Source organism: Orcinus orca, chromosome 1 (genome assembly GCF_937001465.1).
Source record: "Orcinus orca chromosome 1, mOrcOrc1.1, whole genome shotgun sequence".
NCBI classification, from domain to species: Eukaryota; Metazoa; Chordata; class Mammalia; order Artiodactyla; family Delphinidae; genus Orcinus; species Orcinus orca.
In genome coordinates, this window is record NC_064559.1 from 9,761,051 (window position 1) to 10,049,408 (window position 288,358).

Genomic DNA, 288,358 nt, shown 5'->3' on the forward strand with positions numbered 1-288,358 from the left:
TGGAAACAGCTCCAACTGGCTGTGACAATCTGAGGAGATCTCCCAGGGCAGGGTTAGTGACTCCCTAGGGACAAGGGCCTGTGGGTCACAGGCACCAAGAGCTGCCTTGAACCTGGTGAACTGCAGCCTGGTCTCCTTGGTTAACCCCCAAATTATCCCCAGTGCAGGGACCTTCTCCTGGCAGGCCCTGGCTTGTGGCAACTACTGCAAAAACACACCTAACGCCCCTGTCAAACAAAACACACCTTATCTACGTTACGCTGAACAAGCACAGCTTGTGATCAGAACCATTTCTTTTTCTCCCACTGCCCTTTTAAAATTGTTCAGTGAAGGAAGCTTTCTGCTGCCACCAGAAGAAAAGTCTGCAGGCAGGCCCTCTGACGCTTCCCTCTATGAAGACAGATGGTCTTTGACACCCCACGGTGACTCCAAGATTCAAACCGTTTCAACTCAGCAATTGGAATGCCGAGTCCAAGATAACTATCAAATCTCCGGACTTGGTTTAGCGTTACCATTTCTCCCTTCCTTGGCTCCATTGGGCCTACTTCAGGCTGGAGGCCTGTGGCGGGAAAGGGACACAGTTGTTCTCTTATTTGTCGGCCTCTCCTCTTCCTGTCTGAGTTTCTGGCCAGTTTCAGCGCCCCGGGGAGGTGACGGGGAGCAAAGGCTGAGGGCTGGGAAAGGTCTCCCCTACGCTGGTACCTGCTTAACCTGGCTCTGGCAGGTATGTGACACTGGCTCTTTCTTAGGGTGCGTTCTTTGTCTTTGCAGGGGGTCCCCGGGTGCGTGTCTATTGTGGTCGCCTGGGCGGGCTTAGCAATCAGACGCTCACCTCCAGCTTCCTGCTGCCAGGCTCCTCCCCGCACACAGGCAGCCCCACTGGACAGGCCCCCGGAGAGGACCCCCCGCTGCACTCCCCCTGGTCCCCCACCATCCCCTGCCCTGACCGTCTCTAGGAGCTTGGCCAATCCCACTGCAGTGGCACTCCCCAACCTCTCCTGCAAAGCCCTCAATCTGTCCTATCTTTACCTAGTGGGAGACGGACCCCAGTCCACCAAGCCCGCAGCAGAGGGATTCCAGATAAACCTTCCGAGGAGACAAGCCCCCCACTTCCCCTTCCTGGGGAGGTGGATGGGCTCTCAGCACAGCTTTCTTCTAAGATGGACTTCCCCTTCCACACGCTGATTTCCTTTATATCTCCGACCTGCCTGAAGGTTCTAAGAGTCATAAAAGTCTTCTCAGACTGTTTCCTTTGCATATTGTATTTTGGAATCCCCACCTGAACTTTAATCCTAACATCCTCTTGCACACTTTAATTTTATCCTCATACCAACCCTGTGAGGTAGATATTATCCATGGTCTACAGATGGGAAACAGGCAGAGTGAGGTTAAGTGACTTGTCCAAGGTCATACAGCTAGTAGATGACTATTCTACACATGCCTTTCATTGCCTGACCCCTACACAAATCCTGCTGAATGGGTGGACCAAGTGACAACCCCCTTCACCTAACCCAAGGCCAGCAGCTGATGACCAATGTGTTGAGTAATTTGTACAAAGGAAAAAATGATTGCTCCTCCACGGAATCCTTTTCAGGTGATGGAAATGTTATGTATCTTGACTGCAGTGTCAAAGTCACTGAGTTGCACACTTTAAACAGATGTATCTTATTGTTATTAAGTTACACTTCAGTGAAGTTGACTTTGAAATAGTAGTCGATTAAATAATAATAATAACCTCTTGCCCCTCGGTGGTGAAAACTAGAGCTGAGATGTCATTATGCAGACATGGATCTGGGAACGATCTTGGACTCTGCATGAAGAGCTAGTAAGTCATGAAAGGGAAGGGAGGTGCCCAGCAGAGTTCCAGAGGAGTCACAGGGCCCACACCTAAAAGGGAAGAGAAGACCTCAGCTTCTGACTTTCTACTTCCCAATTCCTGTTTCCCACAGATCCAGATCCCCTCTGTTTCCTTCCTTTGGACTCCCAAGGCCTCTGTAACTTTATCATAAGCCTTCCTCTTTTCTTGAGCCAGACAGGTGGATGATTGTTCCCCACCCCAGCATGTGCAGCAAGAGGACCCAGGTGCAGGCTCTTGGGCCCGAATTCCCCGCCTGTGTTCCCAACCGTCATGTTTCTGCTGGGCTGGCCCTCTCCTTCTGGGGCTTGCGTACTCATCCAGGTACCCTGTTATCTGACAAGCTCACCCTCACAACCCTACAGAGTGCCACCAGGGCCTCTCTGGGAAGAGGGCCAATGAACAGTGAAATGTATGATGACTGTTTGAGGCCAGACACAGTCTGCTCCCTGCTGGTGTGGCTCCTGCTTGGAGAAATGAGACAGAGAGAAGCCATACAGACTAACGAAGCAGGTTAGTCAAAGGGGGCATCTGAGCCTGCTCTCTGCATGAGGGGACAAGAGGGATGGAGCCACTGATGCCTGAGATGAAGCAAGCCCTGGATTTGCCCAAACGTAGCAGGTTACTGTGACTGTTCTGAACCCTCGTAGCTTGAAGGGCAGGGGGACTGGCAAGGTGAGCCCACAGCCCAAGCCCAGGGGAGGAGAGCACGCTCTCCAGCCACACTGCCTGGGCTTGAAGTGACCTCGGACAGATTACTAAACCTCTCTGGGCCTCATATTCCTCCTCTGTAGGTTGGGATCACAGTACCTACTCATGGACTTGTTCTCAGGGCTTGGGGTAATTTTTATCTCTTTAGTTTCCATGAGTTAGAGGTGTGGCGTACTTACATCAGTGCCTGATATAGTTGTGACTTGTGTAGCCACAGCAGCAGGGACCACGAGGCTTCGGAAAGTTCCCTGAGAGTCAACACTGAGCACTTCCCATCCCCCAGCCCCCAGCACTCCCTCCTCTCAGCCACCTCTGTCAATTTTAAACATTTCAACTTGCTTAAAGACATTTCACTTTAAAACAAACTTGCCTTTAAACATTTTACTTGCTTATCACACTATCTACATATATTCATCTCATTAAAATTGAAATTAAAATTTAATTCACAAATTAAATTTTTAAAAGCTATATTCTACAACATGATGCAATTCTATAAGAAAAAATGAAAATATACATGCCTAGAAAAAAAAGGATTGAGAAGAAAACCCCAAAATGCAAAAGTAGCAGTCTCTTCGTGGTAGACTTACAGGTAGTTTTTATCTTTGGGGTTTTTCACATTTTCCCACAATAAGCCTTTATAATCAGGTAATAAAAACAATAAATCTTTTTAATATAGTTGGGAAGTCAACCTTCCTGTCACACTCTCATTATCCCTGCTCTTTACCACAGATAAGCACTGGTCCTGGGTCCCCTAAGTCTTTTCTACGTTTTCCCCTTGACAGACCCTGGGTGCCCTCATCCCGAGACAGCAAGCACTGTGGCTGCACTGTGGCTAAGGTGTGTGGGCACCTGTGGGTGGCCTTCTGGTGCCTCCCCTCCAAGGCCAGCTCCTCAGGCACCTTAGCCAGGGCTGTTCACCTCCAAGATGCTCGGGCCTTCACTCCCAGAGCACGGGCCTACAGGACTATGGCAGGCCTTGTTTGGTAAGAAAACGTTTTCCAGGCCTCACCCCCCAGGTGGGTTATAACTGCCTACTGGGGAGAGACAAAGGGGCACTCCTTTTTCTGCACTTTTCTGACTGGGAAGTTGCGTTTTACAGAGGAAAAGGTCCACGTGGTCAAAGGTGGACTCCAAGGGGAGGGGATTGGTGAGGTCTGCTGGCTGATTAAGGATAAGGGAGAGGACTTCCCTGGTGGCGCAGTGGTTAAGAATCCGCCTGCCAATGCAGGGGACACGGGTTCGAGCCCTGGTCCGGGAAGATCCCACGTGCCGCGGAGCAACTAAGCCCATGTGCCACAACTATTGAGCCTGCGCTCTAGAGCCCGGGAGCCACAGCTACTGAGCCCATGTGCCACAACTACTGAAGCCCGCGCATCTGGAGCCCATGCTCCGCAACAAGAGAAGCCACCGCAATGAGAAGCCCATGCACCACAATGAAGAGTAGCCCCTGCTCGCCGTAACTAGAGAAAACCCGTGCGCAGCAACGAAGACCCAACACAGCCAAAAATAAATAAATAAAATAAATAAATTTAAGGAAAAAAAAGGATAAGGGAGAGAGGAACTGTGGAGCGGAGGTAAGCCCTTGGTAAGGTTCTGGAACCTCGGGAACTTCCCCACATCGGCCCTGACTGTTAGCAGTTGCCTGCTCCCATAATGATTAGCAGGAAAACTCTTGAAATGGAAACGGGTCTGCATGCTTGCCTTTGATAGCAGCAAGAAAGAGGGAAGCAGGGAGGTCTGGATGGCCCTCCTCAGCCCTCTAAGGGGTAGAAGGGGGCAGCCGGGTCAAGGCCTCCTGCAGAGGGGGGAAGACTTCCAGGTGGGGGGCAGATGGTCCTGACCCAGAGGACTCTGGGCCTGCGCAGCGGCAAGTCCAGAGTGGAGTCCCCAGAAAAACTCCCCTTCACATTATAAATCCCACGTCCTAAGTGAAGCTCAGGAAGGCTGGTTTAAAACCCAGACAGTAACTTGTTGAATTTTTAGAGGTCAAATATACTTCTTCCTAGTACGTCATCTTTTAAGTTTGTCTATGTTGCCTTCATTGTTTACTCATTTATTTAACTAACACGATATAGTATGTTTTATTTGCCTGGTTCTATTCTAAGTGCTTCAAAGAAAAAATCAACACGTTGAAACAACAATATTTCATTTAAAAATAGAGGAAAAGAATTAATTTTAAAAAATCTCACTCCATATATTTTTTGTAATTTTTAAGAGAAAAACTAAATATTTCTTTCTGATTGGCTTTTATACAAAATTCAAGACCATAGGTACTTTCAACTAGGTTGACAGTGGCTCTTTGTAGTTGTCATTTCTTTACGGCATGCATGGAACACTGCCAACTTATCTATCAATCATCCTACAGATTTCAGGAAGTATACGAAACAATGGGGACCGCCCCCTTTACCATGCTGTGTGTCCGGTTAACCTGCCGGGCCCTGCAGGGCTTGGTGATGAATTGTGCCCGCAATTCAGTTGGGGAGCAGCTGGTGCCCCCGTGGTGAGGACACACAGAGGCTTAACTTCCCGTGTACAAGAGATCAACAGGTGGTATCTGGTGCCCGAGGAGTGGGCTCCTTGTCCATTTTCCATGGTGCCTTCATGCCACAAACGCTGTCCACTTCCATCCCAAGAGGGCCCGTGAAGGTGTTAGGGGAAACACTGACTGAAACCGCCCGCCTGGGCCAGGCAAAGACAGCAACAATTTGCATGAGTTATTTTACAACACGAGGTCCTGGTTAGGAACAAGGAACTAACAAGCCACCGCCAACCAGAAAACTACGGGAAAGGTCAAAAGGAGAGAGGAGACACCTGTCCACATGTCTTACCAGGTTCCCAGAATCCTCCTCGCTGGAATCCATCTTGGCCGAGCCGTTGTGCGCACCACCAGAAAGGACCCTGAGTCAGAGAGATTGGCCAGAGACAACCCGAAACTAATCCCATCACCATGAAACCCAAGGCTCTGAGCCACGTGGCGGAGCACTTCTCCTGCGGTCCCTCACCCTGCTGCTCTCTTCCCCGGGCGCCCCTTCCCAATAAAGTCTCTCCCTTTGTCTCCTCGGACAATTCATTTCCAAGCGTTAGACAAGAGCCCACTGTTGGGCCCTGGAAGGGGTCCCCTTCCTGCAACAAAGGGAGGCCCCCTCCCACAGACCTGGTTTTGCCAGCACCTCCCATTAAAACTCAGATCTCTGAGGAAACCGCAGTGCCTGAGCCTGACTGTTCTGGTCACAGCCCCTGCTTGTTCCGAAGGTGATCAAAGGGGCAGCAAGAAGCAAAATCGGCAGCATTTCCAGGCCAGGAAAAACACCTGGACTCTGTTGTTAAAATCCCTTTGCTCCACTGATATTTTGCCCCAAGGGGCTCAGCTGAGATATTTCAAGGGCAGGCAACCAAGTACATTAGAGTTTTCCCCCCTTTGATCTATCAAAGCACTGGGTTGAAAATGCCATTTTATATCCAGAAGCCTGTAAGCCTCTCTGTTCTGAAAACAGAAAATTGTTACCCAGAAATGATTTTGCAGAAAATCGTTTAAACATCTAGTAAATATATATATATATTCTGTTCTTTCTTATTCGAAGGAATCTTTCTTATTCTCTTGGAACCACTCTCTTGGAAGTTGCTCGTATTTAATGGAAAGCAAATAAATTAATGGACTGGAATTAAGGTGTCAGGAAATCCGTGAATGGACCTGAGTGTATCACTAAACCCGCAGTCCTTCATTTTCTCTGATAGACAATGAGAGCTACCTTTACTTGCAACATTAATAGTCCTACTTGTTTTATGTCTCATGGGAGGAAGGTCTTGAAATCCCAGCCAAGCTTTCTCTTGAAATGGAGTCTCAACTCTCCTATCTGTAAATGTCAGTGGCCCAGCACCTCTGCTCTGCTTTAGAATGAAATCGAGTGACAGTATATTTAGAATGAAATGCAATGTAACACAGTTAATTGTAAGGACTTTGGACTGAAAACCCAGAAGGAGGTAAGAAAAGACATAATGTGAAAACAGGAGCTTGAACTGTAGCTGGGTGTAGAATACTGAGGGTTGTTTTGTTTTGTTTTGTTTTGTTTTGTTGTTTTGCCAGTTTCACCTGTCCTTGCAGATTTCCTGATCACGGGTTGTTAGATTATATCTGTTGGAGTTGGAAGGAATCTGAGGGGTTTTTAACTTAGGGATTCCATGGAGGGGCTGCGGAATCTGTGAAACGTCAACTTCGACATGTAAAATTTTGTTGTATGTGGGTGTGTTGGTTTTAACATATGCCCACAAATTCTTTGATAATTCTCCCCTCAAACAGTGAAAGTTAACTACTCTCCCCTTCCCTGTGGGCTGTATCCAGAGACTTCCAGAAAAACAGTCGTAGAGGTGCTTCATACCGGCCCTCCTTGACATCTCTCTGTTCGCCTGGGGGAAGCCAGCTGCCATGTTGTGAGGACACCGCAGCCCTCACCAGCCACAAGAGCGAGCAACCTCAGAAGGGGCTCCTCGAAAGCCAGTCAGGCCTGTGGACCAGGGCTTCCCAGCTTCAACACTATTGACATTTGGGGATCATTTTTGTGTGGCGAGCTCTCTCGTGTGCTATGGGAGGTTTAACAACATCTCTGACCTCCACTCACTAGATGCCAACAGCACACACAACATACTCTTGATGATAATCAAAGATGTCTCCAGGCATTGCCAAATATCCCCGGGGGGCAAAGTCACCCCCAGTTGAGAGCTACTGTGTTAGATGATTGCAGCTCTGGTCGACCTCTCGACTTTAACCTCATGAGCCAGAATCACCCAGCTAAGCTGCTTCTGAATCCCTGACCCACAGAAACTGTGAGATAATAAGCCACTAAGTTCTTGGGAGTGATTTATAATGCAGCTGTACATAATCAGTTCAACAGACATGTGAATTTTCAGAGGAAAACAAAGGTCTTTACCTTTCTTCAGGTTCTCGGGGGCACCTGACCATAGAAGGTTTAAGAACCCCGGATCTAGCCCAGCCTCCTAACCTATGTAGAAATCCTTTCTACAACATCCTTGAGTGTTGGTCAAACCAACACTACTTGAATACTTCCAGTATTCCTACCTTATAAGCTCACTCAGTTCATTTTTTTAAACATTGACTTGTACTTAGCCAAAATCTGCTACCTGAGCTTCCGCCTATGTGGCTCGTGGCCTGCATTTTTTCAGATTTCCTTCCCAGCTCCTCAGTCCCTATCAAAACTTGGCTTGTCTATGCCCTGCCTCTTTTCCTTTTTTTTTTTTTAAGACCCCTGTTAACTAGTGAACTATTCCTTGCTGCGCTGAAAGTATCAGCTCCAGTGTATGTTACGTGTAGCACTTCTGGAAATAAGAATGCCAGGCAAATCAGTTCTATGAGTGGTCCCTGCTGGTGGAAGTCCCCGCTTGTGTTTAGGGCATTAGCAACTGTGAATTGCTGGTCCTTTCTCTCCAGATTCCCTGACATCATGGACTTTCTCCAACCATAGTTTCCTCCTGTCGGCCGATCGCCTTGGTCTGCAGCGATGTTTATGGTTTCCTTCATCAAGTCAGAGGACTCCCACCAATCCTTACCTGTTGATCCTCCTTTCCTGGACCGCTGCCTTGAAGGCCCCTTTAGTCCTTATTGAAACCCAATATGACACTTTTCCTTTGCTACTTTGAAACGGGTCCAGCCCTATTACTTCTAAAGCCAGCCATTGTGGGTCAGGATTACTTGCCAGAAACAAAATTGATGCAAAAAGAAAGGCCACAGAGGAATGACATCACCCTTTGCAGAACTCACCCAACCAAAGAGAATGCAGAGATACTCACTGCTGAGAGCTTGCGCTATAGGAGGCTCGTGCTCATAGGCTCAGGGTGCACAGCACAGCCTGCTCTCATTGGCTAAAAATGCATGCACGGTACTCTCAGAACAGAGGAAAGTTACGTGAAGAATTGTGCTGGCTTTTTTCTTTTCTAAGAAAAATATTTCTAAAGACAAATAACCTCATAATGAATTACTGCCATGCAAGATGGCCTTATATTAGGGTGTGCACCTATAGTCACTCTCCTACTTAGAAAACAGACTACATTAAAAGCATGTGTCTCCTGAAAAGCCATAAAAATGTAATCTAATGATAGAACTTTTAGAAGCCTTCTACATTCTTTGGCCACCCCTTATAAACTTGATAAACTATCAAAAGGAGTTGGTATATTTACTTGTGAGTTTCGCTCTTCTAGTCTGAGGTCCTGGCACGTAGGACCCAAGTCTGGTTTATCTTTGTCTTCTTCAGTCCTCCTTGTGCAGTTAATGGGGGACTGAAATCCAGCCTGCTCTTCCTGAGTCAAGCTCCATGCCTTGTGGAGTTGTATCTACCCAGAGGAGGTATACTTTTCCTATTTTATTTGATATATAACTTTTTCTCATTCCTCAACAGTGCCCTTTGATTTCTCATCTTCTGATCATTGTGGGAGCCCAATAAATGTTTGTTGAAAGAAGAAATAAATCAATGAAAGAATGAATGGACATACTTTGCTTTCAAAGGAGGTGAATGGGCAAGGCAGACACTATTTCTTTGCCAGCCCAACAATCATTCCGCTCCTTCCTGGCCCATATTTTTTTTCTGATATCTACTTCTCCCCAACTCTCCCCACTTAGCTCAGGGTAAATCCTGAGGAGTCTAAGACAGTGGTCCTCAATCTTGGCTACACATTAGTACCACCTCGGAAGATGTTTAAAAATCCCTATGACAAGGATAGAGCCCAGACCAATTAAAGTGGACGGTGAGGGGCTGGGCATCAGGGATCAGTGATTTTTAAAGCTCCCCACGGTATTCCACATACACATGGCACCTGGCTGATAACTGACACCGCTGGTCTAAGTCAACTATGGGGGTCCCATTCCCCTTGCTGACACATCAAGGAAGGAGCATGTGAGCCAATTCGGGCCAATGACGCATAAGAAGAAGTCTGCCAAGAGCTTTTGGAAAAGAGGTTAAGAAGTAGAAGAGGGGGGTCCTCCCCCTGGGCACTCTGATGTCTGGATGCCTAGACGTGATGTAATCATCAGTGCCCACGAGAAGAGCCCTCTCGAGTACAAGGTGATATGCTGAGGAAGACAGAGCAAGGAGAGAGAAGGGTCCCAGGCCCTGCTAACCTCCCCTAACTGGACACCCACCAGCCTGAGGCTGCCCCTCCTCCAGGAGTCTCACAGCCTGAGACAATACCATTTCTTTATTGTTTAAAGCCATTCGAGCGAGGCTGTTACAATGATCATAACTGATACAGTTAAGAATTCTCAATATACAAAGGACTCAATACATAAAGGACTTTAAAAAGATTTTCCTCATTGGAGGGAAAGCTCAGTGTGTGTGTGTGTGTGTGTGTGTGTGTGTGTGTGTGTGTGTGTCCCCTAAAGGAACAGCAACATCTAAGGAAACAACGAAACAGAACAGGAAGGCAGAGGAAGAAGGGAATAAAAGCCAAGAGCTAAATGTAGACAAAACCCATATACATCATTCGGGAGATTATGCTTCGGAAGAGGAATTAGAATGATACAGGAAGAAATTAAGAGGAGGTGCTGAATAACTTTGAGAACTTAAAAATGCTGATGATTAACGGAGAGGTAATATGGTTTGCTGAACACAGAGGCCCAGGGGAAGGACTAAAATTAAAGAGCTAAGGTAGAAGGAGAAAGAACCTGTTCTAGGACAGGGGCTGGAGGCAGTGAATGCAAAAAGAGTTATTAAATACCCATTCCATGTTTGCTCATGGAGGTGACACAATACATCCAAGAACACTTGCCACCGAAGTACAAGATTTGCTCTCAAACAAAACAATTGAGAGCACTCTATTGTGTGCTCATAAGATGCACACAATGACGACTGGCTGAATAAATTAGGGACTCTATATGATCAAGAAACAAATTGTTGGGTAAGGGCTATTGTGTCTTTGAAGCACAGAGAAAGGAAAATTAGCAGAGTGGCTGGAACGATTCCGGAAGGGACCGTAGAAATATAGGAGCTGGATCTTGAAATTTACAGAGAATTTATTTGGGTATAGAAAATGCAGAGGGACTTAATGACATTGTGGTGGGTCATTAAATTCTCAGTCATAGATGCCTGGAAGTTGCTGCAGGCTACATAATTCCTTTTATTATGATCCAGAGGCAAGCACATTATCGACGCAGTAGCATTTGATGTGTGACTAATTGTTTTTCATTTGAAAAATAAGAAGTATTTCATTCAAACAGAAAAAAAAATGTATGAAAAAGCTTGAGAGTGACTAATATAATCTTTGTGCCACTCTTTTCAAAGTTAGCAGTTTTTATATTTTTTAATTAGTAACAGGCACCATGCAGAAGCTTAACTGAAAGAGAGCCTTTTTATTTTTTTTTAAAGAAGATGTTAGGGGTAGGAGTTTATTAATTTATATATTTATTTTTGCTGTGTTGGGTCTTCGTTTCTGTGCGAGGGCTTTCTCTAGTTGTGGCATGTGGGGGCCACTCTTCATCACGGTGCGCGGGTCTCTCACTATCGCGGCCTCTCTTGTTGCGGAGCACAGGATCCAGACGCGCAGGCTCAGTAGTTGTGGCTCATGGGCCCAGTTGCTCCGCGGCATGTGGGATCCTCCCAGAGCAGGGCTTGAACCCGTGTCGCCTGCACTGGCAGGTGGATTCTCAACCACTGCGCCACCAGGGAAGCCCCGAAAGAGGGCCTTTTTGAAGCTAGGTGCTCATGTCGCTGAGAAATTGAAGCTGTCATAGTCACTCAGTGTTGGCGACCATAGGCTGCCTAACTGCCACTTGCTAGCAATGTGGTCCTGGAAAGTTTTTTAAACTCTTGGTACATCAGTAAAGTGATGATAATAATGGTGCTTCTCTCAATAGGTTGTGAGAATTAACTGAGAAAAACGCAGGTAGTGTTAACCAGTAACTGGTATGTAGTGGGTATTCTTAAATGGTAACTACTAGTTATTATATAAATGCAAAATAACAATTATCATAAGCATGCCAAATAGTTTAAGGCCTAAAATCAGGTAGGCCAGAAAAAAGAAAAAAGTAATAACCAATAATTATCAGATAATAACCAAATAACCGAAGTTACCTACTATTGACATTTTCGTATATTTCTTTCCTGTCTTTTTTCTATATAAAAAATTTTAATAATATTATTTAATACATTTGAGACATCATCCATACAAAGTTAGCTTTACTTTATTTACTTATTTATTTACTTATTTATTTTATTTATTTATTTTTGGCCATGCCAAGCAGCATGTGGGATCTTATTTCCCCAACCAGGGATCGAACCCGTGCCCGCTGCAGAGGAAGCACAGAGTCTTAATCACTGGGACCACCAGGGAAGTCCCCATATACAATGTTTGAGTTGTAACCCTACTGTATATACAATTTGGCATCCTACTTTTCTGGGAGGAACTTCTTAAAATCCACCACCTTCAAATCAACCACCTTCAAATCAACCTACAATATATTTTGAAGTCTGTTCACATACAGTCTTCTGAGCTCTTTTTTTTTTTTAGTAACACTTTTGGATTGGTAGAAATGCCCACACTGTTGGGGACTCTGAAGTGTCAATCTGCCTCAGGCAATGATGCTCTTCACCCTGTTCTATGATTCTTGAGAGTAGGGGGCACCGTCTGATTCAACTTTGCACTCTCAGCTCTAGGCAAATAAGTGCCCGACATCAAGGCAGGACTGAGGGCGCTCTGGCTGAATGAATGAATGAGTAAATGAATTAACAAGGATATAGGTTGCTTGAAGCTTATTTAAGACTAAGGAGACCATTTTAAGTTCAGCCAGCCTTATTCTGAATTGGATATTCTCTCTCCCTCTTTCTCTCGTGCTCCCTCCCTCTCTCTCTCTCTCTCTCTCTCTCTCTCACTCTCCAGATGCTTATGCACATGTGGCAAAACAGAATCATTTCTAGATTATGACACTCATTTTTACACGACCTTGGCTCTTTTCCCAAAAATTGACATTTGGTGCGGCACACAGATACACGCTAGAGATCAGAAGGCCTGACCTGACATCCTAGGCCAGCACTTATGAGCCAGGCCGTTTCATACCTCTTTCCTTAGCCTGGAGTGAACTTCCCACCTGCATTGACTAGATAAATTATCCTTTAAAACTCAGCCCAAGCACCATCCTCTCTGGGAGCCTTTCCTCACCCCAAATACACCCCCAACCCTGCACTACACCCATTGTTTGTCTCCTACGTTTATCACGTTCTGCCTACTCCCTCACTAGATTGAAAACCTCTAGCAGGCAGGGACTGAGCTATTCTCAGTGCCTTGTAATTAGCAGATGCTCAGTAAATGCTCCGTGAATGAAAATGGATGTGATTTTGGGCAAGTTACTAAACCTTTCACTTTTTTTGTGTGTGTGGTATGCGGGCCTCTCACTGCTGTGGTCTCTCCCGTTGAGTAGCACAGGCTCCGGACGCGCAGGCCCAGGGGCCATGGCTCACGGGTGCAGCCGCTCCGCGGCATGTGGGATCTTCCCGGACCGGGGCACGAACCCGCGTCCCCTGCATCGGCAGGCGGACTCTCAACCACTGCGCCACCAGGGAAGTCCAACCTTTCACTTTTCTCTATAAAGTGGTGATAATAATAAGATGATGGATGTAAGTGTATTTAATGTAAAATGTAAATTGGCTTAATGTAAAATAGAAAAACCAAGAGCTTCTGTGACATTGTACCAGCATCATCTGGATCCGAAATTACTATCTCGCCCTCAGTAGTATTTATTCAGGGGGCAAGAGTGTCAGGTGATTATCTAAAACATATGAGACCATAGTGGAGTCCTATACACTGAATAACACAATCAGCCACCATTTATAGCAGGTTTAAGCCCAGTGCTGTGTGAGATGCCTTAAGTTTCTTACTTTTCCACTTTCATTAAAATCCAGTAAGGTGGGACTTCCCTGGTGGCGCAGTGGTTGAGAGTCCGCCTGCCGATGCAGGGGACACGGGTTCGTGCCCCGGTCCGGGAAGATCCCACATGCCGTGGAGCGGCTGGGCCCGTGAGCCATGGCCACTGGGCCTGTGCGTCTGGAGCCTGTGCTCCGTGGCGGGAGAGGCCACAACAGTGAGAGGCCCGCGTACCACAAAAAAAAAAAAAAAAATCCAGTAAGGTGGGTTAAAATGTAACCATCATTTACCATGAGGAAATGAGGTGCATGGAGGTAAAGTCACTTATCCGAGGTGGTAGTAGTAGGCTGTTATATTGATGGCTCCCAGTGGAGCATGCCTCCCAGTATGTACGCCCTTTATCTTGCATCTGGCTTGACCCATGGCTTGCTTTAACAAATAGAATACTGCAAAAGTGATGCTGGACCAGTTCTGGACCTGAGCCTGAAGAGATCGGGAGCTTCTGCTTCTGTGTTCTTGGAAGCCCTGAGGCACCATGTAAGAAACCTGGCTAGTCTGCTGGAGAGGCTGGCTGAGAAGGCTACCTGAAGGAGGAGAGGCCCTAAGCCTGCATGGAGAATGAGAGAAGGGTTCTCATAATCAAATGTATTACAAAATAATACATAATTTACTTAATTCTACTACCAATGTCCACTTAAAAGCTTCAGTTCTGAATTACAAAGGAGCCCAGATGGAAGATCATTATTTTACTCTATTAAAAAACTGAGACTGTCCAGCTTACCTGCTGATTTGAAAGCAGGTGTATCTACCTTGGGCACAGTGAATAATGGATATGGTCAGTATTCAGTCAAGGATGACTATGATTACCCAAAAGCAAAATAGAGATCTAACACATTTTGTAAAAGGTGTTCTCAAAGAAAACAAAGTATGTTTCCTTGAGTTGTCCACTTTGTATGATTCACTAATTGAGTGTTTAGAAAACATAAGTACTAAAGAGCCAAAGGAAGAAAGGTTAACATCTGCAAGGCATGTTAAGTAGATGAAATGTTTAAAATTGTAATTATTGAGGAAGATTTCTGTTTCCAGCCATGACAGAGTAACAGATACCATACATGCTCTCCTGCTGTAAGGAAGCTAGGAAAGACAAACTAAACAAATGTTCTTAGACATTGCGCAACACAAAACTGTGATCCTTGAGAAGGGAAAGGAATGAAATGAGCACAAGGATCATGTAGGCTTTCTGCCTGGGGATATTTCCCAGACTGCTGTCATGGAAGAAGAGAGTTTCATTGAGCTGAAGGACGGATTGGTTTCAGGAGGCTATCATGGCTGGAATTTGCAAGGCAGAGTAACAGAGAGAAAGGAACCCAGAGAAAGAGCCTGTGCAATAAATGTGCACAGGATCCCTTTGAGTCTCGTGCGGGAGACTAAGCTGTGTATATCTAACATGAGATTCTACAAAGTCAGGCAAAAAATAACCATGAGGAAATGTAAGTTGGACAATTACCAGAGCTCACGCTGAGCTGAGAGACGCTTGAGTTCTGTCTTAGTCTGTTCATGCTGCTATAACAAAATGTCATAGATTTGGTGGCTTATAAACAACAGAAATTTGTTTTTCACAGTGCTAGAAGATGGGAAGTCCAAGGTCAATATGCCAGCTGATTCAGTATCTGGTGAGAGCCTGCTTCCTGGTTCACACATGGCTGAATTCTCTCTGTATCCTCACATGGTAGAAGGGGCAGGAGAGCTCTCTAGGGTCTCTTTGACAAGGGCACCAATCCCATTCATGAGAGCTCCACCCTCATGAACATATCACCCCCCAAAGGCCCCACCTCCAAATACTATCACACTGGGGATTCAGTTTCAACATTTGCATTTGGGGGAGAAGAAACATTCAGTTTATGGCAACTTCCAACCAATCAGAGTGAAAAGTATTGATTAAACACCTAAGATATTTAATAGAGATCCCCAAAAGGTCACACCTTAAGAGTAGAGCTAGGACTTCCCTGGTGGTGCAGTGATTAAGAATCTGCCTGCCAAAGCAGGGGACATGGGTTCGATCCCTGGTCTAGGATGATCCCACATGTTGCAGAGCAACTAAGCCCGTGTACCACAATTACTGAGCCTGAGCTCTAGAGCCTGCAGGCCACAACTACTGAGCCCAAACGCCATAACTACTGAAGCCCACACATGCTAGAGCCTGCACGCTGCAACTACTGAGCCCATGCGCCACAGCTACTGAAGCCGGCACACACTAGGGCCCGTGTGCTGCAACTACCGAAGCCCACACGCCTAGAGCCCATGCTCCACAACAAGAGAAGCCACCGAAATGAGAAGCCCATGTACTGCAACAAAGAGTAGTCCCTGCTTACCGCTACTAGAGAAAGCCCACACGCAGCAATGAAGACCCAATGCAGCCAAAAATAAATAAATAAAATTAAAAAAAATTAAAAAGAGTAGAGCTAAAATAGTCCTAGAGCAGTGGTTCTCACCCAGGAGTAATTTTGCTCCCCAGTGGACGTTTCATAATATCTGGAGAAAATATTTGTTGTCGTGACTAGGAAGTTTCTACTGGTATCTGGAAGGTAGAGGCCAGGGATGCTGCTAAACATCCTACAATACACAGGGCAGTCCCATAATAAAGAATTATTTAATCCAAAATGTCAAAATTACCAAAGTTGAAAAACCCTGCCCTAAAGTAAAGATTTCTCTAGAGCCATCCTAATGGAGCTTAAAAATAAGATTTGAAAGGATCAGACAAACCCACAGGTTATATAACTGTTTATTGAAACAAAATTCAGCATTTTTTAAAGGAAAACAAAACTCCATACATTCAACAATATAATATTTACAATGACCAGCATCCAATAAAAATTACTGGACATGCAAAGAGACAAGAATATGTGACTCACAATCCCTGGAGAAAAATCAGTCAGTAGAAATAGACCCACAAATGACAGAGACAAATGAATTAAACAAGGACATTTAAAAAGCTATTACAAATATGTGTAAAGATTTAAAGAGGGGCTTCCCTGGTGGCGCAGTGGTTGAGAGTCTGCCTGCTGATGCAGGGGACGCGGGTTCATGCCCTGGTCCGGGAAGATCCCACATGCCACGGAGCAGCTAGGCCCATGAGCCATGGCCGCTGGGCCTGCGCATCTGGAGCCTGTGCTCTGCAACGGGAGAGGCCACAGTAGTGAGAGGCCTGCGTACCGCCAAAAAAAAATAAATAAATAAAAAGATTTAAAGAAAAACAGACACATAATGCAGAGAAAAATGGGAAACATAAAAAGCAACCAAACTGAATTTCTAGAGCTCAAAAATGAAATGTCTGCTGAAGAAAATATCAGTTAACTTGAAGACACTATCCAATAAAACTATCCAAATTAAAACACAGAGAGAGAAATAACTGAAAATATGAACAGAAACTTAGTGGCCTCTGTCCCAATATCACACAGTCTAATATATGTATAATTGGAGTCTGAGGTGGAGGGCAGGAAACAAAGTATTTTTTAAAATAGTAGCCAAAACGTTTCCAAATTTGCTAAACCACAAACCCAGAGATCCAAAAGGCTCAATGAACCTGAAGCAGGAAAAACACAAATAAACAACATGCCAAAGGACATTATAATCAAATTGCTGAAAACTAGTGATAAAGATCTTAAAAGCAGACAAGAAGAAAAAAGACATGTTACATATAGGGGAACAAACAGTTTTTATCAGAAACAAAGCAAGCAAGAAAAAAAAGAATGCCATCTTGAAAGTGCTGAAAGAAAAAAACTTCCCAGTCTAATGAAATAAAGATATTTTCAGATAAGCAAAAGCTGAGAGGGTCATTTCCAGCAGAATTTCATTATTAAGAAATGTTTTTAAAAGAGTGCCTCAGGGTGAAGGAAAATGATACCAAATAGAAAAATCAGAGCTGCACAAAGAAATTAAGAGCAGCTGGGCTTCCCTGGTGGTGCAGTGGTTAAGAATCCGTCTGCCAATGCAGGGGACACAGGTTCAATCCCTGGTCCGGGAAGCTCCCACATGCCGTGAAGCAACTAAGCCCATGCACCACAACTACTGAGCCTGCGCTCTAGAGCCCGTGAGCTACAACTACTGAGCCTGTGTGCCACAACTACTGAAGCCCATGTGCCTAGAGCCCATGCTCCGCAACAAGAGAAGCCACCACAATGAGAAGCCCATGCATCACAAGGAAAAGTAGCTCCCCACTCACTGCAACCAGAGAAAAGCCTGTGTGTCAATGAAGACCCAACGCAGCCAAAAATAAAATAAATAAATTTTTTTTAAAAAAGAGTGGCTGAAATGGTAAATACATGGATAAATACAAAATACTTTTTAAATCTTTAAAAGACAATTGATTATTTAAAGAAAAATAAACATATATTTTGGGTTTTAAAAGATATACAGAAATAAAATGTATTACAACAGTAGGCTAAAGGTTGTAGGGGAAAGTGGAGGTATACTATTAAAAGTTACCATACGTAAAGTGGGCTAACAGTATTTAAAGATATGAGGTAAATTAAATGCAGGGGACACGGGTTCGTGCCCCGGTCCAGGAGGATCCCACATACCGAGGAGCGGCTAGGCCCGTGAGCCATGGCCGCTGAGCCTGCGCGTCCGGAGCCTGTGCTCCGCAACGGGAGAGGCCCGTGTACCGCAAAAAAAAAAAAAAAAAAAAAAAGAGCAAGACCAAGGACTTCCCTGGTGGCACAGTGGCTAAGAATCCACCTGCCAATGCATGGGCCATGGGTTCAATCCCTGGTCTGGGAATATCCCACATGCCACAGAGCAACTAAGCCCATGCACCACAACTACTGAGCCCGCACTCTAGAGCCTGCGAGCCACAGCTACTGAAGCCCGCGTGCCTAGAGCCCATGCTCCACAACAAGAGAAGCCACCACAGTGAGAAACCCACCCACTGCAACAAGGAGTAGCCCCCGCTTGACGCAACTAGAGAAAGCCCGCATGCAGCAGCGAAGACCCAAAGCAGCCAAAAATAAATTTTTAAATTAATTAATTAATTAATTTTAAAAATAATAAAATGAAAGAGCAAGACCAAACTGTACACTGTCTAAAGAAATGAACTTTGACACAGATTAAGAATAAATGAATGAAAAAATACAAACACTAATCATAAGCAATCTAAATTAATATCAGATAAAGTAAACTCCAGAATAAGGAGTACAACCAGAGATTTTTTTTAAATTTTCATAACGGCAAAAAGGACGATTCGTCAAGAAGATGAGAATCCTAAGTATGTGTATACTTAGTAAATGAGGTTCAAAATGCAGGAAACCAAATATTACACAACTGAAACGAGAAATAAACAAATCCACAGTTACACTTGGATATATCAACAATTCTCTCTCAGAAACTGATAGATTAAGTAGAGAGAAACTCAACAGGCGCAGATTTGAACATTATCAGTCAACTTGACCTAACTGTTATTTATAGAACACTCCACCTAACAATTGCAAAATATACATTCTGCTCAAGTGCAAATGTAACATTCAACAAGATAGTCCATATCCTGGGCATAAAACAAGTCTCACATGAAACAATATAGAGTATGTTCTTTGACCCCAAAAGAAGCAGAACGGCAACAACAACAAATCAGAAAAATGACAATACCCTCACCTTCCAGGGTACATCTCATCCAAGTAGATGCTCATGTGACCTTTTCTATCTCAACTCAGTTCAGGCAACCTCACTAGTGTGAAGCATTTCCGTAGTTTAGATCACCAGGTAGAACTAACCATTCTATCTCTTTTGCCTGCACTGTATTTGGTGTGAATGTTTGTATATAAATATGAATATGTACCATGCAATAAATATAATGTTGATATTTTATGTACAGAAACACATACGGAATCCTCATTCCATAGTCAACCTCATCTAATCCTTTTATTTTTGATAAAGCACTGACTGTAAAATGAAATTAAGAAAATACCGTAGAGCTTCCCTGGTGGTGCAATGGTTAAGAATCCGCCTACCAATGCAGGGGACACGGGTTCGAGCCCTGATCCGAGAGTTGCTCTGGTCACAGAGCAACTAAGCCCATGCGCTGCAACTACTGAGGCTGTGCCCTAGAGCCCATGAGCCACAACTACTTAGCCCACGAGCCACAACTACTGAAGCCCACATGCCTAGAGCCCATGCTCCACAACAGGAGAAGCCACTGCAATGAGAAAGCCATGCACTGCAATGAAGAGTATCCCCTGCTCGCCGCAACTAGAGAAAGCCCTCATGCAGCCAAAAATAGAATAAATAAAAATAAATAAATTTAAAAAATAAAATACAGTAAACTATAATGGAATATAATCTGCAAAAATACTGAGTCACTGTGCTGTACTGCTAAAACTAACACAATACTGTAAATCAACTATACCTTTGTTAAAAAAAAAAAAAACCAAAATTAGCTAGAAAGAAATGACAATACCAAGTGCTGACAAGGATACAGAGCAATTGGAACCCTCATACATTGCTGGTAGGAACATCAAATGGCATAATCACTTTGGAAAATTATTTGGCAGGTTCTTATAAAGTTAAATGCACACCTATCAGACACTCTACTCCTAGGTACTTACCCAAGAGAAGTGAAAACACGTGACCACAAAAAAGACTTGAAAACACATATTTATGGCAGCTTTATTCATAATACTCCAAAACTGGAAACAATCCAAATGTGCATCTATGTGCAAATAGATAAGCTAACTGTGGTATATCCATACAATGGAATACTACCCAGCAATAAAAAGGAGCAAATTACCAGTGCATGCAACAACATGGATGAATTTCAGAAACATTATTGCTGAGCTAAATAATCTGGGCTCCCAAAAGTATTCATATATTTATATTTATATATCTATTATATATATACATATCTTTTCTATAAAATTCTAGAACAGGTAAAACAACTATATAGTGACAGAAAGCATATCAGTGGTTGCCTCGCGTTGGAAGGGGGTGGGATTGACTGCAAAGGAGTATGAGGGAACTCCTGGGGGAGGCCTCTCACTGTTGTGGCCTCTCCCGCTGCAGAGCACAGACTCCGGATGCGCAGGCGCAGCGGCCATGGCTCACGGGCCCAGCCGCTCCGCGGCATGTGGGATCCTCCCACACTGGAGCACGAACCCGTGTCCCCTGCATCGGCAGGCGGACTCTCAACCACTGCGCCACCAGGAGAGCCCAGAGGGAACTTTTTAATGATGAAAATGTTGTGTATCTTGGGAATTCCCTGGCGGTCCAGTGGCTAGGGCTCCACGCTTCTACTGCAGGGGGCATGGGTTCAATCCCTGGTCAGGGAATTAAGATCCTGCATGTGAGCAGCACAGCTGAAAAAAAAAAAAAAGAAAATGTTGTGTATCTTAACTTTGATGATGTATACACAGGTGTCAAAATTCAAACTATACACTTAAAATGGGTACATTTTATTATATATAAACTTTACTTCAATAAAGTTGAGTTAAAAAGAAAAAATTGTCAAGATGTTATAAATTTAAGATGTGCATTTTAGTAAATGTATGTTATGCTTCAATTTTTTAAAAAAAATCTAAAAATTGGTTGTGATGCAAATTATTCACAGACATAAAAATAAAGGCCAACATTCACCCATCAAATAAATTAAGCTGTTCTCATTTTCCTTCTTTGCCTCTCATCCTTCGCTCATATGCAGTTTAGTTTAACTACAGTATAGAAATACAGGATAGTGAGGCATTGGATTGAGAGAAACCCCAGGGCGGGAGTGCAGCCAGGCCTCAGAAGCAAAGAAATGGAAAGAGGCCTGGGAACACGGCTGGTGTTCAATCCCTCTCTTCTCTCTGAGCCTCCTGTGAGTCCACCACTTTTGTTTCTCTGTGGATGGGCTTTTTCTAGCCACAGGACAGAAAACATAGACAGAGAAAAGGACAAATCTGTGCTCTACTGTGTAACCATTTGGAAAGTGACTAAGTCCACTCTTATGGATCCCATTCAGCAATCCCTACAGGAGAGAATCACTGATTCAGTTTCCCATCCTTGAACCAATCACCTGTGGCAAAGTGTGAGAAAGAAAATCTTGTGTAGGAGTTACCTTTGAGCCAATCAACCATGACCTGCAGGTCCTGGAGGAGCAAGGATATTCAGGATAGAACAGACATGCGCTAACAATGCCTGAAATAAATATTGACAATTTTGATGAGCAACAGTTTTCATTTCTGGCAGCGATGTATATTCTTATCCATGAAAATTACAACAAAATTGGACCTAGAACCAAAATGAATCCTCACCTGAAAGAAAACATTGAGAAAAGACTATTGCACTGAGCCTTAAGTGTCATCGTATTCAACACAGAAAATAAGCTACTGCTACAGCAGAGGTCAGATGCTAAAATTTCCTTTCCAGGTTGTTTTACCAACACTTGTAGTTATCCATTAAGTCATAAAGGAGAACTTGAAGAAAATGATGCAATTGGACTAAGGGCAGCACAGAGGTCTTTAAAAGCTGAATCAGCGATTCCCATGGCACAGGTTTCCCCAGAAGACGTTAATTTTTTAACACAAATTCACTACAAGGCTCAATCTGATGACATTTGGGGTGAAATTGGGTACATTTTGTTTGGGAGGAAGAATGTAGCTTTGGATTCCTATCCCTGTGGGATTAAGAGCTATTGTTACGTGTCCAAGGAAGAACTAGAGGACTCTAGAGAAAAGGAGCCAATGGTGTAATCAAGATAACTTCGTGGTTTAAAATGATCGCACAGACTTTTCTCCTTACATGTTGAGGTAATTTTTTTGAATCAGTTCGTTGAACTGACATGGACATGAAAGTGTGGCTGAATGGTTTTACAAGTACTGAAAAACTGGTCTCTATTAAACTTAGATTAAAAAGAATAAAATCTGAGACTTGACATCCCTTAGATCTTTCAGATCTTTGATGGTGACACAATCTTCACCATCCTCTCCCCCAGGATTTGATTCTGGTTTTGATTTCATATCCTGTGGGGAGAAACAGAGGGTAGTTTCAGAGGCTCCACTTACCCTCTTAACCTTCCCCACTACAGTAGCTCTTCTTATCCCACAGGCCAAGGACCCAATGAGGGGGATCCTCTAACTGCCAACTTCTACTCTCAGGGACTGAGGAAATGATCACCGAGTGAGTCCACAGACCCACTGGACTTACTGGAAGCCAGAACTCCGTTTATGACTTCCTGTCTCTACCCCATATACCCAACTTTAAAGGAGGTTGATGATGACTTCAGGCCTATGACTATCAAACTCAGATATGTGTTCGATAGTCCTTGAAACATCTGGGTATCCCCCTTTCCTCAGTGTACAGTCACCTGAATATATAGGTCCCTTTGAGGAACAACTAGGAATCATTCAAGTGTACACTTGCCACACTGCTCCAGGGCGCTCCCTCCTAGGGACCTGGCCAGCTCTCCAGTCAATGAGTTCCAGATCTGAAATTTGACTCAGGTCTGGGAAATGAGCAAGGCATCAAGGCCTTTCATTAGCGTGACTGCCCTCCCATTCCTACTCCTCCAGTCTTGTCTTGATTGTAGATATTAAGTACCTGCTTTGCTGGCTACCCATCTATTTTGCCCCTAGAGACACCATGTCCTATTAACTATTTCCATTTCCACATGTCCCTGTGGGTCAACTCCCCTTGGCTGTCCCTTCAACCTTGACAATTTTTTTTGGCGGTACGTAGGCCTCTCACTGTTGTGGCCTCTCCCGTTGCGGAGCACAGGCTCCAGATGTGCAGGCTCAGCGGCCATGGCTCATGGGCCCAGCCACTCCGCGGCATGTGGGATCTTCCAGGACCAGGGCATGAACCCGTGTCCCCTGCATCGGCAGGCAGACTCCCAACCACTGCGCCACCAGGGAAGCCCCAACCTTGCCAATTTTTATGGTAAATGCAGCCCCCTGCTTTCCCATGATTAAGCACTGCCATCTGGCCTCTGTTATTTTCAATAGGCCATGCATCATTCCCATCACTCCTGAGTCAGAAACTTATTGTTTTGTCAGAGAGAAGATTCTGCAGTGTGTTCCTGCATGGGAGGAGTGCTAGCTCTTAAAGGAGGGCTGGACACCTCTGCAACTCTGAAGGTTCCGGAGAGCCTGCAGAGCCAGATCCTCAGGGGCATCCCCCTAAAAGTCTCCTTTCCATGTGTCACTGTCAAAGGACCTCAGGTTTTCTCAACTAGGACTCTAACCTTAGCATAACAAACCTGCCTTGGCAGAGAGATTAAATGACTCTGAAGCTCAAGCTATTAAGTCCTGCTCTTACCCCTTAGCTGTGTTCACGCTTCAAGGAGGTGACAAAGGCCTCCTTATAAGCTACCAAAGAGGCCCTCTGGCTCTCCACTGAGTGTTTAGGTGTTTGATAACTCTTTTTTTTTTCATTATCCCTATATAGGACGTCAGTGCAATTTAGTAATAACCAGCCAACTCCACTGTCCTCATAAGCACTATTTTCCCCTTTTCTTTCAATGCCTGAGTCATGGCACCAGCAAAGGTGTGTTCCCCTGCCCTGGGATATTTCCCAGGACACCACAGGTGGAATCTTCAGTCACCATGTGGCAGGCATTACACTCCACATTCCACTTGGGTTGGGATAGTCCCTGCCAGCCAGGTGATGAGTTATCCAGTTCAAAATCCATTGTACCACCTGCTTTTCCAGACCATTTCCTAATACCTACTGTTCCAGTTCAGGTTCTCTGAGAAGCAGATGTCAGGATAGAATCAGATGTGCAGAAGATTTATTTGGGGAAACACTTTTGAAAGATATAGCAGAGAGGGATCATGAGGTTGTGGGGAGAGCCTCAGACCAGATTGCAGGTCTGATACTTATAAAAGATAAGGGAAAGGAAGGGAAAAGAAGGGAAGGGAAGAGAAGGGAAGGGAAGGGAAGGGAAGGGAAGGAGCATCTCATAGGAGGAGCTTCCAATTGCAGTGCAGCTCTGAGGATATCTTGGCCAGGCCAGTGGGGAGGCTGTGCTAATTATGCTTTAAACACCTTACATGTTTGATTGCTGAAAGGACTCACAGGACTCCAACGGTTTATACTCATAGTTTTTTGTTTGTGTGTTTTTAGACTTTTTTTTAGAACAATTTTAGTAGCAAAATTGAATGGAAGGGAAGAAGGTTTCTTGTATACCCGCGTTTTTTTTTTGTTTTGTTTTGTTTTGTTTTGCAGTACGCGGGCCTCTCACTGTTGTGGCCTCTCCCGTTGCGGAGCACAGGCTCCGGACGCGCAGGCTCAGCGGCCATGGCTCACGGGCCCAGCTGCTCCGCGGCATGTGGGATCCTCCCGGACCGGGGCACGAACCCGCGTCCCTTGCATCGGCAGGCGGACTCTGAACCACTGCGCCACCAGGGAAGCCCTACCTGCATTTTTTGTTTGTGTGTTTTTAGACTTTTTTTTAAAGAACAATTTTAGGAGCAAAATTGAATGGAAGGGAAGGAGGTTTCTTATATACACGCGTCCCACAGCACGGCTTCCCGTTTTCAGCGTCCCCCACCAGAGTGGTACATTTGTTACAGCTGATGAACTCACATGGACACATCGTTATCACCTGAAGTCCACAGTTTACATTAGGCTCCACTCTTAGCACAGAACAGTGTTTCTGTTTGTTTGTTTTACAGGCAAAGGATACAGTAGAGTAACAGCAGGAGAAGTTATGCAAGGAAGGGGGTTGGAGATCTCAGGCACAGGCTTCTTTGTCCTCCCACTGCTGGATCGCACAGGATGTGCTTTGTCTCCAGGTCTCAAACCACCATTGGCTTGTGTACAAAGGAGTCCAAAATTGACTCATTGTGGGAATCTGTTGGAGTGAGCTGACGGTGTAGGCATATTCTAGCTCCACTACCAGCCCCAATCATTGAAATCCCTGAGGCTCCACCAAAGAAACAACTATTAATGCTGACAAGCTGGTATATCCTGCACCCCAAACACAGACCAATGGTCACAGAACATCCTTTATTGTGTTCAACAGTGTTGCCGAGGGTCACATGCTGCAGGCAGCTCTGTACGTAAGCACGCAGCCAATCCAGACCATGCCATGCAGGAGCCCCAGAGCCAAGACTGTACATTAAGGGGGGCCCATGTTGAGGACAAATGGCCTGGCGCTAGCAGCTCTGCCATGCTCAGTCACTGGCTAGGAGCAGCAGCCTGGGGAGAGCATGGCATCAGCACAAATGCTGAGCACATCTTAGGGTGCAGCAGCTGGGGCCGTCAACCGACGGCCTGGACATCTGTGAGGCACCTACCTCCATAGCTAGCAAAATCCACTTCAGGAAAGGTTTCTCAAAGCTCCCCTGACTCTTGTGTGACCCCAGTTTATTTCTCAGGTTTTTCCTCTTGCCATATCTTACTCTCCAGCCATCCTGAGCTACTTAAAGTTCCTGGAATAAAAGTCATTTACATTCTCACCTCTGGGCCTTTGTACATGACCCTCTGCGAATAATAATACTACTTTCTTCTTCCACTTCCTTTCCCTAACTTCTACTCATTCTTCAGGTCTCAGTTTAGAGACCATTTCCCTGAGAAAACTTTCCTGCTCCCCGCCCCCCCTACTCTATTCTCTTATAGCATCCTGTCCTCAACCTCAAGGTAGCACTCATCATGCTACTGTAATCTCCTAAAGGATCTGTGTTTTCCATTAGACTGTACAATCTGTAAGGGTAGGCACTATGTCACATTGAATGTTGCCTAATTTATGCCACACAGTAGGTGCTTAATAAATATTTGCTGATCAACTGATGGATAATTTCACCCTGTTGAATTGCTTAGAATCTAGGGGTTAAGAAGAGAAAGCAAAATCAGTGATTATCCAATTCAATGTTTTCGTACGTGCCATGGACACATACATGTCCTGAAGGGGCAGTCTTTCTGGGTTGGAATCCATAAATCCACTGCATGAAGCCATCTTTCTGGCTGGGGAGCTTTGATGACAAGGCACTCCTTCTTGGGTAGTCTGGTCTCATGTGCTCCTTAGCTGATGTCCCCCAATTCATTTAGAAAATTCTGGACAATGATGGAGTGTGTTCATTTGTGTGGGGAATATGTCTTTCTACTTTCCCTCCCATGGTTTGATCTATTACAACGTTTTCATAGTTTGTTACTAAAGATACCTGGTGAAAGAGGTTGCTCTTATTCCTTCAAGGAAGTGATGGTTTTCCTTAGGCTTGGCTCCATTTTGCAGACTGAAAAACAGAGGCCTCCTTAAATAACCTGGGATACACCACTAAACTTTGCTGAGCATAATATCTTTAGAAGCAGTTTCTCAGAAATACAACTAACAACACTTAGTTCCTTCTTGGTACAATTTAGGGAAACAAGATGTAGGAAAGAGTGGCAGGGAGCTGGTGTTTATGTGCTGGGATGTGGGCCAGGTGTTTTACATAAGTGATCTCATTTAATTCGCACTACAGTCCTGGAAACAGGCTTAATAATCCCCTCCTCTGTTGTTGCTGTTGTTGTTTTTTAACCAAATGACACTTTCATCTGGGTCTGAGGAGAAACTGGTGTTTGATGACCCCCCTAAGGTTCATTCTAAAAAACAGGATCTGTCAGGAATTCAGTCTGCACCTTCCTGTAGCCACTTGGGTCCAACAGGAAAAGCAGTTTCTTTCCAGCATAGTTTGCAGAATAGTAAGTAGAATGTTTGGCAGAAAAGACAAAGTGGGAAGGAAAGCAGTTTGATATCAGTCTTTTGTTTGCAGCTATCATTTAAAATTGCCCAGCACAAGATGGTAATAAACATGCAGACATACTAGAGAATGAACTTGAGGACACGGGCAGGGGGAAGGGTAAGCTGGGACAAAGTGAGAGAGTGGTATGGACATATATATACTACCAAATGTAAAATAGATAGCTAGTGGGAAGCAGCTGCATAGCACAGGGAGGTCAGCTCGGTGCTTTGTGACCACCTAGAGGGGTGGGATAGGGAGGGAGGGAGGGAGATGCAAGAGGGAAGAGATATGGGGATATATGTATATGTATAGCAGATTCACTTTGTTATAAAGCAGAAACTAACACACCATTGTAAAGCAATTATACTCCAATAAAGATGTTTAAAAAAAGAGATAAATTCAGGGCTTCCCTGGTGGCGCAGTGGCTGAGAGTCCGCCTGCCGATGCAGGGGACACTGGTTAGTGCCCCGGTCTGGGAAGATCCCACATGCCGCGGAGCGGCTGGGCCCGTGAGCCATGGCCGCTGAGCCTGCGCGTCCGGAGCCTGTGCTCCGCAACGGGAGAGGCCACAACAGTGAGAGGCCCGCGTACCGGAAAAAAAAAAAAAAGATAAATTCATTAAAAATATATATAAATAAATAAATAAAAATAAAATTGCCCAGCAGAGTGCGGTTGATTTTGCATCTTCATTAAGTGACTAAGAAAAGGATTCTACAAAAAGTGACTACCAAAGATTTTAGATTGAGACAAAACCCAAAAAGTCTAAAAGTAAGATTTTTCACGTAACAGCTTTATTGAGATATAATTCACATAGCATAAAATTCATCCGTTTTAAAATTCAGTGGGTTGTAGTACATGCACAGAGGTGTGCAGCCATCACTGCAATCAATTTTAGAACACTTTCCTCACTCCAAAAAGAAACACTATCATTTAAACGTTACTCCCAATTCTCCCCCCACCTCCCCCACCTCCCAACTCCAGCCCTAGGCAGCAATTAACCTATCGTACTTTCTGTCTCTGTGGATTTGCCTGTTCAGGACATTTTATATAAATGGAATCATACAATATGTGGTCTTTTGTGTCTGGCTTCTTTCACTTAGCATAATGTTTTCAAGGTTCATCTAGTCGTAGCATGTATTAGTACTTCATTTCTTTTTACGGCTGAATAATATTCCATTATTATTATTATTATATACCAATTTTTTCAACAACCACTTTTATTATGAAAGTAACAAAAATCTTACTGTAGAAAAATAATAACTATACCTATAAAGAAAAAAAAGTCACCCATAATCCTACCACCCAGAGACAGCCACCACTGTATATCTTTCGTTCTGGATTTTAGTCTATGCATATATACTTGTAAATGAGATCACATTGTGCATCCTGTTTGTGCAATGTGTACTTTTTTTTTTTGGCTGCACTGCGGGCGAGGCTTGTGTGACCTTAGTTCCCCTACCAGGGATCGAACCCGGGCCCTCGGCAGTGAAAGCGCAGAGTCCTAACCACTGGACTGCCAGGACTGTATTTTTTTTATAGTGGTAAAGTATACATAATGTAAAATTAGCCATTTAAACTATTTTTAAATGTACAGTTCAGTAGCATTATGTACATTCACACTGCTATGCAAACATTACCACATCCATCTCAGAACTTTATCTTTCCAAAATAAACTCCATACCCACTAAACGGTAACTGCCCATTTCCCCCTCTCCCAATCCCTGGCAACCACCGTTCTCCTTTCTGTCTCTATGAATGTGACTATTCTAGGTACCTTATGTAAGTGGAATCATACAATATCTGTCTTTTTGTGACTGGCTTATTTTACTTAGCATGATGTCTTCAAAGTTAATCCATATTGTGCATATGTTAGAATTTCCTTCCTATTTAAGGCTGAGGAATAATATCCCATTGTATGTATATATCACATTTTGTTTATCCATTCACCATTGATGGACACCTGGGTTGCTTCCACCTCTTGACTTTTGTGAATAATGCGTCTATGAATATGGTTGTACAAGTATTTCTTCAAGACCCTGCTTTCAGTTCTTTTGGCTATATACTCACTCAGAAGTGGAATTGCTAGATCATATGGTTATGCTGTTTAATTTTTTTGAAGAACTGCCATACTATTTCCGTAGTAGCTGCACCATTTTACATTCCTACAAGCTATACACAGATTCCAATTTCTCCACTACCTTGTCAACACTTGTTATTATCTGTCTTGTTGATTATAGCCACCCCAGTGGGTGTGAAATGATATCTCATTGTGGTTTTGATTTGTGTTTCCCTAATGACTAAAGATGTTGAGCATCTTTTCATGTGCTTATTGGCTTTTTTATCTTCTTTGGATTCTTTGCCCATTTTTGAATTGGGTTGTCTTTTTATTAGCAAATTGTAAGATTTCTTTATATATTGTGGCTACAAGTCCCTTATTAGGTATATGATGTGCAAATATTTTCTCCCATTCTGAAGGCTGTCTTTTGCTTTCTTGATAGTGTCCTTTGAAGCACACAAGTTAACACAGAAATAACTCAATATTTGATAAATGGGCCATGGGACTGGAAATGACCAAATAAGTCCCTAAAATGTGGCTATGTTTATTTCCCTTATGATTTATTTTCATGACTTTAGTGACCTTGTCAAAATTTTAGTTTTTTTTTTTTCTTTAAGCAAACAATGACACATACAATCACGTCATTTTAAATTGGAATACACAATTCGAGGAAATTTAACAACCTTGTGATGGATGTGTTATCCTAACATCACAGAGGGAGAAACTGAGGCTCTGAGAGGAGCCGGATTCCTGATTCTATCACCTGGTCAATGTTGTCCTTGAACAAGTTACCAGATTGTTGGGAGGATCAAGTAAGCCAAAGATTATAAAAATCTCCCTCATAAATATCCAATAAAGACCCTCACTGAAAATAATAAAGTGCTTTGGTTGCAGTCACACAGCTAATAAGTGGTAGATCTGAGGCTGGGATACAGCTTCAGGCTTCAGAGTGTGAGAAGACTCATTTAGGGTCCTTCTTTAAAATGCAGATGATCAGAGAAATAGCGTAAAAATATCTGTTTAAACAGCAGACCTGCTGTTGTGTGTGTATGAAAACTGCCTTAAGATAAAACCTGGTTTGCCATCAGTTGTTTTTCATCGTCACATAAGATAGATCAAAATGTGATTAGAAGGCACAGGAGGGTTAAGTTACCTATGAAGGATTACTTTGTAAAATTTAATTTTTCATCCCCCTCTCCTTCACACCCTGCTTCACCTCCAACCTCAGTAAGTGGCGGTACCCAGTTACCCTAGGCACGAAGTTAGCATCCAGTGATACTTCCCATTCCAAAGTGGTGGTGGCAATAGCTAATATTTGAGCCAAAATGTGTTCTAGGAACTATTACAAGGTCTTTATGTTTACCAAGGCATTTATGCTCAGAACAACCCTGTTATTATCTGCCTTTTACACGTGAGAAACTGAGGCACAGAGAATTAATAAACAAACTTGCCTGAGATTATATAACTAGCAGCCAGAATTCCAGCCAAGGCTTGGGGCTTCAGAGTCCATCCTCTGAAACTCTAGGGTGGCTGGTACAGATCTCTCCTCTCCTTTGCCTGCCTGCCCCAACAAGCTTCCTCCTGACTGGTTTCCAGAACTCTCATTTTGTCACACTCCAATTCGTTTCCCACATTTGTGTTCTACAACACAAATGGAAACATGCCAGCCCTATACTTTAAAACCCCACCATCCATTGCTCCAGTGCTCTTAGCAAGTTCAGCTCCTTAGCCTGGGCCGGCCTGTGTGTTCTGCTGTCCTCATCTGTCTACCACCTTTTAACTTTTTAGTTCCTGGAGTTCACCCGTGTTGTACTCTCATTGCTTAACTATCCCCCCTCCCCGCCCCGCCCGCCCCCTTACATCCCTGGAAAAAAAGGACTGGAGCTCAATAACATTTGTCAGATGAATTGCTGAAAAGCAAGAGTGGTTTATTACTGGACGCTGTTTTAGACAGGAATTGTGAAATCTTTCCCTGAGCTTCTTTCAAAACTGGATGAATTCTCATTGTGTTCTCATAACATTTCGATCAGGGTACTTCATCATCTTTAAGTGTCACTCTCGGTTTTTGTTTCTGTAATTGTCTCCCAGCTCACTACATGGTCTAGTGTGAATGGGTGAAAGAGCCGACCTAAATGACTAACTTCATGACCTCTCAAGGTCTCTCCTCCGAGCTCCACGCAACTCCGGTTCCGGCATTCGGGAGGGGTGGCCCAGGCTCCTGAGGGGCTGCGGGCACCGCGAGTCCTGGGCGGGCAAGCTGTGGGGTTGCCGCGGCCTGAGCCCTCCTCCCCGGCCCTCCCCCAGCTCTCCGGAGAAAGGAGGGGATGGAGACGCCGGAGAAACGTGGGCTTGGAGAGCCGCGAAAATTTTACTTCGGGTAGAACCCCCTAGGGAAATGAGGCCGAGAACCTGGGGCTTCTCCCCGCGCCGGGCCTACGGGTGCCGCTTCCCTGCCCCCCTGCCCTCTTCTCAGCCGGCCGGGGCCTCCTTCCCACCTTCCCTCCTTTTCCCCACTCGGAATAAACAGCCTACAGTTCCCGCAGCTGCAGCGCGAGACTCGAAACGCGCGCCGGGAGCGAGCCCCGGAGGGGGCGGGCGGCGCGGACCGGGAACCGGGCCGGGCGGGACACTGCAGTTCGCGCCGCTCCCCCCGCTCTCCCCGCGCTCCGGCGCCGGGCCCAGGTAGGGGCGGCGCGAGACGGGCCTGGCGGCGCGGCCTCCCTCCCCTCCCTCCGGCCCGGCCGGGGGCGGGAGCGGAGGGGCGAGGCGCGGCCCCACTTGGCTGCACCCCCGCCCAGGGCAGGCGCGGGCGGAGCCGGGCCCGCCTCAGCCAGCAGCGGCGGGAGTAGCGCCGCGGTGCGCCGCACCGCGGGCAGCGAGCTCCGCATTCGAACCTCCCTCGCAAAGACAGTCTCCGCCCCACAATGCACCGCGGCGGGCAGCCTTTGAAAAAGCGGCGCGGCTCGTTCAAGATGGCGGAGCTCGACCAGTTGCCTGACGAGAGTGAGTAGCACCTCAAAGCACCCCCACTCTTCCCGCCGTCCGCCTGCCCCCGGGTTGCATCCGGCCGGGACGGGCGGCCGTGCCCTCTGCCGGGCAAGTGGGCTGACTGCCAGCCCCGCTGTGGTCCCCTAGTCCTTCCACCCCGGTGTTGCCGCCGCGTCGCCGCCTTTGTTATGGTGTCTGTGTATTGGTTTGTGGGGTTGTGTGAGAGCCAGGGCCGGAAACCGAAAGCCCGGGGGCCCAACCCGGGCGGGGCGGAGGCGGTGGCTGCTCTCCTGGCCCGGCTCGGGCCCCCGGCCGCGGTGGGGGAAGAGCGACCGCCGGCCGCGGGGGCTGTCCTCCCCGCCTGCACCGCTCGCCCGGCGCGGAGAGACGCCTGGCGGGGTTATGTAACTCGCTTTTGGGGGCCGGGAAGGGCTCGGGCTGGGGAGGGGGTGGTCACAGCTCTCCTTCTTGTCCCGGCCTCTGATCCTGTCCTGTGACAGTTCCTGCCGCTGTAGGCACTTATGATCATCACTGCCCTCCCCTCCCTCCTCCGGTGTGTCCACCCCTGGAAGCATTTCCGTGTCAAAGGGCTGACCCCTTCCCCTGGGACCACAGGTGGCTGTGGACCTTTCCAGAGATAATCCAGACTGGGTACACAAGTGTTCAGGCAGCCCCCATCCCGCAGACTTTCTTCTCTGCGTATGTGTCTTAGGAATCACGGGGGTACCTGTACGCATGGATGTGACCATCACCACAGGCATATTCAGTACTCTTCCTGACACCCACCCTGTGCATTGCCTCCTTTAACCACGTTTACTCATTCTGCCACCTCAGACGTGGATGCTCACTTGTGTTTAGTAAGTAAAAGCACTAATTCTGTAGTTTAAGCACAATAGAACTTAATTTTGTAATTTACAATATTGTATTGATATAAAGTATAAAAGATAAAGGCACATCTTTCAGTTAATTACAGATGGGTCCTGATGCGCACTCACTATTCGGTTTATGTATATATATCATTTGTGAGAGTTTTTAGTGTAATAGAAACAACTGTTAAATTTATCTGTGCAAGACACTTTTAAAGTGAGAACTGAACACAGCCAATTCTGTTTTCCTTGTGGGGTCATATATTCTTAATGTGCTGTAAGGTTGAAAGTTCAAGTTGCCAGACTGGTGAAAAGTTGTATTAAGAGAGTTTGTGTTTTAAATTTGCTCTAGACCAGCGCGGCATTCCAGTAGAACTTTCTCAGTGATGGAAATGTTGTGTTTTGCGATGTCCAGTAGGGTAGCCACTTAGCCATATGAGGCTATGGAACTCTTAAGATGTGGCTAGAATGACTTTTAAATTTCGTTTGATTTTTGTTAATTTAAGTTTAGTCATGTGTGTCTAGCGGCTACTGTATTGTATAAGGCATAGCCGTAGACCACCAATGAATTTTATTGTTTCTTATTTGGAGAATACAGTCGATTGTGATTTAGGATGCTTCTAAATAAAGGTGGGCCTGCTAAACACAGTGTGCTCGTCATCTGGAAGTCCTTGATCTCTTTGTCATAAAGATGTTTTATCACCGCTTGGAAGTCCCACCCACTAGATAACTGTCATTTACAATATTTGCTCATTATCATTAAACTTTTATTGAGGATTTACTCTGGTTCTTTGCAGACACTTGGGACTCATACTAGGGTTCAAATTACAACTACACTCTCAAGCTATATAAGATAATCACTTATATTGCTTTGTGACATCTCTGGTACACTAGGGTGTGTGTGGGCGTGCACCTTAGCTTGTGCGATTTTGTCTTGTTTAGCTTGACCACAGCTGGTTGAAAGCAGGGATTGCTTTACCTGGTTTGTCACACAGTACCATAAGTCAGGTATATATGAATGCTTAATTTATATGGAATTGAATGTAGGGTAAGAGGCATGGTTAATGAAACTGCAGCAGAAGTGATTTCAGTTTGATACTAGAAGTAGCGATATGCCTCTTTGCCAGTTTTAGTCAAGGGGACTAGTTTGTAAATTATCCAATAGTCAGTATAACATTAACAATAATAAAAGCTACTATCTATTTAGTACTAACTATGAACCAGGTGCTGTGCAAAACATACTGTATACATTTGCTCATTTAATCCTCATTCCAGTTGAGGTAAGTACTCTTACTAATGAGGTAGCTGAGGCTATCTTCAGCCCAGATCTTTCCTCTGGGCTTCTGTGCTTAATATCTCTTGCCCATTTCACATCTTCTCTCAGATGCCTCAGAGGCCCCTCAGACTTTATGGGTTCAAGATCTACCTCATAATCCTCCTGCAGTACAGAGATACTTCCAGTGGTTCCGGTTGTAATGAATGGCTCCGCTGTGCAGTCATCTAAAACCTAGATTGAGGTTGTCTTCCACACTTCCCATAATTAAGCCTTTACTGAATCTTGTAACTTTTACCTTCTAAATGTCTCTCGGTTTTACCTACTTCTCACCTTCATCCTGGTCCAATCTGTCACCATCTCTTCTGCATTAATTGCTTCAGCCTTCCATCAATCCACCACCCAAACCCTCCCCCCCAACCTACACACAGCCAGAGTGATCCTTTCAGAATGTATGTTATGTCATCCTATTGCTGAAAACACTTTACTAACTACAAGACCCTTTGTGGTCTGGCCATTCCCCACCTCTCCAGCTACATTTTGTACCACTCTTCCTCTCATTCTATCCCTTTGAACTAAATTGGACCTTTTTCATTCTCTATACTCACTAGGCTTTCTTTTTTGCACATGCTGTTCTCTCTACCTGGAATGCTCTTCCTTCCTCTCACTTCCAGTTAAGTGCTGCTTATCCTTTAGATCCCATTTTAAGCTTCTGTCCTCCCTGACAAATAATACATCTTCTTATTAAATCTTTTCACACCACTGTGTAATTTCTTAGTGGCAGCTGTCACAGTTGCAGCTTTATGTTTGTTACTGTGATTGTTTGGTTAGCTTTGGTTAGAAGCCCCACCAGAGAAGGTGCCATTTCTGTTTTTCTTCATGCTTGCGTTCCAGTTCCATGCATGACAGCTGGCTTACTTCTCTGTTCTTTCTTTCATAACCACCCTTCTCTTGCCAATGACTTCCCAAACATAATGCCCCCACCCTTCCTAGAATATTCTAAATGTTCTACCTCGGGGCTTTTTTACCTGCTGTTTCTACCAGCCTGACTCATTGCTTTGCCCCCCTGTCCTCTCATGGCTAGACCTTTTCACATGTTACCTCCTCAGAGAAGCCTTCCCTACCCACCCTGTATAAAGTTAGTTACTCCCCACGCTGCGATCCCTTGGTTATTTCCTTTACAGCAGCTGCCACCAGTGTAGCTGTCATTTTATATACTTGTTTATTGTATGTCTCCTCCCACTACAGTGTAAACTTCCCTGAGAACAGAGGCCTTGTCTAGCTTTTCCTTCAGTTAACCCCAGTCCCTAGAATAGTGCTGTGGTAGGTATTCAGTGAATATATGTAGAATGAATGAACATACCCAGTTAAAGCAGGAGTCTAACTTAATTGAATTCACCTGCCTGTAAAATACATGTTCTTAACCTAATCTTTTTTTTTGATTGATCAAAGTAATACAAACAATAAGCATGGTCTAAAAATTAGTCCTGTACTATGTGCATTTTTCTCTAAGCACTTTTACGTATACTAACTCATTTAATCCCCATTTTACAAAAGAAGAATAAGTAGCACAGAGAGGTTAAGTAACTTGCTTGAGATAACACAGTAAGACAGTGGCAGAGCCAAGATTCAAACACAGCTAGTCTCCATCTGTGTTCTTAACCACTATGCTATACTGTCTCTCAAGAAGGGAAGAAGGTTAAAGGTGGTAGGTCAGAGTCTGCAAGATACAGTCCCTGCCTTCTTGGAGCTGGAATGAATATCCTTACAACTCACACCTCTTCCTTCAGATCTCTGCTCAAATATCACGTTTCAGAGAAGCTAATCATGAGCACCTTATAGAGAAATAGTCTTCCCTCCACCAACTCCCACCCCACATTCCCTATCCTTATTATGCTGCTATATTTTTTTTCCGGTAGTGCTTATTGTCCCGTGGTATGTGTGTGTGTGTGTGTGTGTGTGTCTGTTTCCCCCTCGCTAGAATGTAAAGAGCATCAGGAGCATGGACTTTGTCTGTTTTGCGTGCTGTCCATACCCGCAGTGACTAGAGCAGGGGCCAGGATGCAGGCAGCACTCTACACATATTCACTGAATGAATGAATGAATAGTTACCACTTTTTCTCAAATGAACCATGTTTTTCTTGGTAGCTACACTGACACGTCGTGCCCTGTCTACTACTGCTGCTTTCCCAGTTGTGTTGTATTTTTTGAGGCTTCTTAGCAAGGCTTTATGGGCTCTCTCCCCCACTTTTCCCCCTACAACTTTACTGCCTTTGGTCATTAAACTTCACTTTGCCATACAGAAGCTGTTAACGTGTCCTGTTAACCATTCTCCACATCTAGGCAGGAGAGTAGGGGGAAAGCAAGAGTGGCTTTGATGTTGGTGGGTTGTCCGACAAGCCTCTCATACTGCCTTGCAGAGAAGTCAGTTGAGGTTTAGAGATCTGAGATACATAAAATGTTTCATAGCCAGAACCATGATACTTTATCTGTTTCTTCTCGTTTAACGCCTGTTGTCCATTTATGTGAGTTGTAAATCATTGCTGCTTTTGTTAAAAACCAAGGAGAATTAATCTGTCGTCTCTGATTTTTGTACTTAGTTCATGTTCTTCTATCTTACTTTATTCCCTGAGATCATCTTTTATTTATTTATTTTTGTGTTTTGTGTAATGTCATACTGGACTGGCTCCTTACAGATGTTGACAGACATTTTTAACAAGCCACTTACAAATCTGTTTTTTCTCAATGTAAGTAAAAGGCTAACCTTTCAAATAACATCACTACTGCCTGGTCTTAGATTATATTTTTTTAAACATAAACGGATGTCAGAGTAACTGAGATGAGAAATAGCTGGTTCTAAAATAAAACAAATTTAAAAATGAGGAATGATAAATAATAATTTGACTATAGTAAAAGAAAAAAAAGGTGTTCTAAACAGTTTTTTAAATTTAAAGAGGGAGATTTTGCTCATTAATAATTATGTGAATAATTTCTACTTTGAAGCATAGAAAGGTTTTTTCCCCTGTTAGTTTATTTTCTTTTATTGAGATATAATTAACATATAACACTGTATTAGTTTTAGGTGTACAGCACAATGATTTGATATTTGTATATGTTGCAAAACAATTGCCACAGTAACTTTAGTTACTTACTAACTACTAATCACCACACAGTTACAGTTTTGTTTTCTTGTGATGAAAACTTTTAAGATCTATTCTTTCAGCAACTTTCAAATATATAATACAGTATTGTTAACTATAGTTATCATGCTTTACATTACATCCCCAGAATTTATTTATCTTATAACTGGAAGTTTGTACCTTTTGACCCCCTTCACCACTTTTGCCTGTCCCCCACCCCCTGCCTCTGACAACCACCAATTTGTCCTCTGTATCTGTGAGTTTGGTGGGGTTTTTTTGTTTTTTTAATTTAAAAAAATTTATTATTATTATTTTTTTTTGGCCATGCCACGCAGCTTGTGGGATCTTAGTTCCCGACCAGGGATTGAACCCAGGCCCTTGGCAGTGAAAGTGTGGAGTTCTAACCACTGGACTGCCAGGGAATTCCCTTTTATCGCTTTTTTTAAGGTGTCACATGTAAGTGAGAGAGATCATACTTTATTATTTTTCAAATGACTTGAACTTCTTTGCAGTATACCTATGCAATTCTGAGATTTTCAATTTAGTGCTCCCCCTCTCTCATAAAAACTTCTTTCCCTATCAGTTCTCCTACTTCCCCTCACCTATAGATCCTATCCTTTATTTACACCAGAACCTGTAGCCCAGTGTTTCTCGAAATGGGCCTGAGGGGTACCTGCAACAGAATTCCCTGAGGGCCTTTATTAATCGCACAGTTTCTGCATGTATGGGGAGCTTCCTGGTTATTCTAATATGCACTGATGTTTTAGTCAGTGAACCCCTCCAGCTCCCTAATCCAGCTTGGATCTTTAAGTGTTGCACATACCTGCATTCTAGACTTCCAAGGGACTTATTGTCTGCTATGGCAGTCCCTGGATCATTTCCATTTTCTGTTTTCTCCACTCTATTACCACTTCTGATCTTTGCCTCAATAAATGTCAATTCCCTTTCTCTTTTCCTTCTCCAGCACACTACTGGATGAGGATCCCAAATCACTTCTGTCCCTACTCTTCCTCTTACCTCTCTTTCTACATTTTTCTGTCTTGGGAAGGTTTCCAGTTCTAACAGCTTCAAACAAGATACCCAAATATCTCCAGTTCTTCCTTACATTGTCTGAGTTTTGGTCAATAACTTGAATTGTCTACTAGTTATTTCTTTTTTTTTTAAAATAAATTTATTTATTTTAATTTATTTATTTTTGGCTGTGTTGGGTCTTTGTTGCTGTGCACGGGCTTTCTCTAATTGTGGCGAGCGGGGGCTACTCTTCGTTGCAGTGTGCAGGCTTCTCATTGTGGTGGCTTCTCTTGTTGCGGAGCACGGGCTCTAGGCACGTGGGCTTCAGTAGTTGCAGCACGTGGGCTCAGTAGTTGTGGCTCGCGGGCTCTAGAGCACAGGCTCAGTAGTTGTGACGCACGGGCTTAGTTGCTCCGTGGCATGTGGGATCTTCCCGGACCAGGGCTCGAACCCATGTCCCCTGCATTGCCAGGTGGATTCTCAACCACTGTGCCACCAGGGAAGCCCTACTAGTTATTTCTAATTGCACATTCCACTGTCACTTCAACGTTACTAAAACTAAATGGATCACTTTTAACCCTAAACCAAGTTCTTTTTCTCTCACTTTGATTATGAAGTAATACTGATTTGTTTTCATTGTAGGCTCTTCAGCGAAAGCCCTTGTCAGTTTAAAAGGTAAGAATCATAGCATGATTCTTTTAGGTATGACACAAACTGGGAATTTATTTCATTAAATTTATTTGGATATAGTATTTCTCTTTTCTTTCTAAGTTATGATTCATTATAGCTTTTAAATATTGGTTTTCACTGGTGATAATAAGTTCATATGGGGAATCTGCCCTTGGTTTTCTCCTCCTAGAATTATTGATTAAAGAACTTTCTAACTAAATGTTCCAGACATTTCTTATTAGAGTTAAATCATTTATTAAACAACTGGGCTAAGCTGTATTTTTACATAATTGTTTGTTTTTTAAGAATCTTGTCTTATAAGTAGTAATGCAAGTCTCTTGAAATAAAAGAATGATAGTATTTTTTTCTGAGAAAAAGTTAGACATGTTCCTTGGTCTTGCTGTTTCTTTGTGTAAGTACGTTAGACCTATCCTTTTAATATAATTTATTTTGAGATTTTACCTCTTGAGCAAGATTCTACTGGATAAGTAAATTTGGAACCAATGTAGATCTTCTCAAAGGTTCATTAGTACTTTCAGTTTTTAAAGCTACTGTATTATACTTTGGATTGGTGATCTACCAAATTAAGTCCTTCTGGCTTGAGAACACTTATCTTCCAGGATTACCCTAATTTATTTGCCTAGCAGGATCAACCCCATCCCATCTCTTTCCTTTTGTACTTATTAAAATGTATGTCTGAAAAAGTATTCCACTAATTTTTTTCTCCCAATATTAAAGCCATTTCTCTTTTTAAAGAAGTGATATAAATTTTTTATACAAAAATTAGAAAATGCTTTCAGGTAATTAGAAGGAAATAAAACTATCTTGTGTATATTCATTCCAGTTTTCTATATCTCTCTCTAAATAAACATATCCTTTTTGTAAACATTAAACTCGCCTTCTTTATTTTCATAACACGCTTAATCGGTAACTTGATCGGATTTTTTCTGGTTGCATACAACTCTGAAGACGTTTATTTGAATTAAGGGAAAACCCCCCACATATTTCATTTTTGGATATCAAGTGTTTTACATGTTGAAGCAGAAATATGTTCTAAATTCAAGGTTAAAGGAGCTTTTCGCATTTTTCCTTGCCTGCTTTCAGTCAGATTGTACTGAGGTAGTTCTTGGCAAATAAGAATAGAGGAATTATTGAAAAACAAAATGAAAGAAGCCACACATGTTTTAATATGAAAATGTAATACTTTCAAGTAGCGTTGCCTTGTCAGATTATTTAGCGAGTTTGACAAAAAAATACAGAAAAGATTTTTTTTATTTGTAATAAACTAAAATTATTATGGTCAGTATATTTTTTCCGTATTCGTAAATATTTCAGATATATTGCTGTTATTAAAAAGGCCATGTTTATAGTATGAAATCCGTTGAACTAAACTTAAATATCATTAATAATTATTTATTACAGAGGGAAGCTTATCTAACACATGGAATGAAAAGTACAGCTCTTTACAAAAAACACCTGTTTGGAAAGGCAGGAATACAGGCTCTGCTGTGGAAATGGTAAGGAATTAAGTTTTTCTTACTCTTTAGAATATGATAGCTAAATTGTATTATTGTCACGTGCACATTCTTACAGCACTATAAAAATTTTCCAAGGGTTTTCCCCAACTCCAAGCATTTGTGTCATTAAGTGTCATTGGACAGTATTTGATCATACCTAGATAAATAATCTATAGCCTGTGATAATCTGTTCATCATTAAGCATTTGTTAAGTAATTGTAGTTTCTTTAAATAGGCAAACCCAAAAAACTGCAGCAACCCGAAATCTTACTTTTAATATAGATTTTTAATAATTTAATAGATTTTTTTAAAATAAAAAGATTGTACCTGGCTCTGGTCCCTACAAAAAGATATATAAATAAGTGGTAGGATACTGAAATCTTGTGTAAGTCAAGGATAAATGCATTTAGGGCTGGGAAGTAGAGATGAGCATATAATTGGCGTGACTAACGATTTTCGGGGCCTCTCTTCCTCCCCTGCCCAGCCAGGTAGCCAGGAAATCTTAGGGGTCAATCATGAAACAAGCCTGGAGCTAGGTTAGACAGTAGCTGTCAGTAGCCTGGGCAGCTGGCCACAGTGAGTGTACAGGACTCTCCGCGCTGTTAGCATTTCTGTCAGCATCATTCTCTTCCTCCTCTCTGCCCATGGTCAGAGGAGGGGAGCAGGGCAGAAGGGACTTCCTGTCAGGGCTCTTCAGTGTTGAGACTCTCAGTGGGTTTAATTTCACCGGTCCATACCTCTAGCCTTGACCCAGTTGGATGCTTCCCATATGTTGCTAGCCCGCTGCACCGGCTTCAGTTCTAAGTAAGCATGGAACTGTCTTGAAGAGTGGGAGAAGGATTTGAAAAATGATGTGGGTGCTATTGGGATATTATTTCTGTTGTTCTTCCCTATTAAGCCTCTGAACCTAGGATGGACTGTAAAATTTTTCATATTATAAATCCTTAAGTGTGTGATGTACTTTGGATGCTTAAAATTTTTTAGTTCTGCATGCACTTATTAAGTATCTGTTATAGGTATCTTGTATTTTTATTTGCAAATGGAAATTTGTCAACAGTTTTTGACAGCGGATCTAGTATAATATTATATACATTTAGATTTACTTTCTAAGGTGATCTAGTAACTTTGTCCCAACCCAGCCCTATCCAATAGACCTATCAGGTGAAACACCCAACTGGTTGGTATTAATCCAAGCACCAACATAATGAGAACTAGAATTTCCAGAGCTTAATTTTCCTATCTTCAACATTCAAGACTGCCAGTGTACTATACGAAGAAGACTTGGGTTCTAGTTTTAATTAACAGCTAGGTGTTTCACAAATTACATACATATGTATCTTTCTGCTTTCTAAAATCTGAAATTATTTGTGTGCTTTTTATTACCTGTTCTTCATCCTTCAATACTGCTGATAATTCGGAGTTAGCTGTATTTTCGAAGTATAGAATTGTGTTTTGGAACAAAAATGGCAGGTGTTTGGCCTTTTCATTAAATAAAAAAATTTCTATCATAGCCTTTCAGAAATTCAAAACGAAGTCGGCTCTTTTCTGATGAAGATGACAGACAAATAAATACAAGGTCACCTAAAAGAAATCAGAGGGTGGCAATGGTTCCACAGGTATGTGTGTGCTAAAATTTTGTTTCATTGAAAGGAAGTGAGCAATCGCTCAGTATAATAAAGTTTATATTTATTGTTCTATGACATTTTGAGTAACAAGTTCTTTAAATCAGTAATTCAGCTCAGCTCCTATTTTAATTACCTAAAACAGGGCATTATTTTATTGATGGACTTTAAGCCAGTGTAGAAAGCCAGTCCTCAGTCTTACAGATGCACATTCTTCTTCTTTTTTTTGTTTTTGGCCACACCACAAGGCATGTGGGATTTTAGTTCCCCGACCAGGGATTGAACGAGGATTTTGTGCCCCCTGCAGTGGAAGCATGGAGTCCTAACTGCTGGATTGCCAGGGAATTCCCATGCACACTGTTTTTTTAAGCATGGAGATAGTGGACATTCAGCAAATGGATTTGGCAAATTGGAATCAGCTTGGCGTTTGCATGGAAATCAGAGGGGAAAACTCATTTTACTTTGTCATTGAGTGAAGTATGTTGAAGACTTCCTTTATCCAAAAGAGGAAAATATAGAGCATGAAATCATATCTCCTTTTTCATTTTTGACATCTTTTAAAGAAAAATTATAGTGGACATGTAAGAATCAAAGCAATGAATGAAAATTAGATAAGGAAATATTAACCTTAAGAATACAATAATTTTCTCCTATGAAATGTATAATTTTTGATATAGTTATTCCCTACTTCCCATTCATTTTTTTTTCAAAAGTTTTATAACATTTTCCAGTAGGATGTATCACAGTAGAGGTAATTTTCTCAACCAAGGATTTGGCATCAAATTAATTAAAGGTATTACCAGCAATATGCCCTTACCAAAAACAAAAAAAAAACCCAAAGAACTTTTACATACCTTTATAATCATTTCAAATAGTAAAATACGAAAAAAATAGTAAAATATGTTCATTCTCTGTAAAATGAACAAAAATATATGAACTTTTTAACATCAAGGACAAGTGTGCATAAGCATCTAAAATTCAATTTAAAAATTTGACCCAGTTGAAACTAACACACAGTGTGCATTGCTTGGCTCAGTAGATGTCGGATACAAGGTTGAATGAATACAAAAATAGTCAACAACTATTTCTTGTATTGATTTTAGAAGAGCTGTGTTATTAGGATAATTTGGATGCTTTAACGCTGTTTAGATTTTTTAAATTTCCAGAGGTGTGGATTTTTTTTTTTTTTTTTTGCGGTACGCGGGCCTCTCACTGTTGTGGCCTCTCCCGTTGTGGAGCACAGGCTCCGGACGCGCAGGCTCAGCGGCCATGGCTCACGGGCCCAGCCGCTCCGTGGCATGTGGGATCTTCCTGGACCGGGGCCCGAACCCGTGTCCCCTGCATCGGCAGGCGGACTCTCAACCACTGCGCCACCAGGGAAGCCCGTGGATTTTTTTTTAAGTTCTTTTTTTTCCCTCCAACTATTTACTAGGAAAATTTTCAAACATACAGAAAACTCTGATCTTTGTGACTATGAAACCATCCTGCCCTAAGTCTATCCAAAGCCCTCCTCCCCAGGCGCATATCATTCCTTCTGGGACTATTTCACAAAGGCCTTTCTACTTGTGAGCAATACAGAACAAATATAACGTAGGACAGACATGATATGAGACTTCTTTAACTATGTGAAAAATTTTTATATCCTCTGAGTTTTCTCTTTTCTAGTCTTAACATGCCTAGTTCTTTCAATCTTCAGTTACATGATATGCGTTGTTCTCTTACTCTCCTAGTCACAGCCTCAAATCTGGTGTATTCTATCTGTGTGTTTGTTTAAAGAGCACTATTCAGAGCTGGAAAATTATTAAAAAACAACGTTTATTCAGTACTTAGTATGTGCCAGATCCTGTTCTAAGCACTTCATATGTATTACTTTGATTTAATCTTCAAACCCCCCATGAGTTAGGTTACTATTTTCTTATTTCCCATTTTTCAGGTGAGAAAACAGACACAGAAGTTTTTTTTTGTTTTTTTTTTTAATGTATTTATTTTTGGCTGCACTGGGTCTTCGCTGCTGCGCGTGGGCTTTCTTTCTCTAGTTGCAGTGAGCAGGGGCTACTCTATGTTGTGGTGCGCAGGCTTCTCACTGTGGTGGCTTCTGTTGTGGCAGAGCATGGGCTGTTGGCCCGTGGGCTTCAGTAGTTGTAGCACGTGGGCTCAGTAGTTGTGGCTCTCGGGCTCTAGAGTGCAGGCTCAGTAGTTGTGGCGCACGGGCTTAGTTGCTCCATGGCATGTGGGATATTCCCGGGCCAGGGCTTGAACCCATGTCACCTGCATTGGCAGGTGGATTCTTAACCACTGCGCCACCAGGGAAGTCCACAGAGAAGTTTCTTGTTCAAGATCACAAAACTAATAAGTGAAAGCCGTTACTAAACGGCAGGCAGCCTGTCTTCAGAGGTCTACTTTTTTGTTGTAGCTTTATTGAGATACAGTTAACATAGCATACAATTTACCTATTTAAAGCATACAATTCAGTCATTTTAATATATGCACAGAGGTGTGCAACTATCACCACAACCAATTTTAGGACATTTTCATCATCTTAAATCAGTAGCAGTCACTGTCCATTTTCCATTTGTTGAATAAACCCTTAGAAGTTTAATTGCTACAAGGGTATTTACACTTAAGCTTTGAAAGATACTACTTAGTAACCTATTTATAAAAGTTGTAATAATTTATATTTCCACTAACAGATTGAATATATTTCCTCATACTCAACAGAGGAATCTTTAATGCAGTTTTATATGCAATGAGCCACCAATATGCTATTTTAGAATTTGGGTCAATAACTCAGTAGGAATAAAAATAGCACTCATTCTGATAATAATACTTTATAATATGGTTATTATTTATGCTAAATGACTCATGACATATAATTTTTTTTTTACATTAAAAAGTTAATTTTCTAAGTACAATGTGGTATCCTGAATTGGATTCTGGGACAAAAAAAGGACATTAATGGAAAAACTGGAGAAATCCAAATAAAGTCTGTGGTTTAGTTAATAGTATTATACGAATGTTAATTTCTTGGTTTTGACAAACCATGGTTATATAAGACGTTAACATTAGGGAAAGCTGGATGCAGGGCATGTGGAACCTCTGTATTATCTTTGCAACTTTTCTATAAATCTACAATTTTTCCTAAGTAAAGTTTTATACTAAAAAATAAAAAGTTAATTTTGACCTTCACCCACCCTCCAGATCTGCTTCCCTCTTCCACTGGTAACCAACCACTGTAGTTTGATTATCCTTTTAGATCTTTTTAATACTTCTAAACCTTTATATATGTATTCATAGAAAATATATGGTATTGTTTGGTGTATGTAGTTTTAAAATTACATTAGTAGTATTATTTTCATGATATTGTATCAGGCATCATTCTTTATTTTTTTCACTCAAAAGTGTTTGTTTTGTTTTGTTTTGGTTTGGTTTGTTTGTTCTTTTGGGGTTTTTTGCCTCGCAGCTTGCAGGGGTCTTAGTTTCCTGACCAGGGATCAAACCCGGGCCCCCTGCAGTGAAATCAAAAGTCTGTTTTTGAGATCTGGCCATGCTGACTGATTTAGTTAGACACGCTTCAGTATTTCATTTCTTTTTACTGTTTTGTAGTAGTCAGTCTTATACCATAATTTATTTATTTTATCGGCATTCAAGTGGTTTCTAAGTTTTCATTATTACAAACAATGCTGTAGTGAACATCCCAAACATATTTGTATAAATTTGCAAGTGTTTTTCTAGGGCAGATGGCTAAAATGTGGAATTGCTGGATCACAGGATATGCACATTTAAAGTTTTTAAAGTAGTGCCAAATTATTCTCCAAAGAAATTATACTGGCTTATACTTTCAACCAGTAATATATCACAGTGCCTATTTTACCTAATGCTTGCTAACTCAGTATATAACTAAACATCTAGATTTTTGCTAATCTCATAATAGCATCTCACTTGTTTTAGTTGGCATGTCATCTATGAGTGACGGTGAGATACTTTTCATATATGTTTATAAACTTTCTTTCCTTAGCTCAAAACTGTTTGTCTTTCTCCCGTTTTTTATTAGATTGTTGGTCATTTTCTTGTTAGTCTGTAAGAATTTTATATATATTAAGAATATTAGCCCTTTGGCTGTTCATACTGGTAATAATTTGTTTCACAGTTTGTAGTTTGTCTTGTGCTTTGTTTCTATATTTTTCACCATAGAGGACTGAAAAAAATTCTAAGGGTCAAATATAGCTGTGTTTCCTTTTAATGACTTTTTGATTTTATGATTAGAAAGACCTTCCCTAGTCTAACATTTATAGTTTTAGAATTCCCTCTATATTTCTTATTTCATTTTTAAAAAAATATGTTTAAATCTTCAGTCCATCTGGAATTTATTTTGGAGTAAAGAATGAGGTAAGACGGCAACCGAATTTTTTTCCTAGAGGACTACTTATTTGTCCTGGGTAACATTTACTGAACAATCCATCTTTTTTTTTTTTTTTTTGCGGTACGCGGGCCTTTCACTGTTGTGGCCTCTCCCGTTGCGGAGCACAGGCTCCAGACGTGCAGGCTCAGCGGCCATGGCTCACGGGCCCAGCCGCTCCGCGGCATGTGGGATCTTCCCCGACTGGGGCACGAACCCATGTCCCCTGCATCGGCAGGCGGACTCTCAACCACTGCGCCACCAGGGAAGCCCCAATCCATCTTTTATACGTTGGTTTATAATGCTGCTGCATGACAAGCTGTATTCCTCTATATATTTGGGATTATTTCTAGACTTTTCTTTTTAAGAATTCAAATGGGGAAGACCAAGTTACTTTCTTTTTTTCCTTTAAGTTTTTGTTTGTTTGTTTGTTATTTTATGGTTGCGTTGGGTCTTTGTTGCTGCACACAGGCTTTTTCTAGTTGCAGCTACTAGTGGGGGCTACTCTTCATTTTGATGTGTGAGCTTCTCCTTGCGGTGGCTTGTTGCAGAGCACAGGCTTTGGTAGTTGTGGTACATGGGCCCTAGAGCACGAGGGCTTCAGTAGTTGTGGCACGTGGGCTCAGTAGTTGTGGCATGGGCTTAGTTGCTCTGTGGCATGTGGGATCTTCCTGGACCAGGGATCGAACCCATGTTCCCTGCATTGGCAGGAGGATTCTTAACCACTGAGCCACCAGGGAAACCCCTATTTCTAGACTTTCTATCTCTTTATGTCTAGCATGGCTCTGTATGTGCTTGTGTCAACTTTTTTTTTTAATTTATTTTTTGGCCACATTGGGTCTTCGTTGCTGTGCATGGGCTTTCCACTAGTTGTGGTGAGCGGGGGCTATTCTTCATTGCGACATGTGGACTTCTTATTGTGGTAGCTTCTCGTTGTGGAGCATGGGCTCTAGGGCACACGGGCTTCAGTAGTTGTGGCACATGGGCTCAGTAGTTTTGGCTTGTGGGCTCTAGAGCGCAGGCTCAGTAGTTGTGGCGCACGGGCTTAGTTGTTCCCACGGCATGTGGGATCTTCCCGGACCAGGGATTGAACCCATGTCCCCTGCATTGGCAGGAGGACTCTTAACCACTGCGCCACCAGGGAAGTCCTTCAAATTGTTTTAATGTGACTTTATATTGTGTTTTAATTTCTGATATAACATTATTACTTATCCTTTTTTAAGATTTTCCTAAGTATACTTGAACATTTATTTTTCCATATGAACTTCAGAATCAACTTGACTAGGAAAAAAATCCTGTTGGGATTTTCATTGATGTTGAACTAATATTATAAATTAATTTTGGGGTTATGACGTGTAACATTGGTACTACCCATCCAAGAACTGGTTGTAGTTCTACTTATTCAAGCCTTAGTACCCCTTAGTAGACTTTAACATTTTTTTCCATGTCAATCTTGCACATTTCTTAAGTATATTCCTAGGTGTTTAATACTTTTTGTTCTTATTATTTTTGCTGTCATAAACAGGATATTTCTTCTGTTTGATTTGTTCTCATTGATATATAGAAAAGATAATGACTTATTTATCTATCTATTTATTTATTTTTGGCTGTGTTGGGTCTTTGTTGTTGTGCATGGGCTTTCTCTAGTGGCGGCGAGCAGGGGCTACTCTTCGTTGTGGTGTGTGGGCTTCTCGTTGCGGTGTGCGGGCTTCTCATTGTAGTGGCTTCTCTTGTTGTTGGGCATGGGCTCTAGGTGCGTGGGTTTCAGTAGTTGTGGCACTCAGGCTCAATAGTTGTGGCTCACAGGCTCTAGAGCGCAGGCTCAGTAGTTGTGGTGCACTGGCATAGTTGCTCTGCTGCATGTGGGCTTTTCCTGGAGCAGGGTTCAAACCTGTGTCACCTACATTGGCAGGTGGATTCTTAAACACTGCACCACCAAGGAAGTCCCGATAATGGTTTTTTTTTTTTTTTTTGGTTTATTTTCCATTATATTGAAAACTTAAAGAACCGTTGTAGCATCTCTTGTCATCATCAGTGGAAACAAGCCCTGTGATGTACTCTTGCAGGGAGTATACATAACCAATAGCCCTTTTGAGGCAGTTTATCTCCTCTTTTGCTTCTTCAGGATCTGGGCTTTAGGGGTTCTGTGGGGCTGATGTTTGTGTAATGACCTTGATATTTCCTGTGTCCTTGGGCCTCTGGTCAGTCTCCTTCAGGCATTGATAATTTGATTTCGTGGCTGTAGGTAGGAGGCCTCAGTTCCTTGCCACATCGATCTCTTCCGAGGGCTGCTTGAGTATCCTCATGACATGGCAGCTGGCTTACCCCAGGATGAATAAGCTGGCACAACGTAGCCATCCCTGGTTTCACATCAACATGATCTCAGGCACAAACCTCCTTGTTTTTCCATTTTGTCTTTAAGTTACTTGTTGAAACAACTGGCCCCGGGGTCCCAAAGACTGTCGCGGCTTCAGCTGGTGGGGCCCCTCCAGAGCCAGCAGCTTCAGTGAGTCCGCCCTCCCCTCAGGCTCTGGGGCAGTTGAGTCGATAATGATTTTTTTTTAAATAGAGATTTTTGTATAACAACTTTGTTTTCTCCCACTTTATTAATTTATTCCTTTTAATGGTTATAGTTGATTTTCTTGAGTTTTCTGGGGGAGTCATATCACCTGAAAATAATGCTAATTTTGTCTTCTCCTTTACAATTTTATTCCTTTTGTTTAATTGGCTAATTCCATCAAAACAGTGTCAAAAATAGGCGTATAGGGCTTCCCTGGTGGTGCAGTGGTTGGGAGTCCACCTGCCGATGCAGGGGACATGGGTTCGTGCCCCGGTCTGGGAGGATCCCGCATGCCGCGGAGCGGCTGGGCCCGTGAGCCATGGCCGCTGGGCCTGCGCGTCCGGGGCCTGTGCTCTGCGGCGGGAGAGGCCACAGCGGTGAGAGGCCTGCGTACCGCAAAAAATAAATAAATAAATAAATAAATAGGGGTATAATCAACATCTTTGTCATATTCCTCACTTTAATGAGAATGTTTTTAGAATTTTAACATTGAATATGATACTGACCTTTTTTAAAAATATTAATTAATTAATTAATTTTATTTTTGGCTGTGTTGGGTCTTCATTGCTGCACGCGGGCTTTCTCTAGTTGGTGGCGAGCGGGGGCTACTCTTCTTTGCAGTGTGCGGGCTTCTCATTGCGGTGGCTTCTCTTGTTGCGGAGCACGGGCTCTAGGCGCACAGGCTTCAGAAGTTGTGGCACGAGGGCTAAGTAGTTATGGTTCGCGGGCTCTAGAGTGCAGGCTCAGTCGTTGTGGCGCATGGGCTTAGTTGCTTCACGGCATGTGGGATCTTCCCGGACCAGGGCTCAAACCCTTGTCCCCTGCATTGGCAGGCGGATTCTTAACCACTGTGCCACCAGGGAAGTCCAATACTGACCTTTCGATTGGAATGGGGAGAAATGTGTTTTGAAGGTTAAGAAAGTGTTCATCTATTTTTATTTTCTTGGTCAGTATTGCTAAAGGTTTGTCAATTTTGTTGATTTTTTTCAAGGAACTTTTGGTTTTATTGATTTTTCTCTATTGGTTTTCTATTTTTTCTTTATTTATGCTCTAACTTTTATTATTTTCTTCCTCTGCTTGCTTTGAGTTTTCTTCTTTCTCTAGTTTCTTAAGGTGGAAGGATAAGTTATTTATTTGAAATTTTTCCTTTTTTCTAATATAAGCATTTACCCAATGAATTAAATTTCCCTTCAAGTACTACTTTAGTTGTATCATTTAACTTCTGGTATATCATGTTTTTTTAGTCATTTTGTCTACTTTTATATTCCATTAAGTGTTTTTTTTTAATGGATATTGAATTTTATCAAGTGTTTTTAGCATCAGTGGAGGTGATCATATGACTTTTATTGTTTGATTTATTAATAATGACAGATTACATTAATAGTTTTCTAATACTGACCCATCCTTGTATTCTTGACATGAATGAATTCCACTTGGTTGTGTTGTATTCTTTTGATGTTCTGATGGTGTTTTTTAAGCTTTTTAAAAAATGAAATGTAATTGACAACATTATATTAAGGTATACATGATGATTTCAGTGTTTGTATATATTGTGAAATGATCATCATAGTAAGTCCACTGTAGTTAACGTCCATTACCATAGTTACAAAAATATTTTTCTTGTAATGAGAACTTTAAAAATTTATTCTCTTAGCAACTTTCAGGTATACAGTATGGTATAGTCACCATTCTGTACATTACATCCTCATGACTTATTTATTTTACAACTGGAAGTTTGTATCTTTTGACCTTTCTTTATCCATTTCATTTGCCCCCCTACCCCTGTCTTTGGCAACCACCAGTCTGTTCTCTGTATCTACTGAGTTGGGTTTTTTGTGGGGAGGGAGGTAATTTTTTTTTAGGTCACACATATAAGTAAAATTATATGGTGTTTGTCTTTCTCTGTCTGACTTATTTCACTTAGCATAATGTCCTCAAGGCCTATCCATGTTGTCACAAATGGCAAGATTTCCTTCTTTTTTATGGCTGAATAATATTTTATATATATTTATTTATACACCACATTTTCTTCATTCGTCAGTGGATGCATAGGTTGTTTCCATGTCTTGGCTATTGTAAATAATACTGCAACAAACATGGGGCTGCATGTATCTTTTGGAGATAGTTCATTTCCTTTGGATAAACATCCAGAGTTAGAATTGCTGGATTATGTGGTACTTCTGTTTTTAATTTTTTGAGGAACCTCCATACTGTTTTGCATACTGGCTGCACCGATATACATTTCCAGCAACAGTTCACAGGGTTCTCTTTTCTCCACATGCTCTCCAACACTTGTTATTTCTTGCCTTTTTGATAATAGCCATTCTAACAGGTATGAGGTTATATCTCACTGTGGCATTTGTCTGATGATTAGTGATGTTGAGCACCTTTTCATGTACCTGTTAGCCATTTGTGTCTTCTTTGGAAAAATGTCTTTCAGCGTCTCTGCCCATTTTTTAATCAGGTTGTCTTTTTGTTGTTGAGTTCTATGAGTTTCTTACATACTTCGGGTATTAATTTCTTATCAGATATATGATTTGCAAACATTTTGTCTCATTCTGTAGGCTGCCTTTTCATTTTGTTTCTTTTGCGATGCAGAAGCTTTTTAGTTTGATGTAGTCCCACTTGTTGATTGTTGCTTCTGTTACCTTTGCTTTTGGTATCATCCCCAAAAAATCATTGCCAAGAACAGTGTCAAGGAGACTTTTCCCTATGTTTTCTTCTAGGAATTTTATGGTTTCAGGTCTTACATTTACAGCTTTAATCCATTTTGAGTTAAGTTTTATGAGTGGTGTAAAACAGGAAGCCAGTTTTATTCTTTTGCACATGAAAACCATTTCCCAACACCATTTGTCGAAGAGACTGTCTTTTCCTCATTGAGTATTCTTGGTTACCTTGTCAAATATCAGTTAACCATATATGCATGCATTTATTTCTGGGCTCAATTCTGTTCCATTGCTCTAGTGTGTCTGTTTTTTTTGTTTGTTTGTTTTTTTGTGATACATGGGCCTCTCACTGTTGTGGCCTCTCCCGTTGCGGAGCACAGGCTCCGGACGTGCAGGCTCAGCGGCCATGGCTCACGGGCCCAGCCGCTCCTCGGCATGTGGGATCTTCCCCGACTGGGGCACAAACCCATGTCCCCTGCATCGGCAGGCGGACTCTCAACCACTGCACCACCAGGGAAACCCTAATGTGTCTGTTTTTATGCTAGTTCCATCATGTTTTGATTACTGTAGCTTTGTAATATAGTTTATAATCAGGGTGCGTGATGCCTCCATCTTTGTTCTTTTTTCTCAAGATTACTTTGGCTATTCAGGTTTTTTTGTAGTTTCATAACAGTTTTAGTATTGCTTGTTCTATTTCTGTGAAAAATGCCATTGAAATTTTAATAGGGATTGCATTGAATCTGTAGATTGCTTTGGGTATTATGGACATTTTAACAATAGTCTTCCAATCCATGAGTACAGAACATCTTTCTAGACATTTTTAAAGTTCATACAAATGAGTGATATTTTCTTCAGGTTCTTTCTCTCGCTCTCACTCTGTCTCTCACAATAGTGTCAGAGTCCTTACTTGTCTTTTCTGGACCTAGAACTCTAGAAATATTTTTCAAAAGTATCTTCTTCCTACATACCTAAATTGAAATTACACTGTAGTGCAAACATGGCGGGGGCAAATATTTCACCCTCCTTGTCAAAATATGTTATGAAATTGGAGGCTTTAACTTTGTAAGAAATAATCAGAATGTATATTTGTTAAATAATAACAAAAATTTTCATTTTGTATATTGTTGAATCTTTTTGAGTACCTACCATAATCTGGCTTTTTACAAATGTATTCACTGTTATAGATGTTCATTTTTACTTAATGGAACTGTAATTAATCTCTTTTTTTTATTGTACAGAAATTTACAGCAACAATGTCAACACCAGATAAGAAGGCCTCACAGAAGATTGGTTTTCGATTACGTAACTTACTCAAGCTTCCCAAAGCACATAAGTGGTGCATATATGAGTGGTTCTACTCAAATATAGATAAGTATGTATCATGGCTCATATCACAAGTATCATTTGAACCAGAAGTTTAAGATTTTCAAATGTTAAAAGCCTCAACCTGGGCTTCCCTGGTGGCGCAGTGGTTGAGAGTCCGCCTGCCGATGCAGGGGACATGGGTTCATGCCCCGGTCTGGGAGGATCCCACATGCTGCGGAGTGGCTGGGCCCGTGAGCCATGGCTGCTGAGCCTGCGCGTCCGGAGCCTGTGCTCCGCAACGGGAGAGACCACAGCAGTTAGAGGCCCGCGTACCACAAAAAAAAAAAATCTTTCAAAGCCTCAACCTTTTCTAGAGGTCTATTTTGATTCTATTTTTTTCCTGAATTTCTTTTTCTATTCCTCATTCTAGTTTGATCCATTTCCATTTTTCATAGTTTTCTTCCCTCCTACCCCTTTTGGGGAAGAAGTTGTTATATGAAAATGAAAGTATAATCTCCATATTATAATTTACAAAGACTGTGGAGTGGAGATACCCTAAAAACAAAGCACCATTATTTGCAGTGAATGGAACTTGTTTTATAAATCTCGAGATTTTAAATGCTAGTATAATAGTAGAGAAACAGTTATTAATGGTAAAAGTGATTCAGGAAGATTTTAATGAGTCTTTCTATTTGGGGGATGATATTCATGCATTTTAGTTATATGTAAATGTTTAAGTAGAACATAGAGGTTTGGGTGAAATCCAATTATTCAACAACAGAATTTATTGAGGAAAAATTCTGATTTCTCATCCACCACAATCTAATCTTATCTAATCCATGCCAGTCAGTGGTGCTTGCTTTGCTGACTGCTTATCTTTATTTCCTTTCTCTGCTTTCACCAGTTGCGTACTCTGAACCTTGTGAATCTCATGAACATTCATATTTAAGCCCAAGACATTTCATGTGTCATTGCTGAGACTGGTTCCTGGTTTCCCAAACTCATGAATAAAATTGTTTTATTTTTGTCCACAAATTTTTTCATGGGCTTAAGACAGCTCTCAGGGTGTCCTAGTATGATCCGAGTCCTCGATTTCCCAAGAACTAATCTAACCCTCTGGAGTCCCCCAGTTTTCTAAAACGAATTTACTCTCAAAGAGAACTCCCTGGTGATGATATTACTTTTGGGACAAAGATACTTTGTAGCTAACATTGTTTATCCTCACCAGATATAATGATAATGCCAAGATAACCTCTGGAAGGATAGACTCCTATAGGAGATTTTTAACAAAAATCAGTGTCTCTTGGAGTCTCAAGCACAGACAGTATTTCTTGAGTAACTTTTACACATTATTTGTTTCATAAATGCAAAGGATCTAGTTTAATTTTAACATTTGGAATTTGTGCCTGTTTTGGGTAGAGGTGAAAGTTTGGCATCTTGTGATTAATATGTTGAAAATTGGAATGCATATTTTGAATTTTATGGCTCTTAAGTAACACATTGTATATTAACTATTAAAATACCATTTCTGTTTTACAGACCACTTTTTGAAGGCGACAATGACTTCTGTGTTTGTCTAAAGGAATCTTTTCCTAATTTGAAAACAAGAAAGTTAACAAGAGTAGAATGGGGAAAAATCAGGCGGCTTATGGGGAAACCACGGAGGTAAAAATAATGTTTTTATTTAAAATAAAATTAATAAATTAGTTGGTAGTATTATTACCATATTGACTTTTTCATCTTCAAAAGGACTAGTACCAAAACACAACTTCCCAGAATAGTTATATGTTAAATATATCCTACTGACCAACATTAATGTAGGTGCTTTTTATACTTACGTATCTTATAATTAAATGCACAATTTCATTTTTGTTTAGGTCACAGGCTTTGAACATAATTTTGTTATATTATCTATGCTCCACTATGTTCCAAAAAATATTTAAGAATGCACTAAAAATCATTTAATGAAGCTATAAGGTTATGCATACATTGTTTTTTTTATCCTTTGAAATTTTAATTTTTTAGTGAAAACAAAGAATTAAACAATTGTGAACTTTATTAACATTTTGTGGTGTGACAAACATAAATACGTTTTATAATTTCTAGAAACATGCTATTTCATAGTACAATCTTTTTTTTTTAACATCTTTATTGGAGTATAATTGCTTTACAATGGTGTGTTAGTTTCTGCTTTATAACAAAGTGAATCAGTTATACATATACATATGTTCCCATATCTCTTCCCTCTTGCGTCTCCCTCCCTTCCACCCTCCCCATCCCAACCCTCTAGGTGGTCACAAAGCACCGAGCTGATCTCCCTGTGCTATGCGGCTGCTTCCCACTAGCTATCTGTTTTACGTTTGGTAGTGTATATATGTCCATGCCACTCTCTCACTTTGTCACAGCTTACCCTTGCCCCTCCCCATATCCTCAAGTCCATTCTCTGGTAGGTCTGTGTCTTCATTCCTGTCTTACCCCTAGGTTCTTCATGACATTTTTTTTTCTTAAGTTCCATATATATGTGTCAGCATACGGTATTTGTCTTTCTCTTTCTGACTTACTTCACTCTGTATGACAGACTCTAGGTCCATCCACCTCCTTACAAATAGCTCAATTTCGTTTCTTTAGGTGCAAGGTTAGGTTGTTAGGTTAGGTTGTTAATTTGAGATGTTTCCTGTTTCTTAAGGTAGTATTGTATTGCTATAAACTTCCGCTTAGAACTGCTTTTGCTGCATCCCATGTCATGTCTCCATTGTCATTTGTTTCTAGGTATTTTTTGATTTCCTCTTTGATTTCTTCAGTGATCACTTCGTTATTAAGTAGTGTATTGTTTAGCCTCCATGTGTTTGTATTTTTTACAGATCTTTTCCTGTAATTGATATCTAGTCTGATAGCGTTGTGGTCAGAAAAGATACTTGATACAATTTCAACTTTCTTAAATTTACCAAGGCTTGATTTGTGACCCAAGATATGATCTATCCTGGAGAATGTTCCATGAGCACTTGACAAAAATGTGTATTCTGTTGTTTTTGGATGGAATGTCCTATAAATATCAATTAAGTCCATCTTGTTTAATGTATCATTTAAAGCTTGTGTTTCCTTATTTATTTTCATTTTGGATGATCTGTCCATTGGTGAAAGTGGGGTATTAAAGTCCCCTACTATGAATGTGTTACTGTCGATTTCCCCTTTTATGGCTGTTAGTATTTGCCTAATGTATTGAGGTGCTCCTATGTTAGTTGCATAAATATTTACAATTGTTAAATCTTTTTCTTGGATCAATCCCTTGATCATTATGTAGTGTCCTTCTTTGTCTCTTCTAATAGTCTTTATTTTATTTATTATTATTATGTTTTTCGGTACGCGGGCCTCTCACATTGTGGCCTCTCCCGTTGTGGAGCACAGGCTCCAGACGTGCAGGCCCAGCGGCCATGGCTCACAGGCCCAGCCGCTCCGCGGCATGTGGGATCCTCCAGACCAGGGCATGAACATGTGTCCCCTGCATCGGCAGGCGGACTCCCAACCACTGCGCCACCAGGGAAGCCCTAGTCTTTATTTTAAAGTCTGTTTTGTCTGATATGAGAATTGCTACTCCAGCTTTCTTTTGGTTTCTATTTGCATGGAATATCTTTTTCCATCCCCTCACTTTCAGTCTGTGTCTCTAGGTCTGAAGTGGGTCTCTTGTAGACAGCATATATATGGGTCTTGTTTTTGTATCCATTCAGCCAGTCTGTGTCTTTTGGTGTGAGCATTTAATCCATTTACATTTAAGGTAATTATCAATATGTATGTTCCTATTCCCATTTTCTTAATTGTTCTGGGTTTGTTATTATAGGTCTTTTCCTTAACTTGTGTTTCTTGCCTAGAGAAGATCCTTTAGCATTTGTTGTAAAGCTGGTTTGGTGGTACTGAACTCTCTCAGCTTTTGCTTGTCTGTAAAGGTTTTAATTTCTCCATCAAATCTGAATGAGATCCTTGCTGGGTAGAGTAATCTTGGTTGTAGGTTTTTCTCCTTCATCACTTTAAATATGTTCTGCCAGTCCCTTCTGGCTTGCAGAGTTTCTGCTGAAAGATCAGCTGTTAACCTTATGGGGATTCCCTTGTGTGTCATTTGTTGTTTTTCCCTTGCTGCTTTTAATGTTTTCTTTGTATTTAATTTTTGACAGTTTGATTAATATGTGTCTTGGCATGTTTCTCCTTGGATTTATCCTGTATGGGACTCTCTGTGCTTCCTGGACTTGATTAACTATTTCCTTTCCCATATTAGGGAAGTTTTCAACTATAATCTCTTCAAATATTTTCTCAGTCCCTTTCTTTTTCTTTTCTTCTTCTGGAACTCCTATAATTCGAATGTTGGTGCATTTAATGTTGTCCCAGAGGTGTCTGAGACTGTCCTCAGTTCTTTTCATTCTTTTTTCTTTATTCTGATCTGCAGTAGTTATTTCCACTATTTTATCTTCCAGGTCACTTATCCGTTCTTCTGCCTCAGTTATTCTGCTATTGATCCCTTCTAGAGTATTTTTAACTTCATTTATTGTGTTGTTCATCGTTGCTTGTTTCATCTTTAGTTCTTCTAGGGCCTTGTTAAATGTTTCTTGCATTTTCTCTATTCTATTTCCAAGATTTTAGATCATCTTTACTATCATTATTCTGAATTCTTTTTCAGGTAGACTACCTATTTCCTCTTCATTTGTTAGGTCTGGTGGGTTTTTATCTTGCTCCTTCATCTGCTGTGTGTTTTTCTGTCTTCTCATTTTGCTTATCTTACTGTGTTTGGGGTCTCCTTTTTGCAGGCTGCAGGTTCGTAGTTCCCGTTGTTTTTGGTGTCTGTCCCCACTGGCTAAAGTTGGTTCAGTGGGTTGTGTAGGCTTCCTGGTGGAGGGGACTAGTGCCTGTGTTCTGGTGGATGAGGCTGGATCTTGTCTTTCTGGTGGGCATGTCCACGTCTGGTGGTGTGTTTTGGGGTGTCTGTGGACTTAGTATGATTTTAGGCAGCCTCTCTGCTAATGGGTGGAGTTGTGTTCCTGTCTTGCTAGTTGTTTGGCATAGGATGTCCAGCACTGTAGCTTGCTGGTCGTTGAGTGTAGCTAGGTGTTGGTGTTGAGATGGAGATCTCTGGGAGATTTTTGCTGTTTGATATTACGTGGAGCTGGGAGGTCTCTTGTGGACCAGTGTCCTGAAGTTGGCTCTCCCACCTCATAGGCACAGCACTGACTTCTGGCTGCAGCACCAAGAGCCTTTCATCCACACGGCACAGAATAAAAGGGAGAAAAAGTAGAAAGAAAGAGGTTAAAAGAAAATAAAGTAAGGTAAAATAAAATAAAGTTATTAAAATAAAAAATTATTAAGAAAAAAAATTTTTTTAAGTAAAAAAAAAACCAAAACGGGCGGATAGAACCCTAGGACAAATGGTGAAAGCAAAGCTATACAGACAGAATCTCACACAGAAGCATACACACTCACAAAAAGAGGAAAAGGGGAAAAAATAATAAATCTTGCTCTCAAAGTCCACCCCCTCAATTTGTTATGATTGGTTGTCTATTCAGGTATTCCACAGATGCAGGGTACATCAAGTTGACTGTGGAGATTTAATGTGTTCCTCCTGAGGCTGCTGGGAGGGATTTCCCTTTCTCTTCTTTGTTCGCACAGCTCCCGGGGCTCAGCTTTGGATTTGGCCCCGCCTCTGCATGTAGGTCGCCGGAGGGCGTCTGTTCTTTGCTCAGACAGGACGGGGTTAAAGGAGCCGCTGATTCGGGGGCTCTGGCTCACTCAGGCTGCAGGCAGGGAGGGGTACGGGGTGCGGGACGAGCCTGCGGCGGCAGAGGCCAGCGTGACGTTGCACCAGCCTGAGGCGCACCGTGCGTTCTCCCGGGGAACTTGTCCCTGGATTCCGGGACCCTGGCAGAGGTGGGCTGCACAGGCTCCCCGGACGGGAGGTGTGGATAGTGACCTGTGCTCGCACACAGGCTTCTTGGTGGCGGCAGCAGCAGCCTTAGCGTCTCATGCCCGTCTCTGGGGTCCGCGCTGTTAGCCGCGGCTCGCGCCCGTGTCTGGAACTCCTTTAAGCAGCGCTCTTAATCCCCTCTCCTCGCGCACCAGGAAACAAAGAGGGAAGAAAAAGTCTCTTGCCTCTTTGGCAGCTCCATTCCCGGACTCCCTCCCGGCTAGCCGTGGCGCACTAGCCCCTTCAGGCTGTGTTCACGCAGCCAGTCCTCTACCTGGGCTCCTACCGAAGCCCGAGCCTCAGCTCCCAGCCCCGCCTGCCCCGGCGGGTGAGCAGACAAGCCTCTCGGGCTGGTGAGTGCTGGTCGGCACCGATCCTCTGTGCGGGAATCTCTCCGCTTTGACCTCCGCACCCCTGTGGCTGCGCTCTCCTCTGCGGCCCCGGAGCTCCCTTCCTCCGCCACCCGCAGTCTCCACCCGCAAAGGGGCTTCTAGTGTGTGGAAACCTTTCCTTCTTCACGGCTCCCTCCCACTGGTGCAGGTCCCGTCCCTATTCTTTTGTCTCTGTTTATTCTTTTTTCTTTTGTCCTACCCAGGTTCGTGGGGGAGTTTCTTGCCTTTTGGGAGGTCTGAGGTCTTCTGCCAGCGTTCAGTAGGTGTTCTGTAGGAGTTATTCCACATGTAGATGTATTTCTGATGTATCTTTGGGGAGGAAGGTGATCTCTGCGTCTTACCCTTCTGCCATCTTCCCCCTCTCTCCCCGCATACATTGTTATTACCTTTTGTAAAACTCTTTTTATCACCTCAAGAGCCTTTCCACAAATGCATGTTTTACTCTATGTAGAAACAAATCAAGTGAATGTATCCAATATGTTACTTCCTGAGAATTACTTTTCGTGTTAAACTGCTTTTCCTTTTCTAGTGTTATCTTGCTTTCTTAACACATCAGAAAACCTTATATTACTTTTGAGAGAAATTTTGCAATATACTACATCATTAGTCTCATGTCTGTCTGCCTAGTAAAAGCATGTGTAAGACTTTTTCAGTTTGTGGGGAAATTCAGAGAAGACTTGGAATTATAAAGTGACTTGGACAAGTAGGTATGGAATTTAGTTTTCCTGATTTCTGTAGATAGTAATGAAATTCAAGGAGAACTTTTCATTGAACTGGTAATATTTTATTTTATCCCATTGTATGGAAAGATGACATTGCTGCTGATGTTTTAAATATCTCCCTCATTTATAAGAACAAATCAAAATGTGATACGTTAGTGTGTTTCATACAGGTAATTTATGGTCTTTGTTAATTACTTTAGGCCATTTGGGGGCTTTTTGCTGTGACTTTACATGTTTGAGTAAATTAAGCCACACTGTTTCTGATTATTGTCAGAATGAGATATTAGTCACACCTTATTTTATTGTTTAGTTATAATTCTGCAGTTTGTCATAATATGTCTAATATTTCATAAAATATATTTCATAAAATCATAATATTTCTCTTATTAATTTATCCTTTCTTATGTTACCATAACATTGTTGAATTTTATAGTCCTTTACTTCATCAAGGTAAATTAATAGTTGAAATGAAGTCTTTATTTTCAACAAAAGTTTATAGTTTTTCTTTTCTCTGAGGAAGTTGAGGTACACTACAAATTATTGATACAATGTACTTTTCCAAATATCCTAAAGAAAAAGTAAAGTAAAATACCAAGAAGGAGCTTAACAGGAAATGTGCAGGATACAAATGAGGAAATGGGAAGACATAGATGATCTTGGATTAGGATACTCAGCATTCTAAAATCAGTCCCAATAAAAATATCAGTAGCCCCCCCCCCTTTTTTTTTAACTTTAAACTAGATCAATTAATTCTAAAATTCACATATAAGAAGAGAAATCAAGCAGGAAGATCCAGGAAAATTCTGAAGAAGCAAGGTAATAAAGGGAGACTATGTAGTATCATACATACATATGTAGTATGTATTATCACCTATGAAAATAGATATAATGTGATCATAATCAAAATGGTGTTGTAGTGGTACATGCATAGAAAGATGAATTAAAAAGGAGAGGAAAAAAAAAAAGGAGAGAAAGCCCATGAAACTAACACCACATTGTAAATCAACTATACTCCAATAAAATTAAAACTAAAAAAAAAAAGAGAGAGAAAGTCCAGATAGAATCAAAGATGTCTATAGGAATTTAATACATGATAACAGTGGTTGCATCTCAAGCACATAGGGAGAGAGGGGTTAAATTACTTATTTAATGGATACTGAGACCACTCTGAAGCAATCTAAGAAAACACAAGTTGGTTTCATATCTCATACTTTATACCAGGAAACATTTGAAAAGGATCAGAGATTCACATTTTTAAAATGAAACAGTAAAACCACTAGGGGAACCTGTAGGAGAGTTTTGCTTAATCTTGAATTGGAGAAGATCTTTCTAACAGGCCCCAAAGCTAGCAACCATAAAAGAAAATATCGATAAATTTGACTTCATAAAAATGAAAACATTTTGCATTGCCCCCCTACAGAAAATCCATAAACAAAGTCAAAAGACAATAACAGAAATATTTATAATTCTTACAACAAAGGACTAATTTCCAAATATATGAAGAACTATGTATGAATCAATTAAAAAAAGTCAAATAACCTATAATAAAAGTGTCTGTTTATATGACAGTACATAAGAAAGGAAAAAGAAATGGCTCTTCTGAACAGATGAAAACAGTTCAATCTTACTCATAGTGAGAAATATAAAATCAAATATAAAATCAGAATACTGTTTTTAACTATCAGATCAATGGAGTTCATAAAGTTTTAATATGTTGGGTTTGGCAATGGTGTGGTGAAAAAGTCACTATTGGTGGTGAGAGATTAAATTTATATAACCTCTGTGGAGGGCAATTTGGTAATATCTGTCAAATTTTCAAATTTCCATACCCTGTAACCTAGTACTTTTGCGAATTTAGATCACAGAAATACTTGTACATGGGTAAAATGACACGTACAGTAGTATTTGTAGAAGCAAAAGATTGGCAAAAACCTAAGTGTCCATAAATAGAGGAATGATTAATTAAAGTATGGTACCTCAAAATAGTAGAAAACTCTGAAATCATTTAACTTAAAATCAGAGGAAGTTGGACTTCCCTGGAGGTCCAGGGGTTAAGACCCTGCACTTCCATTGCAGCGGTCGCAGGTTCAATCCCTAGTCGGGGAACCAGCATCCCGCATGCTGTGTGGTGTGGCCAAAAAAACCCACCAAAAAACAGAGGAGTTTTCTAATGTACTGATATAGAAGTGATTGCTAAGATACTTTAAGAAAGCAAAATACACAACAGAGCATATTGTAGCTATTTGGGGAAAATAAGAAAGGAACATAAGCAGTTTTTGCTTGTGTATTCCTAAAGTATCAATGAAGGACATGTAGAAAACTTACAGTCATGATCCTCTGGAAGACAGGAAACCGAGGGACAGAGGTATTAGAGTTTTCAGTGCCTTTTGAACCTTTTAAATTAGAAGCCTATGAATGTATTAACTATGCAAAAATACTATTTAAATAAAATTTGATTGCTGAAAGTGTATATTATATCCAGAATGTATGAAGAACTCTGAAAATTCAGTATTAAGAATCAAACGGGGGCTTCCCTGGTGGCGCAGTGGTTGAGAGTCCGCCTGCTGATGCAGGTGACACGGGTTCATGCCCCGGTCCAGGAAGATCCCACATGCCGTGGAGTGGCTGGGCCCATGAGCCGTGGCCTCTGAGCCTGCGCGTCCGGAGCCTGTGCTCTGCAATGGGAGAGGCCACAACAGTGAGAGGCCGGCGTACTGCCAAAAAAAAAAAGAAACGGGAATTCCCTGGTGGTCCAGTGATTAGGGCTCCATGCTTCCACTGCAGGGGGCACGGGTTTGATCCCTGGTTGGGGAACTAGAATCCTCATGCTGCACGGCACAGCTGAAAAAAAAAAATCAAACAGCCCATTTAACAAATTGGCAAACGATTTGAACAGATGATTCACCAATGATATAAGAATATCAGATAAACCAATGAGAGGATATTCAACATAATTAGTCATTAGAAAAACGCCAATTAAAACCAGTGTTGAAAATTTACTAGACCAAGCCTACCACGTGTTGGTGAGGCTATGGGGAAACTTGAACTCCTGTACACCGCTGATGGGAATATAAAATTGTATAACCACTTTGAAAAAACTGTTTGGCAGTTCCTTTCTTTCTTTTTTAAAAGACTTAATTTTTTAAGAGTCGTTTTAGGTTTACAACAAAATTGAGAGGAAGATACAGAGATTTCCGGTTTACTGCCCCCCCCCGCCGCCCACATACATAGCCTCCTCCACTATCAGTGTCCTCCATCAGAGTGGTACATTTGTGACAGCTGATGAGCCTGCACCAACACATCATAACCACCCAAAGTCCATAGTTTCCATTAGAGTTCACTCTTGGTATTATACCTTCTGTGGGTTTTGACAAATGTTTAGTGACATATATCTATCATTATTATATTTTACAGAGTATTTTCATTGCCCTAAAAATCCTCTGTGTTCTACCAATTCACCCCTCTCCGCATCCCCACAACTGCTGGCAACCACTGATATTTTTATTGTCTTCATAGCTTTGCATTTTCCAGAATGTCATGTATTGGGATCACACAGAATGTAACCTTTTCAGATTGGCTTCTTTCACTTGGTAATATGCATTCAGGTTCCTCCATGTCTTTTCATGATTTGATAGCTCATTCTTTTTGGTACTGAATAATACTCCATTCTCTGGATGTACCAGTTTGTTTATTCATTTACCTACTGAAGATTAGTTGATTCCAAGTTTTAGCAATTATGAATAAAGATTCTGTAAACATCTATGCAGATTTTTGTGTGGATGTAAGTTTTCAACTCATTTGAGTAAAAACCAAGGAGCATGATTGTTGGATTTTATGGTAAGAGTATATTTAGTTTTGTAAGAAACTACCAAACTGTCTTCCATTTTGCATTCCACTAGAAATGAATGAATTCCTGTTGTTCCACATCCTCACCAGCATTTGAAGTTGTCCGTGTTCCAGATTTTAGCAATTTAATAAGTGTGTAGTGATATCTCATTTAATTTGCATTTCCCTGGTGGCATATAGTGTGGAGCATCTTTTCATATGCTTATTTGCTAATTGTATATCTTCTTTGGTGATATTTGGATTCTTTGATTTCTTAAAGTGTTAAACACACATTGACCATATGACACAGCCCTTCCACTACTTTAATCAAGAGAAATGAAAGCATATGTTTGTACAGAAGCCCACACACAGATGATCATATCAACTTTGTCGTAATAGCCAAAACCTGGAAATAACCCATAAGTCCACTAACAGGTGAATGGATAAACAAATGGTGCTATATCCATAGAATAGGATGTGTCACAATAAAAAGAAATGAACCACTGATACATACACCAATATGGACAAATCTTAGAATAATTATGCTTAATGAAAGAAGCCTGAAGAAAGAGTATATACTAGATGATTCCATTTATATAAAACTTTAGAAGATATAAACTTAATACAGAAAGCAACTTAGTGATTGCTTGAGAAGTAGGAGTATAGAAATGAGAGGAAGCAAAGGAAGGATAGTAAAGTGGCACAAGGAAACTTTAGGGGGCTGATTAATGTCTTTGTATGTTCATTATCTTGACTGTAGTGACATGGATGTATATTTCATGGCCTGAAAGCTTTGTTTAAATACCTTTGGTTCATCCTAGAATTTGAAAATAGAAATATGACAGGCCCTAAAGGTAAGAGTATATTCAGTATTCATACTTCAAGACAGGAAATATGATTAAAAGTTTACACGGTGGCAAGTCTCATCTTTAATTCCTGTACAGATAGGTTCACTGGGTCACAGGGAAAATATCATGTTCTTTTGAATAGAGTATTGAAACTGAACATTGTTCTTAAGAGGAGACCTGGGATCCAGGTGCAGTTTTGTCAAAGGATGGTGAACAAATCCTCCTCCTTTGAGGAAGGAATAATCTAGACTTGCTTATGTATCTTTCAGTTTTGCAAGGTCCTGTTCTTAAAAAGATATAAAGGTAATTTACTTTGAAGAGAAAATTATTATTGCTAAGAACCCATTTTTAAATATAGTACTTAAAAGAATGAGAAGAATAAAGGGAGTAGTGAGGTGAATGGTCTGACTTGAAGTTTTTATATAGGACAGTTATCAGTTTATATGATTTTTATAATTTATTCTAGATGTTCTTCTGCATTTTTTGAGGAAGAGAGATCAGCATTAAAACAGAAACGGCAGAAAATAAGGCTCTTACAGCAAAGGAAAGTTGCGGATGTTTCACAGTTCAAGGATCTCCCAGACGAAATTCCTTTGCCCCTGGTTATTGGAACCAAAGTTACAGGTAGGTGAAGATAAGCTTATTACTATTTTGACTTGCAGTTTTTCACCAAGATAACGTTTATTAGACAAATGGCTTTTATATTAGAAAGCTTAAACTATAATTCTATAGCAATATTCTGTAGAGGTTACTGTTTCTTAATCTGTGAAGTCTGTTTTTTAAAGAAATTGGATAAAAGTGTACCTTTTCAAAGCAATGTCTGCCACAACATAAACTAAAGCAAACTGCCACAAAGATGAAATTTAAAATAAGTATAATGTTTAAATTTTAAACATTTTGAATTCTGTCTTTGCTTCCACTCATTGATTTTCTTTTCTAACCATTTTTACCTGGTTGGTTCACAAACACCATTGTTCTTGTGATCTTTGAGTTTAGAAGTACTCCATTTCTAATGACTGAATAAAACTAAATTATTCAGTAGGTAGTTTTGTAAAGATGTAAATTCTGTCAATTTGTAGGTGGTGATTCTATGTGTTCACTCCAGTTACAACACTGAGGGAAATTACCACCAAAACCTCAAGTTTAAGTTAATCCTTAATAATTTGGTGATCTAAAATTACAATTTATATAATACAAGAAATGACAAGGTGTTAAGTGGGTAGGTAGGGTAGTAATAGTACTGGAAGAGTTTGAAAAATGGTTGGATTAATCAGAATACTTTCTGGAGGAAAGGGAACATTGAATTACATATTTATATTATTATTTTCTGGATATAAAAGTGGTACATGTTTCCATTATATTGTAAAAATGGGTAATGAAAGGAAAGGTAGATAATAAGGAAGAGACTGTATCATGCATATAAAATGCATTTGGAAAAGAGAAGAATGCATTTAGTCATAACCTACCATGTATAGAAGTTACAGATGATATATATGGTCTCTCTCTTTACAAAATTAGTCTGGGAGTGGGGGTGGAGATAGAGTGAGGGAGAGATAGCATTCCTGAAAAAATATATTAGTTCTAAAAACCCCATATAAATAAGTACAAAGTCTACAATATAACTACTAATCAGAGAAATGCTGGCGTGAATAGAGTGACACGTAGACCCAATTAGGAAATCCTTAAAAATTAAGTGCTACAGCATTTAAGGATTGGCAGTATTATTTGATAAGACTGAAAATTTTACAGTGTCAGTAAGTAGGTACTCATGTCACAATGCAGAATAGGTGGGACTGGATATGTCAAGATATGAGAAAAGTTTGTAGGAATCAACTACTAGAGCTTTTGAAGGTTTCTCTTTGGTTTAGAGGAGGTGTCAGCATACAATAAAAAATTATTAAACCTATGAAGAAACATAAAAACAGGTTCTGTAGTAAAGACCAAAAGCAATCAATAGAAAATAGATGCTGGGATGACTCAGATACTGGAATTAGTTTCAAAATATCTGTTATAAAACATGTTCAAGAACTTAAATGTAAATATGGTCATAATTAATGGGGATATCACAGTAGATAGATGGAAATTACTTAGATAAAACACATTTAAAATTGAAAAGTAGTGTCTGAAAAGAAAAATTCTGAATGGGCTTAAAAGCATATTGGAAACAGCAAAACCAAGGGTAAGTGAACTTCAGAATAAATCAGTATAAATGATCCATTGTGAAAGCATGGAGGAAAAAATGGAAAAAACATTAATAGAGCCTCAGAGACCTGTGGGACAATATTATGCAAATAACATACATGTAATTAGTGTTCTTAAAAGGAGAAGAAAGGCACAATGGCATGTGGGAAGAAAAAGACTTGATTTTTTCTTTCAGTTTTTTCGAGATATAGTTGACATACACACTGTAAAGTGTAGGTGATAATGATTTGACTTGCATCCATTACATTTGCCGACCTTGGAGAAGTGGCCTCTTGTGGGAGACCTCCTGTGCTTCCCAGCAGCGCACTCCCCTCTGGTCACCAGAGCTATGTGCTCTAGGGGTGCCCCCTGTGTGGGCTGCCTGGGTCCTTCTGTTGTGGTGGCCTGACTACTGTGGGCAGTCTGATAGGTGTGGCTGGCCCTCCTTCAGGTTGGTTGCTAGGCCCTGCCTCGTGGAAGGCTTCCGTCTGTGGGCTGGGGCACAAGGTGGCCGGCTGCAGGAGTGAGTGGGGCGTTCCTGGGACTAGTACTGGCCCACTGGTGGGTGGAGCTGGGCTCGGGGTGTGTGGTTGCAGGCTGGGGTCCCAGATCTAGTGCTGGTGGGTGCGCTAGTTCCTGGCATGGCTGTCTGTAGGGGCCTGGGATATCCCAAAGCTGGTTATCAGCCTGCTGGTTAGTGGAGCTGGGTCCTGAGGCTGCTGGCTGAGGGGCCCAATATGTCTGGTGGCCTGCTGTCAGCCTGCTGGTTGGCAGGCCAGAGCCCCCGCTATTCCCTGGGCTAGTGTCCCATCACTGGTGGGCAGGAGCAGTTCCTGGGGCGGCTAGCTGAGGGGCCCAAGGTGTCCCAGAGCTGGCATTAGCCTGCTGGTGGGTGGGACTAGGGCTCAGTGGGTCTTGGAGCTAGTGCTGGCCTGCTGGTCTGTGGGCTGCATCCAGACACAGCAGGCTGTAGGTCTGTGGTGGTCCTGGGGCTGCTGTCCACCCAGTGGTGGGTGGGACAGGGCTCAGGGGATCAGATCCCTGCGCTGGTGCCGGCCCCCTTGTAGGCAGAGCTGGGTCCTGGGTTCTCTAGCCGCAGGCCTGGTGTCTGCCCACTGGTGGGCAGGGCTGAGGCCCAGGGGGTCCCCAGGCTGGTACCCACCCACTGATGGGTGAGCCCGGGTCCTGGGGCTAGTGCCGGCTCACTGGTGGGTGGAGCCAGTCCCAAAGTCTCTGGCTGCAGGGCCCTGGAACTCCCTGAGTTAGTGCGTTGGTCTCTGTTGTGCTGGGCCAGGACCCAGTGGCTGGTGCCTGCCCAGTGATGGGTGAGGCTGATCCTGGGGCTAATGCTGGCTCACCTGTGAGCAAAACCAGGTCCCAGGGTCTCTGGTGCAGGGCCCTGGGGACCTAGGACTAGTGAGGCTCGTTGGTGTCAGTGGCCGGTCCTGGGCCCTCTGGTGGATAAGTCCAGGTCCTGAAGCGGCTATGGGCTCAGGGGCTCCCAGCCAGGCCAGCTGGTGGGTGGGGCTGTGTCCCCGCCCAGCCAGCTGCTTGGCCTGAGGTGTCCCATTACTGGTGTAGACAGGCTGCTGGGCGGGGCCGAGTCCCAGCCCTAATAAACTAGAGGGAGGATTAAAAAATGGCGCTTGCCAGCACCAGTGTCCTCGTGGTTGAACAAGCTCCCAGAAATGGCTGCCACAAGTGTCTCTTTCCCCCCGGTAAGCTCCACTTGGCTCCTGCCTCTCAGGGAGGCTCTCCAAGATCAGCAGGTGGGTCTAACCGAGGTGCCTTTTGAATTACTGCTTCTGCTCTGCGTCCTAGAACTTGTAAGATTTTGTGTGCACCCTTTAAGGATGGAGTCTATTTCCCATAGCCCTCTGGCTCTCCCGAATGTAAGCCCTGCTGGCCTTCAAAGGAAGGTGTTCTGGTGTTTGTCGTCCTAGTGCAGGACTTCCAGTTTGGAGAGCCCCACGTGGGGTTCAGATCCCTTGCTCCTTGGGGAGAACCTCTACAATTGTTATTATCCTCCCCTTTGTGGAGGTATTGTTCTTGACTATACTGTGTCTCTGCCCCTCCTACCTGTCCGGTCGTGGTTCCTTTGCATCTTTAGTTGTAGAAGATCATTATTGCTTGTCTTCTGGTCTTTCTCATCAATAGTTGCTCTGTAAATATTGTAATTTTGGTGTGCCGATGGGAAGAGGTGAGCGCAAGGACTTCCTACTCCGCCATTTTGGCCACCTTTCCCAAACTCGATTTAAAAAAAAAAAAAGTACAGATCCACAGTACTCTAAACCCCAAGGCATATAACCCACGTGTATACATAACCTATAATTAGACACAATACAGAAAAAATACAGAGCAAATCTTGAAAGCATTCATTAGAAAAACAACATTATATGAGGAACAGTGATACAAACAGCAGCTGACTTCTTACGGGAAAAGAACACTAGATGCTATGTCAAATGAACTTTTCAGATTGAAGGGATATGATACCAGATGGAACCTTGACTACAGAGTAACAGCACCAGAAATAGTAAATACATGTGTAAAATGGAACTGTTGTGTTTGTTTCTTAAATTTGTAGTGAGAGTATACAGTATTAACTGAAGTAGAGTGTAATAAGTAAGGAGTGAATATTATAATCCCTAGAATATTGAGGTTCAGAAACCTTAGTGTGCGTCAGATCACCTGGAGGGCTTTAAAAAGACAGATTACTGGCCTCCACTCCAGAGTTTCTGATTCAGAAGGTCAGGGGTAGGGCCTGAGAATTTGCATTTCAAGAAGTTTCCAAGTGGTGTTGATGCTGCTGGAGTGGGGCCGTACTTTGAGAACTAGTAAAGGAATTACTTTAAAAAAATCTTTTATTGAGGTAACGTTGGTTTATAACATAAGTTTCATGTATACGTTATATTTCATCTTCTCTTTACATTACAGCATGCTCACCACCAAAAGTTTAGTTTCTGTCTCTCACCGTACAGTTGATCCCCTTTACCCATTTCACCCTCCCCTGTCCCACCCCTTCCCCTCTGGTAATCACTACTCTTTTTTTTACCGTGGAGTAGTATTCCAGTGCGTGTGTGCGTCTGTGTGTGTGGCATATCTTTTTTTTTTTTTTTTTTTGTGGTATGCGGGCCGCTCACTGTTGTGGCCTCTCCCGTTGCGGAGCACAGGCTCTGGACACGCAGGCTCAGCAACCATGGCTCACGGGCCCAGCCACTCCGTGGCATGTGGGATCTTCCCGGACCAGGGCACGAACCTGTGTCCCCTGCATCGGCAGGCGGACTCTCAACCACTGCGCCACCAGGGAAGCCCGTGTGTAGCATATCTTTATCCATTCATTCATTGATAGGCACTTAGGTTGTTTTCATATCTTGGCTATTCTAAATAATGTTGCTATGAACATAGGGTTGCATATATCTTTTTGAATTAGTGTTTTTGTATTCTTTGGATGAATACACAGAAGTGGGATAGGTAGATCATGTGGTAGTTCTAGTCTTAATTTGGCGGGGAATCGCCACACTGTTTCTCATAGTAGCTGCACCAACTTACATTCCCACCAACAGTGTATGAGGGTTTCCTTTTCTCCTGTCCTTGCCGACCCTTGTTATTTCTTGCCTTTTTGATAATAGCCAGTCTAACAGATGTGAGGTGATATCTCACTGTGGTTTTTTTTTAATTGAAGTACAGTTGATTTACAATATTGTGTTAGTTTCAGCTGTATAGGAAAGTAATTTAATTATACATATTTTTTTCAGATTATTTTCCATTATAGGTTATTATAAGATATTGAATATAATTCCCTGTGCTATACAGTAAATTCTTTTTGCTTATCTATTTTATGTGTAGTTTTGTTAATCCCATACTCCTAATTTATACCCCCCACACCTCCCTTTGCCTTTTGGTAACTATAAGTTTGTTTTCTACGTCTATGAGTCTGTTTCTGTATGGTATATAGATTCATTTGTATTACTTTTTAGATTCCACATATAAGTAATATCATATAATATTTATCTTTCTCTGACTTACTTCACTTACTATGATATTCTCTAGGTCCATCCATGTTGTTGTAAATATTTTACTCTTTTTTATGGTTGAGTAATATTCCTGTGTGTTTTATACATATATATAAAATCTCACATCTTCTTAAAGTAATCATCTGTTGCTGGGCACTTGGGTTGTTTCCATGTCCTGGCTATTGTAAATAATGCTGTTATGAACATTGGGGTGCATTATCTTTTCGAATTAGTTTTCATCTTTTCTGGATATATACCCAGGAGTGGGGTTGCTGGAACATATGATAACTCTATTTTTTGTTTTTAAAGGAACCTCCAGACTGTTTTCCATAGTGGCTACACCAATTTACATTCCCACCAATAATGTATGAGGGTTCCCTTTTCTCCACACCCTCTCCAGCATTTTTTATTGTAGACTTTTGATGATGGCAATTCTGACCCGTGTGAGATGATACCTCATTATAGTTTTGATTTGCATTTCTCTAATAATTAGCAGTGTTGAGCATCTTTTCATGTGCCTGTTGGCCATCTGGATGTCTTCCTTGGAGAAATGTCTATTTAGATCACTTGCCTATTTTTTTTAATTTATTAATTAATTTATTTATTCATTCATTTATTTATTTATTTTGGCTGAGTTGGGTCTTTGCTGCTGCACATGGACTTTCTCTAGTTGCGGCGAGTGGGGGTTACTCTTCATTGCAGTGTGCGGGCTTCTCATTGTGGTGCCTTCTCTTGTTGCGGAGCATGGGTTCTAGGCATGCGGTCTTCAGTAGTTGTGGCACGCAGGCTCAGTGGTTGTGGCTCAAGGGCTCTAGAGCGCAGGCTTAGTAGTTGTGGCCCACAGGCCCAGCTGCTCCATGGCATGTGGGATCCTCCTGGACCAGGGCTCGAACCCGTGTCCCCTGCATTGGCAGGTGGACTCTTAACCACTGCTCCAGGGAAGTCCCCTGCCTGTTTTTTGATTGGGTTGTTTTGGGGTTTGTTTTGTTTTGTTTTGATAGTGAGTCATTGTGGTTTTGATTTGCATTTTCCTAACAATTAACGATGAATATCTTTTCATGTGCCTGTTGGCCATCTATATGTCTTCTTTAGAAAATCACCTATTCAGCTCTGCTGCCCATTTTTTTATTGGGTTGTGTGTCTTTTTGTTGTTGAGTTGTATGAGTTCTTTATATATTTGGGATATTAGCCAATTAATGGATATATGATTTGCAAATATCTTCCATTTGTTTCTTCATTTTGCTGATGCTTTCCTTTGCTGTGCAGAAACTTTTTAGTTTTATATAATCCCATTTGTTCAATTTTGCTTTTGTTTCCCTTGCCTGAGGAGACATATCCAGAAAGATATTGCTAAGATCAGTGTTACAGAGCATACTGCATATGCTTATTTCTAGGAGTTTTATTGTTTGAGGTCTTGCTTTCAGGTCTTTAGTCCATTTTGAGTTGATTTTTGTATATGATGTGAGGTAGTGGTCTAGTTTCTTCTTTTGCATTTGGCTGTCCAGTTGAAGGAATTACTTTTAAAAAAGTGTTAAGAGGTATACCTAAAAAGCCAGTAGAGGAATTAAATTTGACAAACTAACAAATACTCAGTTAAGTGAAAAGATGACAGGAAAGAAAGAACAGAGGAGTAGAAAATAAATAGCAAGATGGTAGACTTATATCTAGCCCTTTTAAAATTACATTAAATGTCAATGAACTAAACACTACACTGTAGAGCTTATCAGACTGGATTTTTTTTTTTTTTTTTTAAAGGAAGTCAAACTCAACTACAGTTGACCATTGAACAACATGGGTTTGATGGGTTTGAATTGTGTGAGTCCATTTATATGTGGATTTTTTTTTTCAATAACTGGAAATTTTTTTGGAAATTTGTGACAACTTGAAAGAACTTGCAGATGAATTGCTTAGCCGTGAAATATTGAAAAAAATTAAAAAGATATGTCATGAAGGCACAAGATATATGTAGACATAGTCTATTTTATCATTTACTACCATATTTTATGGTAGTAAAATTTATCAAAACTTACTTCCACAAACACAGTCCATACATTTGCCATTGAGAGAAATGTAAGCAAACATAAAGATGCCATATTAAATCATAGCTTCATAAAACTAACTGTAGTATACACTGTACTACTGTACAAATTTTGTAGCAACCTCCCAATGCTGTTGCAGTGAGCTCAAGTGTTGTGAGTATCTGCTAAAAATGCTGTGTGACAGTAATCATTTCCATGTGATCAGTTCATCTCCAGTAAATTGCATATCGTTGTAAAAAGTGATCTCTTGCAGTTCTCAAGTATTTTTCATTGTGTTTAGTGGAAGACCATAAACCATGGAGCCCATATGAAGTGCCATAGTGATGCTAGAATTGCTCCTAAGAAGCAAAGTCATGACATTACAAGAAAAAGTTGAATTGCTTGATATGTACTGTAGATTGAGGTCTTCATCTGTGATTGCCCACTATTTCAAGATAAATAAATGAATACAGTGTAAGGACCATTGTAAAAAAAAAAAAGAAAAGGAAAATTGGTGAAGCTATAGCTGCACCTATGCCAGCAGGCATGAATACCTAGCATTTTTTTGAAATATCTTTTTACCTCATAATGAAAATACAGCTTTTATGTGGGTGCAAGATTGATATAAGAAAGGCATACCTATGGACTCCGATATGATTTGAGAAAAAGCAAAGTCATTTATATGACGACAGAGCAAAAGGGAGTGAAAGATCTAAAGCTGGAGAATTTAATGCCAGCAAAGGATGGTTTGATAATTTTAAAAAGAGGTTTGGCTTAAAAAATGTCAGGCTCACAGGAGAAGCAGCTTCTGCCAACCGAGAGGCAGCAAACAGCTTCCCAGATGCCATTAAGAAAAGTCATGGAGGAGAAAGGATATCTACCTGAACAGGTTTTTAATGCAGACATAAGTGCCCTATTCTGGTAAAACAAAACAAAACAAAAAAGCCTTGTTAGTAAGGAAGTAAAGCAAGCACTAGGATTTAAAGCAGAAAGGGTGGACTTCCCTGGTGGAGCAGTGGTTAAGAACTTGCCTGCCAATACAGGGCACACAGGTTTGATCCCTGGTCCAGGAAGATCCCACATGCCACAGAGCAGCTAAGCCCGTGTGCTACAACTACTGAGCCTGCACTCTAGAGCCCACGAGCCACAACCACGGAGCCCGAATGCTGCAACTCGTGAAGCCCGTGCACCTAGAGCCTGTGCTCCACAACGAGAGAAGCCACCGCAGTAAGAAGCCCACGCACCGCAATGAAGAATAGCCCCCACTTGCTGCAACTAGAGAAAGCCCTCGTGCAGCAACAAAGACCCAACGCAGCCAAAAACTTAAAAAATAAAAAAATAAAGCAGAAAGAGATAGGCTAACTACTGTTTTGCAAATGCAGTTGGGTTTATGATCAAGACTGCCCTTATGTATAAAGCTGCCAGCCATAAACAACAAGGTCCTACTGTATAGCACAGGGAACTGTGATAAACCATAATGGAAAAGAATATATATTAAAAAAAAGAATGTCTATGTCACTTTGCTGTACAGCAGAGATTGGCACAACATTGTATATCAACTATACTTCAATAAAAAATTTAACTAAATTAAAAAAAGCTGCTAACCTTGGACCCTTGAAGGGAAAAAATAAACACCAGCTGGCCCGTCTTTTGGTTGTACAGCAAGAAGACCTGGGCAACAAAAATTCTTTTTCTGGATCAGTTCCATTGATGGTTTGTCCCTGAAGTCCGGAAGTACCTTGGCAGTAAGGAACTGCCTTTTAAAGTTCTTTTGATATTGGACAATGCCCCTGGCTACCCAGAACCCCATGAGTTTGACTCCAAAGGCATTGAAGTGGTCTACTTACTCCCAGACACAACATCTATAATTCAGCCTGTAGCCTTAAGTGCCTTTAAGGCTCATTACACATGGTACTCTATGGAAAGGATTGTCAATGCTATGGAAGAGAACTCTAATAGAGAAAACATCATGAAAATCTGGAAGGATTATATCACTGAAGATGTCACTGTTGTTATAGAAAAAGCCTGAAAGAGCCAGTAAAGGAAAGAGATTGTAGAGGTGGAGGAAAAAAAAAGAGGTTGGAGGTAAAGGGCTTCAAGACACGGATATTTTCAAGAGCTAATAGACACCACACCAGAGGAATTAACAACACAACTTGATGGAGATGAGTGCTTCTGAATCAGTGCCAGCCAATAAAGAAGAAGACATAGAAGATGCAGTGTCAGAAAACAAATTGACATTAGACAGTTGGGGAGAAGACTTTCAATTTTCAAGACTGCTTTTGCTTTTTTTTATAGCATAGACCCTTCTATGATAGGGTCACTTAAACTAAAGCAAATAGTGGAAGAAGGATTGGTACCATATAGAAACATTTTTAGAGAAATGAAAAAGCAAAAAGTCAAGTAGAAATTATGATGTATTTCCATAAATTCACAGTAAGTGTGCCTGACTGTCTTCCCTCCCCTTCCACCTCCTCCACCTCTTCCACCTCTGCCACCCCGAGACAGCAAGAGCAACTCTCTTCCTTCTTCTCCTCAGCCTACTCAACATGAAAATGGTGAGGATGAAGACCTTTATGATGATTCATTTCCACTTAGTGAATAGTAAATAATCATCATTCCATACAGTTAATAAACTTATCTATTGCATAGGTGTGTGAGTGTCTTCCTCTGAAAATCTAATCACTGCACGGCAAGAACTGTATGAGATGTATTTGTGTCATCATCATCATGACCTAAGTATTATTCATCATGTGGAATATTGTGTGCAGGACTTGTATTGAATCAGTCTGCCAAGGCAATAGAAACAAAAGCAAAAATAAGCAAATGGGACCTCATCAAACTTACAAGCTTTTATACAGCAAAGGAAACCATAAACAAAACAAAAAGACAACCTACAGAATGGGAGAAAATATTTGCAAATGATGTGACCTACAAGGGCTTAATTTCCAAAATATTCAAACAGCCCATACAACTCAACAACAAAAAAACAAACAACCCAATAGAAAAATGGGTAGAAGACCTAAATAGACATTTCTCCAAAGAAGACATCCAGATGACCAACAGGCACATCAAAAGATGCTCAACATTGCTAATTATTAGAGAAATGCAAATCAAAAGTACAATGAGGTACCACCTCATCCCAGTCAGAATGGCCATCATTAAAAAATCTACAAATAACAAATGCTGTAGAGGGTGTGGAGAAAGGGGAACGTTCCTACACTGTTGGTGGGAGTGTAAGTTGGTGCAGCCACTATGGAAAACAATATGGAGGTTCCTCAGAAAACTAAAAGTAGAGTTGCCATATGATCCAACAATCCGACTCCAGGGCATATATCTGGACAAAACTATAATTCAAAAAGATACATTCACCCCTATGTTCATAGCAGCACTATTCACAATAGCCAAGGAAACAACCTAAATGTCCGTCAACAGATGAATGGATAAAGAAGATGTGGTACATATATACAATGGACTACTACACAGCAATAAAAAAGAATGAAATAATGCCATTTGCAGCAACATGGATGGACTTAGAGATTACCATACTAAGTGAGGGAAGTCAGAAAGAGAAAGACAAATACCATATGATATCACTTATATGTGGAATCTAAAGTATGACACAAATGAACCTATCTACAAAACAGTAACAGACTCACAGACATAGAAATCAGATTTGTGGTTGCCAAGGGGATGGGGTTGGGGGAAGGATGGATTGGGAGTTTGGGATTAGCAGATGCAAACTATTACATATAGAGTGGATAAACAACAAGGTCCTACTGTATAGCACTAGGAACTATATTCAATATCTGTTGTAAACCATAATGGCAAAGAATATAAGAAAGAATGTATATATATATATATAAATATATATGTATAACTGAATCACTTTCCTGTACAGTAGAAACTAACACAACATTGTAAATCAACTATACGTCAATTAAAAAAAAAAAAAAGACTTGTATTGAAGGAAGACCCTGAGCTCACCTCCTCTCATGGGCACACCAGAATTACAACTATTTACAGAACAACTGTTGATGAGAAAGACTGGAAACTACCAGAAAGAATCACAGTGAGATGGGTAAGAGGGGTGGAGTTGCTTTATAATCATTATACATACCCCCAGGGTGGGCAACCCAGAAATGAGAATAATTACGATTGTAGGGGTTCACCCCATGGAGCAAGGACAACCAGTGGATCACTGAAGAAACCAAAGAAGAAATCAAAAGATACCTGGAGACAAGTGAAAACAAAAATATAACAATCCAAAATCTATGGGTCGTAGCAAAAGCAGTTCTAAGAGAGAAGTTTATAGCGATGCTAACCAACCTCAGGAAACAAGAAAAATCTCAAATAAACAACCTAACCTTACACCTAAAGGAACTTAAAAAGAACAAACAAAATCCAAAGGTATTAGAAGGAAAGAAATCATAAAGGCCAGAGCAGAAATAAATGGAATAGAGACTTAAAAAAGAAAATATTAATGAAACTAAGAGCTGGTTCTTTGAAAAGATAAACAAAATTGATAAACCTTTAGTCAAACTCGCCCAGAAAAAAAGAGGGCCAACAAGAAGGAGAAGTCAGAACTGACACTGGAGGATCATAAAAGAATACTACAAACAACTCTATGCCCCAAAAATGGACAACCTAGAAAAAAATGGACAAATTCCTAGAACTGTACAATCTCCCAAGACCAAACCAGGAAGAAATAGGAAATATGAACAGACCAGTTACCAGTGATGAAATTGAGTCAGTAATTTAAAGCAAAACAAAACAAAAAAACACCCCAAAACTCCCAACAGACAAAAGTTCAGGACTAGATGACTTTATATGTGAATTCTGCCAAACATTTAGAGAAGAGTTAACACCTATCCTTCTCAAACTATTCCAAAAAATTGCAGAGAAAAGAAGACTTCAAGACTCATTCTACAAGGCCACCATCACCCAGATACCAAAACCAGAGAAAGATACCACAAAAATAGAAAATTACAGGCCAATATCACTAATGAACATAGATGTAAAAATCCTCAACAAAATATTAACAATCAAATCTAACAATACATTAAAAGGATAATACATCATAATCAAGTGGGATTTATCCCAGTTGATGCAAGGACGGTTCAATAACCACAAATTAATCAACGTGATACACCACATTAATAAATTAAAGAATAAAAAATCATACAGTCATCTACATAGATGCAGAAAAAGCTTTTGACAAAATTCATTCATTTATGATAAAAACTCTTCACAAAGTGGGTATAGAGGGAACGTACTTCATAATAAATGCCATATATGATAAGCCCACAACTAACATCATATTCAACAATAGAAAGCTGAAAGCATTTTCTCTAAGATCAGGGACAAGACAAAGGTGCCCACTCTTGCCAGTTCTATTCAACGTAATATTGGAAGTCCTGGCCACAGCAATCAGACAAGAAAAAGAAATAATATAACCCAAATTGGAAAGGAAGAAGTAAAACTGTCGCTGTGTCACTGTCTACAGATGACATGATACAATATATAGAAAATCCTGAAGACACCACCAAAAAACTACTAGAGCTCATCAGTGAATTCAGTAAAGTTACAGGATACAAAATTAACATACAGAAATCTCTTGCATTTCTATACATTGACACTGAACTATTAGAGAAATTAATGAAACAATCCCATTTACAATTGTATCAAAAAGGATAAAATACCTAGGAATAAATCTAACCTAGGAGGTAAAGACATGTACTCCAAAAACTATAAGACGCTGATGAAAGAAATCAAAGATGAGACAAACAGATGGAAAGATATACCATGTTCTTGGATTGGAAGAATTAATATTGTTAAAATGACGATACTACCCAAGATAATCTAGAGATTCAATCCATCCCTATCAAAATACGAATGGCATTTTTCACAGAACTAGAACAAATCATTTTAAAATTTGTATGGAAACACAAAAGACCCTGAATAGCCAAAACAATCTTGAGAAAGAAGAACAGAACAGAGGTATCACACTCCCTGATTTCAGAGTATACTACAAAGCTACAGTAATCACAGCAGTATGGTACTGGCAAAAAAACAGACACATAGATTAATGGAACAGACTAGAGAGCCCAGAAGTAAACTGACACACTTATGGTCGATTAATCTACAACAAAGGAGGCAAGAATATACAGTGGAGAAAAGACAGTTTCTTCAATAAGTGAGTTTCTTCAATAAGTGGTGCTGGGAAAACTGGATAGCTACATGTAAAAGAATGAAATTAGAACATTTTCTCACACCACATATGGAAATAAACTCAAAATGGTTTAAAGACTTAAATGTAAGACCAGAAACCAAAAAACTGCTAGAAGAAAACATAGGCAGGGCCTTCCCTGGTGGTCTAGTGGTTAGGACTCCATGCTTCCAGTGCAGGCGGTGCGGGTTTGATTCCAGGTCACAGAACTAGGATCCCACATGCTGCACAGCCAAAAAAAGTCGAGATCCCTTGACTTCTGTAACTATCCAAAAATAAATAAATATTTTTTAAAATGAAGTTTTAAATAAATTAAATTAAACTACTTAAAAAAAAAAGAAAACAGGCCCACCTCACCTGCGTGTCATGTGCCCTGCACCACTTGCCGGCATCTGAGCGCTGATCCCAGGTGTCGTGGGTCTTTGAGGTGAAAGGGGCAGTGCCCATGGGCCAGTTTAACAGCGGCGGAGGCAGGCAGAGGACCTTGACTGGGATCAGCCCGCCGAGCTTCCCTGCTCAAGGTGTCTAAACCCACCATTTCTCGGCGTCAGGTTCTAAGCGCACGACAGGGACCTGCTGAGATCTTGACCAGAGCGATGCATGGTTTTGCGGCCTTGGTCTGGGAGCCGGGCGACGCCTCACGGCGGGGCGTGAAAGCCCCAGCTGGCTTCCACCCCTCCCCCACAACCCGAGCGCTGGTCCCCGCACTCGGAAGGCCCTGCTCCCCGCCGGCCGTGCTCCTGCCGCGGGTCGCTCGGTTCGCTCAGGCCTGGTTGGCTCTCAAGAGTTGGGCAAATCCTTGGTCCCCACGTGGGCACGGTGGGAGTAGGTCTCGAGCTTTATGTTGGAGGATTCTTGGCACATCTTGGGTTTGCCTTGCATTAGATGGGTATGCATGTGTTCACACTGGCGAGTTGATCCGGGATATGACCGGAAATTGAGTGTTTGGCTTGACGGCTGGGGTTTAGGTGGACGCCCACACCAGGATATTTTACTTCAAATAAAGAACATGGTGAAACTAATTCACACGTTAGCGGATCATGATGACGATGTCAACTGCTGTGCCTTCTCCTCTTCCCTCTTGGCCACTTGCTCCTTGGACAAACCAATTCGCCTGTACTCCCTGAGTGACTTCAGTGAATTGCCACACTCTCCATTGAAGTTTCACACCTCTGCTGTCCACTGCTGCTGTTTCTCTGCTTCAGGGCATATTTTGGCTTTATTTTCAACAGATGGTACCACTGTCTTATGGGATACTCAAAACGGACAGACTTTGGCAGTGATGGAACAGCCCAGTGGTAGCCCCGTGAGGGTTTGCCGGTCTTCCCCAGACTCCACTTGTTTGATATCAGGGGAAGCTGATGGAACTGTTGTTTTGTGGAATGCACAGTCATACAAGTTATATAGATGTGCTAGTGTTAAGGATGGCTCCTTGGTGGCCTGTGCATTTTCTCCTAATGGAAACCTCTTTGTCACTGGCTCCTCGTGTGGAGATGTAACACTGTGGGATGATAAAATGAGGTGTCTGCATAGTGAAAAAGCACATGATCTTGGAATTACCTGCTGCGATTTTTCTTCACAGCCAGTTTCTGGTGGAGAACAAGGTCTTCACTTCTTTCGACTGGCATCATGTGGTCAGGATTGCCAGATCAAAATTTGGGTTATTTCCTTTACCCATACCTTAGATCAGTGGATAAGTCTGTCATAGTGTATGATACTAATACTGAGAATATACTTCACACCTTGACTCAGCACACTAGGTATGTCACAACTTGTGCCTTTGCACCCAATATCCTTTTACTTGTTACTGGTTCAATGGACAAAACAGTGAATATCTGGCAGTTTGACCTGGAAACACCTTGCCAAGCAAGGATCGCAGAAGATCAACCAAAGCAATTTACTGAAGATTGGTCAGAGGACGATGTCTCAAACTGGCTTTGTGCACAAGATTTAAAAGACCTTGTTGGTATTTTCAAAATGAATAACATTGATGGGCGAGAACTGTTGAATCTTACAAAAGAAAGTCTAGCTGATGATTTGAAAATTGAATCTCTAGGGCTGCGTAGTAAAGTTCTGCAGAAAATTGAAGAGCTCAGGACAAAGATGAAAACCCTTTCTTCTGGAATTCCTGATGAATTTATATGTCCAATAACTAAGGAGCTTATGAAAGATCCTGTCATTGCATCAGATGGCTATTCATACGAAAAGGAAACAATGGAAAATTGGATCAGCAAAAAGAAACGTACAAGTCCCATGACAAATCTTGTTCTTCCTTCAGTGGTACTTATACCAAATAGGACTCTGAAAATGGCCATTGATCGATGGCTGGAGACACATCAAAAATAAAACTGTTTATTTTATATTGCAAAAAAAAAGAAAAGAAAATAGAGGCAGGACACAGTTTGTTATAAATTGTAGCCATATTTCTTTGGATCTGTCTCCTAAGGCAAGGGAAACAAGCAAAAATAAACAAATGGGACCTCATTAAACTTAAAAGCTTTTGCACAACAAAGGAAACCATTGGCAAAATGAAAAGACAACCTACTGAATGGGAGAAAATATTTTCAAATGATATGACTGATAAGGGATTAATATCCAAAATATATAAATAGTTCATACAACTCAATATTGAAAAAACTACCTGATTTTAAAAAATGGGCAGAAGACCTGAATAGATATTTTTCCAAAGAAGACATACAGATGGCCAACAGGCACATGAAAAGATACCCAACATCACTAATCATCAGAGAAATGCAAATCAAAACCACAATGAGATATCACCTCACACCTGTCAGAATGACTGTCATCAGAAAGACCACCATTAACAAATGTTGGTAAGGATGTGGAGAAAAGGGAGTGCTTGTACATTGCTGGCAGGAATGTAAGTTGGAATATCCACTGTGGAAAGCAGTATGGAGGTGCCTCAAAAAAGTAAAAACAGAACTACCGTATGATCCATCAATTCCATTCCTGGGTATACATCCAGGAAAGATGAAAACTCTAATTTGAAAAGATACATGCAACCCAATGTTCACAGCAGCATTATTTACAATAGCCAAGATATGGAAGTAACCTATGTTGCTAATAAAACAGAAACAGACTCACAGATGTGGAGAACAAACTAGTGGTTACCAGTGAGGAGCAGGGTAGGGGAGGGGAAAGATAGGGGTAAGTGATTAAGAGGTACAAACTACTAAGTATAAAATAAATAAGCTACATGGATGTGTTGTACAGCACAGTGAATATAGCCAATATTTTGTGATAAATTTAAATGAAGTATAAGCTATAAAATTTTGAATCACTGTGTTGTATACCTGAAACTAATATAATATTGTAATTGAACTATACCTCAATTTTTTAAAAATGAAAGTGTTTTAATACTGTATTATGAATATGACAGTAAAACTGTATGCCATAAAATTTTTATAATGATTCATTCATTAATGTATATGCCAGGCTACCATGAAGCCATCATATTGATTACACTAGACTACTATAAAGCAATTTGTATTGCTTTTTCTTCATTATCAATGCATGAATCATTGTGCCTGTAAATAAAGATGAATTTCTTTTTCACATTATCTTTTCTTTTTTTTGATATCTAGTTTTAGTAATATGCGCAACATGTAAAGCATTTTGTAATATCATATAAGATAATATTGATGTAGGTACTGAGACATGATTCATCTTGTAAACAGACGATGTAAACTTATGGTATTGATAAAAATATACAGTACTATAAATGTATTTCTCTTCTTTATGATTTTCTTAATAACTTTTTTTATCCCTAGCTTACTTTTTTGTAAGAATACAGTGTATAGTACATATAACTTACAAAATACATGTTAATTGCCATTTATGTTATCTGTAAGGCTTGCAGTCAACAGTAGGCTATTAGTAGTTAAGTTTTGGGTTATACTCTTGAGTTAAAAGTTATACACAGATTTTCAACTGCTCAGGTGATATCACCACTCCTAAATCCCCATGTTGTTAAAGGGTCAACTGTATGTGCTGTCTTCAAGAGTTGTACTTGAATTTTAAAAATCACAGACAGGTTAAAAGCAAAAGAATGAAAAAGATATGCCAATCAAATATTAACAATAGGAAGTTGAAGTGGCTATGTTAACATCAGACAAAATAGAATTCAAGACAAAGAGTATTACCAGAGAGAGGAGATACTTGATAATGATTGAAAGAGCACTTCATTAGAAGAACACAACAAATCCTAATATATGTTTATTAGTAGGCCCCTAATAACAGATGTTCAAAATACTTAAAACAAAAAGTAAGACAACTAAAGGAAGAAATATACAGGTCAACAATTATAGTTGTAGATTTTAACAACTCTCTACCAGTAATTGAGAACAGGAAAAAAAAATCAGTACAACTATAGAGAATTAGAATAGCACTACTTGGCTTCCCTGGTAGCACGGTGGTTACGAATCTGCCTGCCAATGCAGGGGACACGGGGTCGAGCCCTGGTCTGCGAAGATCCTACGTGGCACAGAGCAACTAAGCCCGTGTGCCACAACTACTGAGCTTGTGCTCTAGAACCCGCAGGCCACAACTACTGAAGCCCGCATGCCTAGACCCCATGCTCTGCAACAAGAGAAGCCACCGCAATGAGAAGCCCGCGCACCGCAATGAAGAGTAGCCCCTGCTCACTGCAACTAGAGAAAGCCCACACACAGCAATGAAGACCCAATGCAGCCAAAAATAAAATAAATTAATTTAAAAAAAAAGAATAGCACTACCAATCATGATATCTAATTGATATTTTTAGAACAGTGTACCCCAAAACTGCAGAATATATAATCTTTGCACATGCTTAGACTTTGTCAACATAAATCATATGCTGGCCTGTTAACACATGTCAGTAAATTTTGAAAGATTGAAATCATATACAGTGTACAGAATTTCTCTGAGCACAACAGAATTTAATCAGAAACTGAAACAGTAAGATCTCTGAAAACATCCAAGTATTTGGGAATGAAACATCATACTTTAAATAATTCATAAGTAAAAGGAGAAAATCTCAAGGGAAAATCACAAATATTTTAAATTGAAAGATAATAAATATACCAAATATAAATATTTGTGGGGTGCAGCTAAAGAAGTATATAGAGGAAACTTTTACATTTTTAAATACTTACATCAGAAGAAAATGCTTATATACATTTTAAAAAGGTATAAATTTCTGTTTTTACCTTAAGAAGCTAAAGAACAAGCCCATAGCTAACATCATACTCAACAGGGAAAGAGTGAAAGCTTTTTCTCTAAAGACCAAGAACAAGACAAGTGTGACAATATAGTGCTGGAAGTCCAAACCAGAGCAGTCAGGCAAGGAAAAAGAAGGTGTCAAATCCAAAAGGAAGAAGTAAAATTATCTCTGTTTGCAGATGACATGATCTTATATAGAGAAGACCCTAAAGACTCTACAAAAAACTATAAGAACTGGTAAATGAATTCAGTAAAGCCAGGATATGAAACCAACATACAATAATCGGTTGTGTTTCTATACACTAAAGACAAAATATCTGAAAAAGAAAATAAGGAAACAGTCTCATCCACGATGGCTCCAAAAGCAATGGAATACTTAGGAATAATTTTAACCAAGGATGTAAAACATCTGTACACTGAAAATTACAAGACATTGATGAAAGAAATTGAAGAAGGCAAAAATAAAAGGAAAGATATCCCATGTTCATGGATTGGAAAACTTAATATTGTTTTAAACAGTTCATACTTCCTAAAGCCATTTATAGATTCAGTGCAATCCCTATGAAAATTCCAGTGGCATTGTTTACAGATATAGAACAGTCAGTCCTAAAATTTATGTGGTACCACAAAAGACCTGACTAACCAAGGCAATCTTGAGAAAGAGGAACAAAGTTAGAACACTCAAATGTCTTGATTTCAAGCTATATTACAAAACTATAGTAATCAAAATAGTATGAGACTGGCATAAAATAGACATATAAACAAATGGAACAGAATTGAACCCCCCCCCCAAAAAACCCCATGAATATATGGTCAACTGATATTTGACAAGGCAACCAAGAATACTCAATGGGGAAAAGACAGACTCTTTGATAAATGGTCTCAGGAAAACTAGATATTCACATGCAGAAGAATAAAACTGGCCTCCTGTCTTACACCTCTCACAAAAATTAACTCAAAGTGGAATAAAGTCTTAAATGTAAGACCTGAAACTATTAAATTACTAGAAGAAAACACAGAGGAAAAGCTCCTTGACATTGGTCTTAGCAATGATTTTTTTTTTTTTTTTTTGGAGATGAGATGACACCAAAAGCAAAGGAATAGAAGCAACAATCAGCAAGTAGGACTACATCAAACTATAAAAAGCTTCTACACAGCCAAAGAAACAATCAACAAAATAAAAAGGCAACCTACGGAATGGGAGAAAAGATTTGCAAATCATATATCTGATAAGAAGTTAATATTCAAAATATGTAAGGAACTCATACAACTCAACAACAAAAAGACGACCTGATTAGAAAATGGGCAGAGGAGCTGAATAGACATTTTTCCAAACATGACACATAGATGGCGAACAGGTACATGAAAAGATGCTCAACATCACTAATCATCAGGGAAATGCCACAGTGAGATGGCACCTCACACCTGTTAGAATGGCTATTATCAAAAAGGCAAGAAATAACAAGTGTTGGAAAGCATGTGGAGAAAAGAGAACTCTGTGGATTGGTAGTGGAAATGTAAATCAATGCAGCCACTATGTAAAACAGTAAGGAAGGTCCTCAAAAAATTAAAAATAGAAATACCACGTGATCCAGCAATTCCACTTCTGGGTGTTTATCCAAAGGAAACAAACTCACTATCTCCATAAGATACATGCACGCCCATGTTCGTTGCAGCATTATTTACAATAACTAAGGCATGGAAACAGCCTAAGTGTCCACTGACAGATGAATGGAGAAAGAAAATATCGTGTATACAGTTGACCCTTGAACAATGCGGGGAGTAGGGGTGCTGGTCTCCCGTGCAGTCTAAAATTCACAAACATTCAGCCCTCCATATCTGCAGTTACATATCTGCAGGTTCAACCAACCATGGATCATGCAGTACAGTAGTATTTACAACTGAAAAAAATCTGTGTGTAAGTGGACCCCTGAAGTTCAAACTTGTGCTGTTTAAGGGTCAACTGTATATACAATGGAATATTATTTGGCCATAAAAAAGGAGAAAATCCTACCATTTGCAACAACATGGATGAATCTTGAGGGCATTGATAAGTGAAATGTCAGAACAAAACAAGTACCCTGTGATTCCACTTATATGAGCTGCTTACAATAGAAACAGTCGTAGAGACAGAAAGTAGAATGGTGGTTGTCAGGGGCTGTGGGGGAGGGATGAATGGGGAGTTACTGTAATGGGTGTAGAGTTTCAGTTTTACAAGATGAAAAGGGTTATAGATATGAGTGATGATTGAACAATATTATTAATATTTAATACCACTGAACTCTACACTTAAGAATGGTTAAGATGATAACTTTTTAGTGTATTTTACTACAACAAAATAATTGAAAAAATAATCAATGTCAAGAGAATGAGAAGAGAAGCCACAGACTGGGGCGAAATATATGCAAAGGACATATCTGATAAAGGACTGTTATCCAGAACATGCAAAGGACTCTTAAAACTTAATAAATAGGAAAGCTAACAACCTGATTAAAAAATGGAGAAATGATCTGACCAGGTACCTCACCAAAGAAGATACACTCTCATACTGTTGGTGGGAATATAAATTGGTGCAGCCACTATGGCAAAAAGTACAGAGATTCCTGAAAAAATTAAGAATAGAACTGTAACACACACACAAAAAAGAACTATCATATGATCCAGCTATTTAACTTTTGAGTATTTATTCAAAGAATACAAAAACACCAAATCAAAAAGTTACATACACCCCTGTGTTCATCACAGCATTATTTATAATAGCCAAGATGTGGAAACAACCTAAGTGCCCATTGTTGGATAAATGGATAAAGATGTGGTATGTGTGTGTGTGTGTATATAAAATATACAGTGGAATACTACTCAGCCATGAAAAAATGAAATCTTGCCATTTGTGAGAATATGGATGGATCTTGAGGGTATTATGCAAAGTGAAATAGAAAGACAAATAGAAAAAGAAAAGACAAAAAAAGAAAGACAAATATCGTATGATTTCACTCGTATGTAGAATATTAATAAACAAAATGAAAACAAACATAAATACAGAGAACAGAGTAGTATGGTTACCAGAGCGGAAGGAGTTGGGAGAAAGGCAAAATGAGTAAAGGGCGTCTGTTGTATGGTGACGGATGGAAACTAAACTTTTGGTGATGAGCATGCTGTAATATATATAGAAGTCAAAATATAATGTACACCTGAAACTTATATGATCTTATAAATTAATGTCACCTCAGTTTTTTAAAAAAGAAAAGATATACAAATGGCAAATAGGCACATGAAAAGATATGCCACATCATATGTCATCAGGGAAATGCAAATTAAAACAATGAAATACCATTATACACCTATTAGAATAGCCAAAATCAAGAACTTGACAACACCAAACGAGAATGTGGAGCACAGGAACTTATATATTACTGGTGGGAATGCAAGATGGTATGGCCACTTTGGAAAACAGTTTGGCAATTTTTTACAAAATTAAACATATTCTTACCACACAGTCCATCAGTCACACTCCTTGGTGTTTACCCAAATGAGTTCAAAACTTACTTCTTCACAAAAACCTGCACATGGATGTTTATAGCAGCTTTATTCATAATTGCCAAAAGTTGGAAGGAACCACTATGTCCTTCATTAGATGAATAAACTGATACATCCAGACATGGAATATTATTTGAAGCTAAAATGAAATGAGAGGGAATTCCCTGGTGGTCAAGTAGTTAGTACTCTGCGCTTCCACTGCTGGGGGCCTGGGTTCGATCCCTGGTTGGGTAGCTAAGATCCCACAAGCTGTGTGGCATGGCCTAAAAATAATAATAATAACAAAATTCCATGAAAAGAGATGGAGGAACCTGAAGTGCATATTACTAGGCGAATGAAGCCAATCTGAAAAGGTTACATACTGAATGATTCCAACTGTATGATATTTTAGAAAAGGTAAAACTATGGAGACAGTTGAAAGATGAGTTATTACCAGGGGCTAGTGGGAAGAGGGATTAATAAGTGGAGCACAGCGGTTTTTTAGGGCAGTGAGACTGCTCTGAGTGATACTGTAATGATGGGCAGGTACATGCCCTTATACGTTTGTCAAAACTTATAGAATGTGCAACGCCAAGAGTGAACCCTAATGTAAACTATAAACTTTGGGTGATAATAATGTTTCAGTGTAGGTTCATCAGCTAACAAAATGTACCACTCTGGTGTGGGATGTTGATAGTGGGAGAGCCTGTTGGGTGTGTCAGGCAGGAGCTATATGGGTTGATAGTAGGGGAAGCTCTTAGGGAGAGTAAAGGTAGGGCATGTATGAGAACTCTGTACTTTCCTCTAAATTTTGCTTTGTGTTTAAAACTGCTCCTAAAAAGAAAGTCTGTTTTTAAAAATCAACTAATGTAATTCCCCATATTTAGTAGCATAAAGTGGAAAAACCACATGGTCCTATCAATAGATAACAAAAAGTCATTTGACAGTATTAATGCCCACTCATGATAAAACTCTCAAAAACTAGAAATAAAAGGGAACTTCCTCAACCTGACAAAGTTAATATATGAAAAAATCTATGTGCAACTACATACTTAATGGTGAAATTTTGAATGCTTTGCCACTAAGACGGGGAACAATGCAAGGATACACTTAGGATCTGTATACAGTATTCTGCTAGATACAGTGAAATAATACAAGAAAAAAATAGAAATCATAAAGTTTGGAAGAAATAAAACTGTCTCTTTTCACAGATGACATGATTACCCATATGAAAATCCTAAGGAATCCACAAATCAAGGACTAGAATTAATGAGATGAATTTTTTTGCAAGGTCTTTGGATATAAAATCAATATGAAAATTAGTTGTATTTCTGTATAATAAGGCAACAACTGGAAAATGACATTTTAAAAAATGACACTATTGACAATAGCATAAAAAACCTAAATAATTAGAGAGATAAAACATGTCATGGATTGGAAAACTCAGTATTGTTAAAAATGTCAGCTCTGCCAAGACTGATCTTAGAGGTAAACAGTCTAAATCACAGCAGCCCTTTTCTTTTTCTTTCTCTTTTTCTTTTCTTTTCCTTTTTTTTTTTTGAAATTGTCGTGCTTATTCTAATGTCTGTGAAAATGGGAAGGATAGTTTAATCCAGAAATAGATCCACACATATGTCCAGTTGACTTTCTGAAGGTACCAAAGCATTTCAATGGAAAGTAAGGGCATTTCAATAAATAATGATTGATCAACTAGTTATATATTTGGAAATAATATGAACCTTGACCTTTCCTCATGCTATACAAAAAACTTAATCTAAGATGGACCAAAGGGCTAAACATAAAAGCCAAAACTATAAAGCTTCTATAAGTAAACACAGGAAAATATCTTGTGATCTGTAAGTAGGCAGAGATTTCTTGGATCTGACAAAAAATTATCAAAAAAGAAAAATAAAGGTGATTTTTAGGTTTTACTTAAATTTAAAACTTCTGCCCACTAAAAGCCAACATTAAGAAAATAAATAGGCAAGCCATATACTGGGAAAAAAATATTTCCAAATCATATATCTGAAAAGGGACTATATCTAGAAAACATAAAGAACTCCATTATTTAGTAATAAAAACATAAGTAATCCAATTCAAAAAATAGACAAAACACTTGAGTAGAGACTTCCCAGAGGAAGATGTATGAATGACCAATAAGCACATGAAAAAGCACTCAACATCAGTAGTCATCAAGGAAGTGCAAATTAAAATCATAATGAAATACCACTACACACACCAGAATGGCTAAAATTGAAACTACTGATAACATCAAATGTTGGCAAGGATGTGGAGCTACCATAATTCATATACATTGTTGATAGGATGGTATACCACTTTGGAGTAAAGCATGACGGTTTTTAATAAAATTAAACTTATGTCTGTCCTGTGATCCAGCAGTTCTGCTCCAAGATATTTAAGTAAGAGAAATGAAAATTGCTGTTCACAGAAGGATATATACAAGAATGTTTATGGCATCTTTGTTTTAATTTTATAGTCAGAACCTGGAATCAACCCAACAACAGGCAAATGGATAAACATAACGTGATATTTTCTTACATTGGGATATAAATTGACAATAAAAAGGAGCTAACTACTGACATATAGATTAACTTCAGATAGTATGACGAGCAAAAGAAGCTGAAAACTAATGAATGCATATTGTATGGTTCCGTTTATATGAAGTTGTAGAATAGGCAAAATTAATTTATGGTAGAAAAATATCATCAGAAAAGAGGTTGCTCCTGAAGAAAGGATTGCCTAGGAAGGGGGAACTTTCTGGGATAATAAGAATATTCCGTGACTTTAAAGATGGATGATTTCATTTGTCAAAACTTACAGGATTATACACTTACATTTTCATTTTACTGTATGTAAATTTTACCTAGAAAAGAAAAGTATATAAACAAACAAAATTCCACATTCCTTTCTGGGAAGAAATTTTTTAGTAAAGAAGGAGTAGTAGACTTTTCCTCAATAACAACAACAAAGGAATTTTTTAAGTAACTATATTTAAGATTTTGCAGTAGGCACAAAGAAGACAGGTAAAAAGTGACGACAAGTGATTCTTAGTTACAGAGTTAAGAACGCAAGTGTTTTGACAAACACCAAAATGATGGAAAATTTGAATAGTGGAAAAGTCTTGGGGAAACGTCTGGACATGATACTTTAACCACATTGTACAGGAAGTTGTTCATCAGGTGTCCATTGCTGTGAATAGTTCTAGAACTCTGTGTAGTCAGAGAAGTCAGGGTATAAAAAGAGATTTTAAAATCATTGGTTTGTTAAGAAATTGTAAAATTCAGAACTGTCTTAAAAGTAATGTAGTTTATCTAAGTAGTTTATCTAAGTCAAAGGGTTATGGGAAAGGAAGTCATCAAGGACAATATGGAAGATGTGATTTGGAAGATATGGAAGATGTGATTTATAGAAGTAAATGTAGAGTTAAGATTTGACAGCTGCTGGTTAACCCAAATTCTGAATCCTGGCCCAAAGCTGAGGCTCTGACCAATAATATTTAAAGTTGTCCCTTGATGTTTGTTTATAATGAAAGTACTTTCTAAACTTGGATTTTTGGATACCATTAGGTATGTTCACCAGATTCCCAGCAAACCTTCTGTTGTGCTTGAAAAATTGTCTTTTTTTGCATTGCGTATTTGACCTTATAAACGGTCAAAGAAGTAGAGTGACCATATAATTTATCACCCAAGTAAGCATCTTCTGAAAGTAGAATAGGAGGTGCTGTTAATAGCTGAAGTAGGATAACAGGTGTAAATGGACATTGTCCCGAGATAATCAGCTAATAGGATTTATGGATTAATAGGATTTACCCCACCTAAAGGATGTTTTTGAATTTTTTTCTTATTATAAAATATTCTCAGAGCCTTAGGATAATGCTGATAACCACAACAGCATTTTTTTCTTACTTTCCTGAACTTGGCATTCTGACCGAGAACCTGCTTTTCATCCCTTAGTGACCATGTATACTAACTTAGGTTGCTGCTTTTGTTTTTTTAGCTTTGCATTGTCAGCACCAGTAATCTGGAAATGGCTGTTAAGGAGAGGGCTGCCTTAGAGACAAAAGTTTAAGTATTTTTAAAAGTCTTTGAGCCAGTTAAGTAAAACTGGATAGAATGTAGCCATCACTTGAACAGATAGATACTCCTGTAATAATACGGGAGCCTGACTTCAAATATTGATCTGTGGTAGAGGGACATAAATGACATTCATATAAAAATATGGAAATATCTTCTTTTCTTGATTTATAAAGGCAATGCATTCTCAAAAAAAGAAGAAAAAAACACAGAAGTGTAGAAAGTGAGTTTCCCCTAAAGTTTTATAAATCTCCCTCTAAAGTTTGATGTATGTAAGTATACAGTATATGCCAGAACATAAGATGTTCCTCCCTCCAAATTATATTTGAGTTCTTATACTTTTCGTATTATAAGTATTCTCTCAGTTTATTTTGCATAACCAAGCCTGCTTGGTGAAGACTCACTGATTTCTGATTTCATTTTGTTGCAGTTGGAGAAAGCACTTTGTATGATTTTACTTCTTTTAAAGTTGTTGAGACTTGTTTTATGACCTAACATTTGGTCTGTCTTAGAGAATGCCCCATGTATGTTTCAAAAGACTGTATTTTGCTGTTGGGTTGAGCATTGTGTATATGTTAGTTAGGTCAAATTGGTTGATAGTGTTGTACATGTCTTCCATATTCTTATTGATTTTCTGTTTTATTGTTGTATCAATTACTGAAAGATTAATATTAAAATCTCTAACTATAATTGTTGAACTCTTTACTATTTCATCAGATTTTGCTTCAGGTATTTTGGTGCTCTGTTAAGGTGCATATATATTTATATTTGTCATATTTTCCTGATACATTGACCCTGTTATCATTGTGAAATGTCCCTCTTTGTTTCCAGTAGTATCCCTTATTTTAAATTTTCATTAATATAGCCATTCCAGTACTCTGTTGTTACTGTGGTAAATCTTTTTCCATCCTTTACTTTCAACCTATTTGAATCTATGAATCTAAAGTGTGTCTCAGACACATGTAGAAATATATAAACAGCTTATAGATGAGTCTTGTTCTATTGAAGTCAGTCTGCAAACCTCTGCCTTTTTAAAAATTTAAGAAATTTTTATCTAATTGTATTTTTTATTGAGGTATAATTGACATTAACATCGTATTAGTTTCAGCTGTACAATGTAATGATTCAATATTTGTATAGATTGTGAAATGATCACCACAGTAAGTCTAGTTAATATCCATTACCACACATAGTTACCAAAAATGTTACAACTTTTAAGATCTACTTTTTTAGCAACTTTCAGATACAGGATTTAGTATTATTAACTATAGTCACCATGTTGTACATTACCTCCCCATGACTTTTTTTGTTTGTTTATTGTACATTTACAATTAAAAAAAATTTTTTTATTGAAATATAGTTGATTTACAATGTGTTAGTTTCAGGTGTACAGCAGAGTGATTCAGTTATATGTGTATACGTGTGTGTGTGTGCGTGTGTGTGTGTATATACATATACTTCTCCATTATAGGTTATTACAAGATATTGAGTGTAGTTCTCTATGCTGTACAGTAGGTCCTTATTGGTTATGTATTTTATGTAGACTTACTTATTTTATAACTAGAAGTTTGTACCTTTTGACCCCTTTCACCCTCTGCTTTTTGATCAGTGGTTAGTCTATTCACATTTTATGTAATAATTGATATGCTTGCATTTATGCCTGTCGTTGTGCTATTTGTTTACAATATGTCTCATATCCGTTATTTTCCTTTACCTCCTTTTCTGCATTCTTTTGTGTTAAACAAATACTGTTTAGGATACAATTAGTATACAAATTTTACTTATTATAGTTATATAGTTTGTATATTAGTATACAAATGTAGTATACAATTTTAATTTCTCTGTTACTTTTATGTATTTTTTGAGGGTTTTGTGTGTATGTGTGTGTTAGTTGCTCTGGGAAGTACAATATGCAGTTTTAACATATCATAATCTAATTAAGATTAATACTGAATTAATTCTGATAAAATATAGCAGAATTACTCCAATATAGCTCCATTTTCTCCTACTTCCTTTTTACTGTCATCAAACGTGTTACATTACTATCTATGATAAACCTGAGAATATAGTATTATAATTATTGCTTTAAATAATCTTTTTAAAAATGAAATGAAGAGAATAGAAAAAAATGTGTGTGTGTGTGTGTATTTTGTACACACCGTTTTTTATATGCACCCACATATTTACCATTTCTGGTGTTTTTCTTTTCTTGCTGTGGATTTTAGTTACTGTCTGGTATTATTTCCTTTTATCACAAAGAATGTGTTTTAGTATTTCTTCCTAACGTGTCTAGTAGCAACAGATCCTCTCTGTTTTTATCTGAGAATGTTTCCATTTCTCCTGCATTTGTGAAAAATAGTTTCACAGGATATAGAATTCTTGCTTGATGTTTTTTTCTTGTTAGCACACTGAATATGTCACTCTGTTGCCTTCTGACCTTCATTGTTTCTGATGAGATGTACCTGTTAATTGTGTTGCTCTTCTCCTACATGTGATGAGTGATTTTTCTCTGGAAGCTTTTCTCTTGAATATTCTCTCTCTATCCTTGGATTTTGGAAATTTCACTATGATGTGTCTAGGTTTGATACTCTTTATATTTATCCTATTTGGGGTTTATTGAGTTTCATGGGTTAGTAGCTTAATTTTTTAAATCAAATATGAGAGATTTTTAGCCATAATTTCTTCCAATTTCCTCTTCACCTTCTCTCTCTCCTTCCTTTGGGTCTCTCATTACAAATATGTTGGTGCACTTGACATCTTCCTATAGCTCTCTGAGGCTCCCTTCATTTTTCTTTAATCTTTTGTTCTCTGTGTTCTTTGGATTGGATAATTTCTGTTGATCTCTCTCTCTTTTTTTTTTTTTTTTTGCGGTATGCGGGTCTCTCACTGTTGTGGCCTCTCCCGTTGTGGAGCACAGGCTCAGCGGCCAGGGCTCACGGGCCCACCCAGCCGCTCCGCGGCATGTGGGATCTTCCCGGACCAGGGCACGAACCCGCATCCCCTGCATTGGCAGGCGGACTCTCAACCACTGCGCCACCAGGGAAGCCCTGATCTCTCTTTAACAGATCAGAATCCAGACTTGCTACAATATATTATCTAAAATATTCCCTGATTCTTTTCTTCAAATCTTCTCTTTAACTCTAAAGTTTCTATTTGGTTCTTTTGTATAGTTTCTTGAAATTCCCTGTTGAGTCATTGTCTTTAATTCTCTGAACATATTTATAAAATCTACTTTTGAAGACTTTGCTAATGTATCATCTGTGTCAGTTTCTACTTACTGTACTTTTATCCTGAGTAAGAATCATGCTTTTTTATTTCATTACATATCTAGTAATTTTTGGTTGAAAACTAGATATTTTAGATAATATATTGTAGCAACTCTGTAATTTTTTTGAGAATTGTTTTTACTTTAGTAACTTCCTATGCAACCACTGATGTCTCTGCTCAGTTTTTTTTTTACTCTTTTATTTATTTTTAAGCTTGCTTCCTAGGGAATGTTCCTGTGTCTGCATAACTTAGTGGCCAACCAGTGACTTAGGCAGAGATTGTACTCAAACATCTTAATCCAGAAAGGCCTCAGACTGATCTCTGTGTGGACTTGGGAAACACATACAAAGTTGCTGTCCGTTTTCAGGTCATCCTTAGCTTTTACTTTTTACCAGACTTTCTTAGGTCTTTCCCACCCAATCACATAGTTTTCCACTTAGGCAAGAATTTATGGAGAGTTTATTTCAGTCTTTTTATGGCTCTCTAGTTTCCAGGATCTCCCTGTTAAATTCCTAGCTATTCTGCCAGTCACCTCAGACAGGACTACCTCTTAGGCTTGCAGAGTTGTGGGGTTTTCTTATTCTTTCCTGATCGAGTTTGCCACTCTTAACTAGCACAGTCACAGGTTTTTACCCACTGGTCCACATCCTGTCTGCCCCTCTGGCAACAAACAACACTGTTTCCATGACCAACCATACACTAGAAAAACTCTTTTTACCAGCCAAGCTATTGGTGGTGGTAGAGTGTGAATAGCCTCTTGCAGAAAGGCCACTGAGTTCACTTGTCCTTAACTGAAGCTCTAGCAGTTTTTCAACAGTAATCATTTCTTAATTGTTTTCTGCATTTGGCCCATTTCTAGTACCCTGAAATGGTTGTCTTTGATAATCTTGTACAGGTTTATACAAGTCTTTTGCAGAGAAGAATCACCAACCTCTTCACGCTGCCATAACTGGAGGTCCTTTTCTATATTTACGTTTGTTTATTCAACTTTATTCCTCGTATCTTCTGTATACCTGTTTACTTTTCCTTTAATTGGTCTGTCAAAGACTGAGAATGATATTTTTTTTAACTTTTTATTTTTTATTGGAGTATAGCTGATTAACAATTGTTGTGACAGTTTCAGGTGCACAGCAAAGCAACTCAGCCATACATATACATGTATGCATTCTCCCTCAGACTCCCCTCCCATCCAGGCTGCCACATAACATTGAGCAGAGTTCCCTGTGCTATACAGTGGGTCCTTGTTGCTTATCCATTTTAAATATAGCCATGTGTACATGTCAATCCCAAACTCCCTAACTATCCCTTCCCTCCACCCTTCCCCCCTGGTAAACATAAGAGAATGATATTTTAGTCTTCTACAATTGAGTTTTTATCAGTTGATCCTTTTAAACAGTTTTGCATTGAAGATTTGTATTTTATTTAAATGATATCATTGGGACTTTCCTGGCGGTCCAGTGGTTAAGACTCCACATTTCCAATGCAGGGGCACAGGTTCGATCCCTGGTTGGGGAACTAAGATCCCACATGGCACACACTATGGCCAAAAAAAATTAAAAAATAAATACTATTTTTGTGTGTATAAAATGTGTCACTTTGCCTAGTTTAATGCCTTAAATGCTACTGCTCTTATATTTTTCACTCACGCTGGATGTTTGCTTGGATTTTCCTTATGTTACTTCAGACTGGATTTAAATAGTGACACAAGAATTCATCTGTGTGAGGGATCCCCAAGACCACCCCCAGGTTTGGTTTGGTGATTCACTAGAAAGACTCAGAGTACTTGGCAAATAGTTGTACTCATGGCCATGGCTTATCTCAGAAAAGGATATAAAGCAAAATAAGCAAAGGGAAAAGTACGTGGAGCCGAAGTCCAGAGGAAAACAGGTGCAAGCTTCCAAGAGTCCCCTCCCTGTAGTGTCACACAAGACTTGCATAATTCCTTCAGCAGCAAGTTGTAGCAGCACTTGTGAAATGTTATCTACCAGGGAAACTCATTAGAAACTCAATGCCCAAGGTTTTTACAGGGGGCCGGTTACTTAGGCACCTTCTGCCCAACACATACAAGAATTGGAAAGCAGGTAACCACATTGTTTGCACAGCCTAGGCACAGTAAACCACTCTTTCTTAGTATGCGAACAATGGGAACACTCCCAAAATTCAAGTACCCAGAAGTCAACATTATAGGCAACCCTTTCTAAGGTTAGCAGTCTGAAACCTAGTAAATCTTTTCTGCATAGCACCCTTGTCTTTCTTTTCTTTTTTCTTTTTTTTTTCAGTTGAACTACTAGTGTTTCATTCATGAGTATAATGACCAAATTTGTTGACTTTTTTTTTTTTTTTGGCAATTCGAGGTTTAAAGCAATGATATGATGTTAAAGTATTTTCCCCTTAGTTTAGTAGATATATGATTTCATTCATATGTCAAATTAGGGATCACCATTTATAGTTTTGTTTTCTGTTTCAAAAAATTTTTTTGTTGTTCCTTTAAGCCTAAAATAAAGTACATGCTTTTTTTGAAACTTTAATAGACAACAGTACTATACTTTCTCCACTTTGAATTACATGCTTGGAGCAGTTTTGTATGTAACAGTTTTTTGTATCTCCTAAATATCATAATGCCTTTTTGTTTCTTTTTTCAGCACGATTACGTGGTGTTCATGATGGTCTGTTCACTGGACAGATAGATGCTGTGGATACTCTTAATGCTACTTATAGAGTAACTTTTGATAGGGCAGGGCTTGGAACTCATACTATCCCTGACTATGAAGTTCTTGTAAGTATTGTTTCATAATACATGTGTTTTATGCCTATTAAATATGTGTTGTAGAGTTTTCTTAGGGGTTGTATTTATGATAGAATCAGAATTTCACGTCACAGAGGAAGAGATCTTTAGGGGTTTCCAGCCCTGCTTACTAGACTCCTGGAGCAGAACTAAAGTCTTCCACATTTTCCAGAAGCTAGCATCTGTCTACCTAATTTAGTGTGACACAACTGATCACTCTTGACTAACTAATCTTAGGGAATAAGCTACACAACACTTTCATTTCAGCTGTTGGTATAGTCCTCTTGCAAAATGACTTTAAAAGTATGTTAACATCTTGCACTTCAAAAAAAAAAAATATATATATATATATATATATTTTTTTTTTGCGGTACACGGGCCTCTCACTGTTGTGGCCTCTCCCGCCGTGGAGCACAGGCTCCAGACATGCAGGCTCAGCGGCCATGGCTCACGGGCCCAGCCGCTCCGCAGCATGTGGGATCCTCCCGGACCGGGGCACGAACCCGTGTCCCCTGCATCGGCAGGCGGACTCTCAACCGCTGCGCCACCAGGGAAGCCCCTAAAATATATATTTTTATATGTTCCTGTTTTATCCTCAGAGTATGCAGGGTGGTTGTTAATTACCCCCACTTTTTGCATGATGAAATTGAGACATAAGTATGTTGGGTAATTTATTCAACGCTTTCAAGCTGGATTCTTGCCCTATTGAGACTGGAATCCACATCGTTTGAACTTCTGATATAGTCCATTAAACTACTGGACCATTATTTCATGATCATGCTTGATTTAGCAATGTCATGGAAATTATATACCTTTCTAATAAGTTAAAATATAAAGGATAAATATAACTCTAATAGTTTTTTTTAATGAGTAATGAACTTTTTATAACAAAACTGTTTGCCTCTAAGCATTATGGAAATTAAATTGTTCACATTTAGCCTCCCCTTTTTCCATTTCTTTGTTATAAACTTGATTTTTAAGGGTTGTGAACTTACAATTAAAAATCAAAATTACTTTATCTCCTTAGTGCAAAAATAGAAGAATCTTTTTTTTCTGATCTATACTTTTTAAAAAACTGTGACTCTCTGCTTATTGTAAGGGTTTCCTTATCAAATGTACTTTTAGAGAGGAGTAGGAGAGAAAGGAAATTTGGACTAAATGTAGAGCAAGGTATACCAGTCTTAGTTTTTTTCATTAAAGGAGGAAATCTTTAAACCTCCCATTTCAAAAAGAAAAATTACTTTTCTGTTTCATTAATGTAATTTCCTTTATGAGATCACCCAAACATTTCTTCCTGGCCAGATAAGAATTGCCTTTAATTACAGTGGGTAATTATTCAGATAGTCTTTAACACAGAGACAACCAAGGGTGGCCATAGATCACTTTCCTTTCTTTCAATAGATCACTTTCTTCTGTTTTATGAATTCAACCTCTTAGTAACAGAGTAGTATCCATACTCTGACTTAAGTTCTAGCCCTTTGATCTTTGTAGGTTAATATATTTTATAATAAAATAGAACTGTTATAAAGCTAAAATGATTGGTAAAGTTCTTCAAGTTTTGGGGACTATTTTCTTTTCCCAAAGAGTAATGAGCCTCATGAGACGATGCCTATTGCTGCCTTTGGACAAAAACAGCGACCTTCTCGATTTTTTATGACTCCACCACGGTTACATTATACTCCTCCTCTCCAGTCACCAATTACGGTAAGTAATATTTTTTAGATGTCACCAGTAGTTTAAATGATTATTATGAATGTAAACTATGTTCTTATGAAATACACATCTATTACAATAACTTCAGGAGGTGCCCACATTATTTTGAGTTATCAGATATTAAATAAAAAGTTAATAAAGTAAATAAAATAGTTGCTTCAACTCTGGAAATATTTTCCTTTTTGTAGAATTTTTAATAGAGTAGTAATTATAATAGAATTTGTTCTTTATTTAAGAATAAGATACTTCCTTCCTACTGTATAGCACAGAGAACTATATTCAATATCCTGTGATAAACCGTAATGGAAAAGAATATGAAAAAAAAGTATATATATGCATAACTGAATCACTTTGCTGTACAGCAGAAATTAGCACAACATTGTAAATCAACTATACTTCAATAAAATAAATTTTTTTAAAAAAAGGATACTCTGGGACCTCCCTGGTGGCACAGTGGTTAAGAATCCACCTGCCAATGCAGGGGACGCAGGTTCGTTCCCTGGTCCGGGAATATCCCACACGCCACGGAGCACCTAAGCCCGTGCATCACAACTACTGAGCCTGCGCTCTAGAGCTGGCAAGCCGCAACTACTGAGCGCACGTGCCACAACTACTGAAGCCCGTGCACCTAGGGCCTGTGCTCCGCAGCAAGAGAAGCCACCACAATGAGAAGCCTGCACACCACAACGAAGAGCAACCCCCACTCGCCGCAACTAGAGAAGGCCTGCACGCAGCAACGAAGACCCAACACAGCCAAAAATAAATAAATTAATTAATTAGTTAAAAAATAGATACTTCCTTTTGAAAAGTCAATGGTTAAATAATTCCCTTTTATTCCCACAGGATAATGACCCCTTATTAGGACAGTCACCTTGGAGAAGTAAAATTTCTGGCTCTGACACAGAAACGTTAGGTGGTTTTCCAGTAGAGTTCCTTATCCAAGTGGTAAGAATTGCTCTGAATATTTTGTTTATTTGTTAAAAAAAACTCAATGACTTTTGTGTTATTAAAGTTGAAAATTTTTCTAGGACCAAATATTTTTATACTTTTAAAAATCATTGTGTTAGTTTTAAGAACTCTGTTATTTTTCCAACAAGCTTGAAAATAAGTTATAATAGCAAAAAAAGACTTACAGATCTATTTTTGTTGGGCTTTTCTTGGGTTTGGTTCTTATTATTTTTCTGTGTTAAGGACTCTAACCTTCTAGTATATGCTCTGTGAAACTGAATGGTTAACTGTTCATAAATTGTATAAGTATAAAGGTTTTTATTTAGTAATCTCAGTGCATCCTGCCATTACCAGTCACCTCAGCAATTGTGATGTGTTGGCCAGCTCTCTGGTTAGGAGGAACTTTCTTTCTTTTCTGAGACTAGGAATAGCTTTTCATTTGCTAAGTACTTATTGATTAGGCACAAAGAAATCTAAGGCTAAATCGAAACAAGTATAGAATTATTATATAGAACAATTTTCTTGAATAGCCTGACTCTTAAGAATATAATGTGCTGTTGTTTTGAAAATTAGATTAAATAAATTATTTAGTTTGGTTTTTTATCAGTAATTTAATGTTTTATTTTCTTTTTATTTTCTTTTATTTAGTTTGAATCATAGTCTAATAATGTTTGATTTGTTTCTTTTCTTTTTGTTTGAAAAGAAAAACTACTTGGCTTGGGATAGAGTCTTTATAAATAAAAACGTTTATAGCGTAATCCATTAAAATCTTCACAGTGTTACCTTTTACAATTAATGTTATTTTGAGGAAAAGTCTTGTCATTTGTGTGTATGTGTATAGCATTTTTTATTCCTTACTTGTATGTTGTTAATTATCCTTGGAATACAGAATTACACCTTTTAACTTCCAAAGGTAGATAAGATACTTTTATATGAAAAGTTAAAAATATGAAAAGAGCCAAGGCTTATCATTTTCACACATAGGACACTTCTGTTGTAAAGAAATTCTTTCTTTTAAATAGTGGAAGTATAAACAGAGCTAATATGTCATATATGGGCAAGTGTGTGTAGGGGGAGATGGGGGGAAGAAGCAGGGGGTCAGGGAGTGGGAGAGAGGGGCTGGGGGAAGAGAGAGAGAGAGAGAGAGAGATCCATCGATACACCAGCAGAGGGAGTCAGAGGCTAAATACTAGTACGCTACTTCTAAAGTATTGATGTTTTTATTGATGCTTAGATGTTTGATTGCAGTGCTTAATTTTAACTTCAAAATCTATGTGTAAAAGCCTAGTTAAAACACTGCTTTCATTTTTTAAGCTATCTAGCTGATAAAAATAAAAGTCCTTTTATGTACTTGTCTTTTGTAATATGTAAAGTTTTATGAAACTCAGATTTGCTCTTGTTAATCTGTGAGATATGTTTTTGTCTTTTTCTATTACTGTTTTCTTTCTTATAACAAAATAAACATCATCATTTTTTGGCAAGTTTTATAATTCATAGTTTACAATGAATTTTCTTAGTGAGGAAACATTTTCTTTCCTGGGGTTAGGGATTTTGAGGAATCTAAAAGACTGATCCACTTCTTAGAGAGGACTCAGTTTTGAAAAGAATGAAAAGGAAACAGCGTGATTTTCTATCAAAAACAAGCAAGAAGGGACTTCCCTGGTGGCGCAGTGGTTAAGAGTCCGCCTGCCAATGCAGGGGACACGGGTTCGAGCCGTGATCTGGGAAGATCCCACATGCCGCGGAGCAGCTAAGCCCGTGTGCCACAACTACTGAGCCTGTGGTCTAGAGCCCGTGAGCCACAACTACTGAGCCCGTGAGCCACAATTACTGAAGCCTGAGCACCTAGAGCCTGAGCTCCACAACAAAGAGAAGCTACCACAATGAGAAGCCCACACACTGCAACAATGAGTAGCCCACTCACCACAACTAGAGAAAGCCCACGCACAGCAACGAAGACCCAAGGCAGCCAAAAATTAATTAATTAATTTTTAAAAAAAGAAGAAACACAGAACTGAAAATGGGAGAGAGACTGTTGCCTTCATCCCATCTTTTATTGCTTCTAACTCTGAAGAATCATACAAATTTCCATAAAACCCCAACAACTAGAGACAGGGCACCAGTCCAGAGCTCTGGAGATACTAATGAGGGTCTGTGTGAATAAGTATGTAACATATCTCACCAGGCTCTCCCTCTGCCTATATCAACTTAGGTCAAGTTTTTAGATTTTTTTTAATTATCAAAAGTTTAATGCATATAAAATCAGACAGGGGACTTCCCTGGTGGCACAGTGGTTAAGAATCCACCTGTCAATGCAGGGTTCACGGGCTCAAGCCCTGGTCCAGGAAGATCCCACATGCCACAGAGCAGCTAAGCCTGTGCACCACAACTACTGAGCCTATGCTCTAGAGCCCGTGAGCCACATCTGCTGAGCCCATGTGCCACAACTACTGAAGCCCGTGCACCTAGAGCCCGTGCTCCACAACTAGAGAAGCCACCGCAATGAGAAGCCTGTGCACCGCAACGAAGAGCAACCCCCACTCGCCACAGCTAGAGAAAGCCCGTGTGTAACAACAAAGACCCAACACAGAAATAAATAAAATTAATTAATTAATTAGAAAAGAAAAAAGCAGACAGTTGTATAATGCACCTCTAGGTACCCATTATCTAGCTATAACAGTTATCAACAACTCCTGGCCAGTTCAGTTTCAGCTATACTCCCACCCACATTCTCTGTTTTGAGAAATCAGACGTCATATCATTTATCTGTAAATATTTCGTTATATACCTTTAAGTGGTAAGGGCCCTTTTTTTTTTAAGAGACATAACTATATTATCATTATTACATCTAAAAAGTTAACAAAAAAGTCTTAATATCGTCACATATCCAGTCAGCATTCCAGTTGTCTCTTAAATGTTGACTGTACTTTTTCCCCATTAACTTATTTGTTGAAGAAACTAGATTATTTGTCCATAGAGTCTCCCACAGTCTGGATTTTGCTGACTGAATCCTTGTGATAACATCCAACATATTCTTTTGTCTTTTATATTTCATGTAAATTGCTCATTGAATATAAAGGTTTGATTTGATTTGGGTTTTTTATTTGATTGGTGTACTTGTTTTTATGTGACTACTTTTATGTGTGGTTTTGTGTTCTAATAGGATACCCATATTATTTTATCTCTTTTTTTATATAATGTTGGCTGGTACTAATTATCACTGCGTAGGTCAATTCATTCATTAGGATTGCAAAATGGTGCTATTCTTGTTCTTTGTTTAGTAGCTGAAATAGTTCTATAAGGAAAAACTTCCCCTAATCTATTATTTGGTTACCTAATGGCATATAGTTTGTACAGTATAGGCAGGATAAATGCTTGACTCTTTGTCTTTGTTTTCCAGTTTATGAGTATGGTCACTAGTATTCTCCAACAATGGTTAATTTTGTTTAAGTATCAGTCTGAACTCATGGATTTTAATGTATTTGTGCTTCAGTTAACTGTAATTATTATTATGATTGGTCCACACATTGTTCCATATTGGACCAGTGAAAGCTTATTCAGGTTGACTCCTTAATCGTTTTGACATATCCTGGTTACAGTGGATTTTAAAATATCTTCTTCTCAGCCAGTCTGACTTATAAAATAGTGTCTGTGCTATATTTATATTGAAACACTAAAATCTGCTAAAATATCTTGGTGAAAACTTAGAAATTTGACATCTACATGATATACTTAAGTGCCTGTGTTTATTCCAAAACATCTCTTCTTCATTGTCTGTAGACCAGATTATCAAAAATTCTCATGATTAAAAAGGAACATATCAAGAAATTAAGGGAAATGAACACAGAAGCAGAAAAACTGGTAAGGATATTTTTTTTTCTTTGTTTGTCTCATTTTAAAATGGTGGGCAGCTTCTATATCTAAAGATTTTAAAATATTTTGTGGAAGAAAACCTTGAGATAAATGTTATTTTTAAATCCTGATTTGCTCTCGCTATCTCTTGTTATACTGAACATACGCTAAGTAAATTAGCAATGCAATACAGTTCATTACCCCAGACCTCCTTATGCCATTGAATAGGATTAATGGATATATATTAGGTTCTTTGACAGTTTGCGTGAGTGTAGAATTCCTAGCATTGGTGCCTCTGACTAAGGAAGTCATATTAGCAGAGGTTATTAAAAGTGATTCAGAATAAATAAATCAGGAAATACATAGGCTGGTATCTTCAGGTTATCTTGATGGAGCTTATATCCTATTTTATTAATCTAATGAGTACAAAAATATGAATCAATTTTATGCATAGGAGAGAATTATCAGAGTTTCTTAAAATGTAGAAAATACTAAGGAAGTTTTTTAATTGTATTGAAAGTCATAACTTGCTTGTGGATTTATAGGATGGTGAATAGATTTTATCTCAAGTACCATCTCCAATTGATTGAAAATGGTTGCAAGGATGTATGAAAGTAAGAGAGAGCTCAGTGATTGGGCTTGGGGGCCAAGGGCTGTAGCTAATTACCAATGTCTGTCATGAATGCAGGAATAGGGAGTTGTCGTAACATTAGTCATCTCTTGTATGGAATGGTGTGAGGGGTAGGTGTGGGTAAATAGCTGGACAAGTAGTTACCTAACTGAATGAGGAACAATCCTTTTAGGATTATGGAATTTTTTAATCTGAACATGACTTTGAATTATCTAATTTGAACCCATCATTTTTATGGAATTGAAAACTGAAGACCAAAGATATCAAGGGATTTTGGACTAAGATTATGCTGCTATTTAGTAGTACAGGTACCAGAACAGGCTTCGTAGTTCCAGTTTAACTCATTTAGGCATGATATAAAATTAGTATTGTCAGATACACAGGCTATCAAAGATTGAAAAAAAATAGCCGTAACATATTGCCATTATATATCCTAAATGTAAAAATATTATGTGTTTGCTTCTTTCCTACTGGACTCTAATTCTTATCTTGGTTTCCATCAGTTCTACTTCTACCCTTTATTCTATGCCTTTTCAATGCTCCCCCACTACATTTCCTCTGATCATTTTATCATCTCTTCCACCTTGATGCATAATCAAATTATTTAACTTTCATATCACTAGCTAGGACTTTTCCCTGTATCTAGGTTTCACACCTTAAAGTACTGGACTTGCCTTAGCCTAGTTAGCGTTACGTACTTTTTAAAAAAGGCCTGTTTTGATGTTGGTTTGACTTCTTGGTATGTGGGATCTCTGTAGAAATCTAACTGGCTTGATAGGCTGTATAATTTATTTATGATTAGAAATAATTACCATTATAAAAATTGAAATACTGTAAAACTATTTAGTTTAGTATATGATATAAATATGTTTTTATGCTTAGCATATGGATTTCTTCTTCTATGCATATACTTTCATATGTTTTGTTTTTTGAAGTACAGTTGATTTACAGTTTTGTCTTAGTTTCAGGTATACAGCATATTGATTTAGTATTTTTGTCAGATTGTATTCCGTTATAGGTTATTACAAGATACTGGGCATAATTCCCAGTGCTATACAGTGTATTCTTGTTGCTTATCTACTTTTTATATGATAATTTGTATCTGTTAATCCCATGTCCCTAATTTATGCCTTCCTGCTTTCCTCTCCCCTTTGGTAACCCCTAGTTTATTTTCTATTTCTGTGAGTCTATTTCTGTTTTGCATACACATTCATTTGTATTGCATTTTAGATTCTACATATAAGTGATATCACATAGTATTTGTCTTCCTCTGTCTGACTTATTTCACTAAGCATAACATTCTCTAGGTCCATCCATGTTTCTGCAAATGGCTTTTTTTCATTGTTTTTTATGACCAACTAATACTCCATTTGTGGAGTATTTACATGCCCACCAATTTACATGCCCACCAACAGTGTATGAGGGTTCCCTTTTCTCCACATCCTCTCTAACATTTGTCTTTTGTAGACTTTTTGATGATAACTATTCTGACCGGTGTGATGTGATACCTCATTGTGGTTTTGATTTGCATTTCTCTAATAATTAGTGATGTTGAGCATCTTTTCACGTGCCTGTTAGCCAACTGCATGTCTTCTTTGGGAAAATGTCTATTCAGATTCTATGCCCACTTTTGGATTGAATTGTTTGCTTGTTTTTTTTTGATACTGAGTTGTATGAGCTGTTCATATATTTTGGATATGAACCCCTTGTCAGCCGCATCATTTGCCAATATTTTCTTCCATTCCATAGTTCGTCTTTTTCTTTTGTCAGTGATTTCTTTTGCTATGCAAATCTTTAAGTTTAATTAGGCCCCATTTGTTTATTTTTGCTCTTATTTCTTTCACCTTAGGAGGCTGATCTAAGAAAATATTGCTACAATTTCTGTCAAAGAGTGCTCTGCCTCTGTTCTCTTCTAGGAGTGTTATGGTTTTGGGGCTTACATTTAAACTGTTTTGAGGGTTTGTTTTGTTTTGTTTTGTTTTTGTGTATATGGTGTGAAAGGGAATGTTCTACTCTTACTGTTTTACATGTGGCTGTCCATTTTCCTAGCACCACTTGTTGAAGACACTGTCTTTTCTCCATTGTATAGGCTTACCTCTTTTGTCGTAGATTAATTTATCGCAGGTGCTTGGGTTTATTTCTGGACTGTATTCTGTTCCGTTGATCTATGTGTCTATTTTTGTGCCAATACCATGCAGTTCTGCTTACTATAGTTTAGTATAGTGTGACATCTGGGAGGGTTATACATCCAGCTTTGTTCCTTTTTCTCAGGATTGCTCTGGCAATTAAGGGTCTTTTGTGACTTCATATAAATTTTAGGATAATTTGTTCTAGTTCTGTGAAAAATGTCCTGGGTATTTTGATAGGGATTGCATTAAATCTATAGATTGATTTGGCTAATATGTCCATTTTAATAATGTTAATTCTTCCAACCCAGTAGCACGGAATATTTTTCCATTTCTTCGAATCATCTTCCTCAATGTTTTATAGTTTTCAGAGTATAGGTCTTTCACCTCCTTGGTGAAGTTTATTCCTAGAGTTTGTTTGTTTGTTTTTGGTGCAGTTTTAAACAGGATTGTTTTTTACTTTCTGATATTTCATTATTAGTATATAGAACCGTAGCATATTTCTGTATATTAGTCTTGTACCCTGCAGCCTTTCTGAATTCATCTATTAGTTCTAATAGTTTTTGGGCCTGTACTTTAGGGTTCTCTATAGAGTATCATGTCATCTGCAGATAATGACAGTTTTAGCTCTTCACTTGCAATTTGTGTACCTTTTATTTCTTTTTGTTTTTGATTGCTGTGTCTAGGACTTCCAGTACTATTTCCTGAATTTAGCAGGAAGGCTTTCAGCATTTCACTTTTGAGTATTATGTTGGCTGTGGGTTTGTCATATATGTTGAGATTTGTTCCCTCTATACCCACTTTGATGAACATTTTTATCATGAATGGATGTTTGAATTTCTCAAATGCATTTTCTGTGTCTGTTGAGATAATCATGTGATTTTCATTTTTTGTTTGTTTAAGTGGTATGTCACATTGGCTAATTTGCGTATGTTGAACCATCCTTGTGACCCTGGGATAAATCCAACTTGATCATGGTGTATGATCCATTTTATGCATCATTGGATTAGGTTTGCTTATATTTTGTTGAGGATTTTTGCATCTCTATTAAACAAAGATATTGGCCTGTAATTTTCCTTTTTTGTAGAGTCTTTGTGTGATTTTGGTATCAGGGTAATGGTGGGGCCTCATAAAATGAATTTGGGAGTGTTCCCCCCTCTTCAGATTTTTGGAATAGTTTGAGAAGGATAGGTATAAGTTCTTCTTTACATGTTTGGTTGTCTGGTCCTGGACTTTTGTTTGCTGGGAGTATTTTAATTGTAGATTCAATTTCACTCCTAGTGATTAGTCTTCAAATTATCTGTTTCTTCTTGATTCAGTCTTGGCAAGCTGTATCTTTCTAGATATTTGTCTATGTCATCTAGGTTATCCAGTTTGTTGGCATATAACTATTCATAGTATTCTCTGTCATTTTGTTTGTTTGTTTCTCTGTAGTATTGTGTTTATTTGGGTCCTCTCTCTTTTCTTCTAAGTGAGAGCCTGGCTAAAGTTTATCAATTTTATTTGTCTTTATAAATAACCAGGTCTTGGTTTCATTGATCTTCTCTGTTGATTTTTTGGTCTCTATTTTATTTATTCTCTCTGATCTTTTTTATTTCCTTCCTTCTGCTGACTTCCGACTTTGTTTTTCTTTTTCTAATTCTTTTAGGTGGTATGTTACGTTGTTTATTTGAGATTTTTCTTATTCTTGAGGAAGGCCTATATCACTATGAACTTCTCTCTTAGAACTATTTTTGCTGTATCCCATAGATTTTGGAAAACTGTGTTTTCATCTTCATTTGTCCTGAGGTATTTTCTAATTTCCTTTTTGATTTCATCATTGACCCTTTTTTTTTTTTAGTAGCATATTGTTTAGTCTCAGTGTGTTTGTTCTTTCCTGGTTTTCTTTCTGTAGTTCATTTATAGTTTCATACTGTTGTGCTTGGGAGAAATGCTTGATATAATTTCTATCCTCTTACATTTCTTGAGACTTGTTTTGTGACCTAGTATGTGATCTATCCTGGAGAACGTTCCATGTGCCCTTGAAAAGAATGTATATGTATTCTGCTATTTTTGGATGTTATTTCCTGTAGCTATCAATTAAGTCCAACTGGTCTAATGTGTCAATTAAGACTACTGTTTGCCTGTTGATTTTCTGTCTGGATTATCTGTCCATCGATGTAAATGGGGTGTTAAAGTCCCCTACTGTTATTATATTTTTGTCAATTTCTCCCTTTATGTCTGTTAATATTTGCTTTATATATTTAGATGCGCCTATATTAGGTGCATGTATGTTCACAAATGTTATATCCTGTCTTGTTTTGATCCCTTTATCATTATATAATGCCCTTTGCTACCTTTTGTTATAACCTTTGAAAGTCTATTTTGTCTGATATGAGTATTGCTACCCCTGCTTTCTTGTCATTTTTGTTTGCATGAAATATTTTTTTATCCACTCACTTTCAGTCTGTATGTGTATTTTACCCTGAAGTGAGTTTATTAGGCAGTTTATTGAAGGGTTTTGTTTTGTTTTTTTTGCGGTACGTGGGCCTCTCACTGTTGTGGCCTCTCCCGTTGCGGAGCACAGGCTCCGGATGCACAGGCTCAGCGGCCATGGCTCACGGGCCCAGCCACTCCACGGCATGTGGGATCCTCCCAGACCGGGACACGAACCCGCGTCCCCTGCATCGGCAGGCGGACTCTCAACCACTGCGCCACCAGGGAGGCCCGGGTTTTGTTTTTTTAATCCAGTCAGCCACGCTGTCTTTTGGAGAGTTTAGTCCGTTGGCATTTAAAGTAATTATTGATAAGTATGTACTCATTGCCATTTTAATCCTTGTTTGCCAGTTGTTTTTGTAGTTCTTCTTCATTCATTTCTTCTTTTTGTTTCTCCTGTACTGGTTTGATGATTTTCTTTTTTAGTATGCTTGAGTTCCTTTCTTTTTGGTTTTTGTGAATCTACTGTAGGTTTTTGATTTGTAGTTACAATGGGGTTCATATATGTTGACCTATAATTATGTCTACTTGCTTTAAACTGATAAACATTTAAGTTCAAACACATTCTGAAAAGTTCTACAGTTTTCACTCCCCTCCTTCATATACATATATATATATATCATATATACATATATTTTCCCCCCACACACACACTGCACGGGTTGTGGGATCTTAGTACCCTGACCAGGGATCAAACCTGGGGCCCTGGCAGTGAGAGCACTGAGTCCTAACCACTGGACCACCAGGGAATTCCCCTTCATATGTTGTTTTTTGATGTCATATTTTACATTCATGCTTATCCCTTTACTGTTTATTGTAGTTATAGTTGCTTTTATAATTTCTTTTTTTTTAATCTAGATACTGTCTTATTTAAGTGATCTTCAATCCTTACTATTTGCCTTTTCTATTGGGATTTCCCCTTTCCTATAGACTGTGAACTTCTTTTCCATTTAGAGAAGACCCTCCAACATTTCTTTTAGGCTAGGTTTAGTAATGGTGAATTCTTTCAGTTTTTGCTTGTCTGAGAAGTTCTTTATCTCTCCTTCTATTCTAAATGATAATCTTGCTGGGTAGAGTGTCCTAGGTTGCAGGTTTTTCCCTGTTAGGACTGAATATATCATGCCACTCCCTTCTGGCCTTCAGAATTTCTGCAGAGAAATCAGTTGATAGGCTTTTAGACATTCCCTTATATATGACTCTGTTTTTCTCTTGCTGCCTTTAGAATTTTCTATTTATCTTTAACTTTTGCCATTTTAATTATGATATGTTTTGGTGTGGGTCTGTTTGGATTCACCTCGTTTGGGGCCCTATGTGCTTCCTGTACCTGGATATCTGTTTACTTCTTTAGATTTGGGAAATTTCCAGCCGTAATTTCTTTAAATACAGTTTCTCTCTATCTTCTCCTTCTGAAAACCCCATAATGTGAATGTTGGCACGTTTTATATTATCCCAAAGATCTCACATGTTGCTTTTGTTTTTTTTGTTGTTTGTTTGTTTGTTTTTTGGTTTGTTTATTTTCATTTGTCTTTCTGTCTGCTGTTCTGATTGGGTGATTTCCATTATTCTGTCTTCCAGATCACTTATGTGTTCTTCTGTCATTTAGTCTGCTATTCATTGCTTCTAGAGTGCTTTTATCTCAGGAATTGAATGACCTATTTTTGATTGGGTCTTATTTATAGTTCCTAGTTCCTTGTTAAAATGATCCGTGCTTATAGATCATTTCTCTTAATTCAGTTAGCATTTTTATTACCAAATTTTTTTTTTTTTTTGGCCACACCACACAAACTAAGATCCCATTCTTGCAGAATCTTAGTTCCCTTACCAGGGATCGAACCTGGGCCCCTGGCAGTGAGAACGCCAAGTTCTAACCACTGGACCGCCAGGGAATTCCCATATTACCAAATTGTTTAGTTCATTGTCTGATAGACTGATTATCTCTGTTTCATTATTTTTTTTTCAGGGGTTTTCTCTTGCTTTTTCAATTGAGAGTAGTTCCTTTGCCTTTTCATTTTACTTTCTCTGTCTCTGTGAATTTGGGTGAAACGGTTATCTATTGTGGTCTTGAAGGGGTGTTTTTATGTGGGAGTGTCCCTTTGTAGACTGCATGTGCCCAGTGTCTTTGGTTTGAAGGCTAAATTTTATGTGGATGACAGCCACATCTTTCCTGAGGGTGTACTGGCCACTGTCACCTTGATAGGAAGTGTGACTGCTGTTGGAGGAGCTAAAGCCTGCATGCAGAGTGCGAGGCAGAACTTCCTCCCTGCTCAGTGGCCATTGCCACCCTGACAGGTCAGAGTCTGTTTCCGAGTTGCTTTGAAAATTATTTTCTAACAAAAATGAAATTATATCATTATATATTAACTTACCTCACTCTCTTAAAATTTCTGTATTGTACCATAATTTAAATAATCTATTAACTGATATTTAAGTTATTTCCATGATTATACTAAAATACTGCTACAGTAAATGTCCTTGTCTATATAGTTTTGTGCATTTGTTTGTGTCTGTTTGTAAGATAAATTCATGGAGTCAGATCTACCCACCACCAGTCCCTCCCATCAGGAAACTTGCACGAGCCTCTTAGATAGCCTCATCCACCAGAGGGCAGAGAGCAGAAGCAAGAAGAACTACAGTCCTGTAGCCTGTGGAACAAAAACCACATTCACAGAAAGATAGACAAGATGAAAAGGCAGAGGGCTATGTACCAGATGAAGGAACAAGCTAAAACCCCAGAAAAACAACTCAATGAAGTGGAGATAGGCAACCTTCCATAAAAAGAATTCAGAATAATGACAGTGAAGAGGATCCAGGACCTCGGAAAAAGAATGGCGGCAAAGATAGAGAAGATGCAAGAAATGTTTAACGAAGACCTGGAAGAATTAAAGAACAAACAAACAGAGATGAACAATACAATAACTGAAATGAAAACTACACTAGAAGGAATCAACAGCAGAATAACTGAGGCAGAAGAACGGATAAGTGACCTGGAAGACAGAATGGTGGAATTCACTGCTGCAGAACAGAATAAAGAACAAAGAATGAAGAGAAATGAAGACAGCCTAAGAGACCTCTGGGACAACATTAAATGCACCAATATTTGCATTATAGGGGTCCCAGAAGGAGAAGAGAGAGAGAAAGGACCAGAGAAAATACTTGAAGAGATTATAGTCGAAAACTTCCCTAACAAGGGAAAGGAAATAGCCACCGAAGTCTGGGAAGCACAGAGAGTCCCATACAGGATAAACCCAAGGAGAAACACACCGAGACACATAGTAATCAAATTGGCAAAAGTTAAAGACAAAGAAAAATTATGGAAAGCAGCAAGGGAAAAATGACAAATAACATACAAGGGAACTCCCATAAGGTTAACAGCTGCTTTCTCAGCAGAAACTCTACAAGCCAGAAGGGAGTGGCATGATATACTTAAAGTAATGAAAAGGAAGAACCTACAACCAAGATTACTCTACCATGCAAGGATCTCATTCAGATTCGATGGAGAAATCTAAAGCTTTACAGACAAGCAAAAGCTAAGAGGATTCAGCACCACCAAACCAGGTCTACAACAAATGCTAAAGGAACTTCTCTAAGTGGGAAACACAAGAGAAGAAAAGGACCTACAAAAACAAACCCAGAACAATTAAGAAAATGGTCATAGGAACATACGTATGTATAATTATCTCAAACGTGAATGGATTAAATGCTCCAACCAAAAGACACAGGCTTGCTGAATGGATACAAAAACAAGACCCATATATATGCTGTGTACAAGAGACCCACTTCAGACCTAGGCACACATACAAACTGAAAGTGAGGGTATGGAAAAAGATATTCCATGCAAATGGAAATCAAAAGAAAGCTGGAGTAGCTATACTCATATCAGATAAAATAGACTTTAAAATAAAGAATGTTACAAGAGACAAGGAAGGACACTACATAATGATCAAGGGATCAATCCAAGAAGAAGATATAACAATTATAAATATATATGCACACAACATAGGAGCACCTCAATACATAAGGCAACTGCTAACAGCTATAAAAGAGGAAATCGACAGTAACACAATAATAGTGGGAGACTTTAACACCTCACTTAACACCAATGGACAGATCATCCAAAATGAAAATAAATAAGGAAACAGAAGCTTTAAGTGACACAATAGACCAGATAGATTTAATTGATATTTATAGGACATTCCATTCAAAGACAGCAGATTACACTTTCTTCTCAAGTGCGCACAGAGCATTCTCCAGGATAGATCACATCTTGGGTCACAAATCAAGCCTCAGTAAATTTAAGAAAATTGAAATCATATCAAGCATCTTTTCTGAACACAACGCTATGAGATCAGAAATCAATTACAGGGGAAAACACGTAAAAAACACAAACACATGGAGGATAAACAATATGTTACTAAACCAAGAGATCACTGAAGAAATCAAAGAGGAAATCAAAGAATACCTAGAGACAAATGACAGTGAAAACACGATGATCCAAAGCCTATGGGATGCAGCAAAAGCAGTTCTAAGAGGGAAGTTTATAGCTATACAAGCCTACCTCAAGAAACAAGAAAAATCTCAAATAAACAATCTAACCTTACACCTAAAGGAACTAGAGAAAGAAGACCAAACAAAACCCAAAGTTAGCAGAAGGAAAGAAATCATAAAGATCAGAGCAGAAATAAATGAAACAGAAACAAAGAAAACAGTAGTAAAGATCAATAAAACTAAAAGCTGGTTCTTTGAGAAGATAAACAAAATTGATAAACCATTAGCCAGACTCATCAAGAAAAAGAGGGAGAGGACTCAAATCAATAAAATTAGAAATGAAAAAGGAGAAGTTACAACAGACACTGCAGAAATACAAAGCATCCTAAGATACTACTGCAAGCGACTCTATGACAATAAAATGGGCAACCTGGAAGAAATGGACAAATTTTTAGAAAGGTATAACCTTCCAAGACTGAACCAGGAAGAAATAGAAAATATGAACAGACCAATTACAAGTAATGAAATTGAAACTGTGATTAAAAATCTTCCAACAAACAAAAGTCCAGGACCAGATGGCTTCACAGGTGAATTCTATCAAACATTTAGAGAAGAGCTAACACCCATCCTTCTCAAACTCTTCCAAAAAATTGCAGAGGAAGGAACACTCCCAAACTCATTCTGTGAGGCCACCACCACCCTGATACCAAAACCAGACCAAGATACTACAAAAAAAGAAAATTACAGACCAATATCACTGATGAATATAGATGCAAAAATCCTCAACAAAATACTATCAAACAGAATCCAACAGCACATTAAAAGGATCATACAACATGATCAAGTGGGATTTATCCCAGGGATGCAAGGATTCTTCAATATACGCAGATCAATCAATGTGATACACCATATTAACACACTGAAGAATAAAAATCATATGATCATCTCAATAGATGCAGAAAAAGCTTTTGACAAAATTCAACACCCATTTATGACAAAAACTCTCCAGAAAGTGGGCACAGAGGGAACCTACCTCAACATGATAAAGACCATATATGACAAACCCACAGCAAACATCATTCTCAAAGGTGAAAAACTGAAAGCATTTCTCTAAGATCAGGAACAAGACAAGGATGTCCACTCTCACCACTATTATTCAACATAGTTTTGGAAGTCCTAACCTTGGCAATCAGAGAAAAAAAAGAAATAAAAGGAATACAAATTGGAAAAGAAGAAGTAAAACTGTCACTGTTTGCAGATGACATGATACTATACATGGAGAATCCTAAAGATGCCACCAGAAAACTACTAGAGCTAATCAATGAATTTGGTAAAGTTGCAGGATACAAAATTACTGCACAGAAATCTCTTACATTCCTATACACTAATGATGAAAAATCTGAAAGAGAAATTAAGGAAACACTCCCATTTATCACTGCAACAGAAAGAATAAAATACCTAGGAATAAACCTACCTAGGGAGACAAAAGACCTGTATTAGAAAACTATAAGACACTGATGAAAGAAATTAAAAATGATACCAACAGATGGAGAGATATACCATGTTCTTGGATTGGAAGAATCAATACTGTGAAAATGACTCTACTACCCAAAGCAATCTACAGATTCGATGCAATCCCTATCAAATTACCAATGGCATTTTTTACGGAACTACAACAAAAAATCTTAAAATTTGTATGGAAACACAGAATACCCCAAATAGCCAAAGCAGTCTTCAGGGGAAAAAACGGAGCTGGAGGAATCAGACTCCCTGGCTTCAAACTATACTACAAAGCTACAGTAATCGAGACAATATGGTACTGGCACAAAAACAGAAATATAGATCAATGGAACAAGATAGAAAGCCCAGAGATAAACCCACACCCCTATGGTCAACTAATCTATGAGAAAGGAGTCAAGGAACTACAGTGGAGAAGAGACAGTCTCTTCAATAAGTGGTGCTGGGAAAAGTGGATGGCTACATGTAAAAGAATGAAATTAGAATGCTCCCTAACACCATACACAAAAATAAACTCAAAATGGATTAGAGACCTAAATGTAAGACCAGACACTATAAAACTCTTAGAGGAAAACATAGGAAGAGCACTCTTTGACATAAATCACAGCAAGATCTTTTTTGATCCACCTCCTAGAGTAATGGAAATAAAAACAAAAATAAACAAATGGGACCTAATGAAACTTAAACGGTTTTGTCACAGCAAAGGAAACCATAAACAAGACGAAAAGACAACCCTCAGAATGGGAGAAAATATTTGCAAATGAATCAACGGACAAAGGATTAATCCCCAAAATATATAAACAGCTCATGCATCTCAATATTAAAAAAACAACCCAATCCAAAAATGGGCAGAAGACCTAAATAGACATTTCTCCAAAGAAGACATACAGATGGCCACAAAGCCCATGAAAAGCTGCTCAACATCACTAATTATTAGAGAAATGCAAATCAAAACTACAATGAGGTATCACCTCACACCAGTTAGAATGGGCATCATCAGAAAATCTACAAACAACAAATGCTGGAGAGGGTGTGGAGAAAAGGGAACCCTCTTGCACTGTTGGTGGGAATGTAAATTGATACAGCCACTATGGAGAACAGTATGGAGGTTCCTTAAAGAACTAAAAATAGAATTATCATATGATCCAGCAATCCCACTACTGGACATATACCCAGAGAAAACCATAATTCAAAAAAACACATGCATCTCAGTGTTCATTGCAGCACTATTTACTATAGCCAGGTCATGGAAGCAACCTAAATGCCCATTGACAGATGAATGGATAAAGAAGGTGTGGTATGTATTTACAATGGAATATTACTCAGCCATAAAAAGGAATGAAATTGGGTCATTGTTCATATGTGGGTGGATGTAGAGACTGTCATACAGAGTGAAGTAAGTCAGAAAGAGAAAAACAAATATCGTATATTAATGCATATATGTGGAACCTAGAAAAATGGTACAGATGAAACAGTTTGCAGGGCAGAAATTGAGACACAGATGTAGAGAACAAACGTATGGACACCAAGGGGGGAAAGCAGCGGGGTGGTGGTGGTGGTGATGTGATGAATTGGGTGATTGGGATGGACATATATACACTGATATGTATAAAATTGATGACTAATAAGAACCTGCTGTATAAAAAATAAAATAAAATTTAAAAATTAAAAATAGATAAATTCTTAGAAAGTACAATGGCAGGGTCAAAATGTATGAGCATTTTAAAGATTTAATTGTACTTCTGATTTAGGATGGTAGACTGAACATGTATTTTCTTCCTATCCCTTACAATTCCATGCAAAATAAGAAGTACAAAAAAACGTAGATAGAATACATGGAAACAGACTGCTTAACAATGTCTGAAAGATTTTTAAAATTTTTCTTATATGTTGTTGGATGAAATAAAAACCTTGGCTAAAAGAGTCTGCATGTTGGAACCCTGAAGAGACTCCAGGCCAATAGTTGCAAATATGATAGAGGAATTCAAAAGTGAGATGCAGTACTTTAAAATGAATTCATTCCATTTCTCTTTCCACATTCCCCTCTTCATCCCAATGACAGAATGTAAATGTGGTATTTACCCAAGTTAAAGGGAGAGAAAGTAACAGACACTTCTCTAAAGAATTTCAACATACTGCTTGGGAAAAGTTAATGCTGCTTCTGCTTTTGATAATGGTAGACTAGATAATTTGGATTAGTCTTCCTAATCCAGATAGTTGAGAATAGCTATTTCCTCTGTAATAAAATATGAAAATAAGCTGTTTGAAGAAACTGGAGCATTAATAAGGTATTAAAGAATTATAGGGATAGAATCTAGGAAAAGAAGTAAACTCAGAAGGGGGGACCTGTCATTTAGGATTCCTTTTTCCTTAGGGGCTTCTTGCAAGTTGCAGAGAAGGTGGCTGAGAAACTGAGTGGTGTTCTCAAAAGTCTTACAAGGGTGGGGAGGACAAAAATTAGAGTCCAGAGAACTAGCAAGGGTTGAGGGAAGCTGGTGAACCTTCCATGTTCTGGGTTGGAACCCCAAAAGTTTACACTGGCCCAGCTTCAAATAATCTTACCTTTGAAATTGAATTAAGATGATTATGGAACACTAGGACCCCAAGCAGCCCACTAGAAGTAAATATAAATCCTCTTAGAGGAATATAATATCATACTAGACCTGAAATTATTTCTACAGTTTTTAACATACAGTGTCTAATGCTCAATTTTAAATCCCAGACACAATAGGAGACAAGATAACCCTAACAAAAATCAAAAGAAAATATGAACAGTGGGCAAATTACAGAGATTGGTATTTTTAGACATAGATTTTAAATGCTTGTTCTGTTTAAAGAGATGAGACAAAAATGGAGAATTTTAGAAGAGAACTGGAAACAACAACAACAAAAAGGACCAAATGAAACTCTAGATATAAACTACAATAATCAAAATTAAGAACTCAGTTGGGGCTTCCCTGGTGGCTCAGTGGTTGAGAATCTGCCTGCTAGTGCAGTTGACATGGGTTTGAGCCCTGGTCTGGGAGGATCCCACATGCCACGGAGCAACTAGGCCCGTGAGCCACAACTACTGAGCCTGCGCATCTGGAGCCTGTGCTCCGCAACAAGAGAGGTGGCGATAGAGGCCCGCGCACTGTGATGAATAGTGGCCCCCGCTTGCCGCAACTAGAGAAAGCCCTCTCACAGAAACGAAGACCCAACACAGCAAAAATAAATAAATGAAGTACTAAACTCCTACCCCCAGCATCTTAAAAAAAAAAAAAAAAAAAAACTCAGTTGGTAGATATAACCACAGCAGATTAGGAACAGCTGAAGAGAGAACTAGTAATTGAAAACAGATCAGAAGAAAATATCCAGACTTAAGCAAGGAGAGAAAGATGGATAGAAAATTCAGAAGAGAGGATAAGATAAATAAGGGATATAGTGGGGAGTCTAATATGTCTACTAGAGTAACAGAAGGAGAAGAGAATGGGACAGAAGGAATATTTTAAGAGCTGAGAACATTCCAAAACTGTTGAAAGACAACAGGCCACAAATTCAAGAACCCCCATGAATCCTAATGGGATAAATAAAAAGGTAATGACTCCTAGACACATCATAGTAAAACTGCTGAAAACTAAACACAAAGTGAAAAGTATTTAAAGTACCCAGAGTAGAATGGAAGAGAGGAAGTACCTTCAAAAGAGTAACAATTTGTTTGACAGGTGACTTCTCCATAGAAACCACAGAGGATGGAAGAGAATGGAATGACATCTTTATAGGGCAGAAACAAAATTACTGCCAATCTAGTTCTATATCCAGTGAAAATTCCTTTAAGGGTAAAGTTAATATAAGGACATTTGCAGACAAATTATAGAATTTGTTACCAGAATACCTATACTTAAGAAAATAATAAAGGTTTTCTTCAAGCAGGAAAGAAAAACTTATTTTTTTAAGATACTTGAAGTTTCAAAAAGGAATGAAAAACAACAAAAAGGATAAATATGTAGATTAGTCTAAGTGACACCATATAAAATGATAAAATAGTATCTTGTGGCATTTAAAATATAAAGGTTTAAAAGTACAACAGTTGTCTTTTGGTCAGAGTAAGGGGTGTGTATACACATAGACTTTGATAAATCAAGGATGTACATTTTAATCTCTAAGGTACCTATTAAAATAATAGTAAAAGTTGAATAACTACCAAACTAATCAGGGGAAGGTGGGTGAGGGAATGGAACAATAAAATGTTCATTCAGTCTAAGAGAAGGCAAGGAAAGAAAGAAAAAAATGACACCTAACAGGTGGGACATATAGAAGGAAAATAGTAAGATGGTAGATTTAAGTCTAAATATATTGATAAATAGTATTGAGTATAAGTAGACTAAATTTCCTGAATAAAAGGCAAAGATTGCCAGACTGGAGGAAAAATAAAACCCAACTCCTACCATATGATCCAGCAATTCCACTCCTGGTTATATATTCGAAGAAAACAAAAACAATAATTCAAAAAGATACATGCATTCCAATGTTCATAGCAGCATTATTTGCACTAGCCAAGATACAGAAACAACCTAAGTGTCCATCAACAGATGAATGGATAAAGAAGATGTAGTCTGTATGTATGTGTGTACACATATACGTGCGCGTGCGCACACACACGCACAATGGAATATTACTTGGCGCGCACACACGCACAATGGAATATTACTTGGAATATTACATGTCACATGCTGCGGAGCAGCTAAGCCCATGTGCCACAGCGACTGAGCCTGCGTGCCACAACTACTGAGGCCCGTGTGCCTAGAGCCTGTGCTCTGCAAAAACAGAAGCCACCGCAGTGAGAAGCCTGCGCACCACAACAAAGAGTAACCCCCATTCACCACAACTAGAGAAAGCCCGCACACAGCAACGAAGACCCAACATAGCCAAAAATAAAATAAATAAATAAAAATTTTTTAAAAAGAACATAGACTTGAAAAACACAGTTAACAAACTTGATCTCATTAGCATATATAGACAATTATACCTGCCAACTTCAGGATACCTATTATTTTCAAGCCCACATGGAATATTTACAAAAATTAATTGTAGGGCTTCCCTTGTGGCGCAGTGGTTGAGAGTCCGCCTGCCGATGCAGGGGACGCGGGTTCGTGCCCCGGTCCAGGAAGATCCCACATGCCGTGGAGTGGCTGGGCGCATGAGCCATGGCCGCTGAGCCTGCACGTCCGGAGCCTGTACTCCACAACGGGAGAGGCCACAACAGTGAGAGGCCCGCGTACAGCACAAAAAAAAAAAAAAAAAAAAAAAAAATTAATTGTATGCTGGTCCTAAATCAAATTTCAACAAATTGCAAAATGATTAGAATTCTCCAGAATAAGTTCTCTGATCACAGTGCAAATAAGCTTAGAAGTTAATAACAAAAGGATACCAAGAAAAAAACTCATGCTTGAAAATTACAGAATGCAGTGCTAAATAAACCATAGATCAAAGAATGAATTATCAGGAAATAGAAAATGTTTTTAATTTAGTGGTATTGAAAATTACATATCAAAATCGTGGTATGCAGCCATGCCTATTTTAGAATAAAAAACATGTTTAAATTGAAGAAAGACTGGAAAATCAGTAAGTTAAGCACCTATCTCAAGACGTTAGAATAAGAACAATAAATTAAATCCAAAGAGAAAAATAATGAAATAGAAAACAAACCTAGGGACTTCCCTGGTGGTACAGTGGTTATTTCTCCTGCCAATGCAGGGGACACGGGTTCGATCCCTGGTCTGGGAAGATCCCACATGCCGCAGAGCAGCTAAGCCCGTGTGCCACAACTACTGAGCCTGTGCTCTAGAGCCTACAAGTCACAAGTACTGAGCCCGCATGCCACAACTACTGAAGCCCACGTGCCTAGAGCCCATGCTCCACAACAAGAGAAGCCACCGCAATGAGAAGCCTGCTCACCGCAACGAAGAGTAGCCCCCGCTCACTGCAACTAGAGAAAGCCCGCTTGCTGCAACTAGAGAAAGCCCGCATGCAGCAACAAAGACCCAACACAGCCCAAAATAAATAAATAAATATTTTTTAAGAAAAAGGAAAACAAATCTAAAATAGGACTGGACTTCCCTGGTGTTGCAGTGGTTAAGAATCCACCTGCCAATGCAGGGGACATGGGTTTGAGCCCTGGTCCAGGAAGATCCCACATGCAGCAGAGCAACTAAGCCCGTGCGCCACAACTACTGAGCCTGCGCTCTAGAGCGCGCGAGCCACAACTATTGAAGCCCATGCACCTAGAGCCCATGTTCCGCAGCAAGAGAAGCCACCACAATGATAAGCCCGCACACCACAACGAAGAGTAGCCCGCGCTCGCCACAACTAGAGTAATGCCCGCACACAGCAACGAAGACCCAGCGCAGCCAAAAATAAATAAATTATTTTTTTTTTTAAAAATGGAAGAAAGAAAGAGGGGACATCACAATATCACCTACAGACATGAATAAGATCTTGAGAGGATACTGTGTTACTGAGTTTTGTGTGATTGAATTTTGTCCCCTCCAAATTCAGAAGTTGGTGCCTTAAGCCCAATATGACTGTATTTAGAGATAGGGCCTGTAAGGAGGTAATTTGGGTTAAATGAGGCCATAGGTTGAGGCTCAGATTAATAGGACTGGTGTCCTTATAAGAAGAGGGGAAGAGACACCAGAGATTTCTCATGTGTGCACAGAAGGAAGGCCATCTGAGGGCACAATGAGAAAACAGCCATCTACAAGCCAGGAAGAAAGTTCTCATCAGAAACCATCCCTGCCAGCACCTTGATCTTGAACTTACAGCCTTCAGAACTACAAAAAAATTTATTTCTGTTACTTAAGCCACCCAGTCCATGGTGTTCTGTTATAGCAGCCTGAGCAGACTAATACATATTATAAACAGCTACCTGTAAATATGTTTGAAAATTGAGATGGAGACAAATTCCTAGAAAAATACAACTTGCTAACATTGATAAAATAAGAACTAGAAAGTCTGAATAAGCCTATCACTACCTTATAAATGAATCTGTAATTTAAAACTTGACCACAAAGATCCTACAACCCCAGATAAATTCTTCCATACCAGTGAATTCAACCAGGTGTTTACCATTACCATCAACTTTCAAAAACTTTTTCTAGGGAATAGGAAAAAAACAAGGAGTCTTTTCCAATTCATTTTGTAATGCTTGAATAATTTGATATCAGAACTTAACAAAGATACGACAAAAGAGAATAACTACTAGCCAATCTCATTCATGAATGTAGGTGACAGAATCCTAAACAAAATATTAAAAAATGGGAATTTGTTAGTATGTTTAAAAAGGTACATCAGGGCTTCCCTGGTGGCGCAGTGGTTGAGAGTCCGCCTGCCGATGCAGGGGACACGGGTTCGTGCCCCAGTCCGGGAAGATCCCACATGCCACGGAGCGGCTGGGCCCGTGAGCCATGGCCACTGAGCCTGCGCGTCCGGAGCCTGTGCTCCGCAACTGGAGAGGCCACAACGGTGAGAGGCCCGCATACTGCAATAACAAAACAAAAACAAAAAGGTACATCATCACAGCCAATAGATTTATTCCAGGAATGCAAGGAGAGTTTAACATTCAGAAATAAATAACTGAAGTCTAGAGCCACCGAAGATGATGATGGTCTCCACAGACAAATTATGAAAACAGAATATAAAGCCTGGAAGCTAGAATGACCTAGATATCCAGAAACTCCTCCATTAGTTAGATTTACAAGAAAATTTAATATGGATAGAATATTTCCTTTGGGATGGTAGATTCACAGAACATACCAGTGTTAAGCAAAATGTCATAATTCATATAGCATTAAAACATTACTTCAAGAACTAGGAGGTCTAATGATGTCCAAAGAAAATATGAAACTTCCACAGACATCCATAGAACAAACAGACAACAATTGATTTTAGAGGATCTCCAGCTTACTGTCTTCGTTATTACAGTGCAAAACACTCAAACATTTAATAAAACTATTCCAACTAGTAAACATGATATGGTCATTCATTGCTAATAAAATATTTAAAACATGTACACTCATTATGTTTTCAGACAACAGGAGGAAAATGTACCACTCTATTTTTTTTCTCATATCCAGGCACTGTCATTTAAACATAAACCTGGAATTCAGGTTTACAGGATAAGATCAAGGGAAGACGTATCAGAATGCTTTAGAATAAAACTGTTTCCAAAAGAAGAAAAAGCCTAAATCACATGCTTCCTTGGCAAAAGAGTTGAAATTTAAATTGTTTAAGGTAGCAGGTAAAATGAATGCTGTTGCTAATTGTGTTGATTTTTGAAGAGTTGCTAACTGCTAGTAGTATCAGAAGTATGTTCAGGATTATTTGATACCTGTATTCATTAAAAACAAATGGTGGAGCTTCCCTGGTGGCGCAGTGGTTGAGAGTCAGCCTGCCGATGCAGGGGACACGGGTTCGTGCCCCGGTCCGGGAAGATCCCACATGCCGCGGAGCAGCTGGGCCCGTGAGCCATGGCCGCTGAGCCTGCGCGTCCGGAGCCTGTGCTCCGCAACGGGAGAGGCCACAACAGTGAGAGGCCCGCGTAACGCAAAAAAACAAAACAAAACAAATGGTGGAGAAGAATGGATTTCTATTCAGAGTAGCTCCTTTGTATAACATGCGATAAACATGATAATTATTTTGTTCATAAGCTTTGTTTAACAAACCATACCCTTAAGTTTAAGTGGAATCATCAAAAAGGAAATAGGTATATGGTATGTGATTTGAGATTAGTTTTAAAAAGTAAATAAAGTGTGGAAAGTATCTTCAGAGACTATGCCATTTCTATTATGTTGATGTAATATATGTACAGCCTTGTAGAGGTAGTAAAAATCAAGTTATATCCTTTAATCTTAACATACCTATTATTTATTCTGTTTTGTATATTATTTGTGAGTTGGAATTTTGCAGAGTATTTCAGGGACAAATACAGATTATTCAGTTAGTTTAATTCCTTCTTTGCAGAAGGAAGACTCCCAGGTATTGTAAGGAGATTTTGTTTTTAATATATCCAGAACTATTATTTTAAAAAACCTTCAGAAGTATAGCAATTCTTTCAGATTTATGGATTACAGATTTTCTTGGTATACATTTTTTCCTAATTTTCTGTGACACATCAGGTTAGTGACATTGAACTAATTTAATATTTATGTTAATCCCAAGTGATTTTAGCACTGACTAGGAGTAATTTTATCTACCCTATCCCTACCCAGCCTCTGCCCTAACAAATATTTAATTTTATTTAATTAATTTAACTTAATTTTGAAGCTGATAGCTAATTTCTGTTCTGTTTTTACCAAAATGACCTGAGTAGTTCACTATTTTTCATCTCAAAGAACTGGACATACTACTTTGTCCAGTATATTTTCTGATGGAATTTATTTAAAAAATGGAACATTGGTCTGATAAAGTCTCCTTTAATTTTGGAAAACTTAATTGTTTATTTAATACTTTACTCAGCAAAAGCAAACTACAGCCACAGTTGTCAAAATATGAAATTAGATGTTCAGACTTTCAATTTGTAAAGCAAAGGGAGGAAAATGATTTTAAAATACTTTAGTCACTTTTATGATACAACAAGGACAAATTTCTCAGCCATACACCTGAGAAGTTTTTATCAAGTTCATTCAGAGTTAAAGCTTTGAACTACCTTTTCTTGTCCAGATTACGTAGTATGTTAAAGTCAGTGAAAGTTTGTCTAAGCTTATTGACTTCAATATGCCTTTTCTATTTTGGGTTATTAAAATATTTTTAAAATACATATACAAAGCATCCACATAGAAATTAATAGTGCATGTGGAATTTATTAAAATAGATTTGAATTGCCTCAACACTATTAGATATTGAACTAGCAGTCTCAGTCTCTAATAATTGCTTTTCCACTTTGGAAATTTGACTTGTCATTACATGGACATTAATAATAATTCAAGAGTGGAAAAGGGGATATCCCTGAGAGTTCTGTCTTAACCATTTTTAAAACCATGTATTAGTGGCTTTGGAAAACTCTGAATACTATGTTCTCTGTACTCCTTCCCTCTCTCCATCCACCACTGTGAAAGTTGGTGTTTTCTTGCCCTGAATATGTTGTCAGAATTGTCATATCATGTTTGTTGGTCCTCTTTTATTTTTGAGATTATGCATCTCTGCAGAAATCTCCTTACTAGTTAACTAGTCCTGAAAGTAGAATACATCCAAGAAAAAAAAAAAAAAAGTCCATTTTGTGTGCCACATTCAACCTGTATGTGACAACCTAAAGCAGCGGTCCCCAACCTTTTTGGCACCAGGGACTGATTTTGTGGAAGACAGTTTTTCCCTGGACCAGGGGTGGGGGGCGGGGGATGGTCTCAGGATGATTCAAGCACGTTACATTTATTGTACACTTTTTCTATTATTATTACATTGTAATAGATAATTAAATAATTATACAGCTCACCATAATGCAGACTCAATGGGAGCCCTGAGCTTGATTTCACTTGCCACTCACTGATAGGGTTTTGATATGAGTCTGCAAGCAATTGATTTATTATGGTCTCTGTGCAGTCAAACCTCTCTGCTAATGATGATCTGTATTTGCAGCCGCTCCCCAGCCCTGGCATCACCACCTCAGCTCCACCTCGGATCATCAGGCATTAGATTCTCATAAGCAGTGTGCAACCTAGATCCCTTGCGCACACAGTTCACAGTAGGGTTCGCACTCCTATGAGAATCTAACACTGCCACTGATCTGACAGGAGGCGGAGCTCAGGCGTTAATGTGAGCAATAGGGAGCGGCTGTAAATACAGATGAAGCTTGGCTCGCTTGCCTGCCACTCACCACTGCTGTGCAGCCTGGTTCCTAACAGGCCACGGACCAGTACCAGTCCATGGCCTGGGGGTTGGGGACCCCTGACCTAAAGCACATTAGCTGATTATATAGGAGGGATTGATAGGAAACCACGCTTAATTATAGTAACTTATTTAAAAGGGCAGGTTTTTAAAATAACAGCCTTATTGAGGTATTATTCACATACCGTACAATTCACCCATTTACAGTACGTGGACAGTTCCGTGGTGTTTAGTTTACAGTTCAGTTCACAGGTTGTGCAGGCATCATCATAATCAATTTAAAAACATTTTCATTATCCCAAAAAAGAAACCCTGTATTTTTTTCTCATTTCACCTCTAACCACCCCCCACCCCAAACCTAGGCAATCACTAATCTAATTTCTGTCCCCCTATTCTGGACATTTGATGTAAATGTGATCATTTGTGACTGTATTCTTTTACATAGCATAATGTTTTGAAGGCTCATCCATGTTGTCACATGTATTAGTACTTTTTTTTTTTTATTGGCTGTGCAGCTTGTGGGTGGGATCTTAGTTCTCTAACCAGGGATTGAACCCAGCTCCTGACAGTGGAAGCATGAAGTCCTAACCACTGGATGACCAGGGAATTCCCAGTACTTCTTTTTATTACCAAATAATGTTACATTGTATGGATATACCACATTTTATTTATTTATTCATCATTGAGGGACATTTGGATTGCTTCCACACTGGCTATTATGAATAAGGTGACTATGAACATTCAGGTACAGGGTTTTTGTTTGTTTGGCTGTTGGGTCTTTGTTGCTGCTCGCGGGCTTTCTCTAGTTGTGGCGAGCAGGGGCTACTCTTCATTGTGGTGTGCAGGCTTCTCGTTGCGGTGGCTTCTCTTGTTGCGGAGCACGGGCTCTAGGCACGCGAGCTTCAGTAGTTATGGCTCGCAAGCTCTAGAGCACAGGCTCAGAAGTTGTGGTGCATGGGCTTAGTTGCTCTGCAGCGCGTGGGATCTTCCCGGACCAGGGCTCGAACCCGTGTCCCCTGCATTAGCAGGCAGATTCTTAACCACTGCACCACCAGGGAATTCCCAATATCATACTTATTAGTGAGTGTTAAAACCTTCTCTTTAAGATTGGGAATGAGATAAGGAGGCCTACTATCGCAGTTTTATTCAGTAGTACACAGGAGGGCCTAGCCAGTGTAACAAAGCAAGAAAATGACGTAAGAGCTATAAAGATTGGAAAGGAAGAAATAAAACCGTTTTATCCACAGATAATGTGGTTGTGTACCTAGAAAATGTAAAAGAATCTGTAGATAAATTATTAGAATTAATAAGTGAGTTTAGCAAAGTTGCTACATTCAAGGTCAGTTTTTTTATTTAAGCAGTTGTGTTTCTATATATCAGCAATAAGCAGTTATAAAATGAAATTTCAAAAATACCATTTAAAACTACATACCTTGATATAAATATAGCGTAAGATATATTAAACTTCTATATAGAAAACTATTAAATGTTGAGAGAAATTAAAGAAGACCTAAATAAAAAGCGAGATACTCATATTCATGATTTCAGACACTATCTTTTGTAAAGGGGTCAATTTCCACCAAATTTATCCATAGATTGAATGTAATCTCAATCAAAATCCCACCTGTGTGTGTGTGTGTGTGTGTGTGTGTGTGTGTGTGTGTGTGTGTGTAAGTGCATTCAAATTGACAAGCTGATTCTAAAATTTATGTGGAACTGCAATAAGGTAGAATGACTTACTCTTGGATATCAAGACTTATTACAAAACTAGAGTTATTGAAGACTGTGTGCTACTGGCACAACATGGGCAAAAAGACCATGGAACAGAATACAGAGCCCAGTAATAGACTTGCACGTGTACAGACACTTGATCTATGACAAAGGTGGTTCTGCAGAACAGTGAAGAAAGAAAGGCCTTTGAAATAATGGTGCTGGATCAGTTGATTATCAGTATGGGGAGGGGGTAAATCTCATAACATAGCCAGACGACTGGCATTTTAGATCTAAATGTGAAAGGCAAAACTATAAAGCTTCTAGAGATAATATAGGGGAATATTTTTAAGACCTTGGGATAAGAATTTTTTTTAATGAAATAAATAGAATATAGAAAACAATAACCGTAAAAGAAAAGATTGATAAATTGAATTACATTAAAATTAAAAACCTTTGTTCATCAAAAGATACAACTACAAGAAAAGGCAAGCCACAAAATGGAAGAAAATATTTACAGCACATATAATTGATAAAAAGCTTGTATCCAGAATATATAAAGAACTCTAAGTCAATAAGAAAAATATATGCAGCCCAATAGAAGACAGGAAAGAAAATTGAACAGATATTTTTAAAAAGAGGATATTCAAATTAGCAAAAAATTTTTTGAAAAGTAGTAACCTCAGTAGTAATCAGAGAAATGCAGATTAATACCACAGTGGGATACCACTCACACCCTCTGAAGTGGCTAATATTCAAAGACTACAGTATTAAAGATTGGTGAAGATATGAAGCAGCCAGAACTTTCTTATTCCATCACTTTGGGAAACTATTTAGATCTATCTACTAAAATTGAACAAAGTACAAAATGTCATAGCTGCACTATTCACATTGGCCAAAACCTAGAAGCAGGCCAAATGCCCAACAACAAATAGAACAGTAGAATGGGTGAATATATCATATTTCTACAAAGGTATAATATACAGCAATGAATGAACTAACTACAGATATACACAACAGTGTGGATGAATGTCACAAACTTAATGTTAACCGAAAGAAGCCAGTAACAAAAGACTGCATATATTGTGTGATTGTATTTTATATAAAGTTCAAAAACTCAACTATAATGTTTGATGTCAGGATAATGGTTACTTTGGAGAGAGATGAAAGAGAATTGATTGTAAGGTGACACATCGAGGGCTTCTGGGGTGCTAGCAATGTTCTGTTGTTTGATCTGGGTAGCTTTTTCCCATTATCATTTTGTTGAGGTATCACTGATGTACAATAAACTATACCTGTTTAAAATGTACAATTTGATGGGATATATTTGTGTGTGTATACATAGACATATGCGTCCATGAAACCATCACCACAAGCTAGATAACAAATATTTCCATCTTCTCCCTTCCCCCCACCAAATTTCCCAAGCCCTTTGTAATCCATCCCTCCCTCTACTTCAGGCTCCAGCAACTACTGATCTAATTTCTATCGTTATAAATTCATTTGTATTTTCTAGAATTTTATATAAATGGAATCATACAGTATGTACTCTTTTTTTGCCTGGCTCTTTTCAATCAGTATAATGAGTTTTGATTCACCCTCTTGGTTGCACGTTTCAAAGTTCGCACAATATTGTTCCTTTTTATTGCTAAGTAGTATCTCATTGTATGGCTGTAGCACAATTTGTTTATCCATCTGTCAATGGACATTTGGACTGTTTACTGTTTTTAGTTATTGCAAATGAACATTCATGTGCATATGCACAAAGGTGTGCATACAAGAATGTTTATTGCAGCATTGCTTGTAATAGCAAAAAAAAAAAAAGGTAGAAACAATATGTCCATCTAAACAGGAGTGGTTAAATAAATCATGGGACAGCCATTCTTCTGGAGCACTATGTAGTTCTTTTTTTTTTTTTTTTTAATAAATTTATTTATTTATTTTTTGGCTGTGTTGGGTCTTCGTTGCTATGCACGGGCTTTCTCTAGCTGCAGCGAACAGAGGCTACTCTTTGTTGCAGTGTACGGGCTTCCCATTGCGGTGGCTTCTCTTTGTTGTGAGCACAGGCTCTAGGCACGCAGGCTGCAGTAGTTGTGGCATGCGGGTTCAGTAGTTGCGGTTCGCGGGCTCTAGAGCACAGGCTCAGTAGTTGTGGCACACGGGCTTAGTTGCTCCATGGCATGTGGGATCTTCCTGGACCAGGGCTCGAACCCGTGTCCCATGCATTGACAGACGGATTCTTAACCACTGCACCACCAGGGAAGTCCCACACTATGTAGTTATTAAAAGCAACAAGCTAGATCTGTCTATATCAACATGGAAAGCTCTTTAAGACACATTAAGTAATTGGAAAAATTGTGGAATGATATTTATAGTAGGATCTCATTTTTATAAAAAGCTATACAGGGCTTCCCTGGTGGTGCAGCAGTTGAGAGTCTGCCCGCCGATGCAGGGGACACAAGTTCTTGCCCCGGTCTCGGAAGATCCCACATGCCACGGAGCGGCTGGGCCCGTGAGCCATGGCCGCTGAGCCTGCGCGTCCAGAGCCTGTGCTCCACAACGGGAGAGGCCACAACAGTGAGAGGCCCGCGTACCGTAAAACAAAAACAAAAACAGAAAAAAAAAAAACAAAAAAAAGCTATACATATATGTGTATAAAATGCCTTGAGAAAGTGACTGGAAAGCTGCAGACCAAACTATTAATAATACTGTACTGCACATTAGAAAGTTGCTAAGAGAGTAAATCTTAAAAGTTCTCATCACAAGAAAAAAATTCTGTAACTGGTGATGGATGCTGACTGACTTATTGTAGTGATCATTTTGCAATATATACAAATATAGAATCGTTATGTTGTACACATGAAACTAATAGAATGTTGTATGTCAATTGTACCTCAGCTTAAAAAATAATTACAAAATAAAAAATAATTTTTTTTTTTTTTTTTTTTTTTTTTTTTGCGGTACGCGGGCCTCTCACTGTTGTGGCCTCTCCTGTCGTGGAGCACAGGCTCCAAACGCGCAGGCTCAGCGGCCATGGCTCACGGGCCCAGCCGCTCCGCGGCATGTGGGATCTTCCTGGACCGGGGCACGAACCCATGTCCCCTGCATCGGTAGGCGGACTCCCAACCACTGCACCACCAGGAAAGCCCCCAAAATAATTAATTTTTTAAATGACTTATCCCTTCCCTAATCTCCTTCTGACATTCTTTCCCTTCCTTCTCTTTCACTGCATCAGACCCAGTGGCGGAGGAATTGTTTTTTGGTTTTTTTTTAACATCTTTATTGGAGTATAATTGCTTTACAATGGTGTGTTAGTTTCTGCTTTATAACAAAGTGAATCAGTTATACATATACATATGTTCCCATATCTCTTCCCTCTTGTGTCTCCCTCCCTCCCACCCTCCCTATCCCACCCCTCTAGGTGGTCACAAAGCACTGAGCTGATCTCCCTGTGCTATACAGCTGCTTCCCACTAGCTATCTATTTTATGTTTGGTAGTGTATATATGTCCATGCCACTCTCTCACTTTGTCACAGCTTACCCTTGCCCCTCCCCATATCCTCAAGTCCATTCTCTAGTAGGTCTGTGTCTTTATTCCTGTCTTACCCTTAGGTTCTTCATGACATTTTTTTTTTCTTAGATTCCATAAATATGTGTTAGCATACAGTATTTGTCTTTCTCTTTCTGATGTAGTTCACTCTGTATGAAAGTCTCTACATCCATCTACCTCACTACAAATAACTCAATTTCGTTTCTTTTTATGGCTGAGTAATATTCCATTGTATATATGTGCCACATCTTCTTTATGCATTCATCCAATGATGGACACTTAGGTTGCTTCCATCTCCTGGCTATTGTAAATAGAGCTGCAGTGAACATTGTGGTACATTAGTCTTTTTGAATTATGGTTTTCTCAGGGTATATGCCCAGTAGTGGGGTTGCTGGGTCATATGGTAGTTCTATTTGTAGTTTTTTAGGAACCTCCATACTGTTCTCCATAGTGGCTGTACCAATTCACATCCCCACCAGCAGTGCAAGAGTGTTCCCTTTTCTCCACATCCTCTCCAGCATTTATTGTTTCTAGATTTTTTGATGATGGCCATTCTGACTGGTGTGAAATGATATCTCATTGTAGTTTTTTTATTTATTTATTTATTTTGCGGTACGTGGGCCTCTCACTGTCGTGGCCTCTCCCGTTGCAGAGCACAGGCTCCGGACACACAGGCTCAGCGGCCATGGCTCACGGGCCTAGCCGCTCCGCGGCATGTGGGATCTTCCCAGAATAGGGCACAAACCCGTTTCCCCTGCATCGGCAGGTGGACTCTCAACCACTGCGCCACCAGGGAAGCCCTCTCATCGTAGTTTAGATTTGCATTTCTCTAATGATTAATGATGTTGAGCATTCTTTCATGTGTTTGTTGACAATCTGTATATCTTCTTTGGAGAAATGTCTGTTTAGGTCTTCTGCCCATTTTTGGATTGGGTTGTTTGTTTTTTTGTTATTGAGCTGCATGAGCAGCTTGTAAATTTTGGAGATTAATCCTTTGTCAGTTGCTTCATTTTCAAATATTTTCTCCCATTCTGAGGGTTGTCTTTTGGTCTTGTTTATGGTTTCCTTTGCTGTGCAAAAGCTTTTAAGTTTCATTAGGTCCCATTTGTTTATCTTTGTTTTTATTTCCACTTCTATACTGCAAAGCTACAGTAATCAAGACAGTGGTACTGGCACAAAAACAGAAATATAGATCAATGGAACAGGATAGAAAGCCCAGAGATAAACCCACGCACATATGGTCACCTTATCTTTGATAAAGGAGGCAAGAATATGCAGTGGAGAAAAGACAGCCTCTTCAATAAGTGGTGCTGGGAAAACTGGACAGCTACATGTAAAAGTATGAGATTAGAACACACCCTAGCACCATACACAAAAATAAGCTCAAAATGGATTAAAGCCCTAAATGTAAGGCCAGAAACTATCAAACTATTAGAGGAAAACATAGGCAGAACACTGACATAAATCACAGCAAGATCCTTTTTGACCCACCTCTTAGAGAAGTGCCGGAGGAATTCTGACTGATGCAGTCTAGCTTCAGATCCAGTGTGCTTACCCCTTATTGGCTGTGGTACATGGACGTCAGATTCCTCCATATGTAAAATGGGAATAATTATAGTACCCTTCTCATGGGATGGTTGTAAGGATTCAGTGAGATTCTGTTAAACACTAGAACAGTGCCTGGTACATTATTAATAGTGTGTGCTGTTAAGCAAAGCATTTAACTTTCCTGGACTTCAGTTTTCTCATCTGTAAAATGACAAGGCTGAACAAGATGATCTCTAAGGTTTCTGTTAGCTTAAACAATTAAAATACTGTGATTTAGTGCTAGTGTAAGTAATTTATCCCTATCAGTCTAGGTATACTTTTCCCTTCTTAACTGTACTTGTTTCCCCGGTACGTGATGATCTGCTTTCTCAGAAATCCTCTGAAAAAAGAAGTGTGGTTGAGATATCATCTCACACCAGTCAGAATGGCCATCATCAAAAAATCTAGAAACAATAAATGCTGGAGAGGGTGTGGAGAAAAGGGAACCCTCTTACACTGTTGGTGGGAATGTAAATTGATACAGCCACTGTGGAGAACAGTATGGAGGTTCCTTAAGAAGCTACAAATAGAACTACCATATGACCCAGCAATCCCACTACTGGGCATATACCCTGAGAAAACCATAATTCAAACAGAGTCATGTACCAAAATGTTCATTGCAGCTCTATTTACAATAGCCCAGAGATGGAAACAACCTAAGTGTCCATCATCGGATGAATGGATAAAGAAGATGTGGCACATATATACAATGGAATATTACTCAGCCATAAAAAGAGACGAAATTGAGCTACTTGTAATGAGGTAGATAGACCTAGAGTCTGTCATACAGAGTGAAGTAAGTCAGAAAGAGAGAGACAAATACCGTGTGCTAACACATATATATGGAATTTAAGAAAAAAAAAATGTCATGAAAAACCTAAGGGTGAAACAGGAATAAAGACACAGACTTACTAGAGAATGGACTTGAGGCTATGGGGAGGGGGAAGGGTAAACGGTGACAAAGCGATAAAGAGGCATGGACATATATACACTACCAAACGTAAGGTAGATAGCTAGTGGGAAGCAGCCGCATAGCACAGGGAGATCAGCTCGGTGCTTTGTGACCGCCTGGAGGGGTGGGATAGGGAGGGTGGGAGGGAGGGAGACGCAAGCGGGAAGAGATATGGGAATATATGTATATATATAACTGATTCATTTTGTTGTGAAGCTGAAACTAACATACCATTGTAAAGCAATTATACTCCAATAAAGATGTTAAAAAAAAAAAAAAAAAAAGAAGTGTGGTTAAACCTGGCTTGACTGAAGACGTCTCATTGCAGCATTTGTAGCTGGAGCAGAATGGATAGTGTAGTTTATTGCAGGTGTTATGAAGAGAGGAAAGGAAATGGAATCCAAGTCCATTTACACTTACTGGTAGGAAGCAAATATGAAATGATAGCAGTGATGATAAGAGTTAATATTTACTGAACATTTTCTATGTGGAAGGCAATATACTGGCATATATTATTTCATTTAATCTTTACCATAATCTCATTAGGTAGATGTTCTTGTATCCCCATTTTGAAGATGAGGAAACAGGGGCACAGAGAAATTAAGGAACTTGCTTAAGGTCACACAGCTAGTACATAATGGAGTTGGAATTTGAACATATAATCTGATTCTAGCACCCATGCTTTTATCCATTGTGCTATATTGAATTGATTCCAGGTGGAGAATCAATTGAGATTTAGTAACTAGAACACTTCAAATGAATATATATAATTTTTTACCAACTTTTTATTTTTAAAAATGATAAAGTTATAAAAAAGTTGAAAGATTTATATAACATATATATAGATTCAACAATTTTGCTTCATTTGATCTCTCTCGTGCTCCCTCTCTCTCTCTCTCTCTCCCTCTCTCTCTCTCTCTCTCTCTCTCTCTATATATATATATATATATATATATATATAGACACACACACACACACACACACACACACACACACACACACACACACACACGATCTCTGTTTTTTAAAAGGTAAATGACAGGGACTTCCCTGGTGGCGCAGTGGTTAAGAATCCACCTGCCAATGCAGGGGACACGGATTTGATCCCTGGTCTGGGAAGATCCCACATGCCGCGGGGCAACTAAGCCCATGTGCCACAACTACTGAGCCTGCATGCCACAACTACTGAAGCCTGCACGCCTAGAGCCCATGCTCCGCAACAAGAGAAGCCACTGCAGTGAGAAGCCCGCGCACCACAACAAAGAGTAGCCCCCGCTCGCCGCAGTTAGAGAAAGCCCGCACACAGCAACAAGGACCCAACGCAGCCAAAAATAAATAAATAAATATATTTTTTTAAAAAAAGAGTAAATGACAGGCATCATGACACTCCTAAGAACCATCTCCTAAATAGCAATAATACCAATATCACATTTAAGAAGTATAACATTGAGTACAGACTGTTTTAATTACTTTTAGTCTATTTTGAGTAAGTCCAATGTCCTGTTAGAAATTGAAATCACATTGTTAAAAAAAAATTTATCAAAATCTGACTTTTTTTTTCTTCTCAGAAATCATATTCCATGCCCATTGGCATTGAATTTCAGCGGAGATATGCAACAATTGTTCTAGAGCTTGAACAACTGAACAAGGACCTAAACAAAGTTTTGCATAAAGTTCAACAGTACTGCTATGAGGTAGGTAATTTGTATGAATTTCCCTTAAGGGGATTGTGACCTCCAGTCTTTTTTTTTTTTTTCCCACTCTTATCTGAAGCTTAATACTGTTACATCACATTTTAGAAAATCCAAATTAAGCCAAGATCCTGTAGCAGAACCATATTTTATATATATTTCTATTCCTTACAGCATCAGTATTGAAGAGTGCTTTATACACAGTGAGCTATCAATTCTGTTGGTTTTCTGTTTGTTTGAATTACAAATGATTATATTATAGCTCTCCTGAAATTTAGAAACATCCAGAAAAATAATTTCTTTTAATTCCACTACCCCAAAGACTATATTTTGGTTTACTTCCTCCTAATTTTTTTTTTTTTACCATACATGCTTTTTCTCACAAAGTTATGATCATGCTCTGTATATAATTTTGTTTGTTCCTTTTTAAACTTTATATTTGGGAATTCCCTGGTTCAGACTCCGTGTTTTCACTGCCGAGGGCCCAGGTTCAATCCCTGGTCAGGGAACTAAGATCCCGCAAGCCATGCGGCGTGGCCAAAACAATTTAAAAAATAAATAAAAATTAATAAAATAAAACTTTACATTGAACTATAGATTCTTGAAGTTCAGTCACATAGATTATAGGGTTATTTGTGAATTATCATTATTGTTATCATTATCATGCACATATAATTATATATATGAAGGTGGTTCAACAGGTTCACCTAAAATTTGAGTTTCTTACTGAAAGGTAAGAATTAGATGATTGTGATGAGTTTAGTGTGCTCCTGCATTTGCTTTCTTAGAGGCTGTATATTTCCAATAAAGCCACTCTTATTTTGTTTTTCAAGTATAGTTGATTTACAGTGTTTCAGGTGTACAGCAAAGTAATTCAGATACATATATATATGTATCTGAATTTTATATATATTTTTTTTCAGATTCTTTTCCATTATAGGTTATTACAAGATATTGACTGTAGTTCCCTGTGCTATACAGTAGGTCCTTACTGTTTATCTGTTTTATATATGGTAGTGTATATCTATTAATCCCAAATTCCTAATTTATCCTTCCCCCACCCCTTGGGAAACCCTTTGGTAACCCTTTATATGTCCCCTTTTCTGTGTCTGTGAGTCTATTTCTGTTTTGTAAATAAGTTTATTTATATCATTTTTTAATCTTTTTTTGGTATCATTTTTTTAGATTCCATGTTTAAGTGATATCATATGATCTTTGTCTTTATCTGTCTGACTTACTTCACTTATGATTATCTCTAGGTCCATCCATGTTGCTGCAAATGGCATTATTGCATTCTTTTTTATGGCTGAGTTATATTCCATTGTATGTATGTACCACATCTTCTTGTTTTGTTCTGTTTTGTTTTTTTCTTATATTATACCACATCTTCTTTATCCATTCATCTGCTGATGGACATTTAAGTTGTTTCCATGTCTTGGCTGTTGTAAATAGTGCTGCTGTGAACATTGGGGTGCATGTATCTTTTTGAATTAGAGTTTTCATCTTTTCTGGATATATGCCCAGGAGTGGGATTGCTGGATCAAAATGGTAACTCTATTTTTAGTTTTTTAAGGAACCTCCATACCATTCTCCATACTAGCTGTACCAATTTATATTCTCACCAACAGCGTCTGAGGGTACCCCTTTCTCCACACCCGCTCCAGCACTTATTATTTATAGAATTTTTGATGATGGCCATTCTGACCAGTGTGAGGTGATACCTCATTGTAGTTTTGATTTGCATTTCTCTAATAATTAGAAATCTGGAGCATCTTTTCATGTTCCTGTTGGCCACCTGAACGTCGTCTTTGGAGAAATGTCTCTTTAGATCTTCTGCCCATGTTTTTATTGGGTTGTTTGCTTTTTGATATTGAGCTGTATAAGCTGTTTGTATATTTCGGAAATTAATCCCTTGTTGGTTGCATTGTTTGCAAATATTTTCTCCCATTCAGTAGGTTGTCTTTTTGTTTTATTTAGTTTCTTTTGCTGTGCAAAAGCTCTTAAGTTTAATTAGGTCCCATTTGTTTATTTTGCTTTTGTTTCCATTACTGTAGGAGGATCCAAAAAAATATTGCTGCAATTTATGTCAAAGAGTGTTCTGCCTATGTTTTCCTCTAGGAGTTTTATAGTATCTGGTCTTACATTTAGGTCTTTAATTCATTTTGAGTTTATTTTTGTATATGGTGTTAGAGAATGTTCTAATTTCGTTATTTTACATGTAGCTGTCCATTTTTCCCAGCACCATTTATTGAAGAGACTGCCTTTTCTCGATTGTATATTCTTGCCTCTTTGTTGTAAATTAATTGACCATAAGTGCATGGGTTTATTTAAAGCCATCTCTATTTGTGATATCAGATTCTTAAATAGTTTTTTATGACACTAGCCTCATAGATAAGTCCCAAAGATCTGCCATTGGTGATGTTATCAATCCACTTGAATAGAACTGACGGAAATGAACTGTGATTACCTGTATCTAAACTCTGAGTATATTTTGCTCATTCCTTTAGCCATCCATTATCATTTATTTTTATTTTCCGGGTAATTGTCATTTACCTACATAGCAATATGTGTGTCCTAGCAAATAGAGTTCTCCCCATGGACTAGCAACCATCCACAAGAGGTGCAAACCAAGCAGTCCAAGATAACATATAACAAAACATGCAGAAGTGGATTGCTCACCAGTCTTTTTGTATCTCATTATGTACGCAAGGCCATATGTGATAGGCTCATTTCCTAATGGAGTAAAATGATTTAATTTTCACAAAGTTCTTACGGAAGTACAATATTGATTTTAAAATAAGAACAAGCAAGTCTACTTCTAAATATATACCAAATATATGTGAACATGTATTTACCAAAAGATATACACTAGAATATACATAGCATCAGTGTTCATTATAGCCAGAAATTAGTAATTACCCAAATACCCATCAATACTAGAATGAATCAGTAAACTGACATATAATATACAATGGAATTCTCAGCAATAAGAATGAATGAACTCTGGGACTTCCCTGGCGGTCCAGTGGTTAAGACTTTGCCTTCCAGTGCAGGGGGTGCAGGTTCGGCCCCTGGTCAGGGAGCTAAGATCCCACGTGCCTTGCAGCCAAAAAACCAAAACATAAAACAAAAGCAATACTGTAACAGACTCAATAAAGACTTCTTTAAAAAAATAGTCCACATCAAAAAAAAATCTTAGAAAAAAAAATGAATGAACTCAACTACTCACAACACTATGGATGAACTCACACATATGTGAACATATTTGTTCATATGTAAATATTGAACAGATAAATTCAGACACAAAAGAATATATAATGCATGATTCCATTTATGTAAAAGTCAAAAGCCAGCAAAAGCCAACATACAACACTAGAAGTCAGGATGGTGGTTACCCTTGGAGTATTATACTGGAAGATGACAGTTGGTCTCTGAGGGGCTGGTGATGTTCCATTTTAATCTCGATGCTGATTTCTCATGTTTGATCTGTGAAAATTCATTAACCCATACACTTTAGGGTTTGTATCCTTTTATATGTTTATGTATACTTCAATTTAAAAAAAACTTTTAAGTGTTAGAAGACAAGGTTCTTCACTGCAGTGTTACTGATAATCGCAAAATGTTAGAAAAAACCTAAATGCCCATACATAGGGAGTTGGCTAAACTTATGGCACGTCCCATGGTGGAGCAGTGTGCTGCTCTAAGAATGATCAAGGAAGCTCTCTGGGATGATTAGGAGGCACATGGCTACCTTAACCGAGGTGACCAGAGATAACAGCAGCAGTAGTGGCACAGATAAACATCATGCGCCTCCTGATCACCATGCACTGACAAGAACTCAACATCACTTTCGTGGTGCTCCTGCCAAAGGTGTATAACCTTAGTCTAATCAAAAGGAAACAGACAGACCCACACTGAGGGATATTATGCAAAATAATTGGCTGGTGCTGTTCAAAAATATCAAGGTCATGAAAGACCGAGGAACTGTTCCAGAGTAAAGAAGTCTAGAGAAACAGGACAACCAAACGTTTTCAGGGGGAAAACTAGCTATGTGTTGGGACAGTTGATGAAATCTGAATATAGACTGTTAGAAAATGGCATTATAAATAGTGCTAAATTCCTGATTGTGATCACTGCACTGTGGTTATGTAAGAATATCCTTGGACTTAGGAAATACAAACTGGAGTATTTAGGGGTAAAGAGGCACAGTGTTTGCAACTTATTCTCAAATAGTTAAGAGAAAAAAAATTATATACAGACAGAGAAAGATCAAATGTTAAGTCAAACAGTAAACCATAAGCAGTTAGTGAATCTGGGTAAAAGGTTATCAAGAGTTTTTTGTTCTATTCTTTTTTAGAAGTTTTAAAGTATCTCAAAATTAAAAGTTACCAAAAATATAAAACAAATCAGAAAAAAAATACAGTTAGAGGAGAAAAAACCTCTAAGGTAAGAGTGAGCATCATTTTTGTTATAAATGCTAGATTTATAAAAATCTTAACCTGAAAACAGGGCACAAACACACAGAAGTTATCATGGCCTCATGAATGTACATTTTATGTTTTAATCATCTGTATTCAGCTTGCTCCAGACCAAGGGCTCCAGCCTGCAGATCAGCCGACAGATATGAGACGAAGGTGTGAGGAAGAAGCACAGGAAATTGTTCGGCATGCGAATTCCTCTACAGGACAGCCCTGTGTTGAAAATGAAAATCTGACAGACTTAATCTCCAGGCTTACAGCTATTTTATTACAAATTAAGGTAAATTTCGGAGAACTTTTCGGAGAAAATATTAAGAATATTTTCTTAATTTTGACACCTAAACAAACTATGCTAATTTGTTGCTAAAAAATTAAACTGTATATTAGAGCAGGGTGTTTGTCTGTATCTGAACTATAATTCAATTAAATTTTGAAATATTTTTTCCTTTAGTGTCTGGCAGAAGGAGGAGACCTGAATTCCTTTGAATTTAAATCACTTACAGATTCATTAAATGATATCAAGAGTACAATAGATGCTTCTAATATCAGGTAATTCATTAGATGTATTCTAATTATTTTTATATTAAATTCATAGTGATTTCCAGTATAAGCTTTAAGACTTTTACATATTTATGAAGTATTCATATGATTTTTATCCTTGAAATAAATTGTAAACGAGTTTTTCGGTTATATCCAGTCTATTGACAGAGTAGAATTTTCAGATGGATTTTTTTATACAAAGGAATCAGAAGACATACAATATTTAGGTTTGGGTTTAGCATGGATTTCAACTTAGAAGTCTTCCCCAAAGAGAGATTCGTCCTCTCTTTCCAGTACTCCTGTGGCTTCTTTGCTTCTTTCAAATATACTTTTTCAATTACTACTGAAGTAGAATTATGGCTAATGTAAAGGGAAGATTTCTTACTTACCTGGGGTCATTATCTTAGCTATTTCCTAACAGCAGTTCAGCTCTACCTTTTTTAAAAATTGTTTTTCTTCATTTTGTGAGATAATGTAGTTAACCATGTTTCTTCTTTCTTTAGTTGCTTTCAGAATAATGTAGAAATTCATGTTGCACATATTCAGAGTGGCCTGAGCCAGATGGGAAACTTACATGCCTTTGCAGCAAATAACACCAACAGAGACTGAATAGAAGATTTAATTATTCCAACTGCATAGGACATTGTTTTTGAGAAGTTCTCTTCCTTTATATAGGCTTCCAACACCAAATAACCTAACTGCTGGAAAACAAGGGAAATTTAAATCTCCAAATAAGGCATTTTAATATACTGTACTGCTTCTTAAACCAGCATTGCTGACCAGCATTATATTTATTTTTCTTTTATTATTCAGCTGCAGTAGCACTGCTTATGTTACATATGTTTATTAGCAAGTACTTTTAAACTGAAAATGTCTGAACATAATATAATTTCATGGAAGAATATGTTGACCATCTTTTTAACGTGCATGAATTCAACCCAACCCATGCAGACAACTACTGCAATGGAGAACGTGAAGAAACATGGTCTTTTTGTGCATTATGCATGGCAATGTGGAAATTCCATCTAGAAAATTACAACTCCAGTTCATTTAGTTGATCACCACCTCAGTCTTCAAAAGATAACATCATGAGATATGGGAAGTCCTCATTTTTAGGAAGCCACTGGAATATAGGTGGGAAATATGGACTTTACAAGTATATATGATATATACTTGCAATGTGACATGGTTCTATAGATCATTTTATAATAATAAATATTTTAATTTATCATAATTTATAAAAGAAACCTTTGTTGTTTGTCTGTTGAAAGAAAATGAAGGAGCAGGAAAGAAACATTACTGCAAGATGCTTAATTTCAGCAAATGGATTTGGCATGTCTCTTCCCATCAATTCAGGGGAAGATGTGCTGTTGTTATGGGATTTATTTTTTTAAAAGAAAAAGACTGATAACACACTATTTTCATATTTTTTGTTTATTTGCACAACTCTTGAACCAGATTACTGGTTAAAATCCAACAGTTACACAATTTTTAAAGTAAAAAGATTTTATAAGGAAAACAAATATAATAGCCAGTGCTAGGAAGAGGAGAAAAAGGTTTGTATTTGGTTGTGGGCTTTTTTGGTTTTTGGTTTTTTAAGGAAAACCCTGCCTAAGATGTTAATCTTGTAAAAAGTGTGTATTTGGAATTTTCTCTGTTTTAATATAGAATATTATAAAGTCAAAATAAAATGAATTGTTTTCAGATTTGGAGTTTAAGATATAGCTGTAGAAGTGGCTTTGATTCTTTTAGATGTCTCATAAAATGAGACTTTTTATATGTTAATGTATAATAAAACTGAAACAAGATTATTTTCCATTTGAAATTTTTGTATAGTTTAAAAATGCTTCCATATTCTTTGTTGGTATTGTGCCACTGCAGAACTTTAGTGCAGAGTTTATATTTAGCTAAACTGTTATGTTAATTAAGAAATGCATAAATCTTTTATTCTTAATATTTGTAATTCTAAATAAATTGATCTATGAAAATTAATATGATCTACATTTTCATTTAATTAATACAAGTTGATAAGTATTCCATTTAAAAAGTTTTTAAAAATTATCATTTCCACTAAATTATATTTTTAGGAAAAACGGTACAGATTAATTACCAAGTCATTTTGAATTAAAATATCATTAGGGTTTTTTTTCCCATCACTGTGGAAAACACTAAGCAAGTAAGTTACTTGGCTTACTATATAGACCTAGAGAAGGGTTTATTTTTATTTTTATTTTTATTTTTTTGCGGTACACGGGCCTCTCACCGTTGTGGCCTCTCCCGTTGCGGAGCACAGGCTCCGGACGCACAGGCTCAGCGGCCGTGGCTTACGGGCCCAGCCGCTCTGCGGCACATGGGATCTTCCCGGACCGGGGCACGAACCCGTGTCCCCTGCATCGGCAGGCAGACTCTCAGCCACTGCGCCACCAGGGAAGCCCAAGGGTTTATATTTTAATATATTCTGCCTAGACTTAGGTAAGCATTTTTTACATTTTTTCTTTTACATTTCTTAAGGCTAACTTGTCACACTTAAATTATACCTCGTCATTGTAAAGCAATTATACTCCAATAAAGATGTTAAAAAAATAATAAAATAAAATAAATTATACATGGTTTTGCACATATTTAATTAAGCATTTTCCGTGTCTTTCAGTGCCATCATGTGTTGATGGCAAGAACTGTGCCTAAGAATATATTTGAATTTTATTTTTGTGTAAGGAAGAAGAAATCTATATAATTCAAAGTAGTCATTTGGGGTCAGCTGTACATTCATTTAAATGATGTTGCCACTGCCTAACACATTTTTGGAGCTCCAAAGAAAACTATCAAAGCCAGATTGAGTGAGCAAGCAAGCACATCAGGAGTTAACGCAGATTTGGTTCTGAATTACTGTTAGTTCCAAACATCAGATTCACTTGCTACCGTTGAGAATCTACAAAACAACTTGCCAATTAAAAATTTTTTTCCCTTGAATTCATGCACTTCTCTCCATCTACACTATCACCAGTACTCTTAGCCCAGCTGCCATCATCACTAGCCTGGAACACAGCAGTCATTTCCTGACTTATCTCCCAGTATCCACTCAGCTCTCCTCAGATGCAGCTAGAGCGACACTCTTAGAACACAGGACTGGTCACGTTATCCCCATCTGAAGTCTTACGGCTCTCGGGACAATTTCAGAACTCTCTTACAAGACCTACACAGCCAGGCATGATCTAGCCTCCCCTACAATTTCTCCATCCTGCTCCTTACTCCACAGGGCCTTTGCACACTCAGTGGCCTCTGTGTTCCCTCTTCTTTTACCTTGGTAACTCCTGATCATCCTACATATCTTACCTTCAGCATCACTTTCTTAGGGAAGCTTTATTTGACCACAACACATCATCTACAGGTCTTCGTGTACCCCTCCTTCCAGCACTTTGTCACATTTGCAATTTTATATTTCTTCTTTTGTCTCCATACTAGCCTCTTTGGTCCATGAGGGGGGGACCGTTGCTGGTTTTGCTTACCATTTTATTTCCAGGCCCTGAAAAAGTACCTTTTGTAGGCACCAAATATTTGTGGAACAAATGAACAAATAAGAGTCTCAAAAGAGCTCTAAGCAACATTAGTGTCACTGGAGTAAAAGTATCGTTCTCCATGATGATTGCTTTGAAAGATGAGACAGTACTCACTTGGGTGTACAAATTCTGCTTCAGGAGTTGCCTTTAAACCTGTCACGTTATCATTAGTCCTAACTAAAAAGGCCAGGCCAATACAGCAGGCATTATATGGTGGTGAATAAAATGGTGGACTGAGTTAGTCCTAGATTTGTGTCCAGGCCGTCATTTATTAGCTGTGTGATTTGTCAACCACTACTTAAAATTCGTAGTCTTTAAAACAATAATAGTCCCTACCTTATATGGCAGTTGTGAGGAATAAACATATAGTGCCTATAATAGATACATTTAGCAGTTAGGGTCTCCTAAGAGCTTGAGAGGGGTACAAATCACTGTTCTTAGAGGATCCCACATTAAAAATTGTGGCAATATTTAAATATTTGTAGATTTTCTAAACTCTTCACTGGGGAAAGCAGAACATAACACAATGTAAATGCAATGATAAAGTTAATAAGCTAATTACCAAGTTTCCTTTAAATGTGATCCTTAGTGGACTGCAAGTTTTGGTTTTTTTTTAAGTCATTTGCTTATCTTTATTTGAGAACATCCAGGAAAAGTAAGAACGGAAAGAAAATAAAGACCAAATGTTTTAAATTTTCCATGTAAAATGTGTTGAAATTGTCTTTCTAGCTTTTTAAAATTTATATTTAGTATTTATAATTAAAGTATTTATAATTAAATTTATAAATTTATAATTTATAAATTAAAATTATAAATAAAGTATTTATAATTAAAGTGATTCAAAATTCAGGAATGTTTATGCCAGTGATTTAAGTAATCATTTATGATGAAATAAAAATATCCTGACACACGAATGTTTAAGTGAAATAAAGTAGTGTAAATGTTTTTTTATAATGGTTTCTTTCCCTAACAACAAAAAAAACAACAACAAAAATCTTCACATTGCCTATAGATAAGAAAGAAGTGGTTTGTACTTCACTAACTTTAGTAGAAGTGTTTCTATTACTTTTTTTTTCTATTACTTTTTAAAATAAAGCAATTAGTTGCTGATGTAACTGAAAAGTTAATCTGGTGCTGGAACAGTTTGACAGACAGACAAATGAGACTTGCCCCCCACCTCACACCATTTTCAGAAGTCAAGTCCAGGGGGACTGAAAGCCTAAACGGGACAGGCCACTGTAGGACGACAACCCAGGAAAATACCTTTATAATCCAGGAGCAGGAAAGATGTCTTCAACTGGATGCACAACGTGCCAACAATAAAGGAAAAGTCTGATACACAGTTGACCCTTGAACATGGTGTGGGGAGGGCGTTTAGGGGCCAACCCTCCCTGCCATGGGAAATCCCTGTGTAACTTCACAGTCATCCCTCCTATATGTAGTTCCTCCTTGTCTGTGGTTCCACATCTTCAGATTCAGCCATCCAGAGATGGTGCAGTACTGTAGTATTTTCTGGTACAAGTGGGGAAACAGACATGGACAGGAGGCGACGCGCACCCACTTGGCTGCAGACCCAAGGTTTGGGGAGGACGGGGCCCCTGCCCTGTGCTTCCCCCAGCGGGCGTTTCTCCCCAGCAGGGGACTGTAAGTTAATTATTGTATGTCTCTCAGTTGTGAATGTATTTATGGCGTCTCATTTGGCCTTGTCACAAATCTAAATGCAAAGGAAGGACTCTGTGATTGTGAGACTTCCTGGCCACCCCGGGGGCAGGCCCCAAGCATGATGTTTGGCACATAACAAGCACTGAAAATGGTAAGAGCTAATGTTTATCATTTCATTTTTGGTTTCAGACAGCTTCTAAGGGTTCAGAAGGCAAGTCTGCTACTAAAGCCTGAACTATGTCCTGGTTGCTTTTTTTTTTTTTTTTTTTTGCGGTACGTGGGCCTCTGTTGGGGCCTCTCCCATTGCGGAGCACAGGCTCCGGACGCACAGGCTCAGCGGCCGTGGCTCACAGGCCCAGCCGCTCCGTGGCATGTGGGATCTTCCCGGACCAGGGCACGAACCCGTGTCCCCCGCATCGGCAGGTGGACTCACAACCACTGCGCCACCAGGGAAGCCCATGTCCTGGTTGCTTTTAATAGTGGATTTGCTACTCTGAAAAGTGCAAGCCATTTAACACCTCTATGAAAATCAGGGTAACTGGCATGTATGATCTCTGAGACATTCAGCATAGCTCTGACTCTTCTAGGAATCATCAAGACCTGAGTCCTGGGGAATTCCCTGGCGGTCCGGTGGTTAGGACTCCACACTTTCACTGCCAAGGGCCCGGGTTCAATCCCTGTTCGGGGAACTAAGATCCTGCAAGTCGCGTGGCATAGCCAAAAGAAAAAAAAAAATTCCATTACAAAAAAAAAAAACAAAAGACAAACCTGAGTCCTGGCCCCAGCCATGGCTTCTCATGAGCTGCCTCCAAAGCACAGTTTACAGAGAAACCTCACCTATGATTACCTCATGTACAAACAGTTTCCTTTTGTCCTTAGGAGTTTGAAAACCCTCAAAACCTCGAAGCAATAATTTATCCTGGGCTAACTTAGTAATTTACATACATTCTTATCATATAAATTGGGAAAGAGAAATCTCCTGAAACCAGAAGACTCATGTTACTAAACTTTGAACAAGCTGGATAGACTTTTAACCAAGTTAAATTCCTCAGCACAGTGGCCTGCTGATACCATGATTTCTGGCTTTATAAACTACATTTGCAGAAACTTATCTTTTAGAAATGTTTCTCATGACCACAAAATATGTACTGAGCAGTTATGGAGTGAAGCGCTGTACTAAGTGCTATCTAAAGGACAGCACTCATTTAAATAGAATTACAATGAAACATTTGTGGAAAACATTTAATAATAATAAACTGAAGTTGCACAGAAGTACAATAACAAGTGCTAAGGGTAATGCTGCAGTGATTGAAGTAACAGGTACAAAATGAGGATTAGAAAAAGTTACAGCCTTCAGAAGGAGGGAGGTCTAGAGTGTTTTGAAAGAGGTTATTCATTTGGTTCTAAAACTGAAAGGAGTGGCTTTGAGACAGAGGCATATATATATCGTGGATGGGTGACCCTAAGAAGATGCGCATAATGGTCCTGTAGGCTATCAATGTCCGTTATCCGGAAGGGTAACCAAAACGTTTTTATAATTTGGTAGCAGTTGGAGGCTACTACAGATTTCTAGAGAGTAGTTTTTTAAAAGCTGAGAAACTTGAGGCAGGGGGCTCTTGCAGAATCACCGGAGCTACGAATGAGCATAAAGATGTCAGGCCAAATTTAAAAAGTAGTAAATCTTGATGATAGGATGAGGATTGAAGGAGCTGGGTTAACATGAGTCTAAGGGTATAAGCCTTGGAGGAGCCATATGAAGACAGCAGCTGTTAAGCACAAGGGGAAACTGAGTCGAACCAAGGAGTTCTTGTGAAGATAGTTCTGAAAAACTAGTTCAAAAAAATACCAACAGGACTGGTAGGAAAGAGCAGGTATGCAGACCAAAATGAAAGTGCAGATTTGGAGATGCACTGGTAAAAAATGCCAGAACTCCTAGGGGGTGTGTACTATAAAGAAAGAACAGGCCATGGGCAAAGTTCATGGGCAAAAGGGGAAGAAGCTTCACAGGTGAGAGATGACCCAAAACCATTACCAAGGTTAACATGGATGAGTCCTTAACATGGAAGCCAGAAAGGATGGTATTCTGATGTGTGTCTCCCTGGCTGTCAGTCATGGTTCCTCTGAACTTATCCTGAATTCTCCCAGACTCCTCAAGAGTTACCAAAGGCAGAAAAGATGTGTTCCTCCCATGAGTCCAGCTTTGAACCAATGTCTTCAGAGAGAGGAGAATAGGTTTCAAAATTCTGAGCTTGGGAGCTAGGGTTGGAGATGTCTCCTCCAACCTTGTTGGGATCCGGCAGGCAGTTCACATCTACCTCCAGAGGCAGCTGGGGCTTCAAATATTCTGCTTCAGTTTCACAAGCAGAGTGATGGAGGAAGAGCTCTGGCCTGGCTGAAGGCTGAAAGGATTTCCCGCTCTGACGACGCGATTTGGCGCGCCTGTTCTGGAACCACACCTGGAAGGGGGGAGAGAGAAACTGCTTTTGCTTGGAGTCCTCATGCTACTATTACACCTTCATAGTTCATTATAAATTCCAGTTTAACATGCCCTGGCTCCCTGCTCCCGAACCTTATGGTTTTCACAGAACACTTCACAAATCAGAGCACCTAGCTTTCTCGGCCTCACCATTCCCAGATGCAAAATTGGAATAATACCTAGTTCTAGCTATACTTTATATAGGGACATCTGCAATGAAAAATGAGGCCACAGAAATAGCAGCACTTAAGAATTTTAGGAAAAAAATGCTACTATGCTTAAAGATGATAGCCCTTAAAAGAATTTGGAAAATTAGGGGGTTTTTTTGTTTTTTTTCTTTAGCGGTACACGGGCCTCTCACTGTTGTGGCCTCTCCCGTTGCGGAGCACAGGCCCGGACGCGCAGGCTCAACGGCCATGGCTCAGGGGCCATGGCTCAGAGCGGCATGTGGGATCTTCCCAGACCGGGGCACGAACCCGTGTCCTCTGCATCGGCAGGCGGACTCTCAACCACCACCCCACCAGGGAAGCCCCAGAATATTAGGTTTTGAAAGTGTACTCCCTTGTCAAATTATTTAAGGAGGCATTTTGCTCAGTGGACTTCATTCACTTATATGAATAAATTTTTCAGCTCACTATTTCCCCACAAATACCGAGGAACCTGTCTTTATTACTTTAGGCAACAAACGCACCTGGCGCTAGATTTTTCAAACTCTGACGAGAAGCTCCACATGCTTCAGGCTTTACCCCAAGACGTTACATCCTTTACAACCCACATTGCAGACCGAATACCTGCCAAGAAAGTGGCCTAGGGGCCCAGGGGGCAACTTGGTGAGCCAGCAGGAGGAAACACCAACTGTGCCTCATCTGTCCCTTCTTCCTGGATAAGGAAAAAGTGTGAAAATACTTCCTATTACCTTCCTGCTGAGGATTTACTTTCTGACCATTTCAAAGAGACCAGCTAGCCTCCTCGGAGGGGCCCTTATTATCCTCAGCAATGAGAGGCAGAAGTCATTGAGCGTGCAGCTGAATTATTTCATTTAAGCCTCACAATCACCGTAGGCAAGTACTGGTTTTACAGCCTAGGACACCGAGGCTCAAGGGAAGGAACTTGCCCAACGTCAAGCAAGTGGCACCGGCGAACGTGCCGGCCCGCCGCGGCCGCTCACCTGGATCCTGGACTCCGGGAGCAAAGTGAGCGCGGCCAGGCGCTCACGCAGGTGGATGTCGGGGTACATGGTCCGGCGGAAGACGAGCTCCAGCAGCTGCAGCTGCTCGGGTCTGAACGACGTGCGCTTTCGGCGCTGCGACGCCGACGGGACGGCCGCGCCTTTAGGGGGCGCAGGCGGGCCCAGGGCGGCGGAGGGCGGCGCCGCGGGCCCGGGACCCCTACCGAGAAAGCCGGCGAAGGCCACCGGGGCGCCGCGCTCCGGACCGGGGCCCGAGGGACGCGCGGGGAGCAGAGCAGCCGCGGGGTTCGGGGGCGGCAGGAACGCCCCGCCGGCGTGGGCGGGCCGGTAGGCGGGGGGCGCGGCGATCTCCCCGAACTGGAGCTGGCTGGGCTCAGCTGCGGCCATCGCTGCCGGACCCCAGTGCGCCGCCGGGAGGGGCACGGCCTCTAGTTATACCGGCCCCGGGGCTGAGGGAGGGGGCCCGGTGTGGCGGCGCGATCAAAGGGGTGGACGCGGGGAGGCCCGTGTCTCTTCGGGGTGCGAGCCCGCCCCCCGCCCCGCCAGACGCCGGTGGGGAATAATCGCTTCCGCTGCCCGTGGGATGGAGGGAGGAAGGCGTGAACTTGGGCCTGGGCCCCCTCCGACCCCTCCCCCGTTCATCCGCCCCTCCAGCCCCGCCACCGACACCGCAATCCACATCCCCCAGAGCAGGTCTGCCCCAGGAGCGCGGCGGCCAGGGGCCCCTCGAGTGCGTGGGCGGAGTGCGGGCGGAACCGCCCTCCTCTGGGGTCAGGTCACTCGCTCAGGGCGGCAAGGGCCGGGGGCCGCCTCTCTCTCGCATGGCCAGGTCAGTGAGCCTTTGCCCGCTGCCCCGTCTGTCGTCAGCAAAGGTATTTATTTACCCCCCCCTGCTATGTGCTAGACCCTGTACCAGGTTGGTCAAACAGCCCAGCCCCTGTCCTCCGCAAGCCTCCCTAACAAATCCTGAATCAGAAGAAGGGGGTGCAGATAAAGAGACCTTAAAGAGAGGCAGTAAACTCACCTTGGAGGGGAGGAGACCTTTTGTCTGGAATGTCCCTGTAGGCCTAGGAATAAGGGTACCCTAGGCACAGCAGGGTTGAGAATGTGCCTTTCTAGACTCATTTATTGACTCCTGATCTGGCCTTTCTGCAGATAGCCAACAATGCTCAAGACGCGTCTGAGCTGGAAGGGAGGAGATGAAAGGGGCACCACCAAGTTTCCACTCTCTCTTGCCTCTGCCCTTTGGTCCTCATTTAAGGTTCCCGTTTTACCCAGATTGGTACTGTGGTTACGGTTTATGTATCTGCTTCCCCTCCTAGATTGTAAAGACTTAACAGGAACCACTTCTCTCGTTCAGGTCTTGAGTGTCTGCTTTGTACATCTACTATGCATAAGGCGCTATGCGTAAGGCACCAATTAGCATCTGTTGAATTGGATGCCACTGAATTCACTTTATAGAAACTCACGGTCCAGTATGGGAACTGCTCCACCAGAGTGCATGTCCTCAGGAGAGGAGCCCAAAGGCCTGGGTCTTCTTGCTCCCAGAACCTGAGCCCTGATTTCACCAGGACCATTTACTGTCACTGACTCAGAGAGGGCTCTGAATTGGGAGGGTCTCTTAGGCTACAGTCCCTACCTGTCTCTATCCATTCTAGAATGCTACAAGACAGCCTCAGGAAGACCTTGGATACTTTCGTCCTGGATGGACTTTCCAGGTGTCAAAGCAAAAAGGATTCTTGGGGCAGCTGCAAAGAGGAGGCCTGTGCTTGATTCTCTCCCTGTGGGGAGAGGGGATAGGGTCGGGGACCGTGTCCCAGAGCCCTTGCGCAGCCCCCGAGGCTCTTGTAGGCAGTCTGACCATTCTCACATCTGCACCCACCCCTTACCCCGTCTTTCTCTTTCTCCCTTCTCCTCCCTTCCTCCCTTATTCCTTAGCCAGGTCATTGGGGTTTTTAGGCAGAGGATGTATGGGATGGGAGGTCAGACCCTCTTATTTTACTATGCTCCTTCATTCATTAATTCAAAAAACATTTTTATAGTGTCACTGTACTAGGCTGTGCTTTACTTATGTACCTATGAAGTAGGTATTCCTATCCCAGTTTTACAGATCAAGAAACACTCCACAATCTAGACGAGGCCCAAATGACTCCAAAGGCACTGTGCCGAGCTGGTCTCCAGACATGACCCCCGGGGGCCCTGCTGAGCTCCCCTGCCAGCCTCAGAGGAGGGTGAAGCCCCCTGGCCCTCTCCAGTCTCGGGGTTGTTCTCTTCCAGGCACATTGGGCCCATTGGGTTCCCAGTCATAGGTAGAGGTGATGGAGCCAGATCCACGCAGACCCCGAGTTCCACTGCTGTCGCTCTGAGATCAGGAGGCCAACCACGCAAGGAAAGCAGAGGTTTGCCGGCTGCTGGCTGCCAGCTGAGGTTTAAGAGCCAGATGGCCCAGCAACCCAGAAACTCTGCCCAGGGGTCAAGAGTCATCAGCATTCTCCGGCCTGTGTGGAAATACCCCCCCCCCCAAGTCCTTTGTCCAAGCCTCTTTCCTCTGCTGCTATCTGCTCACTTGTAAGGGGCCCCCCAAACCGGCCTGTTTTGCAGTTTTGCCAGGAAAATGGACCTGCAGACACGAATGGAGTGCCTGGTGACGATTTGATGAAGGAATCTAAACACGTAAGATAGTCTTTTCTCTGTCTTTTAAACTGGTGGTAAGAAATTGCAGTGCTCAATTTGCAACTTGATAATCCTCCAAACTGACTAAATGAGCATTATCTCCTTATGACTTTTCCTGAGAGTCTGTGTGGAATTATAATCCTCTATGTTGAAAAAAGATTTCATCCTTTCCCCTTCTCTCCTCCTTTCGCTCTAAAATGAAGTTTTAATGGTGTGTGCTTGCATATACCTAAAAAAATAACCTCGCTGAGGAGACAGTAGAAACCCAGGGTTGGAATTTGGAGTGAAGTGTTATAGCTGGAGACTTTGTTTTATACCCTTCGGTGTGCTTTATTATTTTTTAATTATGTGCTTGTATTATTGTTATAAGTTCATTTTTAAAGCCTAGTTTCTTGATGACTGAATGCAATGTGGTATTCTGAGTTGGATCCTTGGAAAAGGAAAAAGAACATTCGTGGAAAAACTGGTAAAATCTGAATTTAAAAAAACACTAATTTTTTAAAACTGAAGCAAAGAATGCAACGTAATGTATCTGAAAAGAGGTGTTACTGCACAGTAGGAACAGTGTTCCCAGTTCTCTTGGGCTTTTCATTGACTAAGGTGAGCAATCTGTAAGCCTCTACAGGGTCTCTAGGGAGTACGTTCACTCTAAAGTTATTCGCTGCTTCTCTTTTGCTTGCCAAACACCTAAAAAATCATAAGTGGTTTTCACTAAATCCAAGTTCTAGATTCCTTACTCATTTACCCTGCTGCGAATGCACAACGAACATTTGTTCATTCTTCTATACCTGTTTCTCCAAATGCAAAATGGAAAGAGCCCGATCCTTGTCAATATCTTAAAAAATAATTATTGCGAGTTCTTTCCCCAAATAGATAATCTGTGAAATTTAAGTACCTTTTACATAAGCTCTATAAAGTACTTTCTTCTACCAAAGCAAGTCAGTTTACCAGCTACAGAATAGCAAAGCAAAGTTCAGGGTTAGCGGAAGACAAGGATCACTGAGGTCAGGGGTCTGATTCCCCCTCATAACACGTGGGCTCTGCTTCTCACCACTTGATTTGCTGAGCGCTTTTGTCCATTACTTATATTTGGTCTGTCAGTAACGCCTATTGAAATAGACACAAAGGAAGGGCAAGGTGAAATAGAAGACAGTTTTCAGAGATGCTTCCTGTATAATGGGGGGAGAGCTGGTAAATACAAGTAAAAACGCAGGAGAAAAACGACACATAAAGAAAACATTATCCTCTGGAGCCAAGACTGGCTCTGTAACAGCCCAGGCTGGGGAGGATGGAGCCATCTGGGGTCACCATCCTGTTCTGCTTCCTCCACATTTCCCACCACGGTTCCTGTCACTGACTCCCCCAGACATCACAGAGGCCTGCCTTTCCTCTCCAAGTGCTAAGTACTCTCTTCCCCTCTGGGCTGCCCTAAGGCCTGGCCCTGGAGCCCTGGGTGTTTATTAAAGGGAGAGCCAGGAAAAGGCAACCGAGGGGAGTCGACGGCTCTGCTTTCACCTTGAGATCCGAGAGCTGTTTGCCCCTTTGATCCTGGCCTCGCTTTGATTTCATCTCCTCTTCTGCCCAGGCCTCTTCAGTTTCTGAAGTTTATTTCAGAACCAGTGGTTACAAGAGATTGAGAGACAACACCCCCAAAAGGTATTAATGTGCCAGGAAAGTGATAAAATGTTAAGAAGCTTTTTTTGTTGTTTAGTCAGCGTCGTATAAATTCAAATAACAAACACGAAACAGATTTTGAACCCAGCGTGTTGAGTTTTTTAAAAGGATGATTCCTTTTCTTCTTTCAGTGATTTTTACCCAAAAGCCTCTGAGCAGGAAAGACTCTTCTGTATGTCTTTCACGACCCCGATTCACATAGCTATGCAATAAAGTTAAAAGAACATTTCAACCTCAGAGAAAGGAAACCATAAATGTTCCAAGTTTATGTCTACACACTTGAAAAGAAAAACTGAAACCACTAGCAGAGTATTTGGTCCTCACACCTGGCATTTGTCTGACATTTCTTTCTGCAATGTACCTACTGGGCACTTTAAATGGGGCTGGTGCCCCCAAGGAACTGAATTTTAAATTTTATTTCAGTTTAATTGATTTAAATTTAAGTAGCCACATATGGCTAGTAGCTATCATATTTAACAGCTAAGCTCTATATCATATTTAACAGCTAAGCTCTATATCATCATCCAGCAAATCACTCTTCTTTGATAATTTCTTTTTTCATCTGAAAATGTTTTATTTGGTAAGTGCTAGATTTTGTAGCTTAAGTTTTGAAATCATTCGTATTTTCATCGTCCACAGTCTGTTTGTCTATATTCCTCTTTGTTTTGATTTTATTTTTAATTGAAGATATAGTTGATTTGATATTTTTTATTGGAGTATAGTTGATTTACATTGTGTTAGTTTCAGGTGTACAGCAAAGTGATTCAGTTTTATATATATAAATATATATATTCTTTTTCAGATTCTTTTCCCTGATAGGTTATTACAAAATATCGAGTACCGTTACAAGGACCTTGTTGGTTAACTATGTTATATATATTAGTGCATATATGTTCATCTCAAACTCCTAATTTATCCCTCCTCCCTCTTTCCCCTTTGGTAACCATAAGTTTGTTTTCTGTGTCTGTGGGTCTATTTCTGTTTTGTAAATAAGTTCATTTATATCATTTTTTTAGATTCTACATAGAAGCAACATCATATGATATTTGTCTTTCTCTGTCTGACTTACTTCACTTAGTATGATAATCTCTAGATCCATGATAATTTTTTTTTTTTTTTTTTTTTTTTGGCCACACTGCACAGCTTGCGGGATCTCAGTTCCCCGACCAGGGATTGAACCTGGGCCACAGCAGTGAGAGCCCGGAATCCTAACCACTAGGCCACCAAGGAACTCCCCCATGATAATTTTTTATGTGTAGATACAAAGAGATATTCAGTTGATACAAAATCATACACTAGATTTGAATTCTAGAATCTCATTTTTATTGTTTAAACAGAACTCTGGATCATCAAAATGATTACCTCATTTTCCTACTGGACAGTCTCCTATAGATTGGCTGAGCGGTGTGTGAGGTACTCCTGTAGCATTCATGAATGGTGTTTCTCCAAAGTGACGATATGAGAACACTGCTTATGATACCATGAGTATCTTCAACATGGTCAGTTGACTAAACTCCATTTCATTTTGATCATTCTGTTCTCTTCTAAGCGGGTAATGAAACTTAGCTTCAGAATTCCCTGACTCTCTGTGGGGTGTGGCATGGTGTTGAATTAGCGCGTATCATGTGTCTTGCACAAAGTTAAACTGAACCAGGAAAAAGTAAAGAGAGAGGTATCAGGAGAACGCAGAATCTGCCAATGCCTGTCTTTTCTGCCCCCAAATAATTTATTACATGTTAGCAGATACCCAAAGTAACCTAAGATCAATTCCGGACTCTGTGTCCCACCCAGCATGTACTGGGTCTGTATTTCCAATATATTGTCATTTACTGGATATATTATAAGCCTATAATAGATGAGAAAATCTGTGCAAGTAAAATACCACCTAAAATTAGTCCAATCAAGCACAGATTCTTGGTGGATATAGGATATAATAAGGCACCTTCAAATGGATTCTCATCCATTTTATTGTGCACCAGGAAGGGTTGTTTTAAATAAACAGATCCACTCTCTCCAGCAATTGGGCATTTACCTTTTCACAGCCCCGGCCCTTGGACTCCTTTGGATGGAGCGGTAAGTAACCTTGACCTCCTCTTCTTTCAGACAGTGTTCATGTGCTCCAGGCACCGAGCTGTAGTAGCATGAGGAGAATCTCCTTACTGCTGGGCCTTCTGCTTTGCAGCCTGGCTTCTTGGGCTAGTGGCCATTCTGCATGAATGAAGCCCGCCCCACACAGCTGACCCACCACTCCGAGACCCCAGACATTGACCCAGACTCAGCCCACCCCCTTTTATTGCCCCAAATATGCTTTTGCCTTGGGTTTATCACTTGTACATAGTGCCAAAGGGGGCCCTGCTTTTAATTTGGGTTGCTTATTCTGGGATTATTTAAACTCATTAGCACTGAGACTTTGGTCTCTACATACCATTTCCTATTAAAAGGGAAAAAACGCTTCATTGGGAAATGGCTCCTTCTAGGCCTGAGACAGCAAATGTATGAGTCTAAAATATTTAGTCGTATCTGAAAATGACAAAACTATTAAGCACTACGGAGGGAGACCTCCCAAGAAACCATCTGAATAGGCTCCTACTGACCAAACGTTGGGACAGTTTGAGCATCAATAAGAATCCTGAAAGTGGACTTCCCTGGTGGCGCAGTGGTTAAGAATCCGCCTGCCAATGCAGCCATCGTCATGGCTGCTAACTCTACGTCCTTGTAGAAATGCACATCGCCACCTATGAATCATTCTTGCCAAAATTTAGAACCAGAATTTCATTCAGCCGTTAGAGCTCCCTACCAGTTCAAAAGAAGTACAGAAGCAGGTCCCTCACCACCCACAGGGATACACTCTACAAAGCCCAGAGTGTGGAAACCTCTGCAGGACAAACCAACAGCTGCTTCCTCAGATAAAGTGCAGAGAGAGAGAAAACCTGAAGACCAAAAGAAACCAAAGAGACATATCAACCCAATGCAACATTGGGGGAATGATGCCAACATGCCATCTGTAAACATTCATTTCTAAAACAAGGTGGGACATTTAAACATTAGGAGACGATATTAGGGAATTGCTGTTAATATTTCTTCAGTTATGGTGATTTTGTGTTATATTTTTAAAAGACTCATTGTCTTTTAGAGATACATGGAAATATTGGCAGATGAAATAAGATGTTTGGGCTTTGCTCTCAAAATAATCTATTTTGGGGGTCGGGGGGAGAGGGGAAATATAGAAGAAACAAGATTGGGTATGAATTGATAACAGTTGAAGTTACGTCATGATCTTTCACAATGCTATTCTCTCTACTTTTGTGAATGCTTGAGATTTTTCCGGAATAGAAAGTTTTAAAAAGCAATAGGCAGTATTTTGGAAAGAAACAGAAGATAGATACTGAGGCTGAGGACAGAAATACCACTTTGGAGAGGCAGGGTCTGCTGGCCTGAGGTGGCACTCGCTGTATGAACCCAGGGGAGAGAAGACCAGCCGCAGTCACCCCGTTCGGAGCTGGAAGCAGAGGAAGGGGGCGGTGCCGGAGCTGAGTGTGATGTGTAGCTGGGTCTTCCCTCTGGGGAATCTGCCACAAGTCAGGCTGCACAAAGCACAGCCACCGAGTCAGTGTGTTTATCGCACAACCACAGAAGGCTTGGTCATGCTGCTTTATCAGATGAAGGGAGTACTGGGGGGAGAGGGAGAGGACGCGGGCAAGAGGCAAGGGTGGGCTTGGCAGGCGCAGGAACACTTCCTGGATGAAGGGTGGTGGGGCTGAGCCTTGCAGGCGGGCAGACAGCCTTTAGGGAGGCTGTGAGAAGGACTTTGGGAGAAGAGGGCATGAGCACAGGTACGAATGCAGGAATACGCAAGGCCTGTCAGGGAGCCTGGATCCCCAGCACCAGGTATCAGCCTGGGGACAGGGACCCCCCCCCCCCCATGGCCAGGAACTCCAGGGGAAGAGCTAATACGCCAGAAGAGGGGAAATCAAGCCTCTCGTTCCACTGCTCTCGAGGCACTTTTTCTTCTTCCGCAAACAGCTCTTCACCTTTTTTCTCCCCCATGGTCCTGGGCAAGTTTCTGGGGACTCTGGGTTGAGTTCTGAGGCATCGCCGGGAATTTTGACTCATCTGTTGTTAAAGTCTTCCCCAGAGGACGAGTTGCTGGAAGTCGTGCCCACCCTGGTGGCAAAGAGCCAGTCGGAGGTCAGCTCAGGACCGTTCCATTGTAAGTCTGGGAGGAGACTCCCCAGTTGCAACCACAGCCCTAAAAATGTCCCTGAGTGGGGTTTAAGACAACAGCCCCCTACAGGCCGGCCCCTCTCCGACCTCGGCCCCTGGGGCCGAGAGTGCCTTGGGGGTGTGCGCTGCTGGGGGAGCTCCCCCTTCCTGAGCGCTTGGTCCTGGCCCAAGGTGAAGAGCAGAGGCAGGGGCGACAGGGGACCTGTCCCGGAGAGGCTGAGCTCAGGAGCCCACCCTGGGAACTTCCCAGAGTGGGGAAGACCCGCCTCAGCCTGTTGCCGGTTCTCCACGTTGCCCCCTGGGGGCCTAACGGTGGGCTTACCAGGCCCGGCACGGCCTGGAGCTCCCCGTGTGGAGACTGCGCAGATGTGATCTCACGGAGCCTTTCCTGCCCGAGTCTCCCTGGGGTGAAGGGAGGGGACAGGCCCCAGAGGCCTGAGATGGCTGGAATCAGAGCCAGGCTGACCCAAGCCAGGGCCTGTGTCGTCTGCTCCCCCTCAGGCCATCCCTCCTCGTCTCTCAAACCCCCGTCCTTCTCGGGAGTAACTTGGTTCCACCTTCTGACATTTATTCCAAGTCCCACCCCACCCCCCTGCCAGTCCGGGTTCAAGTCGTCCTTCCCCCGGGTCTGCCCCAGCTGCCACTGTTCCTTGCTTATGTATGTGGGGCTCTCCAGTCAATTCATGTGAGTCCTAGTTTCTGCAGAAGTCAAATGTAAACCACAGAAAAAAGAAAAGACCCAGAAATAAATCTTTCTGAGGTCAGCCATTTATCAACCCTTTCGGGTAGAACCTTTTCTGTGTAGGTACACGTGTATGGGTGTGTGTGTCTATACATATATTTATATAATTTCACGTATAGTTTTTCTGCAGTCGAATCTTGTTTCCCTGGCCAGACTGTAATTTCTTTGTTTGATATCACTATGCCCCCGTGTGCCTAGCACACTATAAAATCTGTCAGACGCCGGAGAGAAATCACAATCTAAAATCTGTGTGTGTGCCCATCTGTGTGGGAAGTGGCGTTGCATGGGGGAGAGAGACTTTCACACTTTTCCTTACAGGCTTTAACAGTATCTGTATTCGTTGTACAGCGATCATTCTCAAACTCTCGTAATCTTCTGTGTGTGCTGCATTTGGAAAGACTCAGGGTATGTCGAGGATGCCCCGGGGGAAATCCCTGGATTGCTGCAGCTCTGGGAAGACCCCGCTTTCCCGGAGGCAGCGCTACTTTGGAAGCATCTGACGCTGACTGTGGAAGAAGAAGGTGATTTAGCTCACTCCAGGAAGGGCCCGAGTGAGATCTGGTCTGAGCCGGGGCCTCGGCCACAGCTTTTATCTTGAAGCAAAGATGTTTTTACAAGCCTTTGGGTTAGGAGAGGTCCAGCAACTTGAGCAGCCTATGCCTCCCCGCGTGTCCAGAGAGGGATGAGGTTGAGTGGAGAGCGTGGCCAAGTGTGCATCTCTTACTTGGGGGTCCACGAGGCACCCTGAGGGCTGAGGGCTGAAGGAGTGGCGTCTGCAGGGGCCTGGATGATGAGGGGCTGGCTGGGCTGTTTGGGGAGCACCCATCTCAGACTCTAAAAGGCCTCTCCCTGTTTTAGCCCCAGCTTTTCCTCGAAGCAAGAGTCTGTTCAGGTATATTACTGCACTGTGCCTGAGTGTATTTCACAGCCTGAGGCCAGACACAGGCAACAATCCCCACGCACAGCCCCGTCCGGGTGACCCCACGCCCTTTCTTCCCACGCAGTCACTACAGTTCCTGACCTGCGCTAGATGGCCTGGGGTTCTGGCCCACGTAGGAGTGCGGTACGAACACCCAAAAGGAGCCCTGAGCCCAAGCCCAGGGCACCTGCTCCCAGCCCTCCTGTCTACATGCTGCCTGGGACGCCTGGGTAATTGTCCGCCTTCCCTGGGAGACTGGCGGATGCTGGATCTGACTAGTTCTCCACTCACCCAACACCAGCCTCGTTTCCGGCCCACAAGAGGGGCTCGGTGAACATTTCATTATGATAAGCGGGCGGGGGTCAGGGGTTCTCTGTGGCTGGCACACTGCACAAGTTCGGGGTTCCCACCCGCTCTGGGTCAAGTCTCCAGCCCCAGAAGGGTGCAGATTCTTGAATTTGTCTTCACTTGAGTCCTCGATTAGTTGTTGGACCTTGGGCGAGGGCTTTAACGTCTCCAGGCTTTGGTTTTCTCCTCTGCAAAGTGTGCCGGTGGAGAGCAGAGGTGCTCACCCCCAAAAGGGCTTTTTAAGCTGGCTAGCCCAGGCCAGGTGCAAGTCTCGACTGATGAGGCAATGAACACTGCAACACACTGCCGGTGGAGCTGATCCTTACTACCTTCCTGGCAGGGCTGCGGGTTAAGTGAGGTAGAGGGACACCGTGCGCTCACTTTGGCTCTGCGCATACGCCCTCCCGCCCTCCGTGGCCCCTCACTGCCGGGTCTATCACGTCTCACTACTGCTTTGCAAAGTCAGTGTTTTTTCAGGTGTGCTCATCTCGGCTCCCATCTGGCCTGCGAGCTCCCGGTGGGTAGGGTCCCCGGTGTCTGCCGAGCTCTGGGGCCAGCTCAGACGTGTCTGGGGTTGTATGAGTCCAGGGCCTTGAGCTCCTGAGGGCACAAAGGTAAGGAGTATAGCACCCACCCCAGGTGCTGAGACACAAGAGGACAGGGGAGGCCGTCCGTGCAGAAGCAACTGTCTGGTCTGCCGTCTCTTTCTGGAAGACTCAGTGGGGTTTCTTTCAGCCCCTGCAGGTTTCTGTCAACTGATTTATCTCAAGAGGAACTGGAGGGCTCAGGGGGGCAACGGACAGCTTCTCCCAGAGCCTCAGTTTTGCCAGCAGTGAAATGGGGAAAGTGGTACCTGCCTCCTACCTTCTTCCCGGGGGTTCTTTGATAGTTGAAACTTTTCACTTTTAAAAGGCTCAGATGAAAGGCACTGATGGGATGAAAGGACCTTGGGGCCATATTAAGTTTCTCCACAGTTTTTGAAGCCTCGGAGGAGGGGCTGGAGGAAGTGGTCAGCTGACAGGGACTTGTGAAGCCACCCAGAGGGTGATGCTGGGTGTGTGGGGTGGGGGGAGAATTAGCATGCCAATCAGCCACACCTAGGGCGTGAGGGCAGCAGGGAGCAGGGCCCTTATCAGGGGCAAAATCTGTCATTTCCCTGAGGAGGGGGGCTTTGGGTTACATGCTGAGGAGACTGGGCCCAAGGGCAAAGCCCAGAAAGGCAAAGCCTTGAGCAAGCTCTCCCCTCTCTGGGCCTCAGTTTCCTGATGTGTAAAAGGAGGAAACTGAGGAGAGCTGTGACCCCCCAAACTGGCTGCACACTGTCGTCTCCTGGGGAAATCTTTAAAATCCTGACTCCAGACTGCACCTCAGATGGAATAAATCTGAGGCTGTGTGGTGGGACACTGGCATCAGAGTTAAAGCTCCCAGGTGATTCCAATGTGCCGCCAGGTTTGAGCACTAGAATAAAGGATTTCTAGAATTCTACGGTTAGCTAGTCATAACCTGCCTGAGCACTAGAATAAAGGATTTCTAGAATTCTACGGTTAGCTAGTCATAACCTGCCTGAGCACTAGAATAAAGGATTTCTAGAATTCTACGGTTAGCTAATCATAACCCGCCTTCCCACCAAGTGAGGAGTCTATGAGGGACTGAGAAATTCAACCATATATCTGAGTCTTTTGGAGCCCCCTCTGTGTGCAGAACCCACTTCCAACCACTTCTCAAATATAAGATTTCTCTAGTACTCTTTTTGGTCAGGTTTTATTCTCTTCCTCAAAATTCTTTTCTAAGACACAAACTTAGAAAACAAACTTACGGGGCTTCCCTGGTGGCGCAGTGGTTGAGAGTCCACCTGCCGATGCAGGGGACACGGGTTCGTGCCCCGGTCCGCGAAGATCCCACATGCCGCGGAGCGGCTGGGCCCGTGAGCCATGGCCGCTGAGCCTGTGCGTCCGGAGCCTGTGCTCCGCAACGGGAGAGGCCACAACAGTGAGAGGCCCGCGTACCGCAAAAAAAAAAAAAAAAAAAAAAGAGTAGGGAAGGAGGATAGGGTGGAGATGACACTCTTAAATAGGATGGTCAGAGAGGCCTGGAACAAACGCTGAAGGTGACGGCTGTGGAGGGAAACGCTAATGCAAAGGTCCTAGGGTGGCAGTGTGCCTGGTGGGTTGCAGGAACCCCAAGTCCAGTGTGTGAAGCAGGGGAAGCAGTAGGAAAAGAGGCCAGGGAGGTGATGGGCCCAGGTTAGTTAGTAGACACAGAGTAATGACTTTGGCTTTTCTTGGGGGCCCAAGCCCTGGAAGGCTTTGCTCAGAGCAAGGACTTTGTAACCATAGCTGATAGTGAGTTCTTTTCTGTGCTGAGTTCTGCATTCAATGCTTTCTTTCTTTTTTCTTTTTTTTTTTTTCGGTCACGCTGCCACAGCATGCAGTCTTATTTTTTTTTTTTAATAAATTTTATTCATTTATTTATTTTGGCTGCGTTGGGTCTTCGTTGCTGTGCGTGGCTTTCCCTAGTTGAGACGAGCAGGGGCTACTCTTTATTGCGGTGCGCGGGCTTCTCATTGCAGTGGCTTCTCGTTGCGGAGCATGGACTCTAGGTGCGCGGGCTTCAGTAGTTGTGGCACACAGTCTCTAGAGCGCAGCCTCAGTAGTTGTGGCTCATGGGCTTAGTGACTCTGTGGCATGTGGGATCTTCCCGGACCAGGGCTCGAACCCGCGTCCCCTGAATTGGCAGGCGGATTCTTAACCACTGCACCACCAGGGAAGTCCCCAGCATGCAGAGTCTTAACCACTGGACTGCCAGGGAAGTCTTAATGCTTTCCACAGTTTATCTCACTTCACTCTTATAGCCGCCCCATGTGGTAAGTACAATCACTGTGACCATTTATTTTATTTAAGGAGTGAAATTCACAGAACACAAAATTAACCATTTCCGAGTGTACAATACAGCGGCATTTAGTACGTATACAGTGTTGTGCAACTATCGCTTCTAGTTCCAAAGGATTTCATCACCCTCAGGGAAGACGCCGTGTCCACTAAGGAGTTACTACTCCTTCTCGCCTCTCCCAGCCTCTGGTAACAACCAAGCTACTTCCTTTCTCTCTGCATTTGCTTATTCTGGATATTTTATAAAAACAGAATCATCCCGTGTGTGATCTTTCACGTCTGGCTTCTTTCACTTAAGTGTAATATTTTAAAGTTCATCTAATGCTGTGGCATGTATCAGCACTTCATTCCTTTCTCACGGCTGGAAAATATCCCATTGTATGGTTGTCACCAGTTATTTTATAGATAAAGAAACTGTGGCTTGGACTTTCCTGGTGGCCCAGTGGTTAAGAATCCACCTGCCAATTCAGGGGACACGGGTTCAAGCCCTGGTCCAGGAAGATCTCACATGCCGTGGAACAACTAAGCCTGTGCACCACAACTACTGAGCCTGCGCTCTAGAGCCTGTGTGCCACAACTACTGAGCCCGTGCACTTAGAGACCTGCTTTGCACAAGAGAAGCCACCGCAAGAGAAGCCAGTGCACCGCAGCAAAGAGTAGCCCCTGCTCGCCACAACTGGAGAAAGCCTGTGCACAGCAACAAAGACCCAACGCAGCCAAAAATAAATTAATTAATTAATTTTGAAAAAGGAAACTGTGGCTTTGGGCACAGGACCAAATAACTTACTCAAGACCTCCTTACACAAGCTGCTTAGTGGCCCATCCTGGACCCTAGCCCAGGTCTGCCAGACACCACAGTCTAACCTCCTCACCATGACAAGCCTCCATCCCTCCCTTCTCTCAACTCTGGCACATTTATAATCTCCCAGCATAGCGATACACGGTCTCCTGCAGTGGGAGAAGGGATAATGACACAGCACAGCCACCTTCTGGAATGCGGCCCCTCTGCCCTTCCCCAGGTGAACCTGAGAGACTGCATGGGTGAGTGCTTCTTGTCTGGTTTCCTGTGCCCTCTACCCTGCTTAAATAAACTGGGGTATGTTGGTTCAAAGGAGATCTAGACCCAAGCAGAAAGAATTTGTAGCTCTAAATGTACTATCTGCAAAGAGGTCCCCAAGATATTGTGAAATGAAAAAAGCAAATTGCCAAACAAGTTGTTACTATAAGCACATGTGTATGGTTTTTTTTGTTTGTTTGTTTGTTTGTTTTGCGGTACACGCGCCTCTCACTGTTGTGGCCTCTCCCGTTGTGGAGCACAGGCTCTGAACGCGCAGGCCCAGTGGCCATGGCGGCATGTGGGATCTTCCCGGACCGGGGCACAAACCCGTGTCCCCTGCATCGGCAGGCGGACTCTCAACCACTGCGCCACCAGGGAAGCCCCATGTGTATGGAAGCCCCATGTGTATGTTTTGAAAGAAGCTCTGTACTGTATTTACATGTATATATTTGCATATGCATAGAAAAAATTTCAGGGAAGGATACTTGAGAAACTCTGACCTCTAGGAGGTGGGACTGCGGAGTTTAGGAGTGGGGCAGGGGAATTTAACTTTTCACTTTATACCCTGCAGTGCTGTGTGAATATTTTTCACCACAAATCTGTGTTATTTTGTGATTAATTTAAAAGTAAATATATTAGAAAGAAGTCAGTAGGAATAAAGAATATTCCTTTATTAAGAATGAATTATTATTGGTATTTATATAATTATATTAATGATTATATTATAACAATATGATATATTTATCTTTTATATTTAAAACATACACCATATATTGAAGTTTATTAATTATAATTAATGTTAGTAAGGATTAGTACATAAAATTCAGAAGGAGTAAAAATAATAAGAAGAAAATATTGCCTGGTCCCACTACCTTTTGACTATTGAAATGTTCTCTAGGCCTCTCGTCCTGTTACACACCCTGACACAAGAGCTGCCGTAGCCCTGCTTTCCAGGCAGCTTTTTAAAAGTTTGCTTTTTTCTTTTCTTTTTTTTTTTTTTTAACTTTGGCCATGCCATGTGGCCTGCTGGATCCCGGCATCCCGACCAGGGATTGAACCTGGGCATGGCAGTGAACACACGGAGTCCTAACCACTGGACCTCCAGGGAATCCCCCAAAAGTTTGCTTTTTAAAAAATAAATAGATACAGCCTTGCACACAGCCCTGTGCCATGGGGGAGGGTGTAGCTGGCACACTCTTGGTACTTACTTTAAGGCCCTTTATAATGGGGGTTTTATTTGATTATCACCTTTATATCTGCCTCAGCCGGAATCCTGCTGTCTGGCACCTGGAAAGCCGACACCCTAGTCCCTGCTCTGGGGCTTGCACACCACATTTTTCCTGGGTGTCAGGACTTCCTGTTGTTTGAAGATATGCAGTGTGATTGGGCTGCTTCTGACTCTTCAGTTTCTGCCTCTGAAGCCTCCCGTGGCAGCCTCTGGACCTGGTATTCTTAGTATCTCCCCTCCAGCATTTCTGCTTTTCTCACCCATGGGGGCGATGAACCTGGCGATCCGTGGGCAGGGCGGGGACACTCGATGTCCTGCCACTCATGGGTCAGGTTACCCAACTCCCACGTCCCGCTGGACGGTCATGGAGACAAAAAGCCGGTCTGTAATTATCCAAGCACAGAACCTGAATTTTACAAAGAAACACGGTGAGTTTTTGCACTAAGATTTCCAGGGAAGTATCTATGTATGAGCTAATTTTCTTTCTCAAGTGTTGTTCACAATTTCAAAAAGCACATTACCAACAGCAACAGCATTATCCATCTGCATTTACAGCAGATGTTTTCAAGGTGGTTCCACTTCATTATTGCCCTAGAAGTCATGCTCAAACAGCCATAGTTTTGTTATTAATTGCTTTTCCTGCATTTCTCCTTTATATTATATTTAGGACATAAAAAATGACTGTGTACATATGATGTTTTATCTATGGATTTCTTTTAGATAGGAAGAGGGATACTAAAAGGGATCTGTTTCATGAAGAGGTTCGGGGTCTGATAGGGTTGAGATCCATGGCCCTTGGACCTCTAGGTCCCTTAGGGCAGGGATCACACCTGTTTGCCCCTCCACCTGGAATACATGATAGGTGATCAATAAATATTTGTTGACTTAATAACTAGTTAGCTATGAAAATAATTTGGGGAAGTTAACACCAGCCCTTTGCTCTGCCTTGTGCATATAGTAAGTGAGCAATAAATATTTCCTGATTGAATGTGTGAAAATGCTTGAGCTTTTGGGTAGAAGAGGAAGGCTGCAAATGTTACATTTAAGATAACCTGCTCTTCAGAGATTGTGGGAGGACTTCAGGGGCTGAGCTCTGTGAGTACAGTGAATTGCCTCCAACAGATTCACCAAATTTATTCATCCACTGAATAATTTATTCAGTATCTAGTATGTGCCAGGCATGAGGATGGTTGGCAGTCCTGGTAGCCATAATGGGTGCCACCTCAAAAATTCCTAAATTAGGCTTTGAAAAAAGGTTAATTTTTTAAAAATTTATTTTATTGGAGCATAGTTGACTTCCAATGTTGTGTTAATTTCTGCTGTACAGCAAAGTGATTCAGTGATACATATATATATATATATATATATATATATATATATATATATATATAAAAGGTTAATTTTAAAAATAGGGAATTCCCTGGCGGTCCAGTGGTTAGGACTCCACTGCTGGGGGCCCAGGTTCGATCCCTGGTTGGGGAAATAAGATCCCACAAGCCGGAAAGCGTGGCCAAAAAAAAAAAGAGTATTTTTAATACAGGAGTAGAAGATTCATGTGTTTTTTTTAATATAAGAATACACAATGAAAAGGTTTTAAAAATTATCCATAACCCTTCCTTCCCAGATAATCCTCAGTGACATTTTTTTTTTTTTTTTTGGTTGCGGGGCTTGTGGGATCTTAGTACCCAGACCAGGAATAGAACCCGTGCCCCCTGCAGTGGAAGCGTGGAGTCCTAACCACTGGACTGCCAGGGAATTCACTGTGATATTTTAAAATAATGCCCATATAAGATTAGAACATTCAAACAGTACAGAAAGGTAGAAAATGAAAGGTTAAAACCTCCCTCATATATCCCATATATATTGATTTCTTTAGCTATATAAAAATGTTAACCTAAAAGAACCATACTATAAATGTGGCTCTGTAACATAGTAACATATTTTTGAGATCTTTCCATTTTGGGGCATTTTTTAAAAATAGCTACTAGAACTCCATCCAATGGTGCACCATTATGTATGTTGCTTCCCTCTTACTGCTGGGCACTTTGGTTGCTGCTAATTTTTTTTTCTATTATAAATGCTGTTGTAATAAACATTCCTGTGCCTATGTCTTAGTACCCTTTTGAGGGGCTCTGTGTCTCTTATCAAGAGGCCAGGCTCAGCCTACAGCCATACCACCCTGGGCATACCTCATCTCTTCTGATATTGGAAGTTAAGCAGGGCCGGACTTCATTAGTATCTGGATGGGAGGCCACGTTCAAATCTTGTCTCACCTGCCCTGCCCCAGGCAAAACAAGGGGACTGCAAAGGAGATTTTGTCTCTCAAATAGCAGCCTCTGCTGGGCTGGGTCAGGAGAGCCTGCCATTAGGAGATAATGCTAATACAGTTAATAGAACTCGTGTAATAGTGGTTCTCTGGGTGGCAGAATTCTGTCTGATTATTTCTTTATATTATTATATGTTGACAGCATTTTCTATAACAAACATGTACTTCTAAAGTTAAAAAAAAAAAAAGCAACCTCGACTTTATCTTAAATAATTTTATGACATGTCCTGGAGGGAGGTAGCAGTATCTTTGCTGCTTCTTTTTCAAATTTTTTAATTTATTTTTATAGAGGTATAGGTGATTTACAATATTATTTTAGTTTCAAGTGTACAACACAGTGATTCAAAATTTTTGTAGATTATACTCCATTTAAAGTCATTATAAAATACAGCTGTATTCCCTGTGCTGTACAATATATCCTTGCAGCTTATTTCTTTTATACATAAGTAGTTTGTATCCCTTAATCCCCTACACTTATCTTGCCCCTTCCCCCTTTCCTCTCCCCACGGGTAGCCACTAGTTTGTTCTCTACATCTGAGAGTCTGTTTCTGATTTGTTCTATTCATTCGTTTTTTTAGATTCCCTATATAAGTGATAACATATAGCATTTTTCTCTGACTTATTTCACTAAGCATTATATCCTCTAGATCCATCCATTTTGTTGCAAAATGGCAAAATTTCACTCTTTTCTTTGGCTGAGTAGTATTCTAGTGTGTGAGTGTGTGTGTGTGTGCATCTTCTTTATCCATTCATCTGTTGATGGACATTTAGGTTGCATCCATATCTTGGCTATTGTAAATAATACTGTTATGAACATTGGGGTGCATGTATTTTTCCGAATTAATGTTTTCACTTTCTTCGGATATACACCCAGGAGTGGAATTGCTGGATCATACGATAGTTCTATTTTTAGTTTTTCGAGGAACCTCCATACTCTTTTCTGTAGTGGCTGCACCAATTTACACTTCCATCAATAGTGCAAAAGTGTTCTCTTTTCTCCACATCCTCGCCAACATGTTATTTCTTCTTTTTTTTTTTTTTGGTGGGGGGTGCTGTGCTGCACGGCCTGTGTGATCCCAGTTCCCCCACCAGGGATTGAACCCGGGTCATTGCAGTGAAAGCATCGAATCCTAACCACTAGACTGCCAGGGAACTCCCAACATTTGTTATTTCTTGCCTTTTTGGTAAAAGCCACTCTGGCAGGTGTGAGGCAGTATCTCCTTGTGGTTTTGATTTGCAAAACCCTGATAATTAGCGATGTTGAGCACCTTTTCCTGTACCTGTTGGCAGATCTTACCAGGCAGGGCCTCCTCAGGGGAAAGGCTGTGCATATTCTGCATATGAAATGCAAGGGCTTCACGGGTCAGCAAGATGCTTGAAGCACTGGCAAACCTTCAGGATATGGTCAGCTGTGGCTTTGGGGTCAGACAGACCTGTCTGCAACTCAAGGCTCCTCCACTGGCTCTGAAGGAGGGTTTGTGACTCTGTGCACGTAGCTTAACCTCTGTAACTCAGTTTCCTCATTTTTAAATGTGGACGATGATGCTTATTTCAAGCAGCTACTGTAAGGCTTAAATGAGAAATGTACATAAAGAGTTTATCCTAGTCCGTGACACATACAACATGTTCAGTAGCTATTATTGGTGTCCTTCAATCATAAGTTCTAATTTTTAGAAAGTTTTTCCTCTTATTGAGCTAAAATTTGTTCCTGTAACTTCCTTGCATTGCTATGAAATCTGCATGCTCTTTTTTTTAAAATTTCTTTATAATGTTCTTTATTTTTGCATGCTCTTTCATTCATTCAACAAACATGAATTGGTTGTTTCCCTTGTGCCAGGGGCTGGGCCAGGCCTGTGAGCACAACTGAGAATAAAGACCAGTCCCTGTATGTGGAAGAAGTACCCCTCGTCCACATGAGAGTCATTGGGATATGTAAGGAGAACAATCACTGCTTCCTTGACATACTTCTTTCCCAGGCTCGGCCTCCCTCTCCCACATCCGTTTAGCTGTACTTCTTGCTCTTGTTGCTTGTTGATTTTAATCAAGGCTCAAAATTATCCCTTCTCCAGGAAGTCTTCCCAAACTGCACTAAGCAGCTGTGTCCCCCTGCCCCAGTTATCTTGTCAGCCCTTGGGGACCCAGTTTCCATTCTTCCTATTTGTTTGTTTTTTGGTGTGTTCCCACTTTTTTGGAGAGCAACCCAAGGCTTCCAGGCACTGTGCAAGGAAATGGAAGGCAGCAGTCCCGAGCCACGGCCAGTGTCCCTCAGGAAACCTCAGTCAGTCTTTGGCTTGGCCACCAGGGAGCTGAAGTGCACGTGCAGGTAAAGGAAGGTTGCGCGGCACGAGTGTGTGCTGGAGCTGGAAGGAGGCTCAGGCTGGATCCGAGATACAGGACCACAAGTGACCAAAGCCAACCCTGAAGTCTGGTCTCCTGGCTTTAGTTCTATGCTCTTTGGAGAGCAGTCCTCCAGTACACCCAAGCAAGGGCACAGCCAGGCCTGAAGCTTGTTCAGTTATGGGGGGAAGGGGAGCTCTTAAAGAAAAAGGATAAAAAAATTAGGTACAGGGCTTCCCTGGTGGCGCAGTGGTTGAGAGTCCGCCTGCTGATGCAGGGGACACGGGTTCGTGCCCCGGTCCAGGAAGATCCCACATGCCGCGGGGCAGCTAGGCCCGTGAGCCATGGCTGCTGAGCCTGCGCGTCCGGAGCCTGTGCTCCGCAACGGGAGAGGCCACAACAGTGAGAGGCCCATGTACCACAAAAAAAAAAAAAAAAAAAATTAGGTACAAAAACGAATGCTTAATTATAATGAGAAATGAAACCACAATGAAGCACAAATGCTAAAAGAGCTGATTAGTGTGACAAAACTGAAATGACACAGTCGTAACAACAGCTATTACTGTTATTTGATTCCCCGATACAACTCTATGCTTATTTTTCTTCCTGCATTTTTTTGGCTGCATACTTCTTGTTCGCCATATGATACCAATTTCATAACTTAGTTTTCTACTGAGAGAATGGAAAGATAATTCAGTCTTTCCTCTAGCATGGCTGATCAAAATTTGGTTTTTATATTAATTTCAAAAACTTTCTTCATCTGGGCAAACCTGCCCAAAGCCCCAGGCTTCATCCTGGCTCTCCAGCTCCCAGGCGGGGCCCCAGCAGCTGCTCGTCTCGCTGCCCGCATCCCTCTCCCCCGACCCAAGAGATGGCTACAGGGCCGCGGGTGCAGCGGCGAGCCTGGCAGTCCCAGGAGCACCCCGCGTGGAGAGAGAGCCCGGCTGGGGCAGCGCTACCGCCTCCAGCCAGCAGGTGGGGCTGAAAAGCCCCTGAAGCAGAAGCCTTAATCTCGGAGCATCTTTTGAATAGATCCTTGGAATCAGGGGCCTCCATTCCTAAACGTTTAACTTCTTCTTACTGTAAGTGGAGGATATTACTTTATAATCATCATCATCATTATTATTATATGAATATTATTATTTGCAATGAAAATTGTCTTTCATTGCTAATGTTGATTAGATCTCAGTAATGGGATTACGGAAGCGTTTTTTTTTTAGATACAAATGTCTATGTCTTTGACTTCTTTTTTTTTTTGACTATAATAAAGGAAAAATGCTCTTTTATTAATCTGATGTCCATTAATACCTTTGCAGCTGTTACATGAATGTTAGGTGTCTGGCGCATAAATGTATACACACTGCCACTGTTGATAGATTTACACTGTACACTAGTCATCCCTGTCTGACTTCTTCTATTAAACTCACTTTTACTTTTGAACCTGAAGAAATATATATCATTTCATAATGGAAAGTGGCCCTTAAGAGTGTTTTGGATGTGAAGGCCTGAGAGGAATGATAACAGCAGCTATACTAATCATATCTTATATGTTCAGGAATTTTACAGTTTCTAAAGCACTTTCACAGATATAAGTTAATTTAGGCCTTTCAACATCTTGTGATGGAACCAAGGCAGAAACAATTTCTACCTTTTATAGATAAAGAGATAGAGGTCCAGAAAATGGTCTTAAGGTCACAACACCTAAAAAGTGACAGGTTCGGCATTCCCTGGTGGCACAGTGGTTGAGAGTCCGCCTGCCGATGCAGGGGACACAGGTTCGTGCCCCGCTCCGGGAGGATCCCACATGCCTCGGAGCGGCTGGGCCCGTGAGCCATGGCCACTGGGGCTGCGCGTCCAGAGCCTGTGCCCCGCAACGGGAGAGGTCACAACAGTGAGAGGCCCGCGTACCGGTAAAAAAAAAAAAAGTGACAGTTTCAGTCTCTTGCCTTACCTACTCTGGCTGGCTCTGTTTTACATCTCTTTAGAATCCATCTCTTCCTTGTCATCTCCCTATGCAGCTCCTCTTCAGGATCACATGGTCTTCTCCTGGGCTAACAACAGCTTCTTTCTGAGCTCCCTACTGCCAGCCTCCCCTCCAGATTCTCCTTCCACCGCCGCCCAAGTTATTTGTGAAACTCCCTTGTATAAAATCCTTCAATGGCTCCCCATCATCTTCAGGACCATCTCTGGCCTACCCTTCTAGGCTCTGCACATCTGACCCCTCCTACCTCTTCAGGCTCATCTCCTGTCACTCCTCCAAGGCTAACCAAACATGCTGGTCTCTCTTAACCCTCAGGAAGTTAGCAAATGGTATTCCCTCTGCCTGGAATTCTACTTTCTTCAAATGTAAACATGCACAATGATCATACTTATCTCCTCTCTGAAGCCACCTCTAAACCCTCCTGGCAATATGCCATTCTCTTTCTTCTGCATTAGGGAGTTCCAAACACAAAGGCCTACAGTGGCCAGGCAGGTAACAATATAAATAGAGTTAGTGTAAAATGATCACAAGCACCAGCTACAGGCCCATGATAAACATCAAGGACAGGGTCTATCACCATGGTCTGGGGGGATTCTCGCAAACTCGAGAGCATGTGTCCCTTCTTAAGAAGGCAGCCTCTACATAATTCCAGCTCATGGATGTCTAGCATCAATGCCAGGCTCAGTGTCACCAAATTTCTTAATTTTTAAAGGTAACTCAGAAATCTGGACTTTTACATTAAAATTCCAGATTTGGGGGGAACTCCCTGGCGGTCCAGCGGTTAGGACTCGGCGCTTTCACTGCCATGGGCCTGGGTTCCATCCCTGATCAGGGAACTAAGATCCCACAAGCCGCGCAACAAGGCCAAAAAATAAACAAATAAAATAATGATTCTGTTAAAAAAATATTCCAGATTTTGAAATGCTAGCAACCCATTCAGATTTTTTTGTTTTCTTTTTTTGCAGTACGCGGGCCTCTCACTGTTGTGGCCTCTCCCATTGCAGAACACAGGCTCCGGATGCGCAGGCTCAGCGGCCATGGCTCATGGGCCCAGCCACTCTGCGGCATGTGGGATCTTCCCAGACCGGGGCACGAACCCGCGTCCCCTGCATCGGCAGGCGGACCCTCAAACACTGCGCCACCAGGGAAGCCCAACCCATTCAGATTTAAAGCACTACAGGGGCCAACTCTTGCAAGTCAAGTAAAAGACATTAGTGGGCAGGGTTCATCCAGTGGGCCTCCAGTGTGCAATCTTTCTTCTACAACTTTTTGGCTGCGTGGCTTGCAGGATCTTACTTCCTCGACCAGGGTTTGAACCTGAGCCCTTGGTAGTGAAAGCGTGGAGCTGTAACCACGGGACCGCCAGGGAATTCCCTCTCGTCTATATTTTAATGGAACATTGTACATAACAGTGGCCAAAATGTACTAAACACTCACTATGTGCCTGGCAGGTCCTTTTCTAAGTGCTTTACATGTATTCATGCATCCAGTCTTCCCAACAGCCTGAGAGGTGGTTACTATTATTATCCCCATTTTACAAAGGAGGAAGCAGAAGTTAAGTAACCTGCTCAAGGTCGCTGAGTTGGTGAGCGCGTTCCAGTACTGGCAGCCCGCCTGTAATATAGATGCTTCTCTCGTGATCTCACCTACTGGACCATGATTCCTTTGTGGTCCACAGCCTCTCGTCTGTGTACTTCCTACAATGTCTAGTATAGGGGGCACTCCCTAAATGTACGTTGAGCTGAACTGATACTGCATGTAATAGATGTAATTATACCTTTATTCATTTACTCAGTAAGATATTTGGAGTGCCTACCATGTTTCCTGTCCTGTGTTAGGGACTATGGGAGTCCAGGGACACAGCCTTTGGTCTCCAGGTGCTTCCAGTCAAGGAGCACAAAATAATTATCATTACTAAAGTGCAGTAATTATCATTACTAAATTAGACTAACTGCAAAATTTTACCAAGGACCGATTATGAATTCACGAGATAAAGCAGGGAACGTATAATTCAACCCAGTCTTTGTCTGGTGATCTAACCGTATTTCAGAGAAGATGAAAATATGTGGAGGGAACAAAGGGAAAGGTTGATTTTAGGAAAGAAACTTCAAAAGCATTTCAGCAATGGTAATACTTCATTTGGCAAATGACTGAAAGGGATAGAGCTTAACTGAAATTCACACAACAAAGTTGGTTGATTGAAAAGCGCTCTCTTGTATAGGAACAGACTTGGGGAAGATATTTGAAAGGTTTCAGAAAATATACGTTTTTGCTGGTTCTGTGTCTCCTCACATATAAAAGACAGGAGTGGGGAAATAGAGGTAGCTTCTCTGAACTGTTTATAGAAATCAAATTCTACTGTGACAAACACTTTCTAACAAACACCTACTGAGATGGCTTGAGGGAGGGAGGCATTACAGAAAGGGTGAAGGACATGTCATCTTGATTGTGGTGATGGTCTGACAGGTATACGTGTATGTTAAAACTCATCAAATTGTAAACTTCGAGTACTTGCAGTTTATTTGACGTCAGTCATACCTCCATAAAGCTGTGGAAGAAGTTTCCTAGACTCTTACTGTTCAGAATGCGGTCTGTGGACAGCAGTATCAGCCCAGAAAGCTTATTAGAAATGCAGATTCTCAGGCCTCCCTCCTGAGTCAGAATCTGCAGTTTAACGATACCCTTGTGTGGTTCTCATACACATTAAATTTGACCTCTTGTAGTGAATGTCTGGAACTCATTTCCTACCATGAGTTGTTAAAGGAAAATTATATTTCCTAATCTGTTTTAGGTCACTAAGAGCAACTACCTACAGGGCATTCTTTGATGGTTATATTAGGAAGAGGTTTATGTGTTTGATCTAGAGGATGTGCAGATTTTTCAAGAATGTTCAATATGTTAAACTCTAAAACAATAAAATGTCAATAATTACCACTGTATCATATTTTACCTGTCCATCTTCCTAGGTGTGTTCTGTAGGTTTTAATATTTACACTAAATTAAAAAAAATTTTTTTTCTGATTACAAAAGAAATGCTTATTGTAGAAAACTTGGAAAACAGAATCTATAATTCCAGGAAGCAGAGTTATATTTACCCATCTCATTATCACCCTCAAAAGTTATTGAGTACTAAAGATAGAATACAAAAATGTAGTGTACTTATGACTTCTTGGAGGTTAGGCCTTGTGCTATGCATATCTTTAAAGTAATTAGCGCTTCCCTGGTGGCACAGTGGTTAAGAATCCGCCTGCCAATGCAGGGGACGCGGGTTCAAGCCCTGGTCCAGGAAGATCCCACATGCCGCAGGGCAGCTAAGCCTGTGCACCACAACTACTGAGCCTGCGCTCTAGAGACCGTGCTCCACAACAAGAGAAGCCACCACAATGAGAAGCCCGTGCACCGAAACAAAGAGTAGCCCCCGCTCGCTGCAGCTAGAGAAAGCCTGTGCGCAGCAACGAAGACCCAACACAGCCAAAAATACAAAACAAAGCATTAAAAAATAATAATTAAAGTTAAATCTAGGGCTTCCCTGGTGGCACAGTGGTTGAGAGTCCGCCTGCTGATGCAGGGCACACGGGTTTGTGCCCCGGTCCGGGAAGATCCCACATGCCGCAGACCGGCTGGGCCTGTGAGCCACGGCCGCTGACCCTGCACGTCCGGAGCCTGTGCTCCGCAACGGGTGAGGCCACAACAGTGAGGGGCCTGCGTACCGCAAAAAAAAAAAAAAAAAATTTAAATCTAAAGATCCAAGCTAAGTGAAAAAAAATCACTGGGCTTAGAGTACAAGAGTTTGTTTCAAGATGTGGGTTTACCGTAGATCAATGAAGCTTAAGCTTCAGGGCCCCTCACTTGCACAGGCCACTTCCAAGGCCCTTGGAGAGGCCCTGGCAATATATTTACCAGATCAAATGTTTCTGTAAAAGTTTCTAAAGTAAGATATTTAAGACCACTGTCACATTGTATTCAGACTTCCATCACTTCTCTTCTGCATTAAGTGGTGCAGGAATGGCCACTGGCTTTTCTGAGACCTGACTAAGGGAACAATGATTGAATTAGGGATACATTTCATTTGGGTTTACTAGCGTGCATTTATGGTTTGCAGTCATTTCCGGCTACTGTTAAATTATTACTCACCGTGGGTGTAGGAATGGCTTTCTGGAATACACCTACTGCCCATTATGCCAGCTCAGCCAGCACCATGTCACAGAGGTGCAGGACTAGAGGGCAAAAGAACTCTGTGATGCCTGGCACAGGAATGTGATGCCATGGGCAGCAGAGGAGAAACAAGATTTGAAAGAAAAGGAGAAACTAGCCCATAGAAAATCCTTCCGACTGTCAGAAGTAAAAAATCCTTCCGACTCTAGTAGGGGATCAAATCTCTCAATGCTTAACCTAAAATAGAGGTTCTCACTCATCAGGAATCTAAGTAATGTCATATATACAATTATAAGTGCACCATACTTATTTTTGTTTGTATGGAATGGAATGGAATATATTAGAATTCTTGTATTTGTGGGACACAAACTTGCAGTTGTACTGTAGTGAGTCTCTATGTGAAGTCACATGTTTTATTCATCTTAATGGAGGAGATTCTGTCTTAACATAGCAGATAAATCTTGTCCTGAAAATCGCTGGAGATCCAGTAAAAACCAGGCAGAAAATTGCCATTGAAGCAGCCAGACAGTCCTGAAATAGTATAGCTCATATGTGAGAGAAACTTGACACGTTTTCCCAAATTTGACAATAACCCTAAACAAATACACAGTAATTCAGTAATAAGTTGTGAAGCTAAAATTTATAAGCAATTAATAATAAAAAAAGAAAGGATCACCATGCTAAAGACTGATTTTTCTATTTTCCTTATAGAAAACATTACAAAATAATTATCATAGGAAAAGCTGATCAAAAGTATACAGCCAAAAAGTGTGGGGAAAATTATCGTAACTGTTGCCCATAAAGTCTAAGAACACAGATAAATATACATAATGTTGTCAAGAGCTTTTTCAATCTTTAAAAAATAAATAAAATAATTATGTTCTGGATTTTTGGACGCCCTGTAGAAGTGTGTCAGACAGTTAATAAAAATTTTATGGTTATCTGTGTGATGTTTGTGAGTTTTGTTAAGTTTTCAAAATGTCACTTCTGAGTTCTTTCTCATTCTAAATATATATTCACTTTCCTACGTTTCTGCTCGTAATTTTTGCGTTTTTTACTTAATGAGGGCCCCACAAATTGTAGGAGCTTCAGTTCCCGAAAAAACCAGGATGTGCCCTTCCACGACAGTCTCAGAAGCCACGGAATTTCTCTGCAGCCTCAGTTTCTTCTTAAAAAAAAAAAAAGGCATTTGCTCGGCATTTCCTTAGAATTGCCAGAGTTCCGCCAACCACACAACTCTCTACCAATGCGGAGGGTCTGACCGGAGGGGTAGGGAGCTCACCAGCAGTCACCCTCCCGTCACAGACCTTACTCGGGGTCCTTCTGACCCCGCTCGGCCCCTCCCCTGCCGGACACCGCGAGCCGCCGGAAAGAACGGCGGGGCGGGGGCCGCTGGGCTGTAGTTCCCTCCCTCCGGGAGGAAAGAGGGCAGAAGGGGGACCGGGTGAAGGTGGGCACGGGGCGCTCGGGACCCGCGGGGCTAGGGGTCGGAGCGAGTGGTAGCAGAGCGGGGCCGACCGACGGATCGGGGGGGCGGGGCACCATGCCCGGGAGCCCTAGATTCTACTCAGCGGCGGAAGTTCCGGTGTCGGTAGGCGGAGGTCAGAGGTCAGCAGGAAGTCGATACGTGGCCACCGCCTGTCCCCGCCGAGGAGGCGCAGCAGGCGGAGATGGCGGCGGTGCTGAACGCAGAGCGACTCGAGGTGTCCGTCGACGGGCTCACACTAAGCCCGGACCCGGAGGAGCGGCCCGGCGCGGAGGGCGCCCCGCTGCTGCCGCCGCCGCTGCCGCCGCCCTCGCCTCCCGGGTCCCGCCAGGGCCCGGGCGCCGCAGGGGAGCAGCCGGAGCCCGGGGAGGCGGCGGCTGGGGGCGCGGCGGAGGAGGCGCGGCGGCTGGAGCAGCGCTGGGGCTTCGGCCTGGAGGAGCTGTATGGCCTGGCGCTGCGCTTCTTCAAAGGTGAGCCGAGCAGGCCCCACCCCCGCCGCCTCTGCCCCGCCCCGGGGAGACTGGACCCGTCTCGTCCTCACCCACCCGTGCGGGACCGCGGTGACCGGAGCTGGGGTCTGTCCTTGGGGTTACCCGAAGTTTGTCACTACCCGCTTGGCCACTAGGTCCCACCCGTAGGGGCCTGGAACCTTGGTTTATTAGTCCGGGTCCCGCCTCCCCGAGGTTACCGGGGCATCTTACCTGACTTAGCTTCTCGGTTTTCCAGGAGCCTGAGTGGAAGAATGAGCCATCTCTCTCTTTCCCAGAGGTTCCCGTTCTGGGATTTTTTTTTTTTTTAACTGTCGCATTCCTTTTCCTGTTTGTTATGGCTTGGCACGTCAGAACCACCGATTTTTGCCCTTTTTCCACAGTGGAAATCTTTTCATGGGTTTCATATATATACTTTCCATTCATTCTGGAGAGCTTAGGACTTGATCACCTGGCAGTACTGATGTGGCAGAGAGAAAGAAGTAAAGTATTAATCCCCCTTGGCTTGTCAAACTCTGAAGAGAAGGGATGCTCACTATGTAACTAGTAACTTCTAGATCGTTAAAATTTTACCTTATAAGCAATGTCCAAGAGTGAATTCTCAGATTAAGGCCTAAAAGTACCCTCTGTACTTCTCACAGAATTAATTGTAATAAATCTTGTCTTAGAGCTAGATTGTGGTGTGTGGGGTTTTTTTTGGTTTTTTTAATTGGGTGATTCACGTAGTCAGATGGTGGTGGTACCAGTCACATGACCTTGTCAGTGGGAAAAACTGATGAGAAGAGATACTTAGATCTTGTGGGGTAGATGAGCAAGGAGAAACATCAGCAAATGAAACTTTAGACGTGGTTGCTAGGTTCCGTATACATTCCAGAATAGCATATTTATGACACTTTTCCCAGAGGGAGTACCTTTTGGAATACATATTTTACTAGCTGAAGTTGAGTCGTTGAAAGTAGTGATACATTCGAAAGTTATTTGTTTTCTCTGAAAATGACTCTAATTGTGCAAACTAATGAAAGTCTTTTATAAATTTTCCAGAATATTTGGTCATTCCCCTTCATTGCATTTTTTATTAAAAAGTTTACCCTTGAAATATTCATCGTCATTGCATGATGAGTTCAGCTCTCCGTGCCAGCTTGGGGAATTGGTAATGGCTAATGGGTTTTGGATCACTTGACCCTTAGGTCACTGGCTTGAATTTAGAGTTTCCTGAGGTGATGATACCACTTATGTAAAAATCTGGTGGTTTCTGTACAATTCATATAACTACATTTTACTTAAAATTTTTATTCTTGGAACTTACTTTTCCGGTGTACAATAAGATTAAAGTATATTGTAGCAGAATAACATGTAAGAATAGAAAAGAATGAACTTCTAATACTAACTTTCACCATATAACTAACAAAAAAAAATGGATAATTTTATCTTCTGAGTCTGTCTTATTTGAAAATGGTAGTAATGTCTTCTTTGAAAGATTAAAACACTCTTCCCCCCCCCATTATTTATTTATTTATTTTGGCTGTGTTGGGTCTTCGTTGCTGCAGGCGGGCTTTCTCTAGTTGCGGTGAGAGGGGGCTACTCTTCCTTGTGGTATGCGGGCTTTTCATTGAGGTGGCTTCTCTTTGTTGCAGAGCACAGGCTCTAGGTGCACGGGCTTCAGCAGTTGTGGCTCGCGGACCCTAGAGCGCAGGCTCAGTAGTTGTGGCGCGTGGGCTTAGTTGCTCCGCGGCATGTGGGATCTTCCCAGACCAGGGCTCGAACCCATGTCCCCTGCGTTGGCGGGCAGATTCTTAACCACTGCACCACCAGGGAAGTCCCTAAAACACTCTTAATGTGCAGTAAATTTAGCATTGCTTGGGAGTCAGGAAGCTCTGGATTCCTTTTTTTGGGCTGTGCCGCGCAGCCTGCATGATCCCAGTTCCCCGACCAGGGATTGAACCTGGGTCACGGCAGTGAAAGCGCCAAGTCCTAACCACTGGACGTCCAGGGAATCCCTCTGGATTCTATTTACCATGTACTCCTAGACAATTAACGTTTGTCTTCCAGACTCAGTTTGTTTATATATAGAGATATAATATGGCTGGATTAAATGAAATTTGACATCTCAGATTTAAGGTTTAGTGCTCTAAACCTAACATTATCTTAACATGTTTGTTGAGTGGTAGGACTCCTAGGGGAACCTGTAATTTGGGACCTAGTTATCAGTCACCTTAAAGAAAAAAGCTACATTGATAGTTATGATTTACTAAGTTCCTAAGTTCTCAAAGCAATATCCAAGTACTTAAAAGGGGAAATAACAGTCTAGCAATCAAAAGCTCCCTTTCTGCATGTATCATTACATGTTAGCAATGAAGAAGCTATTAGTATATGAGGTTCCTGAGTTGGGGTTGGGGGGAAGGATCTAAAAACAGAAGAATTATGGAAAGTAGGGTGAGTCGAGTGTTGGCTGCCTTTGTTTTAATGTGTGAATTTTTCCAGCATAATACTTGGCATTTTTATCAGTCTTGCAAGGACTTTAATAAATCACTATTTTGTGGTTTTGTATCTCACATGAATTAGAAATAACATTACACTCTATCTTTTACTGTGGAATAAATATGAATCTTGAAAGCATGGGTATCTTTTTCCATTGAAAATAACTTGGATTGGGAATTAGGAACCCTGTTTCTCATTCTATCCCTGTCACAGTGATCATAGGCCAGTGACTGAACCCATTGTGTCAATTAGCTAACCCTCTTAGTTTTTGAAGATAAAAGTAAAATAATAGATGAAAATACTGGAAAATGTAAGTTAGCATTTTACCATCTAAGCTCCAGACATTGTTGAATCCTTTATTATGGATCAAGTTTTATATAAGGTTACCACTGTAAATGAATAGTATATTCCCTTTTGCTATTATGGAACTTAGAGTCCAAAAGAGGAGTTAAAGACCCAGTGGCAACTGCAATACAATGTGGAGGATCCAGAGAGCAAATGCCATTCCAGAGAAGGGGGAAGGCCAAGAGCCATGAAAGGGCAAGAAGTGTGTCGGGGAAATGGCAAATAGAAAGTAGGTACTGTAGTTTGATGGAGAGAGCTGGGAAGGTAAGTTGGTGTCAGATCCGTGGAAGGACTGGAATGCTATTGTAAATAGCCTTTTTGACAGCAGACAGTGAGGAACCATTGAAGGTTTTTAAAAGGAGGAGCAAAGTTGCCCAGTTCTACTTTAGGAAGATTAAGCTGGTTTCCTTATCTCTTTAGGTTAAGGAATGAATCAGCTGGCTTTATTGTAGCCTTTATACTTCTTGGATAGAGTTAACCTGGGGAGTTGTGTTTCAGTTTTTAGAGTTCTTGGCGGTGAGTTTTTCCTTCTCTAATACTTTGTTGCCTCACTCCATTAAGCTGGTAGATGGTTGCATTGATTTAAAATTCCAGAGTGATAATTGCCACCAGTTATTGAGCCAGATGTTCACTAAATATCAGGTACTATTTTGAGAGCTGTATATATACTGTTTTGTGTAATCCTCTACAAGCCCTTCAATGGGGGTGTTATCCTGGTTTCTTAGTTGAGAAACTTGCCCTATAGGCCCGTTAGTTACCAGTAGTAAGAGGCAGAGTGGGTCCTGGGTCTGTCTGATTCCAAAGGCAGTTCTTCCCACTATAGGAGATGAAAAGCAAATAGGAACCTTGCTTTTTGATGGTGTTCCTAGGAAAATATTCAAAACTACCTACCTTGTTGCCTTATCACGTTTTAGAACTTCTTTAATATATTTGCTTGAAAATATTAAGAGCTAATGGAAAGATATTGTTTTTCTGCTCATGGTCACTTTATCGAGAATCTCTTCAGAGATCTGGAAAGGTAAAGTGTGGGAGAATCATCTGCTCTCAATTCCTACATAACATTGTTACCCAGTTTCCAATTTTGGTTGTTATGAAAAAATCCCCTCCAAAGGACTGAAGTAAATGTGCCCATCAAAAATATTGATAAATGCTAAATCTCATTGCTACTAATACATTATTAGACCTTTTGAGAGGCCTGCATTTAGCCAACATAATGATTGTGTTTTACTCTTGGTAAATTGAAAATGGATGTGTGATTCATTAGCAATTGAAAAATGGTAATATTCTAATTGTCTTTCCTTCACTGTAATACTTTTCCTCACATGCTGTTTGGTTTGGGGTACAGCTTAAATAAGAAAGAAAAGATAAATGCTTCTTTCCCATTATTAGGTTTCAAAATAATGAGTTGTCTCCCTTAGCAGCCTCAAAAGGTGACAGTTTTCAAAATGTTATATACTCATGCATGTAAACCTTTTTTTTTTTTTTTTTAACTTAGGCTCTTATTATTGAGGCTCAAATTGTATGATCTTTAGCAAGTGGTGGCCTCTTAAGATTGGCTCCTAAGTTCCTTTGACATGACTAGTAGTCTTCTATAGCTTCCTTGGTATCTGGTATGATGAGATGTTCCAGATTCATCGTATACATTTCCTGCCTCCATAGGAATCAGCCATTTCTCCAAAGAGACATGGTTCCTTTAGTGGGAAGTGACATTTGAAGAGCCGTAATCTAGGTGTTAGCAGTGGACGCTCATTGCTACTGGATTGGTCGTTATTTCAGTAGACAGATCTAGGGTGTGTGTGTGTGAGGGGAGTGATAAGTTTTTGAGGGTGTGATATGTGAAAGGAAGCTGTAGTTGAATTTGGAGGAACTTAAGTCTAGGACTCAGTTTCTCTGTGGAATTGTTAATGAATTTCCACTAGCATTGCTGTAGATTACACTGTGTTATGTTGCTGATAGCAGAGAAGCAATCACATGTACATACTGAATAGTTCCATTTCCTTTTGTCCTCTTGAAACATATGCATCTCCAAGAACTTTTATAAATGGCTCCATTAATGTTTTAAAATACTGTACAACTGTAATTTATTCTTTGGTAACATAATAATTAGTGTGCGCCTCCTGGACTTAAGTGGACTAGCTTCAGATAATTTCAAGTTTAATTGTTACTATTGAATATCTATTAAATTTTGAGTTTATTTTTCCCTTCTTTCTTTATTGTCTTTATCTTTAGGTATACATGTGTAGCGTAGGAGGATGTAATAGACCTAAGAGACACTTATAAGAAAGAAAATTATAGCCGCCAAGAATAGTAATGCCTTTTAAACATCTGCTTTTTTAATTTGCTATTTCATATTAGATTTGAGCTGAACTAAAATTTTCCTTTGAATACTGGATTCAAGGATATGTTTATATATGTGTATTTTTTGTATATATTTTTGTATATGTGTATATTTTAGTGTAACTGATTTAACATTTGCCTGAGGCCTCCCCTTTATTTACTGCACGTGCAGAAAAGTATATAAATCATAAATGGTGCTTGATGAATTTTTACAAAGTGAGTACACTTTGGTAACCAACAACCAGAAGGAGGTAATGTTTACTTTTATCAGTTAGCTAAAACGAGAGCTACTCTGGCTCAGTATTTAGGAAGTTGAGTTCTGGAGTGAACACTACCTGGGGTACTTTTTCCTAGTTTTGCCACTCAGTTGTTTAAAATCTGCCTTCCTTTACTCAAATTGTTGTAAGAATTATAAGAATTGTGTGTATATATATATATATATATATATATATATATATATACTCTTAGCAGAGTACCTAGCAATTGGTATTCTGTGACTGCTTATGTTGTTGAAGAGGAGAGATTACCAAGAATTTATTAGAGAGTGTGTTGAATTAATGGGGGGGGGATCAACTTTTATTAAGCACTTTGTACATGCTAGACAGTTTCCAGAGTTTCATACTCATTATGAAATACTGCATTTATTATACTTTCTTATAAGTAGTATAAGAACGTATCAGTTTATTTCTCAATTGAACATGGACGAGATGTGGTTTTAATTTTAATATTTCTAGAAGATGGATTTTATTCAAAGTGTATTCTCTGCCAGGCAACAGTGATAGGGCCATGAAAGAAAACAGATTTGAGCTTAGGCTGCTTTGGGGGAAATTCTGTATCTGCAATGAGAGAAGGGGGAGGTGGTCCTGCTATCTTCCACACAGTTCAGACAGTCCCTGGACACTGCTTTCAGTTTGAGGCATCATTCTTTAGGGTTAAAGACAAAATGGAGCTCATTCAGAAGAGAGCAACTTGTATTGTGTGGGAATTCGAATCCCTGCCATCATTATCATAATAGCTGCTGTTTAATGAGTGTCTGCTCTACTCAGGCACTGTATCAAGACTTTGGAACACATTATTTCTAACCCTCACAAGAAATGTGAGAAGTTATTATCTCCATTTTATTGATAGCAAAACTGAGGCTAAGAAAGGTTATCTGTGTCTGTGTTATATACTTAGTATAATAGCAGAGCTGGGTCTTTAGGAGGTATGTATGAGTGAATAAGCTGGGAATATTTAGCCTAAAGAATAGAGAACTCAGGGCAAATATGATGTACAGTATTTTGTGGCTTTTTTTGAGGTCTGATCTGTTAGATGTGTTTTATTTAATGCCAAGGACTAGAAATAGACCCTGTGGATAAAATTGAGACAGATCTACTCAGAATAAAGACCTAAAATAAAAATCACAGCTATCCAAACATGGAATAGGCTGTTTGAGACAATGAATTCCCATCACCAGGAAGTGTTCAAGCATACGTTAGCAGTAACTAGGTGGGTATGCTTTGATTTCTTTATCTTAATCTTTTATGTATCTACTTCAGGTTTTTTCTTTGTTGTTACCGTGCGGCTTATATAATATAGTTATACTATAAAATACTATACTGTAGTATAAAAATATAGGTTAAACTGATGACTTCCATAGCATACAGTAACTCTGTTCTTTCACTTCTCCCTCCCTCACATTTTAGACTATTGATGTTACAATATACACCTTTTTATATAGTGTGTCCAGTAACAAATTATTGTAGAGCAAGTGGTTATGTAGAGAGGATTTGAACTTTGGTTGTGCAGTTCAGTCGTCTATCTTTAATATCCTTTCCAACCCATAGATTTTATTGGCTTTCATTTCATCAAATAAAGGCTAGAAGGAACATTGAAATAATTTGTTACCTTCCTCTATCTTCACCTCCAGAGAGAAGAGAAAAATATTTCTCAGTAAACTTACTCTGACAGTTGACATGTGAGACTAATAACCTTTTGTTTAATTAATTTCAGATGGAAGGGTAATCTTTCAGAGCTTTGGGCTTGGTAACTGTGATTATAACGCTATTATCAAATTATTTATGCTGTCTTACTAGAACTGTAAAGTTAGATACTTATGAATTTAATAGAAATGTAATCTAGAAGCCATTTCTCTCTTTATTGGGAAAATGTGTTACCACAAATTTAGTGGCTTAAAGCAACACATACTGTTTTATAGTTCTGGAGGTTAGAAGCTCAAAATGGGTCTCACGGGGTTAGAATCCAGGTGTCAGCAGAGCTCTGTTCCTTCTGGAGGCTCTAGGGGAGAATCTGTTGCCTTTTCCAGCTTCGGGAGGCCAGCTGCATGCTTTGGCTTGTGGCCCCTTCCTCCACCTTCAAAGCTAGCAGCATAACATCTTCAAATCTCCGTCTGACTCTTCTTGCTCTCCCTCCATTTATAAGGACTCTTGTGATTACTTTGGGCCCACGTGGGTAGTCCAGAATAAGGTCAGCTGCAATCTTAATTCCCCTTTTTCCTGTAACCTAACATATTCACTGGGATATAGATTCTGAGGATTAGATGTGGATATCTTTGGGGGGGTAGTATTACTATGCCTACCACATGTTATAATGTCTTCTGAGCTGATTACTGAAATTGAGCATATGAGTTTACTCCTTTTACCTTTTTATCAAAGTGAAAACCAAGGCAATTTAAAAGGTCAAGTTGTGCTATAATATTTATAAGGAAAAATAGCCAACTCCGTCTCTCTTTTTTCCCATCTCCAAGACCTTCTCCCCCAAGGCAACCACTTTCCATTATTTTAACTGTTTCTTCTGGTATTTGTCTCCATTTTCCTGCTGCTTCTTTTAATTTATTAATTATTATTATTTAAATATTTATTTATTTGGCAGCATCAGGTCTTACTTGTGGCACGAGGGATCTAGTTCCCTGACCAGGGATCAAACCCAGGCTCCCTGCACTGGGAATGTGGAGTCTGGACCACTAGGGAAGTCCCTGCTTCTTTAATTAAAAAAAAAAAAAAAAGAAAGAAAGAAAAAGAAAAAAGTAGCTTATACATGTATGCCTCTCTTTTCCTTCTTCCCAAATTCTTAATTTTATAATATCACATTTGTGATTAAATCAGTGTCAGTTGTTTCTATTTGTGTTATTCATACCTGAGACAGATCATGTACTTTGATTATATTTTGGTTCTTATGCAAACTCTTTGTCTTTTGTGTAGTTAGAGGTAATTATCATTTTTTTCTCTGTCCTCAGGTAAACTCTTTTTTTTAAGAGACATCTCTCCTAGATATCCTTAAATTTTTGATTCAGTCTTAGCTTTCTACCATGTGAGTCTCTGCCCACTGTCATCCTGAAAATTACCTTCAACTCTCTGTGGTGTTGGAATTCCTTCTCCTGGATTTCCTGATTTTCTTTTAGACTTTCTCTTTTCCTGTTGGAAATTTCTTTCAGCCTTTTTTTTTTCCCCCATGTTGGGAGCTCTCTCAAATGTCCGGTGATCCTTGGGTATTCATTCTTGTTAAAGGGTGAGGCACTGGAGAGCCAATTGTAACCTTGAGTACAAGCTTTTATTGTAGGTAATGAGGCAGAAGTTTCATCGGGGAACCATCGACATCAGTGTCTTTCAAACTAGTACGTGTAAGTCTTTTCTTTTGTGCCAGTTTTTCATGAAAATATTCCTGTCTCCTGCCTGGAGTGTATGAATCTAGTTTGCCAGCATTTAGGCACTAGACAGGAGAAGGGAGGGTGGGTGGAAGTTGTTTACCATTTACCAGCATAACTTTCATTTCATTTCTCTTTTTAGTCCTGCAGTTCACTCTCAGGCTGGTGTTCTCCTATCTGGAGTATCTGTGATTCGTGTTCTCTAGTGTACACATCCAGACCTCTGCTAAGTAGGGGCAAGGTAGCCATCTGCCTGCTTGGGATTGCCAAACAAAATGGGAGGTAGGGGTACCTGCTTTTTAGATAGTTTTTATTTATATACATATATATATATGTGTGTGTATTTATTTGTTTGTTTGTTTTACTTCCTGGCCACGCCCCGAGGCATGTGGGATCTTAGTTCCCCAGCCAAGAACGAATCCGAGCCCCCTGTATTAGAAGCGTGGAGTCTTAACCACTGGACTGCCAGGGAGGTCCCTAGATAGTTTTTAAACCAAAACCCCCATTTTTATCTAGACTTCAGCTTTTAAAGAACCTGGTACCTTCAATTCCCGAGCCTTTCCAGGGTTCTCTGAATTGGCTTCCTTTTTCCTTTTAGTGGGGTTTCATTGAGGATCAGATGTAATTGTGTGTGTTCAGTTCACCATGTTTAACTGGAAGTTGAATTTTATGTTTTCAATCCTTTTAATTATATTCGAATTTTTAAAATATTTAGAAATCATTTGGCTTTTGCATTTATTTCTTCCTTTAGTCCAGGGTCAGTAAACATTTTCAGTAAAGGGGCAGATAGTAAATATTTTAGGCATTAAGGACCGTATATGGTCTGTGTTCATATTCTTTGTTTTTTGTTTGTCTATTTCTGCTTGTTGTTTAACAATTCTTAAAAAAGATAAAAAACATTCTTAGCTCACAGGCCTTAAAAAACAACTGTGGGCAGAATTGGTCTAGTTTGCCAATCCCTGCTTTAGTCTGTCTCCTTTAGGTAAAATAGATTTTTAACCTGACTTTTGGTCTTCAATTTTATAGAAAATAAACTTTTTAATATAATTGTTGCTGGACAGATGCCAACAAGTGATCCCTTTTAGTCCATTTTGAAAGTGGCTAGCTCTGTACGCACGCTTCTCCAGGTAGTAGCGATGGTCATTTCCTGCCTTTCATTGATGTGTTTTCACACACTTGCATCTGAAAAATAGCTCTGCCGCATCTTTCCAGCATAATTTATATTTGTCTTTTTTTGTTGCCATAGAAAGTGCTTTTCCAAATTGATTGAATTTAATGACTTTGTACTAATTAACTCTGTAAGTGCAGGGACCGAGGATGATGCCTCTCTTCCTTACCGGTAGGACTGAAAGAGCTTTCCTTTGGGAATGTGGTCTTGGCTAAAGATCTTTGAGTTTCAGCAGGGCTTTTCTGTCTATTGCAGTTATGGTAGTTATAACTTCTTTCCTGCTAACTACGTTTAATGCCCTTGGAACCAGAAATAATTTTAGGAGAGGGAATTCCCTGGCTGTTCAGTGGTTGGGACTTGGTGCTTTCACTGCCAGGGCCTGGGTTCGATCCCTGGTCAGGGAACTAAGATCCCACAAGTCGTGAAACAAGGCCAAGTTAAAAAACAATAATAATAATAAATAAAATATATTTTTTAAAAAAGAAATAATTTAGGAGAAAATTATTCTCATCTAACGCAGAAAAACTAAATAAAACAAACCTTCGTGGTGTGTGAACTAGAGCCATCTGAAGAGTAGGAGAGAAGTAACTTTTTTGTGATACTATAATAGTCTGCCTAATGATATTGATTGTGAAGGGTTTTCATTTTCTGTTTTCGTTGAAGTTTAGAATGTCAACATGATGTGGGCTGTCCTGTACTAAAGGTGGTTGGGATTCTTAGTATATCCTTCTGGTTTTGTATATTCCTCAGGAGAGAATAATTGATCTGTTAATCTCATCCCAAAGGCTGAAAAATAAGTTGCCTTGACTTTTTAAAAAGGTTTGTTAAAAAAGAAAAAAAGCATATGTGTATTTGATATAAAAGTACATATGCACATTGGAAATCTGTGGAAATAATAAATGAATAAAGAAAAAATCTGTAATCCAATCTTTCAGAAATAATTATTAGTATTAACATTTTGGTGTGTTTCCATTTCTTTGGTTTGTATGTGTGTGTGTGTGTGTAAGACAGATTTAGTTCCCAGCTAGAATAATGATGAATAAATTGAAGATTCAGTAATACGTATTAAAGGAAGGATTATAGAGCAAGTCTTAAAACTAGCAAATGCATAAAAGATTCTATGGAAAGGCCAGTAAAATTCGCAAGATTGGATGTACTGTTTTGCTCATTTTCACAGAACTTGACCTGTACAGTCAGTTTCTTCTTTAGAGAGATTTGTTGGGTGTGGTTTTGGTGTGGTGAGTGCCTGTTTACAAAGCGTGTGCTTAGTGCTGGCATTCATGGTGGTGAACAAATTTATGTGAGTGCTTGACAGAAACTTACACTTAAAAACATATTCCCCTTTTGAAAAATTAATTCTGTCAGGCATAAAAAGGGCAGATGTTAAAATGACATCCAAAAATCCTGAAACCCCCCCTCCCTCTGTTGATGAGTCACCTTTTAGGGTCAAGGTTAGCCTAACACCTTGCTGAATAACGGGTACAGTTTCCTTGTTGACTCACCCTCTCCCATGGTCCCCGATTCTAGTTTGAAATAAAGGAGCAAATTTATCACCTCATAAGAAATGGACCCTCCCTCCATTAGAATAACTTTATAGTAGTCATATTTTTAAAATATTTTTTTCATACCCACTAGTCCTATCTGTTAGCTTCAGATCATCTCCCTAAAGCAAATAAGAATTCTTGTGTGTGTATGTTTGAAAATTGCTGTATTACATGACTACTCAGAAAAGTGTTTGGTCTTCCAGTGAATAAAGTTTCCATCTGACTTTATCTTTATTGACGTTTATTTGGGTCAAAGCAACCACTTTCATAGAATTTAGACTTTTTTTTTTAAAGGAAAAAACAAAACAAAATCTCAGGGATCCTGATTGAACAAAACAAGGAAGTTATATTCTGCTATGCACTCTACCTCCACTGTTTCCCAGGCTCACTACACCTATTTTTTTCTTGAATGACCAGCAGCATATTTTTCTTTTATAAGGCTCAAGATAAAATGAATAGTTAGGTTGATGCCTTTTTGGTTTTAAAAAACAAAAACTTTCTAAATAATAATCTTTCAATTAATAGGCTAAGATCAAGGTTGGAGCTGTTTTTCAGATCATCACTTTTGGGGGAAGTAAGAAGAAAGTTGTCTGTGCTATGTTTCTCTGAGACATAATTAGCATAAGAAAACTTTTGGTGATTAGTATGTACAAAATTAAGGTAGATGGTAAAGGAAGCTTATGGGCATCTTTAAAATTGGAGAAAGGCTTTTTGGTAAAAAGTTGCCACTATTGTTTCACATTTTTTAGCACCCTAACATCTTAGAATACAGAGTTCTGATAAGCTAATTTTGTAAGAAAAATCTTAACTGTAATTTTTAAAAAGAAAGATCTATATGTGTAATCACCCATTTTTACATAGTTATAAACCTAGTATCTAATTTTTATTCTACTTATTTAAATTAATACATCATAAATATATTCTCTAAAATGCTAAAAAGCCCTTATATTGTTATTTTAATAGCTGTATAATCTATTCAGTGGATTACTATAAGCATTGCGTTATTGTTGAATAATTAGGTTTTTAATTTTAAATAATGCAGCAGTGAACAGGTATAACACCGTGTTTCTTGCTAAGATAATTGTTCAAGGCTGTATTTAGAAAAGATTCATTGGGAAGTGAATGAAATAAGGAGCACCTCTTTTAGACTTGTTGGGTTTTATTTTTTATTTATTTTTTTAAAATTAACTAATTTATTTATTTTTGGCTCTGTTGGGTCTTTGTTGCCGCACACAGGCTTTCTCTAGTTGTGTCTAGCAGGGGCTACTCTTTGTTGCAGTGCGAGGGCTTCTCATTGCTGTGGCTTCTCGTTGTGGAGCATGGGCTCTAGACACATGAGCTTCAGTAGTTGTGGCACACGGGCTCAGTAGTTGTGGCTCACAAGCTCTAGAGCACAGGCTTAGTAGTTGTGGCACACAGGCTTAGTTGCTCTGCAGCATGTGGGATCTTCCCGGACCAGGGCTCGAATCCGTGTCCCCTGCATTGGCAGGCGGCTTCTTAACCACTGCGCCACTAGGGAAGTCCCTAGGCTTGTTGTGTTTTACATGAAAGATAATGTAAAGATGTATTTCGGTTTTGTAAGCTCTCATCTGTTTTGCTTTATTTTGATTATATACTATGTTCGAATTAAATGTAACTACTGGCCCAACCTAAAGAGTTGGAACAAGTCATCTTATTACCTCTGACATAATTTTATTTTTTCCTTAACTCTAAAATAATTGTTCCTTTATCTCAATATAATTTTTAATAATTTGTTTACAGTATATATATATACCTGAAATATGCACCTAAACACAATTATATACTGTATTGCCAAGCTATACATTTTTAATTGAGGTCAGTAGTTTGTAAACTCCAGGAGGGCTATGAATCCTCGTGTCTAGCACAATGATTTGCGTACAAGGGCTCAATAAATATTTATTAAGTTGAATGAATGAATGTAAAAAAGGGCTTATAATTTCCATCATTGATTGAAATAGACTTCTAAGAGTTAGATTTTAAAATAAGGATTGCGTTTTAGTTGGTAAATATAGACCTATGGATAATTCTGTTCTAAAAGCTTTAGAGGAAATTCCTACTCTTCGTGCTAATTGTTTAGTGATACTGTTTGCTCAGTAGCAAAGACAGATGGCAGGTCCGCAGGTTTCTGAGTTGTTTTGATTTTTATTACATAAGTAAGGTCAGTGCCACAGTTTTGTCTTTTTTCCAAATATTACATGAATTCGTTCTTGTTGAAAAAAATGCAGATAGAAGTACGTATGTATAATTCTTTTCAGTTCCCACCCACAGTTTTGCCAATCACTTCCCCAGAGGCAGTACCTCTTAACAGTTTAGTTTGTTCTTCCACATATTTTCCTTTGAAAGATTAAAATGTTTCTAGTTTTGGGACTTCCCTGGCAGTCTGGGGGTTAAGACTCCACACTCCCAGGGCAGGGGACACGGGTTCGATCCCTGGTCTGGGAGCTGAGATCCCATATGCCGCACGGTGTGGCCTAAAGAAAAAAAAAACTATAAAATGTTTCCAGTTTTCAATTTTCTGATCACCACTCCTGATCTTAGCCCCCTCCCACTTTCTCATTCTTATCTTTTTAGTGTGACTCCTTCTAGATCTTTTTCTTTGCATTTACATTCATATAAATGTACCTATAGAATATATATGTGGTATGTTGAGATGATGTATTTCATCAATTCTAAGACTTACTATTATTTAAGAAAGAAAAACTTGTTTAAGTAATTTAAGAAAGAAAAACTGCCAATGATAACTGTAAAATACAATAGATTGTAAAAGCTAGTCTGATTTTAGAGATGTTAAAGTGTGGGTAGCAGAAGTACTTAGAATTGAGGATATATATTTTGTGCTATGATTGTATGTAGTTTTCTGCAGCTTGCTTTTTTCATTTAACAGTGTTCCCTTTATGTGTTTCATTTATACCACAGACTGAATATGACACATTATTTACCTGTTCCCTTACTGATGAACTTTTAATTTGGTTACAGTAACAAGAAAAGAGCGCTGCAGAATATCCCTATATCCACCTCCTTTTGTGTATTTGGGAGTGCTTATCAAGGGTAGATGATGAGAATTGGAATTATTGGACCATAGGGCATCTACTTATAATTTTGGAATATATTGCCAAATTTCCTTCCAAGATAACTGTAACAGTTTATACTTTCAACATTAGTGTATGAGAATGGGTACCTGTTTGTCCTGTTCTTACCAACTCTTGATGTTACTTAACTTTTTTAAACCTATCTGATGGCATTTTTTTACCTATCTGATGGCAGAAAGCATCTTAGTATCTAATGGTTTCACTGTCCATTTCCTTGACTAGTGAAATTGAGTATCTTGGCATGCTTATTGGCAACTTCTGGTTTTTTCTTCTCCTCTGAGTTTCCTGTTCATATCCTTTTAAACCATATTCTTCTCTCATCATCAGTGATTTTCTTTTGGTGACCTCTGTGTACATGGATAAAATTTGTAGGCAAAATATACTACTTTCTACCTCCTGTTTTGTTTGTTTTGAAATTTGGTAATCTCTTATTATCATTAGAATCAACCAGTAATTAATCCTACCATTTATCAAAGAAGTAGAACTATTCTATAAGGACTTCCCATTTACCCAGTTTCATACTACTTTGGAATGTTGGTGGTGGTAGTTAAGTCTCTACAGGTCAAATTGGCTTCTCTCATAATAGCCCATTGGAAATCTGCCAGAGCCAGCCATAATATGAAGGAAGTAAAAGTATCTAACAGTTATTACCATTAATACTATCCTGTTACCTCTGAAGTATCAGGGGACTTTTCACTTTATTGGTAAACAGACTAAGAGGTTAAATGGTCCTACAGCTAGGAAGTGTCTGAGATGAGATCTAAACCTAGGCTGTCTGATTCCAAAGACCCTTCTACCACATCATAGTGCCTCAGTGGGATGGAGACTTTTTGAATATAGCCTTTCAAAGTATATGTAATTGTCTCTTATGTTAAAAGTGCTTGATATAAAATTATTTTTTAAACTAAGAAATGATTGCTGAACATTTTTAACATTTGTAAAATATGTCAAGTGGTACACTAGTATGTGTGTCCCTACTGTAGCTTGACAGATTGGTTTCTCTTTAGTAGCGGCTTTTTTTTTTTTTAATTTAAATGTAGTTGATTTACTCTTTGTAGTAGTTTTAACATAAATATCAGTACTTAAGCTTTATTTTTAAAAAATTAATTCAGCATCAAGTGTTTCTATCTTGGCTTTGACTATTAAAATTTAGTACTTGAAATTAAAATCTCCCTATAGTGGGGTTTATATATATCACAGGCAATTTGTGATATACCTTACAGCAAAATTTCAACATATAATCCTGAAAATTATGTATTTTGCCAGTGCTAATTGTTTTCTTTGTATTTATTTTTCTTAAAGAAAAAGATGGCAAAGCATTTCATCCAACTTATGAAGAAAAGCTGAAGCTTGTGGCACTGCCTAAGCAGGTTCTTATGGGTCCATATAATCCAGACACTTGTCCTGAGGTTGGATTCTTTGATGTGTTGGGCAATGACAGGAGGTAACGGTGTTTTATTGTATAATGAAGTTAATGAGAGTAATGTTGAAAAGGGTACAAAGTAAATTGATTAAGATGTATATAACTGGCTCGTTAGCTTTAGAATAAGAACTAAACAAACATTTTTGCTTGCAGCTTTTGGAGTCTTCAGACGTTTATCTGTTTTTGGCTCGGAGATGTTTATGGCTAAATATTGTGGAAGAAGTTTACTCATCTGTTTATGAACATACGACAAGTACAGCTTCATTTGATTCTTCCTAAATGATATTTAAAAAGCCATTTACAATGTAGTAACTGATTCCCTTATTGGGACATACAGAGTTGTGACAAGAAAGAATATATTAAGCATTTTATTCAGTTAAGGCTAAACTATGATATAAGAAAAGTAAAACTTTGATACCTTTTACTGGTATGGAAATTGTCAGCAGTGCAGTTAAATTGTGGTTTACAACAGTAAGTTTGGTTTGTATGTGGCATATCTAATTTAGTAAATCACTATATGCTTGTTGAAGTTTTGAACCTTTTGTTTATAGTAGAATCATTCTTCATTTTAGTTATAATTGAGACTTGTTCATATTTAGGTTTAAATTAAATCAAATTCTCATTCTATTAAGAAGAGGAAGTAACTTTTCTTGTTATTCTTCACAGGAGAGAATGGGCAGCCCTGGGAAACATGTCTAAAGAGGATGCCATGGTAGAGTTTGTCAAGCTCCTGAATAGGTGTTGCCATCTCTTTTCAACGTATGTTGCATCCCACAAAATAGAGAAGGAAGAGCAAGAAAAAAAAAGGTGAAGTTTGAAGGCACAGAATACTTTATCCTTGAGCAGCCTACTGCATAGTATACTGATGCTTTTGCTTTATGGAATGTTTTAAATCAGGTGTCTTAGTTCCATTGGATCCCCACTTCTTATGGCAATTGCTCAAACTTTCTGATGTGAGCAGGTGTTTTTATTATGAGTTTTGAGGGGAGAGGGTTGGCTACTTCCGTCTGGCTATACCTTTAAAAGTAACCACCCATCCATCATGGCAGCATTCCTTTTGTGTTGCTACACTAGGTTTCTGGGCAAGCACAGTAAGCTCAGCCACTCCCTTCCTCCTTACCCTCTGGTCTGATACACCCTTTGCTGCTGCCTCCCTTGGGTTTCTAGAATATTCATACTCCGTATCATGGTTATCAGCTGTGCTACATGGTAGACCTTATATAGGCATTTCATATGGGCTCTGGCTTCCAGATGGCTTATTATTTCCAGAGGTTGCATGGGGAGCTGCTGAATGTGCTGTTTGTATGTTTATGGGATTCTCTGTCATGATTGTGAACTCAACAGAATTATAGTTAGCCCTTTATTTATTTATTTATTTTAATACGTATTTATTTGTTTATTTGGTTGCACCAGGTCTTAGTTGCAGCAGGCAGGCTCCTTAGGTGTGGCATGCAAACTCTTGGTTGTGGCATGCATGTGGGATCTAGTTCCCTGACCAGGGATCAAACGCGGGCCCCCTGCATTGGGAGCATGGAGTCTTAGCCACTGTGTCACCAGGGAAGTCCCCCAGCACTTTATTTATCTAGAGGTTATATTTTCAAGAACTTTGACAGTCCAAAATTTCTAGGTAATGAAAATAATGCTGTAACACCAATTTTCCCTCAGATTATATTATACTTACTTTAGAAACAGTTGGTTCTCTGGTTTCCCACCTTAACCTGGATTGGAAATAACATTAGAAGAGAAAATAGCCTAACAGTGAGGGAGGAGACAGAAACCATGAAAAATAGATGCAAGAATGATAAAACTGTGGCAGTCAGGGCTAATGTGAAAGTAAACTCTCTATCACTGTATTATGACGTGTACAGTTTTTATGCTTGCAGTTATAACTCCTGAGTTACCAAGAGACAGAGTATTGGGTGTAATTTATTTCTCTTTAAGCGAATAGAAAATACCTTAATACATTTCCAGAAGATACTTATCCAAAGGAAGATAGTTTTTAGCCAGAGAAAAAGTTTGATTCCTATGAGAATGGAATGAGGTTCCTTTACTGGAATTGATTTATGTGCTGCAGTCCATTGTGTAGTGATATTGGATCACTGAGGTGTAGCTGTGTCTTTGGAAGTAGTATATATTGCTTTTTAAGGTCTTTTTTAAAAAATATATTTATTTATTTATTTGGCTGCCCTGGGTCTTAGTTGCAGCATGTGGGCTCTTTTAGTTGCAGCATGCAGGATCTAGTTCCCTGACCAGGAATTGAACCCGGGCCCCCTGCATTGGCACCACAGAGTCTTAACCACTGCACCGCCAGTGAAGTCCCTTAAGTTCTTTTTTAATGATAAATTGAATACTTAAGTTACTACTCAACATGTAAAACTGTATTTTTCCTTTTAAAAATATACCTTTGTCATGAGATGAGGTCCATGTAGAATTCTTTTAAAGCATTTAAGACTAGACTTCTGCTTTCCTGAAGCTTAAGCTCTGGTTTATGGAACATCTTGCCCTGTGTACTATCTGTGACATATAAAAAGTAGGTCATGTTATTGCTGTAGTTTGAGACTTGGTTGTGGCTCTGGTGTGTTAATCACTTATAGAAGTTTGGGGAGAAAAGGGGTAACGCACACACTTCTCATGGAGGGCCATGAAATGGTGTCTCCTCTGAGACCCCTCAGAAGTCTTCTCTTTCATCCCATCTTCAACCTCCCTGCACTCCTCACAACTCTCAGCCTATATGGCCTCCATTCCTAGCGCAACAGAGTCTGCTCTCCCTCGGGAGAGGGGCTGTGGTGGTGAGCAAGAGCTGGGTAAGGGCTGCACCTAGATCCCCAACTGTTCTTTTCTTTTTTTAAATTAAAAGCTTTAATTTTTTTTTTTAAATTTCAGAAATTATACATGAATATAAGTAATATAAATGATTTTCCATTTATGGCAGTATATGAAGCACAAACTGAAAACCTTCCTTCCCACCTTACTTTTAGTCTCACTCTCCTCTCCGTAGATAATAGCGGACAGATTTAAGGTATATTTTTCCAGGCCTTCTTCTATTTATTTACCTGCTTTTTCCATTAAACATATATATTAAATGTCTTTACATATTGGGCCATGTAGTCCTATTCTTTTTTTATGGCTACATGGCATTTCAGGGTGGATTATTCATTTCTCTACACATTTATTGTGTGCTTATTCTTTCCCACACTGTGGTAAGCCCTGAGGATATAGCAGTGTGAGATGGGCAGTCTCTGCCCTTATGGAGCATGTACTTAATGAGTAAGGCAGATGTATTGCTAACTTTATCACACAAATTTAATTTCAACCACAGCAGGTAGTATGAAGGAAAAACTTGTGGTGCTGTGAGCATATCTTAGAAGGGAGGTTTCAGGGTATCGTAATGTTTTAAGTGGTACCTTACTGATGGACTCCTTTTTCTGTTGCTGTGAAGCAGTCATTGTTTTTGCTGTGATCTGTATATTTTGAGATTGACTCCATATGATAAATTTCTCCTCATGAAGTATATGTATTTCAAATTGTGATAAAATTATCACATGATTCTCTAAAAAGCTTGTGTCAGTCTTCACTGGGAAAGAGTCTTAAATTATTTTTAAACGGAATTCTTTGTTTAGGGTTCATTCCCTCTGTCCTTTACCTTGTAGGAAGGAGGAGGAAGAGCGAAGGCGGCGTGAAGAGGAAGAAAGAGAACGTCTGCAAAAGGAGGAAGAGAAACGTAGGCAAGAAGAGGAAGAAAGGCTTAGACGGGAGGAAGAAGAGAGGAGGCGGATAGAAGAAGAGAGGCTTCGGCTGGAGCAGCAAAAGTAGGCGTGCTGTGTGGCTTGTGTTTCACAGCGAGCAATGGATTGCCACACTGTTGTGCTTGACCGTTTACCATTGTGTGCCTTGGAATAATTCTCTGATTTGTTTGACTGGGAAGTCGACCAGCATTAGCTGCTTGCCATTTGTACCAATGATGTATTACCAAGGAAGGCCTCATCTTAAGCATCATTTGGTTGCGAATGAAGAATGTATTAGAAGGATTTGGAATTTGCTCCCAGAACCCAGGCACTAGAATAGGAGCTGAGGTTGCTTGCTTGCTCTCTGTCTTTGGGTCCACACAGTCTCTTGTCTTTGCTTCTCTCAGCTATGTCTCTGTTTCATTCTTCCTGTTCTCTGCAAATTGTCACTCTGCTTTGTCATATGCAAGGCTGTCCTAGCCAAGATTTATGTGGTCTTTGTTTTCATGCATCTGACAGAGACTGGCTGGCATATGAGAGACCCAGTTACAAATTCCCAGGCCAAAGGATCTAGTTGATTCAGCCTGTGTGGGGTGTCTGTTCCTAGTCTCCTAGTACAGAACTTGGGAGCTGAAGCCATTTCTTATTCAGTAAGGGCTGTGAAAGCAGCTGTCTCAGAAGGGATTGTTTCTTCCAGAGGGAGCTGTGGGAATAAGGAGAAAGGGATTAACGCCCATAAAACACTGGGAAGAAGGCCTAGCATTCTAGATGTGGCATGGAGTATAGATTAAATCAGAGGACATGCGGGTCCATTGTTTTCTCCCCATTATTTCTGAGTAGTTCCTCAGAAAAGCTTCAAACTGACCCAGGACCTCAGTCTGCCTTGGAGAGAGACTATGACTGCTACTCTTTTTGAGGGGAGAGGGGTGCCCTAGATGGACCCAGTGTCATGTTCTATTCAGGAGTTTGTGAGATTCTGCTTTGTTATTATCTGTTAAGAGATGGCTTTGAGGTGTTTATGTTTGGTCACATGACTGAGTTAAGCATGTGGTTCCTCTGGAAAAAAAAAAAAAGAAGAGTAATAGTTTACAGAAATCAGTATCTCTAAACCAAGTGTGCCCAGTTATTATCTTCAGTATTCCTCTTTAAGGCAGGCTTTACATGAAATGCCAAGGGCACTCAGATTTTCACTGGCTTTCTTTATACTTGCCAGAGCCATCTGTAACATCTTTTAGCTATTCTGCCTTTTCATGTATTTAGGTAGAGAAACCATGGCCAACAGTTAAATATCTCATCGCTGCCATAGATGACAACCCATCCTTTTACAACATCATGTTTAAAGAGTATAGGCTGGAGCCAGACTTCCTAGACTTGAATCCTGGCTCTGGCATCTACTAGCAGTGTAATCTTGGGCAGGTTACTGAACTCCTCCATTTCCTGCTTTGTGAAACCCTACCTCAGAGGGTGGTTGTGAGAACTAAGTGGGTTAGTACATGGAAGTGCTCTGAACACTGCATGGCACATAGTAAGGGCACAATAAATGTTAGCAGTTATGATGGTGATGATGATGGTGGTGATGATGATATGCTTATTATTCTCCCTCTTCATCCCAAATTTTCCTTGAAAAACCTATGTGAAAGATTAGGGGCCAAGTTCATTTTCTTATTCTTTCTCTGGACCTAGGACACATGTTGATTGGTATACATTACTACCTTAGTCATTTTTAAGAGTTATGCATTATAAAAATCAATAACAAGGACATTTTATTTTGTCATGAACAATCAATCTCCTGTAGTCAGACTAGTGTATATTTTTTAATGTTTTTAGGCAGCAGATAATGGCAGCTTTAAACTCGCAGACTGCCGTGCAGTTCCAGCAGTATGCAGCCCAACAGTATCCAGGGAACTACGAACAGCAGCAAATTCTCATCCGCCAGTTGCAGGAGCAACACTATCAGCAATATATGCAGCAGTTGTATCAAGTCCAGCTTGCACAGCAACAGGTACGATAGATAACCCCTGAATTCAGCCATAGACAGGGTTTTTAGTTTCATTGGAACGCAAGTTCTTTTTTAACAGTTGCTGATGAATTTTGCATTAGTTAGCCTCTCAGGTATAACGTAACTTTTAGATGACCTTTATTAAGGGAGATTTTAACATTGCACTGGCAATTATGAAAAGAAGCATATGATATTGAAACAATAAATGAAGTGGCCACTATTATATTGTCATAAATGTATTTGGGATTTGTATGGACCTAGTATTATTCCAGTGAGTTTGACGTAGATTCTAATAGTGGTCCTGGAACCATGAGGACTTGGGTGATTAGTGCCCCCACAGGCTTTGCTTCCACATAGGAATATGCGGTTTAGGGGAAGGACATGCGACTGGAGGTCACACACCACTTGGATTCTGTCCTGGCTTCGCCATTATGTTGTTTGATCTCAGACAAGTTACCTATTGCTCTGATTTTTCCGCCTTTTCTCCCAGTCAGTAAGAATGGGCTATAAAATCCTGGTACTTGTCTTGTTAACCTCACAGGACTATCAGAGGAATAAAATGAGAAAATAGTTACTCTCTGAAAGTATTTGGTACATAGGGAAGATAACTGATTTTACATTCATTTTTTTACATCTTGCAGAGGCATAAAATGCCTCCTTAAAGTTAACATAGCTAAGTTTACGTATTTAATTAATTTTCACTTATAAAGCAGTTACTACCTGTCCAAATACCTGAGTGAAGTAAAGTGTTGCAGGGAATTGCCTGGCGGTCCAGTGGTTAGGACTCGGCACTTTCACTGCCAGGGACCCAGGTTCAATCTCTGGTCGGGGAACAAAGATCCCGCAAGCCACATGGCATGGCCAAAATAAAACAAAACAAAACAAAACAAAACAAAAAAAAACAAACTATGTTTCTCTGTAAATTTAATAAAATGTTTTTTTTAAAAAAAAAAGAAGTGTTGCATTATAGTTGCTCCATATTTCTTGTTAGGTGAAGTAATCTTTGTTGTTTTGCCAAACTCTTTAAATTCCTTGAAAATTAATATCCTCACCTAAAATACGTTTTCCCCTGAGTCTTTAGCATTTAGTGAGCAGCTAAAAGGCACTGCAGGTTTTGTATAATCCATGAGAAGAGGAAAAGGATGTCAAACTAGAGTTACAAGATAAGTGGTATTTTGGAGGGATTTCTTTTCTGTCCTCTAAAGCCTACTTTAGCATGTCATTCCCTGTTTCCTGCTTCTTTGATGGACATTGAGATAATTTTTTAATAGGCTAGCTCATTACACATTGTCCTGCTTATAGGTTGCTATCACTTAGTCATAGCAAAGTCAGTCATATAGGGGAAAACCAAAAATCTTCGAAACAGAATTGGAAAGCCATAGTTTAGATTGCAGTGAACAAACTCAGGTTTATCAAATTGATTGGTTGTCTCTGGAAAGAGAGAAGGAGAGGGACTGGGGAAGGAGCAAGGGGAACTTCAGTCCCATAAAGTATTAATTTTTATATAAATACTGAGCAAAATAACAAAATGGGAACACTTGTTAATTTGGGGGTGTGGTTACATGGGTGTTTGTTACATTGTTCCTGTGCCTTTCTGTTCTTTTAAAAACTTCCTGGAGTATAGAAGAGAGATTATGTAAATACATGATTACAGTCTATTTTATGTAATAGATGTATATTCATAGGCAGTGGGATCCCGGGGTAGGGAGTTGTTCATTCTGCTAGAGAGTTTCAAGAAAGGCTTGAAATGGAGAGGGACCATTTGAGCTGACCAATTGATCATCAACAGAAATGCTTTTTTTGCTTTCCTGTCATGCAGTGAATGTTCTGAGTGTGCTGACTTGTTTTGGTTATATGCCCTTTTTCTTGAAGCTGGTACTCTTTTAGAAAACTGATGTGGAAATTACTGAGAATCTAGGCCTTGGAAGAAGGTATTTTAAACTCTTAAGTGTTTTGCCAACCTGCACTAGCAGCAGAGAGAGGCGTTGCTGTTTAAATAACTGGTTTGTAAATGATATGTTAAATGAAATGTATATACAGATATGCCAAAATATATCATTATCCCTAAACCATGAAATTATATTATAAAGGCTTTTTTTCCCTATGTTTTCTTTCTTGTTTTTTTAACTGTTGTAAATGTATGCTTACTTATTATAACTTAGTGTTTTAGTTTAAAAAGTTACTGAAATGCCCCAACACTCAACAGTAGATTGGATAAATAAATTTTGTATTTTCACAGTGGCATATCCTGTCACATGCAAACAAACAAAATAGTTATAATTACTTGTGATGAACCTCACAAACAAATGTTGAGTAAAAGAAGCCAGACACAAAAAAGAGCATATATTGTACAATTTCATGTATGTAAAGTTCAAAAACAAGGCAAAGCCAAATCTGTAATATTACAAGTTAGAATAGTTGTTACCCTTGGGGGACTTTCTGGAAAGGGGTACCAGGAAGGGTTCTGACATGCAGATAATATCTTTTTTTTTTTAATTTAATTTATTTTTTGGCTGAGTTTGGTCTTTGTTGCTGTGCGTGGGCTTTCTCTAGTTGCGGCGAGCGGGGGCTACTCTTCTTTGTGGTGCGCGGGCTTCTCATTGCCGTGGCTTCTCTTGTTGCAGAGCATGGGCTCTAGGTGCGCAGGCTTCAGTAGTTGCAGCAGGCAGGCTCAGTAGTTGTGGTTCGCGGGCTTAATTGCTCCGCGGCATGTGGGAACTTCTTGGACCAGGGATCGAACCCATGTCCCCTGCATTGGCAGGCGAATTCTTAACCACTGCGCCACCAGGGAAGACCCACAGGTAATGTCTTGATCTGGGCGTTGGTTACATGTGTATGTTTGGCTAATGAAAATTGATCAAGCTGTACATCTATGATTTGTATACTTTTCTATATGTACATTATAATTCACAGTTCCCCCAAAAGTTACTCAAGTAATACTTAGGCATTTCTAGTAGTATTAATATTTATTCATCTTGATAGGAGAGGAATGTCCTAAAGTAGTTGTCCTTGAGATTTAAGATGTTTTTATTCTCCATTTTGACTCAGAGGACATTTTGATTTCATGTTTATGAATATACATATTTTAATCATAATTATGTAAACAGTGATGATTTTCATTAAGAAAGTCTTTTGACCTCAGACTCCATTTTATAAGCCTGTTTAATTTTTAGGTCAATATTTTTTACATGATTAACAGTTTGTAGTTTAATCGTGATAAGAATTTTTCTGTATATGGTTTACAGTGAAGATTTAATTTATTGATTACTTTTGTCCATATTTGATTTGTTGGTTACTTTGGGGGCCCTTATCAGGTTTCACCAGTTATAGCTTCTGCCTTTATGAATTTTCTTCTGTGACCATTTATTTCTACCAAGTTTAATTTTTCTGATTCAAATTTTATGTATCTGAATTTTATCAAGATTTTCTTTTATCAATTTTAAGAACAGATGTTACTGTGTTCAGTTTTTACCTATAATAATTTTATTTTGGGTTGATTATTTCTACCTACTTTAATTTTTCCTGGTTAGTTTTTCTAGTGATCCTCAGGTCACAAAAATGTGATCCTCAGTTACAGTTTTTTTGTCCATGTTAATATTTTGACATTTTTAGCTATCAGTTTGATATTGTGATACTAATATTCATTATAGATAGGGTAAAAACTGATAAAGTTTATGAGTAATTTCTTGGAGCTACTTGATGGGGCAAAAACATAGGGTCAAAATGCATTTCAGGGCAAATGTCCGGTTTATTAGCCTGCCTGGTCAGTGTATCTTCACTTTTTCTTGACTTATAGGCAGCATTACAGAAACAACAGGAAGTAGCAGTAGCTGGGGCTTCTTTGCCTACATCATCAAAAGTGAATACAACTACGCCAAGTGATATGATGTCAGTGAATGGACAGGCCAAAACCCACACTGACAACTCTGAAAAAGAGCTTGAACCAGAAGCTGCAGAAGAAGCCCTGGAGAATGGACCAAAAGGTATGGTTTGGCATATGTGCTCTTCCATCCACATGCTGTAATTCAGACTTCATGAAAAGCAAAAGTCAGGAAGTCAGGTTAATTAGCTTTTGAGAGCAATTACATATTTGTGAGAATTGAATGCTTTTTCACTCTTTAGTCTGAATCTGGTGCTTCTGGTGACTCTTTGAATAGTTTAGAAGAGCAAATCAGATGTCCTTTGGACACTTTGGGTTGTCTTGTTGTATATATTGGTTATCTGTCGCTGTGTGACACACTGTACCTGAATTTAGCAGCTTAAAATAATAAACATTTATTATCTCTCATGGTTTCTGTGGGTCAGAAATTTGAAAGCTGCTTAGCTGAGTGGTGGTGGCTCTGGTCTCTCATGAGGTTGTAGTCAAGATGTCGGCTGGGACTGCAGTCACGTGAAGGCTTGACTGGGACTAGAGGCTCTGCTTCCAAAGTGGTTCCCTCCCATGACTGGCAAGTTCGTGCTGGCCGTTGGCAGGAGGGCCTCAATTCCTTGCCCCATGAAGCCTCTCCAAATGGCTGCTTGAGTGATCTCAACACAGTGGCTGGCTTCCCCCAGAGCACATGATGCAAAGGAAAACAAGGCAAAAGCGTCAGTGTCTTTTATGCCCTAGCTTTGGAAGTAATACATCCGTACTTCTGCCATATTCTGTTGGTCCTGATGCATTTTGGGTGGTAACCTTACAAGTACATGAATACCCACAGGAGAGGATCACTGGGGGCCATCTTGTAGATTGGCTACCATATATTTACAATATATTTTTGAGACAAAAGTACCATGTTACCAATAAGAATTTAGGTTTTCAAAGGTCTGCTTACCTTTTCATGGACAGCTCATTCATTCATTCAGCAATTGGTTGAAGATTTTCTGACTGTTGGGCTACAGTGGTGAAACAAAATTACACACATAAAATGAGCATTGTGGCTATGGTAGGTACTGTGCTGGAGAGAAAGGTCTATTAGGATGTGAGAGCACATAATATGGGGGATATGACCTAGTTAGAGAGGGGGGAAGGGACACTTGAGCTGAGAGATCTGAAGCAAGAGTAAGAGTTCACTAAGTAAAGAGGAAGAAGAGAACATTTCAGTGACGGTGATCAGAGATGGTGGTGTGGTTCATAAGAAAGTTGATTTCAGAGTTCTTCCTTGTTCTTTTTAGAACAAGTAACAGAAAATAGTTTCAGAAAAGACCTTGAAATACCTTGGTTCACACAGCCCCCCCTTTTTTTTCCTATTAAGAGTTCACCAGTATTTTCAAATGAATCTTTAGTCAAAGGCTCTGTGAATAACTCTGGAAAACCTGTTGAGTACACGTAGATACTGCTCAGTAACAAGACTTCACCCATTTTTACTCAGTCGCTAGCGGTTCCATTCCTATCCAAGTTTTTCTCTTTCTTTGAGTTCTTTTAGAATAGCCCCTCCCCTAGAACTTTGGTTTACTCTGAGGTCAAGACTTTTTTCTGACAGAGAGACTGAAGTCAAAGCCCAGCTTTCTTTGTTCACATCCAAAAATGAATTTATTTCAAGTCCAGATCTCTCTTCTTTGTTAGCATGTTTCCCTATCTCCAGCTAGGAAGTTTCCAAGGTCATTCTTCATGGTCATGCCCTTATGCAATTAGAGTGTTGGGAAAAATCCTCCTTAAGACTATGGATTGCATTTATTACTGAAAGTGGTATGATGACCTCTAAATACCTGTGGCATTGTTAAATGTAGTAATTTGCGGGGAGACTTCCATGGGGAGGCTTTTAAAGTCCTCAGTCTAAGGTAGACCAGATTGCACTTGGTGCCCTCATGTGTCTGAGCAGGTCATCCTGTGCAGATGTTGCTGCCTACTGGTGAAGGCTCATCCTCTTTAGCCTTTGTAATTCCTGTTGCCTTTAGAATCTCTTCCAGTAATAGCAGCTCCATCCATGTGGACACGACCCCAGATCAAAGACTTTAAAGAGAAGATTCGGCAGGATGCGGATTCTGTGATTACAGTGGGCCGAGGAGAAGTAGTCACTGTTCGAGTACCCACCCATGAAGAAGGATCATACCTGTTTTGGGAATTTGCTACAGACAATTATGACATTGGGTTTGGGGTGTATTTTGAATGGACAGACTCTCCAAACACTGCTGTCAGCGTGCATGTCAGTGAGTCCAGCGATGACGACGAGGAGGAAGAAGGTAGAGCCATTGGTCCATATTTAGTAGCTGGGTTGTGTGTCGGCAAAAATGCTAGCAGTTCAGATGTCAGCCAGCCATATGCTTCCTAACTAACACTTCCTGGATGGGAATCAGTCGCTTCGTTAGTGGGACATTGGGCTGAAAAGATTGTGAGAGAAACTAGCCTCTTAAGGGACTGGGGCCTGAACGTGAACTTTTTTCAACACCAGGAAGGTCTGTTTGACAGTTTATTTTACCGCTTTCTGAATGCTGTTTTACTTCCAGCCTTGTGTGTTGAAAAGCCAAATGTGCAAGGCCATTTTGAAAAATTTTAGAAGAGCAAGCAAGAAATTCTGCCAACTCTGGAATTTATTTAAATTTATATTTCTGATATCAGCTTTTTAGGTTGTTTTTCTAAGATTATTTTCTCTAACTAGAAAATAGAGTGTTTCCAATGACCGTCTAAACTATCTTGGTCTAGGAAGTGGGTTGTGAAATGTATTGCTTACTAATTGAGAAGATGGTCTCTTCAGTTTTGTTATCCAGAAAGGTTAGAACGCAGGGCTTTTGTACACACCTAGTAAGCACTTAGGTATTTGTTAACTTGACTGAGAGTAATATGGAAAGAGTGCCCTGACTGGGAGAATGGAAAAGCACCTTCAGTTCTGGCCCTAACTAACCTTTCAGGTGACTTGTAAACAAACTGCTTATTCTTGAAGAGTGTTGGTAATCACAGAGACTCCATTGGGATATGTTTAAAGAGGTAGTTGTTGGAAGGTGCATGGAGGGGGGCTAAAAGTTCAATCAGCTTTTGATATACAAGTTCAGTTACATCACCAAGACAGTCTAGGCCCTTTAAGGTCGTGTATGGCAACACACACACATGGGCCAGTGTCATTTAGGAGCTACTTTGTCTTACATGGCATTTTGTTTTCAGCAAATCTTTATTTCTAAGTACCACCAGCAAGGTAAAGCATTGCCCATAAATACTACTAACGGAACCAGAAAGAAAAAAAATGTAAGAATGAGGAAAAAAAAAAAGAAAAGGTGAGAGAGAGACCTGAGATTGCAGGGCAGGTGCCACTACCATTGTCTTAAGTGCCCCTCAGCAACATCAGGACCAGTAACTAAGCCATTTACTAGCCTTTCTGATGCACATGGGGACTCATTAAAATCAGATGGTTTGCAAATGTTTGGGAAGGGAAGTTTGGTGTTTTTTCTTTTTAAATTTAATTTTATTTATTTTTTATACAGCAGGCTCTTATTATCTATTTTATACATATTAGTGTATACCTGTCAAGGGAAGGGAAGTTTTTGTTGCATGTGCAAATTACTGTACTTTGTGAATAGTAAGAAGAATTCTCTGTTAAGAAATGGGTTGAGGTAATATATTTCTCCTGGCTTGTAAGCCAGGTAGCTTTTAAAGATTACTTCCTAGTCTGAGCCCTCAGCTGATTATCATTTTGGGGTTATTGCTGTTGGGAAGAGCACTGGTAAAAATGCCTGGGGTCCAGTGCCTGACTAGAGGTAAGACATCCTTGACCTTTGCTCTAATGTATGATAGCCCTCAAATGGAAAATGGCATTACCTATCCTTGTGCTGTTCCTAATCATAAAATGATTTGCAACTAAAACTAACCCATTAAAACCTCTACATTAACAGTGAGGGGAGTTCCCTGGTGGCCTAGTGGTTAGGATTCCGGGCTTTTACTACCATGGCCCGGGTTTTCAGTTCCTGGTCAGAGAACTGAGATCCTGCAAGCTGTGTGGTGTGGCCAAAAAAAACAAAAAAAAAAACAAAAAAAAAGTGCAACACTGAGGATTTATTGCTCCCCAGGATTGTTTCCTAAGAGTGAGCCTGTCTCCTTTTTGAAGATTTATCTCACAAATGGCTTTTAGCCATATGCCTCCTTATGGAGGCTACTGTGCCACCATGTCTTATCCACATTGTATATTTTATTTTATGGGGGGTCCTTTTAGCTTGGTTTAAGATGGAAGAGGAGTCCAGTTTTTTTGTTTGTTGCTTTAGTTTTTCTCCATTAGGTCTTGAAAGGTAGAAAGATGGAGGAGTTTGTTTTCTCTGAAGAAAACATAATGGTAATCCATCATCCTGCTGTAGTTCTCCACTTGATTGTTTCCAGGGCTCAAGTCTTTGCTTAGATTGATGAAAGATGCATTGTTCGTCTATCCCAGTAACCTTTAGTTTTATAGATTTTGAACAAAATTTGGATCTTGAATTAGTGGGGCCTGATAATCTGTTTCATGGATATTCTTATGGGCAATAGTGTATAATTTGAATGGCTTGTATTTCACATTTGCAAATGGAGGACATTTAATTTTCAAGTAGTATTGCTGTGATAAAGCAAATCTGACTTGGGCCCGTTTATAAGTGTCATCTACTTTTTTTGTTGTTGTTGTTGCGGTACATGGGCCTCTCACTGCTGTGGCCTCTCCCGTTGCCGAGCTCTGGACGCGCAGGCTCAGCAGCCATGGCTCACGGGCCCAGCCGCTCCGCGGCATGTGGGATCTTCCCGGACCAGGGCACGAACCCGTGTCCCCTGCATCGGCAGGCGGACTCTCAACCACTGCACCACCAGGGAAGCCCTCATCTACTTTTTTAAAATAAACTTTTCATTTTAGAATAGGTTCAAATTTACAGAAGTATTGGAAAGATAATACAAAGAGTTCCTATATACCCGACAACCCAGTTTCCCCTATTATTAACACCTTGCATTGTACTGTGGTATGTTCATCATAGCTCATGGACCAATATTGATACATTATTAACTAAAGTCCATATTTATTCACATTTCCTTAATTTTTCCTAATGTTCCAGGATCCCATCCAGGATGCCACATTACAGTCACCACGTCTCCTTAAGCTCCTCTAGACTGTGAGAGTTTCTTAGACCTTCCTGGTTTAAATTCCTAATAGTGGCCCATTGACAGGCGTCACATAATTGACTCATGTCTCTGTAATTCATTCTGTCATGTTGTAAACCTGAAAATCTTTTAAAATCTATGCTGAGTATTCCCTTGATCTATTTTCCTTGAGGCTGTTTATATTTAATATGTTAAACTGAGACTTTTAAACTGGTTCATAGTTCTCATTCCTATAGGTTTCTACAGGTTTTTTTTTTTTTCCTAACCTCATATCGTTACAGTTCAGAAAACTATTAACTGGGGCAAACCTAGAATCAGAGCTTATTTTTTGCCACTGAGATCATCCCTGGGTTTCACAGGCCTAGTGAAAATAATTGAATTTTCAGAGTGTCTGTGAATGTCTGCCTCTCTAGTGTGGCTTTCTCATTTTACTCTTTATATTTCAGATAAATAGAAAATAATAGTTCTCATAAGCTCCCTTCCCACCTTCCTAAAACAAGAGAGGACTTTCATATTGTTGAGAAGAGGAGGATTGGAGTAACATTTTCCGTGGTCTCACTCAGATCAGTGAGATTCCACCTGTTGGGAGATTTAGGAATTGAGTGGATGTGGATGGGAAAAAGTGGGGCTCAGAAATAGGAGCAATGGTCTGAGTACAGAGAGGGAGAGAGGATGCTGACTGCTGCCACCACCAGATGTTTGCCACTGGGCTTCCAGGGCCCAGACAGTGCTTGGTACACATAGCAGCTGCTCAGGTATAGAAGGAATCAACACATGTTTGCCTGCAGAAAGTTGTAGCATGGATTGAGAGAATTCCTAATGAGCAGTTTCTCAAAGAAAGGATGGAGTTTAAGATGCTTGAGGCAAATGTGGTTTTCCTGGATCTGTTCACAGTGACATGTCTCTATTCTTTCTCACAGAAAACATCAGTTCTGAAGAGAAAGCCAAAAAGAATGCCAACAAGCCTCTACTGGACGAGATTGTGCCTGTGTACCGACGGGACTGTCATGAAGAGGTGTATGCTGGCAGCCACCAATACCCAGGGAGAGGAGTCTACCTCCTCAAGTTTGACAACTCCTACTCTTTGTGGAGGTCAAAATCGGTCTACTACAGAGTCTATTATACTAGATAAAGATGTTACAGAGTCTGGAGTCTAGGGTTGGGCAGAAGATGGCATTTAATTTGGAAATATCTTTTGACTTTTGTGGAGCATTGCAGTCTGTGTTTACCCTATTGATTTTGGTCTGATGGTTTGTGACTCTTCTTGGGAATCAGGATTTCCTTGAAACTCTTGAGCATTAGTACTTTGGGGTTAAAGGGACTCCTCAGACTCATCCAGCCCTTTGGTGCTGACCAGCAGAGTCACAAGTGGATACTGACGTTACATGAGCTACATGTTAAATTTTTAAAGTCTCCGAAATAAAATAGCTCAGCATTGACCCCACCTGGCTGATGGTTAGTGCATTGCTGCCTGCTCTGTGTTTTATGAGAGCACTTAGTTCCTTTACAGTGCCCTCTGAGTTGAAATCCTTTGTTGATAGTCTACATGAGGTACATCTGACTTTGATCGAAGGTCACCATTTTTAAAACTTAAAAACTTAAGACCTCACGGATTATAATAGAAAAAGAAATTGCCTCAACTTGATCTTGTTCCGAATGACCCAGATTGTTTTTGCTTTGGGTGCAGCTATTTAGTTCGGAGTTATGTTACAGATAATTATTTTCTGAATAATCTTAATATAGAATGTTCAAACCTGATTGATAATTGAAGTATCAAGATGCATAGAACACTTCAAACATCCATCTTAGCAAGCCTCCACAAACTCTTGGCCCTTTTCTCTTAATCTGGTATTCATAACTACCAGTAGCAATGCAAAGGTAATTCATTTTTGCCTTGATTTGGCTTTATAGAGCATCTCAAATTGAAACTGTTTTCTACACAAGCATCTAGTTAGGGATTTTGTAAACTTAAAATGACACCTACTGAATTGAAATATATAAAATCATTTAAATATAACTCAGTGTATGGGGAATAACATTGCACTAATATGGAAATCACTGCCAGAGACAGTCCGTTTTCTTTTGATTTGATACTACTTAGGCATACACCCTACATGATTCCAGTTGGGAATTACGAGAAAGAGTTGGAAATGCGTATGCCTGTACTTAAATTTTTTTATAGCTTTAATCTGTATTATGTCTTCATTGATGGAAAGAGGTACATCTTTGTTTTCCTTACTGAAAACAAATATGGATTAATTGCCTCAAATTTGTATGAGTGATTGACTCGTCTGGAGATTCTTGTTTTCAGAAGGGAGGGTGGTATAGATAGAAAAATCACAAAGATGGCAATATACACATAATGCTGTTATTATATGTTATTACTGAAATACTTAGATTTTTAAAATTTCAAATCACAAATCACTTCTTGTCGGAGGGTTTCCATTGATTAGCTGCAGTGTATACAATTCACTACATATGGGGCTGTTTGTTTTTTGTGTGCTGCATTTCTTTCTGTTTTTCAATACCTGGTTTTGTACATATCTAACTCTGTTCTCTTTTGGTTGTTCAGAAACTGGATTATTTTCTCCTAAGCGATGCTTAATGTGTGTTTTTTAATTTTGATTTCAGTAGTCCCAGCTTATGGATGTCCGTACTGTTACACCAGAAGGTTTGTCAAGCTGTCCATCAGCTCTCATGTGTACATGGTGTAGAAACCTTGGGGTTAGGCACTTCCTGGCTTTTTTTTTAATGAGAAAACACTGTATTTAAAATGTAAAATAAACTTTTAAAAAGCAGGCACTAATATATATTTCTTCCAGCCTTTGATTACAGATTTTTCCTTGCACATGTTAAGATGAATTATCCTCCAAAAATATTGTTCTTGGGAGCAGTGTATGTTACTTGACATAGCGGCAATTCCTGTCACATGTTCATGTCAGAACATTTTTGGTTTTAAACTTTTTTATTGCCTTTGGCTGTTGGTTAGTATATTACAAGTGCGATTTCAAAAAGATCTTGAAAATAATATATTTAATCAATTAAAATGTTTATCTGTATCTTGTTGATGTTTCATTAATATAGTTACTCTTTGAAGCATTAGTTCTGTATTTCGTCATTTGGGTAGGACAAGAAATGTTTTAAATGATCTTTTCTGTTTTAGAAAGTTAAACAACAACAAACTTTCTGGCTAATTATTTCGTTTCTGCTGTGAATTACCCTAGTTTGTTCAAATAGGTTAACAGTTTTTCAGACTTCTTGATGGAAGGGAAAGCGCTGACTTTTCTTATTGACAGTGACATTATAAAAGTATTTCCCCTTCCAAACCATTTGTGTACCATGTTCCTTGAAGACGGAATATGCTTCTTTAAAATATCTCCTGAGGTGTGGCGCCTGGGAAGCAGCAATGAGAGGCATGCCCCAGTCAGTGTGACGTGGAGTGCCACAAACCATTCTAAAAATGACCCCACTGAAATGCACGGTCACTTGGACATCAATTTTTTTTTCTCCTTTGGAAATTTGGAGAGGCTAGATGAAGTTACCATCTTTTTTTCTTCCTTTCTGTATAGTTTGTTGCTACCATGAAGGCAGATCATGGAACAGTTAAGGAGAGTTGTTGATGTGTGAGCACATCTTAGAAACCATGCTACTGAGTCTTGACCATCTGCTTTATGGAAGAGAAGAAACAATTAGTTCAAAATAGCAAATGATTGCTAATAATTCCTTGGGACTTAGAGTGCAGTAGTCTATAGCCAAAGCCATCTTTGTTTGTGTCCCCAGCTTCTTCTCAGTTCAGCACTTCTGTCAGCAACCTAAAAATGTATGCATGTATTCTTGGGGTAGCACAAATCCTAATTTCATTTCCATTCACTAACTTTTCAAAATGTGTATGAATAAATATTGGACTTTAATCTCCATACATTTGCCCAGGGTTCTTCAACTTTCTTATTGAAAGTTTTTTAAGACCAAGTTGATTATTGTCCTTTCAACACCCTTATTTTGAGTTTATTGCATTTTTTCAGTTGCTTATTATATTGCTTGATTTGTTTTGTAATTAGAGATGTAAGCACTAGCTCTGTGTTTATTAGTTGACAGGTCACTTGTAAGTTGCAAATTGATTAGGGTACTTAATTTAGTACAGAAAACTAAGTGGCTGACTTTTTCAGAACTGACATTGGCATTTGGACTCAGGCAGTCCAAACATGGGGTAAACGTGTAAACTGAGCAGTTAACTCATCTGTGTTGAAAGCTTGTGTGTGGTTGCTTAGTTCAACCCTATGGTGAACTGGTGATTTGCAGGTCTGTTTCTGAAAAGAGCAAGTACAAATTTGATTACAAATGCCGATTTTTTTTTAACCTTTCTTTATTGGCATATCTGTACAATTATAACAATTTTTACCCTTTTCTAAGGTCATTAATTTAAATATATCCAGTATGAAGGTAACATAACTTTGGGAGGGCATGGCAAAATGCAGAAATACAAACATGTTTTTCAAAAGGCCTGCATTTTGCACTTAAAATTTCAGGTTGCGTTTTGGAGAACATTTCCTGTTAGTAGGTATGGGTCTACTGTGTTCTTTCAATCTGCTCTATGTTCTTCTGTGGAGTGGCTCTTTGGCCGTTTTTGTTAATGAACATTTTTGGTTACTTCTGGTTTTTTTCTTATAAATGGTGTTCCAGTGAACACTCTTTTATATGTCTCTGCATATGTGCATGACTTTTTCAAGAGTAATACCAAGTAGTGGAATAGTGGAATTGCTGGATAAGTTCTGTGCTTTTTTTTTTTTTGGCCGCATCACATGGCATGTGGGATCTCAGTTCCCCGATTGAACCTGCACCCCCTGTATTGGAAGCACGGAGTTTTAACCACTGGACTGCCAGGGAAGTCCAGTTCTGTGCACTTTTAATTTTAATTGTCCTCCAAAGTGGCTGAACTAATTTTCCCTCTAATACACTATGGTGGGTAGCGTCTGAGAATACTGTTTTTTTCTCTTTTAACACTTGATATTATCAGACTTAAGTTTTGGTTAATCTGATGGGTGAAAAATGGAGTTTCATTTTGTGTGTTTCCCTGATAACCAGTAAGATTAAGCATCCATTTTTATTGTTAATATGTATTTCTTCTCCTATAAATTGCCTGTTTATGTCCTTTACCTATTTTCAGTTGGGTAATTTTATATTGATTTATTAACATTTAAAAAAATAGTTCGTATACTTAGCATACATTATATGTAAGTATTTTCTCCCAGTTTATTGCTAGTCTGTTAATTTTGTTTATGGTGTTTTTGGTGTGTGTATATGTCTGTTTGGTCATAGAAATTATAACCTGTGTTGTCAATTTTATTCAGTTTTTTCCTTTATGGCTTTTGCTTATTTCCATATATATATGAGTTTGTCTGTGAACTTTGTTCCATTTATCTGTTTGACCATGTATGTGCTAATACTACGCTTTGAATACCTGTAGGTTTAAAATATATTTTGATACAAGGTGAATCTCCTCTGTTCTTTTGATACTTTTTCTGGGCTATTTTTGTACCTTTCTTCCATATGAATTTAATCATTAGGGTGTCATATTGATATTTCATGAAAAATCTTGTTGGGATTTACAATACTGTGTTGAATTTCTAGATTAACTGGTAGAGCTTCAGCCACTGATTTTTAGTGTAGTTTAGATTGCCTTTCTAAAGAAAGGTGGATAGTTCTTTGTTCTTAAATGGTAATTTCAGTAGAAGAAATGGAAAATACACCCCTTAAGTGGTCTTTCCTGCCATAATTAATTAGAATACTGGCTAATCTGGGACAACAGAGACTCAAAAATAAAGTAGTTCAGATAAGATAGTTGCTGTCTCATACAGGCCGAAGGAGGCAAGTGTTGCAGGGCAGCTGGGCTGCAGTATTTGATGAAGTGATTGAGAGCCCCAGATTCCTAAACTGTTACTGCTCCACCATCCTGGGGGACATTGTTTCTGTGTGCATGGTTAGACTCAGGCTTGCTGGGATTACATTCCCGATTCAGCTAGGGTGGGGGGAGGGGATCATGACTAGTTTTAAAGAGAAAACCCCTATTTCTTTTCATTTTCCATTAACAAGTACTTAAGTTACACGGCCGTCTCTAGCTGGGCAGTCTTGTGCACAGCCAAAACTTGGAACTTGGAGAGGGGTGAGTGTGTTTATTATGAAAAGGAATGGATTCTAGTGGACAGTGAGCAGACTTGGATTTATCAAGTGAGTTTTTTTTTAACAGTATTTTATTTTTTTAAATTAATTTTATTTTTGGCTACATTGGGTCTTTGTTGCTGCATGCAGGCTTTCTCTAGTTGCGCAAGCAGGGGCTACTCTTCATTGCAGTGCGCGGGCTTCTCACTGCAGTGGCTTCTCTCGTTGCGGAGCACGGGCTCTAGGTGCAAGGGCTTCAGTAGTTGTGTTGTGCGGGCTCAGTAGTTGTGGCGCACGGGCTTAGTTGCTCTGCAGCATGTGGGATCTTCCTGGAGCAGGGATCGAACCCGTGTCCCCTGCGTTGGCAGGTGGATTCTTAACCAGTGTGCCACCAGGGAAATCCCCAAGTGAGTTTTGAAGTACTGATTTTAAAAAAAAATCATTGATTTTTTTTCCATTATAAAAGCCATACCCATTTACTATAGAAGATTTAGACAGTATACATAGGTGAAAAGAATAAAATTATAAACCTACCACTAGGAGATAATAGTTATCATTTGGAAATTTTCCTTCTGATCTTTTTTTCTAATTTTCAATTACGATATAATTCTAGTGTACATTAAAGTATAGAGCATAACATGACTACTCATGTACCCAGCACCCCCTTTGGTCATATTTGCCATTTTGCCTTATTTGCTTCAGATCTTGTCTAATTAAATAAAGCATTAATGAAAGAGTTTGAGCCTTGTGTACCTTTCCCTGATTACCAATCCTCTTTCTTCCTCCCAAAGATAATCATTATTCTGATTTTTATGTTTATCATTCCATATGCCTTTTTTTTTTTAAATAAATTTATTTATTTATTTTTGGCTGCATTGGGTCTTCGTTGCTGTGCACGGGCTTTCTCTAGTTGGTGGCGAGCAGGGGCTGCTCTTCGTTGTGGCGCACAGGCTTCTCATTGTGGTGGCTTCTCTTGTTGTGGAGCACGGTCTCTAGGCATGCGGGTTTCAGTAGTTGTGGCACGCGAGCTCAGTATTTGTGGCTTGCAGGCTCTAGAGCACAGGCTCAGTAGTTGTCAGGCACGGGCTTAGTTGCTCCGCGGCATGTGAGATCTTCCCAGACCAGGGCTTGAACCTGTGTCCCCTGCATTGGCAGGCCACTGTGCCACGAGGGAAATTCCCTGTATGCCTTTTATAATAATGTATGTTGCCAGAAAAGTTTGATTGCCAGAATAGTACGGTTTTACAGAATGCTTTTGAATTTTATATAAATTTTGATATCATTTGATTATTTTTTCTAATCTGCATTGTTTTTAGTGATTACCTTCATATAGCTCTATGCTTAGAGTAATCCATCATGTGGATACTATATAACGCCATGTAGTCATTCTCCTGCTGTCGGATGTTTAGGGTTTTTTCAGGTTTCCACTATTATAAATATTCTTGTACATGTCTACTTATGCTCATGTGCAAGAGTTTCTCTAGTGTACATATCAGGAAATAGAATTAAGTCATAAGCTACATGGATCTTCAACTATTCTGGATAACGCAGAATTACTCTTCAAATGATTGTGCCAATTTAAACTCCCAAAAGCAATATACAAGGGTGCCTGTGTTCCACATCTTTACTGACAGTTGTCAGATTTTGTACTTACCAATTGGATGGATATGAAACGAATCTCATGTGTGGTTTAATTGCACGTCCTTAATAACCAGTGAGGATAAGCATTTCTTCATGTTACTGGCCTTTTGTGAAGTCCATATTTATATCCTTTATCCATTCTCTTGTGTTTTTTCTTGATTTTGAGAGTACTTTAAATATTCTGGATCCTACAGTTTATTTTTGGTCATGTGCATCACAAGTAACTGGTGTCACACTTCAGGTTGTCTTTTTACTTTATTTATAATGTCTTTTACTATTTAGAAGTTTTTACTTTAAATTTATTAAACTTTCATGGTTTGTGTTTTCCATATCTACTTTAAGAAGTTTTCCTCAGCCCTGAGGATATAAAGATTCTCCTCAGTACTTTAAAATGTACTTTAAAATGTGTTTTGCGTTTAGGTCTCAAGTACATGTTAAATTTATTTTTGATGTGAAGTAGGAGTTATTAATTGATTTTTCTATAGGGATAACTAAAATTATTCCACTATCATTCATAAACTAGTTATCCTGTGTGTATTTTTATATTTATTATTTATATGAGTCTGATATATACAGAAAAAATATATATATATTCATACTATATATGTACAACAGCTTATATAAAAATTAGCTTCTCACCCTGTCCCCAGCCCAAGGATTCAAACTTTGCTCCCTGAAGGCAACCAGTATAACCAGTATTATCAGTTTCATGTGTATTATGCATATCCAAGTAAATAAGTACATATTTATAAATTCTCCCCTACTGTATATACTCTACAACTTTTTCCAACTTAAAGACTTACTTTTGTAATCTTATATCAATACATAATAGCTTCATTCATTTTTTTTAAAGACTCAGAATATTTATCTTTTGCCTATTATTTTTTTTAATTTTATTTATTTATTTTTGGCTGCGTTGGGTCTTCGTTGCTGTGCACGGACTTTCTCTAGTTGCAGCAGGCAGGGACTACTCTTTGTTGCGGTGCGCGGGCTTCTCATTGCAGTGGCTTCTCTTGTTGCAGAGCACGGGCTCTAGGTGCATGGGCTTCAGTAGTTGTGGCATGTGCGCTCAGCAGTTGTGGCTTGCGAGCTCTAGAGCGCAGGCCCAGCAGTTGTGGTGCACGGGCTTAGTTGCTCCACGGTATGTGGGATCTTCCCGGACCAGGGATCGAACCCGTGTCCCCTGCATTGGCAGATGGATTCTTAACCACTGTGCCACCAGGGAAGCCCCCATTCTTTTTTATAAATATATATGTCATTGGATAGACCAGTACATCTTTTTCTTTTTTATTAGATGAAAATCACGTAACATACAATTAATCATTATAAAGTGTACAATTCAGTGACATTTAATGCATTCACAGTGTGCAACCACTGCCTCTAAAATTTTTTCATCTGCCCAGCAGAACACCTATACCCATTAGAAATCACACCATTTCCTGCTCCTCCCATCCCTTGGTAACCGCTAATCTGTCTTCTGTCTCTATGGATTTGCCTATTCTGGATATTTCATATATAAGGAATCATATAATATGTGATGGTTTGTGTTTTTCTTCCTTCACTTAGCATAATGTTTTCAGGGTTCATCCAAGCTGTTGCATGTATCAGTACTTCATTGCTTTTTATGGCTGAATGAGAACCCATCCTTTGGCTAGACCACAGTTTGTTTATATGTTCATTTGTTGTTGATGGACATTTGGGTTGTTTCTACATTTTGGCTGTTGTGAATAGTGTTGTTATGAACATTTGTGAACAAGTATTTGTTTGCATACTAGTTTTTGGTTCTTTTGGGTGTATATCTAGGAGTAGAATGGCTGTGTCCTATGATAATTCTATGTTTAACTTCTCGAGGAACTGCCAAATTGTTCTCTGCAGCGGCTGCACCATTTTACATTCCCACTGACCACAAATGAGAGTTCCTATTTCTCCACACCCTCTTCCAACACTTGTTGTTTTCTGTTTGGGGATTTTTTTTTATGGCCTCATAGTGGATGTGAAGTGGTATCTCATTGTGGTTTAGATTTGCATTCCCTTAACAACCAGTGATGTTGGTTATCTCTTCATGTGCTTGTTGGCCATTTCTATATCTTCTTTGGAGAGATGTCTATTCAAGTCCATCGCCCATTTTTAAATTGGGTCATCTGTCTTTTTGTTGTTGAGTTGTAAGAGTTTGTTATGTATTCTGAATATTAAACTCTTATTAGATTTGTAAATATTTTTTCCCATTCTCTAAGTTGTCTTTTCACATTGTTGATAATGTCCCTTGGATACACAAAAGTCTTTCATTTTTATGAAGTCCAGTTTATCTTATTTTTTCTTTTGTTGCTTGTGCTTTTGGTGTCAAATCTAAGAATCTACTACCAAATCTGAGGTCATGAAGATATACCTCTATGTTTGCTTCTAATAGTTTGATAGTTTTAGGTCTTACATTTGGGTTATTGATCCATTTTGAGTTAATTTTTGTATATGAAGTGAGGTGGGGTTCCAGCTTCATTCTTTGGCACGTGGTTATCCAGTTGTCCCAGCACCATTTGTTGAAGAGACTGTTCTTCATTGAATGGTCTTGGAATCCTCCTTGAAACTCATTTGGAATCCTTGTTGAAAATCCTTGTTGAAACCATAGATGTTTCAGTTTATTTTTGGCTTCTCAATAAATGGATTGTACAACTTCAGTAATAAAGGAGATTTAGGTTTCCAGTCTTTGCCATTAGAATTTTGCAGTAAATGATCATGTACCTATATCATTTTGCATATGTATCTCAGGGTAATTTCATTTGTTTCTTAAGTAAATCTTTAAATCTCTGATACTTTTTTGGTGCTATTGTAGATTATCTTTTTTTATCTTTGTCGTTTTTTAAATATCAAGTTTATATTGAGGCTTATTGAGGTATAAATTAAAGGCAGTAAAATGCACCCTTTTGAGTTGCACTGTTAGGTGTCATGATGCCAGATTTTTTTACCTTGTCCCATTGGAGTCAGTCCCCTTTCACTGCCTCCTGGCAACCACTGGTCTGATTTCTGACCCTGTAGATTTGCCTTTGCCAGAATGTCATATAAGTGTAAACAAGTGGAGCTTTTTGTGTCTGGATGTTTTTATTAAACATAATGCATTTGAGACTCATCCTTGTAGACATACAAGTAGTCTATTTCATTGCTGAGAAGTATTCTATTGTTTGTCATTCATCTGTTAGTGACATTTGGGTTTTTCTAATTTTTGGTCATTAGGAATAAAGCTGCTGTAAACATTCATGTATAGGTATCTGTGTGGATATATGTTCTCATTATTCATGGGTTAATATCTAGGTGTGGGTTTGCTAAGTTGTTTAGTAAGTATATGTTCAATTTTTTTTTTTTCTTAACAAACTGCCAAACTGCTTTTCAGAGTAGCTCTGCCATTTTGCATTCCCACCAACACAGTTCTGTCTAGTTGCTTCATATCCTCACCAGCACTTTGTATGTCATTTTAAAATTTTTAGCCGTTTAATAGGTAGTATCTCATTGTGATTTTCATTTGTAGTTCACTAAGGACTAGACGTTGAGCATCTGTTCATGTGCTTATTTGCCATCCATATCTATCATTTGATGAATTATCAGTTCAGATCTTTTGCTCTTTTTTGACTGGGCTATTTTCTTACTGTTTACTTGTAAGAGTTCCCTATATTTCAGGATACAAACCCTTTACAGGAATGTGTTTTGCAAATATTTTCTCTCATATTTTGGCTTGTCTTTTCATTTTCTTAACAGTACCTTTTGATGAGCAGACATTTTAATGTAATGAAGTTTAGTTATCAGCTTTTTTCTTGTATGATTTGTGGTTTCTGTGTCCTAAGAAATCTTGGCCTAACTCAAGGTTTTCTGCTATATTTTCTTCCAGAAGTTTTATAGCTTAGTTTTACATTTTAGTTTTATGATCCATTTCAAGTTGATTTTTGTCTATAATGTGAGGTAACAGTTTTTTTGTCTTTGTACATAAATGTCCACTTATTCTACCACCATTTATTAGAAAGACTCTTTCCTCTTTTGAATTGCCTTGGCACCTTTGTCAAAAATTAGTTGACCATATACAGGCTTCCCCCACTGAAAGTAGAGCATTCCTGTGAAACCTTTCATAAGCCTAAGTGGCATAAAGTGAAAAAGCAGTTATGTTAGGACATATCTTGCTAACATGTACAAAATAAATCGAGGTAAAGTGCAGATGTTCACAGACACAGTTCACAGCTCTGGTGGCTTGATGCTGAGTGTAGTTTCCAAGGAAGGAGCTTGGCAGTGCCACTCTCACTGCTCGAGGTGCACACTGCCTCTATAACGGCTCAGCTCCCTGCAAAACACTCCTTTTAAAAGGAGTAATGGGCTTCCCTGGTGGCGCAGTGGTTGAGAGTCCGCCTGCCGATGCAGGGGACACGGGTTCGCGCCCCGGTCCGGGAAGATCCCACATGCTGCGGAGCAGCTAGGCCCGTGAGCCATGGCTGCTGAGCCTGCGCGTCCGGAGCCTGTGCTCTGCAACGGGAGAGGCCACAACAGTGAGAGGACTGTGTACTGCAAAAAAAAAAAAAAAAAAAAATAGTAATAAGAGTAGACATCCTTGCTTTAGTCCATCTTAAAGAGAAGACATTTGGTCTTAACCATTAAGGATGATGATAGCTATCGGTTTTTCTTTATCAAGTTGAGAAAGTCCCCTTCTGTTGGTTTGCTGAGAGGTTTTTTTTTGTTGTTTTTTTTTAAATTTTATTTTTGGCTGCATTAGGTCTTCGTTGCTGCACTGGGCTTTCTCTAGTTGCTAGTAGCAGGGGCTACTCTTCATTGCGGTGCACAGGCTTCTCATTGTGGTGGCTTCTCTTGTGGAGTCCGGGCTCTAGGTGCCCAGGCTTCTGTAGTTGTGGCACACGGGCTCAGTAGTTGTGGCTCGCGGGCTCTAGAGCGCAGGCTCAGTAGTTGTGACACATGGGCTTAGTTGCTCCACGGCATGTGGGATCTTCCAGGGCCAGGGCTCGAACCCATGTCCCCTGCATTGGCAGGCAGGTTCATAACCACTGCACCACCAGGGAAGTCCGAGAGTTTTTATTATATGTTGAATATTGCCAAATGCTTTTTCTTTGTCTATGGAGATGAGATATACATGACTTTCCTTTATTGGCCTATTGATATATTGAATTATATTGATTGCTTTTCGAATGTTGAGCCAACTTTGCATTTCTGGGATAAACCCTACTTGGTAATGATCATTTTTATCACTGGATTCAATTTTTAATATTATGTCTGTGTTCATGAGGGATGTTGATATGTAGTTTTGTTTTCTGATAATATTATTGTCTGGGTTTGGTTTCAGAGTAATGGAGGCCTCATAAAATGAGTTGGGAAGTATACTCTCATCTGTTTTCTGGAAGAGCATGTGTAGGCTTGTTATTATTTCTTCCTTAAACGATGGTGGAATTCTCCAGAGAAGCTATCTCAGCCTGGAATTTTCTTTCTTTTTAGCTGTGAACTTACTTTTTTGATACATACGTAGAGCTATTCAGGTTATCTATTTCTTCTTGAGTGAACTTTTGGTAGTTTGTCACTTTCAAGGAGTGTGTCCATTTTACCAAACTATCATTTACTGGTATAAATTTATTCATAATATTTCCTATTGTTCACTTAACGTCTGAGGATCTGTATAGAGTTGTCTCCTCTTTCATTCCAGTTGGTCTGTATCTTCTCTCTCTTGATCTGATTGGCTAGTGATTTATTTATCTTTTTAGAGAATCAGCTGTTGGTTTCATTGATTTTTTTTTTAACATAATTGATTTTACCTCTTACTATTACTTCTTTTCCTTTTGCTTGTTTTGGGTTTAATTTGCTCCCACCTCTCCACCCCCAGTTTCTTAAGGTAGCTTACTAGGTTATTAATTGGAGATCTTTCTTTGTCTAATCATTTGAAGCTATGAGTTTCCCTCTAAATGCTGCTTTATCTACATCCCATAAATTTGGTATATTGGTAAATTTGGTGTTTTTGCATTTATTTAAAATATTTTCTAATTTTCTTTGTGATTTCTTCTTTGATATATAAGTTATTTAGAAGTGCATTGTTTCATTTCCAAATGTTTGGAAATTTCCCAAATGTTTTCTGTTGTTGATTTCTAATTTAATTCCATGTGGCCAAAGAACATATTTTATATGATTTCAATCCTTTTTAATTTATTGAGACTTGTTTTAGATCCCAGAATAGTCTCTCTTAGTAGATGTTCCACGTTCACTGAAATAGTATGTGTTATCTGCTCTTGGTGGGGAGAATGTTTTGTAAATGTCAAGCATGTCAAGTTGGTTGATAGTAGTATTAAAGTATTCTATATCCTCACTGATTTTATGTATGCCCTATCAATTACCAACAAAGGAGTGTTAAAGTCTTCGACTAAATTCTGAGTTTGTCTATTTTGAATCCTTTTTTTTGGTCGATTTTTGAATTATGTCTTTTGAAGCTCTATTATTGGGTGTCTGCATTTATGATTGTTATGTCTTGATGGATTGACCTCTTTTTTATTATGTAATGTATCTCTTCACGCCTAAGGACACTTCCTTGTCCTAAAGTCTGTTTCATCTTGTATTAATATTGCCACTTAAGCTTTCTTTTGGTTAAAATTTACAGGGTAAATCTTATTCCATGTTTTTACTTTTAACCTGTCCATATCTTTATACCTAAAGTGGGTTTCTTGTTGATAGCATATAGTCGGATTTTTTTTTAAAAATCATTTGCTCTTAATGGGAGTATTTAGACAATTTACATTTAATGTAATTGTTGGTAGATATGCATTTAAATCTATTATACTCTTGCTGTTTTCTCTGTTGCATCTGTTCTTTGGATGACTTTTCCCCTCTTTTACTGCCTTCTTTTGGAATTCTCCTACTGACTTATTCTTTTGTTTTTACTTTTTTTTGGTTTACTTAGTGTTTGTGCTAGAGTTCATAATACATGTCTTTAATGTGTCACAGTCTACCTTCAAATATATTATACCACTTCATGTACAGTATAAAAACATTACAGCAGCATACTTCATGTCCTCCCTAGTGGCTTTAGAATAGATTTTGGCCTGGGCTGTGGAGGAGAGAAGGATTCCTGGGAAGGAGGTGGGTTTTCACATCTGTTCCCCCAGAGCAGCTTATCACTCCTGCATGCATGTGCCGCCAAGGGTGGCTCTCTCCATCCTCCTGGTCTGTACCATTGGAGGCCCAACCCAGAAAAGAGCTTGCAAGTGAGTGTGAGTTCTCCTTTTCTGGTCCTCTCTGCTGTCAAAATTGACACACTAGCCCACACTTAGCCTTTAAAAACTTGTTAAAATTTTAGTTCATTTCTTCTTCCTTATCTCCAATGGCACCCACCTTTTTCTTCCATGATCAGCATAATATGACATGCTCAGTGCATCCCTTTCTCTGCTTGGATGGGTTTATTACCCTTTAGAATTCAGTTTATTTGGTTCCTTTGTAATAGCTCTGAGATGGGCCCAAGGAAAGTTATGATTTTTGAATATTACTCGGTTTTTCTTCCATTGTTAATGTATTTCTACATCTTAAGAATGGTGAACCTACAAAATATATTTTTAAAATACCTTTTTTTGTGATTTGTTGCTAATTGTTTTGCATATTTATCTTGTATCCGGGAGTCTTTTTTTTTTTTAATATTTATGTATTTATTTGGTTGCACTGGGTCTTTGTTGCAGCCGGTGGGCTCCTTAGTTGTGGCATGCGAACTCTTAGTTGCGGCACACATGTGGGATCTAGTTCCCTGACCAGGAATCAAACCTGGGCCCCGTGCATTGGAAGCACAGAGTCTTAACCACTGCGCCACCGGGGAAGTCCCCAGGAGTCTTTTAGAATAAGTTATTCTACCTTGAAAAGATTTCACATTTTTTCTCTCCAGCCTTAGAACAAGATTATTTGATACTGGTATTGAGACATGACAGTTGTACCAATCTGGTGACAGATTGGTTTTTTATTTATTTTTATTTTAGTAAAATATATATAACATCATATTAACCATTTTTAAGTGTACATTTCAGTGGCATTAAGTATATTCATGTGTTGTGCAAAATCACCAATATCTCTAGAAATTTTTCATTATCCCAAATTGAAACTCTGTCCCCATTAAACAGTAACTCTCCCTTACCCTCTGCCCCAACCCCTGGTAATCACTATTCTACCTTTCTTTCTCTATGAATTTGACTCCTCTGTATACTTCGTATAATTGGAATCATGCAATATTTGTTCTCTTTGTTTCTGGTTTATTTCAGTTAGCATAATGTCTTCAGGGTTTATCCATGTTTAGCATATGTCAGAATTTCATTCCTTTTTAAAGCTGAATCTTATTCCATTGTATATCTGTGTATACCACATTTTGTTTATCCATTCATCCGTTGATGGACATTTGGGTTGTTTCCACATCTTGGCTGTTGTGAACAATGCTATGAACATGGGTGTGCAAATATCTCTTCAAGACCCTACTTTGCAACTCTTTGGGGTATATACCCAGAAGTGGAATAGCTGGATCTATTTTTCATTTTTTGAGGAACATCTGTACTGTTTTCTACAGTGCCACCATTTTACTCTCCCACCAGAATGCGATGTACAAGAGTTCCAGTTTCTCTCCAATGCCTGTTTTATATATTTATGAAACAGCCATCCCAATTGGTGTGAAGTGGTATCTCACTGTGGTTTTGATTTGTATTTCCCTAATGATTAGTGATGTTGAGCATCTTTTTTTTTTTTTGAGCATCTTTTCACATGCCTGTTAGCTACTTGTATGTCTTCTTTGGAGAAATGTCTATTCAAGTCCTTTGCCCATTTTTTAAACTGGGTAGTTTGGTTTTTTGTTGTTGAGTTGTAGACACTTCTTCATATATTCTGGGTATCAATCCTTTAACAGATAAATGGTTTGCAAATATTTTCTCCAATTCTTTGGGTTGGACATATTGATTTTGTGAAGACTTTTGCTTTCTTGCCTGTGGCATAAGCAAGATTGATGAACCTTTTTTTTTTTTTTTTTTTTTTGCGGTACGCGGGCCTCTCACTGTTGTGGCCTCTCCCGTTGCGGAGCACAGGCTCCGGACGCGCAGGCTCAGCGGCCATGACTCACGGGCCCAGCCGCTCCGCGGCATGTGGGATCCTCCCAGACCGGGGCACGAACCCGTGTACCCTGCATCAGCAGGCGGACTCTCAACCACTGCGCCACCAGGGAAGCCCGAACCTTTTAAACAGTAAGTGCAGTGGGGATAGAGAACAGATAACACTCTCCACATCCATCCACTGGGCTTCAGGATTATATTGAGAACTAGCTTCGGAGTCCAAGGTCTAATGAGGACAGATTTGTCACAGCCAGCTGGTGATTATACTTCGAGCTGTGCATGCAGTAAGCCTCTCGTCTGTGGTCTCAAAGACCTTTATTTGGCTACTCTTCCGGAGTCTTCTGTCTGCCTTTTTTTTTGTTTGTTTTAAAGGCCCTTTTCTCAGCGATTTGTGAGGAGACTGAGAGGTTTTGAGAGGTTTCTGCCTGTATTGTCCCCCCACAGTGATTGTCAGGAACTCCTTCGACTTCAGCCGTTTCCAAATAAGGCAACCAGCAACAGCCTGGAGCCTCACTTCATTGTCTCTGGGGACAGCTGCCTGTCCCCAGAAACCTTTTGCCATGAACTGGCTGTGAAAGGGGAACAGAATCTTTCCTGGAACATTTAGCTCTTTAATATAATTAAATCCCTTAAAGAATTAAAACTTTTGTGGCCAACACTGTCTTTATGTTCCATTTATTAATATCCTGTGAATACTATTTCTGCCTAAGGGATTTTATACCTGTGTAGCATCTTGGGGAAGTCTTTATATTACACAACAAAGCACTGAGTACACATACAGACAGGCAATCCATGGGGATCACAGAAAATGAAAGTGAAGATTTTTGTTTCTTCTGGACTAAAATAGGTGTACCACAGAATCTCTGTAATGCTTTCTGGCTTCACGTACTAGCTGCCAGTATCTGAACAGGCTGCCTCCCTCTTTTCTCAGTTTCCCGGTCTTTCCAAGACAGCCCTACCCGCCTACCCTGCCCCCAGTGTGTAGGGCACACACGTGCTGCCACCAACTGTGAGGTTAACAGATGCAGCTTTTCCGGGCTGACTTGTATTTCTTATCTGTGAAATGGGAGGTTTGGACCAGATGAACTGATCTCTGAAATGTTTTGTGACAGAATTTCTTCCCTCCTGGGCAATTCTTTCAATGCTGAGAGCAGACATATTTCCTCCTGGTATCCCTACTACGAAGATCTCCGTCCTGGCCAGAAAGAGACCCAAATTCTGGAGACAGATTTAAAGGAAGAATGAGTGGCTAAAGCCAAGCTCCAGACTTAACAACAGTCCCCAGAGAGGGAGTGGCCACTGCTGGTGGAGGCCTGCTGCCAGGTCAGGGCAGCATGATTGGGGTCAGAGCCACCAGGCTGCGTCCCTGTGGCTGTCCCGAGGGTTGCTGACTCACGGGAATTTCTCAGGCTCAAAGCCTCAGAATCCAGGGAGTCTGCAGCTCTCTAGTTCCACTGCCTTTTAACAATAAGTTAAAAAAAAGGAAACGGCGCACCTACATAAAAGCATATAATCATTTGCAGCAGAACCAAAACTAGATTTGGAGCTACCCAGTCATCTTACTTGGAAACTGTTTTTTAATATTCTTGGTTTCTCCAGTCATTTTGCGAGAGGCCTTGGTATGTATGCTTCAGTGGGACGGTACTACTTTATTTCACCTGTGAATGTAGACCCATGACACTCCCCCCCATCTTTTCTTTTCGGATAGTTGTTTTTGTTTGTTTCTTTGTTTGTTTTTGCGGTACTCGGGCCTCTTACTGTTGCAGCCTCTCCCGCTGCGGAGCACAGGCTCCGGACGCGCAGGCTCAGCGGCCATGGCTCACGGGCCCAGCCGCTCCGTGGCACGTGGGATCCTCCTGGACCGGGGCACGAACCCACGTCCCCTGCATCGGCAGGTGGACTCTCAACCACTGCGCCACCAGGGAAGCCCTGGATAGTTTTTTGGGTGGCTTTTATGGAAGAATTTTCTTCTATCCAGCGGGTTTTATTGTTAAAGCCAGCTCTCGTAGAGCCATACTGCTAACCAAAGTAATGACAAGACTTGCCTCCATAAAATGAGGGTTTGGAGGAGGAGGAAAGCAAAACCCTCGAATCTGTTCCTACACTTGGGCTGACAAGTGCTTCTGGAGAGAAAGTCTCCTCCCTCTCGAGGGTGTTGGTCCAGGTCACGTGGCCTCAGGGCCCCTCCACTTCTTTGCACGACCCGCCCTTGCTCCCCTACAGCAACGATTATGGCCCTGCCGCTGCCCCTCGACCCCCAACTCCAGCAAGTGAGCTCGCTTCCCGCCAACAAGTGAGAAGCCCCTTCATCTCCGCTCTGCATCACCTCACGTTGCTGCCTTGCTTCCCACCGATCCCATTCCACCCCCTGTCCCCCGGGGCCTCCCTGCATCATTTAGGTTCTCTTCTGGCCTGGCCGCCTTTCTCTTCCCCTGTAGGCATGCTCACATTCCATCTCAAAAGGAAAAAGGCTCATGTCCCCTGAGCCGTCAGGGGACTTTTGCCCAGTCTCCCTTCCATCACAGGCACAGCTACTCAGGAAGAAGTCCCAGGCTCCTCGTGTCTACAACGCCTGGCTAGCTTCTGCCCCCACCAGAGTCACCAACAATCTCAGTGGTTAGCCACTGACACCTCTGCAACCCGGACTGCTTGGCAACATTGACCCTGTTTACTACTTCCTTCTTGAAATCCTTTGCTCCACTGGCCTCCAGCGTCCTCTCTCGACTTCCTTCTGAGCCTCTGGGCACTTTCATCCTTGCCTTAGCCTCCGCTTCCTCCCGTATGTCTCCTGAAGGCCAAAGTTCCAGGATTCTGGCCACAGCCCTCCTTCCCCACACACCAGGAGAGGCACCCAACGAAACAGGAGCCCCTCCTGCAGGGCTTTCTTAGGTTAATGAGGGCCTGTGTGTAGTAAACAATGTTAGCAGTTTAGAGAATCGGAGGGCACAGGGACACTGGAAACCTGTATGCGAGATGCGGACTCATCGCCCTGCTCTCGGCTCTCACCCTGTTCTCAAATGACTGACCAAAGCTAACGCTGCCCCTCTGCTCTGGACGGCCTACCCCCTCCTCTAGCCCCCACCAGCTCCTGACTTCACTGCCAAAGTGGCGTAGGAGTAGGGGTTCCCCAAAAGGAGTGTCCTCTCCACAGAGCAGGCCGTGGAGCAGACTTGGGCACTGGGAGAGGAGAGAGGTGCTGGGGGCCTGGTGGGGAGGGCCGTGCGGAGGAGACTGGCACGGAGAGCAGGCTGTCAGAGTCTCACTCCTCCTCTACCTGACCCTTGTCACTAGGTGCTGTCTTCAGGTCAAGGGAGGTCACCAGGCTGCCCCAATGCCAGGGCTCAGAGGCAGTTTGCAGCAGGGGCCTATAGCATTAACAGTTCATGGAACAGATGCTTCTTGAGCACCTATTCTCCCGGCGCCAGACGCCGGTGATACTGGGCCATCGAGCCCAGCAAGGGCCCTGCTGTCAGCTGACATCCTGTCGGGCAGAGACAGACCAAGGAAGCAAGGAAACAAGATAATGTCAGATAATGAAAGAGCGACAAAGAAAGTAGAAGAAGGTGATGGGATACTGAGGCTGGGGCCACTAATCTAGCTTGGCGGGGGGGTGTCAAGAAGGCTTCTCTGAGGGGATATTTTGTCTGAGGCCTGAGTGGTAAGTTAGCCCATGCAGATAGAGGGGTGTTAAACCAAGGTGTGATATGATCTGGTTTATATTTTGAAAAGATTTCTCTGGTTGCCATATTGAGAGTGCGGAAGCCAGAGCAGAGGCTGGCCGACCAGTTAGGAGGCAGTGGTCCAGGTGAGGCGCTGGTGGCTTGAACTGCGGTGGTGCGGTGGAGATGGGAGGGTTGAGTTCAGGATAGGTTTTGGAGTCAGAGCTGGCAGGTGACAGGACCTGTTCTGAGTGGCGGTTTGCAGAGGACTGCGGGGCCACGATTCATAGTGAGGGCCACCCCACTGGATGTGCTGGGGCCCTGAGCAGTGTTAGCAAGTCCTATGGGATTCACAGCTGCAAACCACAGTACCCACCCCTTCTGAAAACTAATTAATTTAAAATTAATTAATTTATTTATGGCTGTGTTGCTGCACGCGGGCTTTCTCTAGCTGCCGCAAGCGGGAGCCACTCTTCCTTGCGGTGTGCGGGCTTCTCACTGCGGTGGCTTCTCTTGTTGCGGAGCACGGGCTCTAGGCGCACGGGCTTCAGTAGTTGTGGCTCGTGGGCTGAGTAGTTGTGGCTCACGGGCTCTAGAGCTCAGGCTTAGTAGTAGTGGCACACGGGCCTAGTTGCTTCGCGGCATGTGGGATCTTCCCGGACCAGGGCTCAAACCTGTGTCCCCTGCATTGGCAGGCGGATTCTTAACCCCTGCGCCACCAGGGAAGCCCCACTTAAACTGAGTAGGTTTGGGGTCTTAGTCACATGGGAGAAGGAGGGGGGAGAAGGGTTGAGTGACACTTAGAAACAATGGGCCTGCTACTCCTGTTCAAGGTGGTAAAGGGAGACGCCACAGTTACACGATGCTATCTATCCATGTACCTTCTGGATTCTACTGTGGATGTGTCGGAAACCTTCCCCAAATGTGCCCTCCTCCTCAATCCCCCGTCAGCAAACTGTGTCCTCTTTAGAGTCTCCCCTCATCAGCCCCCAAGTCCTGTTGGTTCCCACGCCAATGCTCTCCTCCCAGGGCCGGCACCTGTTCTCCCTCCGCCCTTCTCCCGGCCTCTCCATCCACCCATCCACTCTCTGCAGCGCAGCCAGAGAGCTTTCCAAAAGGCAGATCTAATCATGTCCCTCAGCTTAAAACCCTTTGGATCCCCAGAGGATTCTAGATAAAAGGCAAACTATGAAAGCCGGCTAATTACAAAGCTCAGCATCATCGGCTCCACCTCCCCACTTCTCCCCACTTGCCTCCAGGACACACCCCCAGAATTCATCCCAGTTACCCTGCAGGGCCTTTCCTCTGGGGACACTTCTCCTTCCCCTGGCCAACTCCTGGTGACCTTCAGGACTCCGGAACCCCCTCTGCTGCCCCTGTCCTTGCATAGCCTCCTACCATAGCCCAGGCACTGGGACCAAATCGGCTCTTACCCCCGCTCCTCTGCAAACTGGAACCGAGAATCCTGGAGCGCCTTTCATCTGTGTGTCTCATGGTTCCAGCACAGCATCGGGGATCCATCACGGGATGAAGGTCATCCCTTCCCAGGAGGGCAGGAGGCAGGATGGCAATAAGAGAAGAGAGCAAGTCTTTTCAGAAGACTTGACAGACTTGGGACGTCGTGATGGGTTTGTTGGGTGACACTGGGCGGCATGGCTGAAGGGGAGTAGCGCCCAGCAGGAGCCACCTGGCAGAGCTCGCTGCCACCAGCACTCCAGTGCACACGCAGTCACTGGTCCCCAGCCTGTGCCCACAAGCTTCTTTATGAGCATGAATTTGGGCGGGGGACGGTGTTGGCGGACGAAGGGCGGAGGTGGTCCCTCCACCCCCTCAAGCCAGGTTTCCACGCGGCGGCCCAGCCTGCCCTGTGCTCCTGGTTCCCCATTCCCACCTACGAGGCCTCTGGGATCGCCCTGATGGCGCCTGGCGGTGGGGAGGGAAGAAGACCCGCGGGTTAGTCGGTGTGTCCACTCTGGTAGGTCTCCTTGTGAGTCGGGGCTGCAGCTGGGGAAGCAAACAGGATCGAGCTCGGCAAGCTTGCTCGCTTGGGGCCCTGAGGCCTCCCCTAGACCGGCGCTTCCTGCCCCAGGGCCACGCTCTCCCTGCCCGGCTCACCTCCTGTTCCTCTCCCCACACCCGCCCCAGGCTCTCCCCAGCATCCCATAGCTCTTCCTGGATTTTCTGAGCTTCACTGCATGAGGGTTGGGTGGGGAGTAGGTACAACCCCATGAGAGGCAAGGGGTCCCTGCAGAGTGAGGGAGAATGGTTATAGAAGCCAGTAAAAAAGGAAGTGGAGGAGCTTCCCTGGTGGCGCAGTGGTTGAGAGTCTGCCTGCCGATGCAGGGGACACGGGTTCATGCCCTGGTCCGGGGGGATCCCACATGCCGCGGAGCGGCTGGGCCGGTGAGCCATGGCCGCTGAGCCTGCGCATCCGGAGCCTGTGCTCCGCAACGGGAGAGGCCACAACGGTGAGAGGCCCGCGTACCGCAAAAAAAAAAAAAAAGGAAGTGGAGGGAAAGATTAGGGGGAGACCGTCCCTGAGTGGAAGCTACCATCTGAAGTTCAAGTGCACCTGACAGAAGAATAATAATGGCTAATGCTGAGTGTTCATTTGCTTCATAGCAACTGTGGTGCTAAGTGCTTTAAGCATGAGCTCATCTACTATCCCCATTTTACAGGGGTGAGCACTGAGCCTAAAGAGGTGAAGTAATTTTCCCAGTATAGACAGCAAATACTTGGCAGAGCTGAGATGCAAATTCAGCCTGTGGTTTCCAGAGTCAGACGCTGCCTGAGGTCAAACCCCAACTCCGACCCCTCACTCTGTGGAAACTTGGGCAAGTTACTGAAGTCTCTGTACTTCTGTTCCCTCATTTGTAAAATGGTGATTAGAACCTACCTCAGGTCCCCACTGAGGAATGAAGTTAATACCTGAAAAGTGCTTGGCAAAGGGCCTGGCACGTGATAAGGAATCCACAGATGTGGTTATGATGAGTCATCGTCATTACCGGGCTGCAGCCCTGGAAGTGGCCAGCTACTGTTCTGCTTGGCTAAGGGGAGCTTAGCTTAGTCACCCTAGTCCAGACACAGAGGGAAACGCCCTGCTAGATTTGCCTTCTTCCTGGAACCAGAAGATGACACGTGTGTTCTTCTTATCCAGTCACTTGTTTGGAGGCTGAGTGGATGTCACTGGATCCTCAGCCCCGGGACCGAGACCTCCCACACTCCTGGTGGGCTCTAGTATTGCTATCAGGACGAGTGTTACTGATTTTCCCTTTTGCTTCAGGCTCCAGTACACTTCAGACCGTACTGAGCCTGTCTTTATTTAAAAATTTGATATTTTGTTCACGATGGATTTTTTTGCATGAATTTTCATTTTTAAAATATTACTTTAAAACATCTATCTTGATAACTGGCTTTATTGGCAACCCCTTAAATTCTGAGCCTGAGCCAATATCTCACTCACCCTCATCCCAGCCCTGGCCCAAAGGGCTGATTGAGTGCCTCACAGTATGGCAGCTGGCTCCCCCGGAGCCAGTGACCCAAGAGTGAGCAAGGAAGAAGCTGCAATACTTCTTAAAGCATAACCTTGGAAGACACTTCATCACTTCTGCAGTATCCTATTCATCACCCAGGTCAGCCCTGTTCAATACAGGAGGGAGTACATAGGTACATGAACGCCAGGAGACAAGAATCATGGTACCGTCTTGGAGGCTGGCTGCCGTACCAGGTCTCCTGCCCAGAGTCTCAGTGGTTGGGAGAGGCCTCCACAGACTGGAACCAAGTCTTCCCTTCTTTACCACATTTCCCTCTCAGACCCTGAGCAGTACCGACCAGGCTGGGCTACTGGGGCCTGCGTAGGATCCTACTCGCTGGTCCAGGGAGAAGCACCTGACCCAATCAGCCCTCCCCCAGAGTGTCTTAATTTGGGAGAGTGAGTCGATCCCCTGGTGGAAGATGTGACCTGTGGGTTATTATGTCCAGCTGGATGGAAAAATTAGCCATGAGAATCAAGGGAATTCATCCCAGGCCTCAGCTCCCACTGTGCATGAGGCCAAATGACATCTTTGCTCTGCTTTGTCCGTTGTCTGGGTTTTAGAACCAGTAATAAATTCCGGCTTCCTCCCAAGTGTACTTGAGTCAGGCTTCTGTCACTTCGTCACCTCTTTGTCGGTGGCCTTCTGTGGAAGATGATGCTAGGGGGTTGCTTCTCGGAGTCTGGCCAACGCTACCTGCATCCAAATCACGTAGGGCTCTTGTCGAGAATGTCGGTGCCTGGGCCCCGTCACAGCCTCTCGGGGGTGGGTCCAGGACTCTGCAGTCTTCACGCTGAAGCTTGGGGCCCTGCAGTAAGGCAGCAGCCGCTTTCGAGCTTTCCTCTGCCCGGGCCTGCAGCTCCTGGTGGCTGGTGCCTACGTGGACTGAGACGCTCAAGATGGGGAGGGCCCACGAGGGGGATGTGGGTTCACAGTGTAGGACCACGTGGGGCGAGGAGCTGTGGGCACCCAGGCTGAGCTGGGGCCAGAGCCTGAGGTAGGAGGGACCAAGACCCAGGAAGGCGGCTGGGAGGGGAGAAGCTTCTCATTCTCGACGGGTGGTCTTGACAAGTCATGTCAACACACAGCCTGCTTCCCTGCTGCCCCCCACCCCGCCCAGTTAAAAGAGGAGGTTGGCCCAATGATGGCAAAGGTCCCCTCTAGCTACAAAACTCAAGGCCCTGGGAGATGGGTGGTTTCCTTTGCAGAGGTTTGTCCTCAGGGTTGCTTCCTGAGGGGTGGGGACCTGCAGGCACCCTCCCTGGTCGAGGGCTGATCTCTGCTGTTTGTTCACTTCGCTCCTCCGCAGGGGCTGAGGCTCCCTCTGGGAAGCAGGTGCCAAGGAGCCTGGGCACTTCCGGGCTTAGCCTTGTTTCCATAGCACCCAGCCACCCTGCCAGGAAGATGTGGGTTTCTCCTGGTTGACACCCAGAGGACCTTGGCCTCTTCCATTTCCTGCCACAGTGCTGGGTCGCGCAGAGGATGAAGTAGTGGGACATGCAGTAACCTGGGATTTGCAGGTCCCGAACTCAGCCTTTCATTCAGGCCAGTCCTTCTGGAAGTTTGGGCTCCAACCAGCAACAGGGAACTTGTTAGAAATGCAAATGATTGGACCCAACTCTAGATCCACTAAATTCTAGGGGTAGGGCCCAGCCATCTGTGTTTTAATAAATCCCTAGGTGTTTCCGATGCACATGAAGGTTTGAGAACCACTGCTTTATCCGTGTGCCTTGGACTCTGCCAGTGTCAGCACTGAATGTCTTGAGTCCCAGAAACCTTTCAGTTTCCGGCAAACCGGGATGGTTGGTCACCCCAGCTTTAGGTCCTTTGTTTCATTTTCTGTTGCTGTGAAACAACACCGCCCCCAGAATAGAGTGACCCAAAACAGTATTATTTTGTTAATGAATCTGCAACTTGGGCAGGGCCAGCCCATCTCTGCTCCACTCTGTGTTAGCTGGGCCGCTCAACGTCTGGGGTTTGCTGCGTCATCAGAAGGTCTGGCTCCTGGGACTTCCCTGGCGGTCCAGTGGTTAAGACTCCGTGCTTCCACTGCAAGGGGGCATAGGTTCGATCCCTGGTCGGGGAACTAAGATTCCACATGCTGCACGGCGCAGCCATAGAAGGAAAAGAAAAAACAAAAAAGTAAAAAGGTCTGGCTCCTGTGCTGAGACTGGAATAGTGAGGCCCTTGGCATCTCTGGCTACACGTGGTCCCTCCAGCCTGGTGGCTTCAGGGTAGATGGCCTTTTACCTGCCGATCAGGGATCCCAGGGGGCATGTCCCAAAAGAGACAATACAAACGGGAAGCCTGTTGGGCTTCCCTGGTGGTGCAGTAGTTAAGAATCCGCCTGCCAATGCAGAGGACATGGGTTCAAGCCCTGCTCTGGGAAGATCCCACATGCCACGGAGCAACTAAGCCCGTGCGCCACAACTACTGAGCCTACGCACTAGAGCCCGCGAGCCACAACTACTGAAGCCCACGTGCCACAACTACTGAAGCCCGCGCACCTAAAGCCCGTGGTCCACAGCAAGAGAAGCCACCGCAATGAGAAGCCCGCACACCGCAACGAAGAGTAGCCCCCGCTCGCCCCAACTAGAGAAAGCCCGCGCGCAGCAAGAGACCCAACTCAACCAATAAATAAATAATAAAAATTTTTTAAAAACCCCAAAAAACAAATGGGAAGTCTGTCATCAGAGAACATCACTTCCGAAGCAGTCACAGGCTTCCCAGATTCCAGGGGAGGAAACAGACCCCATGCTCCACGGAGGGTGTGACGTCACCCCGTGTGGCGGGAGATGCTCGTCCGCAGTCAGGAAACCCACTTAGCCACACCTTGTCTCCCGCCCCAGCACAGAAAGTTAAGGGAAGGGAACCCTGATCAGCCAGAGTCCATTCTTCCTCCCTGCTTCCTTCTTCCGACTCTACAAAGTTCATCACACCTACAGTATGCTAGGAACTGGGGCTGGAGGCTATTGTTTCTCTGCAAATTCATTTACTATTTAAAGAGTCAGGCCTGAGCTCCAGTGCTGGGAACCTGGGGCAGCTTCAGACGCTGGGAGTGGAGCAGCCTGGAGACTGCTAGGGGGGCTGAGCAGCAGGGTGGGCTCCGAACTTAGGGACGGTGAGGGGGTGGGAGAGAGAAGAGGGAGGGAAGGAAGGAGGGAGAGAGATTCTGCTATTGCTGCTACTGCTGCTGCTGCTTTGAAGCTTTTCTGGGCAAATGGCGAATTATCCCACGCAGATGAGGCCTTTAGGTGTTTCAAAGCACCTTCCCTCACGTCATCCTATTTGATTCCAAATGGACCATTAGAGCAGTGGCATAACAAATTGCAATTTGTCCAGTGTCAATTTCCTACCTGGCGGTGAGCTCCTTTGTGGGGCAGGACTGTCTACAGCCACCTCGAACCTTCAGTGGCCAACAGAGAGAATCCTTGTGCCATCCGATCCCATATTTTCTCCAGGAGGTGGGTTCCTCTGCAGGTACTAGCAATGTGGAACACGGGGCTGTATTACTGGAACTCCCGCCCCGCCCCGCCCCGTCCCGCCCCCGGCCACTGCAAGCGCGGTCTAAACTTATATCAATGAGAAGAAAGCAGCCCCTCCCCTGGGCTGTCACGGCCAGTCCCACAGCCTGAATTTCAGCCCTCCGGGCCCGGCTTAAACTGTGGAACCATTCACGGCTGCCCCCGCTCCCCACCGCGCGACCTGCAAGGTGTTTAAGTGAGGCAGCTGGTGCCTTAGGAGAATCTTCACCTGTCTTCCAGGGGCGAAGGGGTCAGACGCTGGAACCACTTCCCCTGCAGCGACTGGGGCTTCCGAAGCCCAGGCCTCGTCTTACTGGCTTTGGCGCCATCTAGTGGACATATCTGTCCCCCCCCACCCCCCCCCACCCCCCCCCCCCCCCCCCCCGGCCCACAGACCTTTCTGTAGCCCAGAAGCAAAACCAGCGACCTACCTGGCCACACGGGTGCCTCTGGACTTTTTGAGTCCCAAATCCACAGGCCAGCCGCTCTCCCACGTGGCTTAGCGTGCAGTGGGGTGCCTGCTGGATGCCAAGTCAACACTTCTTCCCCTGAGATGGGCAGGGATTCACACGGAGACTCTCCCCTTCAAATCCCATCCCTGCACTCAAACGTGTGCACAAAAGTGCTAATAACTAGAGCAGAATGAAACAACCCAAATGTCCATCGAGACGGTGAACACTGTAGGAAAAAGAAATATGAGGGGCAGAGGGAAAGGTTAGCAGCTGGCAAGAAAGTGGCATCCTGTCAATCAAGGCTCACCTTCTCCTGTTCCAGAAATTGCCTCAGGGAGAGAAAAGTAAAATAGGAAGAAAACTAACTTTCTTTTCAAAATAGAAAGGGGAGGGAATTCACCAGCGGTGCAGTGGTTAGGACTCAGCACTTTTACTGCCATGGGCCAGGGTTCAATCCCTGGTCGGGGCACTAAGATCCCATAAGCCACGTGGTACAGCCAAAAAAAAAAAAAAAAAAGCCAAAAACAAAACAAGTAAGATAGGAAGGGAAAATATTTTGAATGAGATTAGCACAAGTAAGAGACTATGCCTGCAATGGGAAATGCTGAAATGAGAAACCAATCAGGTGCTCCTTTCATCCAGCAGCCATCAGGAATTTACTGTTGCAGCTGCAGTAATGGGAAGTTCAAAGATTTCTTTTTTTAATTTTATTTATCTTTTTTTTTTTTTTTTTTGGCTGAGTTGGGTCTTTTGTTGCTGTGCGCTGGCTTTCTCTAGTTGTGGCGAGCGGGGGCTAATCTTCGTTGTGGTGCGCGGGCTTCTCATTGCGGTGGCTTCTCTTGTTGCGGGGCGCGGGCTCTAGGCGCGTGGGCTTCAGTAATTGTGGCACGTGGGCTCAATAGTTGTGGCTCGTGGGCTCTACAGCGCAGGCTCAGTAGTTGTGGCGCACGGGCTTAGTTGCTCCGCAGCATGTGGGATCTTCCCAGAGCAGGGCTCGAACCTGTGTCCCCTGAATTGGCAGGCGGATTCTTAACCACTGCGCCACCAGGGAAGCCCCAAGTTCACAGATTTTTAATTTCCTTCTTAGGGAGTGATAGAAAAACCGAATGAGAATGCTCATAACTCTCTCAATCTTAACTTCCCACTTTCATCTCCTTCTCCCTTTCTAGCTTCCCATCCAATTGTGTTTAATGTTTAGAAGAAAAGGTAACCACCTTTCAAAGACATCCATGCAGGTACACTCAGGATTGGAGAAGTGTGCTACAAGCTGGCAGGTGGTCCAGCAGGTGCTGGAGGGCGTTCCCAAATGCTTTTGGAAAAGCCAATGAACCCCTTTGATCAAGACCTTCTTTGTTTTTGCTTTGGTTTTTGGTTTGAGTTTTAACCCCACCTCGTGGCTTCTGGGACCTCAGTTCCCAGACCAGGGATGGAACCCAGGCCATGGCAGTGAAAGCTCTGAATCCTAACCACTAGACCACCAGGGAACTCCCGATCAAGACTTTGTTTTAATTTTAAAACAAAAATACTGATATTTCATCCTCCCAACTCACGGGGATTTTATGGGGATTCAACCTGAGAGGGATCGAAGCATTTTCAAAGGTGGGGGAATTCCCTGGCAGTCCAGTGGTTAGGACTCTTCACTGTCACTTCTGAGGGCCCGGGTTCGATCCCTGGCTGGGGAACTAAAATCCCATAAGCTGCATGGCACAGCCAAAAACAAAACATAAAAACATTTTCAAAGGTGGGACAGAACTGCAAGAAATAAATGACCCAAACAGGGAAGGGGGAAAGTCACTCTTTTCAGAGCGTGTCGTCCTAGGATGGCTGTTAAGGGGGTAGAATTATAAAAAGCATCAAGGTGAGGACTGGGGCGTCGGTCTGGATCTTCTGGTGACTCTCAGTGGCGTCTTAAGCAAGGCCCTTTCAATTCACTGGCTATGTTCTCCATAACTTTCAGTAAGATCATCTGGTTATAATAGAAAAAAAGAGACGGTGAACACTGATTCCATGGAATGTTATGTAGTGGCTAAAAGGAGTATGCAGGACTGGAAACATCTTCAACAAGCATATCACAGATCAACATATACAACACAATTCCAGTTACTAAAAGAGACCAACCGAAACCTGACCTACGGTTTACACATCAGTTTGAAAATGTACAGGAGGACCGGTCAGGACACACGGCCTGGTGAGGGGGGGATGGGGAAGAGTGAAGGAGGCCTTTCGTTTTACACACCTTTACTGTACATCTTTTTCAGTGTTTAAGAGGTAAATAAACAAACAAAAACCTTCTGTTGCCAGTATCTGAGTCCCTGCTGCTCTCGCAAAAGGAACAGCCGGCTCCCCAGTGGCTCTGCCCGCCTCCCATCAGCATGTCTTTCTCAGCCTCACACCTGGCAATTGAAAACACGCTCTGGCTGTGGCTGCCAGCCCCTCCCCACGACATCATCCCCAGCCAGGGGGCAACTTCAGAAGCTTATGTGGTCCGGCTGCTCCTGTTGAAGACCCTTCACAGCTCTCAGTAGCTGTGAACACTTGGTGGGCTGTCAGCATCCACACCGCCTTCCCACTGGGGGCAATCCGCATTGTGCAGGGCCTTTCCTCTCACTTCAGAGGCTGAAGGGCTCCAGCTCTCACCTCCCCCTCTCCTGGGCAGCTGGGGTGCAGAGCACAGACCAGGCTTGGACAGTGGGAGCTCCCCCAGGAGCAGAGCCTACAGCTGAGTAATGGCAGCAGGGGCTGAGTCCAGCGGTGCTGCAGCCCAGTGGTGGCATCGGCTAACTAGGCTCCCTTGGTCCCTCTTTGTTTTCTGAGCCCCGGTCCCCTGACTCCCAGGCAGCTCCTCGAGCTCCTAGTTCCCTCCCCGTAACTCCTTTTGGGAGTCCCTTTCGAGTGTCACAGGTACCTCACTGTGTGAGGGACCCTGATAAGTGTGATAACCTGTGGTCCACGCAGCTGCTGCAGCAAGAAGTTGCATCACGACCCAGATGTTTAGAGTCAGCAAATGTGCCATTCTAAAGGCAGTTTCTACAACCACAGCAGATGACTTTGCTGGGTTTTCAAGGTATATATGGGGACAGGAAGGGCTTGGTGAGCTCCCACTTGGGCCTTTCCTGGCCTGGCAGGGCCTCACCTGGAAAGGCCAACCACGGCCACCACCACTGAGCACCCCTCAGGGAGGAGCTGGAGAGACGAGCAGCCGGATTGGGCAAACATTTGCTGGTGATGTGTCCTCTGTGGGTGCTGCCAAGTCAACTGTCACTTTTACAAGCAGTAAAGCTCCAGCACTCAGAGGGGCCACTTCCCAGGTGCCCTCCTCACCCTCTGAGACCCTCAGACCCTCCTCAGACCCATCCCCCGCCCGGCCAACCTTCTCCAACCCAGACACAACCTGGAGCCCCTCTCCTCCAGGCGGCTCCTGACTGCCCTGCAAAGCCCCTGGGCTGCCAGGCTCAGAACAGTCCCCTCAGATCTTTCCAGTCCTCTCTGCTCAGCCGGAGTTCACGCAGCTCAAGTCCCACCTCCATCCTGCAGCAGACACTTAGACAGTTATTTATGGAGCCCCTACCATGTGCCAGGTTCTGGAGCGTGCCTAACTCGTCCCCCATCTCCCCCGGCTCTGAATCTTCCAGCAGCGCCCGGCTTCTGCACCACCTTCCGCTGCTCCCCGGGAGAGCCCTGTCTATCCAGCTTCTGTCCCCGGACTGGAACGCAAGGCCCGACCGCTACACTCGCTGAATCCTCCCCTCCCCTGCCTGGGCTGCAGCTGCCCCTCAAGTAAGTGCTTGTCTTCTCAAGGCAGCACCTAGGAGCTGGGACCAAATCCCCAGAAGCAGCAGCAGCAGCAAACCATCTTCTCCCAGTTCTGATTTCACGGTCCAGGAAGCGGCGCCTCTGACTGGGCTCTGCAAATAAAGGCGATTTTTAAAAACCAGAGGGTGCTGGGGATTTAGACAGCAAACTGCCTCCCGCACAGCGACTGGGACGGCCCTTCCCCGCCTCCGGGCCTGGACCCCCCAGGGATAGGGCGCGGGGGCGGGAGGGGTGCGGCTCCCACGTCTGCGGGAGGCTCACGCTGGCCCCGCAGACCTGGGTTCGGGTCCTGGCCGTGCCGTGTGACGAGCAACCAGTCACCTCCCCTCCTAGAGAAGGTTTTCTCGGCGGCCGAGACGGGCGATCACATTCCCCTGCTTTTCTCACCCGCGAGGGCCGAGGCGGGGGAGGCGGCGGGCACCGGGAGGGCGGAGTCGCAGGGGCGGAGGGGCGGGGCTCGGCGGCGGACAAAGGGCGGCTGACGCGGCGGGCCAGCCTAGCCGGCTGGGCCCGGACCGGGATGGGGGTGGGGTGGAGGAGTGTCATTCTTGCCCCCCGCCCTGCCCGGGGGCCCCGCAGCCGCGCCCCTCAGCGGGTGGCCCGAGCGGAACCGCGCGCCGCCGCGACAATAGCCACCATTTCCGCTCGGCGCGGCTTCCCCTGGCTTCTGCCCACGGGTCCCGAGCGCCTGAGCGCCTCCCTCTCGTTTTATAGACCAGGTGTCCCTGTCGATTTCATTGATTTTACAGAAGTTCGGTTTTACCCCAAACGTGCTTCCTTTTTGTGGAAAAGGGGAAGCGGGCGCGAGGCCCGGGCGCCGCTTCATGAGGGGGGGTTCTCGGCCGCTGTCGCCCCCGCCCGGCGGCGGCGGCGCGGGGGACCAGCGCTCCCGCTTCCGCCCGCGGCGGCCACCAGAGGGCGCGCGGCGCCGTCCCCTGGTTCTCCCGCGCCCCGGCCGCCGAGACCCGGCAGAGCGCGCGACCCAGGCTCGGGCCGGGGAACTCCGAGGTCCGCGGCGGGCGGGCCACCCCGCTCCTGCGCAGGGCAGCGGGGACGTTCTGGCGGAGGGCCACCGGCCTGGTCTGGCGGGGAAGGGCCTGGAGGGGGTGTGTGTGCCTTAGGGGATAATCGCGCAGACCCTGTCCCGGCCCGAACCTCCTGAGGCCACCAGAGAACCAAGCTCGGTCGCCGTGTGACCCTCGGGGCAGGTGTTGGCCCTCCTGGGGACTCGGTTTTCCGCCTGTGGACGGAGAATGAGAACTGCCCCTCTGCGTGCGGGGCGCGGTTGCGAGGCACCCCGAGGCCATCCGGGAGGGGCCCGGCGGGTGGGCTTTCCCAGAGCGGCACGGACGAAGTGGTACAAACTGCCTCGTTATTGCATTTAAAATCGAAAGTGGGTGAGAGTGAGCGCCAGGTCCCCTCATTCCCAGGTGCACCTACCCCCCCGGCGCTGTGATGTGGTCGCTACTCACTACCAGCCTGGGCAGTCCCGAGCAGCCCTTCCTTTGAGCACACTCCGTCCAGGGAAATCTGGCATCAGCTTAACAAAGGGATTCCTCCCCTTACAAGATCACTTGCAGTGGGATTTCTCTCAATGAATAAGTTGTAGGAAAGTGCCCCTTGTAAATAGAATATCTATAACAGCCCAGGAGACTTGAAAAGCAACCCTTTTGTAAAACAAATACTTCCCTGGTAATAACAGATACAGGGCCAAGGGCGGGCATGTGATGGGGGAGCTGACTCAGGGCTCAACCGATAGGTGCCCTGACCTGCTGCTTGGGGTCAGTTCTTTCCCACTCGCTCTGTAGCCGGGATTCTGCCTCACCTGACCTGGGGATACTAAAGCTGGGCCCCTTCCTGCCTCAGTTTCCCCTCCTGACCCCACCTCCTCCCCCCCCCCCCCCCCCAGGACAGATTATCTGGCTGCTCCATGTGCCTCTGCGGGAAGAGACCTAGAGGCCACACAGGGAGCAGCCAGCCAACCCATGTGTGCTGACCAGGGCCTCCCACCCTGCCTGGGTGCTCCTCTTGGGGACTCTGGCTTGGGGACACCCACCCATTCCCTACTCCCACCCACAGAATTCCTGAACTCAGTGGGGCATCTCTCTGGATGCTGGTGGATGGAGGAGACGGCATCTCGGGCTCCAGGATGTCGTGTGAAGTGTGGACCATCTCTTGGTCCACCAGCCCCAGGCCATCCTGCTGCAAGGAAAGACCCAGCCACCCAGCGTTGGGCAAGCAGGTGACACAAGCCTTCTTCTTCCCTGGGCCATTTGGTGCTGGGCAGAGACTGACCATTAACAGATAGCACTGCTCACTCGCTGCTTTTAAACCCTCTGACCTTTGTGAATTTTTCGTCAGGCGAACACACAGGCGCTCACCTCCCTTGGCTGGGGAGAGGCAGAGCCAATGAATGTCAGGGTTTCCCATTTAGGGAAACCACCCACCACCCCAGCAGCGCTGGGCCTCCCTGGCCAGAGGGCAAGGGCCAAGCCTGGGAACCCTGTGGGGAGGGGCACACGACCTGGGGCCTCAGGGAGGAACCACCAGACTGCCTTCACCACGGCGGCCCCCTCCCCTCCTCCGCAACTGGGGCGGGCTTAGAGCCTATTCAGCAGCGATGGGCTCCATCCCCTGGGCAGCATGTGAAGAAGGCACCTCAGGAAGCAGATTTCAGTCATTGTTTTCTATTTATTCTTCACTTAATTGTTCTACACACAGTTCCTGACACGTTTTTTTAAAAAAATTATTATTATCTTTAACATCTTTATTGTTGACACCTGTTTTGAATCAGGCTCTCCAGTAGAGGTGGGGGTGGAGACCTAAAACATATTTCTTTTTATTAAAAATTTATTTATTTAATTTTGGCTGCGTTGGGTCTTTGTTGCTGTGCGTGGGCTTTCTCTAGTTGAGGCGAGCATGGGCTACTCTTCGTTGCGGTGCGCGGACTTATTGCAGTGGCTTCTCTTTTAGTGGATCACGGGCTCTAGGCGCGCAGGCTTTAGTAGTTGTGGCACGTGGGCTCAGTAGTTGTGGTTCACAGCTTAGTTGCTCCGCGGCATGTGGGATCTTCCCAGACCAGGGCTCGAACCCGTGTCCTTTTACTTGGGAGGCAGATTCTTAACCACTGCGCCACCAGGGAAGTCCAAACGTATTTCTTAAAATATGTATTATTTATTTATTTTCCTTATTTTTTTGGCTTCGTCGGGTCTTAGCTGCAGCACACGGGATCTTCGCTGAGGCGTGCGAGACCTTTTTGTTACTGCCTGCGGTCCCTTTGTTGCGGCGCTCAGGCTTCTCTCTAGCTGTGGTATGCGGGTGTTCTTTTCTCTAGTTGTGGCGCCTGGGCTCCAGGGCGCGTGGGCTCTGTAGTTTGCGTCACATAGGCTCTCTAGTTGAGGCACGTGAGCTCAGTAGTTGTGGTGCATGGGCTTAGTTGCCCCGCAGCACGTGAGATGTTAGCTCCCCGAACAGGGATCGAACCCGCATACCCCACGTTGGAAAGCAGATTTTTTACCACTGAACCACTAGGGAAGTCCCCCTAAAACATACTTTTATAGGATTCATGGAGAGTGTTTCTTACTTCCTGATACTGAAGCGAAGAACTCTGACTTCACCACTTATCAGCTGTGTGACCTGGGGCAAGTCACTCAACCTCTCTGAGACTCAGTTTCTTCATCTGAAAAGTGAGACCAAGGGCACCTTGGTCGGATACCTCCACTATGAGTCTTGGCCATAAAGCTGTGAGAGGTCCCTGTAGAACTTTCTCTGGCCACAGTAGAAAGACAGCCTGAGGCTCTGGGGGTGGAGGTTAGCTCAGACCCTCCTCCCCGAAGCCCCTTGGTCTCCCTCCATCTTCCCTCCCCCGCCAGGGCTCCTCCAGCCCACCAAGCCTCCTCGTCAGTCTCTTCCCTATTGTCTGGAGACATGCAAGTGTGTGCCGCCTGCGTGATTGGTAATTGATTGACTGAATGCCAAGGACCACCGAGGACCCCTGACCAGGACAGGGGCAGATATCCCACGATGAAAGAAAGGGGTCCTCCAGCTCCCCCAAGTCAGGAGGCCCCCCCACATCCCAGCTCTGCCTCCGGTGGCTGTGTGTCCCCCTTTCAGGGTCTTACCCCATCCCATGAGGGTCCGCTCTTCACACCTCCCTGTAGTCAGCCATCAGCCAGGAGAATTCGTCTGGACCCTTCATCTCCTTCCTTAGAAATACACCCCCCCACCCAGGAAAATTCCCTATCACAGCGGGAAGGGCTACCCATCCTCCTCCCGGCTTCCTCCCCACCAGAGTATACCCCCCCACCCCCCCCCCACCCCCCACCCCCCGGCAGCCAGGATTCCTGGCCTTTAAGAAAAAGCTGATGTCTCCCCTCCCCTGCCTCTCCCTTTCCTCCCTCTCCTCCTCTGCCTTCCTGCATGCAGTGGGCAGCAGCCCAAGGTCAGAGGGGAGACAGACACCACAGGCCTGCTGTTCCCCACAGCAATTCTAATCACCTTGATGAGCCTAGACAGAGGCGAGGAGACCTGCGTGGGGCTGGCACCATCGAGAAGACACATGGTTCAGCTCACCCACATTCATCACCATTATTCTTCACCTCCTCTCTGTTATTGTCAGGGGCTTCTTTAATGAACCTTCTAGCAGACAGTTGATGCTACTCCTCCAAGAAGCGACATTCCCCTGCTGAAATGACCATCTGATGAGGGAGAATTCCCTCCTCCCGCCCACTTCTGACCTAGTTCTGCAAACACTAAAAGTCATCTGGAATACGGCTGGCATTTGCCCCCCACCCAAAGGGCAAGAGAGGAGCCCTCCCCCCAGGGACAGGGTTCTGTCCTCAGGAGCTACATGGTGGAGGGGGTCAGGTGGACCCAGTGTGGAGAGATTTCCCAATACTTGGGGTCCCTGACCAGCTGGAGCGGAAGGGGAGAGGGCTTTGGGACACACCGGAAGGATGAGTCGATGCCCTGCCAGTCCCAAGAAAGGGAGGGCGTCTATGCTTCCAGGGAGATGAGATGTGCGTGAGGCCACCAGCACCTCTCCTCACTGGGGCAGCCAGAGCTATGGGACCCAGAGGAAATGGGGAGCAGGGACACCATCCTGTCTGGGCCCAAGACGGGCCCCAGGCAGCACACTAGTGCCTTGAGAAGGTCAGGAGGAGCTTGATGGTGGGACCCAGGCAGCTGCAGGTCATGCTGTCCCAACAAGAGGGACATCCCCAGCCCTGGGTCAGCAGTGAACAGTGTCACAGCTCTCCACTCCCTTGCACCTGCTCAGGGCTCTCCCCCCCTCTCAGGGGCCCTCTCCACTAGCCCCCAGGCCTCTATCCCACCTCGGTCCCTCCCGGTTCATTCTCCCCTGTGCTCCCTCCAAGCCAACTTGTCAAGGCCCAGCCTCCTGTTGCTGGTTCCTCCCAGCCTCTCCCAGGCCCTCAGACCCACTCTGGCCCTGCCCTCCACTGGCCTTGGCTGTAACTGCTATCCACACCCAAGAAGCTAGCGCTCATGTTGCGTTGTGGGGTCTTGTCGTCATGACACATCCAGATGGGGGCAAAGACTTTACATTCTGAGAGCTTCCCATTCTGAGAGCTTAGCTTCACGGACCTCCAGTGAAAATAACGGGCTTTGGGGACTACAGTTACCGTCCTGGATCAGCCCTGTGATGGTTTTAAAATGTGTTCACAAGTGCTTTGGCATATCTCCCTTCCAAAGATGGAGCAAAATCCCCTCCCCTCGAGTGTGAGCTGGACTTGACCTAATAACTTGCTTATAACGAATTGGATGCAGTGGAAGTGACATGTGACTTCCGAGACAAGGTCATAAAGGGCATTGCAGCTTCCCCGTGACACCCCCCACCTCCCAGATCACTGGCTCTAGGGGAGGCCAGCCAGCACGTTGTGAGGCCACTGAAGCAGCTTCGGAGAGGCCCGTGTGCGGGTAGCTGAGGCCTCCCACCAGCAGCAGCACTAACTTGCCAGCCACGTGAGTCAGCAGCCTTGGAAGCAAACTCGCCAGCCCCACTCGAGCCTTCAGATGACTGCAGCCCCGGCTGACATCTTGACTCTAATTTCATGAGAGATCCTGAGCCAGAATGAAGCTGCTCCTGAATTTCTGAGCCACATAAAATGTGAGTGGTAATAAATGTGCATTGTTTCAAAGCCACTGAGCTTTAGGGTAATTTATTATCCAGCAGCATAAAACCAATAAAGCCACTTACAGGCTGAGTGTGCTTGAGGGTTCTGAGTTTCAGTTCCCTTATCTGTAAAATACAGATCCTAGATGTACCTCACGGAGTTTTGAAAGGATTAGAAATAAGACATGTTAACACGATGCAGCAGGCCCCTAATATGCGGTAGCTGAATATTAAATAATGTTGATCCCCTGTCTGCCCATCCCTTCCACAAACACGCACTGGGTTCTTGATGGACAAGGCAAGTCCTGCTACAGTCGAGACAGTACTGCCTCCAGGGCTGGGACTGGAGGTGCCCCTGACAGGTGGACCCATAGTCCCGCTGGCAGGGAAATGTTTGGCGTGTAGCGGGGAGCTGAAACCTTTCCGCTGGAACACAGAGCTGAGTCTGCCTTTACAGACAGGAGCAGGGCTGCTGGGGCCTGGGAATGGAGGGAGTTTGTCCCTGAATACCTTTTTTGTGCCTTTTGAATTTTGAACTATGTGAATGTATCATCTACCTGACAAGTAAATAAGTCAAATACTTATAAAAAGTGAGGCATAGAGGGCTTCCCTGGTGGTCCAGTGGTAAAGAATCCACCTTCCAATGCAGGGGACGCGGGTTCGATCCCTGGTCAGGGAACTAAGATCCCACATGCCGCGGGGCAACTAAGCCCGCAGGGCAACTAAGCCCACGTGCCACAGCTACTGAGCTCATGCGCACCTCAACTAGAGCCCACGTGCCGCAAACTATAGGGCCCATGTGCTCTGGAACCCGCGAGCCACAACTACAGAGCCCATGCACCCTGGAGCCTGTGCGCCACAACTAGAGAAGAGAAAACCAGCATGCCACAACTAGAGAGCCCGCACACAATGACAAAGAGCCCGCACGCCTCAACGAAAGATCCCGCACGCCTCAATGAAGATCCTGCGTGCCACAACTGAGACCCGATGCAGCCAAAAAAAAAAAAAAAAAAGTGAGGCATAACAAAAACAAAAAATAAATGAATCACAACAGAGTAACGTATTGTGAAAAAAAGTAAGGCAACAGCCCCACATGGAGTTACTTATGCTAGGCCCGATGTCACCAATCCGAGACTTAATTACAGTTTCGGCTCTCCCAGAAATGGAATCTTAAACCAGTCCATCAGGAAACACCCAGTCGGCACTAGTGAGGTCATCTGCCTGGCAGAGCCCTGCCATTCCCTAAAAGTGACCTTGTCATAGCCAACCTGCTTTTCGGCCTCGTATAACTATTCCTGCTCCCTTCTGTAAAAGTCTTCCCTTTTGTACAGCTCCTCGGCCTCGTGTAACTACTCCTGCTCCCTTCTGTAAAAGTCTTCCCTTTTGTACATCCTCTGCTAGACTGGATGCTGCCCAATTTGAATTGGTTTTTGCTCAAATAACTTAAAATGTTTAATGTGTCTCAGTTTCTCTCTTAACAATACAAATCTTAGAAAATCCACCAATGAAAGGACCAAAGTGTGATGATCCAGGCAGGGTTCAGTGGTGCTGGATGGAATGCGGGGGGCATACAGAGAGCAGGGGGAGCGAGAGGGGGAGACAGAAGCAAGGGAAGCCAGGCACCTCCTCAGCCTTCGGGGCCCAGTGTCCCCCCACCTACACTCCCCCCCCCACTCCCCCTCTGCTCCCAATCAGCCTCCTGCCCCCCTCGGCTAGGACACCCAGGGGACTGTCCTAGAGCTAGTCAACTTACGCGGCTCCCTTCCCCACCTGAGCCCTGAGCTTCTGATACCTGAGAACCATATCCTGTGGTCTCTTTCCTCCGGGCCTGACCCGCTTACTGGTGAAGGGGAGGAGAAGTGAGAAGGCCGTGTAGAATTGGCTGGGAGCAGAAGTCTTCACTTTTCTGTGAGGGCAGGAAGACCCCAGCTGTCCCCTCAGTACCTCAGCAGTGGAGCTCAGGCCTCTGGGCTGTGCCTGAGGTCCGAGCACAGGCATCCTTCTTGGTCATGGCAATAAGGGACCTAACACTGGTGACCGGGGCACTCCGGGCCCTGGAGGAAGAACAAGGAGGGCTCTTCTCATCAGTGTGTAGTCTTCCTCACATCCTTCGTGATCTGGAGGCTGCCTGCAGGCCCAAGGCTGCACCACTCCAGAGAGACCCGAGACAGCCCTGGCTCTCCACACATCCTTGGCCGAATGCATGCCTTGCACGCATGTGGAAGAGACACAAGAGGGCCTGGCAGAAGGTAAAGGCGGGGTCAAACTTGCACAACTGCCTGGACTTTGAATGCATTCCCCTGACCTACACACAGATCCATCGGCGAAGGGTGGAAGCCTTACTGGTCAAAAAGTGTGGGCATAACCTCTGACCAATCACTGGCTCACAGGGACAGCCTCCAGACAGGCCAGATTCAACATCAAAACAATCTAGGGGCAGGACAGGAATAAAGACGCAGATGTAGAGAATGGACTTGAGGACATGGGGAGGGGGAAGGATAAGCTGGGACGAAGTGAGAAAGTGGCATGGATATATATACACTACCAAGTGTAAAATAGATAGCTAGTGGGAAGCAGCCGCATAGCACAGGAAGATCAGCTCAGTGCTTTGTGACCACCTAGAAGGGTGGAATAGGGAGGGTGGGAGGGAGATGCAAGAGGGAGGAGATATGGGGACATATGTATATGTATAGCTGATTCACTTTGTTATAAAGCAGAAACCAACACACCATTGTAAAGCAATTATACTCCAATAAAGATGTTAAAAAATTTTTAAAAATTAAAAAAACCCCAAAACATCAAAACAAGAAGTAGAAATGGAGTAGAGAGAGCAGTAGCTGCACACTGCAGGGAGACAGACTCCACAGAATTGGTCTGAGCAAGCCCATACACAAACACACCCAGCAATAACAAGGGCGGGCAGCAAGGGTGGGGTGGGGTCCAAGTCCAGAGCCGCTACAATATATGACCTCCAATAGCCACATGTCAATAAAAAAAATAATAATAATACAGGATATGCAAAGAAACAGAAAAGTGTGCCCTGTAATCTGAAAAAAAGGCGTCACTAGAAATTCACTGAGGGGGCCCAGATGTTGGGCTTCGTCTCTCTCCTTCCCTCCCTTTCTCTCTGTTCCAATTTCCAGGGAAGAGCCTGATCGGGCCAGGTGTCCACCCCGATCCTATCACCTGTGAGAGAGGTGCAGGCGTGGGGGTGGGGCGGGTAGAGAAAATTTGTAACGTCATAGCAGGTAGGAACTACCTCCTTGAGCTCACGGGGATGAGGATCAGTTCCCAGAGAAAAGAGGGGTCATCGATTCCGATCCAGGCAGTGTTAAAAAATCGATTGAGACATATTGAAAATTGTAAGTTTGAGCAAAAACCCATTTGAAGGGGGCAGGGTTAAACTGGAAGTGGTTAGGAGCACTCCTCCAGGAGGGAAAGACAGAAAGACAGACTTACGTGGAAGCGAAAAAAGGAAATCATTTGCTTGGCTGTAGCTTACAGCCTAGTTGGCTGTTTGTGATGAGTTGTCTTTATAGCTCTGATTTCATAACCTTGACGCATTTACAGGCTTAGATTTTGGTCTGCCTAGGTAGTCCCCAAAGCATTAGAGCCAGTCAGTCTAATGGCCTCCTTGTTTAAGTAATTTAACAGTAGACACCCACAAAGGTGTCTGCCACCCTTGTTTCTCTTCTGAAAAGGTAAGCAGTGATGCCCACAGGAGCCCAAAGGCACTCGAATTTGTTTCCTCCCATCAGAGGAGAGCAGCATCCGCTAGCCATTTCTCAGGCAGGTGCTTTGCAAACGTCCATTCTCCCCACTGTGGGGCTGCGTGGGAGTTGCATGGGAGATGGGCAGTGGGAAGAGGGCTCATCACCCCTAAGCTCCTTTGTGGTTATCATGCCTCAGAAATCATGCCATCGTTTTATTTAATAATATAAATTGCACTCAAATAAATGGCCGTTGAGTCCTCTTCCTTCTCTTCCCTCTCTTCCCTCTGACTGTTCCTGCCAACGATCAAGATAGGGCTGTACGTCCACAGGACACGGGTGGGGGGAGCCCTGACAACACTCAGGGTGGGCCCTGTGTGAAATGCAGCTCCCAAGTTGCAAGGGAAGACAAAAGAACTAGGACCAAGAAAAATAAAAGGTATTAAAATAGGCTTAGCTACTTTGGGGCTTTCCTTTGTATGTATTTTTAGCAAGGATTGTGTGCCTAACTCTGCATTAAAATAGCTGATGCTACCAGTCATTGTTTCAGGCCCTTGCACACTGCAGCCTGGCAGGCTTTCTGCAGCCAAAAGTGAAGGCAGCTGGCAGGGCTAGCCCACCCAAGCCGGGGAGAGGGCATCTGTTTCACCGACAGCGCCCCCCTCCCTCACGAAAACCTCAGCGGTGGGAATGCAAACAGAAGTGGGGTGCTTTGGGTATGGCCCAGGGCTGGGAGAGAAAGCTCACAGGAGGCAGCCATGCTTGAGGACTTAAGCCTCCAAAAAGCACGCCCTGCTGACTGTAGCCAGCAGAGGCTGGAATTCCTCCATTGGATCACCAAGGCTGGTATCCCAGGAAGACAGATGTGGCAGCCAGTTCTCCACACGCTCCACCAGGGGCTTTCCTATGAGTACTTGTCCCAGGAGACGCGGTCAGGGAAGGCTTTCTAGTCAGCAAGTCCTACCTTAAGATGCCTGAATCTGTCACATCCTCCCTTCTGGTCCAAGGCCAGTGGGGCTCTGGCCACCTGGGAGAAACACATGTAGCTGGGGAGGGGGTAAGAGGGTGGAATGGGGAGGGGATCCTGGAGACTAGAGTGAGAAGGTGCCTGAGACAAACTTCCCCTTGCCCAAGGGTTTCCAAGTCTTGGCTCTGGAGTGAGTGACCTCCATGCCGGGCTGGACAGAGTGCCTCGGCAGAATAGGGCTGATAATACTGAGAAAGAACGCTGCCATAGTGTCTACGACTGACTTTGCAATACTGGGGACAAGGCAGTGCCGTGTTGCTGTGTGTGAGGACTTCAGTTTTTACCGTGGGGATGTTAGCATTTGAAGTAACCTTTTCAGGAGCCACACTTCAGAGGTGGCTATGCCAACCGCTTCAAATCTCTTCATCTACATATGCACCTGAGGGATGTTAAAAATAAGTTTTCTTTGGCGAAACGACTTGTGTTCCGGACGTGTGATGGGCTAGGATGCCTGAGCAGGCACTTCTGCGGTGAATGAAAGGGATTCTGAAAAGCTGGCAAGTCCAGGTGCTGTGGGTCTAGAGTTCCACTCGTTCCCGTGGTTCCCCTTAGGGGACGATCCTGTGGGCGGTACTATAGGAAGAACAGCGTTGCATTTGCTTCCAAGGGACCACTTCTTGCAAGATATGTCAAAAATCGGGAACCTCGCTGTGGGGCAGCAGCACTGCGACCGCGAGGAGGTTATTTAACTTCTCTGAGCTCCATTTTCTGTAGACTGGCGATAACGATAACCTTGCAGGGAGGTTGCGAAGAGTATCGAGCTTTAAGAGATCAAGTTTCTGCAGCAGCGCCCTCGCACTGTGTGGCTGGACCAAGGTCAGAAAGGGCGTCCCGACCTCTTCAGGGCTCTGGGCCTCACCGTCGCCGGCTCCCCGCGAATGCAGGCGGCGGCCGAGCCGCAGGGACCGGGCGGGCGGCCCCTCGCTTGCGGGGACGCGCCCTCCAAGCCGGGGTGCTCCCGGCGCCGCCTTTCCTTCCTCCCCGCCCGCGTCCGCTCCGCGCCGACATCTGCTGGCTGAGCGGCCCTCCCCGCTCCCTCCACCGCCCCCGCTCTGGGAACTCGAAGCTGGCGTCCCCGCTCAGGTCGCAGACTCTGGGCCCGCCTCTCCCCCCACTGCCCCCAAGCGCGACTCTCCCCAGGTCACCCGCCACTGTAGTGCCCGCGCCCCACGGGGGTCCGGGCAGCTCCTGCCTCCGGCGGAGAGGGACGTGTCTCGGAGGCGCGGGGACTGCCCCTCGGCCCCACCGCCGCAGGCCTGCCGAGAACAGTCGGCCGCGCTCAGCAGCTCCCACTCTCGCGGCTTTGAACTTGGCCCTTCCCCCACCCCACCCCCACCCCCACCCCCAGGCACTTAAAGCAGCTGCCAGGAACTGAAATATTAATAGGTACAAACTTCCTGGAAAGATTTGCTGCTCCAAGATAGATGACCCCGCCTTCCTCCACCAAAATAAATAAATGAAGGGCAGCTCGGGGCAAGCTGCCGGGGAGCCTGGAAGCCTGGAGCAGCTCGCGGGCGGCTGGCAAGCGGCCCCTCCCCTTGGTGCCGGGACCGCGGCTGGCGCGCGGGCGGCGGGGCGCCCGGGAAAGGCTCTCCTTTGTGAGCACGGCCCGGGCGCGCGCCGGCAGCGCGGACGTACTGGCGGCGGCGGCGAACCCGGGCACGCGCCCGCGCCGAGCTGCCCCGGGCTCCGGAGGCGTCGCCTCCGGCTCCGAGCGGTGGCTCGAGCCCGCACTGTCCCGGCGGGACCGAGGACTGAGAAGGTTCGCACGCCGCTCTGCGTCCTCGGCTGCCCTCCCGGGCCTCACCGCCCACGGCCCGGCGGTCAGCCCCTTTTCGCGGAGCGGCGCACTGACGGCCATGTGACGCGCGCGCTTCCCGAGTCCGCAGCTCCTCCTCCCGGGACAAAGCCCGGCCCGCCCTCCGCGCTCCTCCGTGGGGGCAGCTGTCGTTTAGGATCCTCCACACAAATCCCCAGCTTGAGTTTAATGACACGTTTTGCTTTCTCAGAGTTCTTCGACATTCGGATCTCCCGGGCTTCCCTGGGTCGGTGGGGAGTGGTGACGGAGGAAGCCAACCCGCCTCTGCCTTTCTGCCAGCCTCTCCGGAGGAGATTACAGACCCGCCGCTTTCCCAAGACTCTGAGCTTCCGGCGCCGGCTCCCATCTTGCAGATAGCAAAGTTTCAGTGCCCACCCCCGACCCAACTTCAACCGGGGGAGTGGTCTGTCCCACCCCCCGCTGCTCCCCAGTTCCAGCTTCAGGCTTCTCAAGGTAGCAACTGCCCTTGGATTTGCTCCAGCTTTTCTCCCTGACTGGAAGTCATTCATCTAAAATATTTCTTGAGCTCCTGATAGGTTCCAGGTACTATTCTAGGCACCGGGGTTAGAGCAGCAAAACAAACACATACGAAAGTCCCTGCCCTCCTGGAGCTTATATTATAATAGAAGAGACAGAACGGCATAAGTGAAATATAGAATGTGTTAGGAATTAGGGCTAAAGGCAAAAAGGCAGGGAAAGCGGGTATGAAATGTACATGTAGGAGAACAGCGATTATGAGTAAAGGACTGAGTGAGCCAGCCACGCAGATATCTGGTGGCCTACAGTGTTCCAGGAGCAGCCAGGAGGCTGGAGCAGAGTAGGGAGAGGCACCTAGGAGAAGCTGGGGATGAAGGGGTCAGGGTGGATGATCCGATGTGGGAGGGCCTTATGGGGCCATTGTAAGGACTTGCGCTTCTGGGTGAGGTGGGAGCCCTGCAGGGTTCTGAGCAGAAGAAGGATGTGTCTGACTTCTTTTAAAAGCATTCTGAATGGGAACAGACTGCAGGGGCAGGACCAGAGCCAGGAGGCCCTTCAGTAATCTAGGAGCCATGAGGGGGCATGTCCAAGGCTGGTGGCAGCTGAAATGACCAGAAGTTGTGGGATTCTGGAAATACTTCGATGGGGAGACTGACCAGATATGAGGTAGGAAAGAGAAAAAGGACGAGGAGAGTACCAAGGCTTTGGCCTGAGCAAAAGGAAGAAAGAGTGGTCATTAACCGAGATGGAGAAAACTGGCCTTGCTAGTTTGGTGGTTGGGAGTGGACCTCTCTGGAGCACAGTTTTGAACAGGTTAGGTTGGAGGTGCCCATTAGACATCCAGGTGCAGGGTTGAGTAGACACTGGTTAGACAGGTCTGCAGTGCCAGAGGAAATGTACAGGCTGGAGATAAAAATGGGAAGTCATCAGCAAGATCTGCTGGTATTCAGAGCCATAATTTTCTGAGATGATCTAGCTCTGTGCTGTCTGATGCAGTAGCTGCTGGCCGTATGTGACTACTGAGCGCTTGAAATTCGTGGAAATTGTGCAGCTGAAGAGCTAAGTTTTAAATTTTAGTTAAATTTTAAAAACTGATATTTGATTAAATTATTGGAAAAATTTTAATAAGTTTGGAATAACTTGGGTATACAGATCTACTTTTTCAGCTGTAGAGTTTATAAAATCTAAATACAGATCAAGAACTTCCAGTGAGGGCTTCCCTGGTGGCGCAGTGGTTGAGAGTCCGCCTGTCGATGCAGGGGACACCGGTTCGTTTCCCGGTCTGGGAAGATCCCACATTGCCGCGGAGCGGCTGGGCCCATGAGCCATGGCCGCTGAGCCTACGCGTCCGGAGCCTGTGCTCCACAGTGGGAGAGGCCACAACAGTGAGAGGCCCGCGTACCACAAAAAAAAAAAAAAAAAAAGAACTTCCAGTGAAAATTTGGTGTCCACTTTGGGATATGCTATGTCAAATATACACTGTTTCGAAGACTTAATACAAAAAGGTAAATGTCTCATTAGTAAGTTTTATATTGATTACATATTTAAATGATGCTATTTTGGATATATTGGGTTAATAAGATGTTATTAAAATCAGTTTTACCTGTTTCTTTTTTACTTTTTAAAAAATGGCTTCTAGAAACATTTTAATTACACATGTGGTTGATTAAACTTCTATTGGATAGTTTCAATCTAGGGAGGGAATGTGTTTAGAGAAGAGAAGGGGTCCATGGATTAACTGAGCCCAAGGGCACTCCATGATGTAAAAGCCAGCAAGATGGGGAGGAACCGGCAGAAAGCCTGGGAAGGAGCAGAGACAGGAGGAAAACCAGGCAGGTGTGGTGTTCCAGAAGACCCTAGAAGAGGGTGATACCAGGAGGAGGGAGTGAACATCTGGCAGAACGTTGCTGCAGGGTCAAGTGATGAGGACAGAGCGTGGACACTGGGTCCAAACCGGGAGGTCACTCACTGGTGATGCTGGCAAGAGCAGGTTTGGAGGAGAAGTGGGCCCAAAGCCTGATTGGAGCGGCTCCAAGAGAGGAGGGGAGGAGAGGGATGGGCAACTCTTAGCAGAGTTTGCCTGTAAAGGGAGAAGGGAGAGGGAGCTGGAGAGGGAGCTGGGACAGAAAGGGCTCTTTTTAGCTGGGAGAAATGGCAGCATGTGTTCCTGCTGATGGGGATGAGCCAGTGGGGAGGGGAGAGCAGCTGCAGCAATGTCCTTGAGTAGATGGGGAGAGCAGAGGCCTTTGCCTGGGCCAGGAAGGCTCCATAGGTACCAGAGAGAAGGCAGAGTTCTCGAGCCCAAAGACAGAGAGGTGGGTTAGGTGGTGGAAGCTTATGGAAGTTCTGTTCTGATAGCTGCAATTTCGTCCACTTGATTTGCCTCTAAACAGGCATGCCCACTTCGCAATTATCTACTTGCCCATCTCTCTATCAGAACTCTTCTTTTTACTACAAGACTCAAAGAAACAGCACCTGGGGAAGGAATATACCTTCGCTTTTGCTTCCTGTACATCCCAGGGCCGCAGCAGTGCTGGCTCCTCTCGTTCCACGTCCGGGTCCCCTCTTGCCTCCCTCCACAGGGCTGGGCACTCCTCAGGACACAGGTAAACTTCTGCCATCCGCCCTCTTATCCATCTGAGGAGAGTGTGGTTGGGAGGGGATACAGGTTGAGAGTCCTTCTCTCAGTTAAGACATCTGCATTCTCATTAACCCTGCTCTGGACTTGCCTTTCTAGCTGCTAATGAGGATGTGGATTTGTTTGTGCTTTACTCCTTCGCCATCCTCTTCCTAAAACCAAAGCTGCTTCCTGTCTTTCCTCCAGAGCCCAGCCCAGTGCCTGGTGGTCTGTAATGAAAGGGAGCTGAGTCTTTGGAAGATTTGATGCTTTAACCGAATATTTCTCAAGTGTGTCTAGCAGGTGCTCATTCAGCAGTTGAAGCTGAGAGTCCCCTGTGCATGCGCTCACCCAAGTCCTTAGCTATGGGAATTAGGCTTGGCAGGGCCTGGGGCAGTGAAATATGTGTAGACACTTTTCCTAAATGGATTTGACCCTGGACCTTTTAAAAATCAGAATGCTTAGGGGCTTCCCTGGTGGCGCAGTGGTTGAGAGTCCGCCTGCCAATGCAGGGGACACGGGTTCAAGCCCTAGTCCGGGAAGATCCCACATGCCGCAGAGCAACTAAGCCTGCGCACCACAACTACTGAGCCTGTGCTCTAGAGCCCGTGAGCCACAACTACTGAGCCCGCGTGCTACAAACTACTGAAGCCCGCGCACCTAGAGCCTGTGCTCCGCAACAAGAGAAGCCACTGCAGTGAGAAGCCCATGCACAACAATGAAGAGTAGCCCCCACTTGCTGCAACTAGAGAAAGCCCGCATGCAGCAACGAAGACCCAATGCAGCCAAAAATAAATAAATAAACTAAATAAATTTATTAAAAAAATTAAAATGTTAAAAAAAAAAACCACTTCGTCACATTTAAAAAAAAAAATCAGAATACTTATTAACAACACCCAAGGCCATGAAGGTACTTGGGAAGATGCAGTCTCTTGCCTCTGGGGAGAAACTCCCCCCAGGGAGCCATTTAGCTCAGCACACACTGCCCTGGATGCACCCTGCTCCCGTGGGCTGCCTCTGTGCTACCAACCCAGCTTCAACACCCGTTTCAATGGTGGGCAGTAACCAGGGGGACTGAGGACTTTCTGATCAGCCCCTTCATCCTAGGTTCCTGGCCAGCAGGGCCTGCCTCTGGAGCCATCTCTGTCCGGGGCACTGACCCCTCCCTCCAGGGTAGATGGGGAGGTCATCTCCCCTCAACCTTGGGTTGCCGTCATATCCTCTGCTCTAAGAAATGCAAGGTCACAACACATTAGGGGTGGTTATTACACTGATCTTACAGAAAGATCCTTCTCTTTGAAGTGCCTCTTTGGGACTTTTAAGCGTTGTTTACTGGTCATTACCCAACTGACTGAGGAGTGAAAAATTTGAAAAACTTAAACCACTGGTTGAGTGTCACTGACAAATGAATACTATATCAAAGGCATTTCTAAAATTCATAAAGTAAATCAATGGGGAACAGTGACTAGATTTGTGAAAATATGGTTTGCACAGAATATTTTAGGAAAACATTTTTTAGGACCCAGGATCCTCCTTGGTGTAGAAGTCAATGACTAAAAATTTTATTTGAAAAGCAGTTTTTTAGGAAGACACTTCTTCTGTGAAATGAAGTCTAGTTCGATCCAGTTATGTGTGTCTGTCTCTTACATAAAAAGTCCAGAGTTAAGAATTCCAGATTGGATGGCAGCTCCACGATCACAGGAACCCAGACCTCGCCATTATTAGCTCATGTCTTCTGTTCTCAAGGTTGTCTTTATGGTACAAGATGGCTGCTGGTGCTCTCACCCTCACCTCTCAGTTCCAAGAAGGAAGAAGGTGAGAAGGACAAAAGGGGCTAAGTTCCCTGTTGAGTTAACCCCCTTTAGAGAGTTTTCCCAGAAGCCCCACCCAATGACTCCCACTTATATCTCCTTGGCAACCCCTATCTGCAAGAGAGGTTAGAAATGTAGGTTTTTAGCCTCATCCCTCACCAACCATACAACAGTCAGTTACCAAGGAAGAAGGGATAAGTGGACACTGGGTAGGCCACAAGCAACCTTCGCCACAGCATCTGAGGTGAATTCTCTGTGTGGCTTGTCCTCTCAGGAGCCTGGAGGGGAATGGTTCTATGCTTGACTTCAGCCCTCAGACGCCCTGTGCCAACCTGGCAGCCAGAGACAGAGCCGAGTGGCCTCTGGGGACTTGGGCCTGAAGATGAGGGCACATCTGGAGGTCAGGTGAGGTAACCATTAAAAGGATGCAGGGGACACGTGTTCGTGCCCCGGTCCGGGAAGATCCCACATGCCGCGGAGCGGCTGGGCCCGTGAGCATGGCCGCTGAGCCTGCGCGTCCGGAGCCTGTGCTGCGCAACGGGAGAGGCCACAACAGTGAGAGGCCCGCATACTGCAAAAAAAAAAAAAAGGAGCAGAAACTAAAATGGCAAGTGATTGGGGTGGGGGTAAGGAGCAGACACAAACAGCGTACGGCTGCCTGGGTCAGGTGCCACAGGAACAGGAGGGCTCGGGGCTGAGAGACGCCTGGGACGTCTTCAGTGCCGGCCTCAGCCCTGCCTCTGTCACAGGAGAGGCCGCCTACTCGGCCTCCATCATCACGTCTTGAGAGCACAGAAAGCAACAGAAAGACGGAAAGACATAGAGACACTCTTTCCATGTAGAAGCACTGGATCTCCATGACAACCCCATGGAGTGGGCAGACAGCTATTACTGTCCCATTTTACAGACGTGGAAACTTGCTCAGTGATACTGTACTCCTAAGGGGCAGTACCGGGATATTGAGATACTGAGCCCGGGCCCTGGGGCTCTTGGTGCCTAGGGGGAGTTAGAGGCGTGAGGCAGTGTAGCCCCAGGGCCTGGGAGCCCATCAGGACCGCTCGGGCTGGGCGGGCTGGTCTCTCCCTGCCTTTGTTTCTGGGTGCGTGGGGCCTGAGGAGTGAAGGGTCAGCAGCAATGCTTTTCAGCGGCGGGGCAGGGCGGCCGTGCTGGGGAGCAAGCAGTGTGGGTCACAGCCACTCCTCTGGTGGGCAGGCCTGCCCCCTGGACTCGCTTTAGGGTCAGCCCTTCCAAATGGACCAGCTTCTGCAGTCATTGCGTGGGAAGGGTCCACAGCAGCATGGTACCAGCTTGGATGCTACACAGCTTCCTCCCGTGGGTGGCCTGGGGTGAAGGGTGCTTTGAAGCCTCTCCTGGGTGCCTGCCTCTCCCTCCACTCCCGGACCCGTGCCCTCTCTTCTCCACCAATCGGGGATTTGCTTACTGGCAGCTCTGCCTTTCTCGTCGTCCTCGTGGCTCTGCTTCTTCAGGCTCAGCTCTTGGGGCCCCGCGCGCCCATCTCCAGGTTGTGGCACCCCTGATGCCGTTCTGCAGCTCTTCCTCCTGCTACTATTGCCTGGCCCCAGTTACAAGTCTCTGGCAAGGATCTGACTGGCCCAGCTCCTCCTCGTGCATCAGGCTCCACCTCGTAGGCTGCTGCCAGGCAGCACATTGGCCATTTCGGGCTAGTCAGCTGTGGTTGGGAGGGAGTGGGGTCCCATGGTCGGCCTGGGGCCGGCCTGTCAGTGGGGGGCTCTGGGCTGGGCAGTGTCACTTGCAGGAGATTGTGGGGGTGAACTGTGAGAGGAACCGTCACAGACGTGTCTGATATGCAGATGCTACGGTGTGGAAGAGTCTGGAAGCTTTTATGGATGAGGTGATACCTGAACTAGGCCTGGAAGAATGGGTAGGATTCCAATGAGCAGAGATGAGGCAGAAAGAACATTACAGGAGGAGTAAAGGAAATAAAGCAGATGTCTACAGAGCAGCAGGGAGTGTCGTGTGGCTTGAGAGGGACTCATGGTGAGGGTGGGGGAGTGGAGGGAAATGAGGCAAAAAGCTGGGCTGAGGCCAGACTGGGTAGAGACCGCATTCTGCAGGAGGGGGGAGCAGTGGGGCTGATGCTACCAGAGCTGTGCTGTAGGAAGCAGGGTGCAGGGGGAGGGTGGAGGCAACTGGGAGGGAGCCCACACCTCCCCCTGCATCCTTTGTCATCCATCTTTCTGTGTCTAGGCAGGAGCCAACCTGCTCTTGACCCTGGCACTCACCAGGCTGAAAAGACACTGGCCACTGAGCGCCTGTGGGCTTTCCACCTTGCCAAAGTCCTGGCTGCTGGCCAATGGGCCGTCACTGGCGGCGATCTGTGTCAGTTCTGGGTCAGAGTCCTCTATGCCCTCTCTTCCCATGCCACTGTGACTGGTGATTGTTCAGATGGTGGTTCTTCTAGCAGCCTGGATCCCTGAGACGCTAGGTGGAGCGGAGCCCTGCCATCGCCCTCTCCCCCTGCGCTGGGCATATAACGTGACTGAGCAAGAAACTTTTACTGTGAAGTCATTGAAGTTTGGGGGCTGATTTACTGCAGTAGAACCGAGCCTAACCTGACTAATACACCAGCTCTGAGGGGACCTCTCCTCTCAGCAGCACAGAGGTGGGCTGGGCATGGGTAGAGCAAGGAAGACATCAGGAGTTAGTGCCCTGGGGAGGATTTGGCTGGGATGTCTCCAAGCACAGGGATCACTGCTGGGCTGCAGGGCCGCGGGGCCACTGCTGGGCTGAGCCTGCATTGCCTGGGCACAGACACCAACGCTGTGGTGGGCAGGAGGCACCTGGAGAGGATGCGGGGAGCCTGCCTGTAGAGGGTCAGCCAAAGGCGGCAAAAGAAGGGGGAGTGTGTCCGATTCACCAGCTGCTCAGCCCAGCAAGGACCCTGTCCCAGGAAGGAGCGAGGCTGGAGACCAGACTCCACTCTCAAGGGAACAGCCTCCTCCTGCAGCCCTAGGCTGGGAGCTCTGACCATACTTGACCTATTACTTCCCCACTTCAAAACCGAGGGAAGGTCCGAGTACCCTAGTGGAGATTTCAAGGTCATTTACAAGCCGGCCTCTTCCTTCTGCTTATCCAGCCGCTCCCTAGGCTGTCTCCTCCAAACTCCTTGAGACAATGCCTAGAATGCCCCGCGCCCGCCCCTCCGTGGCCCGACCTGCTCGGGCTCTCGCCATGCCACCGTCTGCAGGCTCTGCTTTTGATTCACGCTGACCCGCGCTCCTCTCTCTGCTGGAAGCAGGACCCTGTCGTGATGGCCTGGAGGCCCCCGTCCACAGTCTCTGTCACCTGTCTGAGCTGCAGACATGGAATGGTTCCCTCCACCAACTCTGCCAGGCATGGTGCTGGGTGCTGGTTCAGAAGTGAGCAAAATAAACGTGGCGTTGCCCTCTGGGACTGACTGTCTTGGGGGCGGATGGATGTTAAACGTATAATCAGACAGATACACCTATAGATTCGGCCTCGAAGGGAGAAACAAGGTGGGAGGGATCTCTTTTCGTGTGGATTGGGGGTTTCGAGGGAAGGTCTCTTGGAGGAGGTGTTTTTTAAACTGAGGCTGAGGGGTGAGGAGGCCTCGGCAGGCAGAGGCGGGGAGGGTGCAGCTGGCGGGGGAGAGCGCAGGGTGGGAAATGGGCACTGCCAGGAAAGCCTAATCTGCCGGCCCTGCAAAACCCAAGGTGTTCTTGTTTACCCTGGCACTTCCCTCTCTTGCTTTTCTTTTTGTCTCCGTCTCTCTCTTTTTTAAAATATTTATGTCGTTATTTGGCTGCCCTGGGTCTTAGTTGTGGCACGTGGGATCTTCGTTGCTGCATATGGGATCTTTAGTTGTAGCATGCGAACTTCCTCGTTGCAGCATGTGGGATCTAGTTCCCTGACCAGGGATCGAACCCAGGCCCCCTCCATTGGGAGCACAGAGACCTAGCCACTGGACCACCAGGGAAGCCCCTCTCTTGCTTTTCTTTCTCTCCTCCTTGCTCTTCTCCCACCAGCCCCATCTCCTCTGCCTGGACTATAATAGGTACTGCAGGTGCGCCAGGCATTGTGCCCAGGGCTCTGCACACATTCATCCTCCAACAACCCTGGGAGACAGGTGCAATGGTGCCCATTTTACAGACAAAGTAACTGAGGCTCCGAGAAGTTAAGAGACCTGCCCAGGTCACTGACCAGCAAGTGCTGAAGCGCATATTCAAATCCAGGCCAGGTGCTTGTGCTGCCTTCTCTGGCCCGCAGGGCTCTGGAGCGTGGCTTGTGCCCCAGGGCACTGCCTGGCAGGGGTGAAATGCCCTCCCTGTACCCTGGGGGGTTGTGGGAGTAGAGGAGGCTGTGATCCCAGGGCCAGGCTGCCCTCTGGGGCCCTGCAGCCCACACATTGGTAATGCAAGGCCCTGAAGTTGCAGGCTGTGTATGGCTAAATGGTTACAGCCCCAAACCACTCAATGGCCACTGTTTTTGCTGCCAGGCCCGATTGTGTCTACCAGCATCTCCAAGAAAGTAAAAGTGTCGCCATAAGTCAAGGGGGCAGGCCCTCATTCAGGCCCGATGACTTGCTGACAACATCATTTCTGGGATTAAAATGGAGCCCAGGTGAAGGCAAAGCAGCGAGGTCCAATGCATGAATGGAACGTCGGCGATGGCAGCACCTGGATGGGAGGGCAGGAGCCGGCCCTGCTGGAGCCCTGCCATCCAGGTGCTGCCACCGCCGACGTTCCATTCATCCGCAACAGTCCCTGGAGAGGTAGGGGAGAGGGAAGCTCCATTTCTACAGCGGACACACTGTGGTTCCTGAGGTCACACGGCCCACACACGCCGAGCTGGGGTTGGAACACTGGGCTCTCGGACCCGGAGCCCACATTTCTCTCCAGCGGGCCTGGCAGCAGCTGGGAAAGGGAGCCAAGGCCCCGCGTGGCCACCTGTGGGAGCTGAGTCCAAGCCCCATGCTGGAGGCCTTCTTAGGAGCTTCTTTCTGGATCGAATATTTTTGCCAGTGTCTGGACATCTCGATACGCCGAGGGTCACTATGCTGACGGTCGGGTCTCAAGATTGGTGACCTCCAGAGGATGAGGAGGGAAGAGGACAAGTGTAGGGCTGCATAGAGGAGACTCCTGGGGATGAAACCAGCTTTCCAGGAAGTGAAAGCAACCTCACTTCTTTATATTTCTGAGATCTTTTACTGCCTCCAGGACCAGTCCAGGAGACTGTTGGTCACTAACCTCTTAGTTTGTGTGTGTAATGGTAGCGGTGGGTGGAGGGGTGGGCGGGTTGGCCAGTCTCCTGAAGTCCTGTCAGTCTGCTCTCTGTAGACAAGGACCCTCTCCTGCTGCACCCTGCACAGCTTAACTGACCAGAGTAGTTTCTAGAAGCGGTGCTTCCTAGGTACCATAGAAAAAGAGAGCACTGGGCTTCCCTGGTGGCGCAGTGGTTGAGAGTCCGCCTGCCGATGCAGGGGACGTGGGTTCGTACCCCGGTCCGGGAGGATCCCACATGGCCACTGAGCCCGCGCGTCCGGAGCCTGTGCTCTGCAACAGGAGAGGCCACAACAGTGAGAGGCCCGCGTACCGCAAAAAAAAACAAAACAAAAGAGAGAGCACTGACCCTTCTGGTTCCCCAAGAAGGGGTAGCTTTATGAATTTAGGTACCTGAGCCCGAAGCAGAGCTGAGAAAAGTCACCGTTTCTTTTTTTTTTTCAACTGAGGTATAGTTGACGTACAATATTATATAAGTTTCAGGTATACAACATAGTGATTCACAGTTTGTAAACATTCTGTTCCATTTATAGTTATAGTAAAATATTGGCTATATTCCCTGTGTTGTAAAGAGAGTCACCCTTTCTTAAGCAACCACCATGTTGAGAAACTATTCTAGACATTTTACATCTTTTTAAAATAACTTTGTTGAGTTCTATTTTACATATCGTATAATTCACACATTTTGAGTGTCCAATTCAATGAATTTTTTTAGTAAATTTACCAAGATGCGCAACCGTCAGCATAAATCAGTTGTGGAACATTTCCATCACCCCAATAAGATCCCTCACACCCATTCACTGTTAATTCCTGTTTTCTCCCTGCCCCGGGCAACCACTATTTTCTGTCTCTATATAGATTTGTCCTTTCTGGACATTTTTTCAAAATTGAAGCATAGTTGATTTACAATATTGTGTTAGTTTCAGGTGTACAGCAAAGTGATTCAGTTTTGTGTATAGATATGAATTTTCAGGTTCTTTTCCATTATAGATATTACAAGATATTGAATATAGTTCTCTGTGCTCTACAGTCAACCCTGTTGCTTATCTATTTTACATATAGTAGTGTGTACCTGTTAATCCCATACTCCTAATTTATCCCTCTCCTTCTCCCTTTCCCGTCTGGTGACCAGAAGTTTGCTTTCTATGTCTGTGAGTCTGTTTCTGTTTTGTATATGTATCTGTTTGTATTCTTTTCTAGATTCCACATATAAGTGATACCGTATATTATTCGTCTTTTCTGGACACTTCTTATAAATGGAATCATACAATATGCAGTCTCTCGTGTCTGGCTTCTTTCACTTTGCAGAATGTTTTCGAAGCTCATCCATGGTACAGCATGTATCAGTACTTCATTCCTTTTTAGTGCTGAATAGTATTCCATCATTTGGAAATACCACAGTTTGCCTGTGCATTCACTGGTTGACGGGCACTGAGGTTGTTTCCAGTTTGGGGCTATTATGGATAACGCTGCTAAGAACACTTGTGTTCTTTAAGTTTGTGTTCTGATACTTTAAATCTGTTATTACTAATCCTCCCAATCCTGTGAGGTGGGTATTATCATCCTCGCCTTATAGGTGAGGGTACTGAGGATAACAGATACTAAGTAACTCACCCAAGGGCACACAAGTACCATATTTCATCACTTCTAGAAAGTACTTTTTCATATTTCTGAAACCAGGATGCATCTAATGAATGGCTCATCATAGCTTATTCGGCCGCATTTTCCCCTTTCTCAGTGGTATGTAACATATATTTTACAATCAAAGGCGTCTTAAATTGGATGAGCTACGGTATTAAGTGGCTGATCCTAGTAGCCTCCCTTATATATAGTTCACCCTTGTGTCAGGACTCTGGGTTGCAAGTGACAGAAATCCAGCTCAAAGGGGAACTTACCCTCAATAATTGGGAAGGATCCTGGGATTAAGTCATTGGACTGAAGGAAGAGCTGCAGAGACACTGAAAGTAGGACTCAACACTGTTAGGTCTCTGTCCATGTTTCATCTCTGCTCATCTTTGCCTATGGGTTCTCTTCCTCCATGGGGGAAACCCCAGCTTAATAGTCCTGAGAATAAAATAACTCCCAATCCCTCTCTACCTACCTCTGTGCATCAGTCCTAAGGAAGAACTCTGATTGGTCCTGCTTAGTCACATATCCATCACTGGTCTAATCACTGAGGCCTGGGGAATGGTGTACTACAATGGCCCAGGCCCGGCTGACATGCCTTTCTTCTGGCCAGAAAGTCTGTTGCCAGAAGAAAGGGAGTAGGAATAAGTGAGCTGGGTACCACCACCCTCACTCCCTTAGGCCACTTTCCCATGGCATCACTCAGTATCACTGCAGACGTTACAGACTAAGATGTATTTAGAAAGAATATCTGAAGTTTATGATTCATTCATTCTCTTGTGAGGTAATGTTCTAAAGAGTTTAATTATACTTCCAAGAACTGTGTTGTCTGAAGGATTTAAGAAAGCAATGAAATATGCATGTAATATACTAGATGTAATTATGTTTAAACTTCTCATCAAGCAAAGATTTGTTTGCAGACAGTTCTCTAATAGAAACAGGAAAGAATCTTTTAGGATACTAAACCTGTGAATTTGCCATGTTGAATTTAAGCCCCAAAGCACTGGCTTATATTTAGCTCTACTTTTAAACTGCATACTGTCTCTTCTGCATCTCTCCCAGAAAGATCTGTCATCTTCCTATCTCCACCTTTTGGCTCACTTTCCCTTTATCTGAACTTCCCATACCCCATTTGCCTCTATCCAAATTCTACCTTCAATTTAATGCCACTGTCTCTGCAGGAGTCTTCCCTAATAGTTCCATCTGAAGGCAATTTCTCCTTCTAGGTTCCCATAGCTCCCTTGCTGGGACCAGTTATATGGCACTCATCAGAGGAGACCTTAGAGCAGGATAATTTCCTGAGCATTGGTTGCGATTTTCCTCCCTGTGTTTTAATTCCCATTTTAGGAAAGTAGCCAAGCCCTTCTGTGCCCTTGTCTCAGGGAAGGTTAGGTCACAGGGCTTGAGACTCTTACTTCTAGTATTATTTGGGTAGAGACTAAGCTGCTATAACAAAGAGACCACAAAGTATAGTCATTCAAACAGGATATAAGTTTACTTCTCTCTCATGTGCCAACGCAGAGGAGGCCAGCTGAGGTTCAAGAAGGATAAACTGCTCTGCTCCACAGGATTATTCAGGGCCCCAGGCTTCCTCTAAGCTGCTGTTCCTCCATCTCCTAGGCTGTTACCCTCATCTGCATGGTTGCAGCTGGGACATCATCCCATCTGTGATCCAACCCATTGAAAGGGGAGAGTTTAGAAAAGCACATGCCCGAGGCTTAGCAGTAGCGCACGTCACCCACTCACATTCCATTGTCTGGAATTAAATCAAGTGGATACATCCAGCTGCAAGGAATGCTGAGAAATGGCATCTCTAGCTGGAGCGACGTGTGCTAACCTAACTCGATTACTCTAGAGGAAGGGAAGAAGATATTTTGAGGCATAACTAGCAAGTTACCGCATTCTCTTTTCTGGCTTTAGTTTTCCCAAAGCTGGTGATGTTGAAGAGTTTATGCTGGGTGCTCCAGGGGCTGGGGAGGGGTGACAAGCAGTAAGACCTAGAGGAGAGAGTCTGGGGAAAGAAGTTATCTGCTGTTCCAGTTATCTGTTGCTCCATAATGTAATACCCCAAAACTTAGCATTACACAATGACACCATTTATTTTGCTCACAAATCTGCTACTCGGGCAGTGTTTGGTGGGGACCGCTTGTCTCTGTTCTGCTCGTCATCAGCTTGGACCTGGACTCAAAGCCTGGGGCCTGGAATCACTGAGGCCTCAGTCACATGTCTGGTTGATGCTAGCTGTTGGCTGGGACCTCATTTGGACCTGTAGGCGAAGCACCTACATGTGGCCTTTCCATGTGGCTGTTGGGATTTCTCACAGCATGGAGCTTGGGTTCCAAGAGCAAGCATCCTGGGAGAGAGCCACAAGGAAGCATATTGCCTCTTCTAATCTAGCCCCAGAAGCCACGCGGCATCAATTCTGCCACATTCTATTCACTAGAAGTGAGTTGCCAAGGATGGCCCAGGTTCAAGTAGAGGGGGATTAGATTCTACTCTTTGATGGAGAGAGTGTCAAAGAATGTGTGGACCATGTTTGGAGATTGCCACAGGTTCCATGGAGCCTACTTGCTGTCAGCTGCAGTGAAGGGGGTAGTGTTTCAGCGAGCTGGCTGCTTGTAACACCAGGGAAGGCAGATCCTAGATGTGGGAGGCCCAGCCTCACCCAAGAACCCCAACTTCATAAGAGGCATGGAAGCAACAGCACCTTCAGACCCATAGGGACCTTGTGAGCTGGGGTCATGGGCGTCACTGCTGATACCACCAGGGACCTATGACCAAAGATTGGAGACCATGTGGTGCCTGGGCACTGCACATGACCCTGTGATCCTGGGACGTGTACTTACTAGGATGCTTTCCATCTTCAGTAACAGCAAGTCCAATTTAAAATGATCTGAGGGCTGAGACTTCCCTGGTGGTCCAGTGGTTAAGAATCCGCTTTCCAATGCAGGGGATGTGGGTTTGATCCCTGGTCAGGGAACTAAGACTCCACATGCCGTGGGGCAGCTAGGCCCGTGCACTGCAGCAACTACTGAGCCCCTGCTCCACAACTAGAGAGAAGCCCATGGGCTGCTGTGAAGATCCCGTGTGCCGCAACTGAGACCCAGCACAGCCATAAATAAATAAATATTTTAAAAAAACTGACCTGAGGGAATTCCCTGATGGTCCAGTGGTTAAGACTCCATGCTTTCACTGCTGAGGGCACAGGTTCGATCCCTGGTCAGGGAACCAAGATCCCGCAAGTCGCGCCACACGGCCAACGGAAAAAAAAAAGAGTTAATAAACTGACCTGAAAAATAAAATACTTCTAGGTATTTACTTTAGAGAAATGAAAACTTACATTCACCCCAAAACGTCTACGCAAATGTTTATAGCAACTTTAATAAGTCATCAATCTAGAAACAAATGTTCTTCAACGAGCAAATACATAAACAAATGGTTCATCCACACCATGAAACACCACTCAGCAAAAGGAACAAACTATGATACAGGAAATGACATGGATGAATCTCAAAGGCATTGTGCTGAGTGAAAGAAGCTAACGTTGGAAGGTTACATATTGTTCCAGTCAATTTATATGGCATTGCGGAAAAGGCAGAACTATACGGATGGAGAGCAGATCAGTGACTGCCAGGGGCTAGTGGCTGGATAGACAGTTCAACTACAAAGGGCGAGCAGAGTGATGGAGCTGTTCTGTACCTTGATTGTGGTGATGGTTACATGAATCTATATATAAGTTAAAACTCAGAAGTGTACACACACACCCTGTGAAAAAGGTCAATTTTTACTGTATGTAAATTCAAAAAATAAAATTATGCTTTTCAACAAATGGTGCTGAAACAACAGGACATCCACATGCAAAAAAGTGAATGTGAGATGTGGCACGTATATACAATGGAATATTACTCAGCTATAAAAAGAAACGAAACTGAGTTATTTGTAGTAAGGTGGATGGACCTGGAGTCTGTCATACAGACTAAAGTAAGTCAGAAAGAGAAAAACAAATACAGTATGCTAATGCATATATATGGAATCTAAAAAAAAAAAATAATGGTACTGATGAACCTAGTTGCAGGGCAGGAATAAAGAGGTAGATGTAGAGAACGGACTTGATGACATGGGGTGGGAGGGAGAAGCTGGGGCGAAGTGAGAATAACATCGACATATATACACTACGGAATGTAAAATAGTTGGCTGGTGGGAAGCAGAAGCATAGCACAGGGAGATCAGCTCGGTGTTTGCGATAACCTAGAGGGGTGGGATAGGGAGGGTGGGAGGGAGACGCAAGAGGGAGGGGATATGAGGACATGTGTATGCATACGGCTGATTCACTTTGTTGTGCAACAGAAACTTACACAGTATTGTGAAGCAATTATACTCCAATAAAGATCTATTTTTAAAAAAAAAGGGAATATGGATACAGACTTATACCCTTCACAGAAACTACCTCTAACTGGATCACAGACCTAAGTATAAAAGGTAAAACTATAAAACTCCTAGAAGATAACGTTGGAGAAAATCTAGGTGAACTTGGGTATGGTGATAGCTTTTCAGGTACAATACCCGACACTGGTTTGTCCCGTGGAATGGCACGTGAGAGGCTGGGCTCAAGCAGGTTCAGAAGACACAAGGAGGTTGTGTGTGCATGTGGCTTAGATGCCTGTAACAGAGACTCTTTCTTCATCGCCTGTCTCCCCTTAATCCTAGGACTTCATAGAAAGTTCCTTGTGATCAGTTGGCTGAGAAGTAAAAAATTCAGGTCTGGTTTACAGAAGGTTCTACACGCTCTGCTGGCACCAACAGAAAGTGGACGGCCGTAACCCTACAGTCCCACGCCAGGGTGGCTCTGAAGGACAGTGAAAGAAAATCCTCCTAGTGGGCAGGACTTCAAGAGGCACTTTGCCCACTTTGTCTGGGCTGAGAGACGGCCAGAAGTATGGGTCTATATGGATTCATTGGCAGGGATGTGGAAGGAATATGATTGGAAGGTTGGTGACAAGGATGTGTGGGGAAGAAGTATGTGGATGTGTCTCTCCAAACGGGCATGGAATGCCAGGATATTTGTGTCCCACGTAACTGCTCACTAAAGGGTATTCACTGCAAAGCAGGCTCTTGCCAATCAGGTGAACAAAGCATGTCCTAAGGATGTCAGTCAGCCTCTTTGCACAGCTATCCCAGTGCTTGCTCAATGGGCCCGTGGAACCAAGTGGCCATGGCAGCAGGGTCTGAGTCCAAGTCTATGCACAGGGTTCCCCTCACCAATGCTGACTTGGCCGACAACTGTCTCATCAGCTAGAAGCAGATACCAACACTGAGCCATACTGGGGGGCCCAGCCAGCCACCTAGTGGCAGGTTGATTCCATTGGCCCCTTTCCATAATGGAAGAGGCAGAGATTTGTGCCCAATGGACTATACACACATTCTGGATATGGACGTGCCTTTCCTGCTCATAGCGTTTCTGCAAGCAACCCATGCATGGATTTGCGGAGTGCCTCGCTCACGGCCCTGCTGCTTCACACAACACTGCTTTGGATCAAAGAAGTCACCTCATGTCAGAAGAAGAGCAGCAAAGGGCTGATGCCTGTGGAATTAACCAGTTTAGTCACATACCCTATCACTCAGAAGCAGCTGACCTAATAGAAAGGTGGGATGACCGACTGATGACCTAGTTATGGTGCCTGTTGGGAGTCACCACTCTGAAGGGATGGGGTTCTGTCTCACAGGTCTCACAGGCCACAGTGGATGCTTTGAGTCAGAGACCATCACGTGGCGCTGTTTGTCCCACAGCTGGGCCTGGGACTCAGGGTGAGAGTGGCTCTGCTTTTTTTTTTTTTTTTTTTTTTTTTTTTTTTGCGGTACGTGGGCCTCTCACTGTTGTGGCCTCTCCCGTTGCGGAGCACAGGCTCGGGACACACAGGCTCAGCGGCCATGGCTCACGGGCCCAGCCGCTCCGTGGCATGTGGGATCTTCCCGGACCGGGGCACGAACCCGTGTCCCCTGCATCGGCAGGCGGACTCTCAACCACTGCGCCACCAGGAAGCCCTCCTCTTGCTTTTATCACACCTAACACTCCACTCGTGGTCCCAATTTCTGTATCAGTCAAGGGCCAGTCAGGAGACGGAAGCCACAGTAGTTTTTTTTAACAGAGAAAATTTAATATAAAGAACTGTTCATTAACACGACATTGTAAATCAACTCTACTTCAACAAAATAAAGTTTTAAAAAAAGAACTGTTAAGTAGGTAAACATTTAACTAGTAAGTGAAAGAGTAAAAAGAAAGCTTTAAGGTATCACAAAGGGAGTAACTGCAGGAAGCAGCGACCACTCTAGGGCTGGGAGAATCTAAGTGGTCAGAATGATGAAAACAGAAACTCACACGAGAGGCCCGGAGCTGACACATGGACCTCAGAGAAGGGGGTACTGCTCGGCTGGTGCTAGCATCTCTGAGCTGGGAAGAAGGGCCCTGTGGGTCTGGAACCCAATTTTCTGAGGAGGGGGTGTTGTCCAAATAGTGCTGAGATCTCCGGTAGGTGAGGGGGGCGGGGGGTTGCTGTGGTACATGATGAGGAGAAACTGCAAACTGGCTTGAGCCGCTGCCACAGGAAAGAACTGCTATTGCTGGGCTGAAGAACTGAGACCGGGGTGATGCCCCCACAAACTGGAAGCAGATGGAAAGCCCACAGGAAGCCTCCGGGAAGAAGTCAGTCCCCTTTGCCCCCTCTAGGCTGGCAGTCTCCTGCCCTGCTCCCCGGTGCGGTCTACAGGCGAGCCAGCGGGAAAGCAGAGGTGCTGCCCCGCACTGCAAAGTGGAAATGGCACAGGGCAACCCAAGGGGTTGGGGTGCGTTGGTCATTCCCGTTTGGAAGACCCTGCTTACTAAACCTGTGGCTGGGTCCATGTTTGTCCTTATATGCTTCCCAAAACCTAACAAAGGTTTCATCCATTTCTTAATTATGTAAATTTCTCCTTCTACCAAGATTGAAGTCAAGACCTGTCTTATAATTCTGATTCTGCCCCTCAATAGCTGTGTGATTGGTGTCCGTCATTTCATAACTCTGAGCTTCAGTTTCCATATCTCTAAAATAGGGAAAACAATACTTATTCCTCAGGGTTGCTCTGACGACATGAGAATGAGAGCTTAGCATAGTGCTTGGCTCATGGTGAAGAAGACATACAAGAACATCTCTTCATCCTGAATAGGAAGCCGAATATCTCCCTTTAAATTGTTTGTCAACCATTCTCAACATTAAGTTCCAGGGTCCTAGAACTCTTGGGTTAATCCATCGTTCTTTATTTCCCAAGAGCAGGCTACTGGGAGACTTCCACAGTGTCCCCACCACTCAACCAGCAGATGGAAGGGAGGGAGGCTCTGGGGAGATCCCAGGTGGCACCTACCGGAAATTCCCAGGAGTGGAGGTGGCATCCTCTCTCTGGGTGTGCCCTTTCCTTAGAAAATTATTCCCCTGCTGTCCTGAGGACTGTTTTATTTTATTTTTTATTTATTTATTTATTTTTGGCTGTGTTGGGTCTTCGTTTCTGTGTGAGGGCTTCCTCTAGTTGCGGCGAGCGGGGGCCACTCTTCATTGCGGTGCGCAGGCCTCTCACTGTTGCGGCCTCTCTTGTTGCGGAGCACGGGCTCCAGACGCGCAGGCTCAGTAGTTGTGGCTCACGGACCTAGTTGCTCCGCGGCATGTGGGATCTTCCCAGACCAGGGCTCGAACCCGTGTCCCCTGCATTGGCAGGCAGATTCTCAACCACTGCGCCACCAGGGAAGCCCCTGAGGACTGTTTTGACCTGCTCTTTCTCTCAGACTCATTGCCAAGTGCTTGATTCTGTGAGGAGGGAGGAAATAGTCCTGTTAAAACCTCTGGGCAGGACCTGGGGTGGTACAGAGGCAAAGCTCTGTTGAAGTGGTATTCGTGCTGGGGTCCCCTCCCCAGGTCGCCCCAGGCCTCCTCCCCAGCAAGTGGGAGAAGCTGAGCTGGGCCGTTAAGGCACCCTTGGGAGACAGCCCCCATCCCAGGACCCTTCTACATTTGGTGTCCCCAAGATGACTCCTCCAGGACTTAGGATTCCCTCTCCCCCAGGGGCAGCTCCTCAGGCCTTGCCCCGACCTCATAACTGATCACTTTGCGATAATCGCACATGACTGATTCCTAAGTAAAATCCCATCCTAAAGCCTCCCCGATTGCCTCTCCTGACCTGTATAAATCTTGCTTATCCTCGAGGGCACGGGGAACGCTGACCTGGACGACCGCCCCCCACCCCCGCTTCCCTCAGCACTGGCTCCCCTCTCCTGAGTGTCCCCTAAGGACTCGCTTTCTCCGGACTGGGAACTGCCTGGTCATCCTTTCTCCTAGCTCCCAGCGGGGCGGCTGAATCAAAGACCGAAGCTCCGGGTAAAAAAAAACCTTAATCCGGAGCACTGGGAATCGGGCCGGTCCGGGCGAGCCAGGGAAGCGGCCTCCTCCGCCACAGGGGAGGCTGGGGCGCAGTGACTGCGCCTCGGAAGCCTGCGGCGTCCTGGCGTTTTCTCCGACAGCCCTGCTTCCTGATCAGTTTCAGCCAGGTCCAGGTGGGTTAAAGGCTGAAGCCCACCTTCGAGGGGCAGAAGGAGGCGGCTGCCGGAGACAACCGCGGGCGCGGCGGGACGAGTAACTCCTGCTCCCCGGGAGCCGCGGCAAGAATAAACGCAGTTTACATGCTCATGGCTTCTCCGTTCATAAATGTTACATTTTCATCCACAGTTTTCATCTGAGACAGCTGAGCGCTAACCAGCTTTGTTTTCCCAAAACGCCAAGTGTAACCCCTCGGCGGGACGCGCGGCGTCTTCGGGGCCGCAGCTGCAGCTCGCGGGCCTCCAGATGGCCACGGGAGCGGGCCGGGGGCGGGGAGGCCCTGAGCTCGGAGCCGTGCGGGCCGCCGGCCCCTCGTCGCGGGAAGGGACCCCAAACCTGAGGGCCGGGAGAAGCTGCGGGGACAGCGAGCCCGGGCCCTGACCCCCGAGGAGGCTGAGGTCTGGGAAGCAGGCCTCATCGTGGGCGCGTGTGGCCCTCGCAGGGACGGCAGGGGGCGTCCAGGATCTTCCCTCCTGGGGGTGCGGGCGGGGAGTGGGCTGCAAAGCCGGGACTCTCAGCGCTAGCTCACCTTCCGGAGCTCCAGAAGAGCATCAGGCGCGGAGGGGCGTGGTCTAGGAGGGGCGTGGACTTGGAGGGGCGTGTCGGGATTCCGAGGGGCGTGGTCTGGATGGGGCGGCCTCCAGTGACAGCGGACGAAGGCGGCGGTGCTGCCCGCCGGCCTGGCGTTAGTTTGGAAAGGGCTGGAAAGATCAGCTTGGCGTCGTAGGAAGGTCCCTCAGACGCTGGACAGTGGGTGGGGAGGGAGAGATCGCAGGGAGAGAGCCCAGGTCAGGAGGCGATTTCAGAAAAGTGCGGAAAAGGAAAAGCCCTCAGTAGGGCAACAACAGGGGCAAGGAGCGAAAGGGGTGGGCTCGAGAGGCGAAAGGCGTGGAGGACTGGCCTCCCAACCTGAGGTAGACGGGGTGTGGGCGGCGAAGGGCAGGGAGGAGTCTGAGCGCTCGGTTCTCGAGGCCCCGTCCGTTCCCCGTCCCCCGCTGGCTGCTCCCGAGGGCGGGCTGGCAGCGGCAGCCTTTTCCGCACCCGATTCCCCGAGACTGGGCAGCGCTCCTTCGGAATCCGTCCTTGGCAGCCGCCGCTTCGGGCGCTGAGAGCCGCGAGTCGCGCAGGAAGTGCAGGAAGGACCCCTATGCGCGGCCCTCTGCTGACCAGTCTGGAGCCAGCGCGGTCGCCTCGGCTCAGCTGGCCGTGAAGCCACCGAGTTCCCCAACACGCTGTCGGGCCCCACCGGGGCTAAGCCCGGGCCTGGGACGTCTTGAGGGTGCCCGAGGCTGGTGACAGGAGTCCTGGCCACCTCTCTCTCTCCCCACTCCATCTCGCTCCCCTACACTTGGAATCAGAACTGCTTATTTCAAGTCCAAATGTGATGATGATAACCAATTAAATCTGTGCATTGATCACTCACTGTGTGTGCGTTCTGGCTCTGTGCTAAGCATTTTTTCATGCTTTTTCTCATAAATTCCCCTCCTCTCCTACCCCTTTCGTCATTTTGGCCAGCACCACCTGTACTATTATTTACTTATTATAATTTTTAATCCACTCAAAATGTAAAGAGGTGCTATCTGAAATCACAGGTTTGATGTACAATGTTTATTTTACTAGTTCATAAACTATATATATATATATATATATTTATTTATTTATTTAAAATGTTCACTCATGGGAGTTCCCCAGCGGTCCAGTGATTAAGACTGCGCTAAGAACTGCACGGGGTGGAAGTTCGATCCCTGGTCTGGTAAATAAGACCCCACATGCCCCGCGGCGCGGCCAAAAAAAAAAAAAATCTCTCATAAGCCACATGAAATCACCTCATGTCCCACCAGTGGTCCCTGTTTTTTGGACTGGTAAACTGAGGCTCATGGAGGTTAAGTGCCCCGCCCACGGTTGTGGCATTGGCCAAGCTACTGCCCTACTTAACTCCTGAAACTGCCCTCAAACCAGACACAGGCGACTACAAAAGGATACAACCTGGAGCGGTCCAAACAGAAGGATTCTCGCAAAGGGGAACCACAAACACAGGGATGTGTCCAAGACACTAGGGCTGGGCAGGGATGGGAAGTTGGGGATACTCAGCCTCACTTCTCCCATCTCTGAAATGGAGATAGTAACAGTCTCCTTCCTGAGGTCCTTGTGAGAACTGAGATAAAGCAGAGTGTTTAGTACAGTGCTTGGCTTGGCACATAGCAAGCCCTCAATAAATCCCTCCTGTTGCTATAAAAAGTTGGGTAAGGAGCTCTGAAGCCATGCTTGTGAGTGAGTGGCTCCTCTGCCAGAATATCTAAGATTCCACAAACTCTGTTCCCCTTAGGCTACCACTGTTAGCGGTTTGGTGCATATCTTTCCAGACCTTTCCTATGCATATGCATGTAGTCTCTGGTTATATATAATGTGTACATACACACACGATTTACAAGTAATTTGCGGTTTTGTTGCTGTTTTTGTTGTTAGACTCATAGGAAGAAAAATGCTACACTTGTTGCACAGCTTTCTTTTTTATTTAACAGTATAGCTTGGAAACCTTTCCACATCAGCATGTATAGGTCTCTCTGCCTCATTCTTTTCAATGGCTATATAGTATTTCTTTCTTTCTTTTTAAAAAATATGTGTTTATTTATGTGGTTGCATCAGGTCTTAGTTGCAGCAGGCGGGCTCCTTAGTTGTGGCATGTGAATTTTTTTAGTTGCGACAAGCATGTGGGATCTAGTTCCCTGACCAGGGATCGAACCTGGGCCCCCTGCATTGGGAGCACAGAGTATTATCCACTGCACCACCAAGGGAAGTCCCAGCTACATAGTATTTATTTATTTATTTATTTTTTGCTGTACATGGGCCTCTTACTGTTGTGGCCTCTCCCGTTGCGGAGCACAGGCTCCGGATGCGCAGGCTCAGCGGCCATGGCTCACGGGCCCAGCCGCTCCGCGGCACGTGGGATCTTCCTGGACCGGGGCACGAACCCGTGTCCCCTGCATCGGCAGGCGGACACTCAACCACTGCGCCGCCAGGGAAGCCCTCATTATAAATTTTAACTAATTATTAATGTATAGAAATTATATTGACTTTTTGAAAACGAGTATAATTGACTTACCACATTAAATTAGTTCCAGGTGTATAACATAGTGACTCAATGTTTTTATACATTACAAAATGATCACCACTATTGACTTTTGTATATTTTATTACCTACCATCTACTGAGATCTCATTAAAACCAATAATTTTGTAATTGAGACTCTTGGGCTTCCAAGATAAATATTATTTGTTAATAATAACAATTTTATAATAAACATATCAGTGAATATTTATTGAGCATTTACTATGTGCCAGGAACGTTCCAAGCAGTTGACATGTTTTAATACATATAATCCTCACAACCCCAATAGCACAAACATACAAAACACACAACAGCAAACAAATATTCTATCTCTCCCACCCTACAGGAAACAAAAACAAAAACACTGAGCTACACTTTCCTCTTCATTTACTTTCCATTTCTCTTTATTTTAAGCAAAATTCCTGGAGCTACCAATTCATTTCTTCTAATTCTTTTTAAAAACATTTCCAACTGATTGTTTTGAAAATTTTAAGCCTATAGAAAAGTTGAAAGAATGGCACAATGTAAATTTACCAATTGTTATTTTACCATATTTGTTTTATCTTTTTCTCTATATATGTTTTCTTTTTTTAATTGAAGTATAGTTGATTTACAATGCTGTGTTAATTTCTGCTGTACGGCAGACTCAGTTATACATATATATACTTTTTTTTACATTCTTTTCCATTATGGTTTATCCCACGACATTGAATATAGTTCCCTGTGCTATACAGTAGGACATCATTGTCTATCCATTCTATATGTAATAGTTTGCATCTACTAACCCCAAACTCCCAGTCTATCCTTCCCCCACCTTCCCCTCTATATATTTTGGATTAAGCTGCAGCTGTTATGACTCTTCACTCCTTCAGCATGCGTGAAGAACAAGTACATTCTCCTCTATAACCTTAATACCATTATCATACACTAAAGAAATTTGAAATTGATGTATTATTTAACATATATTCCATACTGAAATTTGCCCAACTGTCCCCAAAGTTTCTTTTTAACTTTTTTTTTAAATCCAGGATCCAATGAAGGATTGATTAACATGCAATTAATTGTCATGTCTCTTAAGTCACCCTTAATCTGAAACAGTTCCCCGGCCTTGTTTTGGTTTGTGAAATTGACATTTTTGAAGAGTCTAGGCCAGTTGTTTTGTAGTATGTCTCACACTTTGGATTTAGCTGGTTGTTTCCTCATGATTATATACAGATTAAACATTTGGGGTAAACGTTTGGGTAATGTTGTGTCCTTAGTGTTTTACATCAGGGGTTTATAATGTCAGTTTGTCTCATTATTGACAATGCGAAGTGTGATCATTTTGCTTAAAGCCCCAGTCGCTCTTGAATCCACTCTAATCAGGTTTTGTTCCCTCGATTTCACCAACATGGTTCTTATCAAGATCACCAATTACCTCCACGTTGCCAAATCCAACGGTCAACTCTCAGACCTCCCTCTTCCTGACGCAGCAGTAGTATTTGTCACAGAGACCACTCCTCTTCCTTGGAGTACTTGCTTCTTCAGGCTTACAGACATCACGGACGCCTGGCTTTCTCCTATCTGCCTGCTCGTCTCAGCCTCCTTCAGAATGCTCCCTTGCTCCCTAAACTCTGAATGTTGAGTCCCTGAGTGCTTGGACCTCTTCTCTAATTTCTACCTACACCCACTCCCTTGGTGATCTCATCCAGCTTCTTGGCTTTTAGACCATACATTTACTGATGACTTCTGGATTTCTGTCTCCAGCCCAAACCTCTCTCTTAAACCCCAGGCTCGTATCTAACAATCTACTTGAAATCTCCACTAAAATCTAATAAGCGTCTCAATCTTAACATGTCCATAACTAAGGTCCTTATATTCCCCTCCAACCTGCCCCGACATGTTCCCCTGTCTCAAGCAAGAGCAACTTCATTGTTGCTGTTGCTCAGGCCAAAAACCTTGGCACCGGGCTTCCCTGGTGGCGCAGTGGTTGAGAGTCCGCCTGCCGATTCAGGGGACACGGGTTCGTGCCCCGGTGCGGGAAGATCCCACATGCCGCGGAGCGGCTGGGCCCGTGAGCCATGGCGGCTGAGCCTGCGCGTCTGGAGCCTGTGCTCCGCAACGGGAGAGGCCACGACAGTGAGAGGCCCGCGTACCGCAAAAAACAAAAACAAAAAACCTTGGCACCATTAACTCCTCTCTTTCTCATGCCCACACCCATTAGCAAGTCCCAGCCATCCTACCTTTCAAAAATAGCCAGCATGCCACTTCTCACCACCTCCACTGCCATCACTCAAGTCCAAGCCACAATATCATGTCACATTTAGGTTACTGCCAGTAGCTTCCTAGGGGGTTTTCCTTCTTGCTCTACCTTTATTCTCCTCATTTTCCACACAGCAGTTGGAGTGATTTTGTTAAAACTTAAGTCACACCATATTAGTCTTCTGCTTAAAACTTTCCCGAGGCATCTCCTCTCACTCAGCGTCCTTACTAGGACCTCTAAGTCCTGCAGGATCTGGTCCCCATTGCATCTCTGATTTCTCTCCTACTCTGCTCACTTCTTCCACTGCACCCATTCCTGTCTCCCTGTGGTTCCTGAACACACCAGGCTTGCCCCCAGCAGGACCCCCAGTAGGGCCTGGAATATTCTTCTCTCACATCTGTGTGGCTTGCTCTCTCATTTTCTTTAGGGCTTTACTCCAAAGACACCTCAGTGATGCCTGCCTGGCCTAACTCCCAACACCCACTTCCCTTGTATCACAACACCTTTTACCCATGTTACTTTTTCTCTTTAGCACGTACCGCTATCTAATAAACGATGTACAGTCATCCCTCCGTGTCTGTGGGGGATTGGTTCTGGGACCCGCCTCGCATACCAAAATCTGCCGATGCTCAAGTCCCATAGTGGGCGCTCGTATTTGCAGATACGGAACCCGGGGAAATCGAGGGCTCACTGCATATTTATTGAAAAAAAATCCACCTATAAGTGGACCAGCACAGTTCAAGCCTGTGTTGTTGAAGGGCACGAGCTTGAACTCTGTGGGTCCAAGGATACGCGGATTTTTTTCACTAAATACATCCTACAGTACCACACGATCAGTGGTGGTTGATTCCCTGGATGTGGAACCACGGCCATGGAGGGGCCAACTATGGGACTTGAGCGTCCGAGATTTTGGTATCTGCGGTGGGTCCTGTATCCAATCCCAGGGGATTCGGGGGAACAACTGTATTTTACTTCTTTATCCTTTAAGGATTATCCTTGTCTATTTCCCTCACTAGAATGTAGCTCCATGAGGACAGAGAACTTTAACTTTGTTTTGTTCACTTCAGTATTCCTTCAACAGTGCCTGGCACATGGAATACTGTGCCTGGCTCCATAAATACTGAATGAACAAGGCATCGAGTGGACCTGAACTACCCCCTGCACTGCTGGTCTTGCGCGGTCTTATTTCCCTGACCAGGGATCAAACCAAGGCCACGGCAGTAAAAGCCCGGAGTCCTAACCACTGGACAGCCAGGAAAGTCCCAGAGCTGGAACTCAGCTATGAAGCTATACTGCAAATAATTATTTCCTTTAAAAAAATACATTTTCTCGTTGACTAGAACTTTCCAAAGAATGTTTAGTGATAATGGTGAAAAAAGTACTCATAATGACTTTAAGAGAATGCCTCTTAACCTATGGTTTCACCACTAGTTATGTACTTACTGATTCAACTGACTTTGTCGTGATAAGGGTGTTACCTGAATTCTATTTCACTTAGACATCTATGCTTAATGGCATAAGAATGATAACTATTCAGCAGGGTTTTAATAGAAAATGCGTACTACTTAGAAAGATAGGAAGTTGGAGGCATTTTTCTCTACAACTTTGCAAGAAACAATATGTATGCTGACTTGATTTACCGGAATTTAAAATTCTAGCCCAGCATTTATTGAATATTATGTGCCAAGCCTCACGTTTTCACTTAATCTTCAAAACAATAAATCAGTTACTATATTTTAAGGTTATACAAGCTTAATGTTAAAATCTGAAGGACAGCAAGACATTCATTCTAGCATGAATGCAACTGATTTTTATTTAGGTTTACTATGTACCAGCACTGGGGCTACAATGGAGGAGACAATGAACCCCTGTTTTGTAGCACATTCTAGTAGGGATAGAGTCAGGAAAAATGTAATGTAATTTCAGATTTTGATAAATAAGGAAATAAAGCCAAGGGATGTGACAAAGGGTATGTGGGCAGAGGGTTTGGCTACAGCTTAATAAGCAAGTGGTGGGAAGAGAAGATTGACAGGGCCAGATCACGCAGGGCCTGCCTCATAAGCCTGTTTAGATGTTACTCTGTGAGCAATGGGAAGTCACTAGATATTTTTAAGTGCGGAAATGATCTGAAATGATTTATGTTTTAGAAACATTCTCTGGGGGCTGTGTGAAGAGGCCGGAGGGAATGAGTGGATGAATGCAGACTGATTTAAGTTATGGCAATAGTCCATAACTTAGCTGCTGATAGCAGCTCGGACTAGGATGGTAGAAGGAGTAAGTAAGTGCAAAGTTTTGGATGCACTTTCGGAGAAAGTCAACAGGATTTAATGGAGGTGAGGAAGAGGGAGGAATCAAGGGGGTAGCTCAAGACTGAGCAGGTGGTGAGCAGCATGTTTTCAAATGAGTTTTCTTGTAATTTCTATAATCTGTCCCTCTCATTCCCAATTTTGTCTCCTCTGGCCCCCATTTGTTTCTACTGTCAAGACTTTCCTTAACTTCTAGTGCCCCCGACAAACTAACTGCTCTTATTTGTATGTCTCACACTTAGAGCATGGGAATTAGAGAGCAAGGCCTTGGATTTAGTCTACCGGGAAACAAATTCCATCCCCTCTATTTACGGTGCGATCTTGGGCAAGTTTCACCTGTAGAATAGGGTATATAATAGCACCCACCTTACAGAGTTGTTGAGAATTTACATTGGAGCAGCTTTATACCTTTACATACTCAGCACCTAGCAGATCCTCGATATATTCAAATGTGCAAAGTTGATTTCCTCTCAGATTCTAGGCTGTCAAGATGAGAAGGGCAAGAGCTTGGACATTGTTCAAGCACTAACCCACCTGACGGTATTTAGCCAAGAGAAGAATTCCTCCCCTCGTTTGCCTAAGAGAATGACATTTCCAAATTCCTTCCTAGAAGTTCTTCCAGCATTCCCTGATTTCCCTAAAACCTTATCTAAAGTTTTTTATCTTACCACATGAGTTCATAGCGTTTTTCATCTGTAAATTTGTCTTAGACTTTAGGAATATTTTCTGGAAACTTTTACGTATTAATCAGCTATTTTCATAAGATACTTCATATTCAAAAGCTGGTTACCACCTTGTTACAGATGTTAAAAACTGAACTTAATAACGAGTGGTGAGTTTAGCTATGGTCCCCACATATCACTTTGGGCCCAACTCTAATTCACTATAGATTTTTCCTAGGTAAATTCTCAGGTAGCCAACTCCAAAGCATAGCAGGTAAGAGGATTTTCAGCCCAGGAGGTTAATAAGCATCAATGGGAGTGGCAGATCACACTCATATCTAAGTCAAAGAATAACACTGACCTCAAAATTATGAATATTGTTTAGACCCTAGTCAAATAAGAATAATCCTCCCAAATTTCATTGCCTCTTTAGTTAAGTAGGAAAGAGTTACCTACCTTATAGGAACAAGAGAATACATGTCAAGTATTAACAGACCATGGTATACTGAGACAAGCTCAGTACATTGACCAGACATCTGTGTACCTGCTTTGAGTGCCAAGTTCATCTATTTTGTGTCAAACATACTTCAATTGGCTCTTGGTAGCTTATACTGCAGTGAACATATGCTCCTGCCAATACTCCAAGTAATACTAGTGCCTGCCTGTAGAAGCCTATACAAACGATCACACTAAAACTAGGATACCACGTCAACAAATTAGAAACAGGCTCTCAAAAAATCTTATATTTCTCAGTGATTTTATAATGACCTAAAATCTAAAAATGAAGTTACTGCTAAAAAGGAGCTTAACATCAATGTTTATAAGCCCAATGTTATATCGTATTGACATGAATCTGTTCTTAGCCCATTGATTAATACATCTCAGTTCACTTCCAGAGCAGCTTCACTCATATGCTACAACTAATGTCAGAGTTCCCTGTGCTATACTGTAGGTTCTAATTAGTTATCTATTTTATACAGAGTATCAATAGTGTATATATGTCAATCCCAATCTCCCAGTTCATCCCACCCCCCTTCCCCCTTGGTATCCATACATTTGTTCTCTACATCTGTCTCTATTTCTGCTTTGTAAATAAGATCGTCTATAGCAATTTTTTCAGATTCCACATATATGCGTTAGTATACAATATTTGTTTTTCTCTTTCTGACTTACTTCACTTTGTATGACAGCCCCTAGGTCCATCCACGTCTCTACAAACGACCCAATTTCGTTCCTTTTTATGGCTAATATTCCATTGAATATATGTGCCACATCTGCCTTATCCATTCCTCTGTTGGTGGACATTTAGGTTGTTTCCATGTCCTGGCTGTTGTAAACGGTGCAAGGAACACTGGGGGAGAATGTGTCTGTTTTTGTTTTGAATTTTTTTTTTTAATTATTAAATTTTCAGCTGCGTTGGGTCTTTGTTGCTGCGCATGGGCTTTTCTCTAGTTGCAGCAAGCAGGGACTACTCTTTGTTGTGGTGCGTGGCCTTCTCATTGCAGCAGCTTCTCTTGTGGAGCACGGGCTCTAGGCACACAGGCTCTAGAGCGCAGGCTTAGTAGTTGTGGCACACGGGCTTTGTTGCTCCGCGGCATGTGGGATCTTCCCCAACCAGGGTTCGAACCAATGTCCCAGTCAGGTGGATTCTTAGCCACTGCGCCACCAGGGAAGCCCCCTTGTTTTGAACTTTTTTACACAGCAAGTTCTTGTTAGTTATCTGGTTTATACCTATTAGTGTATATATGTCAGTCCCAATCTCCCATTCATCACACCACCACCCCCTCCCCGCCTGCTTTCCCCCCTTGGTGTCCATACTTGTTCTCTACATGTGTCTCTATTTCTACCTTGCAAACCAGTTCATCTGTACCATTTTTCTAGATTCCACATATATGTTAACATACGGTTTTCCTCTTTCTGACTTACTCTGTATGACAGTCTCTAGGTCCATCCATGTCTCTACAAATGACCCAATTTTGTTCCTTTTTGTGGCTGAGTAATATTCTGTTGTGCGTATGTACATCTTCTTTATCCATTCGTCTGTCCATGGGCATTTAGGTTGTTTCCATGATCCGGCTATTGTAAACAGTGCTGCAATGAACATTGTGGTACATGACTCTTTTTGAATTACGGTTTTCTCAGGGTATGTGTCCAGTAGTGGGATTGCTGGGCCATATGGTAATTCTACTTTTAGTTTTTTTAAGGCACCTCCACAGTGTTCTCCATAGTGGCTGTATCAATTTACATTCCCACCAACAGTGCAAGAGGGTTCCCTTTTCTCCACACCCTCTCCAGCACTTATTGTTTGTAGACAATTTTTTAATGATGGCCATTCTGACTGGTGTGATACCTCATTGTAGTTTTGATTTGCATTTCTCTAATAAGAAATGTTGTAAGTCTTAAAAGGTTCACCATCCTCATTTCACATTAATCACCCCAATGCTAAATAAAACACAGTGCTAAGAATGAACTATAGGTGCTTGATTAATAACTTCAGGGTTAATATACAATATCTTAAAATAGCCAGCTCTCTGATGCACTAATTTTTGAACTGAAGACTGTTACATTTGCAGTTAAATTACCATTAAATATTCAAAGTTTAATAACAGATTATGTTTATATATGTACTTTCACTACTTACACAGATTTAACTATTTTCATGTGATTCTGCTGGCCAGCTAGGTTTGGGAACTGCTGGTTAAAAGTACACATATCCGTAGTCAAACTCTGGTTTTGGAAAATAGAAATACCATCTTCAAATTTTTAAAAATTTGAGGAAAGCCAGTAGCTCCAGTTTCCTTCCCATACAAAGCTTATACTTTCCTCCTCTCTCAACAGTTTCAGATAAAAAGTGACAAAACACTTGATACTAAAATTATTCTGAATATGGAAATTTCAAGTAAGTTAATTGTACAGATAAGGTTGATAGTAAAGACCAAAAGCAGGTATAGTTTAATGTATTTTAATAGCAAACTTACAGGAACAGCACAGAAGACAGACAACATTAAAAACATGTACTTGCATATAGGACAACTCAGTTAGAAAAGTATAGTGAATGGATGGAATCTACTGTATGATAAAAATGCTACAAACACCATTTAGTTGCAGTCAATAAGAAATTTACTTGTTTTAAAAAAATCCAAATGCTGGCATTGTCCAGAAAAATTTAACAGGTTTATTTATAATTGTTATAAAGTTGAACTGCTGAAACTTGTTCACTGAAACATTTTGACTTGCATTAATGCTTTATGTCCCCGCATTTATATTAAAAATTCACACACAAATGAAAATGGAAAAACTGCCAATACCTGATTTCTGTCCCCCATTTTTCCACCTGCAATCATATACTTAGGTACCTTTTGACCCCACGGGGAAAAAAAAAAATCTAACATTCAGAACTACCAATAACAGGAAGAGATTTTTTTTTTTTTTTTTTTTTTTTTTAAAGAATGAAATGTTTCCCATCATAGTGGATTCTTAAGCACGTTCTCCACGTATGCGGCGTGCTAGCTGGATGTCTTTTGGCATAATCGTTACACGTTTGGCATGGATAGCACACAGGTTGGTGTCTTCAAAAAGGCCAACCAGATAGGCCTCACTTGCCTCCTACAACAGGAATAAAGAAAAAAATATTATCAATAGTTAAGTTACATCTGTATCAGTTAAAAAGATGAGGTTTTTGAGCCCTTTAAAAACCTACTTCAGAAGATGTTGACTATTTTACCAAATGCTTACATTTTAATATCTGTGCGACGAGGCTGAAAGGCAGCTTATGAAAGTGAAAACTCAAGTCTTTATCAAATAATACAAGTCAAATAATTTCACTACTAAAAAAGTTTAATTTTTTTAATGTTATATGTGATTTTTAGTAAACTGAAATGTGTCTTGAGTAAAGCAAAAAATCCAACTTAAATTCTAACATTCATTCTCATCCTAAGATAAATGGAATCATGTATCTAATCCAAAGTAATATACTCTCCTACCCTGCTGTATCCTCCTTTTTCTGAATCTTACTCACACTTCATTATATCTGTTTGACCACTGGTTTCCATCATATGGTCCTCATCTACCTTTCCTTTAACACCTCAGTTTTACCACTAGAGTGCTATTGGGTCCCAGAACACACCAGATTTGTGTCTTACTTATATACATTGACCTACTTTGCTGAGATATGCCCCCATGCCCCCCACTAACTGTACCTTCCTCTATGCACCCCTATCTGTAATGGCATTTTTGCTACCTCCCAGCATTAACATTGATCCCCCTGGTTTTTCTCATGATATTCTTAAGACTTTTCTGAAGGCATCTTCTTATCCCTACTTTCACTCAAAAACTGGTAGCTACATGAATCATTCACCAACACTTGGCATGTAAAGAGGAAAAAACGGGAGCTTCTACTTATAATTAACTCTTAAATTGTTAGCACATCTTACAGCTGTCTGAAAAGCTGAAGAATCCTTTCGTCTAGGTTAAAACATCTGCTTACTCATTTTGAAATGAACCTACTGTTTTACCAGTCATCAGTCCAACTGTTTCAGCGGATTAGGAACACACTAAATGAAAGACGATATTTGGCTTCTCTATAAGCAAGTTATTTCTCTGTTCGAGATATATTTAGGGGAAAAAAACAGATTTTTGTAATTGCTATTTTTGTCCTAATTAAAAAAATTATATCCATTTTGGAAACTCTGGGTAATAAAACTAAAAGGGAAATACACAGAATACTTGAGCAATTCAAGCCCCACAATACTACATAACACACAAGATACAGAGATGGGAAGAACCAGTTTTGCTTTTTACAAACATTTTGACTTTGCCAATAAAACTTGAGATTCTGCTTTTAAAAGAACACAGCAACAATTAATTCAAATGGTTTACGTTATTCCATCTTATGAAAAAAATTATTCCCTACATTTATATCTTCATTCTTTTTAGCCTAATCTCTCTTCTATAAAAATCTGTTTCACCTAAAGTTTACTATCCCTACATGTCTTTCTGCAGCATTTGTTATCAAGAGCTAAGTCTTATTTACCTCCCCTTTATGGACTACCTAAGATTATTCCATGAAGGAGAAAGCAAACACTCCTCCTGCCCCTGGTTCCCAGGTGCAGGTAACTTTGAACTCCTAATTCCTTGGCAATCATAATGGCCTTGTACACTAGCCATCTTTTAATGCCCTTAAATTACTTAACAGAGACCTCTAACCCTAACTGAAATTTGCACCTTTTCCTTTTTTTTCTTGGCCAGGATATGTGGCTGCAGGACAGTTCCCTGACCAAGGATTGAATGCAGCTCCTCAGCTGTGAAAGTGCGGAGTCCTAACCGCTGGACCACAAGGGAATTCCCGAAATTTGCATCTTTTCTATGCAATTAGTTCCGTGTATCTTACCTATTCCAAAGAATATATTAAAAGCAAAAGTCCTTAATGTTTGGGGATTAATTCTTGGGATACTCTAGAAATAGGTAAAAAATTTAGGAAACACAGCATACTGTAGC

General features: G+C 42.3%; 5 protein-coding genes, 2 long non-coding RNA genes and 2 pseudogenes across 7 annotated transcripts in view; 5 read left to right on the forward strand and 4 right to left on the reverse strand.

Moving 5' to 3' along the window:
* Positions 1 to 21,573: 21,573 nt before the first annotated feature.
* On the forward strand, positions 21,574 to 22,196 carry LOC101283743 (isopentenyl-diphosphate Delta-isomerase 1-like; annotated as a pseudogene).
* Positions 22,197 to 32,006: 9,810 nt separating this feature from the next.
* LIN9 (lin-9 DREAM MuvB core complex component) lies at positions 32,007 to 143,342 on the forward strand. Its single transcript, XM_004270977.4, has 15 exons — positions 32,007 to 32,170; positions 39,088 to 39,120; positions 40,537 to 40,631; positions 42,143 to 42,247; positions 53,114 to 53,247; positions 54,720 to 54,845; positions 65,378 to 65,535; positions 98,092 to 98,225; positions 99,819 to 99,938; positions 100,791 to 100,892; positions 104,676 to 104,756; positions 136,210 to 136,335; positions 140,911 to 141,090; positions 141,262 to 141,359; positions 141,854 to 143,342. The coding sequence occupies exons 1-15, from the start codon at positions 32,092 to 32,094 to the stop codon at positions 141,957 to 141,959; spliced, it is 1,677 nt and encodes a 558-aa protein (XP_004271025.1). The 5' UTR covers positions 32,007 to 32,091; the 3' UTR covers positions 141,960 to 143,342.
* Positions 61,193 to 70,033, reverse strand: LOC125963506 (uncharacterized). Its single transcript, XR_007475552.1, has 2 exons — positions 69,172 to 70,033; positions 61,193 to 63,079 (listed from the first exon to the last, which is right to left on the reverse strand). It is a non-coding gene; the product is annotated as an uncharacterized LOC125963506 (long non-coding RNA).
* Positions 77,082 to 90,306, forward strand: LOC101285778 (WD repeat, SAM and U-box domain-containing protein 1-like). The gene is given in 2 exon segments (XM_049705772.1): positions 77,082 to 81,034; positions 81,037 to 90,306. Coding segments are annotated over 2 exon segments (1,503 nt in total). The 5' UTR covers positions 77,082 to 80,193; the 3' UTR covers positions 81,699 to 90,306.
* Positions 143,343 to 147,029: 3,687 nt separating the features above from the next.
* On the reverse strand, positions 147,030 to 150,621 carry MIXL1 (Mix paired-like homeobox). The gene is made up of 2 exons (XM_049705873.1): positions 150,214 to 150,621; positions 147,030 to 149,049 (listed from the first exon to the last, which is right to left on the reverse strand). Exons 1-2 carry the CDS (start codon positions 150,619 to 150,621, stop codon positions 148,720 to 148,722), a joined length of 738 nt encoding a protein of 245 aa, XP_049561830.1. The 3' UTR covers positions 147,030 to 148,719.
* A 27,768-nt stretch (positions 150,622 to 178,389) lies between these two features.
* Positions 178,390 to 212,613, forward strand: ACBD3 (acyl-CoA binding domain containing 3). Its single transcript, XM_004270980.3, has 8 exons — positions 178,390 to 178,742; positions 194,688 to 194,829; positions 195,475 to 195,615; positions 198,459 to 198,617; positions 200,361 to 200,535; positions 204,329 to 204,515; positions 206,410 to 206,694; positions 210,475 to 212,613. The coding sequence occupies exons 1-8, from the start codon at positions 178,457 to 178,459 to the stop codon at positions 210,684 to 210,686; spliced, it is 1,587 nt and encodes a 528-aa protein (XP_004271028.1). The 5' UTR covers positions 178,390 to 178,456; the 3' UTR covers positions 210,687 to 212,613.
* On the forward strand, positions 210,725 to 215,047 carry LOC125960807 (uncharacterized; annotated as a pseudogene).
* Positions 215,048 to 272,059: 57,012 nt separating this feature from the next.
* Positions 272,060 to 275,067, reverse strand: LOC125963505 (uncharacterized). The gene is made up of 2 exons (XR_007475550.1): positions 274,702 to 275,067; positions 272,060 to 273,758 (listed from the first exon to the last, which is right to left on the reverse strand). It is a non-coding gene; the product is annotated as an uncharacterized LOC125963505 (long non-coding RNA).
* A 10,741-nt stretch (positions 275,068 to 285,808) lies between these two features.
* Positions 285,809 to 288,358, reverse strand: part of LOC101286276 (histone H3.3A) — an 8,183-nt gene continuing 5,633 nt past the window's right edge. Inside the window, exon 4 of the mRNA XM_004270981.3 lies at positions 285,809 to 286,468. Coding sequence (XP_004271029.1) covers positions 286,340 to 286,468 — 129 coding nt within the window. The 3' untranslated portion in view covers positions 285,809 to 286,339. The remainder of the gene's footprint in view (positions 286,469 to 288,358) is intronic.

Coding starts and splice junctions, on each gene's coding strand:
- LIN9 (XM_004270977.4), top strand. CDS start 32,092: ATGCACCGCGGCGGGCAGCCTTTGAAAAAGCGGCGCGGCTCGTTCAAG. Junction 65,536..98,091: donor TATTGGAACCAAAGTTACAG/GTAGGTGAAGAT, acceptor TTCTTTTTTCAG/CACGATTACGTGGTGTTCAT. Junction 136,336..140,910: donor TTCAACAGTACTGCTATGAG/GTAGGTAATTTG, acceptor ATCTGTATTCAG/CTTGCTCCAGACCAAGGGCT.
- MIXL1 (XM_049705873.1), bottom strand. CDS start 150,621: ATGGCCGCAGCTGAGCCCAGCCAGCTCCAGTTCGGGGAGATCGCCGCG. Junction 149,050..150,213: donor TCCCGGAGTCCAGGATCCAG/GTGAGCGGCCGC, acceptor TCCAAGCAAAAG/CAGTTTCTCTCTCCCCCCTT.
- ACBD3 (XM_004270980.3), top strand. CDS start 178,457: ATGGCGGCGGTGCTGAACGCAGAGCGACTCGAGGTGTCCGTCGACGGG. Junction 198,618..200,360: donor CTTCGGCTGGAGCAGCAAAA/GTAGGCGTGCTG, acceptor TAATGTTTTTAG/GCAGCAGATAATGGCAGCTT. Junction 200,536..204,328: donor TCCAGCTTGCACAGCAACAG/GTACGATAGATA, acceptor CTTGACTTATAG/GCAGCATTACAGAAACAACA.